Below are 288,358 nucleotides of genomic sequence, written 5' to 3' on the forward strand. Positions count from 1 at the left end.
GGCTTGGAGGTGTTAGTCCTACATAATGATCCTGACCATGCGTGCACTCTTTCCCTTCTTTCACTCCTCCCCATTTTCTCCCTTAGGAAAGTTTTTCACTAAATTGATTTTCTTGGCAACACAAAAAGGTTTTCCCTTTCCCCCTCACTCCTTCATATTTCTCTAAATGGCTTACTAATATTAGATTTCTTCCAGTGTCAGGGGGGAAAGGGTTTGGTTTTGCAGATTCTTTCCATGTTAGAACTCGAGTTTCAGTGTTTTTACTAAGGGAGTCTTTTGTTATTAAATAATAATCTCTGGAATTTGTGCAATGAATGATCAGCAAGTTTAGAGTACTATGTAGTTATTAATTAATTAGCTGATCTATGGAGTGGGTTAGTGGGTGGGTTAGTTGTGATGGGTTAGTTGTGAGTGGGTTAGTTGTGATGTATCTTCCACACACTTATATGAGGAAGCAGACTACTTCAGAAGTCAGGGATGGGCCCAGTTTGTAAGTATTAACTTCAGGGTGCAGAAAAATATAGCACTTGTCTCAAAGGATACAGAAAGAAAGAAAAGGTACAGTTGGAATGGGGATTCTCAAAAGTTTCAATGTTGAAATATCTGCTTTTCCCAACTGTCCTTCATCCTCAGCCAACACATCCCACCCCCATTCCATCCTCCCCTTCGACACATAACACATGCTACTGGGACTTTCTGTTTTAGCCAGAGAGGAAAAGATAAAGGAAAGGTACAAACAGAGGAGTGGCAAGGAGGAAAGCTATAAGAAAGAAGCCCAAGCCTCTGCACATAATCAGAAATCAGCTTAAATAACTGAATTAACTTGTAATAACTGAACAAGAGCAGTTTGGGGTTGGGGAGGAGGGTTTGCTATGGGAAAAAAAAAAATCTTCCCCAGAGCTGATGTTATCACCATCAAATGACCACCTTCCCTTCCAGGTTTCTCTCCTCAAACTTTCCGGGATTGCTTTTTATGATCCTTTGCCAGGAAACACAGCTCTGTGTGTCTACAGTCTGGAAACAGATGCAGACTGGGAAGGGGGGCCTTTGAAAAGATCCTACAAGATACTAAAGGCAGTTCGAACTGGGAATGTGGAATTTGCAATGAAAACAAACACTTGATCTGCAGTCCCGTTCTCAGATTTGAGTCTAAATTTAGACCATGCTATAGAAGAGTCTTGTCAAGTTTTTCCTGCTGAGCAGACATCTCTTTACCTCTTCTATTTTAGCCTCAGAGAGGAAGTTTTACATTGTTATTGTTTTAGAGGCAGAAAGTTCCTGAGAAGCCAGCCCTTTGGCTTCAGAGAGTCTTATCAACTCACTTCTGAGTCGTACTCAGTGAAACCATAATAACGTTTGCTTAAACGTCTTTTCATATCACTGTTAGATAGTGAGGCCTAAAGGATATTTGCTTGGGTGTAACCAATATAGTTGTTAGGGGCTAACTAGTCTCCAATTTAAAGTTTCAATAGATATCACTGCTCTAGGTCTTTAAATTGCCGGCTGGTTTTAAGAGAAAACCCAGCAAACTGGAAATATTCACAGCAGCAACATCACCCCTGTGGTCCTTCCTCAGCTAGACAAATGAAACCCTGAAGGCTTTGGTGACATATACCACTCCCTCTTATCCCCACCATTTCTTTCATCCATCCTCTGGTCCCAAGTGTTAACTAGATACACCCCCTGTCCTCCCCTCCCACGTTAAAAAAACCCTTTCATGTTTAAGATCTCAGGAGCATGGCAGCATTATTACATGAAGTGAAGTGCAACTGTATATCCTCCCAACTTTGTTCAAATTGTTTCCTCTTTCTGGAATGTTCTCCCACGCCCACAATTCTACTTATTCTGCCAGGTTCTGAGCAAGTGCTGCATCTGCAAGAGTCTTCCCTAAGCACATCAACTAGATGTCATTTTTCCTTTCATATTATTGAATGGCAAAGCAATTTGTGTCTCACATAATGCCCCCATCATGATTATTTATATATAAATCCAATCTCCCTTTCCAGATTATTTGACACTCGATTGCCTGATACATGGCTAGTTTATTATTGTTGCTTCAATAACATCTAACATCGCCTAACACATTGCAGAAAAAAGCTTAATAAATATTTGATGCACAAATGGATGAATGTGGCCTTAAGTAAGAGCAAAGATGTATCTACCCAGTAGGTGGATCGTTGCATACAGTTGGTGTCCTAAGGGAAAAAAGTTGCAGGGCAGTGAGCAATTTCCCCAGACCCGACCCAGGCTAGAACACAGAGTACTTGCCTCCACCAGTCTCCAACTTGGCTTCCCTTCTCTTCCCTTTACTCTACATACCAGCCAAACTCATCTCCTCATCACTGCTGGAAAACATTAGACTCATTCCTGGCCTGCAGCTTTTATTAAGGCATTCTTCTTATCTGAAATTCCTTACTCCTCTGCTTCTAACTGTCTGAGTCTTGCCCTCCCTTCCAGGCTGAATTTAAAGTCCTCCACTGTTTTTACAAAAAGATTCGAGATAGATTTTAAAAAGAATCAAGCTTCATGTTAAAAAATCCCTTTCATGTTCAAGATGTCAGGAGCATGGCAGCATTATTACGTGAAGTGAAGTGCATCTGTAGCTCTCCCACACATGCAGTATTTAATTTTCAAAGATTACTAAAGACATTTATGTCTTCCAAATTTAGTGCACTTCTAATTAAATGTTTTCCTGTCTCATTTCATTAGGAAAAGCCATAAAATGGCAGGCAGATCAATAAGCAGCAGTGATATTTGTTTTAAACTTAGCATCATAAATCACCTTGGCTTTAGAGAGCCACACACATATTGGGGATTTGGTCTATTGGCTTTAGTGATTTATTCTTTGCAAAAATCTCAGAGGTTAATGAAAGTGGGAAAGCATAAAGCAGAGAGGTGTGTAGATGTGAATGTTTCTGTTCTAGATGTGGTGTTTGTGTGTTAAAAGATAAAGTTGGCTTATGTGGCCATGGATCACATATTTTAGGAGAGCTGGGTTGAAATATTTGGAGGGGACTGAAATAGTAATTACAGCAGTCATGGCAAATTTTTAATTCACATTTCTCAGGGAGGGGGGAGGTAAGAAAGGCATCTGTTTAAAGAAAAAAAATGGGAGCTGAATTTATATAAGCCCCTTAAAGGAGAGCAAAGAATATGGAATAAAAAAGTAGGAAATATATAATTTAATTAAAGTTTAAAAAGGTGGTAACTATTAAATAAATTCCTAATTAAGTAAAAGGGAAGATTGAGGAAGGAAAATTTCCTAAATGTTCAGAAACTGGAAATATGGAATTTGGACACATGATAAAACATTTATTTTACTTTCATAATTGTGTGAAGAATAGGGGCACCTGTGTGGCTCAGTTGGTTAAGCGTCCGACTCTTGAATTTAGCTCAAGTCATGATCTTGCGTTTCGTGAGTTCAAGCCCCACATTGGGCTCTGCGCTGACAGCATGGAGCCTGCTTGTGATTCTCTGTCTCCTGTCTCCCTCTCTCTCTCTATACCCCTCCCCTGCTTGTGCTCTCTCTCTTTCTCAAAAATAAATAAACTTAAAAAAAAGAATAAATTAATGTTTATAACAACATACAGCATAGAAAATTCTAGGAGTTCAACTAAACCAATCTAAAAACACAATGGGATATATATTTGTGAACTAAACATATTTTTTAGTATATGACAGACACATGATTTTATATGGATATCCCCAGTTAATTTCCATTCACTGATTAATCCTTACATCACTCCATTTAGATCAATGGGTTCATTTACATATCACATATACTGATGCAGAAACTATTAACCAGTCAGTAACTAACTGAGCCAGTTGTGTGACTTGACCAAAGATACTCAGTTAATTACGGTGGAGTTACTTGTGAACAGAGAATAACCCCTGATTCACTGTGTAGCTTTTCCTGGTTGTGAAACTTTTCTTCTTCCTGTTTATATTCTCAGTTTAACCAACATACACTGTATACCTGGAAGGATTCTACACGTGGCACAAGGCGGAGAGAAATAAGGCACGGTCTCTTTCTGGCTTTCCCCATCAAGATTCATACAGTGGGGTTTTCTGTGAACAAAGGAAAGGGGTTTGGACTTTGGGCAGCCACCAAATGACAAATACCTACTGCAAGGTCAAACCTTTAAGTAGAAGTTATAAAGTGAACATAAACACTTTGCTTCTTAAAACTTGCTTTTTCTTAGAAGCTGGTGCTAAATATATGTTAGTTCTAGCTACCAACTAAGCCAAATAGGGTCTCTATCTCAACCATGTTGTTTAGTGTTTGGTGTTTGGACATTTTGCAACCTGAAAAGAAATGGAATTTTTTACACCGTAATAAAGATCACTTAAATACATATCAAATCACATTTTTTGCCTAAAACATTTCTTCTAAGTATTCAAGTGGGTATAACATCTAACTTTTGTGACTCCTCTAAGACTATATAACCTATTGCATAATAATAAAAGCCTAGTCCTAATAAGTGCTTTACATATATATATCAACTCCATCCCCACAGCAACTCTAAGAGGTAGACATTATTTACTATCTCCATGTTATGGATAAAAAAAATGATGCCCAAATGTCAAGTCACACAACTAACAAGTGGCAATTGCCATCAGAGACTGGAGGGCTCCAAAGCTACCACACTATGTAAGCCCGGTTAGCACATGTGAGAAATGGACCATCATACATGTTCAACTTTATACAAGCCTTTGTGAAATTTATTTTTCCCATAAATTGTGTTTTCCCCAATCCACTTAAATTTTAGAAACCAGGGGAACAATGTCATCTCAATCATTGGGAGCACAGAAACAGGATATTTTAATGTCTGCACAAATCAATGTAAGTGAAGAAGTAATGAAAAAGCACAAGAAAGAGAAAAAAGTCTTTTTTTTGTAAGTTTGCTTATTTTGAGAGAGAGCAAGTGCCAGGGAGAGGCAGAGAGAGCCCCGACATGTGGGATCATGACCTCAGCTGAAATCAAGAGTCAGACACTTAACCAACTGAGCTACCCAGCTGCCTCAGAGGGAAAAAAAAAAAATATTTTTAAAACTTCAGGCTGAAGAGGAAAATTACTACTTCAGGCAGTGTCCTTCACCTTTTAACCTTAAAGGTGATTGAATTTCTTTCTTTTTTTTTTTTAATTTTTAAAATGTTTATTTATTTTTGACAGAGAGAGGGACTGAGCATGAGCAGGAGAGGAGCAGAGAGAGAAGGAGACACAGAATCCGAAGCAGCCTCCAGGCTCTGAGCTGTCAGCACACAGCCCAACGCAGGGCTCGAACTCACGGACCGTGAGATCATGACCTGAGCCGAAGTCAGATGCTCAACCGACTGACAAACTGACATGACAAAAATGAAAGAGCCCACAAGTCTAAATTTAAAATAAGACAAGAAAGCATAGGGCTTTTCAAAGGTAAACATTACACAGACCACCACTGAGCAGCTATCTTTGCATTACATAAATCAGAAACTCTAGAGAGTCTCATTAGGTCAAATTATGCTCATCACACCACAGAGGAGCTATTCAGAAGCATCTCCTGTTATTTCCTTCTTGCTCCTAACTGCACCTGGCATTCATTGCCCAAAGTTTCCTTCCATGAAGCGCATTTCTGCATGTTTCCGTGTCTTCTCCTCTTGTTACCTGTCCTTCCAGGTCTTGTTTTTTCCCCACTGTTGATCTTGAGCCTAATTTCTTTTCAGATCTTTCCAACTCAGTTCTTGCTTCACTGCATTTCAGTAATTCAGGTGTAGCATTTGTTTTTCCTGGAGGTTCTAGTCTGAGCCATATGGAAAGATGCTCTCTCTTGACATCTGGTGAATGGAAGCGATTGCTCCGGCAGGAGATCATTTGGGTGGGGTTCTCTCCACTTTTACCAGCAATCATTTGGCTCTACAGAGGCAGCATGGCTGGAATCCTGAAAGACCTTGCTCCCCTGAAACATAGCCCCTACCATGGGCCCCAGATTTAGCACTGGGGGCCTTTGTTAAAGTAAAATATGTTTTTCCAAAGGGATTAGAATTTCCAGTCGGGGTCCCATCACTCAGCTTAGAGGACAGTGAGGGAACGGAGCTCAGCACAGGGATGTCATGAGGGGGCTGGTTCTTGGGGTAGGTAGACTGTGGTGGGAGAAGGGCCTGATGTGAGCATCACAGCCCAAGGGCCTAGAGGTTTGATCAGCTGGGAGCCAGCATCAGGTGAGCGGGCTCCAGGTGTAACGCGCAAAAGGAAGGTGTGGGATACCACATGGATGAAGATAATTCCCCTGAGTGGCAGACTGCTCCAGGCTAACTCCGATTAGTTACACTGCACCAGGAGTGCTTACTATTGGAGAAATAGATCTTAACATTCTCCCCTTGCCTCCCTATCAAAACCCAGAAAAGCAAGAATACTCGCTTCGTGGAAAGAAGTTTTCTTGTGCAAAGTGAATGGAGAAATTTGTGAAGCATCTTATTGCTTTAGTTACTCCAATACTTGGAGTGAAAATATGCTCCTATATATTTATTTGCCTAAAACTTAACGCCAGTTGTCACAACAAACCAAAATGAAGAAGAAAGTAGGACTTGCAAGCATGTTTTATAGACAGCTGCCATCTGTCTTGATGAAACCGTGAAAGCCTCCTCAAGAACAAGACTCTTGCCCTGATTCTTAGCTCTTATTTATTTAATCCCCTCCCATTTTTTCTCTGTCCTCTCCAAGGCAAAGTGTTCACTCTCCAATAATACAGAAATTGTACTAGGCTTTTGGGGGAGGGCCATGGGAAGCTGGCATTGTAATAGAGGAAATTCTTAGGTACTTGGGGCAACTGACATTTCCACCCTCTTTCCTCGTCAAGGACATTGTTCTTTTCATACCCCATAGCAAGTCATGAATTCATCTAACAAAGATGGCTTCTCCCTGGGCTTTTGAAGATTGGTACCTCAGCGCAGTTGGGAAGAGAAAGTAATGGGGGTGAGGTGTTGAGAGATCTGGGTTCCACTCTTCCTGCCCTTACTTGTTGCATGAACTTGAGCAAAGTGCTTCACCTCCCTGAGTGTTAGTTTGCCCATCTATAAAATGGGGACAAATAACTTGAACTGCCTCACCAGGTTGTATGTACGACTTTATGTATGCCCAAAGTGCTGTCTCAACTAGGAAGCACTTAAAAACATATTTCATACAAAAATAAAATAGTTCCAGTAAAATTTTAGGCAATGTAAGTAAGAAAATTTCACAAAAGTGAGTTCTGATTTAACACATTCCAAATGATTTCTGTACTGTGAATGGGTACAGAAGCACTTTCATAATATGTTATTTGCCCTTTAAAAAGTTATGCTCAGGAAAACAAGGCAGGAACTAAGGGAGGGATAGGGAAGGGAAGCCCCTTACACACCTACTATATGCCAGGTGCGTTCCTGGGTACTTTAAAAATTTTGTTAAGTTTATTTATTTTGAGAGAGAGAGAAAAAAAGTACACTCGTGTGTGCATGCAGCATGGGGGAGGGGCAGAGAGAGAAAGAGAATCCAAGTAGGCTCCACACTGTCAGCACAAAGCTCAATGTGGGGCTTGAACTCACATGTCATGAGATCATGACCTGAGCTGAGATCAAGAGTTGGTCACTTAACCGACTGAGCCGCCCAGGTGCCCCTCCTAGGCACTTTTTAAAGAAATGAACTCACAAAATCTCCATATGGGAGATAGTGCAATGTCCTTGTCCCTTTCTAGTGGCATAGGTAGGGAATCTAACTTTTTCCAGTGTTTTCCTGTGGCACAGGGGGAAATCTAACTTTTACACAGTCAGAAAGTGGTAGATTTGAGGTCAGTCTGTCTAGTTCCATGATTTTTCTACTGGACTAGAAGAATCCAACTCAACTCTATTGCTCAATAATGCTGATCTACAAGGGAACAGTCATTTATACACACAATGGGAAAAATTTTTACACATAAAAGGTTTAATTTTGTCTCAAATGGCCTTTAATTAGTCAAACTTTTTGCACAAGACACGGAACTTTTGGTCGTGAGTAGCAAGACTCATTTGAATAGCTTCAGCTTAATGATGTGAATAAGGCCCCACCCCCATTGCGATGTTTAGTAAGATAAGGTAGGATCTGATGTTAGAAATCCAATAGGTTGCTTTCTGTTCTAGTCAGGAGTGGTGGGTCCAGCTTTTTGGTCTAGCCTGGTGATTGACTCTTTATTTTCTGTGCTAATTTTTCTCACTTGTAATAACAAGGGTGCTTACTTAGGAAAGAAAGGAAGTAATGACACTATTTAGCCCTCGGAAGAAGATACTACTGAAAAGTTTTGAAATATATATAACACAGCCATGCTTCTATATGACTTCTGTCACAGTACTCGTATCTTCACCTAGACTATCTCATGCCCCCTAAACTACCTCTGAAAAGGGCCTCTGTGGTGGAAAAGTAGTCTGTGGATTCCAGAAAATAGTTTTAACAGGCCTGAGGATTACTAACAGTTCTGGTCTAGCTTCTGCTTGCTGAAATGGGCTAACTGTGTAGATAAGTCATCCACAAATGGCCTAGGGTTGGGTTGAACAGGGACAAGTATTTACTCAAGACTGAGAAGAGATCCAATCCTGGTGGAAGGTAGTCAAGATGGAGCAAGGCAATAGTGAGCATCCTGGGGAGGAGTCCTGAGCACCGTGGGGAGAAGTCCTCTGTGAGGAGGCAGGGTGGGAAACGGCATGCAGGATCCAGGCTGGGCTACCCCAGTGCTGCAATGGTAAGGGGCGCTTGTTTTAAGGCCAGCTGAGGCTGAGGGAATGGAAGCCAAAAGGTAACCCAGGTAGCTGTGAAATAAGCAGGACAGATGGCATGACGAGGCCAAGGGATGGTGAAAGGAAGCAGAAGCAGCCATTCCCACATTCAGCAGGCTTTATGCTTCCCAAAATAAACAACCACCACAAAATACCAACCACGACTTGCTTTGCATCCAATCCCATAAACATGCATTGAATGTCTACTCTGTGCAAGACACAAGACACAGTGCCAGGTGCAAAGAGGAGGAGTTAACTCTGATAAAGTTGCACACAGAAAGAGGACAGAAGAACAAGACGCTAGTGGGGGAAATAAACCAAGAGGAACTTTCTGAATAGTATTCTCTCAACTGCCCGACTGCCTTGGCCTCACGTCACCTCTCTTCCCCTGGATCTGTCTGTATTACCCGGTGGGCACTTTCTTGAAACCTTGTATCTTGTACTCAGCATGTTCGTTTATGATGAAACATTTATGGAGAAGCTACCTCGTGCCAGCAGTTGAGAGATGTACTAAGGCATCAGACGCAGTTTCTGCCCTGAAGGAAATTTCCTCCCTCACCTGGCTCCATGGGTTAGTCTGAGGCGTCTGAGGCCACAAATTTTCTTTGCAGCTAAGCTCTTACCATCACCCTAGACTCCCTGAGCCCCGCATTCCTCAGCTGCCACGCTGCCCACAAAGCTGTGCTCCGTGTGCCACATTCTGTCGGTATCCCCACCCTGGCCCCTGCCCAGGCCCAGTGCTGTTCAGCCTCACCTGCTGGTCCTTTTATGCGTCTGCTCCAAACCTTTTCACTCTCCTCCAGTCAGAAGCATGCTCTTGCACTTTACTCCACTCATCACCTTACCTCTCAAATTCCTGGAAACCTGCCCAAGTACATCGAAAAATGCAATGATGTTCACATTTTCTCTCACCTTTCCCTTTGGCCTCCCTTCCTTCTTTCTTGGCCCAGAAAAAAACGTGTCTGGCTTCTCCACAGCACCTCTCTCTCTGTTCCCAAGCAGACCGATACCGTTCATTCTAAAAAGAAAAGCTTTCCTCCATCCGGGCATCTCCTATCCTGCTTCAGTCTTAACTTTTCCTTCTCTTCAATGACAATTTCTCCATGGAGGACACACCAGCTCGTCTCTGTTCTCTCCTCCTAGCCCACCATTGTTCTGCTCCCTCCCTACCTGACGCTCTGCAAGAGGTCACTGTTCCCGAAGACATCACTGATGACCCTCTCACCGCTCAGCTACTTGTGAACTTTGGGACTGTCACCTTCTACAGTTCCTGTGATGTGCTACCTTCCTGTTTCTCCTGTTTTCTGGCAGCCCTTTTCCAGATCTTGTTCTGGTTCCTTGTTGTATCCAAGCAATAAGGTGTTAACTAAGGTTCTCACGCAGGCACTTGTTTCTCTCACCACGTCCCTTTTTCTCCGGAGACCTCACAAACGCTGTACTGCTGCTGTCACACCACACCGGAACCTTTTACATGTATGTGTAGGGACTTGGTGTCTTCCTCAGTTTCAGACCCAAGTTTACAACTGTTTGCTAGACATCAATTCCAGTTCAACACCTTCAAATTCAAATGCATTATCTGTTCCCAAACTCTCTCTGTTTTGTCTCATATATCTCAGATAAGCACATTACCATTGTCCCAACGCTCCCTGGAGTCTTTGGTGGTCTTTGATACCCCTGATCTCTCCCTCTTCTCCATCCACGCAACTTTGTTGCTCACCCAGGTCCGTTCTTCAGGAGCAGCCTACCATCCGTGCTCTCCTTCCTACTCCTTCCGCTGCTTCTACACTTCAAGACTTGGAGGCAAGCTGGAAATATGGAGGCCAGCAGAATAGATTCAAATTCTGATTCCACTGCAACCTATGAATAGAGCCCAGGAAAAGTCACTCTCTGGGCCTCTACTTCCTCATCTAAAAATCAGGGTGATGACACCCTCCTCTTGGGATGGTCATGAAGATTGATGTAAGGCATAATATGTGTAAAGGACAAACCACTATGCATGGGACAATGTAGACATCAAAATACATTAATTCTCTTCTCTTTTCCTTTTACTCAGGTTGTTTTGGAATGAACTTTTTAAAGAAATTATTATTATTTTTAATGTTTATTTATTTTTGAGATAGAACAGGGGAGGAGCAAAGGGAGAGGGAGACACAGAACCCGAAGCAGGCTCCAGGCTTTGAGCTGACAGCACAGAGCCTGATGTGGGGCTCGAACTCACAGACTGTGAGATCATGACCTGAGCCAAAGTTGGATGCTTAACCGACTGAACCAACCAGGTGCCCCTGAAATGCACTTTTACTCATTAGCCATTTTCTTTTTTTTTTTTTTTTTACTCTTTATACTCTATCCCTCACTCCAGTACTAATTACTTTTCTAAAACATGGATTTAATATTCTGTCATTTTCCTGGTCAAACTACTACTTCTGATAATTTCCTATTGCCTGAGTATTGCCTGCTCATATTCCACCACATGACAGTCCAGGCCTTCATGATTTGTGGCTATTTATTTCCACTGGACTGTGAACACATCTGCAGGACTGTAAATACTCACAGGGCTAACACTGAGCTTTTTATACAAGTTCCTTAAGCCCAGTGACTGGAACAGAGTAGAGAATTAACACATGTATATCCTGGTTACATTTGCTGCTGTTTTACCACCCAACCTCACCAAACATTCATTCATTTCCTTCAATGCATTATCCCTTTGGACATACCCACTCTGCCAGAAGTTCCTTAGGGCCATTGCATTTTAGTCGTTTCTGTATTCTTAGTTGAAAACCTGTTTGATAAATGTTTATTGATCATTTCCAAACTAGTCGTAACAGTTGATGAGCCCTGAAGGTCCATTATTATATTATTCTTTCTATACTTATGTATCACTGAAAAGGTCTATAATACAAAATATTTTTAGATTGAGTAAATAAAGGAAATGAAAGAATGCATGGGTGTACATGTACCCACCTCTGTCCATTTGTTCATTATATTCACTCTACCTGGTTTGTCCTCTCCATTTCTGCCAGTCCAAATAGTACAACTTTCAAGACCCAACTTTCTTTCATAAAATGATCCTCAGTTCTCCTAATTTCAAATTGATCTTTTTCTACTTTTACTCCCAAAGCATCTTGTTCGCTATTTGTGGCTGAGAAGCCAGTTCTCCTATAATATCCATTCTCTCTTTCTTCCATAGAAAGACTCCATTTGCCAGCTTATTTTGGCTTGCAGTAACCAGGCGATGAAGTCCTGACCAATGAGATATAAGTAGGATTATCGTACGGTGACCTCTGGGAACCTTCCTCAAAAGACAACTGACCTGTAGTTACTGACCAGCTGGTGAAGAGGTGTTTCTAATAAAAAAGGTGGAACTCGGGTTTGGTGTTTTTTTCTAGGTGCCTAAATAAGCAAGGCTGTTTACACAGAAACATTTTCATAAGAAAATGGTTTTACCCAGAATATCTTATTCCAAGGCAGCTTGGCCAGCCAATACGAACCTGAATTTGAGGTTTAGAATGTGAGTTTGTGTTTGCGTTGGCCTTGAGGAGTTGGAGAGTGGGCAGAGAAGCAGTGTTAAAATGTGTCAGGTTAGATTACTCAATGGTTTCTCCAAAGTGAAGGAGAGGTATTGAAAGAATGATGGCAGGAAGAGTAAGGGAGCTAGAAAGTATCTGGATTTACTGCACAGCATGTAACAGCCAATATTATTTTATAAGTTTTTAAAAAAAATTTTTTTTATTTATTTTTGAGACAGAGAGAGACAGATCATGAGCAGGGGAGGGGCAGAGAGAGAGGGAGACACAGAATCTGAAGCAGGCTCCAGGCTCTGAGCTGTCAGCACAGAGCCCGATGTGGGGCTGGAACTCATGGACTGTGAGATCATGACCTGAGCCGAAGTTGGACGCTTAACTGACTGACCCACCCAGGCACCCCAAATATTATTTTAAACTAAATTCCAAGAGAACAGTGTGATATCCAATGTATACGAATCTATCACAATATTGTGGCACAAGCCCAGGAAAAATAGATCTATTTGCAAATAGTGTTCCGCTGGGCCCCTCTGTAAGGACAAACAATCAGGTTTAACTCAAACTCTGTCATGGACCATGACATGGAATCTTTTTTTTATTGTCAATAGAAAGTTAACAATCAAGGGGTTTTAGTAATGTATTCAATGCCACTTCTTGCCATCACTTTGAAATTGTTAAAATGGGCATAGTGAGTTCAGAAAGCAAGCCTGATGTCTTCATGAGAGGTGCAGCCACAATTCATGCTCTGGGTGGGATCACCTCTCCAGGAGAACATTATATTTTCTCTTAAAGGCAAAAAGCCTGTAGGTTTTGCCTCGTTACTTTGTATGTACCTTTAAGGTTATACTTCTTCATCTACTAGCATTTATGGAATCCTATATTTGGGATGCCTTTTCTGTAATAAAACATTATCATTTGTAAAAAATAAAAAAATGAAAAAACAACAGTAACTTACCTGTACCCCTTGTCTCTTCTCTTTGCCCCAACCTCTATCCTTCTGTCTGGAATAAGAATGTAATGGCAGGGGATCCAGCTGCTATCTTGGACCATGAAGGCCACGGCCACATCCTCAAGATGATAGAGCAGTAAGCTGAAAGGAGCTGGGTCTCTAAAAATTTCATGGAGTAGACCCTGGACTGGATACTTACCTGTGGAATTTTACATAAGAAGGGGAATATGCCTTTATCCTGTTTTAGTCACTGTTATTTTTAATTTTTATTTCTCAGAGACAAAGTTATTTCTATTAAATACATACTTTTTCAATAATTTCTTCTCTGAATTATATTTAGCTCTAGATATGCTGCAGGACAGGATGTTTCTTCTCATTGGTCCTCCTACTTTCTACCTGGCTTACAGATTACAGAGATGGTGTCACTAACAGGAAGAGAAAGGTTTTGTTTGTCTTGTGGGCTGAACATGAAAGACATAAGCCAGTGTGGGCCTGTGGCTGTCCTGGCAGGATGGAGCCCGGTGAAGTCCAGTGTCTTAGGGATCTAGCAGAAGGAAGGTGGATGGGTAAAAAGACCCCAGAGGGTAAAGGAAGAAAAGAGTGAGAGACTAGAAGTTGAAGGGGCACAGATGGAACAGCATCTGTGTGAACTGGTTGGCCATTGAATTGGGAAATTGGGACACATCTCTATGTTCCCCTGACCAGGGTATGTGTCTTTGGGGAGTGACTGGTTAAGACTGCATTCTCTTGGGTGATGGATGATACTTTCAAACCCCTCCATATCAAACTTATGGGTGATGTTCTTATCTTTCTCCATTGAGGTATTTAAGCTTCTCCTGAGCAGGGTCTGTATTTTATTCACGTTACTCTACACTTATTACCTTGTCACAGTTCATAGAGATGTGAAATCAATGTTTGGTGTCAACATTGATGAGCCTGATGATGACTAGCTTCAGTTTTGCAATACTGGTCCCTCTGCAATTTTTTTCTTGTATCAAAATTTGAAAAAGAATAAGATACCTTGTCCTCTCTGGTCCCCCTCCCCCAAAGTGTTTGGAATGTTTCTTGGAATGGGGGCCCCTGGGTGGCTGAGTCAGTTAAATATTCAACTCGATTTTGGCTCAGGTCATGGTCTTGAGGTTAGTGAGTTTGAGCCTCATGTCAGATTCTGTGCTGATGGCAAGGAGCCTGCTTGGGATTCTCTCTCCCTCTCTCTCTACCCTTTCCACACTTGTGCTTGCTCTCTCTCCAAATAAACAAACGTAAAAAAAAAGGAAATATTTCTTGGAGTTTCCCTAAGTAAATATACACCCAACACGTGTTTTTGTGCAGAAGGAAGCATTGGTAGGTAGAGTGGCTTTAGCCAAGTAGTCATTAGCTTATTGTGTTGATCGTTTTCTATTTTCTATTTCTATTTCTATCTTTTTCTATTCTATTTTTGGAATTTTACTCCCCCCTTTCAGTTTTAGGCAAAACAACCAGAAAGGGAGGGAATGAATCTTCTGAATGAATGAATCTTTAATAAATATTTATTGAATGAATGAGTAAAAAAATGAAGTCAACCTATTTCTATAAATCCTTGCTATAATCAGGTGATCATCACCTGCTTTGTGTTACTTCTTAGTTACTAAAGACAATAATGGTGTGTCTAACAGTCAGGGTTTACTGATTGATCCCTGGTTATCACACAATCCCTGTAATCATACAGTCAACTACCATAATAGTGTGTTTATCAATCAGTATTCACCACATGTCAATTTCTGTGTTAGTGTGAAGAATCCACAAGACCCACTTTACACACTGAGTAGAAAATACACAGATAGAGAATAGTTTCATTCTGACATGTAAACATAGTACTCACTGTAAATAGGAGTTCAAAGAAGAAATATGCACATAGCCTGGAAGGAAAAGTTAAAGGTGACTTCATGGAGCAGATAAGCAGCAAAGAACAATTAGGACTTGGTGACGCAACATGGAGGAACTTGTGATTCTAGGGGCTGGAAAATCATGAGCCAAACTCATGGAGCAAGGTCATGAAGTTGTGAGCAGAGGAATAGCAAAAAGTACATTCTAGAACAGTGGTCTGGTTGTGTTCACTGGGATAGAAGAATGCTTTTCTTTCTTATCATAACATAGGACCTGGGCCATTGTGGGGGCCTAGTCCATGTTTGTTGAGAGAATGAATAAATAAATGAATGTCTTATTTATTATAGAAGTAATCACCCTCCCTCCTTTATTCCAATAGGAATACAATAAGTGACATGGTCCTCTTCCTCTTACCTCCCATTTTTCTTTTTCTTTCTTTCTTTCTTTCTCTTTCTTTCTTTCTTTCTTTCTTTCTTTTCTCTTCCTTCTTTCCTTCCTTTCTTTCTTTTTCTGTCTTTCTTTCTTTCTTTCTTTCTTTCTTTTTTTCTTTCTTCTCTTCCTTTTCTTTCTTTCCTTCTTTCTTTCTCTTTTTCTTTCTTCTTTCTTTCTCTTTCTTTCTTTCTTTCTTTCTTTCTTTCTTTCTTTCTTTTTCATTTTAGAGAGAGTGAGCAGAGGAGAGGGGCAGAGGGAGAAAGAGAAAGAGAAAGAGAATCTTAAGCAGGCCCCACACTCAGCACACAGCCTGACACAGGGCTTGATCTCACAACCCTGGGATCATGACCTGTGACGAAATTGAGTCAGACGCTCAACCTATTGAATCACCCGTTTCTTTTTAAGTATTTTTTTTTCTTTTTAAATATTCTCTGCTTTTTCCACCTTCAGATTCATTGCCTATCTTTCTCTCCCTCCTTTCATTTATTGGAGTTTAAAGTAGAAAGCAGCACAGGAAATGAGATAGGACAGGACACTACAGTGCTGCCTGCTGATTCCTGTGTCCAGCAGGATGGATGGCGGTCACTGCAGTTATCACCTGCCATTTCCTCCCTGAATGTTCCCACTCTGACTCCAGGAAGATGCCAGAACTATTTTTACCAAGCCTTACAATAGTGTGTGTCTTCCAGCTCACGCTACTGCATTAACTACATTTCCCAAAGCAGGATAATTTAGTTATCAGAAAAAACATATATTAGAAAAAGAATGTTGTACCTTCTTGTCTATTCATGGGCACCATTATTTTCTGACAAGAATAATTTTATAATCAAGTAATTCAATTTGAGTCAACTGTTTCTTTGTGATAGATGCTGTTAAAATAAATATTGTGAATTAAAAGCTTTATTTGTTGAAGTTAATTAAGTCTTACAGCAGAATTCTGAGGCTGGTATATATGTATATTCTGCACAGCTAGGAAATAAAATCAAATTGGATATTTTCTTTGATGACCAAATATGCTCACATTTAGTTTTGCTTTCACACAAAAACATAGTGAAGCACAAAGACAGAAAAAACAAAATAAACTAAGAACCACCCATAGTCCCACCCTACAGATACGAAATGCTAAAAGTTTGATAGCTTTTTCTTTTTCCCTTTTTATTTATTTATATGATTTTAAATTAAAAAAAAAGGAAAAGCACTTTCTTTTCCAAGTAGGCAATATACCAATGAATATTCCTGCATTAGGATTCTCTCTGTGGATGACTATATTTTTCTTAGCCAATCTCCTATTTTTTAAAGAAAGTTTATTTAGTTATTTTGAGAGAGGGAGAGAGAAAATCCCAATGTAGGGCTTGATCCCACAAACTGTGAGATCATGACCTGAGCCAAAATCAAGAGTCGGACACTTAAGTGACTGAGCCACCCAGACACCCCTCCTATTTCTTAGTATTAAAATTGTTTTCCATGTTTTGATATTATAAGTAGTATCATGTTAAACATTCTTTTTTTTTCAAAAATTTTTAATGTTTATGTATTTTTAAGAAAGAGAGTATGAGCAGGGGAGGGGCAGAAAGAAAGGGAGACACAGTATCCGAAGCAGGCTCCAGGCCCTGAGCTGTCAGCACACAGCAGGGCTCGAACTCACAGACCCTGAGATCATGGCCTGAGCTGAAGTCGAAGCTTAGCCAACTGAGCCACCCAGATGCCCCATAAACATTCTTATTCAAACATCTTAATAGATCATCTCTATTTCTTTACAATAAATTGTTTAATGCAGAATTCCAATGTTGATTCAATCCATATTTCTGCTTTTTGCCCCCTTTTATAAAACTTTTAGCTATGCTCTAACTTTAGGGAAACAATGCCAGGCCCAGATAAATTGTGAAGGCCCAAACTTTCTGGTTCAGGTGCTTGATATATCAAGCTCTTTTCCACATAAAAACCTGTGCTCTATAAGTAATCTGATAAATTTATTCTCACCTAAGGGTGAGGTTGTGAGAATGTCACCGTTGGGAGCAGCATTGCTGAGAGGTGCTTACTAATTACTGAAAGGAGTGGATGAGGTGTGCCTGCCTGGGCGGGCATAAGTCATCTCTCCCACAGGGTTTACATTTTAACAGGAAGTCACTTGATGATGGAGAAATGGCTTTTTAATTATGCAATTTCAGCCAACTGTGAAGAAGTAGGGGGATGTATTCTGGGCAAGGTGAAGACAATGAACCTTTCTTGTTATTTCTGTAACCTCACTCCACAGATGGTTACTTACTCTGCCTACTCATAAGGGGAGGCTAAGGGGGTGGGAAATATCTCTGAAATCTCAAATTTAAGCATTTCACTCTCTGGCCATGACTCGTTATCCTCTGGCCTACTTACTAAAATGCTTCATTCCAAATGGTTTTATCTTATTGGGGGTACCCATCTGTTGAGCATCATTTTTCAAGTATTCTTCTCCCCTTGTTGCCCAGCCTCAGACTCCACAGTCCAACTCTGTAACTGCCTCCGCACCAACTGGCCTTGACTCCATTTCTCCATTCTCTCTCCACTTACTCAGCTGGCAAAGCGTCCGTCCTCCATCCTAACTACACTTGTGCAACTTAATACTGTAGAAAGTTGCACAACAGTGCTGGTGAGTCTCATTTTTAAGATGAGTCACAGGTTTCTATGGGCTCTGGACACTTCCTGGAAACCCCTACATTTTCTGCTAAGACATTTATATTGTTCCCTTTCCTCTCTTCAATTCCTAACCCGATCCTCATCTTCCTCCTGCATCTTCACTTCTAACTGATGACTTAGCCTCGTAATTCATGAAGAAAATGGAAACAGTTAGATGGGAACTTCCTCATCACCTCACCATTAAGTACTCACGTCTGCTGCCTTCTGTCCCATTGCAGCACAGGGAAAGGGTCCCCGTCCATGCAAAGCCAAACCTCTGCCTGTGCTCTGCATGTTGTCCCTTCCTGCTACTCAAGGGCTTCTGCATCCTCTCTTTCTCCCTCTCTGCTCAATCATCCTCATCAACATCTTTTCACTTCTGATATCTATCATCCTAGATAATTCTCCTCCACCTTACTCCAAGTCCCCTTCAGCTGCCATCTCATTTCTTTAGTCCCCATTCACAACAGCTACTTGAAATAATTATCTGTACTTTGTGTCCCCACTTTTTCCATTTCCATTTACTCTCAAACCCACTCCAAGGCTTCTGTTACTAAAACTAAACTCAATACCAAATGTCATCCTCATCTGATATAGTTGTCCACTCTGTTTGGGAAGGATACTCCCTGGTCCTCTTCCTACCTCTGAAGCTACTACTTCCCAGTTTCCTTTGCTGGATTCTCTGCATCTTCTGGAACATTCATGCTGGCCTGTACCAGGACTCTCTTTCCTCATTTCCTCCTTTACAGAGGTGGTTCTCTCTTGGAAGCCGATAGATGTTGGTAGTGTCTAAAGTCCAGTGACTCTAAAATAGCCATCTCTCTCATGATTTCTTCCCTGAACCACAGATTTCATCTGACTTCTTACCGGTCGTATCCATCTCCATTGGCAGGTATAATAAGTATCTCAAAATAACATATGCCCAATATGGGGTGTTTGATTTTCCTGTTTCTCCCCATCTTTTTACCTACCTCAAGTAGTGATACCCTTCCAGTGGACTGGCCAAAATCTTGAAGTTATCCTTGATTCTTCTCTTCCTCCTTCATTCACTAGATCCAATGCACCAATAAAACTTTACCCTCAAGTTATATCTCAAATCTGTTTGCCTCTCTCCAACTCTACTGTTAGCTTTAGTCAAAACTGTCATCAATTCTCTCTTTAATTGGTGGGAAAACAATTTAACTCCTTTCTGTTCTTTCATTTTTATCCCTCAATCCATTTTCCACTAAGCACCCAGAATGACCTTTTAAAAAAATTAATCAACTCATGTTGTTCCTCTGCTTAAAATCCTCCAGGGGGTTCCCATTGGATTTAGAATAAAGTCCAAACTCCTACCCGACTCTAAAATTGCCTCATTTGATCTGACCCCTGCTTCCTTCTCCCCAATCACTGTCTTCCAGCTACACTATGTTCCAGATCTACTTTGTTATTCAAACATGATAAATGCAGACCTGGCTCAGGGCCTTTGCACTTGCTGAATGCTCTGCCTGGATCATTCTATCTAAACCATTTAAACTCATTATCCATTGTCCTGTTGTATGTTTTCATAGCTCTTAACTCTAAAATTTTCCACAAAGCATCTTACTCTTAGTGGATGCTCAATAAATATTTTTGGAATAAACAAATGATGCTGATCAGTGAAGCTTGTTCACTGATTGATTTATGCTTTAATTATCTTCAATAAAAAACATGGTTGGGGAATCTATCCAAAACTGAAGCAAGACTAAAGTTGAGGAAAATGTGAATAGAATTACAAATAATATATTGGCATTACTTCAGAGTCAGTCCTTTCATTTTATTTATTTATTTATAAATTTTTATTTGAGAGAAAGAGAGAGCATGTGTGTGCATGCATGTGAGCAGGAGAGGGGCAGAGGGAGAAAGAAAATCTCAAGCAGGCTCCATTCTCAGCATGGAGCCCAGTGTGGGACTTGGTCCCATGACCCTGGGATCATCACCCGAGCCAAAATCAAGAGTTGGATGCCCAACTGACTGGGCACCCAGACGCCCCAGAGAGTTAGTCCTTTTAAATACTATATTTGAGATAGTTCCAGAGACTGTAATAAAATTCTAATCTAGCTGTTTTCCCCCTAATCTATTCACCTCCTCCTGTTGACGAGACAGAACTCTGATTCCCCTACCAAACCAGTGCTCTCTGCCCATTGAAGCTGAAATTTGTGAAGAATGGGCAAGAATGAAGTGCATACTGGCCACACCCCACTCTCTATGCCTGCTATGGGTTCCTTAGCACCCAGCCTTACTCACACAGGATCTCTAATATTTTCCCTTTGTCTTTAATATTCTTCCTGCATTTTGTTCTGAGAGGTCAACATGTGGAACTTCACCACTTATCTTTAATTTCAGATAAAATATCCAGTTTTCAATAGTGATTTTTGTTCTTTTTACTTTCTTCTCTGGAAGTGTTGTTTGACTTGTTTGGTATTTCTCATTTTAGTCTCCAGGTTTCTGAAATGACGTTCATGGTTTTCTTTTTTTTTTTTTGAAAAAAAATTTTTAATGTTTTTATTTATTTTTTTTGAGACAGAGAGAGACAGAGCATGAGCAGGGTAGGGGCAGAGAGAGAGAGGGAGACACAGAATTTGAAGCAGGCTCCAGGCTCTGAGCTGTGAGCACAGAGCCCAACGCAGGGCTCAAACTCACCGCCTGTGAGATCATGACTTGAGCTGAAGTTGGAGGCTCAACTGACTGAGCCACCCAGGCGCCCCATGGTTTCCTTTTTCATATCACTAGTCTGAATTCTAAAATATGTCTTCAGCCTATCTTCCACTTCATCAACTCTCTCTCTACTCAGCTGTTTAGCTTATTCTTTGAGGTTGTTTTTAAAGTTTTTATTTATTTATTTTGAGAGGGTGGAAGAAGGAGAGAATTGCAAGCAGGCTCCGCATTGCCAAGCCTGATGAGAGGCTTGAATTCATGAACTGTGAGATCATACCCTGAACCAAAACCAAGAGTTGGACATTTAACCGACTGAGCCACCCAGGTGCCCCATCCTCTGAGTTTTTAAAAAAAAATTCCAATTAGTGTATTTTTCATATGTGGAATTTCTTTCTATATGTTCTTTTCCAAATGAATATTTTTTGTTAATATGCTATTCCTGCATTATAAATTGTATTTCTTCTTTTACCTCTCTCTACATTTTAAACACAATTATTTTAAATATTTTTTCATGTTGTTCTAGTACCTCTTGTTCTTAGATAGGAATTATCTCACTTGTGGTTTTTCCTTGGAGTGATTCACTTCCTAGATGGTTTGTAGCTTTTACCTATGAGCGCATCCGTGGTGGATGTTGTTTTCTGAGTCCCACCTTCCTTGGTTTTGTAGACACATTACAGGGAGGGCAGGTCAGTTTCTTGTGGCTTCTCAGGACTGGTTGACTTGAGTGTCCTAGTCTCTGTTTCACACATGGGACAACTCATTGGCCTTATACAGGAGTTCTTCTTAAACAGGTTAGTGGCTTCATCTTCTGACATGTGTGAACATCATGTGTTTGATCTGTGAACATTGGGTACATGAACATCAAAACCCCAGCTCCCAACTCCTGAAGCTTGTGTCGAGTTCTAACACCTTGTTCCTCAGTCCAATTTTACTCTTACTTGGCTTTGAGCTTACCGCTCATTTTCTAGCCCTTAAAATTAATTTCTTTCGTTCAACAAACATTTATCAAATGCATCCAAATGTGCTAAGCACAATTCTAAACCTTAGAGAATTAGTAATAAACAATGCCTTTGCCCTCAAGCATTTTACTTTTGAGAGATTTCTCTTTCTTCTCCCTATGTTTTAGAAACAGTTTTGTTACATTTTGTCCAGCACTTCTATATGTATGTATGTGGGGGCTACAGGGGAGAGGGCATCTCTCCGGAGAGACTCGGTTTGCCAGAAAGCCCAGTTGTTCCTCCCCTCCCACTTTTGCCTGGCAAAGGTTAGAGGATGCTAAGTCCTCTTTTTTTTTCTAATTTTTGAAACATCTATTCATTTTTTGAGAGACAGAGACAGAGCGTGAGTGGGGGAGGGTTAGAGACAGAGAGGGAGACACAGAATCTGAAGCAGGCTCCAGGTTCTGAGCTGTCAGCACAGAGCCTGATGCAGGGCTTGAACTCACAGGCTACGAGATCATGACCTGAGCTCAAGTCAGATGCTTAACCGACTGAGCCACCCAGGGGCCCCTTGGGGATGATAAGTCCTTTGGCATACCTTGCAGACTATGAATATATTTCTATCCACATGTAACCTAGAGGCAGTTGAGTATAATTAACTATTAAAAATGTGGACTTTGAAATCTAAATGCCTAGGCTCAAAACCCAGTGTAACCACTTAATAGTTATGCCTCTCCTGGTGCCTCAGTTTCCTCATTTGGAAAAGCAGTCCAATAGTAGTATCTTCCTTATAGACTTAGTAAAAGGATTCGGTGTCTAAAATCCTTAAAACAGTACCTGGAATATTGTAAGTACTTATTAATTAGTAGTTGCAACACAAATATCAGTGGCTCCTGTGGACTGAATTGCATTGCCCCCGTCCCCAATTTGTATGGTTAAACTCTAATCCCTAATGTAATTGCATTTGGAACTAGGGCTTTTAGGAGACATTGAAGCTTAAATGAGGTCATAAGGGTGGAGTCCTAATCCAAAAGGATGGTGTCTGCATGCCCGTACCAAAGAAAGGCCACATGAGTAAATAGTGAGAAGGTGACCATTTGCAAGCCAGCAAGAGAGATTTCAATAGAAGCTGAATTGGCTGCAACCTTGACCTGAGACTTCTAGCCTCCAAAACTGTGAGAAAATAAATGTTTGTTATCAAAGCCACCCAGTCCATGATATTTTGTCATCACAGCCTAAGAAGACTAATACAGTGACCCAGTGCTAAATTACAGAATGCTCCATGCCTCGTAGGGCTTCAGGAGATGTTTATCGCTGCCTCTATTGCTGTATTTTGCTTTGTGTCATATGCATGACTAATGGGTCAGGGCATGCTGGTGAGATGCCCCATGAGTGGTCCACGAGTCTGGGCTGAGTTATAAACTGGAGCAAGATAGAGAGCTGGGAAATCAAGCCAGATCCAAACCAGGTGAATGTCTAAAGTCTAATGTCTAGATGGAGACTGTATTAGTTTGCTGGGGCTGCCATAACAAAGTACCAGAGTGACTGGCCTTAAACAATAGAAATTTATTTCCTCACAGTTCTGGAGGCTAGAAGTCCAAGATCAAGGAGTTGGCAGCGTTTCTTCTGAGGCCTCTCTTCTTGGCTCGTATATGTTTGTCTTCTCCCTGTGTCTTCACATGGTCTTTCCTCTGTGTGCGTCTGTGTCCTAATCTCCTCTTCTATTAAGCACACCAGTCATATTGGATTAGAGCTTACCCTAATAACTTCATTATATTCCTCTTTAAAAGGCTCCATTTCCAAATATAGTCACATTCTGTAGTACCGGGCCTTAAGCCTTCAACATGAATTTTGGGGAACACAATTCAGCCCATAACAAGGACAGAAAAAATTCTGCTGGACACTTCCTTTCTGTGGGAGCACTTATTCCAGCTTATTCCTGTGTAGACTTGTCTGCTCCTGAGATGTGTTCATGGTGCCGAGTGATTTCTAACTGAAATACTTCTTTCTTCAGTCTCAAAATGGCTAAACCCCATGGGCTCATCAGAGCTCAGAAAAAATCCTCCTACTTCCGCAAGGCCTGTTCTGAATCCTGTATCCCACCTTCTCCTTCATCCTCCTATCACTATAAAGCAAGTACTGCATCCCTCGTTTGAACTCAGATAACAGCCTGCTGTCTGTATTTTCCTTGTGAACTCGTTGCTTATAATGGTTCTTCATGTTCCTGCCCTCTCATCAGTTAGGGGTGAGCATCTAAGTTTCTCCATCTGATTCACCTTTGTGTCCTCACAGTCTTTGCTCTGAATACTTGTTGAATGAAAACATGAATGTTAACAGTGACCGCCAAACTGACCTATGCTTCATACTTGAAGTCAAGTATTGAGAAGTTCCCCCAAATCTCTGATCAATAATTGACTTATTGCAAGACCTTACATGCTTAGTGGAAGTTTTGCTAGCTACTGAAGGTGAGCATGTTGAAAGCCTGAGTGGAAGAACCATGAAATTAATGTATGCCTTTATATGGGCAGATGGATACCTCTAGTGGAGAGAAGAATGTCATGCTATAATGACGTGGAATTCTCAAGAACCCACACAAGAGGTCCACAGCAGAAGTGATGGGTTGGATTTTTTTTTTTTTTTTTGCAGTGACTCAATTGATTTCTATATGAGATACTTTAAAGGCTAGAAAAGTAGACACTTTTTGAATTTTTTTCTACTTCATTTTAAATGGAGTTCCCAGAGTTTGACTTTTGTTTTGAATGATGTCTTTATAAAAAATCTCCTGTGTTGTTAAGAGACACACTGCATTTTTGTAAATGCAGTTCCACAGAAATGAGGGACAGTTCCAAATGTCTTGCTAGTTTAAGGTCTTTATGCAATTTTTTTGAGATTTCAAGCCCCCTAATTGTTATCATGTGTATATCTCTATAATATACACTTTAATAAAATATAATACAACTATAATATGCAACTGTATCTCTAAATAATACATAATATATAAATATATAGTATATCTGTAATACAAACAATACAATGATAATAATATACAACTCTATCTCTAGAACATACCACTATAATAATATTTCAAGTAATGTGTTTCAAGATTTTTAACTTTTCCTAGTACCTTGATTTATTTTGCTTTATTTATCAACAGAGATCTGAACACTTACAGAATATCTTCTGCCTTGTGGTGATAAACTTTTCCCTTTATTTTAGTTTCATATTATTAAAGTAGAGAGTATTTAAATTTAAATTTAAAGTATTAAATTGGCTCTGCATCTCTGCTCTACCAGAGATCAATCTACTTCTACTTCATAAAAGTTGTTAAATGTCATTGACTCAGATTTTAGCAGAACTAGGGACAACCAAATGTCTCTGTTTTATAAGGCAGAATGATTTGAGCATGACCATATTTTAAAATACAAATAGTTTCTTTTATCACTCTAGCTACAACAGTAATAAATTGTTGTATAACACTTATTAAAATAAAAATAGGACACTAAGTTATATATTTACTTACAGCTTTTCTATTTCTTTGGTGCCTCATACTTTAAGGCAATAGCCTTCTTTAACATAGTGCTAGAAGTGTGCAGCAAGTTTTTGAAATGTTAACCATGATGTAGCCTAGGTAAGAAACAAAATTAATATTAAAAGACTGAAGAAATGTAAAATTGAGAAGTCTAATTACAAGTGTTGACACAAAATAGTCTAATTCTTATAGATGTGAAGTTGATGCATAGAAGCCAATAGTCTCTTTTCCTTTCCCTTCCTTGTCCTTGGCTTCCAGCCTCCCACACACCCGGCAGCTCTCGTCTTGCCTCATTCTCCCTCCAGAGAGACGGAAAAAAACAGTTCTCACCCCAGTTCAGTTCCATGACTTCTGGGAGAGTCTGTGCAGAGGGCAAAGCTGCCTGGGATTTTCCACTGTCACTGGACATAAACCTGGTGAGAAGGCAGGGATTTTAGAGGCCAAGGGTGTTCTCCCCACTACTGAGGTTCAGCCTGTCATGCTGGGACGCCTGTGAGGAACAGGGCCTGGACCAGACCAGTGCCAAGTCAATATTCGTTGATGAATGAATGAGTAGAACAAAATGATAGCTTATATTTTTATTGGCATAAGGTACAGGTCATTGCCATCTCCTTAAGTTTTGAGAAGGAAACACAGATTTTTTTCCATTGCCATAATTTCTTTATCTTTACTTTCAACACTGCTGAAACTTTCTTCTGAGAGGAGGATTTCAGATTTCTTGATTCTGCTCCAGCAATGAATGAGTTGTTTTCTTCTCCCTTGGTACAGTTTTCTTTTCAGAGAAATAAAAAGCCCCTCTTGGCATTGTGGTCCCTGTTTCTGGGTGTGTGAGGAAGAGGTACATCTCCTGAGACAGTATGGTGGATGGGGACTGGACTTTGGGGGAAGCTCATGAACCGGGGGTGCCTGAATTGACAAAGATCTGAGAGCAGAGAGCATTCTGCTGGTGATAGATCTCACAGCTTTAGTTTGTCAGGTAAAGTCTTTATGTTGCCTTAATTTTTTAATAATATTTTCTGCAGGTAGAGAATGCTAGGATGAGAGTTTTTTGCTTGTTTTCTGTTCGGCACTTTAAAGAGTTTGTTCCATGGTCCTTTGGCTTCTATAGTTTCTCCTGAGAAGTCTTTTGCTATTCTCACTTTCATTCCTCTGCACATGATGTCTTTTTCTCTCCGGCTGTATCTAAGATATTGTCTTCACCAATGTTCTCCAGCAAATTTATTATGACTCTTGGTCATTCTTGGTATTCTTCTATGTCTCTACTTAATCCAATCTTTCCTCTGGTTTCTTGAAAATATAGAATGTAGTTATAATAGATGTTTTAAAGTCCATGCCTGCGAATTCTATTATCTCTGTCATTTCTGGATTTGCTTTGATTAATGTATTTCTCCTCCCTGCCTCCAGAATGCATTATTTTATTAGAGATCTGCTAAATTATATTTATTATAGAGATCTGCTAACTTAGGTTAATGATTATAAAATTATACTGATGACATTTCAAGTTATATTCCTACAATCCACCAACAAATTGCTGATATACACACAGCTTGCCATATTTCAAAAGCTACTTATGTATCTTTTCTTGAAATTATTATTATATTTGCTGTTGGGATTACATAGTGTTAAAATTACTAAAATTTATTTTGGATTGTCATTATCTGCTCAAATAATTTAAATTTATATTGAATTATTCTTGATATTTCCATAATACTTGTGTATAAAGTATTTTTTCCAATGTTATTGAGATATAACTGACATAAAACAGTGTTATTAGTTTAGATATACAACATGATGATTAGACATATGCATGTATTGTAAAATGATTACCACAATAAGTTCAGTTAATATCCGTCACCTCACACTGTTACAAACTTTATTTGAGTGATGAGAACTTTTAAGATATACTCTCTTAGCAACTTTCATATATATGATACAGTATTGTTAAGTATAGTCACCATGCTATACATTGTATCCCCAGGACTTATTTATCTTTTTTAAAAAATGTTTTAATGTTTATTTACTTTTGAGGGGTGGGAGGGGCAGAGAGAGAGGCAGACATAGAATTCAAAGCAGGTTCCAGGCTCTGAGCTGTCATCACAGAACCTGACGTGGGGCTCGAACTCCTGAACCGTAAGATCATGACCTGAGCTGAAGTCAGACACTTAACTGACTGATCCACCCTGGCGCCCCTTATTTATTTTAAATGTAATTTTCTCCTGGTTGTTAGTCGTATTTCCCTGCTTCTTGGTTTGCTTCCTGATTTTTTTATTGGATATCCTGTAGAATGAATTTCACACTGTTGGATAATGCATCCATTTAAGTTCTGCTGCACTTTGTTCTGACACACCATTAGATTATGATAGATATTTGAGCCTTTTGAGGCTTGCTTTTACCCTTTGTGAAGGTGGGTCCAGAGTTGCTTTTAGTGTAGGGTTAATTTAGCCCTGCTTCTAAGGTGAGAAACTTCTGAGGACACTCATGATGTTCCACATATTACAAAGTCTTTTCATTCAGGCTGGTGGGAGGAAGGACTAGTCCCAACCTGTGTGAGCTGCAAAAACTGCTCGGCTTCCTGCTTCCCCGCAGCTCTTTCCCCAGCACTCACAGAGCAGTGCTCAGCCAGAGACCCATGTACAGCTGTCCAGCCCTGCTCCTCTATGCAACACTCTCTCCCCATCCTTTTTTCTCTACAAATTCTAGCCGCCTCAGCCTCTTTGAGCTTTGGTCTCTGCGCCTTCAGCTCAATGAGACTGTCAGGCTCTGTCTGGATTCCCACCGGTTGAACTCCAGCCTGAACACTCTGTCCAGGGCAATGCTCCGTCCAGGCAATCACAGATCTCTCATTTCTCTTTCTCTTTCTCTCGGGATAACAGTCCTCTATGTCTGCATGCTGGTGCCCTTCCTTAAACAGTTTTTTCCCCCATATATTTTGCCTGGTTTTCTAGTTGTTTATGGTAGGAGGACAATTTCCATAACAGTAATCCTTTGTGGGCAGACACAGAAGTCCCTTGTGGTGTAGTTTTACATTTGCTTCTCTAGGGCCCCAGACATTGGCCATTTTTATGGGAACTCTTGGCTTGAGATTCCTACACCATGTGGTGCTGTAAATTTGGACCCCACAAGCATGCAGTACTGGCTTCAGGAATCCATTAACTTTGTTTTTCTACCCAGAACCACCCCCAGGCAGATGGCAAGCTTCCATATAGCTTCTCTGTCAGTTGGTGATATTTTTACCATTCCTATTTTTTTTGACTAAGCTACCCTTTGTGTACCCCAGCTTTGTGCAGGATCTTGGTGGACAGCCACCCATCTCCAGCAACGGGAGCCACGTCTCTTGCTGGAGGAGCTTGATCTAGGTAGAATTAATATTTTTGCATTATGGCATCTGGACATATTTGATTCTTAGGTACCTGGGATGTTTTAGATAATTTATCCCAGTAATAGCTCAGCTTTATGATTTTAACCTAAAATGTTTAACTGTAATTTTATGTGGAGGACTTATTAGTAAGTTTATACACCAAATGACAAATTTAAGAGAACTCAAAATCTTCCACATCTATATACTCAGTTTCATAGGTAAGTAAGGTTATTTAAGTTTTTGGAAAGTTTTTGTTTGGTAAGTCAGACAATAGTAGTACCTAAAATGGAAAGCAAATATATTAATTTATAAATACAGCTTAACAAGTTAAAGGGAATTTAGTTATACTATTAAAGCACCCTTAAATCTTTTCAATGGTTAGATTTTTTAAATAGAAAAATAAGATCTTAAAGCTAACCTTCAAGGATTTAGGAAGAACTAGATTTTTAACTTCATTACTTTAATAGAGTAAATATTAATTTTAAAAAACAAAACTCTGAAGAGTTTTTTTTGTGCTTCAATATGATCCTTTGTGTACCAGTAACTCACATTTAGCAGGTCACAGATCCATGAATTCTCATGAGTTAGATTTTCAGCATCATTAAATTGATAGATCTACACTTTTGTTCTATTTTCCCTTGTAGAAACAGTGGCTTTTTACATAAACCATCAAACCATAATGTAGTTGATTTAGCTTTGTCATTACAATGGCTGAAATAATTCTTACAACCATCTTGTTGAGAAGTCTCAGCTTATAGAGCTATGAATATGAAAGCCACTTCTCCCCCTACGTGCCACCTTGCTCCATCAAGTCCCTCGGAACTGGATGGCAGGGATCTTGGTGATGCACACTTTGATTTCCCAAGTTTTCACACAGTTTCAGAACTCAGGACACACTGTTGGGATTCAACGTCCTTCTTGTTTTCTCTCTGGTCTGGGCTCCAGTGGACTGGAACCGGGACTGGGGGTGGCAGGTTCTGCTCACATGCACACCTCCCTCCTTCCCTTCCCCTAACACTGGCGACTTTGCTGCTGGTTCTCATAGGGGGGGCATCTGAGGTGTGGAGGAGAGTCTTGGGGGTCTCTCACCTGCACAGCTCCCTTGCATGCAGAATTGCCCCTGCTTTACTCCTTTCTCCTCTCTTTCGCTTCCCTGCTGGTGTCCACTTTCCTTAGGTCTTCTTGTCCAGAGACAGCCCTCTTGCTGAAGGGGGGAAAGCTTCAGACTACACAAGGTCAGCCGCCCTTGGCTTTGACCCTTGGGAAGCTCATCAACTTGCCATGCCTGTTAGTGAGAGCACAGCATCTCTCCGCTGACTGGTGTTCAATGTCACAGCAGCAGCAGGGGGCACTTGGCTGCATGCGGGAATCAGCAACAGTCAGATGAGGGGTTTCCGGTCCTGAAGGTTGCAAAGGAGATGTGTAGGTGTACCTCCAAACTTATAAGAGGGTCAGTTGTCCCATCCCTGACCTTTGGCAGGAGGATGGAGAGGGGAAACCTCCTTTTACCATTACTGTTTTCCTCTAGTGGTGTGTGAGTGAGCATGAGTGTGCGTGTGAATGTGTGTGGTAGAGGTGGTTGTGGGGTAGTGATGGAGGAAGAATCAAATTTCCTAAAGCATAATGCTGTCTGCCAGCAAGCCCTGCAAAGAGGGGCAGGCTCCAAAGCTGGCAGTTCTCTGAACTCAGAATCAGGGTTCTTCTTTTCTTAGCTGTGCACCCTTATTTGCCAATTCTGGCACTAGACTCCCACACCATCTTATTATCCTTAATTGACACATTACATGCAATTACTCTGGGTATCTTAACAATGGAATAGACTTGATCGTACAATAAGCCACCAGATGTACAGTGACAGCTCAATTTTACACCCTGGATCCTCAATTGACCTTGGATGACTCTGACAAGTCTGTGAAGGTACCACTTTATTTAAAAAAATGTTTTTTTTTTAACATTTATTTATCTTTGAGAGAGAGACACATACACAGTGCTAGTGGGGGAGGCACAGAGAAAGGGAGACACAGAATCCGAAGCAGGCTCCAGGCTCTGAGCTGTCAGCACAGAGCCCGAAGTGGGGCTAGAACCCACGAGATGTGAGATCATGACCTGAGCCAAAGTTGGCCGCCCAACCAACCGAGCCACCCAGGTGCTCCATGAAAGTACCACTTTAACCAAGAGGAATTTACATCAGAAGATGCGCTATAAGAAGCAATGAGAAGGATGCACCAGAGACCACTAAACTGAGCAGCCGAACAGGAAGAATAAGAGAAACACTGATGGGGAAGAGGAGAGGTGTGAGGACTGTTTATTAATACCAAGGAGGCTCCAAATCACAAGACCGCCAATAGAAATGCACGTCACTATCGTAACAACACACGAAACATACTGGTTGGCTTAACAATTCATCCCTGTCTTGACAAAAATGCTGAAGTATGATTGCAACCCATGAGAATTCACCGGGGAAAGTCTAGCCAAGTCCAAACTCTGCTCCACAACACAGTCGTCTGCTCTCTGACCATCGTTCAACGTCCCTCTGACTTTTATTCTGGCCTTTTCCTTAAAACCATTTCCTAATGTTTGTGCTACCAATGGTATTTTCTTAACACAGAATTTGCAGATAAAGAAAAACTATTAAAATGTTGTTAGTTGATGCTTTTTTACAGGAGTAAAAGATTTCACAATTTTCCCCCAAGCAGCACAAAAATAGGGAGTAGAAAGCATGAAGACTTCCTTATGCTTAACTCAAGCCATTTGCACACAAGTAACTCGAGGCAGCTCAGTGCAGCTGCCCCTGCGCACACTCTCAGCGGTCTCCCGTCACTTGGACTTCTTGTTGCCTTTCTGGGGCTGCTCAGTGGCCTTCCTTGCCTCCTCCTCTGGGATGAACACACTGATAGTGAAGTCGCTTATCTCCGAGCCATACTTGTTCTTCACAACCAGCCCGTATTTGCCGGAGTCGGCGGTGCTCACCCCACTGATGGTGAAGTAGGCCGTCTTGCCAGCCTCAAACTTGACACTGCAGTGGTCATCTGTGACCAGAGGCTTCTCGTTCTTCAGCCAGGACACCTCTGGAGTCGGGTCACCCCACACGATGCAGGTGAGATTAAGCGCCTGCAAAACAGGTTTTATCAGAGGGAAGGAAATATATTTTGTACGATAATCCAATTTCAAGTATCCTTCTGGTGGTCCAGCAGGACCCAAAGGAGGATAAATATAAAACCCATGGAATGATGGGTGGAGTTACATGGCATATGCACCTGCGTGGATTACAATTTGACTTCAGTCCTGAGTAGGTTTCTGTAGGGCCTCAGCCTTCTGGCTTTGGGAGTGCTTATCATCAGAACCACACGAAGGAGTTTGCTTCCAGGTCCCACAGGCACTCTTGCTTTCGTAAACACCTAGATATGCCTTTTGTTCTCATGTGGCATCTGGACGCTGTCTCGGTAGAGAAATCTCATTGCCGTAATTACCACCTGCTCACTTTGCATTCTGTCTGCCTCACAGAGCCCGGCAGCAGAATCCTAACAGCTGTTTCAGATAATGGGACTGATTTTCAGGTTCCACCTTCCTCATTTTATTTCTCCCCCAAAACTCCACCCAGTCTGTTGCAGTTGCAAAGGTGCTCTACCAAAATGTATTCCTATTTCCTGATATCTTATTATACTACGATCTGTGCTGAAACCCTCTTATTTTAAAAGATCAATGCTTAGGCCTGCAGTTTTACTTTACCATAGTTTTCTGTTGAAAGTTCAAGAGTAATTGTAGATTCATAAACAGTTGTAAAAAATAATAGAGAGATCCCATGTGCCCTTACGCAGTTTCCCCCAACAGTAACATTTTACAAAACGATAGTATAAGAACACAACCAGTACATTGACAGTGATGGAATCCATTGTTCTTATTCAGGTTTCCCCAGTCTGGCTTGCACTCATTGGTGTTTGTGTGTGTGTGTGGCTCTATTCAATTCTGTCACTTGTCTAGGTCCATGTATCTAGTCCCTCAGTCAAGACAGAGAACATTTCCATCACCACAAGGATCTCTCATGTTGCCCTTTATACCCACACCCACTCCCCTGTCCCCAACCTGCCAACTCCTGGCAACCACCAATCTGTTTTCCATTTCCAACACGGAATTTTCCAAAGCATTATATAAATAGCATCGTATAGTATGTAGCCATTTGAGATTGCCTTTTCTACCTGGCACAACTCCTTGCAGATTCATCCAAGTTACTGCAGATATCAGTAGTTTGTCCCTTTTTATGGGTCAATAGTGTGCCATGGTGTGTGTGCGTGTGCGTGTGTGTGTGTGGCTATAAAGGTCATCTGGGCTGTTTCCAGTTTGGGGCTATTATGACTAAAGTGGCTACTGAACATCTGTATACAGGTTTTTATTTGAGCTTAATTTTAATTTCTTTATGATATATGCTGAGGAGTACAACTACTAGCTCATATGGTAAATCCATGTTTTCCTTTTTTGAGAAATTGTCTAACTGTTTTCCTGAGTGGCTGTACAATCTTGGTTTACATTTCCACCAGCAATGTATGAGTGATCTGTATCTCTGCATCCTTATCGGTGTTTGTTGTTGTCACTGTTTTTATTTTAGCGGTTCTGATAGGTGTGTTAGGATATTTCATTGTGGTTGTAATTTGCGTTTCTCTGAATTTACTTCACATTTTAAATTCCATTCTTGCATTTTTTTTTCTTACTGAAATCCAGAAACTATAAGAAAAAGAACTAGGGCTCACAACATACAGGGAAAAGGATATTCTTCTCTAAAGAGTCTTATATGATCACTTATTATCTCTTCTATAAGAGTATTGTTTAAAAACAGGAGATTAAGAAATCAGTTTCCTTTCCATGGTTAATTAGCATTTCTTACTGAATTATTCTACAAACAAATTTCAACAAGAAAAATAGTCAAGCTATTGCCATTAAACTTACCCAAGTGGATCAGGTACATGATTTTGGAAACTGTGATTACTTAGGGGTTAAAACTTTTTTTTTTTTTTTAAGTAGGCTCCATGCCCAATGTGGGACTTAAACTCATGACTCTGAGATCAAGAATTGCATGTCTACTGACTGAGCCAGGCAGGCACGCCTTGAGGGTTAAAACTTTTAACAAAACCAAACCAAACTCTCAAGTACCTTAGGTGTCATGGAAAACTACTATCCATACTTTAGATTTATTGCCATTATAGATCACAAAGTGCTTTCATATACATTCTATCTCTTAATTCTCACTACAACCTAGTGAGCTGAATATTTTGAACCCCATTAGATGAGGAACATGAAAACCTGCAACCCTGCAGTGGTTGAGCTTAAAGTCAGCTGTGGTCACATATTCTACCCGCAAAGAAATTTAGCTGGATGAAACCTGCCTCTCACTAAAGCCTTTCTACATGCCTTGTTTTATCCCTAGTCTACCTACTGAATGTCTTCAGTGTCCTTCTGAGGTGGGAAAAGGTTTTGTGACACTACAGGTACCCCTCCCCTATGGCTGGCTTATTAAATTAGTCTTTTTTAAAATGTTTATTTTATTTTTGAGAGAGAGAGACAGAGTGTGAGCGGGGGAGGAGCAGGGAGAGAGGGAGACACAGAATCCAAAGAAGGCTCCAGGCTCTGCGCTATCTGTACAGAGCCCGATGCGGGGCTCAAACCCACAGACTGTGAGATCATGACCAGAGCTGAAGTCAGAAGCTTAACCGACAGAGCCACTCAGGCACCCCTGAAATTTGTCTCATGAAACATAGGGATGAAGAGAATGACTCCAGGTTAGAAATTATGTTCATTGCTTTTCAGAGAGATGATTACAGAGCCAGGAAATACCAGTTTAAAGTTAAATGGAAAGAAATCAGCTTTCAACTGAAATAGAGCCAACAGAAATTCGCTGAGCAGCATGTTTCCCTTCAGAGGTGAAGTATTTAACAGGACAGCCTATTTTCCACTAGGTATTAACGTTCACATCTTTCTTCATTTGTGTTTGTCATATAGTTGTGATCAAACATTTTTTGCTTTTCATGGTATGAAAGGGCACCTCTGGAAATAGACTCTGTGGTCCACATGGGCCTGTGTAAGGCGAACTTGTATCCTGATCCTTGGCCTAAAAAACAGACTTGGTTTGTGCTTTGAATCTGGCTATTCTGAAATGAACCCTAAGAAGCAGTGGTGGGGACTTGCTTAGAACAAAGTCTGGGCCACTGGAACCCATTGCTAGTGTGGAAGACGTGAGGACAGGAGTGGTGCATGCTTACCTTGCCTTCCTGGATGGTGACCACATCGGGGAGACCACCCAGCACTCGGGCACGATCTGCAAGCATAGGCATTTCTGGTTAATCACTGAAATGATGAGCGTCAGTGATCCCATTCACAAAACCACCCCAGGGAACTAACTTTCCAATTTAGCCTCCTTCTCCTTATAATTCCTTTATACCTGTTTCTAATATGTAAAATAAGAAAATGATCCAGTGATTGTGGATGTTACCCTTCCTCATACAGATACTTTGTGTGCGTGGGTGCCTCTATTTGTGCCTAAATTATCAGCTTGAGATGGATGGCTTTGTGGCATCAAGACCTGCTCTATAATTTTCACAGCTATTTTCAGCCCTGGCCCTTCTGCAGCTCAGTGGGGCTCAGCTCGAGGAGGCAGAGCAGATCTCTATGGACAGCCTCCAACTCTGCTTGGCCTCCTTTATGGGCTTCCCTATGATTAAAAAAAAAAAAAAGTTGCATAATTGGAGGCTATATGCCATGAGATCTGGAGGTTTATGCAAATTGTGGGCTTTCTTTGTGGACTTTTCTAGAGAACTTTTCTTTCTTGTCTCCTACTAGTTCTTGGTATGTAGGGCTACGATCTATGGGCATGAGTGCAAGGGCCCCAGCTGAGGGGGCGAGGTGTGGGAAGGGTGCTGAAATCCAGAGCTGACCTCTTGCCCCCCTGCCCCCACTAAGCCCTGTGCTCTGGGTGTGACTGGCCCAGCCCCAGAGAAGAACACCTTTGTATAATCTGCTCAAAGGGATACTGTTTGCCACTAAAGCAGTAGCCACCACACTCTCAATTTTAGGCCTACTTTAATTAACGTGTGACTCTAGATCCCGAAGTCAGAAGACTAAAGCTTTGAATGAGTCTTGAATCTTCACTGCTTTCTCCTGTTGATTCCATTGCACCTTGCACCACTTGTAAGTTCAACTCATCATTTGGCTCCTGCCACACCCGATGTGTGATATCAAGCAGGGCACCTGTGTGGACCCCAGTCTCCTAATCTGTGGCGTGGAGGAAGGGTTGCATTACAGCTGTGGACATGATGTCACCCAGCTCTGCTCCACAGCATCCGTGGGATTCCTCTAGGGGCCCTCTGAGGAGGGGCACTGAGTCAGGGAGCTCAGACCCCATCCCAACTCCAATGAAGCTAACTCAGCTTTTACCCATTTTGGTAAAATATCTTTCACACAGATACTGGATCTGCGTGAAAGATGGTGTTTGAATGAAGCATCCCCCAACATATAAAAGATTAAACACATGGGGCTAGAAAAGCACTAAAGTCTCTTCCAGCTCTAAACTGCTTTGATACAGAAATTTCAGAAAGAGTTCATGAACTGGAAGGAAGGTCAGGCTCCTTGCCCACCAGAGTTTGAGAATGGGGAGTAGCTACCAACTGTGGACACTGGATTTGCTTGTGCGTGTGTACAGGAGCAGGAGAGGCACACTGGGTACCAACAAGGAGTGCTCCCCTCTGGTCCACAGTGGGCCCCGGTGCCTGCCCCATTCACCACTAGCAGCAGCCACACAAACCCAGCACAAGGGCAGGAAGAGGGAACGAGCAGGAAGGAGGCGGGAAGCAGTGCAAGTCAAAGGTGAAAAGTTCCATCCTGAATGACCTGGAGCCACTAAAAGGCTGGCAGATGACCTCATTTCTCACTCCCCTACGGTTCCATTCCATTCCAGCTCAGGACTGACTCTACAATTTTAACCTTCAACCATTTTCAAATTGTTGCTTCACACACTCAGAGAGAACCTGCATGATTACAATATTTAGTCCATGACCCCTGAAATCCTAAAAGATTGGGAGTTCCAGAAATCTCCATGTGTGAGGCAAACAGCTGACAGAAGTTAGTAGTGAGCACATTTCTGGGTACACAGACTTGACAGTTTGGCATCTGTTCACTCAGACCGTGAAGTATTCAAGAAGGCCTTATTTGGCAGCTTTTATCCTACAAAGGCTCTTAGGAAAATGCAGGAGTAAATCAGTGATAGTGATTTACCTGATGCCAAATGTACAAAAATTCTTTTTTTTTATTAAAAATTTTTTTGGGGCGCCTGGGTGGCGCAGTCGGTTAAGCGTCCGACTTCAGCCAGGTCACGATCTCGCAGTCCGTGAGTTCGAGCCCCGCGTCAGGCTCTGGGCTGATGGCTCGGAGCCTGGAGCCTGTTTCCGATTCTGTGTCTCCCTCTCTCTCTGCCCCTCCCCCGTTCATGCTCTGTCTCTCTCTGTCCCAAAAATAAATAAACGTTGAAAAAAAAAATTTTTAAAAAAAAAAATTTTTTTAAGTTTATTTATTTATCTTGAAAGAGAGAGCATGAGCACGGGAGAGGCAGAGAGAGAGGGAAAGAGAGAATCCCAAGCAGGCTCCACGCTATCAGCACACAGCCTGACGTGGGCCTCGATCCCACAGACTGTGAGATAACCCAAAATCAAGAGTCAGGCACTCAACTGACTGAGCCATCCAGGCACCCCACAAAGTTTCTTATTTCTTCTGTTCTTTAATATATATAAATTTTTCTGACACATTGTGCCTGCTGCAAGTGGTTAACAACTTGCATAATTTGTGCCCAGAGATTTCTCAGGACACCTGGGTGGTTAGCTCAAGAGCTGAGTGACAGTCTTAAAATGTAACCTGAGACGTCTCTTCCTTTCACAGACATTCTTCCTCAAGAGACTAAATGAAAACACATGTAGAAGGTTAAAAAGAAAAAAGAAAGGAAAAAAAATTCATTCTTCTCCATCTGCAGTCACAATAAACAAATGAAAGTTATGTTTTGAAACTATGCCAGGAATAAATGGGAAGGGGGTTTTACTTACTTTTCTCTGCAATGGCAGCTTGTCTGTGGTTGAGAGACAGGAACAAACATGAAAACAAAGAAGAATTTTGTTTTAGTGTTACTTCAAAAGTGGCGAAACCTGGACTGCATTTCATTGCCTGGGAGACATCTTGCTGCTCAACAAGGCAGTGGGAAGTGCTGCTTTTAGGCATTTGCCAAAATAAAAGACCCTCTCTAACCCTCAGGTGGGGGAATACCTGAGCACACCATGTTCCAGAGAAATCAGTGCATGCAAATGGCAAGGGACTTACTTTAATCTCTGGAATTCAGCAAAGGCTTCATCATATGCTTTAAGAGAAAAAAAGAGAAGTTAGAATGTTCTCACCCAGAACTGAGGACACAACAGGAGTGGATTAAAATTCACAGCCTGAGGTCGGTGTGATCAGTCCGGACATGACTAAGCTGACTTTGAATAAGGCTATGCCTCCTTTACTCTGCAACTTGATGGACTTCACAGGGGAAGCAAATACTTTCTAGGGAGAAAAGATGAAGTAGTGGATTTTAGAAGCTCCCAATTCGGTTGCAAGACCATCCTTTCAAACAGAAAGGCAAAGATTCACTCTGCCAAAGATAAAATGGTAATAAAGGTGGTTAAACATCCTGAACATCAAAAAGGCTTTTCTGTTATTAAATCATCCCCCATGTACGTCACAGCTTCCTAGCTGGACAGTTAAGTGTTTCCATGTTGCATAGTCTGGCCCGTCTATCTGTGCAAAAGGGCACAGGAACTATGACACTCACAGTGTGTGCCAGCGTGGGCCCGAAGCAATGCTTCTGAGCTGGCCAGGAGCCGAGATAAAAGACAGCAGATGAGGAAATGAGAGCTACACTGTTCTAAAATCTCTTCTCCCCCCTGAGCCTGCAGAGCAAGCCGCTTGGAATGTTTCAGGTAAAAAGGCAGCTTTATTTTGAAGTCTCTCTCATCTCTTCTTTAAGCTCCTCTTTGGTCTGAGAATCATGATATTTTATGTCTAGAAAGTATTTACATAATACCAGTCCATCCCCCTGCTTTTACGGATGGGAAGAATAAGCACAAAGTCAGGCTTCAAGTCTGGGGAGGTAGGCCAGTTAGGCTACCCCTAGCTAAGCATTCAGTGCCCTTCCTTTTGCCCACACTACGCTGAGACATGGGCATCGCTGAACCAATATGCTTTGGTGAGCCGGAGAGTAAAAGAAAAAGTTTTTTAGGTTTTGGTTTTTGTTTTTAAATCCACCCCCTTCCTGTTTCCCATTTTCTGTTGTGTTTCAAAATGCGAGAGATCCCCTGTCACTGCAGTGTGTGACTCAGGCACAGTGGTGGGGGGGGGGGGGAGGTGGAGGCAACCACTCCCATTTGAATCTTTCCAGTCCAAATGAGTGGGAGATGGGGGGTAAAGATAAGGGGAGTCAGCACAAAATAACTCAAGGCAGGACTGAAAAGGCTGTGCTCTGAATTGTGAATCTACTCTCTGAGGATTAAAAACACTAAGAGTTCTGGGATATTTAGATTGCATTTGAGTACATGAAGAAGTGGAAGAAAAAGTCAGTCCACAGTCTCCTTGAAAAATGTTAGGTAGAAGCTAGACAGGAGCAGTGGAAGGAACACCCCAAGGCAGAGTCCCAAGTGCTTGAAGGAGGATGATAGAAACAGGAGCTGGAGGCAAGGATGGTGATAAGTAAGCTAAACATTAAAAGTCTGAGGGTACAATATCCTGACCCTGTGGCTTCCAAGGCCTTGGGGCTGACAGATCAAGAGCCACAGGTGCATGAGGAACACACACTCGCTTTCCTCTTCCACCTCTTTTAACCATTGAACTTGTGGTTGATAGTTGCATGTTACTTCTGGTCTGTGTTTGTCCATGTTTCTCACTACTTCCTGCTCCTCTTTCCTCTTCTCTCCAGATGCCCCCATTCTCTCAGCAGATGACCAAGAAATCTGAGGCCAGAAGGACCCAACTTTTCCAACTTTCTTCTCTTCTCCTTAATATTGATCTTTGCCAATTCACATTTACCCTCCTCTGGTTTCTGAAGAAAAGGAATCCCTTGCTCTTCCCAAAGTCAACGCCTCCGCCTCAGCCCTAGATCTCAAGCCTTCCATTCTTCAGAACACTGATATATTGGTTATTCCCCTCCACTCCCACCTTCAATCCTTCCATCTCAACTGATTTCTTAAACTCTATTAAACATGCTCAAATTTCAATCACCATAACACATTTCTTTTTCAGTGATCGTCCTTGCTCAAGTGATTGTAAATCAACCTGCCCTTCTTTGTAAGCACCTTGAAAAGGTAGTTCTTTCTCTCCATGTTTATTGTCTCCACTGTATACTTTTCACTGATACTCCAAGACCCACTGAATTCTTTCTTCTACCACCACGCTAAATTTAAACTACTTTATTAAAATCCCCAATCATCTTTCAATAGTCAAATGTAATGGCTTCTTGTCACCCTTCATTCTTTTTTAAAAGCCCTCTCCTCCTCAGGAATTTCTAACCTGCAAAATATCCATTTACCTTGTCCAGAAAGATCCACTGTCTTTTGGTGTCCAGTTTTGCCATCAAAGAGCTCCATTACATACTTCCCTTTGTCATTCGGAGTGGGCTCATTGATTTGCAGCCAGATCTGCTCCCCGGTGACCCCACTCTTAACTCTGTCTGTGTACTTAATAGCAGTCCCGCTGTTCATATCAAAGAAAACATTGTTATTGTTTGCTTTCATCCAGAGCTCATTTTTACTCTTTCTTGAAGATCTCACCATAGAGTTTTACAGGCTTTCAAACAACATGGGATCCACATATGTTCTGCTTCAGAAAAATTATGGGCCCTGCATCACAGAACTTGGATTCCAAGGCCCAGGGCGGGGGTGAGGGTAGGGGGTCTGACAGTCTGTACATTTAACTCCCAACAGCAGTGTGGGGCCCTAGCCGATTGCAACGCCAATACTTCTCAGTGGTATTAATGATCTTTGTTTTGGGTTTGCTTGGGTTTATTTGTAGGGCTAAGAGAATCTTTAAAGTGAAAAGGCCAAACTCCATGTTATATTACAGCATATTTCATGCAGATGGTCTACGGCTATAAATCAGATTTTACAAAATAATTAAAAGCAGACTTAAGGAGGTTCATCTGTGGCTGAAATCTATTGACATGTACGTGGTTACAAAGCTATTTAAAACATATGTAAATATGTACTTGGTAGGAAGGCCTAGAGTAAATGAAAAGCAGAATCTCTGCCAAAATGAATGAGGCACTTTCTCTGTCCCTGAACGTGAGTTTCTCTAGATTCTGTAGTAGGTCATGAGCAGACACATACATTGCATTCTTTACAAGAGAATGAAAGCAAATAGAACCCTTTGCTTTGTGATCTGATGGCCTAGACATGTTACTGTTATAAAGGAGGTAAGAGAGAGGTAGAGGTAGATATACTCTCAATGATGCTAAAAGAAACTTTACGAAGAGTTTGTAAACACAAGAGGAAATAAGAAAAAAAGGCACAAAACTACTTAATGATAGCAACAATTATGCATAGAGAAAAGACTGGAAGTACACCAAAAAGTTTACCCTATGGCTAGGAAAGCTAGGGAGGATATCATATTATAAACTCTTTCTGATATGTAATATGATATTATGTGTATTTTCTAAAAGAAGCAATGTATTATGTTTGTAGTTGTAATAAACAAAATGAACTTTAAAAACAGAAAAACAAAAATCACGACTAAAAATTTGCAGCTTTCAAATAAACATTCACAGCATTTTTCTTATACACTACATTCTTTAAAAGCTATTAAAAGTTAAACTGCCATAAAATGAACAGTAATGGAGCCCCTCTGCACCCACAGACTTGAGTCTGAGCAATATATATGTCTTAGACAGTTAGAAAGATAGATAGTCCTCTGGTTTGCTATAATAAATCTGTTTGAAATCTCTAATATCTGACCAATATGCATAATACCTTACATGTGTAAAGCCCTTCACGGTTTACAAAGTGCCGTAACTTTCATTCTCTCATTGGGTCCATCAGTATTATGACATAAAACAGGTATTATTGTTGCTATTTCATATGAGAGAAACCTGACATTTCAGAAAATTAAATGACTGGCCCAAGAATCAAAGGAAGATAGGAGCCAAGTCAAGACTAAAGCCCATTTCAAGGTTTTTTTTTTCCTGTTATGCCGCATATTTACATAAAGACAGTGAAGACAATGAGTCCTTGATTCCTGAATCTTTCATAGGTACCCGGGTACATAAAACAGTCATTCAGCTGACTAGACTGAATAGAGTCAGAGGTTTATGCCTTGCTAGTCTAACAGCAGTTTCCTCAAAACTGAATGCTCTCATTTTTGTGAACAAGTAATTCTTTTAAAGATGATGTAAAGACTTTTGATTGATGATTCAGTTAATTTATCTTCTCTTATTCTTCAGACTGATATATTAGGATGTCCTAGCTGTCACAGAGGAATTTCCTAGAATTTGATCTATTTTAACTTATAATTACTTTCCTAAAATGTTCTGAAAGAAATAGAACAAAGGAATGAAACCCCAGGCGTTCAAATTGGAATTTTACTCCTTCTCTTCCCACCCCCACGTCCCCCTCCCCGCTCTGTTTTTTTAAGAACTCAGGAAATGAATAAGAATACGAATAAAAACTGTGTTCTATATCACAATAAAGTCATTTTTAAAGAAAACACAAATGACTATCTTGTGGGACCTAGCTCTGGTTAAATGTTCAATCTAGACTTTTAAAGCAACATGAACACAGAGTAGTGCCAGGATGAGGGGCTCTGGAGCCAGGCTGTCTGGGCTCAGTTCTCCATCTACCACTTAGTCGTGTGGCCTCAGGCAAATCACCTCCCTGAGCCTGAGCTTCCTCATCACCGAGTGAGAATTACTTGCTTCCTAGAGTTGTGAATATTAACTGAATTCATACATGGAAAGGGCGTGGAGCAGTGACCAGCATGTTATAAACACCCACTGTAGGGAAGATAAACACTGTTGTGCGCCCCTTCCCAGGGCTGCCACAGTGACCTACTGCCCAGTGGGGCTGCTAAGGAGGTCTGCATCCAAAGAGTGGACTGAAGGGGACTGTACCCCATCAGATGTCTATGCTAGGCTGCAGTTCTCTTTCAGCTCAGGAAATTTCAAGGACGGGCAGAGGTTGAGGTCACGGCCAAAAGTATAATGGGGAACTGGTTTGACTTAGAAACCTACTTCAGCTCTTAGAATCCCAGAGGTGAACTTGAGTTCACCTATAACACCACAGAGGACCCTGGGATTAGAACAGATATGCAGGCTCAGTCTAGCTCAAACACACATTCTGAAAGTAATAGCAAATCCCCAAAGCCTTCCAGGGGTGGGTGAGAAACAAGTTAATGCCCAACTATGCCGACTGCTATTAACGCTAACAACAAACTCAGGCACTCCACTGGGTCAGGTTTCTGTGGCGAATGGCTATTCATTCAAATAACAGGAAATTTGGTGCCTCTTGGTGCATGCTGCTTCAGTTTTGTTCTAGACCATAGCAGGGGTTAGCTGCAGGTAGAGAGGGAAGAATCAGAATCTGGATCTGGATGCCCGGCAAAGCAGAGGTAGCCCAAGGTCTACCGTCTGGTGGTGGAGGTTGCATTATAGAGACGTGTATGGATTATGATAGTTCCCAAATCACAAAGACAGGTGATTTTAGCCATCACTGGCCTCTCCATGTATGTGTTGAGGGAAAGTGCTAACCTCATCCTAAGGGAATTGTGGGGGTGCTTGTATCCTACACACATCAACGTCAGACCTGAGAAGTAAGAAGGCTCCTTACATGAGAGGAACAGAGGGTTGCTGTTGCCCTCCCTCTGCCCCCCTGCCATGCACGCGTGCACCCACACACACATACATGGAGAAAGAGTTTCTACAGGGCAGTTAAGTTCCCACTTACTTACTTGTGGGACCAGTTAACTTTCAGATCATCCAGATAGTAAGTAACAAAAGAGTACAGCCGTATGCCCTCAGCTGTGCTCTGGATTTTCAGGTCTGTAGCAGACAAAGCTGAAAGAGGAAAACAGCATATTTCATACAGCTGTAAGCCTAACCAGGAGCATAATGAAGCATGTCACGGGGAGACCATTTTAACTTACCTATTGTCTTACATACTTCAGTCATTAGTTCTTTAAAGGCTGTGGATAGAGAGTCACAGACAGAACTTTAGCATAAAAATGCTCACCAAGGTCAAATCTCAAATTGTTAGTAGCATGTGTTGTCAACATTATCCTGCCTGGTGAAGGGTGTTGGCCATAAGGTGAATTTGCTGACCAAATGAGAATAAGTACTCTTTGAGGGAATAATACTTTAATTTGTATCAACTTTTAAAATGTCCCTGCTCTTATTTTGATATTTTTTCCCCCTCTAATTCTTTGTAACTATATATACATTCTAGAGAAAGCCACCGTGAGATTTCCAGGAAGGTTCTTGGCTTTAGGATTCTCTTCTTCTTAAATCCCAAGAAGTCTTAGTTTACCTAAGAGGAAGTTTTCTCATCTGTGCCATCAACTCATAATGAATTAACCATCCAGGCTCCCTGATATTTCTCAGCCTTATAATGCTTTTTGTCAATAAGCACATTTAGTCTTGCCTCCACGAGGAGCAGGAAGGTGAAATCGAAGTCAGACTCACACTGTTTGTTAGTAATACTGTTAAAGATCTTGTCCAAGAATGCACTTGGAAGTTTGGTGGTCACAGGTAGGTCTTTGTTATCATGATATATTTGTTCTTAGAAGTCTCTCAAAAATGGAAATTTCTTTCTTGCTCTGCTAATACCTGAGAGGTTTCACAGTTCACATATAAATCTTTCTTGCCACCTTTTAAGAGTGGACTATTTGGCGACATGCTTTTCATAGAATTTTTTTTTAAGTGAACATCTTTTTAAAAAGTAAACCCAATGTGGGGCTTGAACTCACAACCCTGAGAGTAAGAGTCATATGCTCCTCCGACTGAGCCAGCCAGGCGCCCCTCACAGTAGTTCTTGATCCTGGAACATTTTTTTTTTTTTTAATTTTTTTTTCAACGTTTATTTATTTTTGGGACAGAGAGAGACAGAGCATGAACGGGCGAGGGGCAGAGAGAGAGGGAGACACAGAATCGGAAACAGGCTCCAGGTTCTGAGCCATCAGCCCAGAGCCTGACGCGGGGCTCGAACTCACGGACCGCGAGATCGTGACCTGGCTGAAGTCGGACGCTTAACCGACTGCGCCACCCAGGCGCCCCAGATCCTGGAACATTTTTTATACGGTTGAAACAAAAATGATGCTTTATATTGAAAATGGAACCCTAGGGGACTATGGACTACAAATTCTCTGAACGCCTAAAGTACACTTTTGATATCCATGAAGACTAAACGTGAAGCATTTTTGAATAAAACAGTCGTTCACTCTGCTAGAGTTTCAATTAAAACAAAACCTGTGGACAAACACAGCAGGACTTCAGTTGTCACTCAGCCTTACTCACCAGTCTGGTAACCTGTACACAGAACACACAAAATGGACCCCCCCAGTTGGTGGACTGACCTTCATCCACAAGCTTCAGTCTGCTCTTATCTTTTCCTCTGTCGTCTTTCAGGATAACTTCATAAATCCCAGCATCTTTCTTGGAAAACTAAGGGAGGGATGGATACACCACACTGCAGCTTCCAGCAGCCTCAGAGTACCGTGTTTGCACTCTTAAGGTCCTCTGGTTTATAGAACTGCCATCAAATCACACATTAAACAAGCATCTGGCTATGTGAGCAATGAGGAGTTCACAGATGAACGTGTCCATCATCATTTCACCAGCTAGCGGTCCTGATTTTTCACCCTCTAAGGCTATGAAGTCCTTATTCTTTACTTTTCCTTCATATTAAAAACTAATGATCACATATATTTGAAAGATATGGCCTTTTAGACAAAAAAGGAGGTAAAACCCTATACTTACATGAATACTATGCCTGATGTCTCTGTACTTTGAGGGAACAAGTTACCATGAGGCTTAAGAGCAAACCAAGAAGAATCTACTTAATTGCCTTGCCCCTCACCCATCTATGAAAAGAAGTAGCTTAGAGAGGCCAGAGTTGTGGTGTCTAGCCAATATTGGTTGGATAGCTGACAAATCCATGCATTATCAAAAAGTGAGAGTTTTTGTGTCCCTATGGTTTGTTTATTTTTGGGGTGATGTCAGGGCAGGGATCTTTGGAGCAACTAGAAGTAAGGTAACAAATGCCTGGAGTCAAGGAATACAGAATCTTATCTCTTTTTTAGAAGAATGTAGGGTACAGAACTAATAAATTACATTTCACATTTATAGTCACCTACCTCTGTTATAAGCAGTGTACATATGCCATCCTTAAAGTCATGCTTTTCATCCACTGATATCTCTCTTTCATCTTTGTACCACACAATATGAGTCTCCTTCTTAATATTTGCCACCTGGAAGAAAAGCCATAATTATACTTCTTGAAGTAAGGGAATGCTGCTCTTACAAAACTAGTTTCTAATGTAGCATTGGATAGAAGAAATGCATGAAACTAGAAGACATAGATTTCTTTTTTTTCAAAAATTTTTAATGTTTATTTATTTTTGAGAGAGAGAAAAAGAGAAAGAGAGAGAGCAAGCGAGCATGAGTAGGGGAGGGGCAAAGAGAGGGGGAGACATAGAATCTGAAGCAGGCTCCAGACTCTGAACTGTCAAAACAGAGCCTGACACGGGGCTCGAGCCCATGAGCCTTGAGACCATGTCCTGAGCCAAAGTCAAACACTTAACTGACTGAGCCACCCAGGCACTCCAGAAGGCATAGATAGCGGAAGGGATCAATTGAAAGCAATTTTAATTGGTAAAGAGTTTAGAATAAAATGGATACAAATGAATAAACCTAAATCAATAGCACCTATTTCTAGCAGTAAAAATTGACTTTAAGATTGTCTGGTGGACAGAAAAGAATAGATATGTACGTGTTAACATGTATACTTAAATAAAATAAATAATAAATATCTGAGAACCATAGAAGACACATCCCATCACATCAAAATATAGCCTGTGTCACAAAAACAAATGGCTTTATCAAAAGAACAGAATGAGTAAGCCCCAATGTATATCTAAATATTTTTGAAAAGATGACTGAAGCTTTGCAAAGAAGTGTGGAAGGGAAGTATGTTTGTGAAAACATTTTTTAATTAAAATGTTTTTAGTTTTGTTGAGATACAATTGACATACAATGTGTAAGTTTAAGGTATATAGCATATTGATTTGATGTATGTATATATTGTGAATTGATCCTCATAGTAAGTTTAGTTAAAAACCATCAAGTATGGTTTAGTAAATTAATTGCTTAGCAATTTTGAGGAAACTCATTTAAATCCTATATCCATACATCATAACATCATAAGTTTCAAACTCGTACAGTTAAAGGGATCTTGACCTTTATCTACAATGTTTAAATTTTCTACAAAGAAGACTATATTCTTGTATTTCTTGTGTAATTAATATTGTGTCAAAAGTAAAGACTTCAGGGGCGCCTGGGTGGCTTGGTCGTTTAAGCGTCCCACTTTGGCTCAGGTCATGATCTTGCAGTCCGTGAGTTCGAGCCCCATGTTGGGCTCTGTGCTGACAGCTCAGAGCCTGGAGCCTGTTTCAGATTCTGTGTCTCCCTCTCTCTCTGCCCCTCCCCTGTTCATGCTCTGTCTCTGTCTCAAAAATAAATAAACGTTAAAAAAAAAGTAAAGACTTCATACAAATCAAGAGAACAATCCTTAAGACCCCACCGAACAACTGAAGAAATGCACACACAAGTCCCCAAAGAGGAAATATAACTATATAACAAACTATATGACAAACAGATGAAGAAAATGGTGGCGTGGATTCCTGCAGGAGAGGAGGGCCCAGCTCTGCCTTGCAGGCATGCTGGGGTTCTTGTCCTATATTCTTTTGAGTAGACTAGTTCCAAATGGGGTCCATGATAGTCTCATGAGTCTGAATGTTTAGTTACACATACTCCATTAACTATAATGAATATATAAATTGCTAAATGCACCTAAACTGCTCTAATAATGAAACAAAGAGCTATGGGAAGACAGAGGAACGTTCATTCTACCTGCACAGAGAAGGAAAAGGTCTTACAGAAAAGATGACTAAGCTGGGACTAGAGAAAGGATTTTGTCGGAGAAGCTGAAACAGCATAAGGAACAGGCACTGGAACAGCATAAGTACATAATGTATGAATATCTAGATTCTATTTTTAGGCTTCCATGGTTGTTCAGAATCTGGGCAAGGGGCTGATTCTCCTGAGGAAAGCCATCAGAACAGGACACCGGAGCTCACATCCCAAAAGGCTAGTACAACAGGTGGGTAGTACAGAAAGAAGCAGGATAGATGTGTGGGCCCCTGGGAAAGGGTGGTTTGCGGGGTGGGCAGTTGTGGAGGAGAAAGCGAGCCAGGGGCTGTATGGCAGTGGACAGCCAGGAGGAGAGAGAGGGTTTTGGCTGCTGCCTGAGAAACTGTTTTTAGGAAGCTTTTCCATTTCCATTGAGACTAAAGCCTAGAATTTAATTTTCAGACACCTTTCTGGGAGACTGATGTTTCTGTAATTTTCATCAGACTTAGAAGAGACGGGGGCGCTTGGGTTCTGGCTTTGCTAGTGCCAAATGCCAGATCCATGCTTCTACTTGGAGCCACTGTCTGCTGTCATGACCTGTACACTCCGACCTCATCCAGCAGTTCCCTGTCCAAAACATTTTGGTGACTCACTCGGCTGAACATACCATGTGCTGAGGTATAAAATGATTAAGGGTGTGATATAGCCTTTTTTCCCCTAAATCTTTCCCAAGGCCTAATGAGAGCTGTACACTCTTCATCAAACCTCTCCCCTCCTGGCAGCATGCTGGTTCCAGAACCAGCCTCTGAGCTAGCCAACACTCAAAGGAATTGTTGCACCAGTCACAGAATATAGATACGAAATTGCTAAATTTCCAGGGAAGGACAGTGTATCTAGAATGATCGTGGAATAGATCTACTAGTTAGAATGCACATTTGGCCTGAAACAAAGACCATGTGAGATTCTTCTGAGATTAATAATTTTTAAAGAGTTGGGAGTGGGGAGGGAAGAATGAATAGGCAGAGCACAGAGGCTTTTTGCTTTTTAGGGCAGTGAAAAAACTCTGAATGATGCTACAATGGTGGATACAAGTCATTACATATTTGTCCAAACCCACAGCATATATAATGTCAAGAGTGAACCCTAATGTCAACTATGGACTTTGGGTGATTATCATGTGTCAGTGTAGGATCATCAATTGCAGCAAATGTGCAACTCTGGTGGGGGATGTAACGTAGATGGAGGCTGTACATTTGTGCAGACAGGGCGGGGTATATGGGAAATATCTATATCTTCCCTACAATTTTGCTGTGAACCTAACATTGTTCTAAAAAATGTAAAGTCTTGGGGCGCCTGGGTGGCTCAGTCAGCTAAGCAACCCACCTCAGCTCAGATCATGATTCATGGCTTGTGAGTTTGAGCCCCGCGTCGGGCTCTATGCTGACAGCTCAGAGCCTGGAGCCTGCTTCAGATTCTTTGTCTCCCTCTCTCTCCGCCCCTCCCCTACTTACACTCTGTCTCTGCCTCTCTCTCTCTCAAAAATAAAATAAACATTAAAAAGCTTTTAAAAAAAACCCCACAAAGTCTTAAAAAAAGAAAAGAAGAGCCAGTCCTTATTAGCTGAGGTGTAATGAATAGGAGCCATCATCTTGTCTTCCCATATTTTTATGTTGTTTTATCTTATTTTATGTTTCATTTTACTTTATGCTTCTTACCAACCAATGATTGCAGTAACATTCAGCAGTAAGAATGTGTCACTTAGCATTTTGGTTCAAATGGAGGAGATGAAAAATTGATCTTCCTTTTCTCACATTCTATTTTATCTTTATTTCCCTTATATCAAATATTAAAAACTTATCTACTTCTTACCTTGCATTTCAATAGTACATTACATTCACCAGTCACTTCCCAGCTCAAATACTCAGCAAAATGAGGACCTATAAAATTTTAATGACATCAGTAATCACCCTATTAACCACAAATGCAAAATCAAAGCTCATTCTTAAATTCTAAAGCGATACATGTGTGAAGTGATATTTTAAAATTCAAGATTAATTTTCAAATATTTAAATGGATACATATTTAATAATAAATATTTTCAATTATTTTTTATTTACCAGGGCATTATTAACATAAGCAAAAATAATGCATTTTAACTTGTTATGGAAATAATCTTGGAATATTTTGTTCAAGAAATTGAAGTTATTCTTTTTACTCACTGCCCATTTTTACCTTGTTTCCTGATCCATTCTTGCCGCTGGAATTCAGCTTCTTTCTGGAGCTTTTTATAAACTAAAGATTGAAAAATAAAGAAGTATGAAACTGAGTTGAGTGGTATAAATGTATATGCCAGTCACCGTGCTAAGTGATTTGTACTCATTATTATAACACTCATACATCATGACCCCCTATTTGTTGTAAGTCTTCATGATGAAGAAGTTGGCTTAGAAAGGTTAAGTAAATTGTTTAAGGTCATTGCGCTAGGAAATAGTGAAGCAGTATCGGAAGTTGCAAATGTAGAGATCTGGCCAACCTTCCCAAATGCCACACTTGCTAAATGCCACATTTTACATCTTGGTGGTTTCTACAGTGGCTTATGGCAGCTGACATATAATCTAGTTCTAAAGTATGACTAATTGATTTGGCATACACTACTTTTGCATATTTTTCTTCTTAAGTAATTTAAAGTAAGTACACAATATAAGGTAGGAGCATCGTTTCTGAGATACATATACAGACTTGGCTGTGTTGCAATCTCCTTCACTGGAGAATTTTAGTAATAAATACTTGTTTATATATGAGATGACTGAACTGCAGTCTTCCTTGTGGGCTAAGGATAAATCTGGTGTCTATGAAATGAAGTATTATGGAAAGTATTAACTGAAAACTGGATTCCAACTTTGAAATACAAGAAGCAATTCCTACTGCCTTCCACGCGACTACTTTTGTGCCATCGGTGTTTGCATTGAAGGGAGCAGGGAAATCTTTCAGCTGATGTTTCACAGAATTCGTACCATCTCCAATGAGAACAAGAGTAGAATGGCCAACTGCTTTTCCATCTTGAAGCTGGAAAGTGTATGTGCCCTCATCCTCATCCTGTAGCTTTTCCATGAACATTTCAATTATGCCAGTGTTTCGGTCAACATGCATCTTATATTTCTTCAGTGTGAAAAGGAAAACAGAAATCAGTGAGCTAGATAGGATGAGGATGCCTGATAGAATAAACACAAACTCCAAAGAATTATAATGTTAACACAATTTCTTGTTCACACTTTTTTTAGATGCAAGCTTTCAAAATCTTGTGCCCAGGAAAAGGAAAACATTACATGGAATAGATGACCTTGACCAGAAATGATTACTAAAATCTCTGAAATTTAATTTTTTAAATACAAATAAAGTTTTATTATCCCAAGTCACAAATTTTGTCAAAAACGTGTTTTTAGATTCCCATTTTACCTTCCAGATTACATTGGCTTCAGTTAGCAGAACAATGCAAAAAATAGGCAGCATGCAGATGTGTTTTGGCTTATTCATGATTATATCCCTAGCATCTTGTACAGGCATGGTATATAGCAGGCAATTAATAAATATCTGCTGAATTAACATGTGAATAAAAATGCTTCCAAAGCATTTGAAGTCCATTTGTTCTTAATAAACTGAAATTGCCCTACTGAACTGTGCTTATTTTATCATATTGCTTAGGCAACTTCTTTTCAATGTAAAGATAAATCTTAGCTCTGGCATACAAGCACAAGTTCTATAATGGATTGGAATTAATAAAGTTCTCCTATAACTTGTCACAGAATGAAGGCTCACGTCTGGGATCAACTCTGTGCTGCAATTCATGCCCTAGAGCTTCCCCTGAAGGAAGCCAGTCTCCAACTGAGACCACATTCTTGCTTAGCTGTCATCTACCTTAGCTTGTTTCCCTAATCCCCACTCCTGAGAGTACTCTCCCATAAATCAATTGGAAGAGAAACTTATTTCAGACTGTCCTTCTAAGGAACTTAGCCTAAGACCGTAATTTCCACCCAATGAAATAGTATAAGAACTAATTTCGATGACAATGGGCAGGTCTCCACGTTCAGGGTACGTATGTGTATGTGGGCAACAACATGAAAGCGTATGCGAACACATGAAGGGGAGTGTGTCTATGTGCATGTGTGCATGAGTGGTCAGAGGGTGATGCCAACGCTGCTTTTCCTTCCCCTCCATTGGTCAGGTGATGAGCACACAGTCAATGAGAATATTCTGAAAACAGGGAGAAGATGGGCCACAGTGGACTCTGTGTGACCTATTCGGGCTCTACACACAGTTGCTAAATGAGTTGAAAAGAAATACATTACATATTCTTTTGCTATTTATGTGATTCATTCTCCCCTTCACTAACGAATTCTGAAATGTTTTAAAAACATATCTTGATGAAAGGAGAACAGGTTGTTAACATTGGCCACAAGTCACACTTCTCTCCCATCTTCTGAGTCTCTCATTCATACCCATGATAGCACAGGTAAGAGCCAGAGCTCCTAAACCCAAATTCTTCAGTACCACTGAGTGCTGGCCTGATCCTGGCTCTACTGATATCTAGGGAGGACAAATAAAGTGCAGATGTTGTAACTCTGTCTATAGAAACTATGTGTTGAAAGCAAAGCAAAGAGTAGATACACATAACTACGTATGTAAATAAGATATCAATAGACATACGCACACAGAAGTGTAGAATCAGACCAAGAAGTATAAACCGATACGTGTATTACAAAACTGTAAGAATTTGTGATTCTTCTGAGTCTTTAAAGTTTTTCTTACAATAAAAATGTATTGCATTTTAACCAGAAGACCAATGAAAGATATTTTTACTGTAATTTTTTCTGAGCCATCAGAATAATAGAAGCCATTTCTTCCTCCGTGAAGAACCAAGTTCCTGTTGGGGTTTCTGATGGGAGTATGTGAGTTTAGTTAAGCGTTCTTGCTCCTCTGACTTCTCAGGAGAGCAGCTCCATTTGCACGGGTAACAATACTTCTTGGTTTGCCTGGGACAGTTTTGGTTCTATTGTTGTCCTGGAAAAATTATTACTAGAACCCTCTTTAATTCTCAAAAGTGTCCCAGTTTGGATAATATGATATAGTCAATCTATGTTTTCCTCTCCTTTTTTTTTTTTACATATGAAATGACTTAAACCCCACCACTCCATGCTCAGTGGTTTTCATGACAACTTACCCGCATCTTAATAGGGCTTCCTCAGTACATTCTACAGTGATAAGTTTAGAATCTAAAAAGCGTAAAACATACCGGCCCTTCAAAAATCTCCTTGTCGTTAAATATGTAGGTGACCTTGGTGTTGGCAGATAGCTTCTCAGCCTGCATCCAGAACCGAACCTGGCCTTTCTCCAAAATTTCAACTGCCAACTCTGACTTAACTGGAACAACTATGCACAATAAAAAGAAAAATAGCAATTTTATTGGTAACCAATTGTATTGATACAGATTTTTCAGTGAAAAAAACACTCAACAGAAATGACAATATAGCACCTTGCTTCTGGCAAAGCCTGGAGGCAGTAAGAAAGTTGTAGAGAAAGAACGATATTCAGCGATGGAAGACCTGGATTCTAATCCTGCTGCCACATTGGGCAGGTCATTCCCCTTCTCTGAGTCATAGATGTCTCAACCGTAAAAATGAGGAAGATGAACTTACCTGCAGGGTTCCTTCAGCTAACCTGTGTGACTCTCTACTGTAGCTTTGGTTAGGTTTATTTAGGGACAATAACAAAGTGTGATGAAATAGCCTTGGGCTGGCCCCAGGAGATCTGGAGCCTAGTCCAATGTCAATGTCAGTTCACATATCTGGACCTCAATTGACTCGTTTATAAATGAAGGGGATTGAACTGAATGTCCTAAAGGGTCAAGATAGTTTCCAGCACCAACATTCGATAATCTCAATTGCTTCAAAATATTGGGAAAGGAGTTAAATTTTATTTTTTCCAACAACTTAACTCTCTGTGGACATTCTTTCAAATGTTTTTAAAGATGAATTTTAAAACAGAATTAATTTTGATTATATATATAAGATGAACCAGCTTATCATTTAAACTCTATTCATCCCACTGGTATACCAGTTCATTTAAGTTCTTAGACTAGGCAAAATTTTTCAGAGGCAAATACTTGAGTCACTATTGAGAAGGTATATTAAAATATGGCATGGCTTGCCTCATAAAGAAAGTGAAGAAATCATATGATATCTCTGATTTATACCTGTATCGCTTCAGCCATTTAAGTCTGAATGAAATTTCAGTCTTTGGCTGATATCTCTCAAAGACCATTTTCTAAATTTCTTGTAACTTGAAAGTGTTCTTTATAATGGCTCTTGCAACCAATGGTTTTGTATCAGAGGTGACTCCAGGGCAAACTTTGTGGAAAAGCATGGTTGTTTCTCAAAGTTTAATAGTCCTTCACTTCCTTTAGGAGAAATCATCACCCTTTGCTTTCTCTAAACTGTTCTCAAACTAACCTGAAAATTTCAACACATGCTACATTTTAAATTGTAAGCTTCCCAAACTTGTATGAAATGTATATCAGTATTTCTTTGTACTTATCCTAAAACTATCCTTTCTAAGCTTAAGGGATGCCTATCATTTGCACTATTCCATAGTCACTGTAAAACTCAGTTACAGATTTGTTCCAATGCAGAACTAAAAGGAGGCTCAGATGTCATCTACTGAGGGGTGTCCACGATGGGCAGAAAATGGGCTCTGGTGTCACACCATGCCCTTGGACAGTTATCTTCTCTAAAACCTTGCATTCCTCACTTGCTAACATGGATATTATCTGCCTCATAAGACCACCAAGAAGAGTGAATATCATACCAGAAGACACTAAGACACTGTGAATAATGACCAGTGCTCAAGAAATGTTAGTTCTTTCTCTCTTAATTTACTGATGAAAAAAGTGACCTCCAGGAAAGGTTAGTAACAAATCTGAGTAGCAGAGCTGAGACCAGGGCTATGCCCTCGATTCTGTGCTCCTCCTCGTCCTGGTGTCCACTCTGAAGAACACTAGTGGTTTTCCAGTGTGAACATGTCTGAGTAAGGCACCATGGACAGACTCTAGGCTTGTGAGAGCAGAAGCTAAGCTTTCTCGCTACAGAACACTCCTGCTTGCTACTAGTAACTCTTAAGGGGAATGGAAAGTATAATCTGTCCTAGAAAAGTCTGGAGACCTTGTTCTGGGAAACCTAATACATGAGTGATGAGGTTATCTAAGAGGGCCAGAGTGGTGGTGGAGGAGAAAGGGCATGCCCTCCTGGAAGTTTCAAGCTCCCTTAATATTCACGGTTCTCTCTGAGTAATAGGAAAATCACCAGAGGAAACACTGGCCACCAGTAATTGCCAGAGAGGGTGTGGTGGCAAACAGCAGGTGCACACACAGTAACAGTTCATGTCCTGGTTAGTGACAGACTACTTGGGCTTAACCACGGGTATCCGCTGTGTACCTGTGGTCTAGTTACCTAATCTCTCTGGGCCTCACGGTATACATCTCTACAATTAAATCACCTTAGAACTGAAACTTTTCAGGTCATTGTGGAGTTTAAATGATATACTCCATTTAAGTACCCTATAAATACGCTGGCATATAATAAGTGCTCTATAAATTTGGCTATTAATATTTTTGTACCTCCTTTTTCTTCCAGTTAATTCAACAAAACCCTACAACTACCCCTGATAAAATATAATACACTGATACCTAAAAGGACATACCAAATAGATATAAGTGATGTGTATGTGGTTGCATATACCTGCACACATAGGTACACGTGGGATAATAACCGAGAGATATTATGCAAGCCATTGACGATACTGAAGTATACCTTCCATCATCTCCCTCATAATACCTTGAAATCTTTGGAGAATAAAGTAAGTTTCTCTCAAGAAGGTTGCCTCTGTATACTGCATCTTAATATCAAAGCTGGTAAGACCCACTAGGCTGTTTTCTGTTTTTAGTTTTATACATATTTTTTTTCTTCTTCTCAGTCCTAAATTTCTTTAGGCTCTTTTCTCTGGCAGTTAATTTCCTCCAGCAAAATATCTGGTTTTTTGTATGTTTAAGGCATATGTTTAGTGGTTTTCAAAATATTTTTGAAAACAGCTTAAAGTAGGAGAATTTACTGTGCCAAGGGCTAAAGGAACACCATACTCTTTTTTCACATTCGGTAAGAAGTAAGACCCATTTAAAACTTTACAAAATCTCAAGAAAAGACTTAATTATGTGTCAACATTTACCAGAAGGAAGTGGGCATAAATTGAGAAACTAGATATGCTACTTTGACCCTATCATCAGATCTCTGAAAATATTCATGTAGTGGCCAAGCTGATCTAATAGTGGTGGGGGAAGAAAAGTGTGGGAGCTGTATTATTTAAAATGCTGCTTCGAGGCACTTGGGTGCGTCAGTTGGCTGAGTGTCCAACTCCTGAGTTTGGCTCAGGTCATGATCCCAAGGTCATGGGATTGAGCCCTGCATCTGGCTCTGTGCTGAGCTTGGAGCCTACTTAAGATTCTTTCTCTTTTGCCCCCTCTCTAACACTTATGTGCTATCTCTCTCTGTCTAAAATAAAAAATAACAGGGGCGCCTGGGTGGCGCAGTCGGTTAAGCGTCCGACTTCAGCCAGGTCACGATCTCGCGGTCTGTGAGTTCGAGCCCCACGTCGGGCTCTGGGCTGATGGCTCAGAGCCTGGAGCCTGTTTCCGATTCTGTGTCTCCCTCTCTCTCTGCCCCTCCCCTGTTCATGCTCTGTCTCTCTCTGTCCCAAAAATAAATAAATGTTGAAAAAAAAAATTAAAAAAAAATAAAAATAAAAAAATAAAATAAAATAAAAAATAACATAACATAACATAACATAACATAACATAACATAACATAACATAAAATGCTGCTTCAATGGGCTAAGCAAATCACCCTTGGGTTGGGAGATCTGATACTTGAATGTCAGAGTTTTTAACACATCCTTGAGTTCTCTCTCTCTGCCTACCCAATGCCATACCAGGGCTCTAATAAAAAGGGAACCTCAGTTTGCTACTATTCTCTCCCCTAGAACCAGTAATTTGAGTGATTATGTTTATGCAAAATAAAATATCTCAGCATCCATGACAGTGACATTGGGCAATTACTGCCTCCAAGTCCATAAGATCACTGAACTTCAGGGAGGCTTGAGCACCTCCAAGTCAACACTAACACTCAATATTGTCTCATCTCCATCCTTTAAGCTAAATGTAAATGTCGTTTGGATCAGCTGTTGCCCAGATGCTTTGCCAGTGTTTACTGTCTAACTAGATAAGTGGAAGCTGCTGTTTGTCTCCATTTCTACCAATGTTTGAAAGTAGACCGTGATCACTAATGGCCAGCACAGTGACCCTCTCCTTTACTCCCTACTTCACAGCCCTGGGGACATGAAGGGAGAGCATCCTGTACAGCTTGTAGAAAATCTTCTACAAGTGGGTTTTTTGAGGATCACTATTCTACTTCAATTAGTATTTATGTTTTTCCTGAAGAGCTCAAGGATCAACCAATACTATATTATCTCTCACAGCATCTCTATACAGTAGGTGCTATAAACTATTACAACAGCCATTGCTAGTAAAGATACTAAGTAAGGCACAGGGAAATTAAAATGAGTTTCCCAGGTTCATAGACTGGGTCAAAAGTACTGAATAAGGAGAGTACAGGCCAAATATCTACCTTCCATACAATTAAAAAATGATAATAACTTTTAAGAGACCATGGTATTACTTTTCCAGTTTCATAGTGAATAAGCATACAGACAAAAAATGGTTCTCTCCCAGAATTCAGAAAGTCTGTATCCTACTTTCACACCCCATAAGCATGTTGCTGTGCTGCTTTGTTGAACAAATGTGGTTTTGAACCACTGAGGCCAATAGTCACCAACACTCAGCCTCACAATGGAACAAGCATTCCTTGGTAATGGAAAAGAAGTCAGATAATTGGTTCCAGAGCAGTGTTTGTTTTTTAATCATAGCCTTCACTGGGACTTTCGGGAAAGCTACAGACCTTCCTCCTAGAAAAATGCACATATACAAACATGCAAGGTTTTGTCTATGGTCTGGGATCACGGTATGATTTCCTGAGTTCCTGAAAATTCTGTATCAGTAAAGGAATTATATTTTAGGGACCAAACAGTAAAAAAAAAAAAAAAAAGTCCTGGTTTAAAAGAGTGAGTGTGGATTATCACTCCCTAATTGTTTTCTCAAATTCTAGGGTATAACTTTCTAGATAATCCCCTAGTTTGGTCAATAGATATAAGTGGCAAGAGATCTTATCAGGCCAATGGAACTTTCCGGGTGTCATTTCACACTTCTTTCTCTTCTTTTAGGTGTCAACTGCAAAATTTAATCTTTTATGTGGAAAGTGCTCTATTGAAGAGTTTGTAGATAGTGCAGAGAGATTCTTTTTCTGACTAAGGCATCTTTACCTTATTTTCCAGGAGTTTAAAATGGTAGATAATGTCTTTAGATTATCTTTAATTAGAGGTATGATTCTTCTATTATGTGCTAACATTAAATTGCTCAGGAAGAGGTTGGTTTGCCTAAAAAACATGCGAATTAATGTATCCAGAATTATATAATATATAGGGTTCCAAAATACATAGGCAAAAGGTGAAGAACTTGATTATTCAGCTGTTACACCTACGTAACCTGACACTTCACTATGTCACAGAGCATGTGACATTTTTTCTATGTTAGTATTTGTATCTGTTTAGAACAATGGCAAAGATAAAAGCAGCACTTCTGGAAAGTGCATTTGTAGCTACCAGTCTATATTCCATTGTGTGTTCTCAAGAGCCTCTTGTCTTGACCCTGTCAGAGTTGTCTTCTGACCTATTCCAGAAGTCACCACCTAGCAGGATTGCTAAACTCTGTGAATGTACTGTGGACACTTACTTGGGAACTTGTGTTCTTGGCTGAGAGCTAGTAAACGTTTCAACTCTGTAGGGAGAAAAAAAAAGAACAATTAAACTACTAAAACAAAACTCACCTGATCCCAGAGGATCATTAATGAATCAGAGCAGCATTAGACTTATGAATGGATTGATTTTAAGCTTACCGTCCTCGTCTATCAGGTAGCTTGACGCTATCCCATCCGTGTCTGTTACATCGCAGGAGTAAATACCTATGTCTTCCGTCCCAAGGTCCTTGAAGGTCATTTTTGTCCTGCAGAACAGAATACTCTTGTTAAGAAGGGAGGCTGTCCAGGGTCTGTGGGCTGGCGTCCTGTACTGTTCCAGGTGATTACCTATGTGACTTCCTTCATGGGGAGCACTTGCTCCTAACTCCCTTACTGACGTAAAACCTGCACATTCCTGCAGCTTCTAGGAAGACTTTCCTGACCCCCTCCTGGGGCTGCAAGGATGACAGGGGGACAGGAGTGGGGAGCTGGTACAAACCTCCCATCCCCAAGCTATGTTGCATATCAATGCCCATCCCCCAGAAAGATATTTTTAACTGATCAGCCCTTGCTGGGGGAAACTAAAAAAACATTTTCCTCCACAGGGCAGAACTTTCTGTTGACAACTCCAAGTGCCCCTCTTATGTTAGTTAACCTCTGAACTTTCCTTTTTGAGGTTATCATACTGTATTGGTATTACCTATTTTATTATACGTATGCCTCCACTATATAGTCATTGTGCCTTTAGGGACGAGATATGTTTTATTTCCTGTTGTGTCTCCCAGCATCCAATAGTTTTCTGACACATAATATGTGCTTAGTAAATATTTGTGGAATGAATAAATGAATGGGTCAATGGTTTAGTTCACTGTTTTCTAACTTTGGTGAGTGATGTTGCTATTCAGTGTCTAAGATCAGCCAAACATAAATGTGAGCCAAGTGCACAAATTGGAAGAAAAAATGTATAGTTTGATTGCCTTTTCTTTAATCAGATTTATGTTTTACTTCAAGTACTTTATAGCACGCTGATGGAAAAATGTCTTTTAGTTATATTCAATATGTCCTTGTCATCCTCCAACAAAATTACTATTTCTTTATTTTTGAGATATTTTGGGCGTCTTTGTAATAAAAATAATACTTAAAAGCATTTTGCTTTACCAAATGCAATCCAATATGGTTGGAACTATAAAAATATAAAACTTGCTAAACAAGGCAAAGTAAAAAGAAAACTTAAAATCTTGGATGTGAAAGAAGTAATTGATCACAAAATTAATCTTCGATCTCTCCCATTTTATAGAAAAAGAAATTGGAGGCCCATGGAAGTTCAAAGCTACCCCAGGTCACAGAGCTGGCCCCTCGTAGGGCTAGGGCTAGAACTCATCTGTCCTCTGCTTTCCAAACAAGGTTCATTCCAGTGTATTATTATGTCATTCTTAAGTGGGGGTGAAAAAAACAGACGAGATTATAACTATTTCGTTTAATTCACTATAACTTGAATCAGCAAGCAGCAAGTTCTTCCTTGCTCCCTCCCCATAAGCATCCTCACCATTACTTTAAGATTATGAAGTTTCATAAAATAATGAAAAGCATCATTAAAGCTGACTTTTAAAATGTCAATTAAGGCTTTTCCAACATCGCAAATTTGATAACATATAAGAAAGCTTTTTAAATGAAATAATATGAAAGTAGGATTGTTATTTTTTAAGGTTGACATTATTACTTTTTACATGACCAAATATAAAATATTTGTGATTTCATCCCCTTATGCCAAGTATTTGAGATAGAAAGCGAAGCGCTTAACTTCACTCTCCTATCATTAAAGGAAACAGACCCATTTAATTTTGATTGAAATGGTACATACTTGTTGCCTTTGCTCTCAACGTCTAATCGTGGAGAGCCCTCAGTGGATACATAATCTTTGGACCAGTTGAACTGAGAATTTGGAGTCATCTGATCACATTCAAAATTCAATGAAATTACGCCATCATCATCCACATTTACAACAACCTCTTTGGTTCCTAGAAGATCCAAAACAAGGCACTGATTATTTCCTAATAGAAATCAACAAAGTGAGAATTCCTTACTTTGGGATCCGTTATTTTAGCCTTCAAGCAGGGCCTTGAGCCTGTGCAAGAGAAAAGACCCAACTGCTCACTATGGATGGACAAGCCTGCATCCTGCTCTACAATTCAACTTCTATACTGCAACATGGAATTTAATTAATGTGCCATATTTTTCAGGTAGAGATACCACCAGTCTAGGGCTGAATAAAAATTGCTTGATGTGACTTAAAGTACAGTTATAGGAGCAAGTTGGTCATAATAAGGAGGACAAGGCAGCCCTGGGCAAAAGGAAAGTTGAATGATCCTTGTTAGGACTGAATTGAGGACTTTTGCTTCAATAACACCCATACCCAGCTACTCATCAGGAAAGGATAGATAATAGATAAAGAAACCAAAGGGGAGAAACAGAGGTAGTAAAAATTGCCTATAGTTACATGATTAAAGTTTGTAAATCATTTAAAAAATGATGAAATACATGGAAACTTGTTCTGTTTATCAAGTAAGCATATATAAATCTAAAGATGCCCCTCTAGATTAGAATGACAGCAATCTAGACATGACTGTTATTGAACTGTATGGAATTTAAATGGAAATTAATTTCAAGAGATCCAGATGTTTCAAGAAGATTGGTTTTTAGCTTTTAAAAGAAAACAATTCAGTGCTCGCTTCGGCAGCACATATACTAAAATTAAAAGAAAACAATTCAGTTAGTGTTTTGAGTTCTTATGTTTTTGTGAGTTATAATAAATTGCACCTGCATCTAATCTGGGGATTCAAAGAGTTTGTACAGCACATAAAACATTCACATCTATGCATAAATCCAGTTTGAAAGGTAAAATACTCTTCTAAAATTGACACTCATTCAGTTACCAGTCTAAACTCAGTTTGTTTCCATATGTTAGGAAAAATATATTCAATCTAAGAAAGGTACAGGTTTGTTTTTTTTAAAGCATTAAAAGGGGCACCTGGGTGGGTTAGTCTGTTAAGTGTCTGACTCTTGACTTTGGCTCCTCAAGTCACGATCTCACAGCTCATGGGTTCGAACCCCTCATCAGGCTCTGCACTGATGGTGTGGAGTCTGTGTGGGATTCTCTCTCTCTCTGACCCTCCCCTGCTCTCTCTTAAAATAAATAAATATGGCACAAAAACAGACACACAGACCAATGGAATAGAATAGAAACCCCAGAACTAGACCCACAAACGTATGGCCAACTCATCTTTGACAAAGCAGGAAAGAACATCCAATGGAAAAAAGACAGCCTCTTTAACAAATGGTGCTGGGAGAACTGGACAGCAACATGCAGAAGGTTGAAACTAGACCACTTTCTCACACCATTTACAAAAATAAACTCAAAATGGATAAAGGACCTAAATGTGAGACAGGAAACCATCAAAACCTTAGAGGAGAAAGCAGGAAAAGACCTCTCTGACCTCAGCCGTAGCAATCTCTTACTCGACACATCCCCAAGGGCAAGGGAATTAAAAGCAAAAGTGAATTACTGGGACCTTATGAAGATAAAAAGCTTCTGCACAGCAAAGGAAACAACCAACAAAACTAAAAGGCAACCAACGGAATGGGAAAAGATATTTGCAAATGACATATCGGACAAAGGGCTAGTATCTAAAATCTATAAAGAGCTCACCAAACTCCACACCCGAAAAACAAATAACCCAGTGAAGAAATGGGCAGAAAACATGAATAGACACTTCTCTAAAGAAGACATCCGGATGGCCAACAGGCACATGAGAAGATGTTCAGCGTCGCTCCTTATCAGGGAAATACAAATCAAAACCACACTCAGGTATCACCTCACGCCAGTCAGAGTGGCCAAAATGAACAAATCAGGAGACTATAGATGCTGGAGAGGATGTGGAGAAACGGGAACCCTCTTGCACTGTTGGTGGGAATGCAAATTGGTGCAGCCGCTCTGGAAAGCAGTGTGGAGGTTCCTCAGAAAATTAAAAATAGACCTACCCTATGACCCAGCAATAGCACTGCTAGGAATTTATCCAAGGGATACAGGAGTGCTGATGCATAGGGGCACTTGTACCCAATGTTCATAGCAGCACTCTCAACAATAGCCAAATTATGGAAAGAGCCTAAATGTCCATCAACTGATGAATGGATAAAGAAATTGTGGTTTATATACACAATGGAATACTACGTGGCAATGAGAAAAAATGAAATATGGCCTTTTGTAGCAACGTGGATGGAACTGGAGAGTGTGATGCTAAGTGAAATAAGCCATACAGAGAAAGACGGATACCATAAGGTTTCACTCTTATGTGGATCCTGAGAAACTTAACAGGAACCCATGGGGGAGGGGAAGGAAAAAAAAAAAAAAGAGGTTAGAGTGGGAGAGAGCCAAAGCATAAGAGACTGTTAAAAACTGAGAACAAACTGAGGGTTGATGGGGGGTGGGAGGGAGGGGAGGGTGGGTGATGGGTATTGAGGAGGGCACCTTTTGGGATGAGCACTGGGTGTTGTATGGAAACCAATTTGTCAATAAATTTCATATATAAAAAAAATAAAAAATAAAAAAAAAATAAATAAAAAAAATAAAAACTGAGAACAAACTGAGGGTTGATGGGGGGTGGGAGGGAGGGGAGGGTGGGTGATGGGTATTGAGGAGGGCACCTTATGGGATGAGCACTGGGTGTTGTATGGAAACCAATTTGTCAATAAATTTCATATATATATAAAAAAATAAACTTATCTTTATTAAATTAAAAAATAAATAAATAAATAAATAAACTTAAAAAGAAAGCATTAAAAAAGTCTTCCAATAGATACTGCCAAAAGACTGAAGTTTTTCTCTCTAAATTGTAAGAAGTCAGCATCCTGGCTTACTGTACAGTAAAACTTGTCAGGGGGAAAAAATTGCAAAACTCCTCCCAGGGGAAGGCCAAAAGAAAATGAGTGCCCAAATTGTGCATGGCAACATGAAGATCTTGGTTCCTAAGCCAGGCAGTTGATTTAATTTGTGTCCTTACTGATGGCAGTGTGTGCTTCAATTATAAACTCCCAAAAAGTGATTTTTAACACATGGAATGGCTAGAGAAGACTACTTCTAGTGATTTTTAAAATTACTTTTTAGGGGCGCCTGGGTGGCGCAGTCGGTTAAGCGTCCGACTTCAGCCAGGTCACGATCTCGCGGTCCATGAGTTCGAGCCCCGCGTCAGGGTCTGGGCTGATGGCTCAGAGCCTGGAGCCTGTTTCCGATTCTGTGTCTCCCTCTCTCTGCCCCTCCCCCGTTCATGCTCTGTCTCTCTCTGTCCCAAAAATAAATAAACGTTGAAAAAAAAAATTACTTTTTAAAAAACAAACAAAGGGCTATTTTCATATTTGGCTATAAACTGAAATAATGATCAAATAAAGACTTAATTATATTTAAGTGAAATGTCCCCCATGTATTACTTCTAAAGGGCTGAGTCTACTCTACTGAAAGTTGCAGACCATATTTTAGTTCTACTCCTGATAACATATGATGAATCCTTACCATCCATTATTGTATAACAAATAGTGAGAAAGTCCTCTCATTAAAACTTAAGAAAAGACTAACACCTAAGAGTGTGGAGGTTGAGGCAGTGTTAGAATACACGGCATGGTTGAGTCACAGAGAGAGTACAAATAAGAAAACTTCTGTGTATCTGTGTTGTTATGAAGAGGAAAGAAATGACAGAGGTTGACTAAACCTTCCTTGCTATTTGCATAATATCTATTTTGGAGGCATGATGGATTATTCATATTAATCATTCATTGTCTGATCTGTAATCCCTTTTAAAAGGAAGTGAATCATCCATAAGCTTGCTGTTTATTATACTAGAGGCATGATTTAAGTTTACAACAGAAAAAAATATTGCTTAGGTCAAGAATTGTGAGGTTTGTTTTTATTAAAGTGAAAGATTTTACTTCATTGCAAAGGAGTTACAAAACTGAAAGAATATGAATAGTATATAATTGGCTTAGCTGTTTTCTCAATTCCACAGCTAGCCTTTGTGCAGTAACACTTCATCCATCTGGAACCTTGCCCAAAACCAAGAAGTAAGGAAAACAAGCCCCTAAGTGGCAGTGCTGATGTGACAAAGTCCACACACTAGTATTCCTGAACACTCACTGAAGAATTCTGTAGATCGTCACTTGGAATCTATTTAAACTTCACTTCGAGAAAGTTGGTTGGTTGGTTGGTTTCTGTCAGCAGATTAAACCCCCAAAGCACAGGGAAGCAAAAAACTACTCTCAGCAGGTACACTGAGAATAAGGAAAATGACAGCAAGAGAGGAGGCAGAAAACATAAATGTAGGCATAAAGGCATATTTAAAGAGGGACAAATGGCTCCTCACTCCTTAATGACATCACTGTATTCCAACACTGTACAATAAATAAGGTTGATCTTTATGGCCCTGAGTCACACCGAAAGAGGTAAATAAGATTCAGTACACTGCATCCAAGGTTGAAAAGTACATACTAAAATGTCCAATCTATTTCAAAAGACTTTGTATCAAAGAGTTTTAGAATGTATTTTCAAATCTTAATGCTTCAGCAGTAAATTCTCAGGTAAATAGAACAACCGGGAATTTAAAACAATAATTTATTCAGGTTTTTTTTTTTTATTGAGGAAAATTTAGTCTATAACATGTAAGTTTCACAGATGGCTAACAGACATATGAAATGATGCTCAACATCACTCATCATCAGGGAAATACAAATGAAAACCATGATGAGATATCACCTCACACCTGTCAGAATGGCTAAAATTAATAACACAGGAAACAACAGATGTTGGTGAGGATGTGGAGAAAGGGGAACCCTCTTGCACTGTTAGTGCAAATGCAAACTGGTGCAGCCACTCTGCAGAACAGTATGGAGGTTCCTCAAAAAGTCAAAAATAGAACTACCCTGTGACCCAGCAATTGCATTACTAGGTATTTACCTAAAGAATAAAAAAGTACTGATTTGGGGCGCCTGGGTGGCGCAGTCGGTTAAGTGTCCGACTTCAGCCAGGTCACAATCTCACGGTCCGTGAGTTCAAGCCCCGCATCAGGCTCTGGGCTGATGGCTCAGAGCCTGGAGCCTGTTTCTGATTCTGTGTCTCCCTCTCTCTCTGCCCCTCCCCCATTCATGCTCTGTCTCTCTCTGTCCCAAAAATAAATAAAAAACGTGGAAAAAAAATTAAAAAAAAAAAAGTACTGATTTGAAGGGACACATGCACCTTGACATTTACAGAAGCATTATCAACAATAGCCAAGGTATGGAAAAAGCCCAAATGTCCACTGACTGATGAATAAATATAGAAGATGTGGTGTATATATACAATGGAATATTACTCAGCCATCAAAAAGAATGAAATCTTGCCATTTGCCACAACATGGATGGAGCTAGAATTCTCCAGTGAGTGTTCAGAAATACTAGTGTGTGGACTTTATGCTAAGTGAAACAAGTCAGTCAGAGAAAGACAAATACCATAGGTTTCACTCATATGTGGAATTTAAGAAATAAGACAGATGGACATAGTGGAAGGGGGGAAAGAGGAGAGGGAGGAAAACCATAAGAGATACTTAACTACAGAGAAAAAACTGAGGGTTGATGGAGGGGAGGGCAACAGGGGATGGGCTAAATGGGTGATGAGTATTAAGGAGGGCACTTATTGTGATAAGCACTGGGTGTTCTATGTAGGTGATGAATCACTAAATTCTACTCCTGAAACCAGTATTACACTATATGTTAACTAAATAGAATAAAAACTTACACAAACAAATAAAAACTGCTGATAACCAGACTTTAAAAGGAAGGAAGGAAGGAAGGAAGGAAGGAAGGAAGGAAGGAAGGATGAAAGGAAGGAGGGAGGAGGAAGGAAGGAAGGAAGGAAGGAAGGAAGGAAGGAAGGAAGGAAGGAAGGAAGGAATAAAGAAAGATTATATAAGGTTCAGGTATGCAACACACAAATTTAATATCTGTATGTAGTACAAAGTGATCACCACTAAAAGTCTAGTTACCATCCATCACCATGCAATTGATCCCCTCTACTTATTTTTCCCACTCCCACCCTTGTTCCCCTCTGGTAATCTCCAATTCATCTTCTGTACTATGAGTTTGCTTTTGTTTTGTTTGTTCATTTAAGTTTTTAGATTCCATATGAGTGATATCATATATCTGTCTTTCTCCATCTGACTGACTTCACTAAGCATAATATCTTTGAGGTCCACCCATGTTGTCACAAATGACAATATTGCATTCTTTTTATGGATGAGTAGTACTCAATTGTATATATATACCACATCTTCTTTACCAATTTATCCATCAGTGGACATTTAGGCTGTTTCCACTTCTTGGCTATTATAAATAATGCTGCAAAGAACAAAGGGATGATTATATTTTTTTTCAAATCAGTGTTTTTGTATTCTTTGGACAAATACCCAGAAGTTGAATAGCTGGATTATATGGTAGCTCTATTCTTAATTTTTTTAAGGAATTTTCCATATTTTCTTTTCCACAGTGGCTGCACCAATTTACATTTCCACAGTGTTTGAGGGTTCTCTCTTCTCCATGTCCTCTCCAACATCATTATTTCTTGTCTTTTTGATAATAGCCATCCTAACCATTGTGAAGTGATATCACGTTATTGTTTTGGTTTGCATTTCCCTACTAATTAGTGATGTTGAACATCTTTTAATGTGCATGTTGGCCATCTATATGTCTTTGGACAAATGTCTAGTCTATTCAGATCCTCTGCCCATTTTTAAAAAGATTTTTACGTAATCTTTACACCCAATGTGGGGCTTGAACTTACAACCCTGAGATCAAGAGTCACAAGCTCCACCAACTGAACCAGCCAGGTACCCCTCTGTCCATTTTTTTAATCAAGTTGCTTGTTTTTTGTTGTTGAATTGTACGAATTCTTTGTATGTTTTGAATATTAATCCCTTGTCAGATACATGGTTTGCAAAAATCTTCTCCCATTCAGTATGTTGCCTTTTTGTTTCGATGATGGTTTCTTTCACTAGCAGATTTTTAGCTTAATGTAATCAATTTTTTTCTTTTTTGGCTTTTGTTTCCCTTGTCTTTGGAGTCAGATCCACAAAAACATTGCTAAGACCAATATCGAGGATCTTACTGCCTATTTCCTTCCATGAATTGTAGTTTCAGGTCTTGCATCCACATCTTTAATCCATTTTGAGTTAATTTTTTTGTATGGTGCAAGATAGTGATCTAGTTTCATTCTTTTATGTGTGGCTGTCCATTTCTCCCAACACCACTTATTGAAGATATTCTCCTTTTTCCATTGCATGTTCTTGTCTCCTTTGTTGTAAATTAATTATCCATATATGTGTGAGTTTATTTCTGCACTCTCAATTCTGTTCCATTGGTCTGTGTGTCTGTTTTTATGCTGATACCATACCATTTTGATTCCTATAGCTTTGTAGTATTTTTGAAATCAAGGAGCATAATATCTCCAACTTTGTACCCCTTTCTCAAGACTGCTTTAGTTATTTTGTATTTTTGTGGTTCCATGCAAATTTTAGGATTACTAGTTCTAGTTCTAGTTCTGTGAAAAAGTGCCATTGTAACTTTGATAGGGAATGCACTGAATCTGTAGATTGATTTGGGTAGTATGGACATTTTAACAATATTAATTCTTCCAATCCATGAACATGGTATATCCATTTGTCTGTTTCATCTTCAATTTTTTTCAATATCTTAAAGCTTTCAGAGTATAGGTCTTTCACCTCTTTAGTTAAATTTTTCCTGGGTATTTTATTCTCTTTTTTAATGTTGTTTTTTTTTTTTTTTTTTTGAGAGAGAGAGACAAAGTGCAAGTGGGGAAGGGACAGAGAGAGGGAGGCACAGAATCCAAAGCAGGCTGCAGGTTCTGAGCTGTCAGCATACAGCCTGACAGAGGGCTCGAACTCATAAGCTGTGAAATGATGACCTGAGCCGAAGTTGGATGCTTAACCAACTGAGCCACCCAGGCACCCCTTAATGCAATTGTAAATGGGACTGTTTTCTAAATTTTTCGTTCTGATAATTTGTTAGTGTATAGAAACACCACAGATTTCTGTATGTTGATTTTGTATCCTGCTACTTTACTGAATTCATTTACTAGCTCTAACAGTTGTGTGTGTGTGTGTGTGTGTGTGTGTGTGTGTGTGTGTAGTCTTGTGAGTTTTCTATGTATAGTATCATGTTATTTACAGACAGTGACAGTTTTACTTCTTCCTTTATAATTTGGATGCCTTTTATTTCTTTTTCTTGCTGTGGCTAGGATGCCAACTACTATATTGAATAAAACTGGTGGGAGTGAGAATCCTGGTCTCATTCCTGATCTTAGAGGAAAAGCTTTCAGCTTTTCACCATGGAGTATAATGTTAACTGAAAGCTTGTCATATATGGCCTTTATTATGTTGAAGTACATTCTAATCTATACTCACTTTGTTAAGAGCTTTTATCATAAATGGATGTTGAATTTTGCCAAATGCTTTTTTTGCACCTGTTGAGATGGTCATATATTTTTTATCCTTTATTTCGTCAGTGTGGTGCATCATGTTTATTGATTTGTGGGTTTTGAACCATCCTCGTATCCCTGGAATAAATCCTACTAGATCACGGTGGATGATTCTTTTTAATGTATTGTTGAACTTGGTTTGCTAAGGATTTTTGTTTAGGATTTTTGCATCAATGTTTATCAATAATATGGGGCTGTAATTTTCTTTTTCTGTGGTGTTATCTGGTCTTGGGATCAAGTAATGCTGGCCTCATAAAATAAATTTGGAAGTGTTCCCTCCTCTTCAATTTTTTGGAAGAGTTTGAGAAGGATAGGTATCAAATCTTTGAATATTTGATAGAATTCACCAGTGAAGCTGTTCTGGCCTGGACTTCTGTTTGTTGGGAGGTTTTTGATAACTGATTCCATTTTCTTACTAGTAATTAGTATATTTTCTATAGCTTCATGAATCAGTCTTGTATGGAAGATTGTATGTTTAGAGGAATTTGTCTATTTCTTCTATGTGGCCCTCTATGTTGGTGTATAATTTTTCATAGTCTCTTATGATCCTTCATATTTCTGTGGTGTCAGTTGTAACTTCTTCTAATTTTGATTTCTAATTTTGTTTATTTTTCCCTTCATGAGCATAGCGAAAGGTTTGTCAGTTTTGTTTACTTTTTCAAAGAACCAGCTCTAAGTTTCACTAATCTTCTGTATTTTTTTCCTAGTCTCTATTTCATTTATTTCCATTCTGATCTTTACTATTCCCTTCCTTGTACTTACTTTATGCTTTGTTTGTTCTTTTTCTAGCTCCTTTAGGTGTAAAGTTAGATTGTTTATTTGAGATTTTTCTTGTTTCTTGAGGTAGACCTATATTGCTAAGGTATTTCCTCTTAGAGCCATTTTTGCTGCATCCCCAAGGTTTTGGTATGTAATTTCTGGTTTCACTTCTCTAGGTTTTTTTTTTTAATATCTGCTTTGATTATTTTGATGACCCAGTGGTTGTTCAGTAGCATGTTGTTTAATCTCCACATTTTTGTAATTTTCTGAGTCTTCTTCTTATAATTGATTTCTAGTTGCAAGCCATTGTGGTCACAGAAAATAGTCGATGTGATTTCAATGCTCTTGAATTTACTGACACTTGTTTTGTGGCCTAACATGTGATCTATCCTAGAAAATGTTTCATGTGCAGTTGAGAAGAATATTCAGTTGCTTTTAGATGGAATGTTCTGTATATATCTATTGAGTCCCTCTAGTCTAATATATCATTTAAGGCTGATGTTTCCTTATTAATTTTGTTTGGATGATCTAACCATTGATACAAGTGTTAAAGTTCCCTACTATTATTGTACTGCTATAAATTTTTCCCTTTAGGTCTGTTAATATTTTCTTTATATATCTTGGTGCCCCTATTATGGGTGAATATATATTTAAATGCCCTTGTCTATTATTACAGTCTTTGTTTTAAAGTCTCTTTTTTTCTGGTATGAGTATTGCTACTCCAGCTTTCTTTTCATTTCCATTTGCATAGAATGTCTTTTCCCATCCCTTCCCATCAGTCTTTGTGTGTCTTTAAATCTGAAGTGTATCTTTAGATCTGTAGACAGCACATAAATGGGTCTTGTTGGGGTGTTTTTGTTTGTGTGTGTGTGTGTGTGTGTGTGTGTGTGTGTGTGTGAGAGAGAGAGAGAGAGACAGAGAGAGAGAGAGAGAGAGAGAGAGAGAGAGAGAGAGAGAGAAAGCAGGGGAGGGGCAGAGGGAGAGGGAGAGAGACTATTAAGCAGGATCTACAACCAGCCCAGTATGGAGCCCAATGCAATGCTTGATCCCATGACAGTGAGAGCAGGACCTGAGCCAAAATAAAGAATCAGATGCTTAACTGACTGAGACAGTCAGATGCCCTAAAATGGGTCTTGATTTTTTTTTTAGCCATTCCACCACTCTATATCTTATTTTTATTTTTTAAAGTTTATTTATTTATTTTGAGAAAGAGAGGGAGAGAATGAGAGAGAGAGCAAGCACATGGGCAGGGGAGTGGCAGAGAGAGAGGGAGAGAGAATCCCAAGCAGGCTCTGCACCATCAGTGTGGAGCCTGACGTGAGGCTCAAACCCACGAACTATGAATCGTGATTTGAGCCAAAACCAAGAGACAGATTCTCAACTGCATGAGCCACCCAGGTGCCCCTTCCACCACTCTATCTTTTGACTGAACAGTGTAGTCCATTTACATTTAAAGTAATTATTGATAGAGATGTTCTTATTGCTATTTTGTGCATTGCTTTCTGGCTGTTTTGTAGTTCCTCTCTGTTCCTTTTTTCTTCTCTTTCTCTCTTCCCTTGTGGTTTGATGGTTTTCTTCAGAATTATATTTAGGTTTCTTCTCATTTTTTAAATGTATTTACCATAGGTTTTTGCTTTGTAGTTACTGTGAGGTGCATATATAATTTTCTATGTATATAACAGTGTGTTTTGAGTGATAGCAACTTAAATTTGAACATATTCCAAAACTTTACATTTTTCTCTCACCCACACATTTTTATTTTTGATGTCACATTTTACATCTTTTTATTTATGCATCCCTTAACTGATTATTGTAGTTTTAATTAATTTTAACTATTTTTGTCTTTTAACCTTCATACTTGCTTTATAATGGATGTATCCACTATCTTTACTACATATTTACCTTTTCCAGTGAGATTTTTACTTTGTTATACATTTTCTTATTATTAATTAGTGCCATTTCTTTTTGGTTTTGAGAAGTCTCTTTTACATTTCTTGCAAGACTAGTTTAGTGTAATGAACTTTAGCTTTTGCTTATCTGGAAAACTCTTAATCTCTCCTTCAATTCTGAATGATAACATTGCCAGGTAGAAAATTCTTGGTTGAGAATTTTTTTCTTTCAGCATTTTGAATATGTTGTGCCACTCTCTTCTGGCTCACAAAGTTTCTGCTGAAAATTTTGCTGATAGCCTTATGGGCTTTCCCTTGTACACAATAAGTTGTTTTTCTCTTGCTACTTTTAAGAGTCTCTCTTTAATTTTTAACCTTCTAATTACAGTGTGTCTTAGTGTGAATTTCTTTGGGTTCATCTTATTTGGAACTCTCTGGGCTTCCTGAACTTGTATGTCTGTTTCCTTCCCCAGATTGGGCAAGTTTTCATCTGTATTTCTTCAGTAAGTTTTCTGGCCCTTTCTCTTTCTCTTCTCCTTCTGGGACCCCAATACTGCAAATGTTATTCCTCTTGATGTTGTCCTAGAGATCCCTTAAGGTATCTTCATATTTTTAAATTCTTCTTTCTTTTTACTACTCTGTCTGGGTGAGTTCTATTGCTTTGTCTTCCAGCTCATTGATCTGATATTTGGCTTCATCCAGTCTGCTGTTGAATCCCTCTACTGTATTTTTCAGTTTAGTTACTATATTCTTCAGCTTTGTAACTTCAATTTGGAATTTTCCTTATATTTTCTGTGTCTTTGTTGAGGCTCTCACTATGTTAACTCATTGTTTACCTGAGTTCAGTGAACCTCTTTATGGCCATTACTTTAAACGCTGTATGAGGTATAATGCTTATCTCCGTTTCATTAATGTCTTCTTCTGATGTTTTGTCTTATTCTTTCATTTAGAACATAATCTTCTGTCCTTTAATTTTTTTTTTCCTGACTCTCTGTGTTTGTTTTTATGTATTAGACAAATCAGCTACTGCTCCTGGTCTTGAAGGAGTGGTCTTGTGTAGATGTCATGTGGAGCCCAGAAGTGCAACCCCTTCTGACCACCAGAGCTAGATGCTCAAGGGACATTCCTTTTTTGGACTGCATATACTCATGTTCTGTGGCAGGTCTGTGTCTACAGCTGGGCTGTGGGCGGGGCTGGTGTCTGGGCCAGCTGCAATACATGGCTGTGCTGTGGCATTGTTCAGGTGTCTGAATGGCCAAATTTGATCCCAAACTCATGCAACTTGAAGAATAAGAAAACCCTGCTTAGTTGCTGTCTCAATTGTCCCAATTACTGAGAGAAGACTATAGAATTATCTTGTTGACTTATTCTGGAGAATTAATTTTCATAAAGTAGTTGGAGGTCTTTTGTGAAAATATGAAGTGAAAGAAAAGATGCTATTTTAAAGTCCCAGGTGATACATGTGTTTCTACCTTAACCTATAAGTCTTACATCATTACCTTATAGCTGGGTTCTAACATAAGAAATGTACTAATTTATACTTTTAGAAAAAAATATGATAATTTTTTGGAAGTCTTAGATTAAAATTTATAATTTGAAATTAAGTAATTGCCTAGAGAGACAAAATGAGAAAGATTAGATGTAATGTAAGCTAGTATCTAAGAGAGTTTCCTCATCTGTGACACTTTTCTTGATTAATCATGTCAAAGTACATGGTAGACTATATATATAGTGGGCAGAAAAACTGGCATGAACATTCTTCAATTTATGCACACATAATTTTGGCTATAGTAAGTACTATTAGTTGATTTATATGGATAAAAGGAAAAATAAAAAATAAAGCTATATTTGGCACTTAATGTTTAAAAATCAAATACTCGCTGAGACCCATATTTGATTGGATTTCATTTTTCAAAAAGTAATATTCGTGTTTAATTTATCAACAACAGGATTAAAGTATAAAGAGCAGAGGTTTTGTGTTCCATATTTTCCATACATATTACATATGCAAGGGACTGGATTGAAAAAAAACAGATTTCAAAGAAAAATGTCAGTTTAGAATTGCAATGTTTGCCTTATTCAAATTTATCTTGGTAAAGATTAAGTATAATACTAACATTTTGATAAACAGACAAGTGAAATAAAAGTACCAACAAGAAAGTATTCTAGTCACAATGGGTTTCCTACTTAATTTTATACCCAGATTTGAAAGCTTGATCTCTTCCATGACAAATCAGTAACATGTCAACTGGCTCAAATTATCACTCTAGAAGTAATCATCATCTCAAGCTTTTGAAAAATCAAATTCACTACAAATATTTCAAATACTAGTTATATAAGCCTATTTCTTGAACCCCATAACAATTCTCATTAGGACATTGTGTTTAGTCAAAGTAACACTTCAAAGAAAGAATGCAATTTAAAAACATTTTGTAAACAGAAAATAAGTTCATTGTCTTAAAATGCTCAGCAAGTTATAGCTTGTTCTTATTTGTCACATCAATTACAATGCTGATGCTATCCAATCTTTCAATGCTTTTCAAATTCAAAGCTTTCCATTACTGTTTAGTTTTAATTAATTTGTTAACATAGTTCTTTGAATAAAGATATTTTTAAAGAGTGACTTAGTAAGCCAAGTACTTTACAATAGTACCATAACAGGAGATTGATTGAAAATTCCTTTGGAAAAAAAGGTAGAGTTTTCCTGTGTTCATTTACAGAGAAAATGGTGTTTTGGGAAAATACTTTAAAGAAATTATATGGGACAACAAAGAATAAATGTGAGGAGTTTAAAACAAAAAGATATATCTTGGAAAATTGAAAACAACTGAAAAATGAGCTCAAGAGTTTCTTGTATCCGAAAAGGAAGGACATGTTGGCTTGTATATTCCTCTTTGTATGAAAAAGGAAATCACTACGGTCATCTGGAAAGGCTAATTTTTCCACATATTAAAATCTAAGAGGAAGTTTATGGGGCGCCTGGGTGGCTCAGTCGGTTAAGTGTCAGACTCTTGATTTCGGTTCATGTCACGATCTCATGGTTGGTGAGATGGACCTGGTGTTGGGCTCTATGCTGATAGTTTGGAGACTGCTTGGGATTCTGCCTCTCCTCTCTTTCACCTCACCAAACCCAGGCACGCGCTCTCTTTCTCAAAATAAATAAATAAACATTAAAAAAAAAAATAAGAGGAAGTTCCGCAGTGGAATTCCTTAAATAAAGAAGTCCTTAAAATACACTGGACAAAAAATTCCATAGCAATTTTCAAAAAGATATATGACATTCAAATGGGTGATTCTTTTTATAAATACTCTAGAAAAACAAGAGCAAAAGTAATGCCAGCATTTCTAATAGGCCCCAGGCTAATCCACCTAACAATGCCCGTGTAGAGGGACCTGGTGCGGTGTCAGAGTAAGAAAGCTGTAGCTATGACATCCTCGAATTTTCTTTTTAGAATGTCCCATGGCCTAATTGTTTTTTGTCAGGTACTGAGCTACTGTCAATTCACGGCTGAACTCATAAATGTCTGAAGAGCCAGCCACATTCTCTAAAGTTGATTAATGTATGATCAAAATGGTTCAGATATTTGACAGGTAGGCAGTAAATTTGATATGCTGCTGTCATATTAAAGGCTTCTCTGTGGATATTCTCATCTGGATGAAAGGCCATCTCACTTTCCCACATAGCTGGCACTGGAAAAGTAGACCAAAATCTGTCAGGACTTAGATTTTCTCAAAAATGACCTATGAATCTTTGAACATGAAGAATTTGGTTAAGAACACAAGATATTTGGCCATAAAAATGAGAGATTACTTTGGTCTAAAAAGGATTTAAGAAGAGTTGTCTTGAGTCAGCTGCCTCAATCCTACACAAATCCTACATATGGACACAGGGATATACCAGATTGTGTGGAATGGCATTTTAATGGTCCCTTCAGGCTTGCTACCACACTCAATATGTGAAAGAGGTAAGGTACAGCCCAGGGCTAAAATGAATGATTTGGAAATTAACTGTCCTACTTTTCTCTCTTCTTCAAAAAATGATTTAAAAAAATAAAATTTAAAAGCTAAAATGAAATCACAGCAAACTGTTCACTTTCCCATATATTTCATAATCTGGTATGCAGATTTGTTCATATAATTTAGTCTTTAACATCAGCATTAATAGATCACTTTTACAAGCTTTAGTTATTTGTCCTCCATGGTGTGTGTGTGTGTGTGTGTGTGTGTGTGTGTGTGTGTGTGTGTCTGGAGAGTGGGACAGAATAGAAACAGATAGAAATGAATTAATGTAATCAGCCACATATGATAACTTAGCTCCCTATGTTTAAGACCAGAACTACGGGGTTAACCTATATCACTTTGCTGTCCACATTGTGGCCTCCATTACAAAATATCTAGCGTTAAGTTTATACTCTGTGGCTATAAAACAGAGTCATACTCACTGGCCAAAACATAGTAGTCCTTCATTATTTTTTCCTTGAAATAAATGATTATCACACACCAGGTACTACGCCCTCGCATACAGGGAGAAAAGACACAGTTTCTGTTTTGAAGGAGCCTACAGTGTAACACAGTTTACAACCCTGGTTTCATTCTAGAATTACCCAAACACCTAAACAAACAAACAAAAATGAACCTATGCCCAGACTCAGTCCTGGAGATTCTGATATAATTGGTCTGCAATGGAGTCTGGAATGAAGTCAGTATTATCAAAAAGTTCCTAGCATGATTCTAATGTATATTGAATTTGAGAACTACTGTTTTAATGGGTGAATGAGAACAGTTAATAAGCAAATACAAGTGAATATTTCTAAATTACGCCAGTTGAGTCTAACAGCCAGCTTGGTTTCCAGCTTCAGAATCCTTTAAAACTCTACCTCCAGGCTACATTTGCTTTCTTGGTCCTACCGGGTTCTAGGACCAAGCAAGTTTTAGAAACTGGAATTGGCTAACTCAACCCCAGCTCATTATTCCCTCTAGTTCTTCTAACTGCCTCCCTCCTAGTGACTAAGTCCTAACTTCTGGTAACCCAGGTCCTGCTTGGGACTCTGCCTTGTGTTTGGGTCCTCCTGCCCATCACCTGAATGCTCCTGCATGCTGGTGAGTCACTGGTAAAAATACCTGCAGCCTGTACCACCAGTTATTTGTTGCTGGCCAGATCACCTGCCACACCTTGGCAGGTCTCTCTCTTATTTCCCATCTAACCAGGCTCACCTTACCTCCCCCTCCACCCAGGCCTGATGCAATCAGCAAGACACTATTTGAAAAATATCAAATATCGAGAATAGAAGTGCATCCAACTTATGTACCAACAAATCTACACTCGATATTTTACAGCGTATTCTTCTTTATAGGCTTTTCTAGCTTAATAGATTTCTTGGTAAAGCATGATACACTTAGTCTGTTTTTCTGGATCATCATTAGCAGCACAAATGGACTTTCTGGCTGTGGCTGAGCTACTCTGCTGGCATATTCATTGACTTCAAAGGGAGACCAGTGATCCTCTCAGTCCTGGTGGATTAAGTTAACTTTTAACACAAATTCAAATTACACTTGAGGTATCTTGTTAGATGTATTTGAGGTTTGCTGTTACATGATAAGCTTTATTTTCTAGCTGAAATTTTAATAATGCATTCCAAAAGAAGCTGTTCTTCTGAAATAGCAATCCAAATTACACATTCCAAATCTTGAAATTGATAACATGCCTTCCCACCCCTGCCCTATCCATTCTAACATAAAATAAATATCTGGGTAAAAATAAAATACTGGTATTTAACAAAATTATTAAATATAGACAACCTTACACTACACATAAGTGTTTACAGGGAGTTATGAAACCCAGTTTATAGCCTGTTCAGGTATGACAAATACTTTATGAATGTCTGTCATAGCTGTCATCTCACACCATGGTGTAAAGTCTGGGTTTTCCACTAGATTGTAAGCCCAGTATACAATGATGATATCATATTCCTCTACTCCTGCTGCCCATGCAGCACCTGATTAATTGTAGGTGCTGAAGAAATCTATATTCTAAGAATGAATGTGCCTGTTGCATATGAACAAGTCCAAGTGTCTCCTGGTTTTGGGGCTTCTTCATGGTGAAGCACTTTGACATTGTGCATCGTAGGATTTTGTCCTAAGCTGTGAGCCAGAGAATGGCTTAATCTGGTGCTGTTTAGTGGATCAGTGTCTGCAACTGCTCTTTGTAGTTATATTCTGAGAATGGAATGGGCCCCCAAAATGACTTGTGTTGCTTTATTACAAATCAGTGAAACAAAACTCTTCACCCAGGAACTCACCAGAAGATCATTCTCTGGTGGTAAAATTTCCATAGTGATAGCTTTGTTAATGTCAGGCCGGGCCATCTGCTATTCTGAGGCTATTGATGTGAAAATAAAAAATCAATTTAACCTTCCTTCAGTTAATCTGATTTGGAATCCACTGCTTCCAGGGTGCTTTTAACTTATCAATGACTAGGTTAAGAGTTCACCTTCATGGTAACCTAAATGTTGTTCTTACAAGGGTCTGCAGTTGGATCCTTTTGCATGTTGGCCATTTGGCATTTTCTATTCCCTTATAGTGGGCAACTGCCGAGTCTGATTCCTACAGGAATATATATCCTGGTGTCTTCGTGTGTTGCCTTTTATGTGTGTTTCTAGCATTTTCCTATTTTCTTATGGGATTTTCTAAAAGGTACTTACTTATATGAGGTGTGGCACTCTCTCCAGACAACTTGCACACTTGTGTATAAGGTCACTTTTCACACGCCAGTCTTAGAGGGTAGTTATAAGAGTAGTTGAAAGCAGGTTATGAAGTGATAGGATGACAGGGGTAGATATTTCCTAAAAGTATACTTTTGGTATACTTTTCAAGTAACTTGTAGTGAGATCAAAGGTTTCTATGTTTACTTTCTTTCCTTGTCGTAAAAATAAATATTACATTACATACCCAGCCTTTATTTTAATCTGAAAATAACTGGTTAATACTTTTTTATCCTCTTTCATTTCCAATGTTTAAAAAATTTTCCTTAATGTTTATTTATTTTGAGAGAGACAGAGGGAGAGTGCAAGCAGGAAAGGGGCAGAGAAAGAGGGAGAGAATCATAAGCAGGCTCCATCCTGTCAACGTGAGCCCAACACGGGGCTCAGTCTCATCAACCATGAGATTATGACCTGAGCTGAAATCAAGAGTCAGACACTTAACTGACTGAGTCACCCAGGTGCCTCATTTTTAAAATATATTTATTGATTTATTGGCACAATATCATGTTAATTTCAGGTGTACAACACAGTGATTCAATATTCTCATGCCTTAAGAAGTGATCACCTCAATAGGCCTAGTTACCATCTGTTACTATACAAAGTATACAAAATTATTGATGATATTCCCTACACTGTATATTACAGTGCTTCCTTTTATGTAACTTCTATGAACTGAAATATATAATAACTTTGAAAAGTAATAGAGATTAAATGACTAAATAATAATAATGTAATAATCTGAAGTTATTTGCACAGTAAACATTGTAAAATTTGTTTACATAATAAAGGGGAAGACTATCTTCTCTAGTCTAATCATGGTGTTTCTTGAAACTGGGAAGTGAAAGCGCCTCCACTCTATAGATCATCCAGTTAAAACTGCTGTTGGTTTAATCCAGGGGTCAGCAAAATGTGGCCTGTAGGCTAAATTTGTCCCATTGCCTCCTTTTGTATAGTCTGCAAGCTAAGAATAGTTTTTACATTTTTAAACAGTTGAAAAAAATCAAAAGACAATATTTCAAGACATGTGAAAATTATTTAAAATTTAAATTTCATAATACATGTAATATATAATGCACATAACTGGCACAATAAAATTTTATTAGAACACAGCCATGCACATGAGTTTATGTATTATCTATGGCTGCTTTTATGCCATGGCAGAGTTGAGTATTGTGACAGGGACCATATGGCCACAGAGCTGAAAATATTTACTATCTGGCCCTTCACAGAAAACATTCACTGACCCCTGGCTTAACATAATAGTTACAATTATATAAATTCTGCTTTTGTTTAAGAATCATGCTTGCTCACTGGGCTGTTCCAGCTTCTCCTATGACTGGGCAAATTACTCTTACAGGACTTAATGGCCAAGGAATAATGTCATAGGAATGTATACTTGAAACAGTCGGTCCAGAAAGCATAATTTGATCAAGAACTTCCTTGTTTATAGGTGTAGACCAGAATAGCCCTGGATCATTTCAAACCTGGCTTACCCCTATCCTGAGAGCACCTTTGATGCAATAAATGACTCATGTCTGAAAGCCAAACTTATCAACTATTCAGCTGGCATACGTTGATAATTTTAAAAACCAGGAAAAGCATAGAAAGTAAGGTTGAATGTTACTTTGGTATCTTACAAAGATGAGATTAACTTTAATTTTTAAAAAAGTAAAAGCCTACCTGGACGGGTTTCTGCCACAACAGGCCCAGCAAGGTCAGACGGCTTGCCGACACCCGCCTGATTTATGGCTCGGACACGGAACACGTAGCTGGCACCCTCCTTGAGGCCTTGCACCTGGAAGAAGCAGGTACAGAAGTGATGGGTGTTCTGTGTCATTTAAACAGAAGTGCTCTTCCTCTGTAAATACAATTTAGTTGTGTAGCCCAAATTCTCCCATTCGTGGAACTATATCTCCCATCCATACTGAAATTGACCAGATTAAACTTTTTTTTTCAGGTTAAACTTTTTATTTATTAATTTTTATTTTTTTAAAATGTTTATTTTATTGGGGTGCCTGGATGGCTCAGTTGGTTGGGCGTCTGACTTTGGCTCAGGTCATGGTCTCCCAGTTTGTAGGTTTGAGCCCTGTGCCGGGCTCTGTATTGTCAGCTTTGAAGCCTGGAGCCCACTTCAGATTCTGTGTCTCTCTCTCTCTGCCCCCTCCCTGCTCGTTCTCTGTCTCTGTCTCTCTCTCTCTCTCGAAAATAAACATTAAATAAAAATTTTTTAAGTGTTTATTTCACTTTTGAGAGAAAAAGTGAGCACTAGCAGGGGAGGGGCACAGAGAGAGTAAGGGAGAGAGGATCCCAAGCAGGTTCTGCACTGTCAGTCCAGAGCCCAATGTGGGTCTTAACCTCACGAACCATGAGATCACAACCTGAGCCGAGATCAAGAGTCAGACACGTAACTGAGCCACTCAGACACCCCAGATTAAACTTTTTAACATGTACATTTTTTTCTCCAGTTCAGACTTGAAAATTTTCTGAATATAAAATATCTGGAAGAGTGAATCTACATCTCAATGGGTATGGAGATTACAGGACATCTCTACTTTTTTATGTCTATATTGTTTGGATTTTTCATTATGAGCCTGTGTCAGCTTTCTAATCAGAAAAGTCAATAATTCTATTTTCACTTTAGAAACTGTGGACAAACTCTTAAGATAATTTCCTCACAGAACATTCACTTCCCGGGTTGTGAGGCACATTCATTTTATATCAAGTCAATCTCTCTCTCTCTCTCTCTCTCTCTCCTATATTTGCCTTTCTACTTTTTGTTTTTTTAAATGAGTGAACTTAACCATTCTTTGATAGGTTTAAACTCTATTATTTTTTCTTTCTGCCCCTCCCCCCCTTTTTTCTGGGCGTTTGATCCCCTTTGCTTGGCTTCTCATCCTTGTTTTGCTTCACCTGAGTCAAGTCCAACTTCAGCACTTGGGATCCAGTGCTGTGCAAACTGGGGAGGTGGAGATAATCCTGGCCATAAACACATACCACCACCATCCAGGATGTGTCTGACTTTCATTTTACACTATCCTTTGGCCTTCTGACCCATTAGGAGAACCAAACAGCATGCTACCTTCCTGCCCTTCCTTTACCTTTTCTCTTCCCCATGAAATGTGACCTTGCCTACCTCCTCAAGGTTTTGTAAGGGGCTGGGGAACTCACTGGCATATGCTAAGATGTCATGTTTAAAGGTCATCTCTCTTGGAAGATATATTTATATTTTTTTATGGGGACAGTAGATACCTTAACCTTTGAAAGTGGCTGACAGATGGTATGGACTTTAGTCCACGGAGGCAGGTCAATGGTAGAGATCTTTTAGAGCAGGCATACTCTGAATATCTTCCAAGGTCCACCATCTAGGCAGTGGCTTATTCTGCCAACAGTGTATTTCTATATGACTATGGTGAAGCTACCCTTCATCCTAAGTAATAAGAGCTAGAATCATATGCCCCACAGTTTCTGAAGCCCTAGTATGGATTCAGGGTCTCCAGGTGCCAAGGGTGACATAGGGGAAAACATTCTTTGGAGATATCCATTTGGTACAAGCGAGATTCAGTGGCTTTAGTAGAACAGTCTTTGGTAGATGAAGTTAGGAATTTGTTCAGTTAGAGCACTTTAAAGGAATCTGGAAGGCAAAGGCACAGATAAGGGTGAGGATTAGGTCAAGAGTTGAGTGAATTCATTCCACTGGCCTCTGAGAGCTCATGTGACACAAGCATGAGGAAGCCTGTGAAGTGAGACACAGCATGACCCAAAGGAATCCACAGGTAAACACTTGCCGGCATGAACACTAGGAAAATAGCACACTCGAAGCAAAAACTATCCTCAAAAAAAAAAAGAAAAAAAAAATCAGAGGTGGAAATGTGAAAGTCACCTTTCTAAGACTGTAAGTAACAAAAATGTGAGGTAGGTAAGTATAGGCAAGGAAGGAAAGAAGAGGGAGAAGGGAGCTTGTGGATGTTTTCCAGAGGTAGGCTAAGGGATTCAGGTTAAATAGAACCAAATTGCTTTAAGCATCAGAAACTGCCCCCAACCCCAACCACTGCCAAATGGAAACTTACCAGGAGCCCAATATATGAAACAGACCAAAGCAGAAATGTTGTATTCTATCTTGCTAATTTTAAAGTTAATACCATTAGAGGAGCATTTCTTCTTTAAAACAAAAAAGTGTTTCTCAAAATATGAGCACACTCTTACCCTCAGGTATGTGTTTTTAATAGCTGCCTCATTGAGTCCTCGCCATTGGTCATCTTTGGCACTGGCCTCCTTCAAGTCCACAAAGTAACCAGTGACTGGAGTCCTTCCAGAGTGGATCGGAGGCCTCCACTGCAGAACTAGGGAGGTTTTCCTGACTTCACTACACTTGACACTGTGTGGGGGTCCTGAGAAAGAGAAAGAGACCAATACATAAAAATCATGATGTATATGAAAACATTCAAATACATGTAAATCTAGAACCACATTTAAAGTCTTAAAGCTGAATCCAGTGTTTTTCTTTTGTAAAATCTACCATTCCTTTAGAAATAGGTATTTTGTGGTCATTTCAGATCAAGTTTACTCAATGGCTCTACATCAACCCACTCAGTCCCTTTATGAGCAGTAGGTGGTTAGGGGCCAGTTCAAGGTGCCCCTCAGAGGCTGGATGAAAATTTGCCTTCAGGGTGTCCTTGGCCCTGTGGTCCTCACCTTTCATCAGAACACTTTAACGTGGTTGCAGATTCAATTTCAGATTATTTTTCTATGGTAATCTGAAACTTTTCCTAAATCTCAAATAAAGAGGAAGAAAGCAACTCTATTTGATGGCATGTGAATATATATAGTGATATTTCTTTTATAGGAAAAAGGAATATATTACCAAAGAGCTCCCCTCTGGAGGGAAATCTTTCCCATAAAGCATATATCCCATCTAGGACTTAAACCGAACTACCATTACAGTTTACAAAGAACTTTCATCAAAACAGATACAATCAATCCCGTGAGCCCTGAATCTGTGCTAAACACTGCTAGATACTTATTTATTTATCCCATTCATCCTTAAGACAATTAACAGAAAGCTCAGAGAAGCCAAATAACTTGATCCACCTGTTCAGGAAGAGAGAAAAATGTTCTCCCTGTCCATGTGCTCTTTGCACTCTTGGGAGAGTCCAAACTACTAAGTGATTTCCCACATCTTTCCATGACCACCAGCTAGCTGGTGATATTTACAGATGATATATTTTCTTTTTTCCTGTCCTTTAAAAAAAAATAAGTGATTCCTAATCAATCAATTAAAATCCCCTGAACTGACTCACAGTGCCATAAAAAGCCATCTACACACACAGACTCTACCATGCTGTGCCTTGGCAGTTTGCAATTGATAGCTCAATATTTGTTGGGTCCTGCACCTTGGCTTAACAGTCACAGAACTGTGTCAGCCTTGCCTTCTGACAAGGTAAGAGGTTTAAATAATGTGGTGATAGATTTAAATATTAACATCAATACCTTATACTAGTGTGTCATGTTCTGTTTTGCAAAGGGCTTTTAAACTATTTTATTTTTATTTTATTTTTTATTTATTATTTAAAAAAATTTTTTTTTCATTTATTTATTTTTTTTGAGAAACAGAGTGAGACAAAGCATGAGGGGGGGAGGGGCAGAGAGAGACACAGAATCTGAAGCAGGCTCCAGGCTCTGAGTAAGCGGTCAGCACAGAGCCTGATGCGGGGCTCGAACCCACGAACTGTGAGATCATGACTTGAGCCGGAGTTGGACGCTCAATCGACTGAGCCACCCAGGCGCCCCTAAACCATTTTCTTGTGTCATCCTTGGAACCCAATGAGGCATCCAAACACTTAGCACTCACCCTGCAACCTCTTTTGCTAACTATATCTCTTTGAATCAAACATTTCCCACAGGCCTGCTCAGAATTTCATAGTCTCTGGTCACTCATGTTTTAACTTTATTCAGGAATTACAGAATTAAAAAAAACAGATCCGCTTTCATGTAGGTGACAGAAGGAGCTTAAGAAATATCAACCGGCTTAGTGGAGGTACAAGGAAAGGCAGCATGTTTGCGTCTTATATTTACTGAAGTTGAGTGAGTGCTTGAGCTTCTCTTGGGTTCCTCTTGTAATTTTTTATTCACACTTGATAGAGAAGTCATGCAGATAAACACTCACTAAGTGAAGGCAAAATGATGGTTCTTCAAGGGCACTAGGATTTCAAATAGAGGAAGAGGGTGGCATTAAGGACAAAGCTGGATCCACCCAATATGTTCCAGTGTGGCCTTGTGTTCTAATGTGGTCAATACTGGTGCTATACCAGTTATTACATATGTTGAATATTAAAGCCAAGTGGGAGAATCTAGTCATCCTGTGGCACTTACTGGATCTCTGAAGTTAGTACTGCTGGAAGCAAAATGAAATCATCTACCAAATACATTAACATTGTTAGTTTGAAACCTAATGGCTTCATACATTTGTTTGTATTCAATTTTTTAATTTGGTCAGTGTTGTAGCTGTATGAGTTTTTAAAAGCATAGGTAAATGTTTCTGCCTTCTTCCATTTTCTTCCCTGTTCAGCCAACTACTCACAATGGCAACCTCCAAAAGAGACTACTTCCAGCCAGGTACCAGTACCTTTGTTATGATGCAGAGTTGGGACAAAGGTGTAGAGAGAGCAAAAGGACTGGAGAAGTGAAGAGAGATAAGTGGAGAAAGTCTATGGCTTAAGTCCTAGGCAGGCATGTTAAGTCCACCTACATGACATAACAAAGAGCTGGCAGCAAGGGAGGAGAGAGACACCAAGGAAGAGGAGACATATTGGCTGAGCCCGGAGAGAGAGATTTTGAGCAGGTTGACAAATGAAAGGTTCCAGTGCAGTGGGAGAATGCATGAGAATTAGGGAGTGCAGGAAGAAGTTTCTGAGATACTTTGTTGGGGGATATGAATTGGATGGCCTTCAGCGGTCTTTAAGAAGCACAAGTAAAAAATCAGAATTCCTTTTCTTTTTTTTTTTTAATTTTTTTTTAACGTTTACTTATTGTTGAGACAGAGAGAGACAGAGCATGAACGGGGGAGGGTCAGAGAGAGAGGGAGACACAGAATCTGAAACAGGCTCCAGGCTCTGAGCGGTCAGCACAGAGCCCGACGCGGGGCTCGAACTCACGGACCGCGAGATCATGACCTGAGCCGAGGTCGGCCACTTAACCGACTGAGCCACCCAGGCGCCCCCAGAATTCCTTTTCAATGATCATGTGGCACTCCTATTTTGTGCTTCTGTTAATCCTATTCCAAGCAGAGGGATAACTATGAGGGCTCTCAGATGTATTTGGAACACAAGCACAAGAAATTATACTTTATTTTATATAGGTACCTATTATTTAATAGGATTATAAAAATATTTTAACTAAACATAAGGGGTCAAGAGAATTCTTTTCCCTTAGGAGTTGTTTATATAGCACTTAAATGTAGTTCCAAGTTGTAGTTTCTTTTGGAAGAAACCCCAAGCCTCACTGCTGAGATACGGTTAATATAGTTTACCTGGAACAGCAATGGTCCACTCTTCACATTTGAAGCATGCACTTACTGCTGAGGGCACTCCCAACCCAGCAATGTTCATGGCTGCCACTTGGAACTGATACACCATGTTTTCCTTCAAGTTGCTAATCTGCAACACAACATCACAGAGAGTGGATGTTGATTCATGTTTGTTTTTTAAAGTTGTTCAATATTTTATTTACTTACCTCCTGCACTGGATACACCCTGAGGTGACCCCCAATGAGTCATACCCTTTTGTGATCTCCTCCCCTTGAGTGTGGGTGAAGCCTGTCACCTGCTTCCAACCAAGAGAATATGGCAAAGGTATTGGAATATCAGTCCCATGATTGTTGTTCCATCATATGGAAAAGGAGGAGGGATATTATAGATGTAATCAAGGTCTCTACTTAGTTTATTTTTGAGTTCATCTAAAGGGAGATGATCCTGGGTAGGCCTGATTGAATCAGATGAAAGCTCTTAAAATGGGGTTTGGGACTTTCTTAATGAGAACACTCTCCTGATGGCCTGGAAGAAGCAAATGTCAGGTTGAGAAATGCCTAGCCACTCACATTTGGAGAAGGGCAGTCTGTAGGAGCAGAGGTCCCCAGCCTCAGAGCTGAAGGAACTGAATTCTGCCAGCAATTGAATCAGTTTGCAAGAGGAACTCAGCTCCAGATGCAAATGAGCCCAGGTGACACCTAGATTAAAACTTTGTGAGACGGGGAGCAGAAGCCCCATCTGAGCCATATGTAGACTCCTGACTTGCAGACACTGTGATATAACAAATGTGAGTCTTTTCAAGTCACAAAGTTTGTGGTAATTTGCTATGCAGCAATAGAAAATTAATGCTTGTACAGATAAAAATTAAGAGAATTCTAAACTAGGAATCAAAATATTTAAAATCTTGTTGTTTTTGTGCTCCTTACTGAGAGACCTAATATTTTCTATATCCCTCAGAAGAAATTGGGTTGTTGTACATATATGTGATAAAATAAGGAAGGTGAAAACATTTGCAAAATAGAAATGACAGAATATACTAGTGTGAAAAAAAATCTATGGACTATGAACAATCCTTTGAGCGCTAAAAATACTTAATAAATGGAGGTATTGATGTAAACACCTGAGTTAACAAAGTTTACCCATTGTATGACTTAAGACTACACAAGACAAATATATATCTCTGATCCAGTCTACTCCTGATTTGATCATGAAGTCATAAGTTCATCTGCAAGAGGGTGTATTGCCAGTTATTTAGGGTACAAGTAGAATACAATGGCTATATGTTTTGGTAACAGAATAATACAAACTCCCTTTTTGATTCACACACACATACATACACTCCCTTTAAGAAGGGGAAATCTTGTTAATTAAGAGGAAACTATCATGTAGATAACTTGGATCTAAAAGCACTTTATTCAGGTACCAGCTGTTCTGGGGCTCCGTTTGTGTGAACAACTAGTCCAATTTTCCTGGATTATGGGGTTTCTAAGGATGTAGGCAGTTTAGTGCTGAAACTAGGAGAGTCCTAGGCAAACTGGAAAAGTTGGTCATTCTAGGCTTAGGTGAAATACTGTGGCATGGGACTTCTATTTCTGGCAATGGTGAACTAGGCTATAGAGATTAATCACCCTGCTAAAAAATTAAAAAACACTAGATAAAAATATCTTTTAAAAATCTTCTCAAAAGCATCAAATTAGTGTCAAGATGTTACAGAATTATCAGGCCAGCATAAAGGGAAATAGGGAACAAAGAGAGATAAATGAAACATCGAAGTGGCTTTTACTTTGGGGAACTGGCCAATAAAAATTTTTTTTTGACCTTTGGTTTTGATTATCTGACAAGTAGAGGGACTCAGAAATCAAAGCCTAGAGCCAAACCAAAAAGGAGATAATAAAAGGGAACCCTCTACAATTAAGCTGGAACCCCAAAGGGTTTTACTCTTTGGGATAAAGTTGAATTAGAAATCATTCTGCCTTCATACAGTGTAAATTCACATTGCTTGACTGTCCAAAAAATTAAAGCCTTATACTTGATTTAAGAAAACACTGAACATGGGGTATCCCCAGGTACTTTGCAGAAGCAAATACATATTTTCTCCAGAGAAAGATGCCTTCATGCTAAACCTCAAATTATTAATGCAAGTAATATTTTAAGGACAATGAGCATCACATAATCAAGGATAACCAAGCATAGAAAACAAGATACCATGAGCAAGACAACAAAACCAGTGATAACAGATATAGACCTGCAAAGATATTAGGTGATGTAATCATCTGACATAGATTAGAAAAAAGCTATGGTTACTATGTTTTAAATATAAAATACAAATTTAAAATATCTGCAGGAGAGAGCAAACTATAAAATATTTTGTAAAATATGACTTATAAAAGGGAAAATACAATAAGAAAAAAATAACGGGATGTGATTAACAGGAAATCAGATGAAAAGAAGAGCAACTCTGTAAACTAATAGAAAGTTATAAGAAATTACACAGACCACAGTGGAGAAAGACACAAAGATGGGAAAGAGAGAAGAGCGATTAATAGACGTGGAAGATAGAATGAGAACGCCAAATGCATGTTAACTAGAGCTTCAGGAGAAGAGGGGAGAGAAGGGAGCAGCAACAATATTTTAGGAGATAGTGGCTTAGAGTTTTCCAGAAAGATCTTCCTGAAAAAATCCAACCCACAGGTTAAAAATCCTCCTCCAGTCACAATCCTTGGAAGAGACATTGTTAAAAACCTATACCTAGACACATACTACTTCAACTGTAGCACACCAAAGAGACAGTGAAAATATTAAAAGTTGTCTAAGAGAAAAGACAAATAATCTTCCAATGAGCAAACAGACTAAAAGCTGACATGTTGAGGTGCCTGGCTGGCTCAGTTGGTAGAGCATGTGTCTCTTGAACTTGGGTTATAAGTTTAAGCCCCACATTGAGTACACAGATTACTTTAAAAAAAATCTTAAAAAAATAAAAATAAGAGCTGACATGTCAGTGGCAACAATGAGCCAAAAGACAGTGAAATTATACCTTTAAAGTGTGAAAGAAAAGAACTACTATTATACAATGTTTTATCCAGAAAAAATTTTTTGAAGAATGAAAATAAAGTTATTTTCAGATAAACGTGAAGAGTATGTATCTTCAGAATACCCTCACTAAAGAACATTCTAAACTATTTAATTTAGACAAAAGGAAAGTAATCTCAAATGGAAGGCCAAAGATATAAAATCAAATAAAATGTAAAATATGTAGATAAATCTAAATAATTATTGAGATAAAACAATAATAACAATACTTTTGGATTCAAAAAAAGACTTAACACACACAATAGCATACAAGTTGGGAACTGGCTTAAGGTATTTTGAGGCTCTATGTTTCTCAGACAAGGGTAAAACAATAGAATAAATTCAGACTGGACTGTTAATTTGCTCACGGTAATTTCTACAATAACCACCAAAAACAAACCCAGAAACTAGTAGTAACATTACTCTAGTTAAATGACAAAGACTGTCAGGTAGGAAAAAATACATAACCCTATACTATTTTTAAAAGACACATATAAAGCATAAAGTTAAAGACAGATAGAAAGTTAAAGGATGAAAAATCATATACCATGCAAACACCAACCAAAAGAAAATTGGTAAGTTTCTATTAATAACAGATAATATAGACTTTAAGGAAAAACACATTGTTAGTGATACAGAAAGTCACTTCATATGCATCTAATAACATCCCTTCAAAATGTATAAAGCAACATTTTAATTGGGTGAATTTTACAATATGTGAATTATATCTCAATAAAGTGAGATTTTCCTGGAATTTTCACTTCCAGTACTATCCTTGTCAGGTATTTATATCAAATTCATTACAGTCTCAGGGTAATTTCATTCATGAACATAGAGGCAAAAATTCCTAAACAATAATAAGCAAAAAAAAAAAAAATCAAGTAATATACAGACACAGTATACATAATGTCCAGTTTGGATTTATGCCAGGAACGCAAGGTTGTTTTAACATTAGACAATTAGTAGAATATACCACATTAAAACTCAAGAGAAAAATTGTATAACCATATCAATAGATTCAGAAAAAATATTTGATAATTTAAATTAATTCTTAACTAGGAACAGAAGGAAACTTCCTTTAGTTGATAACAGATGTCTATCAGACACTGATAGTAAATATAACATTTAACAGTGAAATGTTGAAAGGTTTTCTTTTAAGATAAAGATCAAGTCTAGAATGACCAAGACCACTACTTCTATCAACATTTTGTAAAGACTCTAAGCAGAAAGTTAAGAAAATGAAGCAAAAAATATAAAATCTGGAAATGAAGAAGTAAATTGTCATTTGCAGATGATATGATGATACATAAAAAATCAAAAAGAGTTCATAGGTAGCTTTTTGAAATTATGAGACAATTTAGCAAAAAACCTATACATAACAATGACATGTAAAATCAATGTATAAAAATTAGGCATATCTCTATGATGATACATAAAAAAATCAAAAAGAGTTCATAGGTAGCTTTTTGAAATTATGAGACAATTTAGCAAAAAACCTATACATAACAATGACATGTAAAATCAATGTATAAAAATTAGGTATATCTCTATATTCCAGCAATAACAAAATGATATAAAAATATACTATTTAAACACTGAAAATATGTAACACCTATAAATAAATAACATGATGTGTAGGACTTTTATGGAGAATTATAAAACTTTATTGAGAAACTTTAAAGAAGACCAAAATAAATGGAGAGAAATATCATGTTCATGTATTAGAAGATTTAATATTTTAAAAATGTCAAGAGCGCCTGGGTGGCTCAGTTGGTTAGTCCAACTCTTGATTTCGGCTCAGGTCATAATCTCATGGTTCATGGGATTGAGATCAGGCCCCTAGCCGAGCCCTGTGTTGAGCCCTACCTTGGGCTCCTTGCTGTCAGCAGGGAGCCTGCTTGGGAGTCTCTCTCTTTGCCCCTCCCCCACTCCTGCACTCATTCTCTCTCTCACAAAATAAATAAATAAACATTAAAAATATATTTTAAGATATCAATGATTCCTCAATTTCTTTGTAGAGTCAATACAATCCCAATCAGAATTTTAAAATGTTTTTGTTTAATTTTTCTTATTACATTTTCTTTTGCTTGTCTTGTTTTTTGGTAGAACTTGGTAACCTAATTCTACAATTTATATCAAAGTGCAAAGGGCTAAAAATAGCCTTGGAATAAAAAAATAAACGAAGATAATTTGATCTACCAGTTATCAAATTTACTATAGAGTGGTAATGATTAAATTAGTGTGGTACTGGCCCAGTGGTAGACAAAGAGACCAGTGGAACAAAGCAGAGAATATGGAAGCAGACACTCGCATCAAAGAAACTTGATACATGATACAGATAGCCTAGCAGAATAGCTGCAATTTTCAATAGATAATGCTGGGACAACTGAAAACCCATGGGGGGAAGTGAATGTTGACTTTTACTTTACACCACACACAAAATTTATAGGTGAAGTAATGACTTTAATGTAAGTGGCAAACCATAAAACTTTGAGAAGGTAATCTAATACAATATCCCCATGACCTTCAATAGCGAAGGCATCTCTTAAAAAAAGGGTGCAGGGGTACAGCAATCACTAATGACAAAGCCAATGCTGTTAAGTCTGGCCACAATAAATCTGACATTAAAACTAGTGTCATTACCATAGGAAGAAGAAAATGCCAGCCAATAAATGGGAGAAGATAGACGCAGATTCTACAGCTACCAAGGATTTAAACTCAGAATATATAAAGAACATCACCAGTCAGTAAGAAAACCTAGTAGAAAACTGGCAAAACCTTTGAATAGGCATGTTATAAAAGGAGATTTCAAGTGGAATATGTATATACAGGAAGAGATGTTCAGACTCATTTGACACTTTGACTGTCAAAACTGAGAATGTGTGAATATAGCAAGTGTTAGAAGGATGTGCAACAATGGGAATTCTCATACTCTTTAGAAAAACAGTATAGAATTATCTACTAAAATTGAAGACAAACAGACTCTCTGGACCAGCAATTCTACTTTTAGATAATAACCTACAGAAACTAGTGCATGTATGTGCCAGCAGATGCAAACAAAAATGTTCATAGCTACACTGTTTGATACAGCTATGAATGCAAAAATGCCTGAATATCAATCAATAACTGAATGGAAAAGTAGATTGTGAGATGGTCCTATGATAGAATACAACACAGTAATGAAGTCATAGCTACACATTGACATGGAAGAATCTTAAAAACATAATTTTATTTTAAGTATTCTTGTTTTATTCTTTATGTGTTCAGTATGTGTGTGATATTTCATAAATTTTAAATGTTAGATTTCAAAAGCGTGGCACTGAGTTAGGGAAAGCATTCCCCCAGCCTCGCCCTGCTCTTGCCCCCACAGCTTGGGGTTCTGTGAGTACTAGGAGGTGGTAACTTTCCTCCAGCTGACAATGCTCTAAAGAGGGGGGGGGCATAGTTGTGGCAACAGTAAGACCCTTCAAGTGTGCTGAGATGGGCAAAGCAGTGAAGAAGGGAAACTTGTGGGTAGACACATGTGAACCATCCCTTCATGGGGGACACTTCACAAGTGGTGAGCTGAGTCTGACCCCCAGGCCCATGTCCCTTTATCCTTTGTCATTTGAACACTGAAAGTTAAAAATCTAGTCATTTGGATCCTGGGACCCTTGGTGCTAGTGGCATATTGGTTACAGATATTTCATAAGTCTTGAAATAAACACTAATTTTTATAATAGATATACATTTCACAGTAAATGTTCTGGGAAGTTATTGCTTATGCGTATGAATCAGAAAATACAAATCCTTCCTGGTCAGATCACTTCTACTTACCTTATATGACTTACCGTATATGACAATGACAAAACTCATGTCATTGCAGACAATGGACCCTGGAGTAATGACATGAATCTTTTACAAGGTGCTGGGTGTGTAGGTGAGTGTGCATGGTGTGCAAGTGACCGTGTCATCATATACATGACACTCCACACTACAGAAGGTCACACATTTACCTTATATGCCTCATCACTGACAGCTTTGATGTTGGCTTCTCTCCATCTTCCCGGTACCCCGTCAATTACCTCACGATAGTTCACATAATAGCCAGTAATTTCAGCCCCTCCACTCTTATCTGGTTGCTTCCATCCAAGAACCATCGAGTCACGACAACTTTCAAGACAAGTGATATCATAGGGTGGCGATGGTGCCGCTGTTGCAATATGAATCGCTCGTGAGTAGACAGAAATGCATTTATGATTCTATGTACATTAAACTCATGTCATTAGTACCATGTGAGAGGGCACTAGGCTCTTGCAGTATGAGACTAAATTGTGAGACTGATCAGTAACTTGGCATCCAATCTGGTGTATGAGAAAAAAGCCAACACACAGTAAAAAGGGCACTGCAATTATTATTGCAAAGATAAAAAGAAGCTGCCCCACCCCTCCACGGAAGAATAATTTTTGAAATACTAACAGCAAGATGGTGCAATAATATGAAAAGTGATTCTGTTACCCGTAAGAAGACATCTTTTCCCCAAGATATATATTTTTGTTTCTTTATGTAGTTTTGTTTCTATTTGCTCCTTGAGGAAAATGAGATGTGTATATTAATTTCTCCCTCAATTTCCTTACTGAGAATTTCCATATTATTTCCAAAAGGATAGCATTTCACCATTTGGGCATACATACCCTTGTGAGACCTTACAACTAAACAAGTTCTGTCTACACACAGGACAAATCTTATTCTGGAACTCAGCTAAATGCCACCTTAAAAAAAAATTTTTTTTTTAAAGCCAGGCACAATCTGCCATGTGATTTTTCTCTTATTACATAATACTTTTTGCTGCATTATTTTTAATCTGATGTTGGACTATTATTCATATAGTACAAAATACTGAATAGTTGTCACTGTGTTTATTAGTGCATAACCAGAAATACATGTGGACGATGTTTTAAAAGACTTACTTCATTTATGTGGCTTTGCTGATCAACTTTTCACCTAACTGCTAAATTATGGTTTTCGATAAAGAAAGAGAAGGTGAGATGGTGGAAAGAAATCCATCTAGATGTGCAATAACATCAGAAAGAGTTTTCTAAATATTTATTTGGATTATAGGAAAAAAAGAACTATTTATTCTTATTCAAAAGATTCTCAGAACAATAAAGATTTTAAAAATAATACATGTGTTTTTCTTCCCCCTCACCAACCTCCTTCATTCTTTACATTAAAAAAGAAATTTCTCTCTCTCTCTTTCTCTCTCTCTCTCTCTCTCTCTCCCCCTATTACAGAGCAATGTTGAATGTGAATTCTCAAATGAATATCCCATCTCAAAGTTGAAGGGACAATAAAGGTGTCAAAAAAAATACATTACAGAAGTTAGGGGTAGGGTAGTAATAGGCGGTGGAAGACAGGCATGCTATAGTTTGTCAGTATATGCTTATCATTTCATTTTTATTTAATAAGAAAAATACTGACTCCTAGAATATATAAGACACAAGTATCAAATATCCTAATCAGAAAATTCTGAGCTTCCTGATAAATAGTCTTAAATAAAACAGTTCTGGGAATGTGATTCATAAATCACAGAATTTAGCTTTATATGATTATAATACCCTATTAAACTTTTCATGGTAACTCAGAGAGATAATGTTACTCATATTCATTTGAATTAAATATGAAGGATAACTTGAACACCTGAAGATAAACAATGGAAGTTAATAACTATGATCCTGACTAAATGTGACTTCTTTGTAAAATATTTTTCCTATACATGTACTGAACATAAACATTTCAAAGGACCTCACATAGGCTGTGATTCTCAAATTCTTTGTGCTCTTAGCTCTAATTTTCTTAGCAAAATGAGGCTAAACCTGTGTCTGTCTGAGAAACCAAAAAGGACTCTATAACCAAATCACCTTATTCTATTGTCATTAAGCACAGTAAACTATGTATAAAAGCCAAGCTCATATAAAATTACTTTTACAACTCACTAGACAAAAGTATTGCAAATGGATAGCTGAAAACACAGAAAATTAAGAATATACATAGATGAAAGTGAACACAGATGGAAGAGTGTGATCCGGACAATGAGGTGAGGACACTGATGGAGACAGATGGAACAGTTGACTCTTTCAACTCTCACCTATGTCCTTCTTCTTTTTCAGAGGGTCAGACTTACTTTTCCCCTTAAGAGCTGCCTTCTGTGGTGATGGGGTAAGCTCTTCCTGAACTGTTTCACTTACTTTACTCACTTCTGTTTGGCCCAGGTTGTGAGCGCTACTGGGTAGTGAAGGTTTGTTAAGTTTGCTACCAAGCAAAGCATCTTTCTTAAAGGTTGGCCGGGAGGCTTCATGCATGCCTCCCCTGGAGTCTGTTAGTCCAGCAGGTGTATCATTCAGTTCAGGCCACACATCTGGAGACACTCCTCCCCCTACAATCACCAGATAACAACAGAAACGCTTTGAGCCCAGACACAGTCCAAATTGCTCTTACTTAACAGAACAAAGGGGAAACCATTAGGACCACAAACAGAACAAGTAATCTTAGTTTAACAGAAATCACTCAGATTTGCAAGAAATATGGAAAGCACACGTTTCACATAATTTACACCAAGGAAACATTTCAACTTCTCCATATTCTGGAAAAGAAGAAATGAGAACAAAAAACCACAGACAGAAACAGGAACCATTTTGATTTGCAGAACCCAAGTATATACAAGAAAAAAGCAAACTTCTGACGTTTTTTGAAAGATATTAAGTCCTCTTAATTCACAGAATGAGGGGGCAGAATGGATCATAAAGTGCACAGGACATACATTAAAGATCCTGATTTTATAACAGCTAGAATTATGTACATTACTGAAATATTAATGGTCTGTACCTCCCAACCTCAAAAAAAAAAAAAAAGTTACCTTATACGGAACGTATAATGGTAAAATGGTAAAATGTTACCATTATAAGGAATATTAAAAAGTAATACGGCATGATAACTGAAGATAACTGGTATTAAATAATCTTTCCCTTCAAATGTGTGTCACTCTATCACAGACATCATTTTTAGTGCTCTGAACTATGTGGGTCCTTTTCCTGCTTTATCTAAGATTGGGAGGCACATCATGTACAGTCATACAATTACTTTATTACGGGTTTTATTCTGTTGATTACTTTGTGAGCAGAAATGTAGCATATGACCAAGCAACAACAAGTATCTTGCACGAAATTTAGAGGAGTTTATAAAAAGCATGTTGTTAGTGAAAACAAGCCAGGCTTTGTCGCAGGTGAAATGGCATTTAGGTACAAAATGACGTGGGTTATGGGTGATATACCACTTCACGGAACCGGATGGCCCTCCACACTCCCAGGATGAGCACGAAGTTAGAATGGAGTTTCACACAATGGGAACTATCTGAGGACACTCGGACTTGTGAAGATGGCAAGGCTACAGATGCACAGAGTCTGGGTAAGTGATGAAGATCTGTAAAATGATGGCTATGGAAGGTTAGCTGTCACCTGGAGTCAGAGAAAATGATCATCTGAGGACAGAACCCTCGAGCAGTACTAGAAGCTTTAAAACCATTTCTGGCGAGGATGGTATCTTCCTTTATAACATAAAAATTCACTTTTTGCCCTCCAAAGCTACGCAGAAGGTACTTACCTATAGCAGCTTTTACTTCAATCGCTTCTGAATCCTGTGAATATTCACTAAGTCCAGCTGCATTAACTGCTCTGACCCGGAAGATATAACTCTGGCCAGTTGCCAGTCCATGGCAAGTAAATCTAAAAGGAAAAGGAGTTTTTAAAAACTTTTCTAGCAGGCAAATTAGACAAGATGATTTTAGCTTAACTGAATGATCTGGGTTTATAAAAATAATTCGTAGAGAGATCAGGTAATGTATGTGCTTTAGACAAGAAGGCAGCTAATTAAGGCGATTTTCTAAACTCTATCAAACAATTCAGAGTCCTGGGTTTCCCCTGAATTAGTACCTTAACTTTTCCGAGGCTCTGTGTGCTCATCAGTAAAATGGGGATAATAATGCCTCCATAATAACTTTTGTGTAAAGATTGGCTGTATTTAAAGTACTTATTTCAGGGTCTGGCATAGAGGAGTCTTTTAATAAATAATAGGTGATATTAATGATATCATTAATGGCTATTTCAGGCTTACACTTATGGCTGTAAGACACTGGCTGCTCCCTGTTACAGAGGCCTAGTTACTGCTTCCCTGCATACCAGGGAAGGCATAATGACTTGAGAAATGACACTGGAATCTGAAAATAAGATGAAATATAGATAACCATTTAGAAATGAGGATCCAGTAATGAGGTGTGAATCCATGGGCAGTTTCACACATAAAACAACCTCCTTCCTTAATAGCTATTATGGCTATAAATAGCTGTTTCATGAATCACTGTAACATTTTAATCCATCCTGAACACTGTAACCAGAGGAAATAACAGGTCTGCTAATGACTCTATTACCATTAGTAAAGTTGGAATATTTAATGAAGGCAGACATAAATGAGGCCAATTCTTCAGGTCAGCTCAGTTCAGCAAATATTTATTGAGCACTTCAGTGTTCCAGGCACTGAGCTAGGTATTGTGGACACAAAGATGAATAGAAAATGGTGCCTGCCCTTGAGAAGCTGCCATCTGTTTGTGGAAAGGCAGACCCTGCCTCACCCTCTATAAACATTTCTAAATAGCCCCAGGAAAATGCTGGGAACTGAGAGTAACAGTGAAATGAGTAAACAGGCCAAGTGAATCTCTTGAAAAACATATTGCTTTCACCCATTAATTGATTTGTCTCTATTCTCTCATGTTCTGCAAAAGAAACAACTCATCCTATGGGGGTCCTTGGACTTGAAAGTGGCCATGCCGGAAGCTGCCTAACAAGCCTGCATGACAATTCTGGTGGGGGCAGGGGGAATTCTCCTCTCAGATCGGTCCTAAATCAAAGGAGTCTCAGAGTTTGGTTGCAGACCAGAATTCATCATCAACTTGCAAGGCTGGTTGACAAAACATTTGAAAGCAAGAAAAAAACCCTCTCCACATTAGAAACAGATGTAAAGAAGTGGCAAAGTATTCTGAGTGTCCTTTTTTTTTGGTGTTACTTATGTCTCCTTAGCACTGAGTTTCACCATGTTCAAAATTTGTAAAATGTTGATACTTTTTTCCTATTCATTTAAAATGCCTGGCTATTTTATGTCAGCTAGAGCCTATTAGACCCTTGAAATCTTATCACTTTGGATATTAAAGACCACAAAAGAGGGGTAGAAAGAACAAATAGCATAAAGGAAAAGAATCAGAAAAGAGCTATAAAGTGAACCCATCATAGCTGGCATTAATGTGTTTCTAAGTGTTTAATATCCCAAGTAAACTTTTAAAAAAATATATAGCAGTAGATAATGTTCAATTTTTAATTCATTTGGATATATAAAGCATAATGTTCTTTTTTAAGAGACAGAGAGAGAGAGAGAGAGAGAGAGCATGAGCAAGGAAAGGGGCAAAGGGAAAGGGAGTCACAGAATCTGAAGCAGGCTCCAGGCTCTGAGCTATCAGCACAGAGCCCAACGTGAGGCTCGAACACATGAACCATGAGATCATGACCTGAGTTCAAGTCAGACGGACGCTTAACCAACTGAGCCACCCCTTAAAGCATAATGTTTTAAAAAGTCTTCCTCCACTGGATGTTGGTGCTGCTGTATGGGTCCATGGCTGATTTCCTCCTGATAGCCTCTATGCTCTAGAGTCAGAAGGCTCCCCACAGCCCACCCCCCAACACTGTGGTTACCGTGGGCCCTTCACAGGGTTGTTGTTGCAGGGCTCCCACTTGCCAGAGCCAACCACGCTTGACTCTATGTAGTACCCGACCAGTTCTTTGGCGTCTTTGGATTCCTCCCATGAAACTACCACTGATGTGTCTGTATTTCTGCTTGGGATGATTTTGCCTGGGGCCTTTGGGATATCTGACAAAGGAGGAAAATGATGATCAAACTCAGGTGTGGTTTTTTTAAAAAAATTTTTTTTTCAACGTTTATTTATTTTTGGGACAGAGAGAGACAGAGCATGAACGGGAGAGGGGCAGAGAGAGAGGGAGACACAGAATCGGAAACAGGCTCCAGGCTCCGAGCCATCAGCCCAGAGCCCGACGCGGGGCTCGAACTCCCGGACCGCGAGATCGTGACCTGGCTGAAGTCGGACGCTTAACCGACTGCGCCACCCAGGCGCCCCTCAGGTGTGGTTTAAAAAACTTCATTCTTATCTCTCTCTCTCTCTCTCTCTCTCTCTCTCACACACACACACACACACACACACACACACAAATTTTACGTAAGTAATCATCTCAAACATACAGTTACTTACTTTATATTTGTTAAAGCAGAAAATAAAAAAAAATAAATATGTTAGTGTGGGGGCATAATGATAAACTAAATACCCAGGAACCTACCAACCCACTCCAGAAAAAATACATTAACAATACTGTTGGAACTCCCAAAGAAGTTTACTTTTCATAACTTCATCATTCATAATAATGAATTTTTGAAATGTATCAGTCAAGTATAGTCATCAATTAAATTCATGATACGAAAGAAGGATGCCACTACTTTTGCTTCCAGGCATATACGTTCTGATGAGTACTTGCTTTGGAAGTTTTTCTTAAATTGAAGTAAAAGAAGTTTACAGTTGTTCAAGGGAACTCCACACTTACCAAGTTTATCCCCTACCACGGTCACTTCCGTTGCCTCTGAGGGCTCACCCACTCCTGCCGAGTTAGAACAGCGGACGCGGAAGCGGTAGGATTTCCCTTCAGCCAAGTCGAAGAGAGCAAAGCGGGGAGACTTCACAGGGAGCTCTGTGTTCACCCGCTGCCAGTTTTCTGTCTCTGCGTCACACTGCAGCCCAAACAGTGAGACCCATTCACGGCACGGCAAGAATAAATGGGACCTCTAGGCCAGGCATCTAGCAGTCTTATTTATCCGTCAACAAACCACCTACCTGTTACCAGTGAGTTGAACTGGAGAAGAGATTTGGATGAAATGGGGATGAAGCATCTGTAGTCCATAGGATTATCTAAATAAAATTGGCTTTGCATTGTTTGATAAATACTTTAATACTTCACTGACTTTATTAACCAAGTAAGATCACTAATCGACTTATAAAAGACCTTAATTTATTTTGAGGACTGCTTGGGGTCAGATCCTTTTCTAATTCTTAGAGTGGGTAATTCAATTTAATGTGCTATATAAGATACTTTAATTTTCACTGCTATAAACTTTTATTTTAATTGAGTGTTATTTAATGATTCAGAATATCATTCAGGTCTGTGCTCAAACACCACCTCCTCAGAAAGCCCTTCTTGCTCACCCCCTCCCTATTCTACCAAAGAATCTGAAAGAGTTCTTTGTTCCTTTCTCATCACTCTCTATCCTTTACCTTGCTTTATTATTTTTTTAAACACTTATCTCTATTTGAAATTATTTGTCATCTCCTTCATTGGAAAATAAGTTTCAGTGAATTGAGTTCAGCGAGTTGTCTTGTTCACTGCTATCCTCCAGAGCCTAGAATTGTATCTGACACATAGGAAATAATCAACAATTGTTTTTTCCTGAATGAATGAATTTTTTTTTTTAATTTGGAAGGAAGGAAGGAAGGAAGGAAGGAAGGAAGGACGGACGGACGGAAGCTAATGAAAGATAAAGATGTTCTTTTTTTCTTACCCATATTTTAGAATAAATTATGGGAAAAACTAATTTAAAGCAATTCTATTCTTGGAATTAAAGTGGTCTAGAGTGACTCTGAAATCCTTGAAAGGATGTGGTGTCTGTTTGCACTTTGGTAAAGAATATAGTGAGAAAACTATCAGTAGTCTTCAGTAATCCTTTTCCCCTCCTATTTGTACTCTCAATTCTGCCCAAGGTCAGCAGAAATGATTTTGCTTTGGAACTTTTGAACAGTTTCAAGAGACTTTTCCAGAAATCCAAACCTTGCGATATAGTGACCAGCTGTGAGGGATGATACATTCTTGGGACTATAAAAATACTGGTATATCGTTTGGCATAACCTTCATGGATTTGAAATGAGAGACAACATGGTATGGTGGAAAGGATCCAGAGGCATCCACTCTGGTCCTAGCTTTGTTAAGAATAAGACATGTGAGGGGCGCCTGGGTGGCGCAGTCGGTTAAGCGTCCGACTTCGGCCAGGTCACGATCTCACGGTCCGTGAGTTCGAGCCCCGCGTCGGGCTCTGGGCTGATGGCTCAGAGCCTGGAGCCTGTTTCCGATTCTGTGTCTCCCTCTCTCTCTGCCCCTCGCCCGTTCATGCTCTGTCTCTCTCTGTCCCAAAAATAAATAAACGTTGAAAAAAAAAATTAAAAAAAAAAAAAAAAAAGAATAAGACATGTGACCTGGGGAGAGTCACATGAGTATTGTTTGGTCTCAGTTTTAACATCTGCAAAATAAGCAAATGTGACAGGGTAACCTCTAAAGTCCCTTGTAGAATCTTTCATGATGGTCATTGTGTGTGGAAGGGTAGAGAGGATAAATTCCCCCTAACCAGTCAATCTGCTGATAACTGAGGGATAAAATTCTCCCAGACCTTCAATTCTTCAGTTTATGGCTTTAATTCATTTTGACACATTCTCCCCTGGGGAACATATAAAAATTATCAGTCATTTATACTTTCATAATAAAAAATAATAGCTGCCTTTCACTATGCTAGGGGATTTATGTCATTGTAACTCTTTAATCTTCTCAACTGTGCTCTGAACTAAGTATTGTGGAGGTAGCACTGTGTGATTATCCATGTTTTCCAGAGAAGACAGGCTTGGGAAGGTTGAAAGGCAGCAATGTATACTAGTTGGATACAGTATATGAAACTGAGCCAGACTGTCTAGGTTCAAATACTAGCTCTGTCTCTTACTAAATGTGTGACCCTGAGCAAATTATATGCCCCATCGAAGCCTCAGTTTCCTCATCTACAAAATAGGCATGATGAAAATAAAAGCACTTCCCTCATAAGGTTACCGTAAGTATTAGGTGAGTTAACATGTGCAGAGTGCTTAGAACAGTGCCTGGTCCACCTGTTGGGATGAGCACTGGGTGTTGTATGGAAAACAATTTGACAATAAATTTCATTTAAAAAAATAGCAAATTTTTCCTTGGATGTATCACTTACATTTGATTAAGCATAATAAACATAAATTTTTATGAAAGGAAAAAAAAAGAACAGTGCCTGGTCATTGATAAACATCCCTGCATGCAGAAACAGAGCTAGCAAATGATACAACCCTTATCTCTGACAGGACCAGATTTTTGATAAGGGAATGAGAGAGAAAGAGATGAAGACATAAGACATCTGAGAAAAAAGTTTGGGGCTGAGAAGAACACAGTATAGGAAGGCTGGGAACACTGGAGACCGATCCATCCAATAACCTTGCTAATAAACCCCTCACTATCAACCATTTTAGGGCTCACAGACATGGTGTAAGTGGGCATAAGCTTTAGCCATGACAGGTGACTTTGTGCTTTATGTGCATGCAAATTCTGGTAAAAAGTTCTGTAAAGAAGTGCAAGCTCAGGGGTAAAGAAGCAGAACTCCCATGGGCATGAATATTCTGGGGATGAAAATGTGCTGCGGGACAAAAGCATGTAGAACATTTCTCTTTAGAAAGGTCAATGTATTAGAAGTGGCTCATCAGAATAGCTTGAGTGTCAGCTCAGGACAACGGTGTGATGTTTGGATAGTTCTGTAAGTGTGCCCTAGGTCTCTGGACATGTTCTGCTCCCCCAATATGTCAACATCCTGGGCCTTTTGTATATGTCAGCCATGCCTTTACAGGCCTCTCTGCTCACCCTGCACTCGAAATGTTCCCTCTGTTCCATGCCAGGTTTGCTCGTGGATGAACACTTACATTTTTAATCACAGACTCATATGTATTTAGGTCTAGGGAAGTTAATAGACTTTCCTGGAGAAATTAGAGTTTATGTGACCAGAGGAAATGTTTAACAGAAGCCAAAGTTGACTCATTTGAAGAAAACGCCTCAGTGGTACATTGTTACTGTGTCATTATTATAGGAAAGATGGTAATTACTGTCAGAGAGCTTACTCAGAACTCTCTTCCTGTGGAGAATTTCGAAAAGATTCACTGGAGGGTATGTATTAAGCACACCAGGAAATAAACATTTTCCACTCTAGTCTTGCCCTCTATTAAGAAAAAAAAAGAAAAGAAAAATTTTAAAATCAGAAATGCTACTCAAGTTCTAGTTAATTTGAGGTTAGTATCTAGAAAATATACAAATTACTAACAATAAAAAATCTAATATGTCTTTAGTAAAATCAGATTCTTTTGAAAGATGTCCATGTTACAGAAATAATCCATTTATTGTTACCAATGTGCTAGGGACAAGGAGAAGTGAGGCATGCTCCTCAAAGACATGATAAATGTCTTTAAAAAGGACATAAATTAATACATTTATTAATTAAAATAGGAAAACCACAGACCCTAGCATTTTTAATGCTAGTATAATATTCTCTGATGATCTGAAATAACTAAAAGGCCATGAAGATAGATGCATATTACTTTCATGTTGTCACCTAATTTGCAGAAGTTTGCAAGTACCTATATACCCATCATGTCTATTCTCCTGTAATAATTATCAGGGAAGGTGACCTAATAGATGTTCTGAAATTGAATGATCAGAATAGCATTAAGGATGAAACGCAAAAGCTCTTAGGAAAACTCACCAAGCTCCGTAATATTTTTGCCAAGTAGAAACCTTTTCTATAATTTTACTACGAAGGTAAAATGTAAAGTAAATGACAACTTATCCTGTTATCACACAATTTTATAAAAACAAAATACACAAAAAATACAGCCAATTGTTTCATTTGTTGTTCTTCAAAAATAATGGTGCGTGGCTGCCAGTATAAATGTAAATGTTCTTATGGGTACCAGGAAATAAGCTTATTTTAGTTTCATTTTTTTCAATTATATCTTAATCAAAACTTTTTTAATGAATGGATTTTGAACCTCATTTTAAGTAAATTCTCTTGAAATGCCCCGTCCCGGGAGCAATTATGTTTTGCCTGGCAGATACTCCTCCTTTGTGTCTGCCCTTGAAACTAGGGCACTTGCCCCAAATAACGTCCTGTCTAGGACTTGGCTCTTCTCCATTTTCTGGGCATAAATGCTTACTGTAACTGCCCTTAGATCTATGTCTATGGTAGATTCACATATAATTCTCATCATTCCACCCATTTTAGGCTTTCATTATACGCTGCCCTCTCCAAGAGCATGACAATAAAATTACAAGATATTTGAGGGAAAGAACTAGCCAGTATCTCATGCTGTTTTGCAATCTCTGACCCCATCCTACTACCTGCACTTAGAGTAGTGCTGGTCAAGTGCCAGGCAGCATGTAAGGACTTTCTCTCTTTGATCCTCCAGCTATTTGACAGTATTCTGAAAGTATTGTCACTTCTATTCCTCTGGCTCATCTACCCTCATTGATCTTCAGTTTCGACTGCTTAAGACAAATTGTAGAGAGATGAAAAGCTATTACTAGAGTGAGAGAGACAGAGAAATCTTCTAGAAAACTGCCATATGAACAATCTACAGTTTCGGGAGCAATTCTCTTCTTAAAGGGTTATAATTTGAGGTCTGTGGGCCTCTTTGGAGTCTATGGGTGAGCTTCACAGATCTATACACCCCCTGAACTTTTAGGCAAAGTTTTTTGTGATATGCATTTTTCCGTGAAGATTGTTCATAGTTTATATGGGTTTGAAGAGTTCAGGACACAATGGAAATTTAAGCTCTAGTTCTCTAAAGAAATCTTTAGGAAGTGGCATGAGGTAATAATGTTTGATCCCAGAGTCTTACCTTTTCCACAAAGTACAGAATGCCCTCGTGGCCACGCTGGCCAGGGGGCTTCCAACTTAGCACCACATAGCTGCGGGTGGCCTCTGTGACAGAGAGGTCTGTGGGGGGCCCAGGAACAATACCCTCTGAAAAACAATGAGGAAAAGTGAAAAGCACACACTCTGGGAAGCCCAGCATGCTCCAAGAGGCACAGATGCTTCTCTCCTACTGGGGGAAGAGTTCATTACTTCTCCATAGTATAAAGAAATACCCCAACTCTGAAATCCTTCCTAAAACATTCATTCATTCACTCAAAGCCACAATTTTACTTTCTTTGCTTGACAGTTCTGATTTTCTTTCTGGTCCTTAAAAACAGTAGTAACGACATAAGTTTTACTTTCTGTACATCTTCTATCAGCTTTTTATAGAATATCTTTTCAGGGCACGCTGACAGCACAGAGCCTGGAACCTGCTTTGAGTTCTATGTCTCCCTCTCTCTCTACCCCTCCCCTACTCACGCTCTGTCTCTTTCTCTCTCAAAAATGAATAAACATTAAGAAAATATATAGAATATCTTTTCAAGGATGTTTGGAAAGCAAACAAACTTGGAATATGAGATAGTATATTCTCTAGGGCAGAAAGTTGTCTTGTTTTCTGCCCAGAATAGTAAAGATAATGTCCTTCAGAGAAAGGTTGGGTAGATCTGTTAGCAGCCCCCTTATAATACTGGGGTGTCCTAAGTACAAGGTTTCTCAGATGTGACACAAATGTACTGTGTGTGCACACCCATCTGTGCTCCTCCATACCACCCTGTGGGACTTGGTGTAGGGAGGGGGAGACAGTGCAGGGAAAAATAATGGGAATGTGAAGCTCATGTGGTCTACTACGCTGTGAATTATAGAGTCCTTTGTTTCTGATCTAGGACTCTCTTGTCTTTTGCCAGCATCTATGAAACTGTGGTAGAAAATGTATTAGTTTGTAAGTCGGGTAAAATTTTAGAGCCTCCACAGTTCCTGACATCAGAGTAACCCTTCCATGTCAAATAACTAAAATACCATGCAAAATACATGAAACGCCTGTTTATAGACATTGGATATTAGCTGTCTTAGGACAATGATGACTGATAGGAGAGAAACAAATTAAAGTGAGCTCTACTATTGTCCTAGTTTATTGTCCAGAGAGAAGTTCAAGACAGCAGCTCAGGAAGAGGAACCACGTAGAGCCTGGCAGTCTCCCCAGCTGGAGGAAAAAAAGCTGGAATTCCAGGAAGGGCAAGGTATCTATCTACAGATAGAGTCAGAAGGATGAATACTGGAGGAAAGGGCTACACTGAGAGAGAGGCTTCAGAGATCTGCAGAGGGTCTGTCTGGAGTGTTCACCTGAGTACTGATCAGCACATGAATATGAGGAAACCACTTGAGGCTGGAGAAAACCCACACAAAAGAATTGGAGAGAACAATCCTCAAAGCTCTCATGGGGCCTGGGAGAGTCCATATTCCCACCAGTCAGAGTGTAAATCTAATTCCCAAGCATCCGGTAGAGTACTGCTCAGAAGGGTATTTCCTCTGTAGTATGGCCAAATTATCCCTAGACTAAAGGCTGTTCTGATTTCACCTAACAAAAGCAACCCTTGAAAGATCAAATCGTTTCTCCAGAACAAAGCTCAAGAGCATTTATAAAAAAACAAAAATATCCAGCACCAAACAATGTAAGTTCAAAATGTCTGGCATCTCATGAAAAATTATTAAGTATGCAAAGAATCATGAAAATATAGCCCCTTCTGAGGAGAAAAATCAATCAATGAAAACAAAACCAAAAATGTCACAGATGATAGAATTAACAGGCAAGGATATAAAAACAGTTATTATAAATATATTCATTATGTTCCAGAGCATAAAGATTAAACCTGTTAATTAAAGACATGGAAAATGTAAAAATAATACAAATTGTTCTAGACTTCTACAGCTGTAAATTACAAAACCTAAAATGAAAACAAAACAAAACCCACACACTGACTGGAATTCACAGCAAGTTAGACACTGAAGAAAAGGATAGTAAAATTATGGCACAGTAGTAGAAAATGTCTAAAATGGAACACAGAAATCAAAAAAGACTGAAAGGAAAAATGGATATCGCATCAGCAAGCTGTGGTTTCAAGTGACATGTAATTGGATTTCCTAAAGTAGAGAAGAGAGAAAGGGATACAGAAAAAAGATGTTTAAAGAAAGACTTGTGAGGGGTGCCTGAGTGGCTCAGTCGGTTGAGTGTCCAACTTCGGCTCAGGTCATGATCTTGCAATTCATGAATTCGAACCCCACATCGGGCTCTGTGATGACAGCTCAGAGCCTGGAGCCTGCTTCAGATTCTGTGTCCCTCTCTCTGCCCCCTCCCCACTTATGCTCTCTCTCTCTCTCTCTCTCTCTCTCTCTCAAAAATAAAAATAAACATTTTTTAAAAATTTAAAGAAGAAATACTGGTGAGAAAATTTTCCAAATCTCATGAAACCAATCTCATGAATCCAATTCCAATCTCATGAATCCAAGAAACTTGTACACCCCAAGCACAAGACACATGAAGGAAACAACACAGATGCATATCATAATCAAATTTGTAAATCCAGTGATTAAAAGAATCTATTAAAATCAGGCAGAGAGGAAAAGATCTGAGGGACAAAGTAAGAATAACAATAGTCATTCTTATAGTGTAGGTCTGAGCTATAATGGACCATCCTTTCTAAAATACTGAAAGGAAGGGTGCCTGGGTGGCTCAGTTGGTTAAGCGTTTGACTTTGGCTCAGGTCATGATCTCTCAGTTCATAAATTTGAGCCCCACATCAGGTTCTGTGCTGACAGCTTGGAACCTGGAACCTACTTCAGATTCTGTGTCTCCCTCTCTCTCTGGCCCTTCCCCTCTTGAGCTCTGTCTCTCTCTCTCAAAAATAAATAAACATTAAAAAAAATTCTTTTTAAGTACTGAAAGGAAAACTGTCAACCTAGAATTCTATAACCAATGAACATATATTTCAAAAATGAAGATGAAACAGAGACTGTTTCGGACATACAAAAAAAATAAAATAATTCATAACCAGCAGGCCTGCACTATAAGAAATAGTAAAGGAAATGCCTGAGATTCAAAGAGATCTACACAGGGGCACCTGGGTGGCTGAGTAGGTTAAGCGCTGACTTCGGCTCAGGTCATGATCTCATGGTTTGTGAGTTCAAGTCCCGCACTGGGCTTTGTGAAGACAGCTCAGAGCCTGGAGCCTGCTTCAGATTCTGTGTCTCCCTCTTCCTGCCCTCCCTCACTAGCACTCTGTCTGTCTCTCTCTCACTCAAAAATAAATAAACCTTAAAAAAACAAAGAGATCTATCCAAAGAAATGAAGAACAGAAATGGTAAAAATGTGAGTGAATATTTGAAAATTTGTTCTTACTTTTAAATTTCTTTGAAAGATAAGTGACTATTTGAACCAAAATAACAGCAATGTATTGTGCAATTTATAATATATACACAAATAAAATCCATGCAATAACAGCATCAAGGCTTGAAGAGGGAAATGGAATAATACTGTTTTAAGTTCTTACACTATACATGAAGTAATATATTACTTGAAGAAAGGTTGTGATAAGATGTATATTATAAATTCTGAACTACTATAATACAAAATAAAGAATTATAGCTAATAAGATAACACAGCTAAAATCGAATAATAAAAAATACTAAATCCAAAAGAAAGTAGAAAAAGAGGAGAAAGGAAACAAACACATGGAACAGATAGAAAATAAATAGCAAGATGGTAGATTTAAATCCAACCATATCAGTGATCACACAAAATGTAAATTGTTCACTCTAGTAAAAAGGCAAAGATTACCCGAGTGGATAAAAAAACAAGACTCAGTTATATGCTGCCTACAAAAATACAATTTAAATATAGGTCAAAAGTAAAAGGATGAAAACCATATGCCATGCTAACACTAATAAAAAAAAACAACAACCCTGGAATGATTACATTAATATCAGACAAGGTAGATTCCTAAACAAAAAACACTACCATGAATAAAAAGTATCACTTTATAATAATACAGTGGTCAGTTCATTAGAAGATAAATTACTTATGCATGTAATAACAAAACCTCAAACTATATGAAGCAAAACCTGGTAGAGCTGCAAGAAGAAATACATAAATCTATTTTTCAGTCAGAGATTTCATCACTGCTCTATCAATTTAATAGACCAAGTAGATAGAAAATCATTAAGGATATAAAAGACTCAGTTGAAATCTCCATAAGTTTTTTAATAGAAATTAATAAGCTGATTTTAAAATTTACATGGAAATGCAAAGACAGAATAGCAAAAACAACTTTGGGGAAAAAAATTAGAGGACTAATACTACCTAGTTTCAAAACTCTGAAGCTATTTATGTGTTTGGTTTTTTGTTTTAAACTATGAAGCTTTTTGGGGCACCTGGGTGGCGCAGTCGGTTAAGTGTCCGACTTCAGCCAGGTCACGATCTCGCGGTCCGTGAGTTCGAGCCCCGCGTCGGGCTCTGGGCTGATGGCTCGGAGCCTGGAGCCTGTTTCCGATTCTGTGTCTCCCTCTCTCTCTGCCCCTCCCCCGTTCATGCTCTGTCTCTCTCTCTGTCCCAAAAATAAATAAACGTTGAAAAAAAAAATTTTAAACTATGAAGCTTTTTAAAACAACAACAACCTGAAGCTTATAAAAGCTACAGTAATCAAGATAGTGTGATTGGTGTAGAGAAAATAAAATTGACCAATAGAGAGTCCAGAAATATGCAACCAATTGATTTTGACAATGGTGCCAAGGCAATTCAATGGGAAAAGGATTATCTTTTGAACAGTTTGCTGAAATAATTGGATAGCCATATGCAAAATGATAAGGATAATAAGAATAACAACTTGGGTTCTTACTTCACACAATATAGAAAAAAATGATTTGAAATGGAGCATAGATTAAAATCTAAGAGCTAATGTTGTAACATTTCTAGAAAACAAAGCAGGAAAAATATCTGAGTAAACTTGATTTGGCAAAGATTCAAGCATCATGATGCAAAAATGGCAATATATACATAAAAAGATGCCCAACATTGGGGCTCCTGGGTGGCTCAGTCGGTTGAGCGTCTGACTTTGGCTCAGGTCATGTCTCATAGTTTGTGGGTTCGAGCCCCACATCAGGCTCTATGCTCACCGCTTGCTCAGAGCCTGGAGCCTGCTTCAAATTCTGTGTCTCCTTCTCTCTCTGCCCCTCCCCTGCTCACGCTTTGTCTCACTCTTATTCTCAAAAAGAAATAAATGTAAAAAAAAAAAAAAGATGCCCAACATTATTAGGAAAATGTAAATTAAAACCACTATGCACCCACTATAAAATACCACTACTGGTGATAACGTGGACAACTGGAACTCACATACTGCTGATGGGAATGCAAGGTGGTATAACCATCTTGGAAACAGTTGGCAGTTTCTTTAAAAATTAAACACACCTACCATATGACCTATCCATTCAACTCCTAGGTATTCATCCAAGAAAAATGAAAGCATATGTCCCTACAAACACTTAACAAGGATATTCATAGAAATTTTTGACAGTAAATGGATGAAAAAATTGAAATGAACTGATATATACATCAACATGAATAAATCTTAAAGCAATTATGCTCAGTGAGGAAAATAAGATAAAAATGAGTATGATTCATTCATCTAAAAGTTTGGACAATGCAAACTATAGTGACAGAAAGCAGATCAGTGATGGCCTGGAGATGGGGAAGAGGTATGAGAAAGAAATTACAAAGGGGCCTGAGAAAATTTTAGGGGTGATGCATATGTTCATTATTTTGATCATGGTGACAGTTTCACAGGAATATACACATGTAGAATTTATCAAATTGTACATTTTACAGATATCAATTTACTATATGTCAACTGTACCTCAATAAACCTTTTTTTAAAACAGTGATTCTCTGAAAATATAAATTCCTTTATGGTATCCAAATATTTCAGAATGTCCTCTCTAAACATCTTAAATAATATGCACTATACCCTTCACAGTAAAGGATAAACCACATGGCAAAACATGGGCAATAATATCTGGGGAAAACCGAGTTTTACCTGAAGGTTCTTCTTCAGTGACAATGATCTGTCCAGTCCAGGGTGCTGAAGGGCGACCTAAACATAGATAAATGTAAAAATCACGAAATTCTTAAATGCAGTTTCAACTGTATTCACAAACTGGCCATATAAGTCAGAACTGAGTTTGTTACTAGTTTGCTTAGGTATTTTCACAATGAATCTTACTGAGCACATATATGGTGTTACGTCTTCAAGGGACTCACAATCTGCTAGAGCACAGAACCTGCCTAGTTGGAGTCAATATTTCTGGAAATATACTTTTGCAAGCAAGGTAAATAACCTGTGTTTGTTTACTATTCAATATAGATCTCTGGAAACATGTAGGTTCCCTCATGTCTTCTTAAGAGATAGCATGTATTTGGGGGAAACGTTTCTGGAACAATTGTAAGCCAAGTAGTTATTTATCTGCAATAATGAAGCTCAAAGAGGAGAGGGGGGCTAATCCTGCAGTACAATGAAATGAAAGTGAATGAAATGAATCCTGCAGTACAGTTCAATGAAAGCAATTTCTTTCCATTGTATTTTGACAAGTGTTATTTATGAAGGAAACTAGCTTAGATCTGGAGTAAGAAAAATGGGTGAGATGGGCAGGAAAAGAGTAAAATGCATTTAAATCCATTTCATTCATTCATTCATTCATTCATTGAAGAGGAAATTCACTTCTGTGTTCCCACAAATATCAGAGAGCATGGTTCAACTCCTGCTTTATCACCAGACTTTTCAGCACAGTTTGTACAAAAACAGAAAGGTAATACATAAGATAACCTATTTTCAATTCAAACGAATCTTACTCTCATTGGAATTTATTTAAAAAATAGAGTAAATGAAAGAATGAGATGGAATTAGGAAAGAGGGAGGGAAGTCAGATAGTAAGTGAAAAGTAATTAGAGGGCAATCAAGGAGCCTGATTAGAAAAAGTCTCCAGACTTTTTCTGGAGCTTAGCTTTTTGTGACGCCATACATCTACCTAAGGCAAAAACAAAACAAACAAACAAACAAACAAAAACCACTGCAAATAGGACATAGACTAGCAGTCCTCAACTGGGGTGATTTTGCACCTCAGGGACATTTGGTAATGTCTGGGGACAATTTTGATGGTCACAATGGGGAAGGGAGGTCGTTATTGGTATCTAGTGGGTAGATGCCAGGGATGCTTCTCAACATCATACAATGAACAGGACAGCCCCCTATAACAAAGAATTATCTGGCCTAGACTGTCTATAGGGCCAAGGTTGAAAAATCTGTTATAGACTGAAGTGTTAATATCCAATGATTTATTTTTATTTTTTTAAATGTTTATTTATTTTTGAGAGAGAGAGAGAGAGAGAGAGAGAATGAGCAGGGGAGAGGCAGAGAGAGAGGGAGACACAGAATCCGAAGCAAGCTCCAGGCTCTGAGCTGTCAGCACAGAGCCCAACGTGGGCTCAAACTCAGGGGCCGCGAGATCATGACCTGAGCCAAGGTCAGATGCTCAACCGACTGAGCCACCCAGGTGCCCCTCGAACAGTTTTTTAAAATATCATTTTGTGGTTCCTATTATTGAGGATGCATATGGGTTCCCATGAAACAAATGCAGAGCATAATTCATATACCATAGTTTTGACATTGAGACTTGGAGTTTAAATATATGAAAAGATTATTTTTGATGGTCTGATATGGAAACTCAAGTATAGATCAGATATGTTGTAAATGTGTTTTTCCTTTGATATAAAGAAACTCACGGTGGAGATATTAATGCTCTAGGGGGCAAATTCTAGGTTAAGAAGCATCCCTGGCATCTACCCACTAGATGCCAATAACGACCTCCCTTCCCCATTGTGACCATCAAAAGATGTGACCATCTTATAATTTTAAGAATTAAAGGAAAAACATATTTGGAGTGTGCTAATAAAATGAATAAAAATGCTTCCCAGGCTCTTGATTATCATATTTCATTTCAAACAGAATGACCAGAACTCAATTTAATAAGGAGAAGTTTTCTGAATCAAAGTAAGAAATAAAGCTCTTAACTCTTAAATATAGAGAACAGAGGGTTGCTGGAGGGATTGTGTGTGTGCGGGGGGGGGGGGGGGGGGGGAAGGGATGGGCTAAATGGGTAAGGGGCATTAAGGAATCTACTCCTGAAATAATTGTTGCACTATATGATAACTAACTTGGATTTAAATTTAAACATAAATAAATTCATTTTTAAAAAATAAAGCTCTTAGTGAATGGATGAGTCAAGAAAACAAATTGTTTTTGTTTTTTTCCTCTAGGATTTTCTAACCCATAAAGGATTTCCTATTCTCTTCTCCCTCTAGTGGAAGGGGGAGGAATGACCTCGCAATGAGCTGTACTATAGTTATAAATATATTAAAAAAAGGTTCAAGAAGATCCTGAAAATTGAAAAGTGCTTACTTTTCAGTCTAGCTTTCTCAGCTGGATCCAGAGCAGCCACGGGCTCAGAAACTCTAGATGGTAGACCTATTCCAGTTTTATTCACAGCTCGAACTCGGAATATGTAAGAACGACCTTCTATCAACCCAGTGACTGGAAAACGAGCAAACTTCACAGGTGTGTCATTGCATTGAGACCAGCTATCTGTGCCCACCTCACACCTATGGGGAAAAAGAGTGATCAATAAGAATTAAAAGAAGTCTGACTAAATTAATAGCTCCAAAGCTGCAAACCCACCCAATTGCTTCAGATCTCCCTATAAAATATCCAGCTTGGGTGTGGTTCAGTAGTTATTTAACTGCATGCACTCGGTTCCACTTAATTGCAATGTGTCTTCTTTAATAAGAAAGAAGCCTCAGATCCTTCCTAAACACATATACTTCCTTTAAATTCCCTGAAAACTAGCAGCTGAGGGCCTTGTATGCTAGGCAGAGGAAATTTGGGGAGAAAAAGTAGAAGCAGCAAGCAGGTATGTACACTCTCGACATTGGAGAGACTAAGAGGGAGGATCCCCCAGACATCTCCCTGGCTGACGTCTTTAATTCCATTGTTGGTGACTTCTTTCTTTGTCTTCTTTACACATTTTCTTTTAAAAATAAAAATTTTGTTTGAGGAAGTTAACACCTTAAATGTACCTGTTTATACTGTAGTTTGGAAAGAGCTCACTTTTTTTTTTCTTAGGTAATCTCCACACCCAATGTGGGGCTCAAACTCATGAGACTGAGATCAAGAGTTGCCTGCTCTACCGAGTAGCCAGGCACCCTTGGAAAAAGCCTACTTAATGATCATTATATGCTGTGTAGGTAGAAGGGTGAAGAGAGTATTGTAATATACTTGTTTCTTAACAGATGAGATTGATGAGATGCAGGGAAATTCCCAGGCCCACTGGCAGGGAAAGTTTAGTGCTTAGAACCTCTGATTTCTAACTGGGTGCTTTTATTGCAGTTGGTGTCTGGGGTGGAGTGGTTCATATCATGCTATTGGCCTGATAGACGGGGCTAGGGGCTCAGCATGTGATTAAATTATACAGCACTAGAATTAAGTAACTCATCAGCTTTTATGAGAACACAGAACTTTTAGTTTATGTCACTTCCCCAATATGGTCTATGTCTAAAACATCTAATTCCCGGGGTGCCTGGGTGGCTCAGTCGGTTGAGTGTCCAACTTCAGCCAGGTCATGACTTCACGGTCTGTGAGTTCAAGCCCCGCATCAGGCTCTGTGCTGACAGCTCAGAGACTGGAGGCTGTTTCAGATTCTGTGTCTCCCTCTCTCTCTGCCCCTCCCCTGCTCATGCTCTGTCTCTCTCTGTCTCAAAAATAAATAAAAACATTAAAACATCTAATTCCCAAATAATTCTGATGGGAGAGGGAGTTCTAATGGCAGTGCAAAGTTGGTCAGGGTGGGAAGTTTCTCTTCACTTCCTCAGCCTCACCCTTCCAGTTTTTGATATAGACAATAGACATTTTCCTCACCCTTATGTAAAGTGCTGTCAAATATGGCTTAAATCCCTGCCTTTCACCCTTAAATCTTGCCTTTGCAGAAATTCTGGAGCTGCTATGGGTAGGGTTTGGGAGGGAGCCAAGAGGCCTAGGACAATTCTTCAAACTGCCTCTGTCTCCAGAGATTCTCTCTCTCTCCCTATGCAGATGCTGTCATGGTGACCCAGTGATAGTAGAGTGTGTTTCCCAACCCTCATGTGGGCAGAAAGAAAGGTGGGCAGTAGCTGCTCTGGAGATGCCTACAGCATGTTGGAGCAGAAAGGACACCAACATATGGCCAGGCTGATATTTGAATTCTAGTGTGACTTCAGGCAACTTAGTGTTTTCTCATGAGTATGTGGCTTTGGGCCAGCTACTGTTTCCTACTTGTAATAAGAGTGTCTACCTTTCAAATGGTGGTTATAGGTTAATGGTTAATATATGTGATGTGTTTAGAACAGTGCCATGAACGTAACCAATTTTAATAAATACAAGCCACAATATGGTTATTTTCATGATGACTAAGCAAAATGTGCTACTAATTGTTGCTGGTCTTTCACTGATGAAGTTTGCAAATCCCGTGGAAATCTGCCAAAGACAATAAGGCAGTCTGTAAAAATGAAAAAGAATCTACCTAAAACTTAACAGTTCATCATCACTAAATGACAAAACAATGTGGAAGAATTTAGTATGGGTTAAATAGTGTATTATTTATTATAAATATTTCTCTGCATGGTATTGAGCCCAATAGGCATGCATGCATATATATATATATATATATATATATATATATATATTTTATACTGAATTTTTAATGTTTATTTATTCTTGAGAAAGAGACAGAACATGAGTGAGGGAGGGGCAAAGAGAAAGGGAGACACAGAATCTGAAGTAGGCTCCAGGCTCTGAGCTGTCAGCACAGAGCTCAATGTGGGGCTTGAACCCATGAACTGCAAGATCATGACCTGAGCCAAAGTCAGCTGCTCAACCAACTGAGCCACCCAGGTGCCCCAATAAGCATATATTTACTTATTACTATAAATATTAGGTTTAATACACCTTAGTACAAACCTATTGTACCACAGTGGCACAGATTATCTGTCCCTAGTGGTTTCTACAATTAGATTCTATTACTGAAAATTGGAAAGAAAATTGGAACAACTATTTGAATAGAAACTAAGTCAGATAATAATGTATTTAGGTTGATTATCTAAATTTGTTGTCTATATTGACCAAACTCACTGTATAATTAATGTGTAAGACCCAATTGCTATAAATATCAGAAGTTCTAAGTTTTAGAGAATGTGAACAACAAAAAGTTGTAGAAAGAATATGATTTAATACTATTGATATTTGTTATTTCTTTGTCTAATTTGAAACCACATCCTGTAATGTAAATAGGATTTTGTTAGTATTCCTAAAGCATTATTGTTTAAATTACTTAATATTTTAAAATTACTAACAAATTAGGAATATGGACATTAAATATAATGGACACCAGCTATTTCCAAAGTGGTCTCCAGAATGTCTATAAATTCATAGCATTCTTGCCAAATTGGTGATTTGCATTAGTAGTCAGATTCAAAAATTGTCTTTGGGATTTAGGTCAATAGATAGGTGTGTGTGTGTGTGTGTGTGTGTGTGTGTGTGTGTGTATTTGTGAGAGAGAGAGAAAGAGAGAAAGAGAGGGAGACAGAGAGACAGAGAAAGAGGGAGAGGAGAGCAGAAAAGAAAATAGACTAAGTACTAACTTATCAATAAAATATCCCAGAATAGGACTCCCTCCATCCACAGCTGGCTGTTTCCAAGAGATGATGATATAATCTTTGTTGGCATCCAAGCACATCACGTCTAAGGGAGCAGCTGGGGCTCCTTCAATCTCTGCATCAGCATCTGTGGAGACACAGAAGGATCTCATTAACCCTCTCAGATAAGCTCCATCACAGTCTGGCAATCCAAGACTTAGTGCATACATTTCCTACCACATTTATAGTGGCTACATCTTTGGCTCAAGTAGAGCAAGCTTCAACCTTATAATTTGCTTACCAACATGATGATGTGTGTTTTCATCATCAGCACAAAGAACATTATGTTAGTAAGGGCTCTCAAAAGGACCCGTGACCTTTGCTTTATGGCCTTTGCCTACCCAAAATGTTCTAAAGGAAAATAAGTATGGAGATGTCAGGAATTGCTATCAGAAAAGTCTAAGGTGAGCCGAGTCAGAAAGTCTGTTCTTAAGATATCTCTTGTACAATATTACTCAGAAACATGAGCCACTCCAAAGGGGAACAAAGAGTCCCTTCTGTCACCTTCTCGATGCATCCACAAAAGAATAAAAAACTTTACCCACTCCTCTGCTGGGCACTACCATTTTGGAAGATAAAGGAAAACATTCCTTTTAATCAAATGTTTGTTCCCAGACTGAAGACACTTGCGAAAGGAACTCTGATGCAATACCCACATCTGAGTGGAGTTTATCTGAGTTTAGTAAAAGTCCAGGATTATACAGGAAAGAGACGGCAGTGACTGTTTATGAAACAGGATCCTCTGACAGTGGGTGTCCTCAGCAGTGTCTTCAGGCATAGCTCACATAGTGAATCAGGGATGTTTTTAGGAGAGCAAGGGGAATGAAAATAATCAGTTAATAGCCTTTTAAGTGAGATTAAGATGAGAGGTGGAGTTCCTGGAGGTGGGGTCCACATTGCCAATTTCTCCTGAACTCCAGCCAACCTTTTCATAACTGGAGTTAATAGGAGAGGAGGCTGAGACATGTCGGACCACTCAACTCAGGCAAAACACTCCTGTTGACCGAATAAATCCTTTTTTTTTTTTTTTACAATGAGCTACACTTCTGTAACTCTTATGAATTACTAAAATATTTGATAAGAAGGCAGAGATATCTGTGCACTTCTGAATTTGATAGGTTTGCATTACCTGAGAAGAGCTAAAGTCACCCTGGTTTTGAATATTCTATTTTTTGCCCCATGAACCTGTAGGAAAGTGTTTCTAGGCAACTTCTCTGGCGTAAGTGACTAACTTAGTGTAGAATTAACTAAATCCTGGCCTAAAAGCAAGCGTTTTGGTGGGGAGAAACTTCTTTCCTTTCAGGCTTTGAGAGCACTGGATGGGGGCAGAGCCGGCTGATGGTGAAGTTAGAGCAGAGCTGGAAGGGGGTAGAGATGCTGAGGTTAATAGGCTTAAATGGCAGAAGAGGAAGGCTGGAAAGCTGTTCATTTGGATGGGGACAGCTGGTCACCTCTACCCATGTCCTTTTGCTAAAGGCCCATAATGTAACAACCAGTAATCCCTGAGTTGATAGAGCAGTTTAGTTTGCTGAATATCCATTATATATAACAGAGCCTATCAGATGGTAGGCATTTCAGGAGCCATTTTTCAGCATATTTATAACATTTCTTGGACTATACCATTCTTGGGATGGGCATGACAGTCCCTCACAAAACAGGTTCTGTATAGAAGCCAAATCCAAATACTGTGTTATGTTGCATCACATTTGTCTGGCCTAAATCTGGCAGGGAGCCACAATTCTGGTTATAGGCACTGAGAAATGGCACTGAAAAAACCCCTAGGCTATGTCAGAGGTCCCAGAAAAAGTCCAATAAAGAATCATCGAGGCATAACTAAGGTTTTTTTGAGTCACCAAGAGATACTCTCTGTTTGGGTAAGACAACTGAGAGCAAAGGAAAAGACTTTGCTTATTCAGTCCTTGTCTAGCCAGGTTTATCCAGGTGGTTTGGCTGAACAAACTTACTTGCTGATGAGTTTCAGTGTGTCTGTTTTCACTGCAATTGATCCAGAGGCTAGCATCTGTCTTCCCTCAGTGGTACTGGACTTTTCCTGTAACACTTTTGTGTAGGAGAAAGTCTGACACATTTTCAGGTGATGTAGATATTCCTGTATCTTTATCAGTTGTTGATCCCATGGCAGAATTCAACAATCGTTACTGTTCACTACTGGTGTGTATAGGCTGTTAACCATCCCCATTATCCATTCTTTGTGTTTCCTAGATGCCCCAGCTTTAGCAAGAAACATGGCTGCCCAAGTGGATACATGACGCCTAGCTTCCCTCACAGTGAAATGTGTGCCTATGGCTAAGTGTTTACCATGCAGAAGGGATGTGTGCAACTCTGCATCTCCCCCTCCACTTCCTTTCCCTTCCCATAGTCTGGGATGGGAACATGGGATAACACCACGGGGGCAGTGGAACACCAATGGAGACAGGACCTGGGACTCTGAACCATACCTCTACTTCTGAGTTGACAGACATACAAGAGAAATTAACCTTTTCGTATCATTTCAGCAGCTTAGCCTATACCCTAATTGAAATCCTGGGTTAGGCTTCTGAAGACCTGTATCCTATGTCCACTGCTGCTTTTAACTAACTGTGAGTCTACTGGTAAATCACTTTGTTTTTCTGAACCTCAGTTTCTGCATCTTAAAATTAAAGGGGTAGACCAGAATGGGAATCCAAACTTTTTTGTGCCATAGACTCCTTTGGCAGACTGGCAAAGAAAGTCTAGAAGCCTCTTTTCAGAATATTGCTTTCAAATGCATAAAATAAAAGACATGAGATTACCAAAGAAACTAAATATATTGAAATATAATTCTTAAAAAAAATTTTTATGTTTATTTATTTTTGAGAGACAGAGAGAGACAGAGCATAAGCAGGGGAGGGGCAGAGTGAGGAGACACAGACTCTGAAGCCACGCTCCAGGCTCTGAGCTGTCAGCACAAAGCCTGATGCAGGGCTCGAACTAATGAGCCGTAGATCATGACCTGAGCTGAAGCAGGATGCTTAACCAACTGAGCCACCCAGACACCCCAAAACACAATTCTAATCATAGACCCTTTGGGAGTCTGTGGATCCCACTTAAGGACACCTGACCTCTAAAGTTCCATCTTGATCAAAATTCCTGTGAGTTTATGATTCTATTTAGTCCATGAGAGATTTTTTCAAAAAATATAGTAAGTCTCCTGTATTGCTTATATTTTAATTTTCTGTATATTATGATGTTTTGACACCTTAAAAGCCTTTCTGACTGGGGAGATGCTGCCCCTCCCAGGGCTAGCCAATTCTTGGATAGAATGGGCTCAGCCAGAGCATGCCTTTAATATGCAAACTGATCCATCCAGAGCCACACATTCTCTATCTGGTCTGTGCACCCCAGGAAGCAATATTCCCCTGCCTTAATCATCCCAGGGCCTGGTAGCAGGCCAGTACGGACCACGCCTATAGTTTAGAGTCCACCCAAATTATTCAAAATAGCCAATCCTAAACTGTTTATCCTGCCCTGCCTTGCCTTGCCTTTCCCACAGAAACTCCAATAAAAGCCATGGCCTAAGCTCTCCCCTCCTTCCTACCCCTTCTTCCTGGCCAACCAATGCTGATTTTCCCCCATGTGGCCCTGTGTGGTGTGCAGTACCTCCTGTCTCTAGGACCTGTGGGTGCAATAAACTTCGTTTTCTGGATCCTCTCCTGTGTCTCCTCTTGTGGCCACACCTGACTAACCATCACAGAAGAGAACACAGAACACTGCTCCTGTAACCTGGAACTGTCAATGGTCTTCCAAATGCACTGGGATCCCATACAAATCACATTCCCACTTGTATATAGCCAATCCATTTAAAACACAGCTGAAGAATTAAAGACTCCTAAAATCACAATTCTAGTTTGCCTTCAAGATTAAATTATAGGGGTGCCTGGGTGGCTCAGTCTTTGGCGTCTTTGGCTCAGGTCATGATCTCGTGATCTTTGTGGGTTCAAGCCCCATGTCAGGCTCTGTGCTGACAGCTCAGAGCCTGGAGCCTGCTTCGGATTCTGTGTCTCCCCCTCTCTCTCTGCCCTTCCCCCACTCATGCTCTGTCTCTCATTGTCTCAAAAATAAATAAACATTAAAAAATTTTTTTAAAGATTAAATTGTAGCACCTTGTTTCCTAGTTCATTAAAGCTGAAAGTATAAAGAAGGGGGCTGGAGTGAAATGATAAATTTGCTCTCTGAAATAGATATTAAAGAGTAAGTCCCCAAGTAGCACATCCCTCTTTTGTTGCAGCTCCCATAAACTGAAACGGCTTTTTAGATCATTAGGATGGATTATCTCCAATGGAACACCTATAGAGACCTGCACTGGTAGCTCACTGAAGCTGAAGAAAGTAATGACATCAGAGATATTAACACAGTCTGGGAACAAGTTACCTTGGGGTTGGTGCCTGAGGGTTAACCTTTTTCTATTAGGTCTAATTTCACTGGAAGTTAATAATCTTATGCCATGCATACTGGAAGAATTTTCAAATGGCTCTTTCATCATTACAAAAAACATGTTTGGATAGATTGGTTTGGTCTCAGTGTTTTAAACATGCTTGGGTGTTCTGCTTTTTGCTAGGTCTTACCGCGAACAAAGACATAAGCGCTATATTGTTCATAATATTCTCCCATTTGCACACGGATCGTGTAGAGGCCTTCATCTTCTTTGTTGAGATGAGAAAACGTCAGCGTTGCTCTATCTCCACTCCAGTGTGTTTGTACCCATTTTGATGGAGAAACAGGTGCTCCTAGAAATTTTTTTTAAAAGTAAGAAAATTAAGTGATTTTTTTCCTCCATTGCTCCCTTCTTTTTCTCTCCTTGATTCTCTTCCACCTTCTCTCTCTCTCTCTCTCTCTCTCTGCCTCTTCTTATTGAAAGAGATCTGACAATTAGTAGAAGTCTCTAGGGCTTTGGGCCATTCTGCTATGCTAATATTGGTGAAAATACTAGATCAGAAGTGAGGGGACCAGGGCCAGATACATAATCTGCAGGGTCCAGTGCAAAATGAAATTACAATCCCTGTCTAAAACGCAGAGTAAACAGGGACCTGGGTAGCTTAGTTGGTTGAGTGTCCAACTCTTGATTTCAGCTCAGGTCATGATCCCAGGGTCATGAGATCAAGCCCCATGTTGGGGTCCACACTGAACATGGAGCCTGCTTGAAATTCTCTCTCTGTCTCTCTCTCTCTCTCTCTCTCTCTCTCTCTCTCTCTCTCCCTCTTCCTCGCTCCCTACTCACATGCTCTCTAAAATAAAAAAAAAGCAGAGAAAAAAATACAGTTAGAGGTACTAAAATATAAGGTTTTTTTTCTCTAAAACAACTTTATTGCATATAAAATATAATTGGGGTAACCCAAAATACAAAAAATAATATTTTTATGCCATAATTTTATACACAAAAATATTTATCAATGTAATATCTTGATTGATAATAAGATATTTCTGGCTTGCTTTTCTACAAATTCAGTTATTAGGTCATCAGATATATACTTTTAGCAACTTTATTTTACTTATCTATTTGTTTTTAAATATTTTGTAAATGTTTATTTTATTTTTGAGAGAAAGAGAGAGAGATAGACCACGAATGGAGGAGGGGCAGAGAGAGAGGGAGACACAGAATCTGAAGCAGTCTCCAGACTCTGAGCTGTCAGCACAGAGCCCAATGCAGGGCTCGAACCCACAAACAGTGAGATCATGACCTGAGCCGAAGTCAGACGCTTAACCGACTGAGCCACCCAGGCAGCGTTACTTTAAATCAATATACTTGAAAGCAACATCAGTCACTCTTGGCAAATGCAAGATCACAAATGAGCTCATTAAGTTTTAATTTTGAGAAGGATCTTTCTGCTGATGCAACTATTATTGCAGCTATTCAGATATTACATAGTTATATATAGCCATATTCTTATAAAGTTAACATTGGGTTAACTTTCTGATAAATTATTTCAAAATATAAATTTTAGTACTCTAGAACTATTGATTCTTAAGGAACAAAATTTCTAAAAGAATTTGATTCTTGGGGTGTCTGGGTGGCTCAGTCGGTTAAGTGTCCAACTCTTGATCTCAGCTCAGGTCACGTTCTCATGGTTCGTGAGATCGAGCCCCGTGTTGGCTCTGCATTAACAGCACAGAGCTTGGTTGGGATTCTCTCTCCCTGTCTCTCTGCCCCTTCCCTGCTTGCACTCTCTCTTTCTCTCAAAATAAAGAAATAAACTTTGAAAAAATATTTTATTCTTCATATAAATGAGTTTCACATAAGTCTGAATTTAATTTTAAATGTAAATTTACATAATTACATCTTAATAGTTTCTCTAACATGTGCTGTAACTTGTAGAGGTTATACAAGAGACGGAAAATGATTTGTACATAAATCAAATGTCTACTTATGCATTCTATCACTGCATCTTCAATTATAAGGAAAATTAATTTTAAAATTATCTTCCTTGTTAATAATTGCTTCATCCAAAGTTTCATATGAAAATAGTGTTCTTTTTCATTGAATGTGACAATCTTTAAATTTAATTTATATTTCTCAGCCTCTGAATATTTGCCATGCAGTGTTATAATGTTTTTCAAAACCAGAGATTCTAAACTGAAGATCTCCAACAACTGTTTTGTATGCTTAAGTGCGATGTCTATATACATGCTTTTATTTTGTAATTTTACTGACAAAGTTCACTGCCTAGTTGCTGATAGTTCCTGTCCTGATGCTAGCCTAGTAAATTAGTATTTGTGCAGTTCCCATAGAAGCGAGCTCTGGGGAAGGAAGAACAGCCTGGCAATCTCCCACTGTAGATTCCCATGCTGCCCCCACATGGAGTCCCTCCTCTTCTCTAGGGCCATGTTCACTGTTAATACTGCTGTTGCCATTACTGGCTTCAGTCTGGACCCAGATGTTCCATAATGCCCCAGATGCCTGTCTGCACAACTGAAGTTCAGGCCAACTGCTTGGTGACTACGCTGCTTGCTGCCCACCACGCCCAAGGGTCAGTAGTCATGCTCCATAGTTCAACTGAACTGCAATGGACTTCCCTTTATTTTACCAACTAAAATTAACTTACAAAACGAATATATAACTAATTTACAAATACATTTTTCATAATCTTTTCCACGTTACTTGGTGATAAGAAATTATAATCTCCACAAATATATTATAAAAGTTCTGCTACTTTGATACATGGATGAATTTTTTTTTCAACATCCAATAGGTTATGCCTCCTAATGTCCATATTCTGCCAGCTCTGATAAACAGGCCTGCAGTCTTGTGGACACTCATGCTCTGGTGCCAAGCCTTATTCTGTGAATAAGAATCTAAATGAGAATTCATCACAGAGTCTTACCATTTCTGTACCACTGGATCTCTGGCTGGAAATGCTTAATTTCAGGAGTGATAACTACACGGCAGCCTAGACTCATCGTCTCGCCCTCTCTCCCAAAAGACACGTCAAACTTGTCATCAAAGTGGATCTCAAACTTGGACGCATAACCATAAGGGGTCACAGCAACTGGGTACGACAAAAACAAACATTGGTTAACTTGTTTTTTCTCATCAGAGAGACGCAAGCATTTTAACAAGCAGTTACAACAAACACTGATCAAATGGTTTATTTGGGCAAAATATTAAGTCTTATAAAGAAGTACAAAGCACATTCCCACATATTACTATGTGAAATGGAAATTCTAGGTGTGGAAATTCTTGCTTCATTGGTCAGATAAGCTAAATGTTTGTTTTTATTATTGCAATGAATAGAATTTAAAGGATCAGGTTTAATACCTCACATAGCATATAAATTAATACCACATTTAGCTTATACTTAACTACTTAGCACAATATATGTACTTTTTAGATTCCTAGTTCATTTAAAACTGAACTGCTGTACTGTTCAAACAGCCATATCAATTACTCATAAAAATACAGTTTTCCAGCAAGTCGCTTCAGTTTAACTATCTGTATAAAAAAAAATATTATAAGAAATGTCAAACTGAAAAGTTCACAATAATATGACTTTAAAAATATTTTTCTTAGCAATAACTTATTCGTTGATTAAGTAAATTCCTGCATCATAAACCCTCCCAGGTTTTATTTTCTCTTTTCTCAAAAGAAAGGACTTGGGAAAATAATGACTCTATGGACAGTTACCATGCCAGGCACTTTACATTTGACATGTCGTCTGTTCCTTGCAAAAGCCCCATGGCATAGATATTTTTTTCCTCTCTTGCAGATGAGAATGCAGAAGTTCACAAAAATAACATACAGCTAATGTCCAGGTTTCGTACTATGTGTGAAATTGAAATTCAAAATCTAAAATTTCTCTCCGATTTCATCTCTCTTCCTAAAACGTCTTAGAATTAATTTGAAAATGCAAGCTAAAATGTATCGAGTTCAACTTGTGCCAAGTAGTGTTCCAAACGTTAAATAGCTATTACCTCAAACCTCATAATAGCTCAATCAGGTAAGTGCTATTATCGTCTCTCTGTCTTACAGATGAGGAAACAGAAGCATAGGGAGGCCAAGAAACTGCCCATGTTCACCCTGCAGAGCCAGGATTTACACTGGAGGGCTGTTAGAACCTGTGCTCTCAAGCAAGACATGATATTGCCTTGAATTTGTGTGTTCCCAGGCAACCCCTAACCAATAGTGAAACAACTTCCCTTTGAAGCACAGGTTACATCTGCCCCACTTGTATATGATGGTATCCCACTGAGATCAAAAAGTGAAACAACTCAATCAGACCTTACTGTCTGGAGAGCCAGGCTGGCTCCGAAGCTGCCTTAGGAGTAGAGATAACAGTTACAAAGAAAGCTGGGATTAGGTCAGGGTTTGGCAAATCTGTGAGCCAGATCTGGACTGTCTCCTGTTTGCACCACTAGAAAAATAAATTTCAATTGTTTAAATGATCAAGATAAAATCAAAAGAAGAATATTTTGTGATGTGTGAAAAGTTACAGGGAATTCAAATTTCAATGTTCATAAGTAAGGTTTAATTGGAAGGCAGCCATGCTCATTTATTTACCTACTGTCTATGGCTACTTTGTGTTACAAAGGTAGAGTTGAGTCGTTGTGACAAAGACCATATGACCCACAAAGCCTAAAGTATTTACAACCCTAAAGTATTTACAATTTACAAATTACAGGTAGTTCACAAATCATAATTATAGGAGTCCTTCACAGAAAATACTGACTCCTGTTTTAGAATATGACTTAGGGGGCACCTGGGTAGCTCAGTCAGTTAAGCATCTGACTTTGGCTCAGGTCATGATCTCAACAGTTTGTGAGTTCGAGCCCCATGTTGGGGTCTAGGCTGACAGCTGGGAGCCTAGAGCCTGATTTGGATTATGTGCTGTGTCTCCCTGTCTCTCTGCTTTCCCCCACTTGCTCTCTCTCTCTCTCTCTCTCTCTCTCTCTCAAAAATAAATAAACATTTTGAAAAAATTTTTAAAAAATAGAGTATGGCTTAGAATTAGAGAGACCAATTTACAAGTCCCTGTTCTACCACTCTGTGTGGTGTTGTCTCATTATTTAACCTATCAAAAACTGTTTCCTCATAGGCACAGCACAGATAAAAGACACCTATTTTATAAGCTTTGGGAGAGCATTACATGATTATTGCATATAACAAAATATCTTAGTATGCTGTCTGGTACAACTGATCAATATATGTTAACTACTAAAACAGAACCAAGGGCAGGGAGCTTTATCTATGATATTTACCAGCATATTCCAAGCACCTACACCAGTACCTAGCACATAACAGATTCTCAATAAATATTAGTTGAATAAATGAATAAAATCCCTCTGTTTTCTCTGTTGGAAACAACTGCACTTAATTCAGGGGCCGGTCAGATTAAAAAGTTAGAGAGGTAGGTTGAGCTGGGCTTTTCTTTTTTTAAAATTTTTTTTTTCAACGTTTATTTATTTTTGGGACAGAGAGAGACAGAGCATGAACGGGGGAGGGGCAGAGAGAGAGGGAGACACAGAATCGGAAACAGGCTCCAGGCTCTGAGCCATCAGCCCAGAGCCTGACGCGGGGTTTGAACTCCCGGACCGCGAGATCGTGACCTGGCTGAAGTCGGACACTTAACCGACTGCGCCACCCAGGCGCCCCTGAGCTGGGCTTTTCAACCCTGGCTTTTCAACCCTGGAGAAGAGAGAAACAGGAGAAATATGGATGATGATATGGCAGTGGGAATGAGCAGGATACATTTAGAGGACCATGAAATAAATGATTAATAAACCAGCCTTAGGGACAATGGGAGATAAGTCATAGTTCCAGAATTTCCAACTATTCTATCTCAATACAAACGAAATGATAGAAGAAAAACATGATTGGGGATGTGCTCCTCCCTCACTCCCACCCATCATCCCCTCCCAGCCACCCATGGGATTTGTACCAATGATTAAAACTTGGAATATTAAAATTAGGAGCCATTCCATGAATTTGATGGAACAGGTGATCTATAGACATCAAACTGAGCAGGTGAAAAACTGACCCATGAGAAAGTATCTTCATCAAGCATTTTCAAAACTACCATTTACATTTTAACATTCAGAAAATAAGTTCAGGCGTGACTACCTTTTTCAGTCTGACCATTGTAAGCACTGAATTATTGAACAACCATAAGGATTTTGTTTTTATTGTTTCCTATGAAAAGAAGTTCTGATATAGACAAAATGATTGGAGTTCACAAATAACCACAGATCAGAATATTTTTAATAGTTTGTTATTATAGCACATTTAGACATCATGTGTTTTGATTTGTACTTCATAAATTAATGTATTTATTTATTCATTCATTATCAAACACCTACGCTGTGTCAGGTGCTGGGGTTAGAGATAAAAGGTTCAGCTTTGCCTTTAAGTGGCTTAGAGGCCAGTGGGAGAAAGAGACACATAACAGTTAACAGCATCCAATGTGATGGATGCTCTGATGGTCTCACCAAGGACACCTAACCCTGACTGGGTAGAGGTGGGGTAACAGTGGGAGTCAGACATAGATGTCTCCAGGAGTGATGCTGACCTGGATGCCCTGATACAGTACATACGCGTGTGTATGCACGTGTGTGTGTGTGTGTGTGTGCGTGTGGGCATGTGTGCGTGTGTGTGTGTGTGTGTGTGTGTGTGTGGTTAAATCACTCTGCCCAGGTTTGTGTAATGATCTTCTTCAGTTTAACACAGGAAGACTTAAAAACATTTGCCATTTTTAGCCCATCATATCTGGGCTTTTATAAAACCAGAACAAAGCAATTATATTCAGAAAGAGAATAGTAACCAAAGAATCTAAAAATAAGAAAAGAGTGCTATTATATACGTACTAGCATATGTTATAATAATCCTATGCTTTTATTTCAGCATTATAGAATGGCTTATTATGCTGGATTTTAAATAGAGATGACACTCAGCAAATATATTTTTAAACTTACAGCTGAGGGGCAGGGTGGAAACCCCAGCATGGAAGCGAGTCTCATCAAACTCTCCCTTATATCCTAGAAAAGAAAGCAGAAATACATATGAACTGCTTCTTGATTTATTTTTAGCAATGAGAGTTAATTTTTTAAAAATGCATTTTGAATAAAACAAGCCCAGCAAACCCACTCTTTACGACAACCGAAGCATATGCTGAAAGCTCTCCTTTAACATTCATTGCTGAAGCCCGGTACTGGGCAGTGTCTTCAAAATTACATCTGAAAGGACAGAAGGAAGTGAGTGACCATTGCAACAATGCTGTTCTATCAAAGATATCTTTGCTGACATCACACACTGCAAATCACTGGCTAACAACGTGGCTCCTGGGGACTCTTTTTCTTTTTAACTGTTTGTTTATTTATTTTGAGAGAGAGAGCACAAGCAGGGGGAGGAGCAGAGAGAGAGGAGAGAGAAAGAATCCCAAGCAGGCTCCATGGTCAGCACAGAGCCCAATGTGGGGCTCGATCTCATAATCGTGAGATCATGACCTGAGCTGAAATCAACAGTTGGACGTTTAACCAGCTGAGCCACCCAGGCGCCCTGGCTGTTGGGGACTCTTGACGAAGCTACTAACTCCAATCTAGCTCCCTGTGGGATTTTATATAATGCAAGATATCTACTGCAGTTTGGGGCCAGCTGCACAGAATGGGAGGAGGACACCTATAGTCCACTGTGACCCTAGCCCAGGTTCATTTAAAATGTCCAAAAAAGGGGCACCTAGGTGGCTCAGTCAGTTAAGCGGCTGACTTCAGCTCAGGTCATGATCTCTCGGTCCTTGAGTTCGAGCCCCGCGTCGGGCTCTGTGCTGACAGCTCAGAGCCTGGAGCCTGTTTCAGATTCTGTGTCTCCCTCTCTCTGACCCTCCCCTGTTCATGCTCTGTCTCTCCCTGTCTCAAAAATAAATAAAACGTTAAAAAAAATTTTTTTTAAACGTCCAAAAAAAAAATGTCAGCAAAGTGTTAAGCGCATAAATTACAGCACAAACAGTGTTACAATTAACTGGTCTAAAGCTGTGTCAGGAACAGAAAATGTCCAGCCATGTACCTTTGTAGTAGTAACTACCCAGAGCACCCTGGGGGGACAGTCTTCCTGCTGGCATCCCTCAGGGTGAGTTTCAGTCTGGGGGGAACAGAGAGGGAAAGACACAGCCGCTCTCCTTGAGCCACAAACCAGATCTGGGTCTGTCTCATGGGTGGGTCTGTGTTCTAGCTCCAAAGTACAAATATGCTATTTCTGTCTCAACTCTACCAAGGTTCAGGTCGCACTTGGAGATTCAGCCCATAGTACAACACAAGCAGTGCTGTTTGGAAGTTCCTGTAAGTTATAATACAGAAACTGGGATGTGTTTAATAATAAAACAAAAGAAAGAATGATCTCACAGAGATGAATAAGCTAAGATTTCAAAGCAGGTCTTTTTGTGTCTTGTCATAACCAGTGTCTGAGTTCCTCGTTGACTTTCTGGGTTTAGCGTCATTTGTAAAAACCTATTTCTTGTTGAAATTTTATAGACACCAGCACAACCCCAGGAAGGTCAATATGGTTGCCTTCCTCATAACTACTGAATTATAAAGCAACCACAGAGCTCACTGCAGCCTCAGTAGAACCACCAAGTGGCAGAATTGAAGTGACTCTGGTTGGAGGTCGATGCTCGGCAAATGTCACAGGGCCCCAGAGTCCTGCTTGAAACCCTGTATCCCATGTGGCAGCTGTTCTGATCTGAGGAGAAGACTACAAACTCTCTTGAGATCACAATGATGTAAATTTTACTTTGACGTCTCAGCATGTCACAGTTTCATGTGAACTGCAAATAGTGGGAGTTTTAGCTTTTTCATTCACATGACTAAGCTTGGATTTCAAAACCATATTAGGAGATAGGATAAACCTTTGAGGATTTAGAAATTTTGATGTGGGTTCTGCTTTCAATTCTGCTTTGCATTTTGCTTTAAAAACACCCCGGTGTCCAGTCCTGCCTCCCTCTGCAGGCTGACAGGGTGGGCAGATAATTTCCCACACTTTCTGGTGGGAAGCTTACTCTCACTGCCACCCACCGCAAACTCCATGGCCTCTGCCGACTAAAGGCAAAAAAGGATGACGATGATGATGGAAGGATAACTAAATATAAGTGCCTACTTATGTAACTTATTTTCTTACTAATGTCTAGAAAAACTCAAGTATATAAAATGATAAATTAAAAGACAGAAGTTAATTTTATTCTCATCATCTTTTACTAAATTCAAATCTAAGATCATTTTGTGATCCTGTTGCACTGGGAAGAAAGGGGGAGAGTGGTTGTTAACTGGAGTGGTGAGATGACTCCCCAGGCAATTGTTGAACAACACACATATGGACCCAGATGTCCTCTTACGCATTGATCTCCAGAGTATGCATTCCATATCGACTCTCAATAATGTATTTTCCAGGGTTTGCGTGGACATTTATTGGCACCTGGTTTTTATACCTGTGAGACAAGAGAACAAGGTGAAATAAGTAGAAATGTAAATAGCTTTATGATTAAAAGCACACCCACACAATCCTTGTTCTTCAAGGGACACCTATAAACATGGCACTGAGATTAGCAGCAGTATCTGTTCAATAAATACAAATCTATGGCAGATTAAATAAAATGCACTATAAATCCAGTAAAACTTCTTGATGAGCGTCCTTTCCTCTCTTCCATCATAAAAATTACATTTAAGAAGTTGACCATTCATAACAATGTGGTTGAGTCTCACATACATAATGTTGAGTGAAAATAACCAGACACAAAAGAGTATATAATGATTGCTTTTATATAAAGTACAAAACCAGAAAAGACAAAATTAATGCTATTAGAAGTGAAGAGAGTGACTTCCCAGGGGAGGGGGGTGGGGGGGGGAGACAGCAGACATGAAGGAGGCATTTAGGTGCTGATAATGTTTGGTTTCTTGTGTTTGAGTACTGGTTACACGGGTGTGTACAGTCTACAAAAATTCACCAAAGCTCTACATTTATATGTAATATGTACTTTTTGTGTGTGTATATTATACTTCAATAAAAGACTGAAAGAAAAACTTGTCCATTGTTGACAGGACAGAAAGGAAGGCTTTATGTTGGGAGTTTTATCATTGGCTGTCTGTAGGATGAAAGTAAAACATTCTTCCTACTAAGATTCTTCCATGTTGTTAAAAACAATGCCATTGTATTGAAAGCTCATTACATTTAAGTGTTTTGTTCTGTTAAAGGCAAGCATGGCTCTCGGCTTGGGAGAACTTAAATATCAATCACGAAAGAAAAAGTCTGACAAATAAAAGCTGAAAGATTCCCTTTTTCTGACTGTCCCATTCCTGGCTAAGCCTGTCAGCCCTCAGAGGGTAGGGCTACATGGAGGGGCCCTTCCTCAGACACTGTCCCACAAGGCTGGAAGTCGCACCTTGATTCTTCACCACCTCCTCATGCCCTCAATAGCCAATGGCTATGGTGCCAGACCAGGCTTTTTTGCTTAAGCCATTTTCTGTCCAAGAGCTAGATTTCACTTGCTTCCCTTTCAAACACCCCACTTCACGTGCCCAGATAATGTAAATAACACTAATAACCACAACTCAGAGCATTTACCGTGAGCCAAGGCAAGAGTCTAAGTGCTTTACATATAGATTAGAAAATTCAATCCTCACAACTGCATGAGATAGTACTATTTGTAACATCATTTTCCAGATTAAAAAAACCAAGGCCAGGAGAAGTTAAGTAACTTGTCCCAGTTCACATAGCTAGATAGCAAAGCTGGGATTTGAACCCAAGCAGTCTGACTTGTGACAACATATGATGCTTCCATTGTCCAACTGTTCTCTATTTAGCTGCATTTTGTTTCTTCAGACTTCTGGAAATGGTTATAATGAGGTTTGGGAGCAGGGAAAGTGGTGGAAAGGGAGAGAAAGAAAGGAAATAATTTTCAGTCAGTTCCTTCCTCTCCCCAGCTCACACACTCACACACGCACATGTGCACACACATGCCCTATGTCCCTAAAACATGCTCATTTTCTATACTTTAAGCAACGTGTCAGGGAACCTGGGTGGCTCAGTCAGTTAAGTGTCGACTCTTGGTTTGAGTTCAGGTCATGATCTCATGATTTCTGAGTGTGAGCACCACGTCAGGCTCTGTGCTGACAGTGTAGATCCTGCTTAGTATTCTCTCTCTCTCCCTCTCTCTGACTCTCCCTCACTCTTGTTTTCTCTCTCTCTCTCTCTCTCTCTCTCTCTAGTAAAATAAATAAATATACTTTAAAAAATGTGTCTTTCTCCTCCACCTAGCAAAATCCCAACTCATCCTTCAAGGTTCAGATCAAATGCCATTTCTTCAATAAACTCCTCCTTGAAATCCCACACAAGGGGCGCCTGGGTGGCTCAGTCAGTTGAGCATTCAACTTTGGCTCAGGTCATGATCTTGCGGTGCATGAGTTCCAGCCCTGCATTGGGCTCTGTGGTGACAGCTCAGAGCCTGGAGCCTGCTTCAGACTCTGTGTCTCCCTCTCTCTCTCTGCCCCTCCCCCACTTACATTCTGTCTGTCTGTCTGTCTCTCAAAATCAATAAACACCCCCCATTAAGAAAAATTGAAATCCCACATGATATTAATTGTTCCTGCCTCTCTACATCAGTGTTACTTGGTTCAAGCTGCAAGACACAACATTTATCAGATTCTGGTTGGATATGTGTGTCTTCTACTGAGCTGTCATTGTCTTGGTGACAGGGATTGTGTCTGATCCACATTTACTTCTATTCCCACTCTCCAGGAAGTATGAATCATGGGCAAATATTAGGTACTCACTGTTCGTTAAATTGGATTGAACAGAATTATTGTGTAACAACAGATTAATTGTGGCTTCATAATTCGTGGCTGAAGGAACAGAGTTGTGACAAATGCATACTTCAAACTTCATGATATGACTAATTTTTTTAATTTTTTTAATTTTTACTCATTTTTTGATAGAGAGAGACAGAGCATGAGTGGGGGAGGGGTAGTGAGAAAAAGGGAGACACAGAATCTGAAGGAGGCTCCAGGCTCTGAGCTGTCAGCACAGAGCCCGACGCAGGACTTGAACTCACGGACTGTGAGATCATGACCTGAGCTGAAGTCAGACGCTCAACTGACTGAGCCACCCAGGCACCCCATGATATGGCTAATTTAAAGTAAGTACAGACCAAGAAAGTACATTGCGTCTCTTTGTGTCTCAGTTCCCTCAGATGTGAGATGAGAGGATTGGATTGGCTTAGGAGTCACAGCTGCGTGGCAGGTGGAGCAGCACAACCTTCTGCCCCACGCCCGGCAGAACTGCTAGCCGTTTCCTGCCAGCCCCAAAGTGTCCTCAGCCAGCCATCTCCCCACAGAGCTCCAAGCAGACAGGACTATTTGACCAGAGATGACCTAGAAAAAGAAATCAGCTAGCTGCTCCTAGTTTCAAACATTCCTTGTTTTGATGAATGACAGGGTGCAATGAGTTAATCAGCATGTTCTTCGGAATAAATTGGTCTCAGTAATTTCACACTAGATTCTAAAGCTCCCTCCTAAAAAAACAAAAACAAAAAAAGCTCCCTCTTACTACTCAGTTTTTTTCATGCGCTGGGGTGTTTGCAGTAGTTCTTTTTAGCATAAGAAGAGAAATATGACACGGAAGGCTATGGCATGTGGTACTTGAGCAAATAATCTACTGACACTTGATATGGCTTCTGGCCAAAAATGTTGTTCATGTCTCCATAAACAGTTGAGTTAAAACAGTATCTTGCAGCTCGCAGTGTTGCTTCACCTCCCTCGCTCTCCAGTACTACGCGACTTAGCACCTTAGTGCCTTCCCTCTGCTAAAAACCCATGACTTTTCTAATGTGACCCCCTGGCACAAGAAGTCGGTTTAAAATATACATGCACACGACACACAACACTTTGAGGATCTTCTAGTCTTTCCTCTGGAACTCCAGATGTCAGTGTAAGAAAAGTCTGTTTAAAAACAGCATACAAGGATTAAATTAGGAAGCAATTCTATTCTATTCTCCAAGAATTTCAGCCAGTCATTCACGTTGGGAGTCACTTGGGATTGGCCATCCTCAGTATTCAGTCGGGGAAGAAAAGAAGGATTTTTGGCCTGCTCTGTATATGCTTCAGGGCTTGCTATTTCTGGAAAGTGAAATTCCAAACAGGACAGTCAGACGCTAATTTTGGAGAGTAACCTACACTCTGGGATTATTTGTCAAAAGGCTTCTGAAATTCTTGTGAATATTCATATGTACACCATTTTCCTTATCATTTTCATGTAGAGTCTATGAACTACTTATTAGTTAATGAGCTTCCATTATACTGTAAATATTTGGAGAAGGATACTCTTTGTTTATGTGTGTAAAACACACACTTCATCCCCCCAAATAAATGTCTGGATCTTGGGCTGACTTGATAGCAAGGGGTTATAGTGAAAGCTCTTTGGTAGTGTAAAGCATAGTCAAGCAAAAAGGTTCATTCTGCTTTTTTTCTATCAACAAATAATACATGCTAAAATGATCTTCAACATGTTGTATCTCACTACAACTGTGATGGGTGCTTAGAATCCAGCTTTATATTTTAAATAAATAGCTATTACCCACTTTAAAATCCAGTTGGCTGAGAGAGATCTATCTCATTAGGATAAATTTTGGACTTAAATAAATAAGAAAAATCTAAAATAAAACCCTTATGTTGGGAAGTAATCATAAATTATAAATAATTTTAAACTATGTTAAATGTAGGTTGTTTTCCAAAGAAAATAGAGTAGTAACTGCTAAATTTAAATACATTGTGAATAACTCTAATCTTGTAAACAAATTAAATACATGATTCTATTATGGAATTTATAAATTCTCATAATTTGCAAAAATTGAATAAGACTTTTCCAAATCTTTAGACTCTTCCTGAGATACATGTCTCATACTATTTTATTCTGAGGTTTTGCATTATTATCATGCCTAATGACACATTTCTTTAAGGGTCTATTTGGCATTAACTTTAGGGGCAATGTGAAGAATTCCAAACAAGTATTTTAAATGTCTCACTGGTGGATCTAACACAGTATTCGCATTTAGATCCAAAAACATGGGTACTCAGTGAGGGAATGAATGAATGCTACTCACTAACGCCAACACATTGCTACAGTGAGTTTGCATGAATCTCCCCACACATTACAATCCAGATATTCATTGACAAAAATCAATCTAGACTTTGGACTGGAAATCCAACTGAATCTGGCTCTTTAAAAAAAATTAAATTAATTCAAATTCCTTCCTTCTTTTAAAGAGAACTTTTCTCCCTTATTTCATATAATTCTAAAAATTAGAACAAGCAACACCTTTATATGATCCAAGAAAGTGTAAAGGTAACACAGGGAGTAGTCTCCTTTCTCAAATGTATCTATCCTCTACTCCCCTCATCTCTTTAGGTAACTGTTCTCCTTAGATTTTTATATATCCTTCCAGAATTTCTTTATGCAAGTAAAACAAATACAAACATAATTTTTTCTCCTCCTTTAAACCAATATATAGCCTATTATACAAGTTATTACATAAAGATAGTCTCTTAAATTAAGTAAAACAACTTTGGGATTTTTCACCATATATGTATGCTTCCTGTTGCATTGACAAAGCCCTCCTTCAGCTTCACTGTGGTGGTGCAGAAACATCCTTGCAACTAACTTTCCTACTGGACCCAACGCCTAAACAGGGTTCTTTCTGTTCTCAAAGTGACTTGGGAACAGGACAGTGCTCCTTGGCATCCCTGCACCTGGCCCTGATGAGTGATATGTGCTCCTGTCAGTTAGTGCTTTCTGGGTAACCTCTAGATTCCATTTAGACAGACTTGGTCAGTCCATGGGATTGGCCAAAGAGCAGCTGCTGCATGTCCAGATCATTTGTTACTGCTGCGTGTTCAGATCATTTGTTAGGCCTCAGGGACTTCCATGTCCTGAGGGTGCCTAGTGGAAACTTGGAACTTAACCCTCTTTGCAAAGAGCTCTAAGGCAGCCAGGCCCCAGGCACAAATGCCCTTGAAAACCATGGCTAAGGACCTAAGGGCTACAAGCAGAGGTAGCATGACTGCAGAAAGTATCGTCACACACTTGTTCCCATGAGTTACCGCCTTCTATTCAGAAAGGTCATCCCCAATTATTTCTTTCATGCTTGCACTCGGTGTCAGGCCCAGAAAGTGCAGTTGGGTAACAAAAAGACATAAATGCCAGCAGAGTAATCATCAACAACCTGGGTTTGTACTTGGGTTGTGGGACCCTGCTCATGGAGGAAATGCTTATTGTAGACTGTGTACTCTATACCAGTGTTAGGAAGCAAATTAGACCCTCACTTAACGATTATTTTTTTTAAAGGCAGCATACCCAGGAAGGCACACTAATCCCACACAAAAGTTTCCTCCAGAAGTGGGTTTACCGGGAGGCCAATGAAGCTTCAGGGTCCCTCACCAGCAGGGTCCCTTCACGGCGCAGGGCCTAATTTAGACCATTAACATTCTTTTTTGTAAAGAGTGCTGCCAAATTTATGAGCTTCAGGCCCCACAAAACTTGCATCTGACCTTGTTTATTACCATAGTCAATTTTCAGTTGTCTGCTAGCTAACTGTCTAAATTTAAGCTTTATCCAGGGGCAAATCTTGTTCTCTGAAGGATGGTTATGATTATGAGTGGTCCACTGGTTTTTTGTTTTAATGTTTACTTTTCACTTGGTTTGCAAGGCAACAGGACTTTCATGAAATGCTCTGATCCATCCCTAAGGAGAGAGTTTTATAAATAATGGAGTTGTCTTCTCCAAACACTAAATGACACGCAGGAACTTGTGAAGACTTGTTCCAGTAAATGAACTGATTTCCAATCATTCCTGAGACAAACCTTGTGTCTGTGTCTTCATTTTTGTTTAAAATGAGCCCCTGGGACATATGGTTCAATGTTAAGAAAAAAAATATCTCAAAGCCATAAGTGAAAGATTTGGGGAGTCATTCACACTACTCAGCTCCATTAGTGAGGATAACTGAAAATTGATAATAAATTTTCAATAAATTTATAATTTATTGTGTAATAAATATATCTACTTGATTAAGGATTCCAGTTATTCATTTATTAGTAGTATATTTTAATTCATGAGAGAAGAGGGAATGTCTTACCCTCTGTTTTACTTACTGTAAGAAATAATATTTCTTACAGCTAAAAATTCATTATTCTTCATGTATTTTCAATTGAAAAGTTCAGATTTTTTGAGGTGAGAAGTAATCTGTTTTAAGAGGAAATGTCCCTACAGAGAAAGACAGATACCATATGGCTTCACTCTTATGTGGATCCTGAGAAACTTAACAGGAACCCATGGGGGAGGGGAAGGAAAAAAAAAAAAAAAGAGGTTAGAGTGGGAGAGAGAGAGCCAAAGCATAAGAGACTGTTAAAAACTGAGAACAAACTGAGGGTTGATGGGGGGTGGGAGGGAGGGGAGGGTGGGTGATGGGTATTGAGGAGGGCACCTTTTGGGATGAGCACTGGGTGTTGTATGGAAACCAATTTGTCAATAAATTTCATATATATAAAAAAAAAAAAAGAGGAAATGTCCCTTTGAAAGGCCAAACTGTGCAATACCATAGTCACAGAGAAATGTGGGGCCAAGATTGATTGATTCCTAACTTACTGCAGTATACTTTTATGCTTTAAAGCTTGTAAGTGAATTTTTAAAAAAACAAAAAAAACACTTGGTTTTCACTGAAATATGCTCCTTGTCAGTTATCTTCATTAGTCCTAGCCAAATTAGGTGTCTAACCAACAGAGAAAATGGGTAAGAAAGGAAAAGGAGGCAGGCCTTCTACAGATGGCAATGTCATCCTGTGTAGCATTTATACTGCAACATAGGGTGAATTTACCATTACTCTTGAGGATAAGAAAACAGCACGCAAAATATACGTGTCAGAGACTCAAACAGAAAACATCTTTTTAAGCTGGCTCCATCATTTTCATACTGCTGTCTCTGTGGCAGGTATTCATGACATTAGACAGGTAAGTTTGGAGGTTAGGGATCATGAAGTCATTGACAATTACAATAGGCTATAGGATGGAAGGAGAACATGGGTGCTTATTCTTTACGGAAAGAAAATTTCTTTTTTTTAATTTTTTTTATTTTTTTATTTATTTATTTATTTTTTTTTTATATATATATATGAAATTTATTGACAAATTGGTTTCCATACAACACCCAGTGCTCATCCCAAAAGGTGCCCTCCTCAATACCCATCACCCACCCTCCCCTCCCTCCCACCCCCCATCAACCCTCAGTTTGTTCTCAGTTTTTAACAGTCTCTTATGCTTTGGCTCTCTCCCACTCTAACGTCTTTTTTTTTTTTTTCCTTCCCCTCCCCCATGGGTTCCTGTTGAGTTTCTCAGGATCCACATAAGAGTGAAACCATATGGTATCTGTCTTTCTCTGTATGGCTTATTTCACTTAGCATTACACTCTCCAGTTCTTAAGATCCCATACTGAGGGGGCACCTGGGTGGCTTAGTCAGGTAAGCATCTAACTTCAATTCAGGTCATGATCTTAATGATTCATGACTTCAAGCCCCGCATCGGGCTCTGCACTAAGTGCAGATTCTCTCTCTCCCTCTCTCTCTTTCTGTCTCTTAGGATTCTCTCTCTCCCTCTCTCTCTTTCTGTCTCTCCTCCCCTCACGATCTCTCTCTCAAAATAAATAAGAATAAAACTTAAAAAAAAGACCCCATATTGAGAAATATCTTCCATCTAATTCCATCTTTTGTTTGGCTTTAGAAAGCATGTTGGAACCTCAGCTCCTATGAGGAGTAGAGATGAAGACTTCTGGGTTTTAATTATTTTTTAAAAATATTATTGCTTCTGGTCACAAAATGATACCTATACCGTATGGGAGCAAATTTTTATTTAAATTTTATGGCCCACAGCAGTCATAACCATAGATTTTCTTTGTATATAAATGTTGACTACATTTTAATACTTTATATAAAGACCCACTTGTATAACAGGATTATGAAGTATCATAATATAATGTATGCAGGACTGTTCTTTCTTCTCATTCATAAACCATTCACCCTGGTGCCCCTTCTTCACCATTTAAAAAATCTACACAAACTCGTAGGTGCTTTCATTCACTCTTGCATATTCATAACGCTGAACGTTTTCACTAGAGGTAAAATTAACTTTGTGTAATAGATTCTATGAGTAATTTTCGTAAAGATAACATACCATGTGACACGAGGTTCTGGCCAGCCGGATACAGAGCAATGTAATTTTACATTTTCTTTTTCCCAAACAGTGTGGGAACGAGGTTTAATGACAAATTCAGGAGCATGGAGAAGATGATCTTCATTCAACTTTCTATGAAATGCTTCAGTTTCTTCTAACTATAAAAAAAAATATATCAAAATATTATGGAGTCAGAGTAGACTGTGCTACTAAGAGAACAAACAAACCAAAATTATCATTTTTCCACTTGGAGCTTTACTTGTGTATTTAGACCATATGCCTTCTCTTTGCCTCTTTAAAAAAGATACACTTAGTTTTTAATGTTCTAAGCCTCAGCAACATATCTTATTTCCCCCTATGGTGGATTTTTTAAGGTTCTTTGGAACTGTACTTTCTGTAGAACCTAAAATTTCATGGAGTTGGGCATCTAGGTGGCTCAATCTGTTAAACATCTAACTTTGGCTCAGGTCATGATCTCACAGCTAGTGAGTTTGAGTCCCGCTTTGGGTGAGCTCTAGCCCCGCTTCGTGTGAGCCTTGCTTCTCTCTCTCTCTCTCTCTCTCTGCCCTCACTCACTTGCACCTCTAAAATAAAATAAAAAAAATAAAAAAAATAAAATAAAATAAAATAAAATAAAATAAAATAAAATAAAATAAAATAAAATAAAATTTCATGGAGTTTAAAACTACTAAGTCTGTCTTTCTTTGACACACACATTTTTTTATTTAAAAAACTTTTTTAATGTTTATTTTTTTTTGAGAGAGAGAGAGACAGAGAGACAGAGTATGAGTGGGGGAGGGGCAGAGAGAGAGGGAGACACAGAATCAAAGCAGGCTCCAGGCTCCGAGCTGTCAACACAGAGTCCAACGTGGGCTCAAGCTCACAGACTGTGAGATCATGACCTGAGCCAAAGTCAGACACTTAACTGACTGAGCCACCCAGGTACCCCTTTGACCCATACGTTTTAATGTCTTTATCTTTGTATTCTTTCTTTTTTTTTTTTTTTTAATGTTTATTTCTTTTTGAGAGAGAGAGAGACAGAGTGCAAGCTGGGGAGGGGCAGAGAGAGAGGGAGACGCAGAATCCTTGTATTCTTTTAGTTTTGTTTCTCCATAAGACTACATATTTATTTCTTCATTTGGAACAAATCAATCTATATGTACACACACAATGGTACATGCATTTCTGCTTTTGTAAATTATATTAAATTTCTTTCCTTACTGTTTTTGTCAGCGACAGGCGTTCTGCCTTCTCTCGAATTGCAACTTTCCTTGACTTCTTCTCAAAAGCTTCCTCCTGGTGAAGACTAGACGTAGACTCTTGGGATGCTGTGGACCGTTTGGATACTGCAGAATGTTTGGATACCACGGACTCTTTGGATGCTGTAGAATGTTTGGATACTGCGGACTGTTTGGATACTGCGGACTGTTTGGATGCTGTGGACTGTTTGGATGCTGTGATTCCTTCTTCACTAGCAAGAAGATTCCTTTGGGCTATATAGGCAGCAGCTTCTTTAATTCTTTCTTCTTCTGTATCTGTAATTCCACTGACATGTACTTGACTAAAATACAATAAGAGCAAAATACAGATATTATGGGTGGCAGCGACAGGATTGTCCAACTTTTACTAAGTTCAAAGTACATTGTGTAACATGCCCAAAGAAAACCTGACAAAGAAAAACTTGGTAAATCAGGAGCTAACTGTTCACATACAGAAGGGATCACCACCTTAACCAGTAATGGTAACAACAATAATAATACCTATTATGGCCATAGTGTTGCCAAGTGCTTTTCATATATATTATCTCATTTTATGTCCACAACAACCCTATGAGGTAAAGTGTATCATTTCTATTTTAGATATATAGTAACAAGGCTCAGAGAAATTAGATAACTTGCCTCAGATCATTTCATTGGTTTTTTAGAGTGGTTAAATATGATTGAGTCTATAATAAAAGACTTTCCTTCTAGAATAGATGATATTATAAAATGAGATATCGCCTGTGTGCCTGTGATCCTGATATAAGACTATGTGCTTGATCTGAATTCTATAACTGAGTTGATGTGATGCATTGCTCAGAGCTGTTGCATATATAAATAAATTCTAAAGTTATGGGGAGGCCTCATGCCTACTGGGTTTCTTTCTAAGATAATAAAAGTTATTTGGGGGTGCTTGGGTGGCTCAGTCAGTTAAGCATCCGACTTCAGTTCAGGTCATGATCTCACAGTTCGTGGGTTCGAACCCTGTGTTGGGCTCTGTGCTGACAGCTCAGAGCCTGGAGCCTGCTTCCGATCCTGTGTTTCCCTCTCTCTCAGCCCTTTCCCCACTTGTGCTGTCTCTCCCTCAAAAATAAATAAACATTAAGAAAAAATTTTAAAAAGTTATGTGTGTGTGTGTGCGCGTGTAAACATATTTAATGAGAGCTTTTACTTATGTAGCCCTGATAAGAAAAATTGACCAGATTTGCATTTAAAGTGGTGATATTTATAAAAGTGACTTGTTTTTATTCATAATTGACGATGATGGCAAGTGAATGGTAACATCCCAAAATGCTTTGTAATAGAAGTTGTGCTATAATTTATTAATGTTGTTAAACATATTTAGATGATTTTTAACCTCCTTCAATACCTTTGTTGTCAACCCCAATGGTGAGGAAGTATCATGATCATATTGAAGATTTTCTTGAAATTGAGTCTCCTTAGGCCTCTGAAGGCTGAATTTTACCTTTGATTTTTCTTACAAGAATAGTTACTTAAAATTTAAGCAAATACTGGCATTATGTTTTTAAGTTCCTGGTACCTGAATCTGTGTAGTTTGCTGAAAAATAGGGCTCAACATTTGCCAAGTTTGAAATTTCTCATGGAATTTTACTAAAACATCTGATAAGATTAGTCCACTTTGTTTCTTACTAAACTTAGTGGGTAAATTTTAATTTCTTTTTCCTTATCTCTATCTTTCCGAATATTAACAAGATAATATTTACTAACTCAGTAACATATACACTATAATTTAGGTAGAGAAAAAGAAAGATGGAAGATTTTCAGTTCAGAGTCTTGACATAATTACCTCTAATTTTTTTTAATGAGATAGGAAGTGAATGAATTAATAAGTGATTATAAAAATCATCATGAGAATCTGCTTGGAATTCCATACAGAACTAAATATATAATAGAGAGGTTTGAAATGAACTTTGTAAAATGATTCAATATATATAATAATAGATTATATTCAATGCTAGCCTTGCCCTGAGTTGAGACAACTCTTAAGTAAGAGAACTTTAAGTTTGAGCTCACATTATCTCTGACAGTAGACATGTTGACATAGCTCTAGAGAGCAGAATGAAGTCCTGGTCTCTTGCCTTCTCTACTGCAAATAAGCTAAACCTCAGGAAGACTATAATTATTTCATAAGAGACCTCAAATACATTTAGAAATATTTTTTTCACCCAGGACACCAGGGGTATTTTTCTTTAAGTAAATATAAGTGTATGTCAGTGATAACCCTGCTATAATCTGGTACAAGAACAAGAATATGATGCTGATATGCTGACAAAAATAAACTACTACAAATTTAAGATGAATTTAAAACCTCCCCAGTACTCGATCTCTGATGGTCTCAACTCAAAAATCTGCCAGTGACACAAAGTTAACTCAATTTATCTGAGAACAAGAATTGAAATTAAAAAAAAATTTTTTTTAATGTTTATTTATTTTTAAGAGAGAGACACAGAGAGACAGAGCACGGGGGCAGGGGGTGGTAGGGAGAGGCACAGAAAGAGAGGGAGACACAGAATCTGAAGCAGGCTCCAGGCTCTGAGGTGACAGCACAGAGCCCTATGCAGGGCTTGGACTCAAGAACCTTGAGATCATGACCTGAGCCAAAGTCAGACACTTAAGCGACTGAGTCACCCAGGTGCCCCAAGAAGTGAAATTTTAAAGTGCCATCCAGAAGAAATGGTATTTCCCAGAAATACATTATAATTGCAGAGTGCATGTATGTATGTTGCATCGGCCAATCCCTAGAGGACTCTTGGCTCTTCCAATGCCAGCCATGTCACTTTCAGCAAGTCATTGAGCCTTAATTTCCTTGTCCATAAATTGGTATACTAATACCTCTCTAGGGCTGCATTGAGGATTTAGCAAGATAGTCTACATAAAGCATGTAGTATGATTCCCAGAAAATAACAGGTACTTAACAAAGGTTCATTTCTGTCCCATCCTCTGAGATTAATACTGTCAACACCAGTAGGAAGTGTTATTTTCAACACAGTAGTAGAATACAGGACATGGCTCCATATTAAAAAAACAAAAACACTGGAAATAAAACCCAGAAGATAAATTTTTATTTGCATTTTCTTTTATCACTGTTTGTTTTGTAAATTATCATTTCTTGAGACTGGCCCTGAGGAGACAAATTGGTTTGATTTAGGAGAAAGAAGGCACTGAAAGTAAGCAGCTTCATTTCATGTGGTAAAGAGATGGAGAGGTATGCCATGCAGGTTCATGATTAGTTAATATGCTTTTTAAATATATTTTTTTAAAACAGAGTGGGAACAAAGCAGAAAATAAAACATTCTACTCCTCTAGCCTAGCCATCTCCTATAAAGAATATCAGTGTATATTAAACGAACTGTGAAGAGGCCAAGCCTGGGCAAACATACTTAGCAACAAATGTATATTTCAATGGAAAGTTCACTTTTTTTTAAAGTTTATTTATTTATTGGGGGGTGGGTGAGGGGCAGACAGAGAGGGAGAGAGAGACTCTCAACCAGGTTTCATGCTGTCAGCATAGAGCTGAATGCAGGCCTTAATCTCAGGAACCATGAAATCGTGACCAGAACTGAAATCAAGAGTTGGATGCTTGACCAACTGAGCCACCCAGGCGCCCAGGAAAGTCTACTTTTAAAAAAATCAGAGATATCAGGGGTGCCTGGGTGGCTCAGTCAGTTGAGCATCTGAGGCACAGGTCATGATCATACAGTTCTTGGGTTCGAGCCCCACATTGGGCTATGTGCTAACAGCTCAGAGCCTGGAGCCTGCTTCAGATTCTGTGTCTCCCTCTCTCTGCCCCTCCCCTGCTCATGCTCTATCTCTCTCTCAAAAATAAACACTAAAATATAAGAGATCTCAAAGATATCAAAGAAAAAGCTAAAAATAGTATATTACTTATCCCATTACCTTCCTAATCAGAATCAGAACAATTATGACATTAGTATCTGAAACAATTCCAAAAGGAACCGTCAGAGAAAAATAGGAAAAACACAGGGAAATGGAAGAAGGTCACCAACAATGACAACCATGTCATTCCTACTGAATTTCCTGATGGCATTTTGCCCTTCATTTTGAATATAGCCTTAGCTCTGTGGATATAGCTCTCCATTCACAGGAAAATAAACAGGGAAGGCTCTGAAGGTTCCCATTAAATTTTAATTTGGTGTCTTAAACAAGTTTCAAGATTCTTCTCTATATTAAAATCATTCCAAAAAAGTTTATATTTTTTAAAACACACACACACACACACACACACACCTTATGAACATTAACAGCATTAACGGACTTGTGACTTAGTGATTATTTTGTGAGTTTGCCTCACAATACAGAGTAATCTGTTTTACATTAAACAAATATAGCACAGGCATTCAAATTATGATGCCTTTCTTTTACTTAGTCTACCTTATCTAAGGTTTTTTTCTTCCTAATGAATAATAATTAAAATCACACTGTCGGGGCACCTGGGTGGCTCAGTCAGTTGAGCATCCTACTTCCACTCAGGTCCTGATCTGGTGGTTCATGGGTTCATCGGGCTCTGTGCTGACAGCTCAGAGCCTGGAGCCTGCTTCAGATTCTGTGTCTTCCTCTCTCTGTGTCCCTCCCCAACTCTCTCTCTGTCTCTCTCTCTCAAACATAAATTAACATTAAATTTTTTTTTTTAATCACACTGGCAACCACAATAGTTTCCCTCTACCTAAACATAACATCTGATTTTTTTAAAGTTCATCAAACACTTTACGGTTTCAAACCTTTCTTTCTATTCTACCTATAGTGACTATATACAGTGTTCAATCACTAGCATCCAATGCTCTCCTTCTGATTTCAACCAGTTACATAATGAGAACTAAGTTTCTGATCATTCTCTTCTGTCATGTAGCCCCCCTAGGTGGGGGCAGATTTTCACAATGAACACATCTCCCTCAGTGCAGGGTGCCAAAGTTCCTCAGAGCTTTCTCAAGGAAAGTTTCTCAAGCTTTCTCAACATTGTTCAACAAACGTTAGTTGCAATTATTATTACTACCTGGCAACACCTACTCTTCACTTTCTAATATTTAAAGCCAGGAAGAGAATACATACGTACCGTCCGGAGAAAATAGGCACCATATAGTCACTTGGCAGATTTTCCTTCTCCTCCCCAGACAGAAGGCTTTTCTTGGCTCTCTTTGGTTGGGGGCTCAACTTGGATGAATAATCTTCTAACATCAGACTGGAATCTGTAAGTCTGAAACAAAACCCCTAATATTAGATAATAACCAAAAATTGCACTGAAAATATTCAAAATGCTTACAAAGGGAAGTTTTAACTTGGGGGGAGGTTTCACAGAATCCTAGATTTCTAATATTATAATATCTTTTATCTTTAGAACTCAAGTGGAGTGAGAAAGTCCTCAAATAATGCACTCTATATAGACACAAGAGAAAAATAGGTCTATGGTAATTTCATAGCTTTTTCCCCTTTAAAGTTTCAAGGGAAAACAGCAGTGCTTTTGTAATAGTTCCAAATACCCTTTGCTGTTAACATTCAAATTTTAGACAATCTATAAAAATGGTTTTATCCAAGTCTTTTCAGGGCACTGATAAAATGCAAAGTGTTCTGGATAGGGAACCATTCTCCCTTCCCCACCAAAACATTTTGATGGAGGACCCCTAGGTTCAACTTTGAGGCTTTTATGTAGTATAGACAGACTCCTCTGTTAGAAGAAACACAAGTTCGTCAAACAACAGTTAATATCTTTTATGTGAACACACAGTGTTGAGCAACTCAGACAATGATAGGGGTGTGATAAAGAAATTTGGTCAGTTCTGTTGTATACAAAAATGTGCTCATGCACGCTGGTGCTTTTTGAGGTAGATATTATTCTAATAAAAAAATGTATTAGCATGGTGGAAAACATGAGAGAAGAGGTTGCACCTAGAGAAAAGGATTGATAAAACTAAAAGACAGTCTTTAGGAGCACCTGGGTGGCTCAGTCAGCTGTACTGACAGCTTAGAGCCTGGAGCCTGCTTCAGATTCTGTGTCTCCCCCCCACTCTCTCTCTCTCTCTCTCTCTCTCTCTCTCTGCCCCTCCCCCACTCACTCTCCGTCTCTCAAAAATAAAAACATTAAAAAATTTTTAATAAAAATAAATAAATAAATGCACAATCTTTATGTAGCTCTTGAATGAACTGAAATGCATTTTCATTCAAATATATAAAGTGGTCATAAATTTCAGGAGTTCAGGAATCTCTCAAATTAATCCATGGATTCATGTTAAAAGCCCCTGGTCTACATTGTAATGAAAGATATCCACAATAGGGACCTCTACCAGAACTGTGTGTACTATCCTTGTAATTTGAAATAATTCTAAAACAAAATGTTAATACTAAAAAGTCCCCTTGTCCACAGAAAATTTGGGGGAAAAGTGAAGCCATGTGTGTGATGTGTCATGGGAAAAGCAAGCTGCCCAGTTGAAACAGAAAAACCTTCCAAACCATCCAAACCTGACCTTTTCTCAATCTTTAAGAAGCATCAGGAAAAGCAAAGAGATGACCTAAATCAAAGCAGAAGACAGGCCAAATGCACACATAGTGCGAAATGAACACATAATAATGCAAGCAAATCTATCCTCTGCTAAACAAGTAGCACCGAATCACAGGGCTTCTAGAGAGTACAGAGGTGGGTGCAGTGGCTCTGGGCCTGGGGGTACAGGGTAGGCTACTGTCTTTGATCCCCAGACTGGAGTGGCAAACTTCTTCCTCTCCCACTAACTAGCTCCTCCTCTAGGGTGAATAGCTATGTCCTAGTCTATGATCAGCATTAAAATTAAAGGTTAGAACTTTGAATTCAAGCTTGTGGATTGGTTACCAATTGGAAGGCTGAGTGAAATTTGTTCCTGGCTGCCTGTTCCAGGCAGCAGCAAAATGACTGCATTCTATACCCCCAGTAGATTACAAAGTACAGGCTGTGCTAATGCAGGTCTAAGTTTAAAGTGCTATTTTCCTTCTCCTCTTTAATTAATTACCATGCAAAATAAAATTAATTTTAGAATTTAAGAGTTACCTTTTCTCCTACTTATACAACATTTGCATTTTTCATTTTACTCTTGCTTTTCTTTTAAAAAAATTTTTTTTAATATTTACTTATTTTTGAGAGCAAGACAGAGCATGAGCAGGGAGGGCAGAGAGAGAGGGAGACACAGAATCTGAAGCAGGCTCCAGGCTCCAAGCTGTCAGCACAGAGCCCGATGTGGGGCTTCAATTCTCAAACCGTGAGATCATGACCTGAGCCAAAGTCAGATGCTCAATGGAATGAGCCACCCAGGTGCCCCAACTCTTGCTTTTCTATTTTTGCTCTTTTTTACTTTCATTCTGTCTATAGTCATTCTTATGAGATCATATTTTCAACATTTATCTACATCAAAATGGTTATGATTTGTCATTCTTTTTGTTGTATTGTTGCTCCTTTTTTCTATCATTTTCTCTTTAAGATGATTTTTTTTTAAAGTAGGCTTCATGCCCAGCACGGAGCCCAACATGGGGCTTGAACTCACGACCTTGAGATCAAGACCTGAGTTGAGATCAAGAGTCGGATGCTTAACCGACTGAGCGACCCAGGTGCCCCTAAGATGAATCTTTTAAATGATGCACTTATCACATAGAATGTACCTGAATGTCATTATTCCATCTTTACAGGTAAATCACAGCAGCTGGTTTTTAATATTGAACTTTATGGTAAAGATTCATGGCACTATCATCGATCTCCTGTCATATGTTATTTGGAACAAAAAACTTCACAGACAGCATTATGATGTTTTGTATTATATAGTATTATTTAGAAAATCCAGGCGTGCCTGGGTGGCTCAGTTGGTTAAGTGTGTAACTCTTAATTTTGGCTCAGGTCATGATCTCATGGTTGTGAGATGGAGTCCCACGTGGGGTTCAGCACAGAGCCTGCTTGGGATTATCTCTCTCTGCCCTTGCCCCACTCATGCTTGCTCTCTCTCTCTCTCAAAACTCAAAAAAAAAAAACAAAAAAAAGAAAAAGAAAAAGAAAGAAAGAAAAAGAAAATCCAAAGTACTTAGGAAAAAATCTTTTTATGTTCTTTAAAGTTTCTTCAAGCTTTTAAATACTAATAATAAATAAAAAGCATGTGAGGGATTAGATGTTAAAATACTATGCCAACAGACTATTTAGCAATAACTCATTTACTGAAGATAGCAAACAAAACTAAATCAGAGAAACATCAAATTTTAAGGAACTGACTATGTCATAATCAGTCCAAATAGTTATTTGCAGAAAACCATCAATAGTCTATTTTGTTATGATCCGTGAACACTGAAGCCCAACATCTTACTCTATTGAATTCTGAAGCTGAATGTTTTTACAGGAGAATATTTTAAGTAGAACATGTAAAATTTAAATTTCTTTGAATTTAAATCAAAAGATGAAATAAGGTTTTGCTAACCTCTTGGGTTTTTAGTTGTATCTAAATATTGAAAATAATCCTCTATCTTACAAGTTCATTTCTGAGTAGACACTAAACTTGATATGCATGGATCTATTTGGGTGTTTTCTAACTATTAAAACTACAATTAATGTTCTTTATGTACTCAGCTTAAATCGTGAAGCTTTCTGAATTTCCATTTATGGAGGCAATGAAATTAAGCAATGGTTAAGGATTGATTTGTGTGTGCATACATGCACACACACATCTATAACTGTGTCTATATTTTGGCACTCTGCTACCAATTGGGGTATGTCCTGTTAATATGCCTAAAGTTAACAGAATTTAAAGAAATATCATGGTGTGTGTGGCATCATCACATCTACAACCAGCAGCATCACAGAGAAGGGATGTAGCCAAGCTCTCTCCGGAAATATTTCAGGAACTCAGAAAGAGGCTTAGACCTTCATCCAATTCAAATACTGAACAACAACCAAAGACAACATTCTGCTATTACAACTTCATAATTATACTTTACAGGAAAATAAAGAACAAAACCACTTATAGGAAGATATCTCAAGGATATTTATAACAGGCTCCTCATTTTATAGTTTGGAATACACAGAGTGTCTTTATAACTTGCCCATGTTCACACAGCAAGTTGGTAGTGCAAGAAGGACTAGCACCCATCTAGGTCAGTGTTCTTACCACTATACCAGTGGTCTCTAACTTTTGTGACTGAGCACTCCCAACCCAAAAATATTGGGGGCATGCCACTTATATACGTTTGTTTATTTGTAAGTTCTATGCATATACTACTATATAAATAGTCTCACTCACTCTATGAAACACTCAATCAATAGAAACATTTTAAAGACCAAATCTGATGTTTTTGAAAAACTAGTAGTGCTAACTAATATTTCTTCCTATGCTTCCATGGTTTGCCTTTGTGGATATCCCACTTTGGAAACCATAATACCATATCACACTGCCTATACTGACTCCCATTGTGATTTGCTATTCCTTAATTTATTCATAGATCATGAAATCATCACAGTTCAGTTGAAAATATAGCCTTAAAAAACTCGTTAGATTTTACATGAAGTAAAATCAGTTCCTTAAAGTTATGTTTGTAATCATCATGTAATTTGGGGAAACTGTCCTAGTTCTCCAGGATGAGAAACTTTATTTATACTTACATTAAGTAGGGATCTGCTTACTGGCTATAGTACTTTCTGAAAATGTGATAACCTGTTGGCATGTTGCAGAAAAATGATGGGCTGTAGGCATTGTCTTTTGTTGACACTGCTCCCAAACCTAGCCTCACCCAACCCTATTTGCTCAGGTTATACTGCATTATTACTTGATCTTTCCCACTGCCTATGACCACCCACAGAGAGGGATAGTCTATAATCTTTGTATCCATACTCTATCCACTTTGTATCCACACTGTGCCTGATGATGTTCAATAAATGTTTATTAAATGAAGTGAAATCATTCATTCCTGTATTTAGCCTAGCTCAGTGATTTTCAACCTTGGCTTCACACCAGAATCTGCTGAGGAGTTGTTAAAAATGACCAATGCAGAGATGGGACTTCTAGTATGGTGGAGTGAGTACTTCAGCAGTTACTATCCCCCAAAAGCAATGATAAAAATGGATACAAGTGTCAAAACCAACCCATTCAGGGCTCTGAAAATCAACCAAAGGCATACACAACACTGAGAACTAGTTATTCATCAAAAAGCCACTGAACTTTAGGTATGAACAATGGAAGTATGGCATTCTGCCTAGCCCTCTCTGCTCCCCCCTCCCTTAGCTCAGTTTATAAGGTAGTTCTACCAAAGTAGAAAAAGGCATGACAATCAGAATGTTCACTGCCAGAGGGGGCTGACTTGATTTGCAGCAGGGTATGATAAAACTCCATATCCAGAAGCACTGTGGGAAACACTAGCAATCTAAGTAGTAAACAAACAAAGGAAGACCAGAAGCTCAGTTAGCCTCAGGTTCCAATCATGGTTAGGACAAGCAGCAGACTGGCATATCAGCCAGCAATTTAATATATGAAATTTATTGTCAAATTGGTTTCCATACAACACCCAGTGCTCATCCCAAAAGATGCCCTCTTCACTACCCATCACCTACCCTCCCCTCCCTCCCACCCCCCATCACCCCTCAGTTTGTTCTCAGTTTTTAAGAGTCTCTTATGCTTTGGCTCTCTCCCACTCTGACCTCTTTGTTTTTTGTTTTTTTTTTTTTCTTCCCCTCCCCCATGGGTTTCTGTTAAGTTTCTCAGGATCCACATAAGAGTGAAGGCATATGGTATCTGTCTTTCTCTGTATGGCTTATTTCACTTAGCATCACACTCTCCAGTTCCATCCACGTTGCTACAAAGGGCCATATTTCATTCTTTCTCATTGCCACGTAGTACTCCATTGTGTATATAAACCACAATTTCTTTATCCATTCATCAGTTGATGGACATTTAGGCTCTTTCCACAATTTGGCTATTGTTGAGAGTTCAGCCAGCAATTTAATAGGAAGATCTTGGAAATAAGACTACCACAGGGGGCCTTCAAAAGTTCTCCATATGCCTGCATAGAAAAAACTGGAAAGGATGCAAGCTATCCACACATCATTGGTTGACTAAGCCTGTGTCCATGTACAGAAGACAGATAAGAGAGTCTAGACTAAGCAAAGCCAGGAAGTATGTATTCAAAAGTTACCTGAACTTTAAAGAATTTTTTATTAAATTTTTTAATGTTTACTTGATTTTGAGAGAGAGAGAGAGCACAAGTGGGGAAGGGCAGAGAGAGAGGGAGACACAGAATTTGAAGCAGGCTCCAAGCTCTGAGCTGTCAGCACAGAGCCTGACATGGGGCTCAAACTCACAAACCGTGAGATCATGACCTGAGCCAAAGTTAGATGCTTAACCAACTAAGCCACCCAGGTGCCCCAGGTTACCTGAACTTTAAATGTGCTCACCAATATACACGCAGATCAAATGCCAGGGAGTGAACTCTTTTGTTTGAGCACAATGTCTGGCCACTCATTTACAGGTCATTAATCTATGCACACACAAGTTGATCCCTATGAATTTAGGCTTAAAAATGAGAACAATAATTTAAAAGACATCAGCAGTCACACAGTGCTGGTAAACAGATCCTATAAGTACATTTAGACAAGTTATTAAACAAAACCAAAGCATAATGGCAATACATTTAAGGGAAAATTCAGAATCCAGAATTACTACAATATATTTTTTAACATGTCCAATTCTAAACAACAACAAAAATTATGGAACATGCCAAGAAATAGGAAAATGTGATCCACACCAACAGAATAAAACAGTAAATAAAAACTGTCTCTGGGTGCACTCTGATGTTGGATTTAACAAAGACTTCAAAGGAAAAATTATAAATATGTTCAAAGACTAAAAAAGGAAACCATGTTTAAAAATTAAAGGAAAGTATGACAATGACTCAAAAAAAGAGAGAATGTCAACAAAGAGAAATTATAAAATAGAATCAAATTTATTCAAGGAGCGCCTAGGTGACTCAGTCAGTTAAGCATCTGACTTTTAATTTCAGCCCAGGTCATGATCTCACAGATCATGAGTTTGAGTCCCATGTTGGGCTCTTCACTGACAGTGCTGAGCCTGCTTGGGATTCTCCTTCTCTCCCTCTCTCTCTGCCCCTCCCCCACTCTCTCAAAATAAATAAATAAACTTTAAAAATAAATAGATAGATAATAAATTGTTAAAGGGACTCAAAAAAGATTTTAGATAGAAGAATAAAGTATCAGTGAACTTGAAGATAAAAATTATCCAATCTAAAAAACAGGTAAAAGAATGAGTAAAACTTTTAAAATTTGCAGAGACCTGTGGGACATCATCAAACATTCCAATATATGAGTAATAGTAATATCATAAAGAAGAGAGATAGAGAAAGGGTAGGAAAATATATTTAAAGAAATGGCTTAAAACTTTCCAAATTTGATGACAAGTATTACTCTATGGATCCAGGATGCTCAACAAACCCAAGTAAGGTACACACAAAAGAGATACAAACCTAGATAAATCATAGTTAAACTGTTGAAAACCAAAGTCAGAGAGAAATCTTGAAAGTAGCAAGGGTACAATGATTAATCACATACAGGAGAAAAATATATTAATGGTTGACTTTTCATCAGAAACAATATATCCCAGAAGGCATTGATATGACTGAGCTATTTAAGTTCTGAAAAAAGTTAGTATCTATATCGAGGGGCACCAGGGTGGCTCAGTCGAGTGAGCATCCCACTTTGGCTCAGGTCATGATCTTGCAGTTTGTGAGTTCGAGCCCCACATCAGGCTCGCTGTTGTCAAACTATCAGCACAGAGTCCACTTCGGATCCTCCGTCCACCTCCGGCTGCCCCTCCCCCACTTGCAAAAAATAAAATTAAAAAATATTAAAACAAAAAGAATTCTATATCCAGAAAAACAAAAGCAAAAATAAACTATTGGGTCTATACCTAATTAAAATGCTTTTGCATTGTGAAGGAAACCATCAACAAAACAAACAGGCAATCTTTTGAATGGGAGAAGATATTTGCAAACGATATATCCAGTAAGGGGTTAATATCTAAAATATGTAAAGAATTTATACAACTCAACATAAAAAAAAAACTGATTAAAAATTTGGCACAGGATCTGAATAGACATTTCTCCAAACAGGACATACAGATGGCTCAAGAGATGTTGAGCATGAAAAGATTTTTTTTTTTTTTTAATTTACCTACAAATTAGTTAGCATATAGTGCAACAATGATTTCAGGAGTAGATTCCTTAATGCACCTTACCCATTTAGCCCATCCCCCCTCCCACAATTCCTCCAGTAACCCTCAGTTTGTTCTCCATATTTATGAGTCTCTTATGTTTTGTCCCCCTCCCTGTTTGTTTGTTTTTTTGCTTCCCTTCCCTTATGTTCATCTGTTCTGTGTCTTAAAGTCTCCATATGAGTGAAGTCATATGATTTTTGTCTTTCTCTGACTAATTTCGCTTAGCATAACACCCTCTAGTTCCATCCACATAGTTGCAAATGGCAAGATTTCATTCTTTTTGACTGCCGAGTAATAGTCCATTGTATATATATACCACTTCTTCTTTATCCATTCATCCATCGATGGACATTTGGGCTCTTTCCATACTTTGGCTCTATTGTTGATAGTGCTGCTATAAACATTGGGGTGCATGTACCCCTTCGAAACAGCATACCTATATCCCTTGGATAAATACCTAGTAGTGCAATTGCTGGGTCATAGGGTAGTTCTATTTTTAATTTTTTGAGGAACTCCATACAGTTTTCCAGAGTGGCTGAACGAGCTTGCATTCCCACCAACAATGCAAAAGAGATCCTCTTCCTCCGCATCCTCGCCAACATCTATTGTTGCCTGAGTTGTTAATGTCAGCCATTCTGGTAGGTGTGAGGTGGTAGCTCATTGTGGTTTTGATTTGCATTTCCCTGATGATGGGTGATATTGAACATTGTTTTATGTGTCGGTTGGCCATCTGGATGTTTTCTTGGAGAAGTGTCTATGAGCATTAAAAGGTTCTTAACATCATTAACCATCAGGGAAATGCAAATCAAAACCACAAGATTATTGCCTTACACCTATCAGAATGGTTAGAATCAAAACGACAAGAAATAACAAGTGTTGATGAAGATGCGGAGAAAGAAGAATCTTTGTAAATTGTTGGTGGGAATGTAAATTGGTACAGCCACTGTGGAAAACAGTATAGAGACTACTCAAAAAATTAAAAATAGAAATACCACATTATCCAGTAATTCCACTACTGGGTATTTAACCCCCCCAAAAATGAAAACACTAATTCAAAAAGATATATGCACCCCTATGTTTACTGCAGTATTATTTATAATAGCTGAGATATGGAAGTACCCCAAGTATCCATTGATAGATGAATATATTAAAAAATTAACTTATATATAATATACATATAATATATAATGAAATATTAATCACCCATAAAAAAGGATAAGATCTTGCCATTTACGACAACATGGATACACCTAAAAGGCATTATGCTAAGTGAAATAAGTCAAAGACAAATGCCATGCGATTTCATTTTATGTGGAATCTAAAAAAGCAAAACAAACAAAAAGCAGAAGCATACCTATAAACAAATATAAAAAACAATCTGATGGTTGGCAGAGGGAAGGCAGGTAGGAGGATGGGCAAAATGGCTGAAAGGGAGTGGGAGATACAGGCTTCCCATTACGGATTGAATAAGTCATGGAGATGAAAGGTATAGCATAGAGAATATAATTAATGGTATTCTAACGGTGTCATATGGTAACAAATGGTAGCACTTGTGGTGAGCACAGCATAACGTATAGACTTGTTGAATCACCATCTTGTACACCTGAAACTAATGTGGCATTGTGTATCAACTATACTTCAATGAAAAAATTCTATATCTAATAAAACTATCACTCAAAACTGAAGTCAAAGTGAAGACATTCCCAGACAAATGAAAACTGAGAGAATTCATTGCTAGCAGACCTGCCTTACAAAAAGTGTTAAAGCAAATCCCTCAGGTTTAAAGAAAATGACACCAGGGGCGCCTGGGTGGCTCAGCCAGTTGAGTGTCTTGACTTTGGCTCAGGTCATGATCTCACAGCTCTGTGAGTTCGAGCCCTGCATCGGGCTCTGTGCTGACGGCTCAGACCCTGGAGCCTGCTTCGGATTCTGTGTCTCCCTCTCTCTCTGCCCCTAACCCACTCGCATTCTGTCTCTGTCTCTCTCAAAAATAAATAAACATTAAAAAAAAATTTAAAGGAAATGACACCAGACAGTAATTTGAATCCACACACATACATACTCTTCTTTGTGAAGAATACCACAAAGTAAATATTTGGATAAATGTATTTGCATATATACATTTCCATTCTTTTCAATACTTTGAAGACATAGATTGCATAAAGCAATAGTTATCATACTGCATTGCTGGGTTTATAATATTAATTTTAATATATATGACCATTGTACAAAGGACAGGGGAGGAAATGAAGCCATATTGAAGCAAAGTTTCTCTGTTCTACCAGTATTAAATTAGTATAAATCTGAAGTAGAATGTGCTAAGTTAATATGTGCACTGCAATTCCTAAAGCAATATCTTTAAAAAAAAATGTAGTTAAGAAACAATGAAATTAAGTGGTACACTAAAAATGACTATTTAACATAAAACAGGGCAATAAAGGAGAAATAAATGAACAAAGGATATGAGATATACAAAGGATATGAAATATATAGAAAAAAAAACCCAAAAGTAGCAAACATAACACCAACCATATTAGTAATTTTATTAAATGTGAAGGGATTAAAAACTCCAAGGAACAGCAGATATTGTCAGAATGGGGATTTTTAAAAATCCAATTGTAGGCTGCTACAAAAGCCCCATTGCATATCCAAAGACACTTAGGGGCCCCTGGTTGACTCAGTCAGTAGAGTATGGGACTCTTGATCTCAGGGTTGTAAGTCTGAGCCCCATGTTGGGTGTAGTACTTCTTTTGACAAAGAAGTAGAAAACTTGTGTATTGAAAATGACAAAACATTATTATGATAAGTGAAAAAAGATCTGAATAAATAAATATTCCATGTTCATGGACTAAAAGATATTGTTAAGAAGGCACATTTTCCGGGGCGCCTGGGTGGCGCAATCGGTTAAGCGTCCGACTTCAGCCAGGTCACGATCTCGCGGTCCGGGAGTTCGAGCCCCGCGTCAGGCTCTGGGCTGATGGCTCAGAGCCTGGAGCCTGTTTCCGATTCTGTGTCTCCCTCTCTCTCTGCCCCTCCCCCGTTCATGCTCTGTCTCTCTCTGTCCCAAAAATAAATAAACGTTGAAAAAAAAAATTTAAAAAAAAAAAAAAAAAAAAAGGAGGCACATTTTCCAAAATTGTTCTACAGTTTCAACATTATTTCTTTTTAATTTTTTTAACATTTGTTTATTTTTGGGAGAGAGCATGAGTGAGGGAAGGGCAGACAGAGAGGGAGACACAGAATCTGAAGCAGGCTCCAGGCTCTGAGCTGTCAGCACAGAGGCCAATGCAGGGCTCAAACTCACAAACTGTGAGATCATGACCTGAGCTGAAGTCGGATGCTTACCGACTGCGCCACCCAGGCACCCCTCAACATGATTCTTATCAAAATCCCAGCAGATTTTTTTCTTTGTAGAAACTGCCAAGGTTATCTTAAAATTTATACAGAAATGTGAAGGAACACATAGGCAAAAGATTTTTTGTAGAAGAGGAACTGAGTTTGAAGACTTATATTCACTGATTTAAAACTTTTTATAAGTAACAATTTTAATTAATTCATTTTTGATAAAGGTGCTAAGGAATTAAAGGGGGAAAGAAAACCTTTTCAACAAATGGTGCTGGACCATTGTATATCCATATGTGAAAGGATGAACTTAGAACTTTACTCAATATCACATGCGTAATTTAATTAAAAATTAAAAATGCATCAAATTTCCTTTGTTTTTATATCTTTTATTTTTAAAAAATGTTTAACATTCATTTATTTTCAAGAAACAAAAAGAGACAGAATGCAAGTGAGGGAGGGGCAGAGAGAGAAGGAGACACAGAATCCGAAGCAGGCTCCAGGTTCTGAGCCATCAGCACAGACAGCGGGGCTTGAACCCACGAACCGTGAGATCATGACCTGAGCCAAAGTCAAACACTTAACCAACTGAGCCACCCAGGCACCAAAAAAATGGATCAAATTTCTACATGTAAAAGTGAAAATTATAAAACTCTTAGAAGATAAGAGAAACTCTTTATGATATTGAGTTAGCCAAAGAGTTCTTAGCAATAACACCAAAAGCATGATTCAAAAAGAAAGAAAAAAGGAATGAATTAAACTTCATCAAAATTGAAAAGTTCTGGCCTTTGAAAGACACTGTTAAGAGAATGAAAGGAATGAGAGAAAATATTTTCAAATACATATCTAATAAAGGATTGTATGTAAAATATTCAAATAACTCTGACAACTCAATAATAAGCAGAAAAAATCCATTTAAAAATATGCAAAAGAAAAAAAGAAGCAAAAGATTTGAACAGGCTTGTCACCAAAGAAGATATATAAATGGCTAATGAGCATATAAAAAGATGGTGAACATCATTAGTCATTAGGTAAGTGCAAATTAAAACCCAAAATGAGACCCCACTACCTACCGACAAGAATGGCTATAATAAATAAGACAGAAGGTAACTAATGTGGATAAACTGGAATTCTCATACATGGCTATGGGAATGTAAAATGGTACAGTCACTGCAGAAAACAATTGAATAGTTTCTCATAAAGTTAAACATAAACTTAGCATGTAGCTGATATTCTAGAAGGTGCTGGAGAAAGGTAACTTCAAAAATAGCCTTTCAAACTGTGTTATATGTAACAGTACCACTGAAATTTTCACAGGTTTATTTTTTAACTTTCCTTAACAACTTGATTTATTCGACAGATCCTATAAACATATTTATTCATATTCTACTGTGTGCAAAATACTGTGCCTGACTGGGGTGGGAAGGAGATATAAAGAGAAATTAAAGACCCTTGCTTTCTCAGAGCTTTACAACTTATAGGGGAATAAATGCTACCAGGCCTGACATGTCGTATAATGTCCATCAAGGAAGAAAGCACAAAAGGACAGAAGGAACACAGGCAGATACGCAGAAAGAACAGTGCAAACAAAAGTTGAATTCACAGGCTTGAGAGACAACTTCTGTCTGGGGTTACCAGGGAATCCTTTGTGGAAGAGCTGGACATTGAAAGAGGGGTAGGTCATCCTGGGATGACACAGTGGTAGGTGCAAAAGCTTCAAAGTAAAAGCTCGATTTTTATTGCTGACTTATGTATGTGTCATCGTTAGACTTTACTGAGTGGTCACAAAAGAACTGAACTCACTTTTATTATCACAACAATTTTCCTTTAAAACCGCATCTTCGTATATATTTGCAACTTATTCCTGTTGCATACAAACAAAATGCTCAGCTGTTTACCAGAAGAAAGGGAGAGGCAGCGGTTTTAGTGAACTATGGGTCATCCTTCTCGGCTGTCTTCACTCAGCTAGTCAGCCACTCCTTGGGGGCTTCTGGTATCTGAAGCCCTATCTCTTTCATCTTCAGCACCCCCTGGAGGGTCAGGAATAAGTACTTGAAGTCTGCAGTCTCTCTTTTCATTTCTACTTTTCCATCAGTCATATCTCCCTCTTGCAAAACTTGAAAGACAATACTTTCTTTGGGGTTTTATGAAAAGGTTGTTTCGGATCTACTTTTGATTTAGAGTAGCTTCGTTCTATGATCCTCCTTTGATATGGGTATCATGTCAGGCTCAACACTTCTACTGACCTTTCAATTCTCCTGTTTCCCAATCCGAACACTTATGGAGGTTTCAGGAGAACATCAAAGTTAGACAAGTAGTAGACTTTGAGTCCTTTCTTTTTCACTAATACACTTTGCAGAAAAGGCTTCTAATAAGATATGAGCATGAATTTTGTTTGATTAACATCACTCTTGAAATTTACTGATGTGTAGCGCCATAATAAGTAAACATTCTTGGTTTTTTGTTTGGTTTTGCATTATTTACCTTACACTTGTCTTTTTTCCCCTTCTCCATTTCACTTTCTTAGCCATGAAAATATTTTATTTTTAGTTTTAAAAAAAATGTTTAGCTATTTAAATAGGAATGTAGCCACAATTTTTTCTTCTCTTTATTGCTTTATTTTTTCCATTATTTAAGTTTCCACCGATAATTAACATTTTATCTTCCTTTTGGTAATTTTCCACAGCTAATGTATAGCCGTGAGCTAAAAGCAAATACCATGGAGGTTTGAACCACTTTTCAACATGAATGGAGAACAGTCATGTGTTCTAGAAAAGGTGAAGGAGTAAAACACTGAGAGATTTAAATCTTTTGTGGTCCTTCTCTACACATACCCTTCAGTTTTTATCCATTTATGACTATTTTAGAAATTAACCCAGATTATGGCCTATTTTTAAGCAGAAGTGAAAAGGTTTACTCCATAGTTCCTAGATATTATATTATGCACGACACTTGAAGGAGATGCCTTATAAAGTTTTAGTCTGTGAACTGAAAATTGTCCAGGGTTTTAAAAAGTTAGTCTTATTATTTATAAGGCAGCCCAGAAATCCACATCCCACCCCACTTTGAGAATGGTCACTGTGGTTGCATGGAAGTTACCCCCCCTCCTTTGAGGTGCTCTTGCTTTCTCTTGTTTCATCTAGAAAGGCTGCTGTGGAAAAGGTCAAGCCTGTTGCTACGGCTCCCATGGGCTTCCAGAGTTCGGACATCTCTGTAGGGAAGCTCAGTTACACTCTACTGCCCAGCCAGCCAGGAACAGAGCTAACATTTCACATTGGAGCCTGGGAGGTACCACTTTGCCCCCCTTCCACCTTTGGCTGACCCATTCTATTCCTACTCTACTAAAGGACATGCCTTCCTTCTCACAGGATGGTTCACCTGTCTGTGGAAGATGAATGCCATTCTGGAGGTATCTTGTATCATCTAAACTTGAATTTATCCTGCAAAAGAGCCCAGCAAATAACAGTTTTGAGTGACAGGGCAAAGCACAGGTAACAGAATGAATCACATCCTACCCGGACTCAGTGTAAGTACCTGTGAAAGGAAGGGCTTAAGTTAGATGAGCTTTTGGTCTCTTCCTGTTTGACCATTCCACAGTTCTGTGGATCCACAAACTGCTGATAATATGAAGCGGTATTACCAGGAGTGACAGTCCCAGTTCTCTCCATGCAAACAAGCCACATGTTTATAGCAGTGATAGTAGGGACAGGAGATTGACATATGGCGAAGGCTACTCTCCTTGGATTCAGGGATTCAGAACATAACTCAGTTGGCTTATAAAGAAGTAATCGGCAGGGCACCTGGCTGGCTTGGTCAGCAGAGCACGTGACTCTTGATCTTGGGGTTGTAAGTTTGAGCCCCATGTTGGGTATAGAGATTACTTTAAAATAAAGTATTTTTTTGTAAAAAAAGAAGTAATTGGCAATAAACTTGCCTATTTCTTGGGGGAAAAAAGTAACTGACTTTTCTGCTTTCATTAGATTTTTCTCTGATCTTTTTCTTTCATATGGGAAATAATGTAACTCGTCATTTTCTTAGTATTTAAAATGTGGAAGACAAATCCCAGAACACTAAATTGACTTTTGTAATCCAGAAACTGTGGTGCTTTTTCCTTATATACAATAGTTAAGCTTTTATTTAGAGATGAGACTATGAGACTATTTCTAGAGGAGAAAAGGTAAGAGTAGGCAACCTGGATATATCAGTGGCTTTCCAAACAAACTTCATTTCCCATAACTGTCTATAGTTCAATAATTTTTTGTAATTCATATTCAGCCGCTTGAATCTATAGGTGGACCTAAATCCCCATACAACTATGGTTATTTCAGGTGTTTTTCCTATTAAGTACCTTAAAAAACACTAACAGTGGAACAATGTACTTCATTGGATCTTGGGGAATGAAGAATAAGGGTACGGTTTTACCATCATTATACTGCCTAAAGAGACTCTCAGAAAATTCATTGTATAACAAATCTACATGGATCTTTTTGCAGCCTCAAAACTATGTGGCTATGGGAGTTGAAAAGCCCTGTGACAAATCTGGTAGAAGTAAGAATTCAGCGAAAGCTAATAAATCCAAAAATATGTTCACCATATCCTTTCTGACTGCCCATCTGCCCTGCCTGGACTACAGCATTGGCCTCCTATCTGGGTGACCTGCTTCTGCTCATGCACCAGTCTGTTCTCCACAGAGCAGCCACAGTGCTCCTGTCACAACTTAAGTCAGATCAAGTCATTTCTGTGCTCAAAACTTTGCCAAGACTCCCTCCAACTCAGAATAAAAAATTCTTACAATGGCCCACAAGGCCATTTGGTTGGCCATGCCCTGTCCATTTCCTTTCTGACATCTTCACGTACTTTCCCCTCATTCCTCTGTTCCCTCAGTGGCCTCGATGCTGTTCCTTGCTGAAAGGCCTTGTAGTGGCTGTTCTCAATGTCTGGTGCACCTTTCCGCCAGACAATTCCCTCTGCTACTTCACATCTTTGTTCAGATATCACCTTCCTGAGGAGGTCTGACTACTCTACTTAAAATTCCAACCTGCACCCCCACCCCACATACTGATGTGTCTTAGCCTACTCGATTTTTTTATTACTTCCATAACATCTATTACCTTCTAGAGTGATATAAAATTCAAGGCCCTTTTGATTATACTTATTGTTTATGGCCTGTCTCTCCATGCTAGAACATATCCTCCATGAGGGCAGGAATCTTTGTCAGTTTTGTTCAGCAATCTATCCCAAGCACCTAGAGCAGTGCTTAGCACACAGGAGGCATTCAATAAATAGTTAGTGAATGAATGGACAATACTTAAACCTCAGTGACTGTCCCTGTGTGCTATTACATCAAGTACCTTATGTGATTATTTCTTTTAGACTTCCCAACATGAGGGATAAACATTTTCCCCATTTTACAGATGAAGAAACTGAGAGGTTAACTAGCTTATCTGAAGTCACAAGTCTAACTCCAATATCCCCTTTGCATTATAACATCTGGAAATGAATATGTAGAAAATGGATACTAATCTGATGCCAGCAGCTGAGGTCAAGACACAGAAATGTCCACAGGCAGTAGATTTCTTTGGTAACATCTTTTGAAACCACCCTAGGGTGGGAAATAGAGCAGGTTTTCAGGTCCCCCTCTGTCCTGCTGTAATCAAACCTGCCAATAAAAGACAGAGGCTTCTGTGTTCAGTGGTCTCTATTTTGAACATTGGTATCTTCTGTCTGAATTGGAATTGTTTTGAGCATTAGCATATTCTTTGCAAACTATAGTAGTTTCAAAAGAGGTTATTACTTGGGTAACCACCAAGGGTAGTTTATCAATGTGACATGAGTGTAGGTAAGGGCATAATTTAAAGTTAGGCAGAGGTGTGCCTGGGTGGCCTAGCTGGTTAAATGCCATACTTCAGTTCAGGTCATCATCTCACAGTTCATGAGTTTGAGCCCAACATAGGGCTCTGTGCTGACAGCTCGGAGCCTGGAGCCTTCTTCGGATTCTGTCTCCCTTTCTCCCTGCCCCTTCCCCCACCCTCTCTCTTTCGCTCTCTCTCTCTCAAAAATAAATAAATATTTAAAAATTTTTAAAAAACAACAAAATAAAAAAAAATAAAGTTAGGCAGAATATCCCAGACAAGTTACTCATGCCTCAGTTTTCTCGTCCCCACACTAGTGTCTTCTACAGTCCCTTGTGAGTCACTATGTCTGATTCTAAGTGACAAGTTAAAGAGTCTGTGAGGTTTCAAGTTTGGCATTCATGAATGCTCCTGGATCGATTGTCCCCTATTCTGAATCTTGTTATTGTGGTGCTCAATGGCTTTTCTAGTAGGAGGGCAAATAAAAGGAAACATAATGAAAAACTATATATTGCTGCTTCAAGAAAAATCTGGTGGCTATGAGGTGAAGGGGAGTTGGCTGATCATAACTGTCACTGGGTATTCATGGAAAGGGTGGGGGGCTTGGGGTACGATGGGGGTTAAAATCATTATTCTACCATTTCTTAGTGCAAGGGAGAAAATTTATTTAGTCTACTTGGGCTCTAATTTTCTCATTTTTATTCTTTAATGTTTATTTATTTTGGCAGAGAGAGAGACAGAGAAGAGAGCACAGGTGGGGCAGAGAGGGAGAGAGGGAGGGAAAGAATCCCAAGCAGGCTCTGCACTCTCAGCACAGAGCCTCACGAACTGTGAGATCATGACCTGAGCCAAAAGCAAGAGACCCATGTTCAACTGAGCCACCCAGGCACCCCAAATTTTCTCATTTTTAAATTTTTTTTTCAACGTTTATTTATTTTTGGGACAGAGAGAGACAGAGCATGAACGGGGGAGGGGCAGAGAGAGAGGGAGACACAGAGTCGGAAACAGGCTCCAGGCTCTGAGCCATCAGCCCAGAGCCCGACGCGGGGCTCGAACTCACGGACCGCGAGATCGTGACCTGGCTGAAGTCGGACGCTTAACCGACTGCGCCACCCAGGCGCCCCAGTTTTCTCATTTTTAAAAAGAGAATAATAATTTCTACTTCTCAGGGTTACTGTAAAGATACAGTAGTATAGAGGATACTGTGCTGAATTGCATCATATGGGTTGAATTTCAACTGTTTAGAATCAAGAAATTCAATATCTACCATTACCACAGGGTTGAGAGACAACTCTAAATCCCTCCATCATCCTAGACTATGCTGTGTTGTCTCTGCTTTTTGAAAGTTATTCATTCCTACCAAGTGTAACAAAATATTTCATTTATTATTTCCATCTTAATGTGTGATCCAGCTTACTGAAAAGAAAGTTACCATGATTTCCATAATATCACACTCCCTATAAATATCTGCGTTAATTCATCCTAACTTCGTATAATATTGGTATTGGAAAAGGGACCCTCAGGCCACACACTGGGTTGTCTGATGTTTATATTCACACTTTCTAGTGCAGTGGTTCTGACCTTTGTTGAGTCACAGTGTTCTCCGGGAATCTGATAAAAACTATGGTCTTTCTCAGCAAAAACAAATTCTCACCTGTGCCTAATTTTGTACATAATTTCAGATCAACCAAGACCCTGTTGAAATCTATTCAAGGATAGAAGTTAAGAACTCTTGCCGAATGGTAGTTATAAGTACCATTTCTCCTTTAATCACTGATAGTATTTGTGGATTATTTGCATGAAACAACAATTTTGTGTCACTTTGTCTTCCTGAATTACTTTAATTTAGGGGTTTTTTTTCACTGTGACTAAGAATAAAGGCATTTATAATAAGTGTTCCAGGATTTATTTTATAACCCTTGGCTTACAATTCAATTGGTAACTGATCTGTGCTTATAACCACATTGACGCTGAACGAGCCATTGTTCCTAAGATTTACTGAGGTCAGCCAAGCCCTGAGCACATATCAGTCTCCATAGTTTCCATTTTACCACTGGACATCTAATAACAAAGCAGAGGGTAAAAATAGATCAAGCCTAGTGTTTACATACATTCCACAGAATTGCATTTATAACGCTAAGGATTTTAATCAACAACACTTGTCACAATCCAAAGAGAGATATTTCATTTAGCGGGGAAAAGTTGCTCCTCCATTTTGAGAGAACGAAAATACAACCTAAAGGAATTACGAAGATTCTGAAATGTTCAAAGAATATTATCTGCACCTGTTAGCTCTAGGTCTAAAAAAAGAAAAACTAAAATAACCCCAGGATTAGGTTGGCTTTCTTTTCCTTTACATTGCATTACATAAAGGGAAAAATATTGGTGTTTTCTTCCCTCTCTTGTTTCTGGGTCAACATTTCTAGGTTAGTATATTTCTACCAAGAGTCTGAGTTCTTCAACATTAAAGCCATTAATGAATACCTACCTACCTTCCTGCCTACATAAAATACAGACATAGTAGGAAAGAACACGATGTGAAGTTGAGTATAGGAAAATAATTACAGTTCCATATCCTATAGAAAGCTTATTATGCGAGGCTTTTAAAGCTGAAATGGCTACGTGTTCCAAAGATAACACAGAGCAATTTTTTTCTGAATAAAATATAAAAATGCTCAAAGTTCAATTACTAATGTTTAATATAATATATCCAATTATAAATAAATATGAATAGGGGTGCCTGGGTGGCTCAGTCAGTTGAGCGTCCGACTTCGGCTCATGTCATGATCTCACAGTTTGTGAGTTCGAGCCCCGCGTCGGGCTCTGTGCTGACAGCTCGGAGCCTGGAGCCTGCTTCGGATTCTGTGTCTCCCTCTCTCTCTGCCCCTCCCCTACTCGTGCTCTGTCTTTCTCTGCCTCTCAAAAATAAAGAAACGTAATAAAAAAATGTTTTTAATAAATATGAATATTACACATATGGTTAAAACAAGAATTTGTTTAAAATTTTAACATAAAATTTAGCAACAGAGTTGAAGAAGTGAAGATCTCTTTAAAATACAAATTCATAGGGCGCCTGGGTGGCTCAGTCAGTTAACCGTCCGACTTCAGCTCAGGTCATGATCTTGCGGTTCATGAGTTCCAGCCCCACGTCAGGCTCTGTGCTGTCAGCTCGGAGCCTGAAGCCTGCTTTGGATTCTGTGACTCCCTCTCTCTCTGCCCCTCCCCTGCTCATGTTCTCTCAAAAATAAATAAACTTCAAAAAAATTTTAATACAAATGCAGAAAACTCTATAGATTCTATAGCTTGGGGAAAGGAAATAAATACACAAGCAGTGACATTAACAACTATACAATAATGAAAATACCCATCTTCTACCTCTTCTATAGACTCAGCACAGTCTTGGAAAATGGATATTTAAAATGTAATCCTCCTCTATTACAAGACAGCTGCTTTCCTAAATGAGGTTCTTAATGTTCTATGGAACATTCTTCAGAACAAAATGATGCTGCCACATACACATGGTGTTAATTCCCCCCAACTTTCCTTTGGAAGGCAGTTCATCTGAAGCAAGTGCTAAAAGAAATGAATTCACCTTAGCGACAATATTTCCATATTTACAGCCAACACAAAGTCCTTCTGAATATCCCATGAAAGTGAGATGGCAAGATGATCCTGTTCCATTTTAAATGGAATTTCATAACGTTGCCATCATATATCCTAGGTAAGCCCCAGCAGACTCTGGCTCTGTTACTGAACAGAGCAGAAACTCCCAGGAGGTCCCTGCTCGTGCCCAAGAAACAACAGCTGTAGATCAGGTGCTGCTTAAACCCACTGGGGATTCATTCAGGAATTTCTTCCTTCAGAAATCATCCTCACTTTGATTCATACAAACCACTGTGTTATTTCCTTAATAATACCTTTAAATCCCAGAAATAAACACTTTTCTAGTTGTCCTAACAGATATTTTGTGGACTTAAATTTTGTAAAACTTAAAATTATATTATTATGTTTATAACAAAAGTATGCAACTATGCCAGATGCTTTGGAGGGGATTCAAGGCAGCAAGTGGTTATTTACCACATAGTCCAAAAATGTCTATGTTTTCAAGTTCAGCAATTTCTTCTGTGGACTATAGATAGATTTTTTCTAATATTTTTTAACATTTATTTATTTTTGAGAGACTGAGAGAGACAGAGTGTGAGTGGGGGAGGGTCAGAGAGAAGGTGACACAGAATCCGAAGCAGGCTCCAGGCTCCAGGCTCCGAGCTGTCAGCACACAGCCCTACGTGGGGCTCAAACCCACAAACCACAAGATCATGACCTGAGCTGAAGTTGGACACTTAACTGACTGGGCCACCCAAGTGCCCCAGGATTTTTAATAAAATCACATAAATCTTGCAAGTGTTTTTTTGATTCCCATGAAACATTTCATTCTGGATATCAAGAAAATAAAAACTGGCTTGGGCTGAGAAAGTAAGCATCTGCCCATCATTCATCAGGCTGGAACAAAGGACACAGAAGCCAATTGCAAATTTCACAGGAAACATTTCTCCAAGGGATACTGCTGCTGTAAAAGGTTGTGGTAACCTCCTTCTTTGTGTGACTACAGATCACTGAGAAACTTTCTTCTCTAATATCAAAGATTATCAGTAAGTTTGCCGTTTGAAATTTTATCAGTGAGAATGAGACAATGTACTCTTACCTGGATGACCCCAGTCACTGTTGACACAAAGAAGCAGCCTCAGTTCCCAACCCTGGGGCTGAGCTCCCACATTAAGGGTTTCTGGATACAACCGTCCTCATTTATCTCAACTTCACTGTTTCCAGTAGAAACAGGACCCTGGGTTCACTTTGCAACCAAACCTGCATGTAAACTCCACTCTTCCTAGAATGCTATAGTAACTCTCTTTCCCTCTGTGGCGTGGTCTCCCTCATTGCAATGGGTTGATCAATCTACTTTGATCAGAATACAGATTTATTCCTGGTATTCTTAAGCTGACTGAGATAAGGGCCTAGTTTTATAAAATGTTCTAGCTGGGGCGCCTCTGTGGCTCAGTCGGTTGAGCGTCCGACTTCAGCTCAGGTCATGATCTCACACTCGATGAGTTCGAGCCCTGCGTTGGACTCTGTGCTGACAGCTCAGAGCCTGGGGCCTGCTTCAGATTCTGTGTCTCCCTCTCTCTCTGTCCCTCCCCTGATCATGCTCTGTCTCTCTCTGTCTCAAAAATAAATAAAAACATAAAGTGTTCTATCTAAAGAAAATATCTGCTGCCTGAACAATAGCTCAGAATTGGTTCTCAGATATTGAAAAAGTAGAACACATCTCTGCTGTAGTTTGGGCGCCTGTGACCTGTGAATTTTAAATTCTATACTGGCTTCTCATCTAAGTAGAAACATTCTGAGGGCCAGGAAACCTGCTGTGAGTGTTGAAATGATATTTTCTGGCTCTGCTGCTGCTGAATGTTGAAATCAATATGTGGCAAAACTTGTCTGCTTCTAGCAATATCACAGTTGGCAATGCAAGCAAGGCACGCCAGTGTGATTATAAAGTGTGAAATTCAAAGAGAATGTAAAGGGAAACAGGTAGACAGAAGTCCCAGGTCTCCCAAACACATGGCCTCACTCCACACCTGGTTTAAATGTAGGGGTGCCAGATTAAAAAGAAAGGGAAATGATGTACGAGGGTTATTCAGAGAACGTGCCTTTGCCCTAAGGTTGGAAGGCTGCTTTTGACATACCCGTGGGAGTAGCCATAATCATAGGCTGAGGCTGTCTTCCGACTGGCTGCAGATGCATGGGTGGACGCAGTGGCCCGAGAGGCCTGCTGCTGGTACGAGGCAGCGGACGCCTGGCTGAAGGCCTCGGATTCCTGGCGGTGCGCGGCAGAGGACCGGCTGCTGTAGGCCGTGGAGCCGTGGGTGTAGATGGCAGAACTTTTCTTCTCCTGCTGGTAGTGGCTCATGGTGGTGCGAAGGTCCTTGTTGCGGTAGCTGCTATCATAGTGTTGGTGGAGCTTCTGATAAAATGGCAAAGACATCGTGTGCCCCGGAGGGAACCAGGTAACCTATAAGAAAGTAGCAAGTTTTGAGTGAATTATTAAGTAACAAGTGGGCACCTGGGTGGCTCAGTCAGTTAAGTGTTCAATTCTTCTTTTTTCTTTTTTAATGTTTATTTATTTATTTTTGAGAGAGAGAGAGAGAGAAAGAGAGAGAGGGGAGAGAGAGAGAGTGGGGTAGGGGCAGAGAGAGAGGGAGAGAGAGAATCCCAAGCAAGCTCTGCACTGTCAGCACAGAACCCAATGTGGGGCTTGACCTCACAAATTCTGAGATCACCACCTGAGCCAAAACCAAGAGTCGGATGCTCAATTGACTGAGCCACCCAGGCACCCCTAAGTTTCCGATTCTTGATTTCGGTTCAGGTCATGATCTCACGGTTTCGTGAGTTCGAGCCCCATGTCAGGCTCTGTGCTGACTGTGCAGGGCCTGCTTGGGATTCTCTGTCTCCCTCTCTCTCTCTGCCCCTCCCCTACTTGTTCTCTCTCTCCCTCTCTCTCTCTCAACATAAAAAAAAAAGAAAAAGAAAAAACAAAAGAAAGAAAGAAACAAGTCATCTAAACCAATATGCAAAAGTTAATACTCTTATCTTTTCCAAAGAGCAAATGGAAAATGATGTGAAGGTTAGCTTAACTGGTTACTCAGCAAACTTTCTACTTCATGGCCCACTTAAGCCCCCTCCTGCCATTAGGTCTTCTAATAGTACAGGTTTCTTTTTGTTTGTTTGTTTTAATATCTAGGAGGTCTTTACAAAATTTCCCTACTCTGGCTATTTGCTTTTTCCTCAGGCCTTTCATAATATGTATTTCTAATTTTCTGGCATTTCATTCTGATGGGGGCTTCTACTGGGAGAATATGTAATGAGGAGAGCCTGTGTATAGTCAATGTGGTTTTCATTCAACAAATAATTACTGAGCACTTACTATGAGCCTGGTTCTGTTCCAGCACAAGAAATACACAGATGAACAAAACAAACAAAATCCCTGCTCTGATAACTTTATATAGGACCTTATATTCTATAGCAGGAGATAGCCAATAGAGAAAATAACTAAAATGTAAGGTAAACAGAATGTGTTAAATGCTACAGTCAAAAACAAAGGGGGAAAAAAACAAAGAGTTGGGATGCAATTTTATTTTTAAATTTTTTTTTTCAGCGTTTTTATTTATTTTTGGGACAGAGAGAGACAGAGCATGAACGGGGGAGGGGCAGAGAGAGAGGGAGACACAGAATCGGAAACAGGCTCCAGGCTCTGAGCCATCAGCCCAGAGCCTGACGCGGGGCTCGAACTCACGGACCGCGAGATCGTGACCTGGCCGAAGTCGGACGCTTAACCGACTGCGCCACCCAGGCGCCCCTGGGATGCAATTTTAGACAGCCTCATTAGGGATAGCTTCTGAGCATGAGAGTGACATCTGAGCATGAGAATATCAGAGGAAGAGTGTTTTAGATGGAAGACCATTGCAAAGACACGAGGGTGTGAGCGTGCCTGTTGTACTCCAGGAGTAGCAAATGGCAGTGAAGCTGCAAGGAGTGAGCAGGGTGCAAAGAGAGGTATAGGAGAGGATATGTTGGGCGTGGGGTGGGAGGGTAGACAGCGTAGGGCCCGAGAAGTGACTGCAAAGACTTTGTCTTTTACTCTGGAAGGGCAGAAAAACCATCAAAAGGTTACAAGCTGAGACTCATTGTGGCTGATATATAAATGATAGACTACTGAGAGACAAGAAGGAAAGCCAGGAGACCAATCAGAAGGCTGTTATGGGAGTGTCTGCCTGGCTCAGTTGGTGGACTCTTCATCTTGGGGTTGTGGGTTCAAGCCCCACATTGGGTGGAGAGATTACTTAAAAATAAAACTTTAAAAAAAATAAAAATAAATTTTAAAAAAAGAAGGCTGTTATGAGCTATGTTGTATTCCCCCAGATTCATATGTTGAAGTCCCAACCACCAGTACTTCAGAATGTGACTACATTTGGAGATAGGGTCGTTACAGAGGAAATGAGGTTAAAATGAGATCATTGGGATGGGCCCTCAGTCAATATGACTGGTGTCTCTGTAAGAAGAGAAAGTTAGGACACAGACATGTACATATACAGAGGAAGACTCTGTGAAGAGGGATAAGAAGATCATCTATAAGGGGGGCCTCAAAACACAACAACTCTGCCCACACCTTGATCTCAGATTTCTAGCCTCCAGAATTGTGACAAGATACATTTCTGTTGTTTAAGCCACCCAGTCTATGGTACCTTGTTAGGGCAGCCCTAGCAAGTGAATACAAAGGCCACTGCAATAGCCCAGGCTAGACATGAAGATGGTGGCAGTGGAAGTGTGAAAAGTGATCAGACTCTGCACGTGTTTTGAAGGTGGAACCAACAGCATTTGCTGAAAGTTCTGAATTAGGGTGTGAAACAAAGAGGAGTGAGAGACGATGCTGAGGTTTTTGCCTGAGTGACTGGAAGAATGAAGTTGTTGACTGAGATGGGCAGGAGTGTCATAAAGCACAGTTAGGGATGGAAGTACAGGAGATGGGTTTGAGATATACTACAACGGAGATACCTGCTAGATATCCAAGTGGAGATGTTAAGGTAGACACATGACTTTGGGCCACGGGGTAAAGGTCCAGGATGGACACCTACCTTTGGGAATCAGCAACATATGGATGGTATGCAAAGCCAAAAAAATAGATCAGAATGATTATAAATGGAAAAAGAAGTTCTAGGACTGAACCTTGGAGTTTGCTTATATGATTGACCCTTGAACAATGGCAGGGGTTAGAAGTGGCAACCTCCGCCCGCACCCAGACAGTGGAAAATCCACATATAAACTTTGACCCTCCCAAACTTAACTACTAATAGCCAACTGTTGACTAGAAGCCTTACTGATAATATACACAGTAGATAAACACATATTTTGCACATTATATGTATTATATACTGTATTATTACAATAAAGTCAGATAAAAGAAAATATTAAGGAATCAAAAAGAAAATAGATTTACAGTACTGTACTATATTTATCAAAAAAATGTTGGGTATAAGAGGGGCCATGCAGTTCAAACCCATGTTATTTAAGGGTCAACTGTATTATCCTGTAATGAGCTCTCTCAAATCCCATGAACACTTGAAAAAGGTATAGTGTCAAACCAGACAATCTGCTCCATTAAGAATATGAAGGCTTCTAGTCTTCTTACATAAAGAAGTAAGAAAGTCAGCCATCAGTGTAGAAGGTTGCACTGTGAACTTCAGCTAACAGTTCAACTGACAAAGATAAGTCTGTGTAGCAGAGAGAGGGAAGGCTTCACATTGTATGAGTTTTCTTGAATGCTGTGTCCACTGACAGGAGTTGTATCAGTCACACTGACAACGTTGGAGGAAATAATAGTTTTATAGGAGTCCCTCCACCCATTTTTAATACTTTTGTGCATGTTCTGAAATGTGATTTGTAAATTTTACAAGTAAAAGTCATTGTGAGGTAATCAGTTTTTTCCAAATCTCTTTTTTGATTATTTTAAATGAGGAATGAATTCTTCTAAAGTTGCCATATTTTTTGTCAGGGTTAAATCAACTTTTTATTTAGACTCTTTTGTAAGTCAGCATGCATTCCCTAGGGAAGAAAATCCAGCAAACTCCACTCCAGAAATATTTATCTTGGGGCTCATGGAAGATATCAGTCTACATGGCATTTCCCAAGAGGAAAAAAATAGCTACTAGCAAGCAACTTTGCTTCGACCCTTAAATAGATTGCTATCTTCTGTTCTAAAACATACAGAATAATTACCATATGTAATGAATAATTATTAGATAAATTTTGATTTAAAAAGAATTAGAATATATTAATACAGAAATATGTTAGGCAGTTATAAAGATAATAGATAAGTTTCTTTAATGATGCATACTACATTGCACATGGCAAAGGTTGTTTAAAAGATGTCCAAACAAATGAATGACCTTCCTATGTATTAAGTTATAAGACAAGTTCATATAAGCTCACGTGACTTGAAATGCTTACATTTTCACAAAGTAAAATCTTTAAATATTTTGCCCCAATTCTATTTTGTACTTCTTTATTTCTATTTTGCCCCAATTCTATTTTCTACTCTCTTTATTTCTATTTTGCCCTCAGTAGATTTATTTTTAATAGTACTTAGCATTGCAGGCACATCCATAATGTATTACAAGTAAACAGGGTCTGGCTTGTAGTCGTCAGAGCTGGTTGCCTCTGCTCTGACCTCTGGAACGAAGGTACAACTACCTTCGCTTCAAGTAAGTGAGGATTATCCCCAACACGTGACAGCTAGAGTATGCGGGGAGGAAAGATGGTTAAGACTGGCATTTTCTTTCTGAATATAATTTGGGAATTTCGGGAGAAATACTGATTACAAAATTATAATCCTGAGATGATACTTTTGTGCAAGCGTTAGAGGCCCAAAGCTGATTAGAATCATTCACAGAAAGTGTGAACTTTAGGATCATCATGTGGGGATCTGTGTTGCTACTGAACTATGACTTAACCATTTTTGGGTCAGAAATATCATAATGCACTCTTACATTTGTCCACATGGCATTGACATAACAAAATCACTGAATTCGAACCTAGGGACTTCTGAGTGAATTTACCTCCTCTTGGTCTAATTTGTAATCAGGGAATATTGTAGGCATGTGGAAAACAGAAAACATATTACTTGCTGTCATCTCATCCATTCCAGATTCCAACCAAACCACAGAACTATAACTTGGAAAGAGTACTTGGACTCACACTTACAGTTCCACCTGAGACAGATCTTATCTCCTTATAGTTCCAGGAACAGTAGCTTAACTTAAAAAGAACAGCGTGATGTGAGAGAATAGCTGTGCCAGCAGAAACTGGCACCCTGCTGCTTTTGTCTTCCCGCCCAGGGGCTCCACCTTTCCTATTTCTCTGCTATTCTGACAGCTCTTTGAGCAAACCACTGAACTCACAAGATAGAAAGAAACCACATGCATGCAATGCTGTTAAGCACCTAAAATATCAAGTGCATTCTTCTGCCTCAGTGTCACACTTACCAGTTTGCAAAGGAGCGATGGTGGTGCACAAATGCTCCGAGGTGGCTGTGGAGCTGGACGAGAGAATGAAAAGCCCACGGAGGATGAATCCCAAAGAAAACGTGAAGAGGCAGGCCTAAAGACAGGACCCTGGGGACCAGTTCAAAAATAATGCATGTGGTCAGGCTGTAGAATGTCAGAGCCACACAGCCAGCCTTTTATGGCCAAGAAGGCAGACAAATATAGCAGCAAGTGGATGGGGCGGGTAGTCCTAACCAAGAGGAGGAGAGAGGCACTGGCAGGTAGCTGCCTCAGTCACGTACTTACATTAATGCCAGTCAATGGGTCTGTCCTGATTTCACCAAATGCAGGATTTTTATGAGGCTGGAAGAGCTATTTTCAATATGTCTTTTATGGCTGGATATTTAAAAGTGTAATGGAAAAAGGAGTTTGTGTTGTGAACTAAAAATAGGTGTGGTAATCTGATTCCCAAAATGGACTTCATGGAATTTTAATGCCAAGATATGGTTCTGGGTGTGCTGTTCGTAACACATGTACAGTACATTTAAAAGGCACAAGGTTTAAAAAGAACTTGAGGCTAACTAAAGGCAAAACACGTAAAAAATGGGTCCCATGTGGTGGCAACTTTGGCCTGACAATACACAGTCACTGTTTCTCTCATGCTTCAAAGTCACAGCTTCAGGCTTGAGTATTCGAATCCCTTTTTTCACTAATTAAAGCCTTTGAGAAGCAACACGTTTTTCTCTTTGCCAAAGTCACAGTAGGGTCAGTTTATCTAACCAGAGATTCTTTCTTTGTTTTTCAGACTATGTAACAAATTAACAGGTGGTAGAACCTGGTGGTTAGAGTCTACATTTTGGATTCAGACTAGAGCTAGATTCCTGACCATCGATTCAACCTCAAGCAATTTATTTCTCCTTCCTAAGCTTCATTTTCCTTCTCTACAAAATATATCCAAATTATGAGAATGCCGTAGAGATTCAATGAGATAATGCATTTAACCCAGTGATTACCACGTAACAGTAATCATCAACTATTATTACTGATAGAAATAATTTGAGAGCTCATTGTTCATATTATATGTACTGAACTGGTTAAGCTCCAACATGATATTACAGTGATATCACCTCAAGTGAATACAGATCACTTGTAACTATAAAATATTAAACAGACCTAATATTGTAGTCTATAATTACTTTCTTGATGATAACTACAGTTAATACTGAGACCCTGTGATAGACACTTTATATACAGGACCTCATTTAATTCTCATAATTTCCTGCAAGCGAGGTATAATCAGCTTTACTATATAGCCAAGGAAATCAAGGTTTTGAAGGCAAAGTCATTTACCAAAGATCACCCAGCTAGTAAATGACAAATGCAATTCATTTAATCCATATTTGGACTCCAAATCCCAGCACTTCTTGCCATGCATTGATGTATCCTCTAGTGGCACTTCGTTTACAAGAAACTAGGTATTCTGTGAGTCTCTCTTACATTATGCTCTGCTTCTGAGCTATCCAAAGTATGTAAAAGAATGCATTCCATTTAGTCCTGATGCTGTTTCCTGGTAAAATTCAACTTGGCATTTCTTCGTCAACATATACCTCCTGTCAGTGTGCATATGGACATTTGAGCTATTTGGAATCCATATGAGAGTTTTCCAAGTTTCATGTTCCCCAAGCATCCATTTGTTCTCTAAACACCCAATATAGAATGGTAGTGGTTCTGATTTTTATCCACCAGGCATCAGAATGGTTCCCAGTGGGCTGTTTCTGTAGACAACATGTTTCAAATCTTCTCAAAACAGGAGGGAGAAAAATAAACAAAAATAAAATATATAAATCATAATACTAGATGATATTTAATGACCATTTGCTATATGTCAGGCATTAATGCTAATTGCTTTACAGTATCTTATTTGAACACTGCATATACATAAAAACATTTTATGGATTATGAAGTTGAGATTTAGAGAGGTTAATATTCTTTTTTAAAAAATGTTTTTAATGTTTATTTTTTGAGAGAGAGAGAGAGAGAGAGAGACAGAGCACAAGTGGGGGAGGGGCAGACAGAGAGGGAGACACAGAATTCGAAGCAAGCTTGGGGCTCTGAGCTGTCAGCACAGAGCTTGACACAGGGCTTGAACCCACAGACTGTGAGACCCTGACCTGAGCCAAAGTCAGACGCTCAACCCACTAAGCCACCCAGGCACCCCACCAAGAGGCTAATATTCTTAATATCACATAACTAGAATGTGACAGAGGATTTAAACTCAGTTCTGTTCTATACAGAGTGTAGTCTCTAAATTTCATACTATACTGCCTTTTAACAATTTAACTGTGTGTGTGTGTGTGTGTGTGTGTGTGTGTGTGTGTAGATAGAGCCATATGCCAATAATGTCCATCAGAAGGAAGACCCGTTACTAAAGAATTTGTTATATTTCCTGTGCAACAATTATTTATTACATCAAGATATACTGGCTACAAAATCAATACCTTAAAATATTTACAGAATTTTGATCCCAGTTAAAAATACAAAATTAGAGAAGTCCACACACACTTGTGGAAAACTAAAATATTATCATTTATACACTGACACTCAAGATCCCAGTGAAAGCCAAATAGTTTATTTCAAACAAATATATAGGATTTGACAAAACAGCATGAGCTAGAATCAACTTAGTTTACCAAGTGATCTTTCTGCTATAGCATCATCTGGATTCACCCTTTCCTGACAACATATTTATTTAAAATACAGCTATCCAGGAGCACCTGGATGGCTCAGTCAGTTAAGCATCTGACTCTTGATTTCAGCTCAGATCATGATCTCACAGCTGGTGAGCTCGAGCCCTGCATCAAGCTCTGCACTGACAGTGTGGAGACTGCTTGGAATTCTCCCTCTCTCTCTCTCTCAATCTCTCTCTCTCAAAACAAACATGAAAAAATAACATATAGCTATCCAAATTATATACATACTACATAATTAAACTAAAATTAAAGAAGAAAAATTTAGCTGGTCTCATAAAACTCAATTATTGTGATTTAATCATGATTCCCTTATAGATGAAAAATCATCTTGTCAATTACTCTGATATAATCATAAAGCCCTTATAGATGTGTAATTATTCTGAAAATTTAATGGAATGCTAACCAAGTATTAATTTAAATTTCCTAGGAAACCATCTAATGGAAATGGCTTTTTAAAAAGCATTGAACTATAAAAGTTTGAAAATTTAAAAAAATACTTGCTTCTAGAATTATGGGGTTTTTAAAAGCAATTTTAAAGTAGATATATTCTCTCTTCAAACTTACTTTTAAGAATATTAATATTTTGGGGGCACCTGGCTAGTTCAGTTGGAGAGCATGATCTGGGGGCTATAAGTTTGAGCCCCATGTTGGGTATAGAGATTACTAAAATAAATAAATAAATAGTATCAATCTTTTTAATATTGACATTTATTATATAGTATAATTATATACTTTTATGTATATTATATATTAATCACATTAATATTTATTAAAAATTAAGGGTGAAATGATGAGTTTAACTAATAGTAGTATATCCTAAAAGCAAAAATAAATAGGGGAGCCTGGGTGGCTCAGTCGGTTGAGCGTCCAACTTCAGCTCAGATCATGATCTCACAGTCCATGAAGTCTGTGGGTTCAAGCCCCATGTTGGGCCCTGGGTTGACAGCTCAGAGCCTGGAGCCTACTTCGGATCCTGTGTCTCTCTCTCTCCGACCCTCCCCTGTTTACACTCTGTCTCTCTCTCTCTCAAAAATAAACGTTAAAAAAAATTAAAACAAAAAAAAGAATCTCTCTTTCCCCTTCCTCTGCCCCTTCCAGCTTGCACTTTCACTCTCTCTCTCTCTCTGTCTCTCTCTCTCTCTCAAAAAAACAAAACAAAAAAAAAAAAAAACAAAACAATAAAAAGATAAGCCAAAAAAGTAATTAAAATAAATATTATTTAGAAATGAAATGTGAAGGGGTACCTGGGTGGCTCAGTAGGTTGAACCTCTGACTTCAGCTCAGGTCATGGTCTCACTGTTCATGGGTTCGAGCCCCACGTTGGGCTCTGTGCTGACAGCTTGGAGCCTGGAGCCTGCTTTCGATTCTGTGTCTCCCTCTCTCCCTGTTCCTCCTCTACTCATGCTCTGTCTCTCAAAAATAAATAAATGTTAAAAAAAATTTTTTTTAAAAAGAAATGAAATGTGAACAAAACAAAAACTAAATTCCAACTGAAATCAAGAACTTTTTTTAAAGTTGCTAGTTGTAATTAACAAGTACAATGCATGCACCAACAGTATGGAAAAAGAAAGAGCATGTATTGAAAACCTACTACATCACACACTGTGCCATGACCCAGGATCCAGAGGTGACTTACTCATGTCCCCAAAGTAGCCACTGTGTAGTTGGGTAGACAAAGTCAGGTAGTTACTTAAAAATAATTGTGGTACCATGGCATAAGGTGATATCTGCCATTTTACCCTGTATAATTCACCAACTCTACTCCTACTTCCCTTCTTATGGACCCAAATACTATATAATGAGTATTAAGCATGTTCGCCCTTTGCTCCAGAGGTAGACATTTTCTTTATTATATTGGCTAGTAAGCATGCCTGCCTTTTTCCCCGGAGGGAAACACTCTTTCTATCTTCAAAGGCTATTCATTACACAGACATCCCTGAAAAGATAATCTGGAACAAATGGAAGCCTGAGCCTGCTTGCAAGGTATACAGAAATATGATGGACCCATGAAGAACTGCCTCCCAACAACTGACATACATTATTTTTGCAAAAACAATAACTTTTTCTTCTTCTTTTTTGTTTTTAAGTAGACTCCATGCCCAATGTGAGGCTTAAAGTCATGACTCTGAGATCAAGAGTTGCACACTCCACCAACTAAGCCAGCCAGGCACCCCCTCTTCTTTGTTTTTTTTAAGTGAGAACCAAGCTAGGGGTGCCTGGGTGACTCAGTCGGTTAAGCCTCTAACTCTTGATTTCAGCTAAGATCATGATCTCCAGGTCATGATCTCAGGGTCATGAGATTGAGCCCCACATTGAGCCCCATAATGAACCCCACATCCGGTTCTGTGCTGGGTGTGGAGCCTGCTTGAGAGTCCCTCTCTCCCACTTTCCCTCCCCTGCTCACTCATGTACCATGCACATGCTCTCTCTTAAATAAATGGATGAATGAATGAATGAATGAGAACCAGGCTAAAGAGGGAGAGATCTGAATCTCCAATTTCATTTTATTTTTGACAGTTTCAGAATAGTAAAATTTACATATCACAAACTTCACCCATTTTAAGAGTAAAGTTCACGGGGCGCCTGGGTGGCTCAGTCGGTTAAGCGGCCGACTTCGGCTCAAGTCATGATCTCGTGGTCTGTGAGTTCGAGCCCCGTGTCGGGCTCTGTGCTGACAGCTCAGAGCCTGGAGCCTGTTTCAGATTCTGTGTCTCCCTCTCTCTGACCCTCCCCTGTTCATGCTCTGTCTCTCTCTGTCTCAAAAATAAATAAATGTTTAAAAAATTTTTTTTAAAAAGAGTAAAGTTCAATGAGTTTTAGTAGATTTCTATAGATGGGCAACCATCACGAAAATCCATTTTTAAAACACTTCCATCACTAGAAAAATTCCATTATGCCAGTTTGTAGTTAAGCATTGATCCCATCCACAGCCTAGGCAACCACTGACCTGGATTTCTGTCTCTATAGTTTAGCCTTTCCTAGGAATTTCATACAAATGGGATCATATAATATGTAGTCCTTTATGTCTGTTTTTTTTTTTTCTTAGCAAGATGTTTTTGAGATTCATCCATGTTGTTCCAAGATTTGGCAGCTTGTTTCTTTTTATTGCTGAGAAATATTTCACTGAAAGACATACCATATTTTGCTTATCCATTCATCAATTAATGGACTTCTCATTGTGTCCAGTTTTAGGCTATTGTGAATAATGCTGTCTTGAATTTTTAAATATATTTGTCCTTATATAGTTAATCACACTTGGTGTCACAGATAACAAGTATACAAACACTGACCAAAAAATATTGATATCTAAAACTTACATAGTACTTACTATTTTCCCAGTGGTATCATAAATGGTTTATATGTATTAACTTCTTTATTCCTCAGAACACTGTATGAGGTAGGTGCTATCATTATTATTACACACTTTCACTAATGAGAAAACTGAGGTACAGAGAAGTTCAGTACCTTGCTCAAGTACATACAACTAAAAAGTGTTAGATATTGTGGTGATTATTTTACAATATATGTGATTCAAGTTGTTATGCTGTATACTTAATTTTATTTTATTATTATTTTAAGTAGGCCCCACACCCAACATGGGGCTTTAACTCACACTCTTGAGATCAAGAATTGCACGCTCTACCAACTGACAGCCAGGTGTCCCTATGCTGTGCATTTTAAACTTCTGCATTGCTGAATGTCAATTATATCTCAACAAAACTGGGAGGAAAATGTTAAGAGTGAGGATTCAAATTCAGATAACCCAGGGGCGCCTGGTGGTTGAGCATCCAACTCTTGATCTTGGCTCAGGTCATGATCTCAGGGTTGTGGGATTGAGCCCCACATTGGGCTCTGTGCTGAGAACAGAGCCTGCTTAAAATTCTCTCGCTCTCTCTCCCCAGCTCATCATGTGCTCTTTCTCTCTAAGGAAAAAAAATTAAAAATAAAATAAAAATCTTTAAAAAAAAAAAAAGAAACTATGTTCAAATTCAGATAATCCAGATCCAGACCTCACCCACTTGTCAGTATACAACACTTGCTCATAACTAAAACAATCCACTTGTGATAAAATTCTGTAACTTCTTCTATTCTTTTATAATGTAGATACTAGTCTCACATTTGAGGCAGGCATATATCTTCAAGTATTAACTTGATTATATTCTTTGTTTTCTTCTCTCTCTTTCATACTCTGATAGTCCCTTCCCCTTTCTCTCCCAGTCCATGCTGAAACAGAACAAAGATGCACAAACAAAACAAACCTTCAGACTTAGGAGTTTCAGGTACAAGCTTACAGAGCTAGATTTTCCTATCCTGCTTACCAGATAATACTGAGCCTAGAAAAGAAAAGGCAAAAGGCAGAGTAGCCACTACAGCAGGGGAGCAAGGACCAATAAAAGGAATGGGGTGATCCTCAACCCAGAAGGAAAGTGGTCTTTGGAAGAAAGAACAAGGGAGTAGAGAGAAAGATAAGGGATAATTTATCCTTAAAAATGGACTCTTGGAGCACCTGGGTGGCTTAGTCAGTTGAGCGTCTGACTCTGATTTTGCCTCAGGTCATGATCCAGTCAGGGGATCCAGCCCTTTGTCAAACTCTCCGGAGCCTGCTTAAGATTGTCACTCTCTCTCCCTCTGTCCCTCTTCCCCCCTCATACACATACTCTCTCTCAATCTCAAAACAAACAAATAAACAAACAAACAAACAAACTCCTAACTTTGAAGGCATTAAGCTAAGTGAAGTAAGCCAGGCACAAAGAACACATGTTATATGATTCTATTTACATAAGGTACCTAGGTTAAATTCATAGAGACAGAAAGTAGAATGGTAGTTTCCAGAGACTGGGGCAGTGGGGTGGGGGAAATGGGAACTAGTGTTTAATGGGTAGAAACTTTCAGTTGAGGAAGATGACAAAGTTCTGGAAATGGATGGTGGTGATAACTGTACAGCAGTGTTAATGTACTTAATACCACTGAACTGTGCAACTTGAAAATGGTTAAGATGGTAAATTCTTGTTATGTGTATTTCACCACAATTTTAAAACAGGGACTTCTGATTCATCACTGTTCTGCATGAACAGCCCACAGTTCAGCAGTCCTGGACATTGATAACTCCATTCCCCATAAGATAGATGGGGGACTCAGAGAACTTGGCCACCTTGGGCAGAGGGGAGAGCATGAAGGGGGAACCATGCCCCTCCAAGGAGCAACTCAACAGTGTCAGCTGGGAATCTCTTGGTGAGGAGAGAAACAGACACACCCCTATCACACCTGGTTCTCATCAATGTGTACACACTATGTTCTACTGCATCCATAGATAACCAATAACAATTAATGAATGCATTGTACTATTCCACAATCATTGGTGTCCTAGTCCTTAAATACTGGACACATGGATGTTTCCAGTTATTCATCAAGACTAGAAGTCAGGGTTAGGAATTAGGAACATCTTCATTTGCAACCCAGCTCTTTTATTACATCTATGTGTGTTCCCTTCAGAGGCTCTGTTTCTCTGGCTGTTTCTTCATGGTTCCCCCAATTGCATGGGACTGGAAGAGTGGTTCTCCTTCCTTGTTACACATTAGAATAGCTAAGAAGATTCTAAACTGTACTCTAACTCAGACCATATTTCAGGACAATTACCTCAAAATCTCGGAGCATGGGACACAAGAATTTCTAAAAGCTCCTAAATGACTCTAATGTGCAGCTCAAGGGAAAAATGATCTCTTAGGTCTCTTTCCATTCTAAAATGATGAAAGCCTCTGAATTAAAAAGAGAGCTATAAATATTTTGTACAAATAGAGGTTTTCCTTTTCAATTACCTCCTTGTAAGTATTTTCCCAGAAAGGGACGATGAATTAAAGGGTATGTTTTGTGAGATTGCTATTTGGAATAATTGGGCTATGCCATCTAGCACGTATGAATATGCTCTTTCTCCATGGCCACATCAATATTGCAATGTATAATTTTAATTTATTTTCAATTTTTATTTTTTTATTTTATTTTAGAGAGAGAGCATGTACCCTAGCAAGGGAGAGGGGCAGAGAGACAGGGAGAGAGAGAATCCCAACCAGGCTGCACACAAACTGTGAGATCATGACCTGAGCTGAAATCAAAAGTTGGATGCCCAACCGACTGAGTCACCCAAGCATCCTTAAATTTAATTTAAATAAATTTATTTAAATTAAATTTAATTTATTTCAGCAAGTTTAACAGGTGTGAAATAGATCTCACTGCTATTTTAATTTTATTTTTTAAATTATTTTTATTTTTTAAAAATGTTTATTTATTTATTTTGAGAGAGAGAGGGAGAATGTGAGTGGGGAAAGACAGAAAGAGAGAGGAGAGAAAGAGAATCCCAAGCAGGCTCTACGCTGTCAGTGCAGAGACCGACACAGAGCTTAATCTCACAAACTGAGACCATGACCTGAGCCAAAATCAAGATATGCTTAACTGACTGAGCCACCAGGTGTCCCCTCATAGCTATTTTTAAATGCATTTTAAAAATTCTTTGTGAGTCTGGACATTTCTATCAATGTTAGCTAACTATTTGGTTTTCCTCTGTGTGAGCTATCTTTTGACCTTTGCCATGGAGATTATTTTTCTTGAGATCATTCTTAATCTGTTAATATATTAACAAAATAAAATTGCTATCATTGAGAACTACTATGTGCTAGATACTGTACCATGCTTTACATGTGTTTTGCTTTATTCTTTACAAAAATTATACAAGGCAGTTATTATCCCCAAATTATAAATGAGAAAACTAAGATTCAGACAGGTTAGGCAAGTTACCCAAAGTCACACAGCTAATAAATAATGGAGCTTGTATTTGAACCCATCTCCATCTGGCTCTCAAGAACTATCTTCCTTACTGGACAAGTGAACACTCAATGCTTGCGCTGCTCACAGTACATGCTGATGTTTTGAACCATGTGATTCCTGCTCTCTGACCCACAGTGATGGGTCATTTCAGACCTAAAGGTAACTGATGTATATCCTTACCAGCAACCTATGTATGGCCTGGTCCAAAAGGTGAGCCAAACCAATCACATTCCTCTCTTGAGAATTTGAATTTGGAAATGTTGAGCATCAGCGCACTTAATAGAAGGAGCAAAAGTAGAAAAGGTAGAATGAAGAGTTGCTTTGCGAATACTGGAGTCAGAGGAGCCATGACAAACTGAAATTATGAGGCACCAGAAACTAGGGTTAGCAGAGAAAGAAGGCTGGTAGAGAGAAAACTAAGTAGGTGTGCTCAAAGAAGCAGACCTAATCAGAGAACAATCATTTGGCGAATGAGAGAAAAACCGAAGAGTCAATACCTCAAAGCTCCCTCTGTTTTCAGTAACTTTCCAGTTTAGATGCCATTCATGTATATCCCTCAGCTACGTATCCTTTTTCGTGAGCTAACTGGACTGGGTCTCTGTTCCTTGCTATCGAACAAGTCAAAATAAAACACTCTTTTTTTTACATTTTTTTTAATGTTTATTCATTTTTTGAGAGACAGAGAGGAACAGAGCATGAGTAGGAAAGAGGCAGAGAGAGGGAGACACAGGATCTGAAGCAGGCCTCCAGGCTCTGAGCTGTCAGCACAGAGCCCGACACGGGGCTCAAACTCATGAACTGCAAGATCATGACCTGAGCCGAAGTTGGATGCTCAACCGACTGAGCCACCCAGGTACCCCAAAATGCTCTTTTCATTAAATTTAAAAAAACATTCTGGATGTTAAGCTTTCATCTGTCATTTTGATCATAAAATGTTTCTATTTCAATTCTTTCCTTGATTTCATTACATTTTGACTTTTGTAAAAGTAGAACCATCAATCTGATAATCATTAACACTTTCACAGGTCACAAACTTATATTTGCACAAACAATAGGGACAGAAAGCAGAGAGTGGTTGCCTGAAGGTGGGGGAGGAGAGAAGTGGGAGGAGTCAGGAAGGATGGATTTACAAATAGGCATGAAGAAACTTAGGGGGAGATAGATATGTTCAATATCTTGAGTGTGGTTAAGTTTTCACAAGTGTACACATGTGTCAAAACTTAGGATATTATACATTTAAATATGTGTGCTTTACTGTATGCCAATGATGCTTTAGTTAAACCATTTTTTAAAACATATATATTCTTCTTTCCAGTTAAGATACTTAAATAATTCTATTTCATTCAACTTATTATGCTTTATGCTTACTTGGAACTCACCTGCAATTTATTGTGGTTTATGCTATGTGAACTTAATCAAAGTTTATTTTTCTCAGTTTTAATATTCTCTTTTTCAACTACATTTCATAAATAGTTATTTCTTGCACCATTGTTTATTACACTTGGAAAGTCATGTGCTGAGCCTATAATTTTTTATCTATTCCTATTAATATCTTTCATTCCTTGGCTAATTTTTCTATTTTTAAACCTAATACTACCTGGTTTGGGGGTCTGGAATTTTGTTCCTTTGTGATATTTGTAATGTTTTAAAGTCAAGTAAAGGACTTTACATGAGGCAAGTGTGCTAATGTTAGTACACACACACACACACACACACACACACAGATGTTCTCATATAGTTACACAAAATAAATCTCATGTAGCTATTATACACATTATTTTAATAAACATCAGAAGCACCTTATATGAAAAGAGTTTTAATAGAATTACTATAAGAATTAATAGAGTAACAGAGTAACAGGGTGCCTGGGTGGCTCAGTCAGTTAAGGGTCAGGTTCTTGACCTCGGGTCAGGTAAAGATCTCACAGTTCATGGGATCCAGCCCCACATCAGCCTCTGTGCTGACAGCATGGAGCCTGCTTGGGATTCTGTCTCTCCCTCTCTCTCTGCCCCTCCCCCACTCACGTGCATGCACTCTCTCTCAAAATAAATAATAAATAAACTTAAAAAAAAAAAAAAGAATAGAGGAACACCAAGATTTTATTCATTGTCTCCCCTGTCTTGAGCAATAATTTTTTGGGGGCCTATATATCCAAATAAGATCTAACCTATCTGTGACTAATCCAGCCACCACAACTACCTGTGTACCAAGAAAATTTTCATTCTGGACCTAACAGGCCACACAGAAGTTTGATAACATACATCTGGTTGTATTTCAACACAGGACCACTTTCATCATTTAACCACTTCCTAAGTCTCCTTTATTTTTTTCTACTACCTTTGCCTCAAAGTTCTTGAATAAGGGTTACAGTTTTAACTTAGGTTTAACTGAGCACACATGACATGCCTGGCACAGTGCAAGGTCATGGGAATAAAAATGGAAGGAGGCACTCTCAGGAAATATGTGTACTTTCATATCGTGGCTCTTTCTTCTTCCTGAAGCAGGTAATGAATCATGTAGCACACAGTAAGACACTGAAGGACACGAATCTTGGAAAGGCCCCTTCAAATTTAACTTCAGGTTCTTTGGTCTTTCAGGGATTATTGGGTGGTGCTGCCAGACCAGTGATTTAATGCTTTATTGAATCGGTGCTCCATGGGGTAATACAAAAGGAGGTGTTCTGTGTTAAATGTTGACAAGTTATATGAAACAGAGACTGCCCATAGAAATTACTTTCATTTACCATTATTTTTCCAGGAGAAAGAAGAACTCAGAATCAAAAGTTATAATATACTTACAGGTGGCTGGCAAAACAGATATTGCCCCAAGGCACTGATTTCAGTGGAATTAAGCCTTGCTGGAAAGTCTGCAAGAAACCATAAAGTCTCTTTTCCTGGGAAGAACAAAAAAATAAGTCAACATTTTGGGCAAATATTCCCACTCCAAATTATTGATACAATCATTTTTATCAACAGCTAGCATGCTTCACCAATCAATACAGCATAGAGGTCATATGAAAGCTGAAAGCTCAGGCACTGAGGTCATATAGACCTGCATTAGATTCCTGCCCCTTCTCTTCCCCACAATATGAACTTGGGCAAGTTACTAATCTAAGCTTCAAGTTCCTCATTAGTAAAATGGAGGTGACAGTAACCATCTTGCAGGGCAATGACTGAAAGGTAATGTTAATAAGACACTCAGAGCTCCTGGCTTATAGGAAGTACTCAATAAATAATCATAACAATAATAATTCATTATTATTAATGAACACATTAAAAAACTTCTACTTAGGTGGCACCTGGGTGGCTCAGTTGGTAAAGCTCTGACTTTGGCTCAGGTCATGATCTCACAGTTCACGCATTCAAGCCCCACGTTGGGCTCTGTGCTGACAGATCAGAGCCTGGAGCCTGCTTCGGATTCTGTGTCTCCCTCTCACTCTGCCCCTTCCCTGCTCATGCTCTGTCTCTCTCTCTCTCTCTCTTAAAGATAAACAAACAAAAAAAAAAAACCTCCCACTTTGAAAATGTAAAACTAATACAGGATATGTTTACAAGCTAGTTGGAAAGCAAGTCAAACACACTTAAAAAAGCAAAGAACAATCCAAAGTGATTCAATATTTTTCAGTGTAATAAGATGTTAAATATGAGGTTCATGTTTCCCAGAATTCTGGCAGATAGCCCAAAGGCTGAGAGCATTAGTTCTCAGAACATCTATCCAGGCATGCTATATGATTATACAATTTCATAATTATGAAATCCATTTTGTGACCCCTAGTTAATGTTCCAATTCAGGAATTATAGGAGACAAGGAGATCAGACCTGAAAGATTCTAGAGAGACCAGCATACGGAATTCTTCAGAAAGAATTATCAGAGCTCTGTGCTTCAGTTCCACATACAGATGGCGTGAGGAGTAGGTGGTACTTCTCATAGCACTTTGAAGATATCGGTCACCCGCCTTCAGCATGTATTGTTGCTGGAGGAAAGCATGCTGTTGGACCCACTGTCAGTCTATTGCAGGCAATCTCTTTTCTCTCTGTAAGTTTGTACTATTTTCCTTTTTACTCTTGATGTTCTGAAGTTTCACTGGGACATGACTTGGTACAGATTTATTTTTATTTTTCTTGTTTCATATTTGGGTGCATCTTCAACCGGAATAAAGATTATAAAGATTTTTGACTCTCAATCCTGGAAAACTCTCAGTCGTCTGTTTCAATATCATTTTCCAACATTCTCATTTTTATCTTGTTCTGGATTTCCTATTAAACATACAATGGACTAGTTCAATATATCCTCCATGGCTTTTGACCGCTCTTTTATATTTTTACTTTTTGTCTCTCTGTGTTACATTTTGGTGAAGGCCTCAGTACTGTCTTCTAATCCACTACTTCAAATGTCTAAAATGTCATTTCTTACCATCACCATACCCACCATCCAAACTATTTCTCTCCCATGTTCCTTATTTCAGTGATAGGCATTACCATCTATCAGAAATTCCGATTCCTTCTTCTCTCAGGCTTACCTTCTACTAATCCTCTATACTATTATCAGAGTGATTTTAAAAGAATACAAGTCTGATCATATTAATCCCATACATAAGACAGATCAGTGGTATCCCATTGACCTTCAGAAACATGGCTTTGAGGTCATTCAGGGCATGGTCTCTGGCCACCTCTTAGGCCTCATATTTTTGCCATTTTCCCATCATACCCTACCTTCCAGTTCTTCATTCATTCAATATGTATTTTTATTTATTGAGTGCCTTTAATGTGTTAATTACTGTTCTGGGCCTTCAGGATACTTCAGTAAACAAAACAGTCCCCCAAACCCTGTCTTCATGGAACTTAGTAAAAAAAAAAAAAAAAAACTGGGACCTCATCAAAATAAAAAGCCTCTGCACAACGAAGGAAACAATCAGCAAAACTAAAAGGCAACCGACAGAATGGGAGAAGATATTTGCAAACAACATATCAGATAAAGGGTTACTATCCAAAATCTATAAAGAACTTATCAAACTCAACACCCAAAAACCAAATACTCCAGTGAAGAAATGGGCAAAAGACATGAAAAGACACTTCTCCATGGAAGACATCCAGATGGCCAGCCGACACATGAAAAAATGCTCAACATCACTCATCATCAGGGAAATACAAATCAAAACCACAATGAGATAGCACCTTACACCTGTCAGAATGGCTAACATTAACAACGCAGGCAACAACAGATGTCGGCAAGGATGCGTAGAAAGAGGATCTCTTTTGCATTGTTGGTGGCAATACAAGCTGGTGCAGCCACTTTGGAAAACAGTATGGACGTTCCTCAAAAAACTAAAAATAGAACTACCCTATGGCCCAGCAATTGCACTACTAGGCATTTATCCAAGGGATACAGGTGTGCTGTTTCGAAGGGACACATGCACCCCCATGTTTATAGCAGCACTATCAACAATAGCCAAAGTATGGAAAGAGCCCAAATGTCCATCAATGGATGAATGGATAAAGAAGATGTGGTATATATATAGAATGGAGTATTACCCAGCAATCAAAAAGAATGAAATCTTGCCATTTGCAACTATATGGATGGAACTGGAGGGTATTATGCTAAGTGAAATTAGTCAGTCAGAGAAAGACAAAAATCATATGACTTCACTCATATGAGGACTTTAATAGACAAAACAGATGAACATAAGGGAAGGGAAACAAAAATAATATAAAAACAGGGAGGGGGACACAACAGAAGAGACTCATAAATATGGAGAACAAACTGAGGGTTGCTGGAGGGGTTCTGGGAGGGGGGACGGGCTAAATGGGTAAGGGGCACTAAGGAATCTACTCCTGAAATCATTGTTTCACTATATGCTAACTAATTTGGATGTAAATTTTAAAAAATTAAAAATAAAATTAAAAAAAATAAGCAGTAAACAAAGTAAGTAAAGTATATAGTTATGTCAGAGGTAATAAATGCAGTAGAAAAAATAAAGCAAGAGAGAGAATGCTGGACGTGGAAGAATGAATGATGGAATCTTAAATAGAATGACCAGAGAAGGCATTATTGAGATGGTGACATTTAAGTGAAGACTTGAGAGAGTTGAGGGAGAAAGCAATAAAAACATTAGAAGAAAGATCGCTGAAAAGGAACAGCAAATACAAAGGTGTCAAAGCGGAAAAATGCCTTCTTCAAGAAACAGCAAAATCAATATGGTTAAGCAACTGGCAAAAGCAGGCAATAAGAGATAAAGTCAGTGAAGTTCACCAAGTCTGGTTTTTTGGGGGGCTTATTATAGGCCACTCTAAGGCATGTGGCTTTTACTCTGAGGTGAGACACCATTGGAGGGTGTTGAGTAGAACAATGACATGATCTAATTTATGTTTTAGAAGGATCACTCTGTGACTATGGAGAGCAGAATTCCGGGGAACATGGAAGTAAGAAGACCAGTTAGAAGACTACTGCAAAAATCCAGGTTTGATACTTTTGTACTAGGATGGTAGCTGTAGAGGTGATGGGACATAGTCAAATTGGTATGTTTTGAAGGACTTAACCAATAGGTGGCTAACTGCTGTTCTAGACCCTGGAGATGGTTTAACCATAAGGTTGGATGAGGGTCAGAAAAGAAAAAGGTGGCAAAGATGAGCCAACGGTTTTGACTTGAGCAATTTACCCTAGACGGAGATGGCAGGAAGAGCAGGGTCTGTAGATAAGATCAGAAGATCAGTTTTCAAAAGGAAGAAGATAACATATGGGGACAGATGCCAGCCAGTAGGTAGTTGTGGTGGTGAGAGCTTGTGGAAGTCTATTTTGCCCAGTGACTTAAAAGGTCATCAACTGAGAGCAAGGATGGGAGAAAAGGTGCTGGAGATGCGAGGAGACAAATTTTAAACTGATATCTAAGAGAGCAGAAGCATCAAGATAACATCAAGGGCTCACTTGAGGTCTTTGGTCATATGTAAGCTACGACCATTCAGGAGTGCCTGGGTGGCTCAGTCGGTTGAGCGTCTAACTCTTGGTTTTGGCTCAGGTCATGATCCCAGGGTTGTGGGATTCAGCCCCTTGTGAGGCTGAGCACTGAGTGTGGAGCTTGCTTAAGATTCTATCTCTGCCCCTCTCCCCAACTTGCTCTCTCTCTCACTCTCAAATAAACAAAATGAAAAAAAATTTAAACTGTGACCATTCAGCTTGTTTCCTCCAGTTGAACAAAGCATTAGCATATTAGTTAGTTTGGGGTAGGATAACTGCTCTACAAACCCCAAATTTTAGTGCCTTAACACAACTGAAGTTGATTTCTAAGAAATTTACATGGACTATCTCACCTGATGCACACAATGGATGACTAAAGTAGATGCTATCATTATGCCCTTGTCTAGATAAGAAAACCAAAGAATTGTTTGAAGTAAGCCTAAGCCATAATTTTTGTTTTAGGTATTCGTTTTATTTGGGAGTGTTTTAAAAAAACTGCCTCACAAGATTAATTCAGCAAATGTGATTTGGTCACTACACTCATTCATTAACAAGTTATTATTAATATCAACTATGTCAGGCTAAAAACAGTTTATGATCTTAGAAATATTTGCTTTTTCATCAGTGGAGGAGCAATTCTTTAATTAATTGCCGGGAACAGGTAAATTATTTTCTAGGTAATTCTTATTTCATCTTTTGGTTTGCCTTATTCATATTCTCTCTTCTCTCTTCTTGAATCTTTAGTGTTTTTTCTAAGCATTTATCTTTTTTTTCAAATGTATTTTTTTGTTGTTATTTATTTTTGAGAGAGAGTGCAAGTGGGGAAGGGGCAGAGAGACAGGGAGAGAGAGGATTCGAAGTAGGCTCCACATTGACAGCAGAGAGCCTGATGCAGGGCTTGAACCCACAAACTGAGAGATCACAACCTGAGCTGAAGTCTGATGCTTAACCAACTGAGCCACCCAGGCACCCCTCAAAAGTATTAGTGTGAAAGTAATAACTTCCCCCAAATATTCTTAATTCAATTCCACATTATTTTTTATCTTGTATACCAATCCTGAATTTAAAAATAATTGTAATTTTTTTTTTTTTTTTTAAATTTTTTTTTCAACGTTTTATTTATTTTTGGGACAGAGAGAGACAGAGCATGAACGGGGGAGGGGCAGAGAGAGAGGGAGACACAGAATCGGAAACAGGCTCCAGGCTCTGAGCCATCAGCCCAGAGCCCGACGCGGGGCTCGAACTCACGGACCGCGAGATCGTGACCTGGCTGAAGTCGGACACTTAACCGACTGCGCCACCCAGGCGCCCCAAAAATAATTGTAATTTTTAAAGCAATTCTTTATGTAGAACTTTCTATACCCTTTTAATACATTTATTTGTAGTTTTGCAGCTTTAAAACTAATTTCCAAACAGATTAATTTAACCGCCTTAATTTTATTTAAAAGAAAGGAGCTCCTCCTACTGTTTTCCTGGATTAATGCTAATTTTTTACATCCTAGTTTACATAGAAAGAATTACAATTCCATTTATGTAGGCACAACCAGAATGTAAGCCACGTCTCTCACCATTCGAAAGTTTCTTATATGCAATACAAATTGTAAGTGATCACTAGGAAATTATTGACTTTGGCAGTAAATACCAAAGGTTAATTCAGCCACACTTTCTGTTGTTTGGGTAAGGAGTTTCCCTTCTTGAACCAAAGAAGAGAGCACAGAATTGTAAAACAAAATGTGGGATTTGGGTCAGGCCATTTACCAGCTATGTGCATTTGAACAAATAACCAGTTACCAAATATTTACTGGCACCCATGGAAAATTAGGCACTATCTTAGGAGTTAGGGATATATGAGTAAGGAACACTGGTGCCTGTCCTCCCTTCTCTCCTACCCCTAGGCAAGCAGAGACATGAGTTATAATCCTGGTTCTTTTACTACGTTTTGGGTAACACGGGCAAGTTTTCAAAATATTTGAGCCTTATTTCCTAATCTGTGAAGTGGACGTAATAATCCCTACCTCACAGGGTTGTTGTAAGAACTAAATGATAAAAATGCTTAGGTAAAATACCTAGCACATAATAGGTACATATTAACAGGAGTTCCTTTCTTTCTAGATTTTTCTGGTCTCACACAAAAGCCTCACCTTGAGGCAACAGTGTCCTTTTAATAATTATAGTAACCCGTAAGAATCAAATATTATATACTCTGAGCTCTTGAAACATTAATGGAAGGTTTTCTCAACCTTGGCACTACTGACGTTCTGGGCCGAATAATGCTCTGTTGTAGGGGGCTAGCCTGTGCACTGTGGAATGTTTAGCAGTAGTCCTGGCCTCTATGCATGAGATGCCAGTAGCAGCTCCCTGGCAGTGAAAATCAAAAATGCCTTCAGGTATTCAAATATTCCCTTGGGGAAAAAAGTCACCTGTGGTTGAGAACCTCTGCATTAGTGAATCATAAACTCGCACGTAGTAGGTCTTGAAGAGCATTTTTAAAAGTTAAATGGCATAAAACAGACACATGAAAAGATGCTCAATATCACTCATCATCAGGGAAACACAAATCAAAACCAAAATGAGATACCACCTCACACTGGTCAGAAGGGCTAAAGTTAACAACTCAGGAAACAATAGATGTTGGCGAGGACATGGAGAAAGAGGAGCCCTTTTGCACTGTTGGTGGGAATGAAAAGTGGTGCAGCCACTGTGGAAAACAGTACGGAGGTTTCTCAAAAAATTAAAAATAGAACTACCTTACAACCCAGCAACTGCACTACTAGGAATTTATCCAGAGGATACCAAAAATGCTGATCCGAAGGGGCACATGCACCCCAATGTTTATAGCTGTGCTATCGACAATAGCCAAATTATGGAAAGACCCCAAATATCCATCAACTGACAAATGGATTAAGAAGATGTGGCATATAGGGGCACCTGGGTGGCTCTGTCGTTTAAGAAGATGTGGCATGCAGGGGCACCTGGGTGGCTCAGTCGGTTAAGCGTCCAACTTCAGCTCAGGTCATGATCTCACAGTTTGTGGGTTCGAGCCCTGCATTGGGCTCTGTGCTAATAGCTCAGAGCCTGAAGCCTGCTTCAGATTCTGTGTCTCCCTCTCTCTCTGCCCCTCCCATGCTCAGGCTCTGTCTCTCAATAATAAATAAAAGTAAAAAAAAAAAAAGTTTAAAAAAAAGATGTGGCATGCATATATATATATATATATATATATGCGCATACACACACACATACACCCACATACATACAATGGAATACTATTCAGCGATGAAAAACAATGAAATCCTGCCACCTGCAACAAAGTGGATAGAACTAGAGGGTATTATACTCAGCAAAATAAGTCAATCAGAGAAAGACAAATATATGATTTCACTCATGTGGAATCTGAAGAAACTCAACAGATGAACATAAGGGAAGGGAGGGAAAAATACAATAAAACAGAGGGGGAGGCAAATCATAAGAGACAATTAAATACAGAGAACAAACTGAGGGTTGCTGGAGAGAGGTGAGGTGGGAAGGTGGGTTAAATGGGTAATGGGCATTAAGGAGTGCACTTTTCTGGATGAGCACTGGGTGTCACATGTAAGAGATGAATCACTGGGTTCTGCATTGTAAGTTAACTAACTTGAAAATAAATTAATAAAAAAAAGTAAAGCTGTACAATAAAGAAGTCAGAATGGGAAAAAAGTTAAATGGCCCAATTTTGAAATAGAAATCTTAGAAAACATTGTACATACTCAAGTATTATGTAGTGATATAAATTTCATACAGCAAGTTTTAATCAAAAGTTTGAAAGCCACTGTTCTATACTTAATAAGACCTTTCACATAAACTATCTCATTTAATCAGGAAACTCTATCAAGTAGGCAGGAAGATGTTATCCCCATTTTACAAATCAGAAAATTGAGGCTGAGGTCAGCTGAGTGATTTGCCCTCAGTGTTACTCAGTAGGCTGAAGAGCGGATATGATGCAGAACCCAAGTCTCTAAAGTTAAGGTAAAAAGGAGATTGTTACCTGAGGGCAAAAATCTCTTATGGGGTCAGAAGAATAGAGACATTATAGAGTCAGAGGTCTTTGGCAGTGGGTCCAATCATTAAAACAAGTATCAATATATTAGATGCATGTGAAAATGTGAAAAACATTTTATCAAGGTTTTTATTTTTCCACAGTGGCTTGCTAACCTTTGTGTACCCAGAGTTACTTGTGGAATGAATAAAGGAATGAATGAACACTGACCACACAATTCCTATTCCTCTTCAATCACCCAGTTTCTCTGATAACCTTTAGACAATTAAGCATGCTCCTCCATTTGCCTGGAACCTCTCCTCTCTTTTCCCACTGACCTGTTTTTTTTTAACTTTTAACTTTTATTTTTAATTCCTTTTTTTTAAAAAAATAAGCTCTATGCCCAATGTGGGGGCTTGACCTCACCACCCCAGATCGAGAGTCGCATGCTCTACAGACTTAGCCAGCCAGGTGCCCTTCCCCATTGACTTTTAGAATCAGCTCTTCAAAAGTCCTCTAGGGGCCACCTTCCACAAGTCCCCACACAGGTTTATTTCTTCCCATGTTCCTTCTATGGGCCTTATGCAATTGTACTGTAACGATCTGTTTTACAAACTGTTCCCTGACACTCCCTGTGCCTTTGCAATCCTTTCTACTCCCTCTCCGCCAATCCCCCCAGAGATAGCAGCTTTATTCTATTTCAAACAGCATAAACCACAACACCCACCACAACACTTGGAAATACAGGGGCTGTGTAATACCTGTTGACTGATTGAGAGGAAAGAAACAAGGCAAACAAGGCAATTATCTGACACTTAGAAAAGCAAAAGAATGCTGCTGCTTCCTTCCGAGCTGAGAAGACTAAACTATTTCATTGTGGGTTAAAGTTTTCTTTCTGAAGACAAGGACAGTACTTGGAAGCCTCCAGGTCTCCGTGGTGGCAGGTCACCACTCAGTGGAGGTGCGAGTGCACTGCAGGGTGCTCACACTGCTGCCCAAGTCAGACCCCAAAACCAAACTGCGGTACCCGTACCTCTAAGCCGTCTGGACTTGGCCTGCCACAGCCTAGGTCTTAGGCCCTAAGCTGTCTAGCTCTGCATCCCCAAGTGTTAAGAGTTCCTTAGGACCCCAGTTATACAGATGGCTTCACAGGACTTGCTCTAAAGCGATTCTGAATCATTAAGTTGGAGATAAGGCACCCAGTATTTTGAATTTTTACCAGCACCTCTGTGATTCTTAATATCAAGGCCATTTAGGAAACTAATCATCTTTGTGTCACTCCCACTATAGAATTAGGGCAGTTATTTATTTTTCAGTGATTTTTACCTCAATGTTAACCTTGGAATATGCTATTGGTTAGTAGATAAAATGCTCCCGAGGTCCTCGAAGTTGCAGTGTGTTAATATTCAGAATACATAATAATGCAACTTTTAGCTTCCTTTTAGCAGGGTGATTCAAGTGAGAGGCCAAAACCACAGCCACCCCCAACGTCAGAACTGTTCTGGCCACGTGAGCCAAACTAGGCACTGAACCTCAGGGCTGGGATGACGATCCTGAGTAATATCGGTCCAACTCACTCCTTTTGTAGTTGAGCTCAAGAGAGCTGAGGTGACCATGAGCACCACAGTCTTCTCTTCCTCACCAGACTCTGGATGGAAAAGGACAGAGGACAGAACTGGGGCGGGCTTTCCTTTAACGAGATGCATTGTTAGAAGCTGTCCAAGAAAAGGAGAGCTGAGAAAACATAGGCCGCACTTTTTAATCCCTATTTTCACCAAGCCGCAAGTCCGCTTCACAGTGAGAGATTGGGGCAAAATTTAGTTAGCTCTTGCTGGTCGCCTGTCTTCCCTCCTAGTCAGGTCCCGACTTCCCTTGTTAACCGGGGCTCTGGTGGGAAAAACAGCAAACGGTTTTGAAGAGGGAGGAAGTCTTCATCATCCGTGACCTCATGACATCCGCCTGGGCCAAAAAAAAGTAGTGGCCGCTTGGCTGAGGGCCGTAGGGACTTAGGAAAGTTTGCTCCAATGTATAAGGGGTGGGACCCTTCGAAACATAACAGTACACAGAGATACAACCTCCTACCCGTAGACCTCACAGGCAGAGACCCACGCCCTGAGTGAGTCCCGCGCGCAGGCGCACGACCGTCCGGCGGCCGGGGTCTGGCCCTCTGGGAAGCGCGGGCGCGGGTCACGTGGGCCGCGCAGCCCTCTGCGCTATTTCCCTACAAGGACTTGGGCTTGCCAGGCCCCGCCCCTGGACGTGCCCTGGAATGTGCAGGGAGGCAAACCCACAGTGCAGGCTCACCCATTTACCAACAGGAAAGGGGGGAAAAAGCCTACATTGTAAGAGGAGGTACAAAAATATGGAAACTCAGTAGAACAATTACACGAACGAACCATTACACATTCGTCTATGTTCTAAGTCGCCCGCTTTATGCTCCTTCCTGTGCACTCGTTCAAAATTGCGCCCTCCTAGGACACTGGCAACTCCCCCCACCCGTCGTCTTTCTATTAAGTCAGGCCCACTCTGTCGGCCGACAATGGTGACTAGGCTTCCTTCCGGTTTGCTAAGCGGAGGCCGGAAGTGTTGGTTTTAGGGGGCTCTGGGAGTAGAAGAGTGCTGATAGCGGCAGCGAGGGCAGCGAAGGGGTTACCGAAGTGCTGGGATTCTTGCGGCTGTGCAGGGTGAGTGGTGCCCGCGATAAGGTGCGCGAGGCCCATCGCGGGGGCCCATCTCGACGGGGCGGCTGGGACGGCAGTAGCGGGCCACCGGAGCCGGGAGCGCACCTGGGCAGGTGTACTGGCGGGTTCCTTGTTTCGAGCCCAAGGGCCAGCTCTGGGATCGATGGCCACGCCCGGAAGTAGCCGAGGCGCGGACTTTGTCCCTTTGCCCAAAGTCGGAGCTAGAGGAGTGTGGTTTAGCTCTCTGGCGCCGCGATCTTGGGCGACAGCCGGGCCTGCGAAACCCGAACCCCGCGGCGCTGACTCCTGGACTATGTTTAGTTTCTAACGTAAACTTGCCGGATTCAAGAGAGTTTGCGCAAAAACCGAAGCCCAGTGTCCGCCGTGCTGCAGCTGTTGTTGCAGCTGTGTGGCTACGTTTAGTAGGAATAACCAACTCAAATTAGCAGCTTCCTCAGCTCAGCATCCACTTCTGTAATTAGAACTTTTTTTTTAAATGATAATTTACAAAGAGGGGTTGAGGGTGTAGTCTGCCGTTTGAGAAAACTCCAAAATACAATACCATGTTCCTTTTGGGTGGAGACCTCGGGTTATTGTCAGTTTGCCAGAGTGTTTCCTTTTAAAGTAGTTGAGCTGGTGTATGAAAGTATATATCAGTTCTTAAAGCAGAACTTTGGAACAAATATGCGTTCAGTTGAGATTTTAACTTAAGTGGAAAATGTTTTCTATCTGAAGGTGAAGAAAGTGAATGTTTTTTAAAACTATTTGTTTCATGTTCTGGAAGGCTTTTGATAAAACTTAACAAGAAAAGCTTTCCATTTTCAAGAGTGAGCATTTACTGGCATGTGAACCTTGACAACTAATTGCCTTTGTCAAGTGCTAAGAACTTTTTGGGTGTGGCTAAGAGATCTAATCCTACCTTTAACCGGAAGTTTGCATAGGAGTTGAAAGCTCGATTCATTTGGAACAGAAGCACTAACCTGAAAATATATTTTTAAAAAAACTGGGGATGGCACCAAAAAAAATCGCATAAACTTCGCTTCAGGGGGAAGTACGTTGATAAATGAGGTAGGAAATTTGGTCTGGATTTGGAAAAAAGATACTACATGCTACCACATTAGGAAGTGTTTTCAAAGATGGGAGTTTTTCTTTAAAGAATGTATCATACTTCCTAGGATACTATCAGTTGTATCAGTTCTGTAGAAGAAACATCTCTAGATTATTTTATATCTATTACCACTTTATAAATGCTAGACTCTAGAATTCTAACTAGAGTAACAAAGTATAATATTAGTATGGATTAATATTATTTTATAAATGAAACCATAGTATATCTTGAGATGCTGAAAAATCTTCTGGTTGCCCTTGGTGTGTGGAAGAAGACTTTGAGGACCTTTACTTCTACCACTTAATCTAGTCTAATATTTTCCTTACATGATTTGTGTCCCTTCTTTTGTCATAACCCTGAATTGAGTTTCTTCCTATTTGATCATGCTAAAACACCCCCAAATTCATTGCTAGCAACACTTACGTCCCCTGATTTAAAACAAGGTTATACTCCTTTAGATCTGTAAACTGAATATTCTTGACCACCATTGACTATGTTTCATTCACTTTCTTGTGCATCTGAAATCCTTTCATTTTTCATAGAGGCCTGCTCTGCAAGTTTCCCTGCTTTAAAGTTTAATACAACAAATATGCCTTCACATGAAAGAGCTTTCATTAAATGCTTCAGAAATAAACTCCAGACTCTAACTTTGAATGAGTGAGAATTCTATAACTTGAAAATCTCAGATGCTTACATCTTCCCATCCTAAATAAAGAATATTTACATTGATGCATGAAATGTTTTCAGTGTTTTTTACCCTAGCTTCCTAAATTTCTACGAGTTGTGCATTTGTTTGTTACATAAAGAGAGCTACAGTCTCGCTTGTTTGGGGAAAGTCAAAATGGAGAACAAACTAGAATCGTAGCAAGGAGGACAGTGACAATACCATAAGTGATCTGCTCTTTGTGATCATAGCACTGTTCCTGATATGGCTCCCTCTTCATCAGTGTTTATTCCACCCATACTTTTAGTTTGGTAGGAAAAACTTAACCACGCTTTCCTTATTGTAAAGATTTTATTTTCTTTTTCTAAGTAATCTCCACAGCGAACGTGGGGCTTGAACTCACAACCCCAAGATCAAGAGTTGCACAGTCCATCGACTGAGCCAAACAGGTGCCCCTACATTTTCTGTATTTTAGAACAACTTACTGTGAGGCTGAACTCCCTATTGCTGAAAGGCTACCAGTTTCTGGTGGGAGATAAACTCATAGACAAGAGCACAACCTCCTTGAAAAAGGCCCAGGTAGTAACTTGTCTTAACATTATACTACCAGCTTTTGGTAGAAGTAACTATCTTAATTTTTTAGAATTAAAACTAACATCTGAATCTCTTAATTCTAAGGATGTCTCTTAGCTTCTAAATGGTACAAGATTTTTCAGGGTCTTCCCCCACCATCTCCATCTTTTAGAAACAAAGATCTTCCTCAACTCACAGTATTTAATAATCATGTATCACCTTTGAGTTATTTTTCATTATTGTCACACATTGTTTTAACTTGAGAGTTCTTCAGGAATGAAAACTATGCGTCATTCCATAAATTTAACCAATCAGTTCATTTCCTTTTTTTTTTTTTTTTTAAATTTTTTTTTCAACGTTTTTTTAATTTATTTTTGGGACAGAGAGAGACAGAGCATGAATGGGGGAGGGGCAGAGAGAGAGGGAGACACAGAATCGGAAACAGGCTCCAGGCTCCGAGCCATCAGCCCAGAGCCTGACGCGGGGCTCGAACTCACGGACCGCGAGATCGTGACCTGGCTGAAGTCGGACGCCTAACCGACTGCGCCACCCAGGCGCCCCTCCTTTTTTTTTTTTTTAATGTATATTTATTTTTGAGAGCAAGAGCACGAGCTGGGTAGGGGCAGTGAGAGGGGGGAACAGAGGATCCAAAGTGCGCCCCGCGCTGACAACTGCCACCCCAATGTGGGTCTCAAACTCACAAATTGTGAGATCATGACCTGAGCCAAAATTGGACGCTCAACTGACTGAGCCATCCATGCACCCCTCATTTCATTTCTTTATAGTTGCTTCCCCAACTATATTTTAACCTTTTTAAGATAGGACAATTGCCTTACGTTTAATTCTTAAGTAGTTTTCAACACTGGTGACATTTGATGCATTTTGGTATAATTCATCGATCATATTAAAGATTGATGATTGGGGCGCCTGGGTGGCGCAGTCGGTTAAGCGTCCGACTTCAGCCAGGTCACGATCTCGCGGTCCGGGAGTTCGAGCCCCGCGTCAGGCTCTGGGCTGATGGCTCAGAGCCTGGAGCCTGTTTCCGATTCTGTGTCTACCTCTCTCTCTGCCCCTCCCCCGTTCATGCTCTGTCTCTCTCTGTCCCAAAAATAAATAAACGTTGAAAAAAAAAAATTAAAAAAAAAAAAAGATTGATGATTAAGTATTGATTGAGCTAAAATTCTGTGAAAGACCACTGTCAGTGCTGACCAAAGGGAGAAAAAAAAAAACCTTTATAACTTTTACAAACCGTTTTTACAATGAATACAAATTTAAAGAATGCATGATTAAAAGAAACAATAATGGGAAATGCTTTAAAATTCATATATATATATATTTATATATATTTATGTAAAGGTACCTAGAGGACCCCCATCAAATTTAGTATTCTGAGTTTTTATAGATTAAAAAATGTGTCAACCATTTGACCTAGAATTCTCATCAGTTTCTTTGTTCTTAAAATAACTGACATTCCTGCCTCATGAAGGGAAGACAATGTTGTCAAACAAAACCGATGATTTTTTTTTTAATTTTTTTTTTTCAACGTTTATTTATTTTTGGGACAGAGAGAGACAGAGCATGAACGGGGGAGGGGCAGAGAGAGAGGGAGACACAGAATCTGAAACAGGCTCCAGGCTCCGAGCCATCAGCCCAGAGCCTGACGCGGGGCTCGAACTCACGGACCGCGAGATCGTGACCTGGCTGAAGTCGGACGCTTAACCGACTGCGCCACCCAGGCGCCCCAAAACCGATGATTTTTAAAGACATGCTTTGATTTGCAAAGACACAGCAAAGAGAGGTGGACTGGTAAATATGTGTCACTCATTACGTCTGGATCACTAACCCCAAGTTCTTGAGTACAGTTAAAAGATGGTGGAATAATATACACTGTAACTTTGTAGTTTTTAAAAGTACATTTAGAATAGAGGGAAAAATTAAATAATGGTATTTGCTGCCCCAAAAGGTGTTACAGAATGAAAATAGGCATTCATGGTGCTGATAAATTTTGAAAGGCAGCCACACAAATTGTGATTAAAGGAAACTTGGAAATTAGGGAGGAGTGTCTATCATAACTTCTGGGTCGTGTAGGGTATATCTTACCAACAGCACATTCCAGTGTATCACTGGGTGCTATATTGGATGGACTGGAATTTGTGACTCTCCTTTGTGGAATTTCCTACTAAAATCTGAGAACAGATTTAGCTTTTTAAAAAAATCTGAGGCAGAGCTTTTCTAATTATTTCTATAATTGAATTTAGTCTGGGTGATGTGGTATAATCGGGAAGAATGTAGGAAACAACTTTTTAAGCTCATAGGAAGCATTGTGTTCTAAGGTCACTTTGCGGGGAGATCTAGGTAGTGCTTCATTCTTTGCAGGCCACAGATTTATTTTTAGAGCAAGGGCATAGTGTTTTGCTACATCATAGCTAAATGTTGTTTTCAGAACGTAAGCTTTAAAATTGTTATCCTGGTCAGAGAGTGAAATCAGTAGTGCCTATTTTAGTCCTGCTTGGAAGAATATAACTCAATACAGTGACCTAGTCTCCCTGGTTAGAGGTTTTGCCGACTACCATCGCCACCTCAGCTCTGAAGGATGGTACGGTAACATTTTGTTATCTGAGAACCGTGGGCTTTTTAACATCAAACAAATTTTTATAGTCTTTTAAAGATTGAGTGCTGAAAAGAAAATTGCCTTTTCATTTCAGTTGTTATTAGGCATTCTTTTTATTTTTAACTTGAATTTTACAGGGATAAATTTAGATTATTAGAGAGTTAAAGGTAGTTTCCTTAGCTCTTAACATGTTTTCTAAAACTGAAAACAAATAAATAGTTTTAAAAACTGTTGCGCTATGGCTTTTGTCTAGAGAATTTAGTCACACCTTAAGGGACTTAGCTTGGCTCTGTGCAAGAAATTGCTTTTGACAGAGTGGACATATCTGTAAAACTTATAGGTGAATTCATAGTTTTTTTAGACTTTCCAGTTAGCTTTTCAACAAATCTCTTTCATGAGCTACTTTGATTCCAGAAGTGAGGGTGCAAGAAAATTGTTAGTTGCGAGTGGAAGAATGCTATTTGACAATGGAGATTAAGAGATGAAGACCTATTCCATCAATTAGTCTTCCTTCCTACTTTCTGTCTACCTTAGAATGGGACGGCTAGTTTAGGCTAGGGCTGTGGGAAAGACTTGTTGAAGATGAGTTAGTATTCCCCAGTACTGCCACAGCACTGAAGTATAAAACCAGTACTGTTTCCCCAAGTGTAAAACCAGTACTTACCTGGCTATGCTGCAGCACAGGGGACATGCAATCTTGTTGATATGCTCTGAGCTTTGAATTATGTGAGTTACAGTTTGGAATTTGAAGTTAGTGATGGACTGTTCATTAGATGTTATGACTACTAAGGGTGAGTGAACTCAAAGTTGAGTTGGTTTTTCTCTTTGTACTTTGGTTCTGTAAGTAAGAGTATTGATTAGTTGAGACAAATGTTTGCTAAGTGATACTGCCCTGCTGAGTAGTTTTTAGGCACATCTCTAAGTAGCTCAGACGTGTCAGGAAGTTTGATGCAGCTTAGTTTTTATTAATCTTTGTGTTTTGTATATTTCCCTTCCTAATTAGGATTTAACCACCACCATGTCGAGCAAAAGGGCGAAGACCAAGACCACCAAGAAGCGCCCGCAGCGCGCAACATCCAATGTGTTTGCCATGTTTGACCAGTCACAGATTCAGGAATTCAAAGAGGCCTTCAACATGATTGATCAGAACAGAGATGGTTTCATTGACAAGGAAGATTTGCATGATATGCTTGCCTCCCTGGGTGATGATCAACTTTAATATTATAAAGAGAATTTCTGTAATACCTGTGACGCCAGTCTAATGATGCTGTAGTTTACTAAGATTCAGAGTCTGGAACAGTGTTTCCCAAAGTGTGGCCTTGGACCACCTGCAAGTTTCTGGACAGGCCTCAGGATTGGGCTGGGGGCCAGCTGTGTTTGTGTGTGTGTGTGTGTGTGTGTGTGTGTGTGTGTGTGTGTGTGTGTGTTGCAAACACTGATACCGATTATGAGAGCAATGTTATTCCTCCTGTCATCCCAACAGAATAGCATACTATCTCTAGACTCTTAATACAGGCCTTATTCACCGAGAAGACTTTTTCCCAAATAGTTTTGCTATTATGAATACACAGCAAACTACATAAATGATAATCTTTCTTGTCAAAAAGTTTACTGTGATGATTACTTGATGCATTTTGTGATGTAAGTAAAATTATGACCCTCTTTTTTATTCAGGGAAAAATCCAACTGATGAGTATCTGGATGCCATGATGAATGAGGCTCCAGGGCCCATAAATTTCACCATGTTTCTCACGATGTTCGGTGAGAAGTTAAATGGCACAGATCCAGAAGATGTCATCAGAAATGCTTTTGCTTGCTTTGATGAAGAAGCAACTGGTAAGTCTGAGGTAACCTTTAATTACTAAGTGATTTAATTTTTAGTTGTGGTAACTAAAACGTATAATAACTTGAAATATGATGACATAATACCCTCAGGTTTATTCCATACCTGTTTTTGGACAGGCTTTTCCTATGGCATGTTAATCACTCATTTTACTGCCTCTGCCCTTAAATATTTAATTTACAATTTAATAGGTGTATTTGGAACTTCTCTAGGAAACTTACATTACTCTTTTACTAGGATAACTCCATAATGGTTAGGCTGTCAGTAATTGTGTTGAATGAATAACTTTTACCAGGGCAATCTTGGATAAAGTATAAATTGCTGTAGACCTTGATACCAGTACTGTCCCGTATTTGTTCATCAGGTACCTCTCAGCTCTGAGATTGTTTAAATCTGGTGTCTAATCTTTTGCTCTAGATTCAGACTCCCTGGTTTTATATACCTATTCTGTGCGATAGCTATGTGATTTCGGGCAAGTTACTTAACTTTTTCTAAGCCTCCGTTTTCTTCCCTTATAAAATGGACACTAATATTACCTACCTCATAGTGTTGTTGTGATTATTAGATGAGGAAATGAGATAATTTATACAAAGTGCTTAGTATACTGCTAGCATAGACTTAACTTTCAAAAAACCTCAAAATTAACAACATAAATGCTTGATCCTTTGGCACAATTGCATATAAAGGAAACATAAGGGCGTAACTCACATGGCAAGTTTTTGAGAAGGAAGGCACACCCTTTATTTACGTATTACTTGGACTGTTTTAAATAGTCCAAGCATAGTCTGCTGTTGGAAGCATAGTTTCCGCACAATATGGCCCCATTAGGCCTCCTCAGGTATACCATCTTCCTGTATCATCTTCCTAACCTCCTTCCAAGCTCTTCTATGCCTTGTTGTCCTAACTTACCTCTACCATTGCTCCCTCTGTATCTTCCTTACCATATCACCTGCTCCCTCTTAAAACTGAAATTCTTGTTGTTGTTTTTTTATGTTTATTTTTGAAGGAAAGAGAGACAGAATATGAGTAGGGGAGGGGCAGAGAGAGAGACACACAAAACCCAAAGCAGGCTCCAGGCTCTGAGCTGTCAGCACAAAGCCCGAACTCACCAGCCGTGTGAGATCATCATGACCTGAGCCGTAGTCAGACGCCTAACCTACTAAGCCACCCAGGTGCCCTTTAAAACTGGAATTCTTAACAGTTATACCTGGAAGGGAAAGACAGAGGAAACTTACTTTTTTTCTCCTAAAGTCACTTTTGTATTGCTTGAGCTTTTTACTGTGAGCAGTTGCTACTTTTTTTAACGGAAGGGAATGCAGCCATAAAAGAGTTAAAAATCCTATCCAAGGGCACCTGGGTTGCTCAGTCAGTTAAGCATCTGACTTCAGCTCAGGTCATGATCTCGCCGTTCCTCAGTTCAAACCCCGGGCTCTGTGCTGACAGCTTAGAGCCTGGAGCCAGCTTCAGATTCTGTCTCTCTCTAATTCTCTGCGCCTCCCCTGCTCATGCTCTGTCTCAGAATATCTTATCCATTCTTCAGACTTATCTCAATGGTCACATTCTTTATAGAGCCTTAGCTGTGTTTTTATATAATATTTTTTCCTGGTTCCAGGAAAACTTAAAGCCTATCCTTTCATTCCACATCTAAAGTATATTCTTGTCTCTCTCCTGGCCTTCTGTTTTAGTTGTGTACTTATTCCCAGTCGTCACAAAATCTCTCCCCACACCCAGAGCCATGGCTCTGTCTTCAACAGCATTATATTCCCATCTTTGTAACCCCTTCTAACACCTACCACAGCTCCTTGCACATCGTTGATGATAGGTTTATATGATAGTTGAATGACTTGGCTGGGGATGAGGATTTATTTCTACAAGCTGAGAGACTAACATTTAAAGAGCTTTTTTAAATGTAGAATTTAATTAGCAAAAACCCCATAAGTCTAGAGTTGCTCTTGTGAACTGACCTTATAATTTAAACTCATAGGAAATGTATCATCAGTGTTTTAACTTAATTTCACAAAAAAAGAAAATTCAGATTTTTCTTTTTACTTTATGAATTTCAGAATCTCTTGGTCATTTATCAATTTTGCTTTAGTATTAGTGGCTCTCAATCATGATGTGAATTATTTGGAGAACCTTTTAAAAATATCAATGCCATGGGGTGCCCTGACTGGCTTAGTTGGGAAAGCATGCCATTCTTTATCTCAGGGTTGTGAATTTGGGCCCATGCTGGGTATAGAGATTACTTAAAAATAAAATCTTAAAAAAACAAAAAAACTGGACCTCAGGACTTCAGTATTCTTGCCACTGAAGCACTTTATTGATATTTATGATATGGTATTAATTTTAGTGTTATTTGCTTATAGAATAAGTGTGACCAGGGGTGCCTCGCTGGCTCCTTTGGTAGAGCATGTGACTCTCGATCTCTTGAGGTCATGTATTCAAGCCCCACATTGGCTATAGAGCTTACTTAAACCAAAAACAAAAACCAAACTAAGTGTGACCATTCACGCTACTTTAAGGAACCATGAGGCTTAGATTCCTTAATCATACTTTACTGCTTTTGTTTAGGTGTAAGTTTAGGCCCTATTATGAAGACTTGGGCAGGGAAGATGATAGAGCAGAACAGGATGATAGACCTAGGCAGCTGGGCATTGTCTAGGCAACTGTCTGCTGAGGCTGGCTTAAGCATGTGGAGATCCCATATTTCATATATTTGCAAGTTTATAGTTCTTAACATAAAGAACTATATGCTTGGTCAAGTGTAGATGTTCCTTGTAATCAATCCCCAGAGGAGTACGTATTCTGATCCCCAGTTCTTTATTCTTTAGGCACCATCCAGGAAGACTACCTGAGAGAGCTGCTGACAACAATGGGAGACCGGTTTACGGATGAAGAGGTGGATGAGCTGTACAGAGAAGCGCCTATCGACAAAAAGGGGAATTTCAATTACATCGAGTTCACGCGCATCCTTAAACATGGAGCAAAAGACAAAGATGATTGAAAGAACTTCAAATTCCAGCCAAACGTTCCTTGTTGCCACTTTGGGTATTTCTGAGACGTTCTCTTAGAGTCTGTTGCATGCCCTTAGCTTTGCAGCTTTTGCCTTTCTTGTATTTATTCTCAGCCATTTTGGGCACATGCATCTCTATATTCAGACTGGAAATGGGACTTTTTATGATTTTCAGATAGAAAATAGGGCAATTTAACTTACCAGCCCCTCCCCCTCAATAACTGCAGTCTACACAGATTCAGTATATTTTTTCAGAGAAAGTTATTCACTCAATTTTTTCTGAACCATTATTAAACTTTATGATAAAAACTTGCTTGTTTAAAACTTATTTACCAAAATCGGCTTTTGTTACTTGCTTCTTCCAAAGAAAAGTAGATGAGGCAAAGCCTACAAAAAGATATGGTTGTTAGACCTCTCCCTTACTCCATCCAGTTTCTCTAACAATCCTATCTCTAATATTTATTCCTCCCCCTCCCAAAGAAATCCAGTTTAAACTGCCTTAATTGGGTTTCTTGCACTTTGTCTTTCAGTTTTAAAAATAATTTTCTATAGATTTGCAGAGACATGCTAGCTTTGGTAGCTTTAAATCTTTTAAGTTTTACATAAATGTCAACGTCCCTCTTTATCTGTTCTAGGCTTTTGTGTATTGCATCACGTGATTTAAAATTAGACCAGGCCACTGAGCCTAATTTTAATTTGTCCTAATTTTTAAAACTATTTTAGCTCCAAAGGTTTTATGGAATGCTTCTTACCAAAAAGATTTTTTTGTATTGAGTTTCAAAATGTTGGAAATACAATCCAGTATTTTTTATTGTATGTAGTTTCTCTTTAATACAACAGTCCCTATTGAAATACCATGTTTGTTTATGGAGAGATTCACCATGAGTCCATGTATGAATTTTGGACATTCCTGACCTCCCCACAGTCAAAACAGCTGAAGCTACATGCCTGGGAAAGTGAGATCATTATTTCAATCCTAAAAATAACTTCTGCTATCTGCAAAATGCAGGACTGTTTTCAGAGTTAATCAGAAAGTGGTAGAGTTTCACTTGCTTCGGCCTTCAAAAATCTAACTTTCAAATACTCATGAGTTTTAAAAAGACTTTGAAATGTTGGGGGGAAAAGTTGGTTAAAGAGTTGACAGCCTACAAAGATGAGTAATTGACAATTACTCTAATAACTTTATGTTTTATGCTACTATTAATAAGACATTACCTCACTCAATAAACAATTACTGAATGCCTTCAAGGCAGCAGACCTTTGCGTTCAACAGGATAGGTGAGTGAGATCCTTTAATCTGGTGCAGCCAGCTTTACAGAGAAGTAAAAAGTCTAGGAACAAGACTGCTTCTGTCCTCTTTGAGGTTAGAATCTCAGCACCTACTTTTTGCCCTTTATGTGTTTCTGAATTTCATTCAGTGAGTTAAGCAAAATACTTTTTCTAGGCTCATAGCCTTAATGCTAAAATACGGTTTGTTGAATTGAATTTCCATTTCAACCAAAAAAAAGGTCACTTCTGCTTTTAATAAACGTCCAAATAACATTGTTTCCACTACGGAAACAAAGTGATCCCATCTACTAAAATAAGCTCTTAATAGTATCTGCATTTTCATTTCAAATAACTTCTCAAAGAATCAGCTTCCAGGGGCGCCTGGGTGGCTCAGTCGGTTGAGCGTCCGACTTCGGCTCAGGTCACGATCTCGCGGTCTGTGAGTTCGAGCCCCGCGTCAGGCTCTGGGCTGATGGCTCAGAGCCTGGAGCCTGCTTCCGATTCTGTGTCTCCCTCTCTCTCTGCCCCTCCCCCGTTCATGCTCTGTCTCTCTCTGTCTCAAAAATAAATAAACGTTAAAAAAAAATTTAAAAAAGAAAAAAAAAAGAGTCAGCTTCCATTAGGAACAGTGAATGGTCTCCCTTGAATGAAATAAGTCTTCTAATAAAGTAATAGCATTCTCCACATAGTAAGTAGGGTTTGCTTAAGCAAAGATAATTGCCAATAAAAAGCTAAAACATCTCCAAAAGTGGATTTGACTGAAAAACCAGTCTCCATGATGAAAGTCCTACATTCCAAAAGTTCTCATGAAACCAACCTACTGCATCCTTATCTACCTGCTTATGATTATATTACCATTTGGACTTCAGGGCCCAAATTTAATATTTATCAAGGAGCCTATGACTCAAGAGCAGGAACTGATGAGTGCTACTGTGATAAAAAATCAAATTCTGAAAAGGAAAGGCAACCATTTCCTACAAAGTATGAAGAGAGAGGGGACAAGTGGTATAACACCTAGACTTACGAATATGCAGAAAAGTTAAGGATCAGAAGATGATAAAAGGGCTTGGAGAAGAAGAGCCACAAAAACAGTATTGTGGAAACCAAGTGAATAGTTTCAAGAGTGAGGAGGTTAGTCAATAGTGTTAAGACACAGAAAAGTTAAATATAGGAAAGTTTAAAGGAGGCCACTAGATCAAGTCATTGGTCACCTATACTAGATTTGTTAGGGTTCCGAATGCAGAATCCATAGTGCAGCATGAAACAGTAGACTGCCTAGGTTTAGGGGTCAGGCTAATCTACATTTTAATCCCATTTTTGCTACATTGTTTCATAACCTTAGGTCAATTAGATTCCCTCAACCTCTATTCATTTGTAAAATGGAAGTAATGCTACTGGTTCATAATATGAACATAATCTATTAATATATAATGCAGCACTTTTTGTGACTAAGAGTAGTATGGGGTTTAGAGTCACACTTTGTAGACTTGGGCAGGTCACTTGTGTCAGTTTCATCACCTATAAAAGGAATGGTACCCTTAGAGCCTGTTGTGAAAATTAGAAACACTAAAGCTAAATGGTCTGGCACACAGTAGGTATTCAAAAGTTACTCTTGTTCTGTTTACCAGCGGGGGTCTGAAGCTTGGCAACGAAGAGAAGCTTGAAGGGAAGTTCAGGATCAAAGGGCTCATCTTTAGAGATTCAAGCCTGTTTGTAGACAGAGGAAAAAGACAAACTGGAAGAAACAATCAGTGAAACAAAATGAATTATGTCCAAGAGATAGGCAGGGCTAGAACCTAGATCACACATTGTAGGATTATCCTTAGAGAAATAAAAATGGATACTTCTACCTCTGTAAAGAGGAAAGGATAGGCGATAGGAGTTAATGGCAGTTGGAGATTAAGTAAAAGGCTGAGGTTAGGAGAAAGGTCCATAGTTGTTTGATAGTAAATTAGTTCAAACTAGAATTTTATTATATTAAAAGGTGGTAATAAGGATTTACTAAGAATATACATTAAGTCTATCAGTTTCCTGGGACCAACTAGATGCTCAAGTAGTTTTTTAGATTTCCTGAGTAGATCCAATAATTAGACTTGTTTGTGTCTTTCTAGGTCCTCCTTTAGTGTACAATTTCTCGATTTCCCTGAAACCTGGTTTTTTATTCTTGAAAGTATTGCTGGAACTAATCCCACATGGAAGAAATGCCCAGTTTCCCTAATGCTGCTTCTCTCATTTCTACCTGCTCTTGAACTTCCAAGTCCCTGTATGTTTTTTTTTTAATGTTTGTTTATTTTTGAAAGAGACAGAGTGAGAATGGCAGAGGGGCAGAGAGAGGGGGAGACACCAAATCTGTAGCAGGTTCCAGGCTCTGAGCTGTCAGTACAGAGCCTGATGCAGGGCTAAAACCCACAAACTGAGAGATCATGACTTGAGCCGAAGTTAGACACTTAACTGACTGAGCCACCCAGCCACCCCCCCTTCTTTTTTTTAAATTTTTTTAAGTCCCTGTATCCTTTACACTAGATGTCTATCTCCCTACTCATGTAGTGCCATAATGTCTTATTATCCACATACATTTTATAGTTGTAATGAACATACACCTTGTTTTTAGTTTAACATAGCTTAAATTATTTTTCATGTTTTGGCATAGCCACATTTATTTGTAACCATTCTTTTTAATGACCACAGTTATCTTTGAAAAGGATATGCCTTAATTAGCCATAACCCAAGAGCTAGATATTTAGATAATTGGCTTTTCGTTAATAAATACTGTTTTCCTTTTGAATCTAAAGAACAATATACCCTAGAATTATTTTACGAACAGAGCTTTTCAGTACAACTTTCTGTGATGATAGAAATGGTCTCTGCTTTCCAATAAGGACATTAGCCACATATGGCTATTGAGCACTTGAAACATGTCTAATATAACTGAGGAACTGAGTTTTTAATTTAAATTTAAATAGCCACGTGTGGTTGGTGACTATTGTATTGGAAAGCAGTTCTATAAACAAATATGGAGATCAAAATCAAAGTGCAGTCAGAGTCCCTCAGCTATGATCTTAACTAAGCTGGCAAAGATGAGGGCTTATGGGATGGTAGTAGACCATACTTGAAGGGCTCTATGACAAAGACCTAAAGAAGCCAAATTCTTGATTTTGAGTGTTAAAAAATTATACTATTGGACCAAAGAGCAGATTGCAGCCAAGGGAAAGAGTCATTATTTTAGAATCAGGTGTGACATTTCAGAAATTGCTTTTCAAATTATGAGAAAATGCATTCCCTAATTATCTGGACCTTGGGCAGTGTTATCAGATTAAGACCACAGCATCAGCATCCCCCAGCATCTAGTAAATTTGTATTTACTAGGAATGCAAATTATCGCCTCGCCTTTGACCTGTTGAATCTGAGTATCTGGGGTTGGGGCTCAAGAATCTTTTACTAAGCCCTCCAGGTTTTGCTTACACACGCTGCTGTTTAAGAACTGCTATAGAGTGCTGAACACATGGTTCCTAATATCTAGGAATTTCTGATCAAAGATTTCTAGAATATAAAAGACTATTATTCCTCTCCCCAGCATCTGGCACACTTTCAGGCAGTAACAAGTGCTCAATAAAGGTTTGCTATTGGCTTATCCTCCATTACCCAGAAATAGTGGCATTCATCTATATTAGAATGAGGGAAGTGAAGGTTATAGGCACAAACTTGTGTAATGTAGCTTCGTGGTTTCCTGTTTTGACGAAGAGCATTTTATAAATGTGTGCGCGCGTAATTCTCTCATCTGTTGACCCAAGGAAAGCAGAAAACATTTTGAGCAAAACTTTCTTGTGGTTGTAAGGAGAATGAAACAGTTATAGGCTAGCCGTGGTCTGTAAGGCCATAAACCTTATAATTTGAAGGCTAAATGATAGAACTCTGGCTGGAGCTCCGTTGAAAAAGAAAGGGTTTTCCAGCAGGCAGGAGTCCGCCCCGCCGCCGCCCTCTTACCTTCCGCAGTATTACGCGGGACGCACCCTAGTTATTTTACTTCAAGTACATATGGAACTACGCGAGCTGTACTTTCACGTGCCAACTGTGGGAACCCAGGGTGGGAGACCTTCGGCACCCGGGACCCCCCAAATCCTGGGGAACGGCGCCCCGCCCCACCCCACCCCACGGGGTCAAATTCCAAGCCCGGCCCGGCGCCCTACAGCCCAGGAATGCGGAAGGGCCGCGGGAACCCGCCGCATAAGGCGGGGGAGGAGGGCGGGCCGCGGGGCTACAGCAGCACGCAGGAGGGGATGCAGCAGTCTATGCAACAGGCCACAGAAGACAACTAGAGCCCAGGCTGTGTTCTTCGGCCGCAGCCTCGCTCCTCGGCCGACACAGCGGGCTTCGCTCGGTCCTGAGCGAGAACCCCTCTTGCATCCCCCCGTCCCGAGTTGGATCTCGCCGCGCCTTCCGGTGCGCTTTCCGGTCCACTTCTCGAGGCAGGAAGTGCCGGGCGCCGCCACTGTAGCACCACAGCCCAGCGATCGTCGCCGTCGCTCGTCGTCTCGCGCAGGGCAGACCGGGCTCTGGTGTCTGGCGGCGGTGAGTGGCGCTCGCCCCGGCGCGCGACATCCCTCGGGCCTCCCCCCTCGCCCCCTCCCTTCCAGCCTCGCGCCCGCCGCCGGGACCCCGCCCCAATAGACCCGGACGCCGGGGACCGGGGGCTTCGGAACCTGTTGGGCTGGGCGAAGAGGGTTGATGAAGAGGCCCTGGCAGCGGCCGGGCCTGGGCCTGAACGTTGAGAGGCCGGGCAGCGCCAGGGCGGATGAAGCCGGGCTAGGGAGACGCCCTGCTGGAAGAGGTGGCTGGGTACCGGGCAGCGCGTAGACCGGCCCTGCGTCACCCGGGTGACTTCACACACCTGGTGCCTCCGACCTCCCCGCGGCCCCGCTGCCAGCACCTGCTCTGTGCCGCACACAGGGCTGGATGCTTTGGTGGGTGCAGGAGTCTAGTGGTGCGTGCTTCTTTGCATTAGGTGAAGTGTCCACGGAAACTGTTAAGAGAACCTGTACCGGAGTGCATGGTTGGTACAGGCTAAAATGGAACGATGCCCATAGGAGTTGTAACTCTCACTGTGTCTTGCATCTTGTAAAGATTCAGGTCATGCGTGTTGATGGAAGAAAAGGACAAATCACAAGTCAAGAAAGATTTCTGAAGAAAAAAATCGTAACCTCCTTGAAGACCTTAAATTCAGCCCTAGGAGGTAGAACTGAACTGTTTCTGGCAGGATCTGTGGTAGGAGGTAACAAGAGGAAAACCTCAAAAGGTGGGAATTGTGTTGGGTGAAAAGGAGACAGTGGGGAGACCAGCCTGAATGGAACAAGAACTATAATGAGTAATAGGTGGGTATAAGGGTAGATAGGTAGGTAAGTGAGACGTTTTTATGGATGTCTTGAAAACTTGGCCAGAAATAACAGATTATGTAAGAGGCATTAGGCAGTCATTTTGGATTCATTACTAAGGGAGTAATATGAAGAAAGGGGTGCTTAGAAAATTAGTTTGGCAGCCTTTGTTTAAGATGGATTTGAAATGGTCTTTTCGTAAGAGAAGAATCATAGCATCTTAGAATTCAAAAGAACCTTAAAGATTATCTTGTGAAATAGATGACTTGTCTTATAGATTATCTTTCATTTTATAATTGAGGACGTTGAAACCCAGAGAAGCGAGATAATTTGCCCAAGGTCACTTGAAGGACTCACGTGTGCCTCTCATTTTCTTTGTAAGCATTAGGTGGACCCCACTGGGCCTCATAACTAAGTGCACAGCTTTTTGTTTGTTCAGGCACTGTTGAATGAAACAGCTTCTATATTGTATGGCTTGATGTTTGTTTATGCTTTAATGAGACTGAGTTTCGACAGGATAGACTGAAACTTCCGAAGGACAGATCCCCAGGTGAGGGTTGTGGGATTAGGAAAGATAAGAGGACTTAGAGCCCATAAATGGGGCTGATTGTCCCTCTCTTCTAGGATTCAAAGACGCCAAGTACCTAGGGATGCTTGTCATTGCCAGCAGCGTTGGGATCTTCCTTATTCTGCATCTTTGCTGTGTGGTGGCATTGCTTGTTACCCCCAGCTAGCTACCCATGTTTTCATGATAGAGAATTTGAGCTGTCTATATATAGGAGAAACGGGCTAGTGGTACAGCTCTGGAGCTAGACTTCCTGAGTACAGATCCTGAATTTAAACTCTACCATTTTCCAGGTGCTTGGGTGGCTCAATCAGGCATCTGACTCTTGATTTTGACTCACGTCATGATCTCACAGTTCCTTAGTTCGAGCGTTGCTGTCAGGCTCTGCGCTGATAGCTTGGAGCCTGCTTGGGACTTTCTCTCTCTCTCTCTCTCTCTCTCTCTCTCTCACTCTCACTGCCTCTCCCCCACTTGCTCTCTCTCTCTCCCTCTCAAAATAAATAAACTTTAAAATAAACTCTACCATTTTCTAGCTGTGTGGCTGCAGGCACAAATTGTTTATTCTCTTTGCCCTAATTCTCTCTTCTGAGAAATGGAGATAATAGCGCTTATATCAGAAGTTGTGAGGATTAAATATGTTAATACATGTGAAATGCTTAGACCAGTGCCTAGCACATACTTAGCACTCAATTATTGTCTGTTATTAGCATTGTTTCTTCCAGGCGTGGAACAGCGGCTAACTGGTAAGTTTTGTTGAGGATCTCTTGAGGAAAAGTCCAGTGGAGTTTATGCTGAACCATGGGTAAATCATAGAGAAAAGATTTATTTTAGGAGTAAGATCCAGGATCTACTTTATAATGAATATATGTATATGTAATTCTGTTTGTGATAGGAAGGAAGCATATGTATGTATTTGCTTTACAAATATTTATGGAGCACATGCCAAGTGTAAGGCAGTCTACTATACCACACAATCCGAGGTAAAAAAGGCTAAATGCCATAAAAATGTATAGGTGAATGGCATGGCAAGAAAACATTACTGGGCAGTAAAAAAAGAATAAGTCACAGATAAATGCAACAAGATAGATGAATCTCAAAAATGTATTGAGTGAAAGAAGTGAGGCATATAGAATATACACTGTATAATTCCATTTATAAGAGTTTCAAAGACAGAACGAATTTATGGTTAAATTAATAAATTTCTGGTTTATAGAAATCTGAGCAATGGTTGCCTCTGGGAGAAGTCATTGACTTGGAAGGAACTTTCTGGAGTGATGTTAACATTTATAACTTGATTGGGATGGTGGTTAGATAAATGTTCACATTTACAAAAACTCATTTTTAAGATCTGTGCATTTCACCATATATACATTTCACTGCAATAAAACAAAATGATATGCGTGTTCAGGGGATGGAATGTTTACTGCCAACTGGGGTGATCATAAAACCCATAATTAAAAAATGACAGCATTATAACATATGTGGTAAATACTAAAATATGTATGCTATGGGGAAAGTTTAGCTGGTACTAAGAGGAAAGCTGTAAAAATTGTGTTTGGCTCTTTAAAAAAATACATATAATAATTTATAGAACTGATTACATATTTGCCTAAATATGTAGCATAAAAACAATGACATGTCATTAAGTATATGAGCTTAATTTTGTGGACTATTCTAGCTTGATTATATACTAAATTCTCCCTTATGATTACTGTTTTCAGACCGTTGCTCATGTAACCAGTCATTTGATCCTCCTAATTAGCACCAACATTAGTCTTGACTACAATAATGACCATGGGAATCCATGAGAAATTTCTAAAGATTTTGTTAGACCTTGGTGAGCATGAGAATTGAATTGGAAATGACTTTAGCTTTTAGCAGAACTACTCTCTGGTCTTCTGCATTTACTGTCAGGTCTCACCTTCTGCCTCTGCTTACAAATTGGTCTGGCTAAAAGGAGACCCCCTAAGTATCCTGACCCTAAGCGTCTCCACTACCATTCTCCTGTAGCTTGGCTAAAACTTGAACTCTTCATCATCCTTTTGCTCACAAAACCATCTTCTCCTTCCTCCCCAGTTACCTCTTTTTTTTTCTTTTTTGTAAAGTAGGCTTCATGCCCAGCCGGGAGCCCAAACAACCTTGAGATCAAGACCTGAACTGAGATCAGGGGTCAGATGCTTAACCCACTGAGCCGCCCAGGTGTTCCCCCAATTACCTCATTTTGGTTTTTTGACCAGTACCTGAGAAAAGCACAATAGTTCAAAGATAGAGTTTTTCAGGAAACTCCAATTAGGAAACAAGAACTAGCAAAACAGCATAGGAATCAGAAGAACAGGATAGTGTTGATGGGAATGTTGAGGAAGTGGTGATTCTATTGAAGTTAAAAGAGGAACCCATAGAAGGGGTGCCTGGCTGGCTCAGTCAGAGCATGCAACTCTTGATCTCAGGGGGTCATGAGCTCAAGCCCCACGTTGGGGATAGCAATTACTTAAAAATAAAGAAACTTCCAGAGTGCCTGGGTGGCTCAGTCGGTTGGGCCTCCAACTTCAGCTTAGGTCATGATCTCACAGTTCATGAGTTCAAGCCCCACATCAGGCTCTGTTGACAGTGAGGAGCCTGAAGCCTGCTTCCAGTTCTGTATCTCCCTCTGTCTGCCCCTCCCGTGCTCATGTTCTGTCTCTCTGTCTCTCTCCCAAAAGTAAATAAACATTAAAAAAAATTTTTTTAAATAAACTTAAAGTAAATAGTATTATGAGTAATTGTGAGCTAACATTTAAAAATCTAGATGGAATGGTTAAATTACTAGAGAAATATTTTTTAAATGCCAAAAGTTAGGAGTGCCTGGTTGGCTTGGTAGAGCATGTGACTCTTGATCTCAGGGTTGTAGGTTCGAGCCCCGTGTTGGGTATAGAGACTCCTTAAAAAAAAAAAAAAAAAAGGAACCCACAGAACTTGGAGAAATTGAATAGAAGGAATTAAAATTTTCTAACCAGGAATAGAAAGTTCCGTATCCAATGTAAACTTGACTATGGCCATAATTCTGAAATAAAGGCATTGTCCTATTTTAATATTAAAGAGGTCAAGGAAACACAGTGGCTTTTTTTAGTTTTCTAGTACTATATAACAAATTATCTCAAACTCAGCACCTTAAAAAAGCAATAGTTTCTGAGAATCTGGTATTCCAAGGCAGCTGAGCTAGTGGTTCTGAGTCTCATAAGGTTGCAATCCAGATGTCAGCCAGGTTTGCAGTCATCTGAAGGAAGACCAGTCTCCAAGATGGCTGACTCATATGGCTGGTAAGTTGGTATTGGCAGCTGAAGAACCAGACACAAGAAAAGCTCTCTGTCCTCCTATTTACCTAAAAGCAGGGCATAAATTTGCATAGGTGTCCTTCCTCCCCTGTCTACCAGGAAGGACAAAGGTTATTCTCAGGAGACAACGTTAGCCTCTTATCAGCAGAGAAAGCCCTGATTAAATCTACCTAACAAGCCTTACCCTGTTTGCTTGCTTTTCCTGGTAACCTTCCGTCACTAGCCTCTTCCCCTCACACACACCTGTCTTCTTTTTCTTCAGTTGAAGATGATATTTAAGCTATTTTCATTTAAAAAAAAATTTTTTTTAGACTGAGTTCTAAGCTACCTTTCTGAGTTGGCTTTTCCCTGGGTATCTCTGCTGTTACACATGTTAGTAAACTGTTTTCTTCTGAATATGTAATTACAGAAGTGGCAGCCAAGAACTCAAAAGGGTGGAAGGAAAATTATTTTACCTCTTTTCACAGGTCAACCCTTTCCACTGTTGGTGGGGACTGCGCAAGGGCATGAGAAATGTGGAGGCCCATCTTGAAGTTTGGCTACCACCGTAGCCAAGGAACAAGTTCAGATGCTCTCAGAGGCCAGGCCATCACGTAAACAAATACCAACTGTGACAGGAAGATGTAGGGAGTAGTGGGGATTCCTCACTGAATACTCATTATCTACAGGAACTTACGAATGCTGGTCAATTGATTCTTTATCATACGGTTTTTCAAGACATCTGAAAGTTGTTAATTTATTAAAGTAAACTTAAGTTTTTTACAATGTTGGCAAGCTAACTCAGTTACTGAAGAAGGCATTTAAAAAGGTCATCCCTGGGAGAAGTAAGTGAACCTCCCTGCGGACTGCATATAGTTTGGCAGCTGCCAGTTTGTGACTTCTGATCTACTTATTTTATTTTATAGATGAGGAAAGTGAGGCCCAGGAAAGCTAAAATGACCAAAGGTCATGTAACTAACTTGTGAATGCCAGAACTAGAATTAGTGTCCAGCTCTCTAGCATCTCCATTAAAACATGACTAAGTTTTAAAAGAACTAAAAGAAACTCGACGCGTAAATAACCAGTGCCTTGTAAATGGTTAACTCATTGGTTCTCAACCCTCCTGAATGGAATCACCTGATGCATTTTTTTAAATTACAAATTCCTGGGCACCACCCATCATCATTCAGTTTCAGTTAGACCAGACTAAGACTTAGGCATCAGTTCTTTTTAAACTTCCAGGGTGATTCTGGGGCGCCTGGGTGGCGCAGTCGGTTAAGCGTCCGACTTCAGCCAGGTCACGATCTCGCGGTCCGTGAGTTCGAGCCCCGCGTCGAGCTCTGGGCTGATGGCTCGGAGCCTGGAGCCTGTTTCCGATTCTGTGTCTCCCTCTCTCTCTGCCCCTCCCCCGTTCATGCTCTGTCTCTCTCTGTCCCAAAAATAAATAAACGTTGAAAAAAAAAAAAAAATTTTAAACTTCCAGGGTGATTCTAATGTGCAGCCAATATTGAAACCAGAAGGTTAACTGTTGTGAGAGACAGATTTACTTGTCATATGGCGACAGCCCCTAACTGACTTAAGATATAAAGAAGGAACCCTTAAAGGAATGTCAAGGAAGTCCTAGGTAGCTGACAGAATATGCTTCATAAAAGCCAATAAAGTCATATAGGCTGGATAAAGTTCACAAGCAATTTCTGCTTATTAGTAGTGATTATCATGCCCAAGTTTTGATTTACACAACAGTATCGCAGGTGATTTTGCAGACATTTAGATCATTATCTAAATATGTTGACACCACAGCCACATATACCAGTGTTCCTGTATCCCAACCCTTATAAGTTCTGTGAACACTACATACACCTTTAGTTCACTCTATATGAGAAATTTACAAAAATAATGACATATTTAAAGAGGAAGTGAGAAGTTTTTACTGCTGTTGATGGTTCTTCATTAAATTACATGCTGGTTTATATGAGGGTTTTTTTTGCTTTTTTTTTTTTTGTAATTACAGCTTAAGAGTGGAGTTTGGTTGTTGTTTCCTGCTTAACATTTATAAGTTGAACATTAACTTGACAGTCCTAGATAAAGGTTTCAAGCCTTACCTATGATGTCAAACCAAGACCATGACTGACAGGAAATATTGTCACTTGTTTAAACCTACATTGCAGTTCCCATTTCACTGTGCAATTCTGTCCTGTACATTGGTTTCTCCAGTATCGTCTGAATTTATTGGAAAACTCAAGGATTTGAATTCAGAGGAAAGTCACTGCTCAGAAATCAGTGTTAGATTGCATTGGTCATACTGAAAGTTTTTTATATCTTGTGGTAAGTTCAAGGGGCACCTGGGTGTCTCAGTCACTTAAGCATCTGACTCTTGATATCTGCCCAGCTGGTGATCTTGCTATGGTGAAATCAGGTTCTGTGTCAGGCTGAGCATGGAGCCTGCTTGGGGTTCTCTCTCTCCCTCTCTCAAATAAATAAATAAACTTAAAAAAAATTGTGGTAAATTAAAAATATCTAAAAGAATATTTAGTACAAAGTGAAAAATACAAAGTTAGAAATAGCCTTCAATAAATGGGGCTTGGCTCCCAGGTCTGCCACTAGGTGACCTTGGGAAAGTTATTTAATTGCTTTGATCTTCAGTTTCTACATTTGTGAAGCAGGCGTGTTAAGTTTAATGCACATAATGTGCCTAGCATATGAGTCACTCAATAAATGGAATGGAGCTATAAGTTGAGTAGACCTTTAATTTTCTCCTTGGTCTTAAAGCATTTGGGGCTGGAAAAGTAGCAAGAACAAAAATATATAAGGTAACGAAGTGCGTGGTGCCGTGGACACATACAAGCAGTTTGGTGTTACTGAAGGAAAAGTACAAAGCAGAGAATGGCTAGAGATAAGGCTGGAAAGGTCATTCTAGAGTATGGAAAGGAGGACCTTGTGTACCATGCTTAAGAACTTGTATTCTGTACTGTATGCAGTGGACAGCCAAAGATTTTTAAGGGAAAGATAAGGTCATATTCATATTCATGTGTTAGACACCACTGGCTGGAATCTAAAGGGCAGTTTAGAGGGATGAAGAAGCAAGAAGATAGGTTAGTTGGCCATAGAAATATATATATTTTTAAGTTTATTTATTTGACAGAGGCAGAGACAGCATGAGTTGGGGAGGGGCAGAGAGAGAATCCCAAGAAAGCTCCGCACTACCAGCAGAGCCCGACATGGGGCTAGAACTCACGCAACCAATATCATGACCTGAGCTGAAACAAAGAGTCGGACGCTTAACTGACTAAGCCACCCAGGCACCCCGACATAGAAATATTCTACACAGAGATAATGAAGGCCCAGTTTAGGGTGGTGGGAGAGGAAAGAGGAAGATGAGCAAATCTGAGAAATATTTGAGGTAGGGCTTGATTCATCAGGAAGAGGGATGAGTTGGGGATGACTCCTAAGTTTTTGGTTTGGTGAGTAGGTAAATGACAGAAAACTAAGACAGTTTAGAAGTGGGAAGATAATGAATTCACTTTCCAACACATTGATTATGAGTGTCTGTGGGATGTCCAAATGAGTGCCTTTCATAAGCAGTTGGACGTTGGAGTCTGTAGCCAAGGGAAAGGTCAGGCCTGGTGATACAGATTTGGGAGCCACTGAATGTTGTCAGACCAGTGAGAGTTGATGAGATCATCCAAGGAAAGCAGAATGGAAAGAATTTTAATAAGCCATGGACTGCTAGAATATTGGGAAACATGAATACCTAGGTGAGTGGAGAAGATAAGAGCCTAACAAGAAAATGGAAGAGGACCAATCATAGAAATAGAACTGAGAGAAGAGTAAGTTGGTATCACCAAGTCAACCAAGTATTTAACATAAATGAACCTCTCCAGTATAACATTTAGGAGTTTCCCTCCTGAGAGTGATGAGGTTTTGGGGTGGGGTTTGTGAGGTCCGGAGCCAATGGACAAGAAAAAATTCTTGAAGTCTTTGGTGCAAAAAGGTGATTTTATTAAGGCATGGGGACAGGGCCTGTGCATTGTAAGTGTGGGGGGTTATGGGTTTATGGAGTTGGGGTAGAGGGAGTTTCCAAAGAGACTTTCACATACTAAAGACTTACTGGAGGCCTAGCTATTATTGTCTTTTTCTTTTTTTTTCAACGTTTATTTATTTTTGGGACAGAGAGAGACAGAGCATGAACGGGGGAGGGGCAGAGAGAGAGGGAGACACAGAATCGGAAACAGGCTCCAGGCTCCGAGCCATCAGCCCAGAGCCTGACGCGGGGCTCGAACTCACGGACCGCGAGATCGTGACCTGGCTGAAGTCGGACGCTTAACCGACTGCGCCACCCAGGCACCCCTATTATTGTCAACCTAAGGTTGTTTTTCCCTCTAGCAAAGCATTAACATTAAGTCGCAGGGAGTTCCTGGACTTCAGGCTATGATGGGATTGCCTTTTTCTGGTAAACTAGTGGGGACTCTTATCAGTTTAACCATTTGGGTGTTTTTTGTTTGTTTATTTTTGGGTTTTTTGTCCTTTCCTGGTTTTGGGTAGCCTGGCGTGTCCAAGGAGTATCATACATGTCCCACCTGGGTGGGGGGCGGGGGGGGAGCTGTTGGCCTGCACTTTGCCCTCAGCTTGCCCCATGTTACTTCATCAGGAGTGGAAGGTATACAAGGTTGGGAACCTTGCATTCTCTTTCCATTTTGGACAGTTCATTTCTACTGTTACTGTTCACCAAGGCCAAGAGGGATAAAATGGTGTCAGAGACAGCAGAGGGATCCAATGAGTTAGACTGAATTTGGCAGTTTGAAAGCAGTTGCAGTAGAGGGGAGAAAAGCCAGATTGTGGTGGGTTGAGAGTGAGTGGGAAGTGAGAAAGTAGAGAAAGCGAAGATACTTATCTCAGAAGAAAAGGAGAAAGAGGAATGTAGTTTCTTTTGGGGGTAGAGTTCTTTTGAGATTGATTGTTTTGCTACAACTTGGCTTCACTCTTCAGCTGATATTTTATTATCAGCTCATATTTTATGTGTGTATGTGTGTAGTGTCTATAGGTACCTTATATGTGTATAAATGTGTACTATTTAAAATGTGTACTATTTTAACATGAGGTAATGAAAAAATTTTTTAATTTTTTTTAATGTTTATTTTTGAGAGACAGGCAGAGAGAGAGGGAGACACAGAATCTAAAGCAGGCTCCAGGCTCCGAGCTGTCAGCACAGAGCGTGATGTGGGGCTTGAACCCACGAACCGTGAGATAATGACCCGAGCCAAAGTCTGATGCTTAACTGACTGAACCACCCAGGTGCCCCAGGAAGAAAAAAAAAAAAAAAAAAAAACTTTTAAAAGAAACTGTGGTGTTATATTGAGCCTATTATCTGCTCTGTAACATATTTTGATTAGGGTCATTTAGTGAATTGCTCTTGTCTTTTGCTTTCCTTCCCTGTTTCCTTCACTCTAGGGGTCAGACTTGGCTCACTATCTAAGGGCTTTTCCAGCCTTGTTGGTTACTTCCCCATTCTCTCTCACAGGCATTTCCCCTAATAAAAAAATTTTGCGTGTTTAATTTCATCTTGGCAGCAGCTTCCTGAACTCCAAATAAGCTTCAGAAATGCTTAAATATTTTGGGTAGCTGTAAGGTTAGCATGACACAACCAATTTTTTTTTAAATAAAAATTTACTCTTTGGGAGTTTTTTCTCAGTGACTATTACAAACATAATTTGTGGATACTGAGAGAACTAATTCTTGCCTTCCTATTTACTGTCTTATGTACATACTATGACTTGAAGAAATAGAATCTTGGGATTTTTAGCATGAAAAAATGTTGATCCAGCAGTTTTGGAATGGGAAGAAGAATTAAAACATAGTCAAGTGCCTTGCTGGTGGACCACATTCTGTCTCTAACCTTCAATATAACTAAGCTGAAATAAGCTAAGTTATAGGACAGAAGAGAAAATTAACATTTATTCAGGACAAGTATGTGGGGTAGGGAAGGAGTTGGAATGTTAGAATGAGAAACTCTAAGGCTGATGTACTTCAACCTGCACCACTAAGCCAAGCTTTAGAATACCCAGTGGTGTATTTTTTTGAATTGAAAAAAGAAAAGTAAACAATGTAGATTAAAAGTCCAAGACTTGAGTATGCAACTCTTGATCTCAGGGCTGTGAATTCAAGCCCCACATTGAGTGTAGAGATTACAGTCTTAAAAACAGTACCAAAAAAATTAAGTCTAAGACTAAAAGTCCTAGAGACCCAGGTCCAAAATTGCCTTGGTCAGCCATTGTCCCATCTAGTCATCTGCTTTCACACTATGGGGCTACAGAATTAGAGAACAGTCCCCAAGACCACCCTCATTTCTGACACCGGTTGCAGGTTTGGGTCCCCAAGACAACCCTTAGTTTTGATAATTTTGCTAGGATTCACAGAACTCATTAAAAGCTGTTATACTGTTAGTTATGGTTTATTACAGTAAAAGGGTTCAGATTGAAATCAGCCAAGGGAAGAGATGTATGTTGCATAGTCCAGGAGGGTTCCAAATGCAGAGCCCCCAGTTGTCCTCTTCCTTGGACAGTGTTGACCCCTCCTGGCAATAAGATGTGACAATATGCATGGTGTATTGCCAACTAGGAAGGCTTACTTGATCTCTGATATCCATAGTTTTTACTGGGGCTCCATCACATAAATACTGTCAGCTGCTCTGTGGCTGACCTCAGTCTCCAGCCCCTTGAGTGGTCAAACTGATAACACATGACCCAAAGCCCCACAATAAATTACATTATTAGGCTGTCTGATACGACCCAAGACCCTGATATCAGCAGGACATTCCACAGGCTTAGAGATTACCTCCCAGGAGCAGAGGGAAAGGGCCAAGACTCTCTTTGAGCAAAATTGTTTACTACACAGGGCCATTGATTTTATATTTTAACCTAAATAATACCTATCTCATAGGGCAATTGTGAAGATGGAATAAGACATTGGACTAGAAAATGGCTCTGGTGCCTCTGGGTTTTCCAAGATAATATGTAGCTAGTAATGGTGGAGCTGAGATTTGAACTCAGGACTTTCTAATCCCAAAGCTGATAGTATTTTTGTGTTGCGTTTATCTACATTATTTGAAACTGCAAATAAAAAAATGGAATGAAATGTGTTTATTCTATTTGACATTTATGGGGTGCTTGGGTGGCTCAGTCAGCTAAACATCTGACTTCAGCTCAGGTCATGAACTCGAGCCCTGCATTGGGCTCTGTGCTGAGAGCTCAGAGCCTGGAGCCTGCTTCAGATTCTGTGTCTCCGTCTCTCTCTGCCCCTCCCCCACTCATGCTCTGCCTCTCTCTCTGTCAAAAATAAACAAACATTAAAAAAAAAATGACTTTAAATTGTTGGTGGCTTTTGGGGCGCCTGGGTGGTGCAGTCGGTTAAGCGTCCGACTTCAGCCAGGTCACGATCTCGCACTCCGTGAGTTCGAGCCCCGCGTCAGGCTCTGGGCTGATGGCTCAGAGCCTGGAGCCTGTTTCCGATTCTGTGTCTCACTCTCTCTGCCCCTCCCCCGTTCATGCTCTGTCTCTCTCTGTCCCAAAAATAAATTAAAAAAAAAAAAATTGTTGGTGGCTTTCAATAGAGTGTTGGAGGCTGCCACCAAAGCCATATTACAGAGAATTGAGGAGTGATTGAAAAGATGAGAAAATGAAAATAGTTGAGTATTACACTGGTATTCTAAAAGTTTTGTCAAAGGAAAGGGGAAATGTCAAAGGAAGGGATGCAAGATTGAGTCATAGGTTTTGGGACGCCTGGCTGGCTCAGTCAGTAGAGCATGTGACTCTTGATCTTAGGGTCCTGAGTTCGAGCCTCGCGTTGGGCATAGAGATGACTTTTAAAAAGTAATGAAAAAAGAGTAGCTTTTGATAATTTTTTAAAGATGAGAGCCTTTGAACATGTACCATACAGTGACTATACTAGTCTCTACAAATGTCCTCTCATTTAAGTCTCACTTGCACTGAACTAGAGGCTGTGTTTTGCTGTAAAACTGAAGATCGAGTGAGCTTCCCTGGTTTCCACACTGTTTTGAAAAACCAAGACTCAGAGAGTTTATGCAATATTGGTAGTAAAATGGAGTAAAAAGAAGAGTGCCTATTGTATAGGATTGTTATGAGGATTCAATGGGACAGTCCTTGTAAAAAGTAAAATGTCAGCTTTGGAGCATTTCTCTTTAGGAGAGCCCCAAACCCTCTTAACGGTGCTTGGCACATAGTAAGTTACTCAGTAAATCCTGGCTATTGGTATGTATTTTTAAACTAATTTCCACTCAATAAAAATGGGTTTCATGGAATTTGGGGACAACCTATATAATGATTTCTGTTCCTTAAAATTTTCAAAACTGCTTTTTTTCCTAGCCATTTAACTGTCACATTGGAAATGAAGCTTAAATGTATATGTATTCTTACCCAATTGAAGTAATAATTCTACAGTAACCTATTTTTACTCACTGGGGTGCCTGGGTGGCTCAGTTGGTTAAGCAGCTGATTCTTGATTTCTGCTCAGGTCATGATTTCATGGTTCGTGGGGTCAAACCCTACATCAGCACAGAGCCTACTTGGGAGTGTCTCTCTCTCTCTCTCTCTCTCTCTGTCCCCCCAATACTCTCTCCCTGCCCCTCCCCCCCCCCACACCTTCCCCTCCCCCACCGTCACTCTCCCTCGAAATAAATATTCTTTTTAAAAGATATTTTTACTTGCTAACTTATAGGTGTTACAGGTTCTTTTTTGTTTTATGTTTTATGCATTCTCCTTTGCTTTGTTTCTTCTTTTTAACTCTAGAATTAAATAGCCACCATGTCGAGCAAAAAGGCAAAGACCAAGACCACTAAGAAGCGTCCCCAGCGCGCAACATCCAACGTGTTCGCCATGTTTGACCAGTCACAGATTCAGGAATTCAAAGAGGCCTTCAACATGATTGATCAGAACAGAGATGGTTTCATTGACAAGGAAGATTTGCATGATATGCTTGCTTCTCTAGGTAGACTTTTATATCCTTAATATGCCCACTTCCCCAAAATAATAATTCAGTGTTTTCTGAATTATTTTTTGCATCATGAGTAAGTATTCCTCAAAGGCTTATTGAGAGATGTCTGGGTGGGAAGTGCCATGTTGGGATTGGCCAGTCAAAAGAGGATTTTATTTACAACTTTTTTATAATTGAAGAAAATAAAATGTAAAAATAACAAGATTTAAAGCAAACATAAACTGCCCTCTGGTTGTCTGGGCACCTTACTTGGTTTTATGGGTGTTAATTTATTATTCCTTGTATGATTTTGTTGTTTGTTGTGATCTTAAAAAGAAAGATGGGAGGGAAGGTCTTCCATGTTCTATCCCAAGTCAGCAGTGATTTTACAGTTGGAAATGGCAAACCTAGGAGTTCCCTATAGACTGGGCAGGGAAGGGAGTGCAGGTCACAGTTAGGCTCTGTCTGCACTCTGGAGTTTTCTTATGCTTGACTGTTAGCCAGAACAGGGGCCACAGGGCAAAAAATGAGGGTGTTATTTTTTTCCCTCTTAGTAACATAACATAATTTTGTTCCTCTATTTTATTTTATTTTTCTGATATATTATTTTGAAAAAAATACTTTTTAAGATTTTATTTTTAAGTAATCTGTATGCCCAACGTGGGGCTTGAACTCATGATGCCAAGATCAAGAGGTACATGCTCAAAAAAAAAAAACAAAAACGAAGTTGCAATGCTCTTTTGACTGAGCTAGCCAGGAGTCCCTATTTTGAAAATTTTTAAGCCTGCAAAAAGTTGAAAGAACAGTGTAATGAACATGCATACACCCTTTACCTAGATGCACCAATAGTTAACATTTTGCAACATTTTCTTTAGTCAGAGTGAAAGTAGAATCGGGATACTGAACTAAGTTGTTGCCTTGGAGGTAGTTTGGATCCCAGTGCTTTTCACACTCAAAATAGCTAAGTGTACGCTTTTTGGGCGCGCCACTAGTAAAGAAGGCCACAGAAGAAAATTGAAGGACTTAGTTGTATTACAAAGATTGAACACTCAAACCTGTGCCCTCTCATAATAGATGCTCAGTTAATCTTTGTTGGATGAGTGAGGGATGGTAGAGTAAGAGGCTGACTTTAGGGCCTTCCATTTTGGGGAGCCCCATGCCTTTAAAGATACATATTTATCTTTCAGATCAACAAATTATATTGGATGCCTTGAATGGGTTCATAGGTGCTTAGCCTAAACCAATTCATTTTTAATCCCCGTGTCTTTCCTGTACCCATGTTCTCTTGACACCTTTGGGTTAGACTTTTTCCCAAAAAATTGGGGCAAGAGAGTTGAATTAAACTTGAAGGTAGAAAAGTAGATCTTTTTAGCTCCTTTCACTGACTCAGTGAATCTTAAAATTAATTTTGGGCTAATTTTTGTATTGGTATGTTGAATAGGTGTAATGAGTGAGACAAGTAATCTATAGTAAGACAGATGCCAACTTGGCATTCATATTTCGCCCAAACTCCCAGGATGATAACTACGTATGAACCACAGTTCTAGATTTGATTGTTAGCACTTAGTTGGGTATAATATTCTCCTTAGATATGAACATCTAACTTAAGATATTCTTTTCATAGAGAATCATTACAAACAATGTCGGGAGGGACTTTTCAGAAACCAAGTTTAACCAGTCCATTTTACAGATCAAAAAAATAAACCCTAGACAACTGCCTCCTTTTCTCAAGTAACAAAGCTAGTGGCAGAACTGGGATTCAAACCCACAATTCTAGATGCTTCCTTCTTTCACAGCTACTTTTCCTATACCATGGGAGGGCCTCACAAATGCCTGGACAAAGAGGAGCCCTTTGTTATTCCTACCGTGACTGGCCCTTCCCGGGGACTTTCTCCTAACTTCAGAGGACGGGTTAGGGGAATCTCCCTCCATGGGGAGAAGCGTTCTTAGTTGGAACCGAGATTGAGATTTCCCATTATGAGCAATACTAAACTAGTTCCGCCATATGAGTAAACAGCATTTGCATTATGTCTGGCCACTGAGTAATAGATACTATTGTTCAAAATGAGCTCAGGATTCTAAGCCAACCTAGTAGTTTTAGCTTGAATGACCAAATTATAAATAAAATTTTTGAAAATACTAATTCATGGGCAACTGTACCACAATTGGAAATATGAATATTTTGAGACGCCTGGGTGGCTCAGTCAGGTTAAGCATCTGACTTCAGGTCGTGATCTCATAGTTTCTGAGTTCAAGCCCCACATCAGGCTCTCTGCTGTCAGCGCTGAGCCCACTTCAGATCCTCTGTCCCCCGTCCTCCCTGCCTCTCTCTCAAAAATAAACATTTAAAAAAAGTAATATGAATTATTTCAAATTTTTAAACAACTGGCATTGAAATGCCCTGATGGACCTTTAACATTATCAACATTCAAAATGTAAAACTGTGGCATTGCCTGGTTCATGGGTTCGGGTGCTTGTTTTTCTTTTTTTGTTTGTTTGTTTATTTTTAGAAAGGGTGCTAGCATGTAAGCAACAGAGGGGCAGAGGGAGAGGGAGAAAGAGAGAATCCCAAGCAGGTGCCACGTCTAGTGCAGAGCCTGATGCAGGGCTCAATCTTACCACTATAAGATCTTGACCTGAGTTGGAATCAGAAGTCCAGTGTCTAACTGAGCCACCCAGGTGCCCCTCTGGTGCTTGTTTTTGATGAAAAATAGTGAAGGAAAAGTTGCAGAAAGTATCAATGAATGAAAAACATGCAACCTAAGCCCACAATACATTTTTATAATGATGTATCAAAGGTTTTTTTACATTGTCAAAAATTTGTCTTTTTAAAATGTCCTTATTGCAAGTTAATTGAAAAAAATAGTTTCATGTGATGATGATGTAACTTAAAAATATGCTGGGAGCATAACAATAACAAATAATTATGTGTTGAAATGAGTTCTTTGTCCTTAAATGTTAAAATGTAAAATCTTACAGGGAAGAATCCAACCGATGCATACCTTGATGCCATGATGAATGAGGCTCCGGGGCCCATAAATTTCACCATGTTCCTTACGATGTTTGGTGAGAAATTAAATGGCACAGATCCAGAAGATGTCATCAGAAATGCTTTTGCTTGCTTTGATGAAGAAGCAACTGGTGAGTGCTCTTTGTTCATGCCCCCCCCTCATTCCGGACTATATGAAATACTTCTTAGGAAATGAAAAAACCGAGTAAAATATAACTTTATTTATTTATTTAAGTTTATTGATTTTGAGAGAGAGAAAGAGTGTGGTTGAGACAGGGCAGAGAGAGAGGGAGAGAGAGCATCCCAAGTAGACCCTGCACCGTTAGCACAGAGCCCGACATGGGGCTCAACCCACAAACCACAAAATCATGACCTGAGCTGAATTCGGTCACTTAACTGACTGAGCCACACAGACACAACACCCCCCCTTTTTTTTTAATAAAATATAACTTAAAGAAAAAATGAATCAACTATCATTTATAGTAGGACAGTATGACCGAGAATGGGTAGGTCACAGGTATGTGGGTCATAAAGCTCCCGGTTTGAGGTGTTAATCTTTGAATTTGGTTCTGAGCTTCCTGAAAGCCAAATGGAGAATTGTCTGTTGAATAGTATTTCTTAGACAATAAAACTACTTCTTCAAGAGACTGTCAGTCTCTCCAAAAATTATAGGGAACTAACTTGAACAATTAAAATATTTTTTTCTCTCTCATTTTAAATCGTAAAGCCTAGCTATTCACATTTTCTTACTCCTCCCCTTTTCCCCTTTCCTTTCCATTAACCGTCTCCTCAGCCACCCACACACTTCCTCAGATGTACCTTGCAACCTCCTTCCTGCTTTCGTCTCCAGACTTGTCATAACCGCACTACCCCTCTGGCACATTTGGTCTTGGCCGGTACTGTCCATTTTTCTGGGCAACTGCCTTTTTGTTTTCCTTTACATCTCTGAAATACAGAGGGTTTTTGTTTTCCTCCTCCAGAGAAAAACACTTGCTTCAAATTAATTGTGTAAGCATTATAACCTATAAACTGAGCCTTTAAAATGAAAGAACTCTCAAAGATGATGTAGTTACATATTGCCTTAGTTCGCTAGTTTCTTTTGTTCACATAAACGTGGATATTCTGAAATATTTTGTAACACTGACCTAGCTTAGAAATGAACCATTCAGTGCCAGGAAGTGTTCGTGACTCCCGTTTCTACTGCCTTCCAGGCACCATCCAGGAAGACTACCTGAGAGAGCTGCTGACAACGATGGGAGACCGGTTTACGGATGAGGAGGTGGACGAGCTGTACAGAGAAGCGCCTATCGACAAAAAGGGGAATTTCAATTACATCGAGTTCACGCGCATCCTTAAACATGGAGCAAAAGACAAAGATGATTGAAAGAACTTCAGCTAAAACCTTCCAATTGCTTTGTCTTCCTCTGTTTTATCTCCTAGACACTGTCCCCCACCCGCATAGACCTGTTGCATGCAACTTAGTTTCACGGCTTTGCCTCTTTTTTTGATGTATTTATTCTAGACCTTTCTGCCATTTAGCACTTGTATAATCAGACTGCAAATGGGGTTGAGGTTGTAAATTGTTCTGAAAAAGAGATTGCGAATAAAAATCAACAAATGTGAAAGCCCAGGAAAATATATCCGGTATTTCTGGTTTTGCTGGATTTTTACATTTTTATATAATAAAACACTATTTTGAAATAAAGATTATGGTGACTCAAATGGAATATAATGGAAAGTAGTTGGGGCAGTCTTTCTTTTTTTTTTTTTTTTTTTTTTCAGATATTCAAGTTTACAGATTTCAAATTTCATGGTAAAGCTGATTTTTCAGTTATGTGGGACAATGTTCTTCAGAACTTAAAAAAAAATTTTTTTTAATGTCTATTTATTTTTGAGATAGAGAGAGACACAGAGTGTGAGCGGGGGAGGGTCAGAGAGAGAGGGAGACACAGAGTCCGAATCGGGCTCTAGTCTCAGCTGTCAGCACAGAGCCCGACGTGGGGCTCAAACTCACAAAGTTTGCGAGATCATGACGTGAGCCGAAGTCGGCCTCCCAACTGACTGAGCCACCCAGGTGCCCCTTCAGAGCTTGTAAGTACAAATTAACATCATTATTCAGTAAAAACTCATACCTTTGTGTTTTTAATGCTTTTAAGTAAGGCAGATGTTTATTGAATGATAAATATAGAATATATCTGAGGAAACATTGAACAGTTTATGGATCTTAGAGCCTAAGAAGATTCTGATGAATAGTGAAGGAACATTTGCTGTGTGTGAAGCGCTGCACACAGATAATTTTCACTGACTTCTCGACAATCTTGTGAGATAGATTTTTATTAGTGCTGTATTTCAGGTGAGGGAACTGAGTTCTGCATAGTTGAGTGATTGATCAGAGTCACTTGTGGTAAGTGAGAGGTGGGATTCCAACCTGGGTGCCTAACTCCAGAGTTTATAGTCCTGCAAAAAGCCCCAAATGCTAAAAAGGTCAAGACATGTCCATTACATTCTAACATAATTTTGTAGTCATTGAAATTTAAAATAACTTGCAGAAATTGATTTGAACAGAATTTCAGGAAAGTATCCAGTTAAAAAACAGATTTTAAGCAATACTATGTTTGAAGGCAGTTCATGTAGTATACAAACTATAGACTATAGGCAAGGACTGAAGAACAGACAAGGCTGCTATGGAGTTCATTTAAAATCCTCAAAGCCAGACAATATAATAGAGAAAAAAACCTTAAAAAAAAACCAAACTAGGTTTTCCCAATTTTGTTCAACACCTCTCCCTCTCTTAAAAGTGTTGTTTCGGTATTTTATCTGCTAGAAATCAATGCATTTACATACCATGTAATACTTGCCGCCACTTAATTTTTCTGGGCTTCCTTTCCATCCTCTTTAAAATGAGTGAGCAGTTTCACTGTCATGGTCTAGTATAGTGCTCTGCACTTCATGAGAGCTTTCACATTTATCATCTGATCCTCACAGCACACGAGGTAGATAGGGCAGATGTTATTCCTGCTTTTTTTATGAAAGCTGAAGTTTAGAAAAGCCAAAGCATGTGTCCAAGCTTAAGGTCACCATGCGGTATCAAACCAGGTGGAGAATCGTTATATGTTTAAGAAAAGGGGGAAAATCTGAGATAATCTTGATCATCATTAAACCAATATTTATCAGTCACCTGTTATGTACCAGGCACTTCTTTTTTTTTTTTATTTTTATTTTTTAACATTTATTTTTGAGAGAGAAACAGCACGAGTAGGGGAAGGGCAGAAAGATAGGGAGACACAGAATCTGAAGCAGACTCTAGGCTCTTGAGCGGTCAGCACAGAACCCCACGTGGGGCTCAAACCCACGAACTGAGATCATGATCTGAGTCAAAGTCGGATGCTAAACTGACTGAGCCACTCAGGTGTCCCCGCCAGGCACAGTTCTAAGTTTGGGGGGTAACTGGGGGGAGGGGGGGCAGGACAAAGGTGCTGCCCTCTTGGAGCTCACATTCACTGATGAGAGGCAAGGTCAGTAAGCCATATCACATAAGTGCTGTGGGACAAAGAACAGAGCAAGTGTAGCAGAGGGCCTCTGAGAAGTGACATTAAGCAGAGATCTGCATGACAAGAAAGAGGTTCCCCTCTTACCACTCACAAGACTCCTTTCAGGGCATGCTATAGCAAGAGCATTGGGAGAGCACAGAAGGACAAGGGTGGTATTTGCTGTTTAGTCTAAGTGCGGAATCCTAGGGCTTTGGGCAGTGAAGAAATGTGAGATTTTTAAAAACTTAACCTTGCTGCTGTGTATGGAAAGGAGGGGCAAGAAGTGTCTGGGTGGCTCAGTCAGTTAAGGGTCTGACTCTTGCTCTCAGCTCAGGTCATGATCTCAGGGTCTTGAGTTCAAGCCCTGCGTTGGGCTCCTTGCTGGGTGTGAAGCCTACTTAAAAGAAAAGAAAAGAGAGGACAGGGGAGGGGAGAAGCGGAGAGGAAAGGAAAGGAAAGGAAAGAAAGGAGGGGCTAGAGTAGAAACAAAAACAATAAGGCTTCCAGTTAGGAGACTACCGCTGTCATCCAGGTAAGACACAAGGGCGGCTCAGACTACCGAAATAGTAGAGGAGGTGGTTGTAAAACATCTCTCCTTGTCTATTTCCTCTCCTTCAACCCTGCCTTGTCGCTGTCTCCCTAATATTATTCTAACTGCCATCAAGTTTTTTAAAAATCAGTTGTTCTTAATATCTTATGTTGACCTGCCTGACCCATTCTGTTTCCTATAGTATCTATAAAGAGAGTTGTGGAATCCGGTAATAGAAGGCACCTAGGTTAGGACCTTGTTCTTTTCTGGCCAATAAATAAATGAAAACTGTATACAGTATCGTTCTCTTTTTTGAGAATCACATAGTGATGGTCTCTTGACAGTTGATCTTCTGGCTATCACACTGGGGATGTGTGGATGTTTGTGTATAATCATGCAGTTGAAACTGTGCTGAATGTTTACTATGTACTAAGCATGTTACCCTACTGCCCTTTGAGATAGGGACTGTATTTGTATTACTCCTGTTCTAAAAATGAAGCACTGAGAGGCAGAGAAGTACCTTACCAAGGTTACACAGCTGGTGGGCAATGGGGCTGTTGAGTTCTGGCAGTCTAGTTCCAGAACCTGCCCTCCCAGGAAAAGGATTATTGGGAATAACACCATTTAGTTTCTTACCATCATTAAAGAAGATTCAAAACTCTAGGAGGTGGATAAGGTAGGCATTGTTAACCAGTTTTACAGGTGAGAATACTGAGTTACAGAAGTTCCCTGACTTGCTCAACTTGATATAACTGGACAGTGTCTGAGCCAGGACTAGCTTCTAAGCTTTTTGAGTGAGATGGAGTGGTTCTCATGAAACCTACCGTTTCCTAATTAAATAATGCCAGTAGCCTGACCAAAGTTTTTTTCTAATTTGTAAATTTATGTGACTATATTATCATATATATGAAAGCCATTAATATTTTAAAAATTAAATTATATTTATACATTTAGTGGATTATCTTTCCTAATAAAATAATTGTATAAAATAAATTTTAAAGTTCGGCAATACATATATGAATAAATACTTAAATGATGAATTTCCTTGATCGTAAATGGACTTTTTTTTTACACTTCAATGCTTTTGAAAACAAGATGTCTTACAATCACTGTACATATTTAATATTGTTCATCCTGAAAAGTAATTGTGTTGGTTGGTGTTGCCTCTCAAAAACTGATAGGTCTTAAAAGATAAACAGTGTTTGAAAATCTGACAGGAAAAGGGCGTGTAAATATGTCATCTGGGAAATATGAATGAGGATGTAAAAGTCTATCACATACTGAAATTTTGAGAAAAGTTTTCTTGGACAGAAAAGTGTTGAGGATCACAGATGGCACACATCACGCTCTTGTCATATGCAATTTTAGAGACAATAACCATAAGTGTCGCTAGATGGCACTATTATTCTTAGGTAGTATAGTAACTTATTCCTTAATGAACTTGAAAGTGATAAAGCAGGAGTATAAATATGTAGAGTATTTGTCCCAATAATGCTGTAACATTGTCAAAATTGTTTCTTAAAGAGATAGAATAACAAAGTCTATTGCAGTGAAATTCATATTATTTTGTGAACCCCAAAATCCAGGGAGCAATCTCTCGGACTCCTTTTTACAAAGCTATATCATTCATTCATTCTTTCCATCAATCATTCATCCACTTACAAACATGTATTGAGTGTACAGAAAAATGCCAAGATCTCAGCAATGCTCTGGTTGTTTTCACACTGAGAAAAAGGACTTTTGTCAAAAGTAAGATTATGGCCTTTGCTCTCATAAAACCTAACTCCTCCACTTACTGGCGGTGTCATCTTGTGCGAGTCAGTATTATTATTATCACTTCTATTTTAGAGCTGAGAAGGCTGAGGCACAGAGCCAGTGGATGGGTATGAAAATACTTTGTAAAATCATGCTCTGTATATGATTACTATTAGTATGTCAAGAATGTTGCCAGCTATTTCTTTTTTTTTTTTTTTAATTTTTTTTTTTTTTCAACGTTTATTTATTTTTGGGACAGAGAGAGACAGAGCATGAACGGGGGAGGGGCAGAGAGAGAGGCAGACACAGAATCGGAAACAGGCTCCAGGCTCCGAGCCATCAGCCCAGAGCCTGACGCGGGGCTCGAACTCACGGACCGCGAGATCGTGACCTGGCTGAAGTCGGACGCTTAACCGACTGCGCCACCCAGGCGCCCCATGTTGCCAGCTATTTCTATTAATTCCCTGTAAGATGCTCCATTAAGTCACACAATCTAAGCATATAAAGATCAGCCCCTGCACAAATGACCATGAGACAGCTTCTCAGTCTAGCTGCTCCCTGCCTCTACTTACCTCTTGGAAATACTGTCAGACCCAGAAATGAGGTTGAGAGATCTGAAGTGTTCTGGCAGGATACCAGGAGTATGTTGTGGGGTGTGTGTGAGTGGGTGTGTTTAGATAGAAAAAGTTGTTTCCACAAGTCTTGCGGGAAGCCAACCGAAATCTTTTACTGGTCCTGCTTGTGCTACAGTTGACATTGCTCCCAGCGTACAACACTGCCTTTCAGACACCCGTTCTGAACGAACATGATGATGAAGCGTATTTCCTCATGGACGACGCTAACTAGCACAGCAAAACTGAATGTGAATACTTTATTCACGTTTTGTAATAATCTGAGTGTAGATTGACAATGGCTCATTTTAGGAGGTTGTGCTCATTGTGCTTTTCTCAAGTTATCTTCTTTTTTAAAAAATTTGCTAATGTTTATTTATTTTTGAGAGAGAGAGAGTGGGGGAGGGGCAGAGAGAGAGGGAGACAGAATCTGAAGCAGGCTCCAGGCTCTGAGCTGGCAGCACAGGGCCCAATGTGGGGTTTGACCTGAGTTGAAGGCACACGCTTAACCGACTGAGCCACCCAGGTGCCCCTCAAGTTATCTTCTTAGGTGTGATCTATTTATTCAGTTCTTATTTACCCACTTGGATATTACGTCCCAGTGCTGTGGGCGACATAAACATTCTGGCCCTCTTCGGGCCCTCCCAGAAGTGTCAGACCGCCTAGTACTCTGGATGCAGGTAAGAAAGGTTGGTTCTCTCCCTTTAGAGAACCCCAAACACAGCTGTGCTCTGTGGCCCTGCTGAGGCTACAGCTGATGGCCTAACAGCTCACCAAAGAGGAAAAAGGTGGTTTTTACAAAATGCTTGCTCTGACAGTGATGTTTGTTTTCCCAGCACTACCATTGTTTCCTTCAGACCTGCAAACAACGGTAGCTAAGAACTCAAGTAAACACGTAAAAGAGAAAAACCTCAATTTTATTATTTATTTATTTTTAATGTTTATTTTATTTTTGAGAGAGAGAGAGACAGAGACAGAGTGTGAGTAAGGGAGGGGCAGAGAGAGAGGGAGACACAGAATCTGAAGAGGCTCCAGGCTCTGAGCTGTCAGCACAGAGCCCGACAAGGGGCTCAAACTCACAAGCCGTGAAATCATGACCTGAGCCGAAGTCCTCCAGAGGCTTAACCGACTGAGCCACCCAGGCACCCTGAAAAACCTCGATATTAAAAGTTACATTGAAAATATTCAAGGGGTGCCTGGGTTGCTCACTCGGTTAAGCAACCTACTCTTGATTTCAGCTCAGGTCATGATCTCGGGTTGAGAGACTGAGCCCCAGGCTCCACCCCGCTTCCTCTCTCTCTCCCTCTTTCTGTCCCTCCCCTGCTCATGCCCTCTCTCTTTCTCTCTCTCAAAATAAATAAGTAAAACTTAAAACAATTAAGAATAAAATATTCAAGATTTCCTGCTTATTTTGGAGATAGTTAAATAAATTCAGCATATTCTCTAGTTAGGTTCCTACCAGGTTATAAGCAGTTGAGAGGTGGGTCCACTTGCTGAAAGTCACTGAGAGAGGGGGGGGGAGAGAGAGAGAGAGAGAGAGAGAGAGAGAGAGAGAAGAGTCCCCACTTCTCAGGTCAGAAGATTAAGGCCTCTAATCTCTCAAATCTCCCTGGAGGCCATCATAGCCATTTGTGGCAGAAGGAGCCTCCTCCTCCAGGCTCTCAGAAGCTTCCACGACCTCCTCCCCCTCACCCAGTTTATCAGGCAGTAAAACTGGCCACTTTACCCCTTTGTTTTCAAATTGCCCTTGAGCTCAACACCCTCCCTCTCACTTTTCCCCCACACAGAGTTTTTACACCTTTGGGGCCCAAACCTTGAAAAGTACATACAAAGAGACAAGAATCTGTAAACAGAGAAGCCAAGAGGGAACAATGCCTACATTCATGGGAATAAAGACAGCAATCTCGGAAAACAATCATAATGGTGAATTTTTCATCAGTGATTCTGAGAAACTTCCCCAGAAAAAAGATTTATGTCTCAGTCTCTCTCCTTACCCTCATTTCAGGTGTTTAAGAGAACCAGGGATTTTTTTTGTAGCACGCTTCTTGAACTATGTCACATTCATGTAACATTTCCCCCCCCCCACTTTGTTTATGAGTCTGCCTATTTCTTTCCCTATTAAAAGACAGAAAGAGTCTATAGCTCCAACCTCTTCCACAACATCAACCCAAGGAGAGCAGGGACCTCTCTTTATCTAATTGTCTTTCCATGCAGAATGGGAGATCCATGAATAGTAGTTGAGCAGCTGATCTGAAGCAAATCCACCATGTACTCCCCAGAAAGGGGAGGAAGGAAAACCCTTCACCCATCCAAGATGGTCGTCTTGGAAAGATGTGCAAAGCCAGGCTAGCCCTACAAGTTGGCAGGATTGACCAAGAATGGAGTGAATAAAGTGAAATCGAGGGTAAATGGGTGCGATCAAATTATTACAAAGAGGAAACAGACAAAATCACTTTAAAGAGATGAAACGCAAGCATTTGTACTCCCACCACAATTGTGGGGATGGAAGAGGTTAGTATTTTTGCTTTTCAGTACATATCCATCTTTATATGCATATGATTTTTGTTGTGATTTTTTTTCCCCTTTTTCCACCTGTGTTCCAGATGCCTGTCACCTTCACCATTTTGCTACTTTGCTCGAATATTTCAAAACAGACCTCAATATTGAAATTCTTCCATGGCACGCTGTTCTTTTATTTGAAAAGATGTGTTTGATTCAGAAAATACAGAGAGGTTGCCCTACTTTCTTTGCATCTGGGCTAAATTGGAAGTAGGCAGCAAAACAGGTAACCTCCTGACTAGCGGAAGTGAGGCTGACCAACAGACAGACTACAGCCTGTGGGGAAGTGGTGGCCAGCGGTCAAATGCGTTTCCCCAGCCTTTATGCTACATTGTGTCATAGAGGCCAGGAATGGCAGGCACATATGGAAATCAGTGGCCTCAGTTGAAAGTAGAGTCCAGATAGAGTTCATACCACATTGAGAAATCATATTCGTATTCATAATGTTTGTTCTACATCTGTGGGCACACCCATGTGCATTCATGCAAACATAAATGCATCAAATGTCTCTGGAAAGACACATATAAGAAGTTGGTTGCTCTTGAGGGGGTAAATGAGTAGCCATGGGCCAGGAATGAGAAGAAGACTTAATTTTACCATAAATACTCTCTTTTTAAAAATTTGGAGTTTATGCCTGCATTTCCCATTAAAAATTACAACACTTGATAATCATCAAAATCAGAGAATACATTCTACAAGACTGGGTATATCTAATAGTAGTCCCCTAACGCAATTTCTCCTTTTGCATAAGAGGAATAAAATCCTGCTCATTAACTCAGATGGAAGAGGGATTAATGGGGCATGTTTATGCACTATAGTTTGACTACAATGGTGGATGAGTGCCAAAGGTATGTTACCATGTAAGCAAATGGCTTTTGAATACCACGGGCTTGGGGGGCTCCTGGTAATAGTGCTATGGAAAGAATGGTGAGAACTTTGGTATGTGTATTGGTTGAGCCTGGATGATACATTTCTGCTCCTGTTACTGAAAGGCCCATATTCTTGGAAGGACCTGAACTAAGGCTAGAGTAGCAAGGATTGAGAAAATGAATGAATTAGAAGGAGATACCGAAGAAGCAGGTTGTGGAGACCTTCTTTTCTCCCCCTCCTCAGGCAGCCAGGCAGCTGCATATAAGATGTATATAACCCTTTGGTTAGGCCATCTTGCTTCCCTCCTTGCTGCCACCACTAGATGGACACTCACCTAATTTTCTGGAACTTGAATCCAGGGCTTTCTCCAATTCCTTCCAGATTCTCCAGCATGATCCCTTCTCCCTCTTTGTAGATGGCCCAGAAAAAAGAGACTGGTGAAAGAACAGAATGCAGATGGTGTATGTCTCATATAGTTTACCTTATCAGGTTACTTACTTAGTTATTCATTTAATAAACATGTATGAGAAACCTACTGTAGCCCAAAAGCTGTGTTAGGCTCTAGAGATGCAAGACCACAAACAGTTAACAATCTAGTGGGGAAAATACATTTTTAACAACTGTGTATGAGTGGGATCGTCTGATAAGTGTTAACAGAACCTGCGCTAGGGTAACATAGGGGCATCTACCAGGAGCATCCAAACTAAACTAGGGGTATGGTGATCAAAGAGGTGACGAAGTCTAGACTGGAAAGGCATGTGGGGGTCCTCCAGTGGGCAGTGTGGGGGAGTGGGGATGGGCGTGCGTGCTGTCGCTGGTTGGTGGCCGGTGAGTGGGTGTTGAGAAGAGTGTGGGGCACTTAAGAAAGGGTTCATAGTATGTAAAATGAAAAGCGACCATGGCTCATCAAGAACTACAAACTGCCAGCATGTTGGAAACATAAAATCTGATAGGACAGAAGTGTAAAGGGAAGGAGAAGGGCTTTAAATGTCAAACTAATGCATTTGAATAAATCTGAAGCTGGAGGGTGACAGAAGGGCCCTGGGGCAGGGGAATGAGGCAGGGTAAAGACTGGGTAATAGGAGTGGGGCAGAGATGGTGAAGATTAGTTGCCAACAGTAATTCTCAAAAGCCAGTCCCAAATCTCAAAAGCACATGGGGCGGGGGGGGGGGGGGGGCTTGTTAAAAATAGTCTCTTGTTCTGACCCCTCAAACCAGAATCTCTGGAAGAAGAGCCCTGGGATATGCTTGATAGGAAACCTCGGGAAATTCTGAGGGAGAGTGAGTGTAGGAATCTCTGAACTACATCCAGTGTCTTCCGTTCACTGCAGACCCTAGTCGCTGTGGGCTTGCCGTGTACTTTCATTCTTGGTGGGCACTTGGTAATCTGAATATGTGTTATTTCATTTAATGGCTGAGACCTTAAAACACGGTGGTTAAGCACTCCAACAAATTTAACCTCTGGGGAGGAGTGTGGTGTTAACACTTCTATACATGGCACCGTTCACAGACCAATTACGTTGGATTTCCAGATTAATGAGATGACCATAGAGTTGCCAGGCTCTGAAGGAATTGGAGCTTAGACAAGAAAAAAGGAAGTAAAATTTGTAAATTATTTACAAGTTCCAGTATTCTGTTTTTAGTTATGAAGCCAGACTTCACCAAAAAGAGGAAAAGGTAAAAAGAGAGTAACACTCAAACAGGTTGGCAAGAGCTTGCTGGGCCATCACGATCCATATGCCCTTGACCTTCCTGTCTCCTTGGCCCGCTTATCTCACACAGTCCTGGTTTGTAGCAGAGTACCGTCTCGGTTGTGAACATTATCTTTATATGGGCTTCGGTCATTCAGAGGACACACACAGGCTTTCAAGGATTTGAGGGAAACTCCTTGTTGAAATGTTTACGTTATTTCCTCTTTACAGCTGCACTGCAAGCGGCACACATTGCTTCATGCTCTGCAGATAATATTCTGGCTCCTCTCTCCTTGGCTTCGGCACTCATCACTTCCCTCCGAGCCTGCCTGTTGTTTCTTCTCTTTTGTCACATCTGGCCCTCACCCAAGTTCAGCCTGCTTTTCAGTGTGTGTTTACTGGCATTCTTAAGCATTTTGAAAAGCCGTGTAGTGTTTTCACCTTAAAACATTTAGGTTACAGGAGGAATTGAATTAAAGATGATTTTTTTTTCATTACAATTACTCTTCAGTTAGCACATCCAGTAACACCGAAAAATTCTGAAACCTGAGTTTTATGAAACTTGAATAGTAGTGTGTTCCCTTTGCTCCCAAATGACATGTGGTCACAAACGGAATGCCAACTTCAGTCCATGTTCTAAGCCAGTGGCATTTAGGGAGGTGACCCTGGTGCCCCTTGCAACTCTTCCCATCTTCTCACCCCTTCTACACTGGGAAGTCCTCGAGTGCATTCCACAGCCCATTTGAAAGGCTTCCTGAATTTTCCACTCCATCCTCTCTCCTCACTGGGTCAAATGCTGAGAGTCAGAAGGACTCAAATCAAGCTGCATAAGTTCAAATCTGAGAACTTGTTAGCTTAATAGTTGGACCTATTTTGTTTTGGACAAAATTGCTAACCTCTTTAAGCCTAATTTTGTATTATCTGTGAAATGAGGCTAACATTAGCACCCACTTTAGAGGGATGCTGTGAATGTTGATTATGGTAATTCATGGTAAGCACTTAAGATAATGTCTGGCTCATTGTAAGTATTCAAGACACTTTAGTCACTAATATTTCTCCAAGGTTTATTGATAAATACTCTTATTTATAGCACAGTATTATCGAGAATTATAAAATCTTTTTTTGGTAAAAATTTGTTGTCAAGAATATGATCACTGTGGGGTACCTGGGTGGCTCAGTCAGTTAAGCATCTGACTCTTGATTTCAGCTCAGGTCATGATCTCATGGTTGGCTCCTGAGATCAAGCCCCATGTTAGACTCTGAGCTGACAGTACGTGGAGACTGCTTGGCTCTCTCCCTCACTCTGTGCCCCTCCCCTGCATGCACTCTTTCTCTCTCTCAAAACAAATAAATAAACTTAAAAACAAAAGAATATGATCACTGTGATAAGACTAAAAACATAATCTATGAACCAAATTAACTTTTTCATGCCTTGTGATCTTTATCTAGTCCTACATGTTCCTTGTTTATGCTTCTTATAGCAATCTTGAACACATGAACTGGCTAGCATTCCAGGTTGATATGTTTTTACTTTGGGAGTTCTTTTTTTTATTATTATATTTTACTTTTTAATTGAGATACAATTGACATATAACATTATATTAATTTCAGGTGTACAACATAATGGTTGGATATTTGTATATTGTATATCTCATGAAATGATCACTAAGTCTAATTAACATCTGTCACATTACAAAGTTACACTTTTTTTTTAATTGTAATGAAGACCTTTAAGATCTACTTTCTTAACAACTTTCAATATGCAACACAGTATCATTAACTATAGTCATATGCTATACATTACATGCCCATAATTTATTTTATAACTGGACGTCTGTAACTTTTGTCTCCCTTCACCCCCCACCCCCACCCCCAGATTGATTCTGTAGTGTGACAAAAAACAGACTAAGTCATATTAACCTAAGTAAGAGTTGCCACATATTATCATCACAAGGGAATTTCTAATCTTCTAGTTAAAAAGAAAATGCCACAACAGCAAGTATTTGATAGAAAACATCAAACTGTCTGATTCTATGTATCCCAAGTCATTCAGTGAGGAAATGTTCCTTGACTTTGTTTTAAAGTAATAAAATGCACATGATAACAATGCATAGAGTAAACAAGGATGGAAAAAGAAAAGTTTCCTACCCCAGCCTCCTCTCCACTCCCCAGAGGAACCCAAGACTGACAATTATTTATCTATCCAAAAGTTTCGTAATGCTTATACTGGCATGTATTCTAGAAGCTCTGTACATCAGTTTGGCCTAAGAGTTCTGCCAAATTCTGCGATTTGGTTTCAACTTTGGCCTGTGGAAGACTGAAGAGTCAAATGCCAACTCATAGAGAACCCTGGCATTCTCAGACTTGTGCACGACCAATTATCAAATTGGGGAGGGTGAGGTTGGGGAAGGGGGTGGGGAAGGGAGTAGTTGTCTGCAATTTATCAGCCTCAAGCCAAATCTGGCTTTTCTTTTGTTTTGTAAATAAGGTTTATTTTTATTTTTTTTTAATATTTTTTTAAAATATTTATTTTATATATTTTTGAGAGACAGAGCATGAGGAGGGGAGGAACAGAGAGAGAGGGTGGCACAGAATCCTAAGCAGGCTCCAGGCTCTGAGCTGTCAGCACAGAACCAGACGCAGGGCTCAAACCACAGACTGTGAGATCATGACCTGAGCCGAACTTAGCTTAACGGACTGAGCCAACCCAGGCGCCCTGTGTAAATAAAGTTTTATTGAGATCCACCACACCTATACCTTTATATAATTGTCTTTGGCTGCTTTCACGATAGGTGGCAGGGTTGAGTAGTTGCAACAGAAGCTTGGCTACAAAGCCAAAAGTATTTCATTTCCAGCCTTTTATGGAAAAGGTTTGCCATTTCAGATTAGGCTATTATCATGGCTAATCAGCATAAAACACCCATGATCCAAACAAGGCAAGTCATTGGTTGCTAATATCTGAACAATCACTTTTAAACATAGGAGGCATTCTAGGTATAATTTGGATGGAAATATCTCCCTAAGTGTTTTATGTTGAAATTCTTTCAGTTAAAGTGTGTATTTACCATTGTAATAATAATAATAATAATAATAATAGTGTAATAATTAATGTTGTAAAAGTTAAGTTTGTGAACAAAAGTCATCATTAGGAATTTTCTGTTTTTCTTTTCTTTTTTTCAAATGTTTATTATTTTTGAAAGAGAGACAGAGAGCAAGCAGGGAAGGGGCAGAGTGAGGAGGACAGAGGATCTGAAGTGGGCTCTTTGCTGACAGAAGACAGCCTGATGTGGGCTCGAACTCATGAAGCGGGAGATCATGACCCGAGCCGAAGTCAGACACTTAACTGACTAAGCCACCCAGGTACCCCAAGATTTTTCAACTAATTAAATAAATAAGGCAATAGATTAACAGTCAGTGCAAATAATTAAGGCAGAGTTTGAGAACTTTAGGAAAGGATAGAAAGTAAGTCCTTTTTGAGTCCACAAATGTTTATAAAAAATAAGTATAAATTTTAAGGACAATAATCAAGATTAGAGAGTATCAAAATTCTAGTATCTGCAAACTTGTTTGGTGAAGTGAGTGAATAAGATAGCTCTTAAGAATTTTGATTAAGGGGCACCTCGGTGGCTCAGTCGGTTGAGCGTCCGACTCCGGCTCAGGTCATGATCTCACAACTCGTGGGTTTGAGCCCCGCATCAGACTCTGTGCTGACTGCTTGCTCAGAGCCTGGAGCCTGCTTCAGATTCTGTGTCTCCTTCTCTCTCTGCCCCTCCCCTGCTCACACTTTGTCTCTGTTTCTCAAAAATAAATAAATGTAAAAAAAAAAAACCAGGAGAAAGAATTTTGATTAATTATTTATTATTTAATTCCAATTAGGCCATGATTATTACAAGAAAAAAATCTATTCGAGAATTCTTCACATCTTGTAAAGATGAATTAAATGCAGAATGGCAGGTTTGTTATCACTTCAGATTTTCCAAAGAAGGAAAACTCCAATATCACATGTAATAATAACCTGACATATTTAGACATAATAAAGATTATGTAGAGATATAGAGAAAAAGGAGGTACCCCAAACACATTTTGTTCTCACACTTGAAACTTCAAAAGGGCGGGCACCATGGATGAACTTTGAGGACATGATGCAAAGTGAAATAAGCCAATCACAAAAGGGCAAATACTGTATGATTCTACTTTTATGAAGTATCTAGAGTAGTTAAATTCATAGACATGGAAAGTGGAATGAATGGTGGTCACCAGGGACTGTGGGCAAAGAAGAACGGGAAGTTATTGTTTAATGGGTAGAGAAGTTCAGTTTTGCAAGATGATAAAAATTCTGGAGATGGATGGTGGTGGTGGTCGCACAACAATGTGAATATACTCACCATCACTGAACTATACACTTACACATGGTTATAACGTAGTAAATTTTATGTCGTGTGTATTTTACCACAATTTAAAAAAAAAGGTTTGATGAGAGTACAATTCTTTATAAGAGACAATTCTTTATAGCTTTGAGTCTATCAAACTCAAAACTTTAAACAGAATCTTGTTGAATTGACCCCTATCGACTGCTAATCATTTTTGTCTCTGGCCATACCACCCTGAACGTGACTGATCTCATCTGATTTTCAATAATTGAAGTAAAAAGATTCTGGAGAGTTGCCCACTCTATAAATCTTAGATACAAATTTCCTTCTAGAAAACATGCTACTGAAAAACTACTTCCTAAATTGTATTATGCTACACACACACACACACACACACACACACACACACATCAAGATGTTATTAAAGGAGCTGGTTGAAAAAGAACACCTAATTTACCTGTTACAAATGTGCAGTACCATGACCACAGGAGCTGCTGACCCACTGACCCCACTGGGGAAAGCACTGTTCCTGAACCATGATGGCAATCTTTAAAGATGTGTCTGCTAAATATTTAACTAATATTTGACTTTTCATTTGTTTATTTATTTTTTAAGTTTATTTAAATTTTTTAGTAGTCTCTACACTTAACATGGGGCTCAAACTCACAACCCAGAGATCAAGAGTCGCATGTTCTTCCCAAGGAGCCAGCCAGGTGCCCCATAATATTTGAATTTTTAAATAAAAATTCAGACTTATTCTTGTAGTAACCCAGACATTCATTCTGTGATGGTATAATCTGTTTCAGTCTTAGTTTTAACTGTATATTGATTTTAACAGCCAGCCATTTGGAATTCAGCCAAACTGTGAAGTTGGTGTTGAAGTACCTACAAAAGCATATGTATTTTTTAAATGTACATGAATGAGATCAAAGTATACATGCTATATTTAATGTTTAATGAGTAATAAATCTTGGATAACCTTACATATTGGGATATACCACCCACAAGTATTTATCTAAGAGAAATAAAGGCATATGTCCTTACCAGACTTACACACTAATACTCACAGCAAGCAGCTCCAGGTTTAATAGCCTCAAACTGGAAATGACCCAAATGACTACCAACAGGTGAATGGCTAAACAAATCATATCTATAAGTGGAATACTAATCACCAATAAAAGACATCATCTACAAATATACAGTGCTATACAATGGAATACTAATCAGCGACTTAAAAAAAGAATGAACTATTGATACATGCAGCAACATAGATAAATCTCAAAATATTTACGCTGAGTTAAAGATGCCAGACAACCAAAGAGTATATACTGTATAATCCCATTTATATAAAATTATAAAACTGCAAACTAATTGATAGGGATGAAAAAACTGCTGGTTGCCTGGGGACTGAGGATGGGGAAGAGAACAAGGGAGAGAGAAATTACAGGGACACAAGAAAACTTTGGAGGTGATAGATACATTATTTTCACGTGGCCATGGTTTATACTCTATCAAAACTGATCAAATTGTTTAAATCTGTTTGCTTTATTATATGTCATACATACTATATCATACATACATACATACTATATCTCAATAAAGCTATTCAAAACCAAAACAGGGCACCTGGGTGGCTCAGTTGTTAAGCATCTGACTTTGGCTCAGATCATGATCTCACCGTTCCTTAGTTCAAGTCCCAAATCAGGTGATCTTGAGCCCTGAATTGGGTGAGCCCCACTTCTCTCTCTCTCTGTCTCTCTGTCTCTCTCTCAGTACAACAACAACAAACCCAAAACAAAACAAAAAGGTTTTAGGAGTTGGTAGTGTGTTTACTCACACATTCCACAAATTCGATTTTACCAAACTCTTCTTTAGTAAGAATTTTTAAGTCTATTGATGAAATTAGCCCTTCTCAGGAATGTGTATGGCAAATATTTCCCCAATTTTGTTTCTTGTTTTTTAAAAACCGTATTTATGTGATTTTTAGCTAAACTGAAATTTCTTACATTTTTATCAAATTAAATGCATGTCTTTTAGGTTTTTGGCTTGCAGTAGCATAATCTGCTTAGAAAGAAGTTCCACTTCAAAATTATGTATTTAAAATGTTCCCACATTTTATTTGCTTTATATTTTACATTAAATTCTGTCTTGAATTATTTTTGGAATAAGGCAGGAACTGAAACTTATTTTTCCCCCTAAATGGTTAACCAATTAAACTGACACAATTTATTGAATAATTACTCTTGTTCCATGGATTTTTGTCATCTAAAAATACTTCTGTATCTTTGGTTCTATTTCTGGACTCTTTAATCAACTCCACTGGTCCAGTTATTGAAGTTTTATAATAGATGCTCATATCTGGTAGGACTAATCTCCCTCAATTTTCTTCTTTATTAGCTTTTTGTTTTTTTTGCATATTTTTTCCTTGTTGTTTCCTTTTTTTTATTATTATTTATTTATTTATTTATTTATTTTGAGAGCAAGAGATTTATTTATTTTGAGAGGGAGAGAGAATGCGAGCCAGGAAGTAGCAGAGAGAGAGAGAGGGAGAGAGAGAGAATCCCAAGCAGGCTCTACACTGTCAGTGCAGATCCTGACCCTGGGGCTGGAACCCACCTACCGTGAGATCATGACCTGAGTCGAAATCAAGAGTCATCCGGACACCCAACCAACTGAGCCACCCAGGTGTCCCCACTGGCTATTCTTATATATTTATTTTACAAAGATGAATTGGAAATGAGTTTCCAAGAGTTAATGTCTCCTAGTAATACTGTCTTTATGTTCATCCTCTTTGCATTTGCATTTTTTCATGTATGTCAATAATATAAAATTTGATCCATAAAGATTAATTAATTAATTGACATTTAATTTTTTTAGCATTTATTTATTTTTGAGAGACAGAGAGAGACAGAGCATGAGCAGGGGAGGGACAGAGAGAGAAGGAGACAGAATCTGAAGCAGGCTCCAGACTCCGAGCCATTGGCACAGGGCCTGAGTGGGGCTCCAACTCATGAACCTCAAGATCATGACCTGAGTTGAAGTCAGACGTTTAACTGACTGAGCCACCCAGATGCCCTGATCCATAAAGATTTATGACAGTTATATCTTTATTCTTTTACCATCATAAAATTCCCCTCTTTATCTTTTTTCAAATTTCTTTCGTTGAATTCATCCTTGACTGATTATGATGCCAGCTCTCTTTTTTTGGTTTTCGTTTCCCTGGGATGCATTGATCTATCTTTCCCTTTCAATATTTCTGAATAACTTTGTTTCTCTTTTTAAAGTTTATTTATTTTCGAGAGATAAAGAGTGTATGTGGGGAAGGGGCAGATAGAGAGGGGGACAGAGGATCCAAAGCAGGTTCTGTGCCTTCAGTGCAGAGCCTGATGCGGGGGCTGCAACTCATGAGACCAGGACATGAGCTGAAGCCAGATGCTTAACCATCTGAGCTATCCAGGTGCCTCTGAACAACTTTGTTTCTAACTCTTTAGCATTTAATTGTTTTTAACTGAATCTGATTCCTTTTTTTCCTAATATGTATTTAATACTTTTATACTTATTCATATGCCATATATTTAATATTAATTGTCATGTACATTTTGTATTTCCAACACACCCTTTATTTTACTTCATGATATCTGTTTCTTTTGTTTTATTTTTTTTAATCTTTTTAAAAAAATTTTTTTTAACATTTATTTATTTTTGAGACAGAGAGAGACAGAGCATGAACAGGGGAGGGGCAGAGAGAGGGAGACACAGAATCCGAAATGGGCTCCAGGCTCTGAGCCGTCAGCACAGAGCCCGACGCGGGGCTCGAACCCACGGACTGTGAGGTCATGACCTGAGCCGAAGTCGGACGCCTAACCGACTGAGCCACCCAGGCGCCCCTTTTCTTTTGTTTTAAAGTGTACTCTACCTTGGTAACTTGAAAGGCTTATTGTCCACTGGTAGGTCTTTTTTTTTTTTAAAGATTTTATTTTTTTAAGTAATCTCTACACCCAACATGGGGCTCAAACTCACAACCCAAGCTCAAGAGTCACATGCTCTACACTGAGTCAGCCAGGCAGTTTTAGGTCTTCTAATAGTTACCTTTTATGAACTTATATAATTGACTAAATCCCTATTTTTTTTTCATTTTTTTTAATGTTTATTTATTTTTGAGACAGAGAGAGAGAGCATGAACAGGGGAGGGGCAGAGAGAGAGGGAGACACAGAATCTGAAACAGGCTCCAGGCTCTGAGCTGGCAGCACAGAGCCCGACGCGGGGCTCGAACTCACGGACCGTGAGATCATGACCTGAGCCGAAGTCAGCTGCTTAACCGACTGAGCCACCCAGGCGCCCCTAAATCCCTATTTTTTAGTGATAAAATGGAGACACTATCTATTGACTCTGAAATAGAAAGGATGAAAAATTACCATACTTAGACTTCCTTTCATACCTCCCTTTCTGTTAATTTTTGCTAGTTATATATCACAGAGCCAGATATGGGACTCGATCTCATGATTCTGAGATCATGACCTGAGCCAAAATCAAGAATTGGACACTTAACTGACTGAGCAACCCAGGGTCCCCTGCAGTTGTATTTTTTTGCTTCATTTTTTTCTTCTATGGCGTTTTTTTTTTTTTTGTCTCCTTTAAAAAAAAATTTTTTTTTTGTTTATTTTGAGAGACAGAGAGAGAGAGCAAGCCGGGGAGGGGCAGAGAGAGAGGGAGAGAATGAGTGCTGACAGTGAGGGATTAGAACCCATGATCTGTGAGATCATGACCTGAGCTGAAACCAAGAGTTGGATGCTCAACCAACTGAGCCACCTAGGCGCCCCATCTTCTATGGTATCTTTTAATATGATTTCTATTCCATTTATTGTAGTCCCTGATTATGGATACCAGCCATCCTGATGTCAGACTATTATTATTTACTCTGTATCTAGCTTCTTCCCTAAGATTGTTAAAATATCTTTCTTTTTCCCCTGCATTCTCTGTGATTACTGCAGACCTTTCCTTCATGTTATTAATTTAGTTTTCAGCTATGTGTGTTCCATTCCTTGCTGTCTCGAATCAATTTTTTAAGTAATTCATTGTTTTGGAGTTTGTTGTTTATGTGTTTATTTTGTGTTTGTGTGGTTTTTTTGTTTTTTGTTTGTTTGGGTTTTTGTTTTTGTTTTTGTTTTTTAGCATTGTGTATTAGGTATATCCAGAAAAAGATACCCAGCAGGATATATATATCTAAGCACAAGGTATATCTACATCGATATCTATCTATATCTATATCTATATCTATATCTATATCTATATCTATATCATCTATATCTGTTTCATCTATATCTATCCTGTTGGTTAGGAGAGACAGAGAGTTTTAAGGAATTGGCCAAAATGATTATGGAGGCTGAAAAACCCCAAGATTTGCAGGCTGCAATTTGGAGACCCAGGAGACTTGGTGTGTGGTTCTAGTCCAAGTCTGAAGGCCTGAGAACCAGGACAGTTGATAGCCTAAGTTCCAGTCAGAAAGCTGGCAGGCTCCAATACCAATGAGAGCCAGTGTTTCAGTTTGAGTTGAAAGGCCAGAAAAGAACAATGTGCCAAAAGAAGTCAGGCAGGAAGACTTCCTCTTACTCAGCCTTTTTTGTTCTATTCAGGTGTTCAGTTGATTGGGTGAGGCTCACCCATATCGGAGAGAGCAATCTGCTTTACTCAGTCTATAGATTCAAATTTTGATCTCATTCAGAAACAACTCATAGAAACAGTCACTATAATGTTTGACCAAATGACTGGGCATTTTGGAGCCCTGTGAAGTTGACACCTAAAAGTATCACACATTGCAATCTTAGCCTTCTATTGTCTTAGCTCATCTTTGATTTCTTGTTTCACTGAATTTATATATTAATTTTGTTTCATAGAATGCAAAGCATTTGCTGTTTTTCTTTAGGTTTTTAGATATGTTTCTTCCCAGATAGATTTTACTCATTTGTTCCTGCTCTTTTTCTGTCACAGTGTATTTGCCTTGTCTTCATACAATCCTCCTCTCCATCTTATTATTTAACATGGGGGGACCCTATCCAGATTTCCTATTTTCACAGATAGGGTGTGGATGAATTCTTATTTACAATCTTTTTCACACTGATCTGAGGCCTGCTTGTCTTCCTGTTAGAAATTCTGAGGCTGAGTCTTTTGTGTTTTCTCTCACGTTGTCCGAGGGCAGGTTGAAGGGAACATCTATCAGCTAGCATTAGACTCGTCTGTAGAAGAGAAAATTCAAAGTAACAGTGTCTTCATTCAGAAAGAGGTTTGATCCTGTCTCGCTTAGAAGTCTACCAACCGTCACAGTTAATATGATACTCTGCGGTGTTAGGGTCACAAACTCAAGTTCACCATGTGGTCTCAGGTCACTCTAGCTCTACCCATCACATCTGCTTTTTGGCCAGTAAGAGAGAAGAGGAAATGGGAATGCCCACTCCATTTAAGTACCTTCCCATAAGTTGTACATGCCTCAAGCTTAACACCTATGAGTGCCTCACTATGGGGTAGCTTAGAAATATCTTTTTTGGCGGACACAAGGGTGGCTCAGTTGGTTAAGCGATCTATTCTTGATTTCAGCTCAGGTCATGATCTCATGGTTTGTGGGATTGAGCCCCAGAGCCCCCTGTTGGACTTTGTGCTGACAGAGCCTGCTTGGGATTCTCTCTCTCTCTCCCTCTCTGCCCCTCACGTGTGTGCTCTTTCTCTCTCTCTCTCAAAATAAATAAACTTAATATATATATATATATATATATATATCTTTTTTTTTTTTCTGAGTGCCTGTGCTCAGTACAATTGTGGTGTTTTTTTGTTTGTTTTTGTTTTTAAGTAAAGAAGAAGGGAAGAAGAGACAGGGTACAACTATTGGTGTCTACAGGGATGGGGATTGGGGCGGGAGGAGAGGAGGAGCTTCAGCTGAGGCCATGGGCTCTCATGTTGGTGGACCTGGTCATTGCTCTTTTTGCTGTATTTGGGTTAAAACTCCTGTCCTACAATTAATCTCACTTTATCGGTAGAGTATATTTACTCTCAGATTCTAGCTGCTCTCCAGTTAAAAGTAGAACTGTGAAGCCTTTGCTTCTGATTAAGGAAAAACGTAGGCATTTATTTCCTCCGCTTCACCTCTGCTTCACCTGCTAATTGCCCGTCCTTGGCAGCCACACCACTCCCCTACCAATGGAGGAAAGAAAAGATAAACGAAGCCTGTGGGGTTTGACTGCGAGCACTAGTGAACAAAGGGTTTCAAATGAAGGTTTCTGTGCATTTCTTTTTTGTTCACTTCATTTAATTTTAGGGGAGACTCTGTGATCTAGCTTCATCAGTCTTCTATCCTAACCTGAAGTCATCTTCAAATATATCTAGATGGAGACAAGACATGTAGTTGTAAACTGGGTGGATGATTTTATCAGAATAAGAAAACTCATGTCTTGAATGGCTCCCATGTCCCTGTAATGGATACTGTAGTAATCCAGGATGACATGTAATGACTCTTACTGACTTGAAGATACACAATTATATTTTTCTTAGAAAACTAATTACCAGATTATTTATAAAACTAAAATTTTACCAAGAAGTAATAATATTCTTCTTCAGGTGCTGTTGGTTATTTTTCAGCTCCCAACTCTGTTGGTTATGGTAACCCAAAAAGGATTTTGATTAATAAAGACATTTTACGACACTTTATTTATCTATTTATTTATTTATTTATTTATTTATTTATTTTATAACACTTTAAAATGGACTTTCAGGGAAGCCTCCAAAACTATCTTACTGATGGATTTTATTTCACCATATACATCTTTTGTATTTTTCTCCTTAGACAGCTGTCTCTTAAAAATTCAGACGGGGCTGTGGGGCGCCTGGGTGGCTGAGCCTGTTCAGCGTCAGACTTCAGCTCAGGTCATGAACTCACAGTTCGTGGGTTTGAATCCCACATCAGGCTTTGTGCTGACAGTTCAGAGCCTGGAGCCTGCTTTGGATTCTGTGTCTCCCTCTCTCTCTGCTCCTCCCCAGCTTGTGCTCTCTCTCTCAAAAATAACTAAATAAACTTAAAAAAATAATAATAAATAAAATTCAGATTGGTCTATAATGACAGTCTGGCTCATTTAAAAGTCCTGATTAGAGTGAATAATAATGATAAATATAATAGTTGTAACTAACATTTATTGAGCTCTTACCAATAATATCTTTGCTTAAACATAGCTTGGTGCTACTCGGAGTAGAAATACTGTATTTGTTTCCAAATTAGATTCCTACACTTTAGTGGGAAAACTTCCCTCCTTTGCCCTCCTTATTTTAATGGGACACTTATATTGTAAACAGCATCCCACCCCTCATTATAATACTGGCCTACGTGCCCAGAAAGCTGTTATATATTGCTAACTCACTTTTCTGCTCATGTCCCTAAAAGGAAGACAAAATTGCAGCTTTCCTGTTGTGTGCCTCTATTTCTATCACCTCAGCTACCTTTGGGTCACTCAGCTGTACCATAACATGCTTGGTGACTGTGGCAATTTGATTTTTTTTTTTTAATTTTTTAAAAAGTTTATTTATTTATTTTGAGAGAGACAGAGACAGCACTAGTCGGGAGGGGCAGAGAGAGAGGGGGACTTTCTTTTTTTTTTTTTTAGTTTATTTATTTATTTATTTTGAGATAGTGATTTTTTTACAAAGGCTATACAGTAGCTTTGCTTTTTTAGGGGAGGGTGGGGGGTGCTTTCATTTTATTTCCATCTTGGATAGGCAGAGATTTTTCTTTTCTTTTTTTCCAGAAAATGGAAATCCCAGGAGAATGTATTGCTGATTCTGGTTTTCATTTGAATGCCCACCCAGGTCATGAGAGATGAATTGTAGTCTTTGTTCTGCCCCAAGCTCAGAAATCCCAACTTACAGGAAATTGGATAGAAACAGAACTGTTTGCAAAAACAGCAGCCATTAACGTGAGCTCTGCAATGATCAAACCTTCATCTGGGGAGACTTCACACCTCTGTGAAAGCAGAAACAAGAATGGAACTAGCTTAGCCTCTCACCTCCTGATTCCCATTTCTAGAGCAGAATATCATATTGTGTCAGTCTGAGGTTTTACTCTTAATCGTTAGGATTCTCTGATTTTCTTTTACCATTCTCAGAATGTGTGTATTTGCTGTTGAACAATATCAAAAAATATTTATAAAGAGTAGTTTAAAGGGTGTGGTGCAGAGGGGAAACCATCGATTTTAAATAAATATCAATTGTCACTTTTTTAATGTTTACTTATTTATTTTGAGAGGCAGAGAGAAAGTACGCACACAAGTGGGGGAGGGGCGGAAGGGCGGGAGAGAGAGAATCCCAAGCAGGGTCCATGTTCAGTGTGGAGTCTGATGCGGGGCTCGATCTCACGACTGTGAGATCATGACCTGGGCTGAAATCAAGAGCCAGATGCTTAACGGGCTGAGCCACTCAGGCACCCCTCAATTGTCATTTTTGCTTCACCACTTTGGACTTATACTGAAGACTGATTTTATAGTTATCCACCAGATCAGTGGTAAATTTGATCTTCACCTTTTACTACAACACTACGGGGAGTTTGTGATCCGTTGCTTTCTAAGCTTTTCTGTTCAAATCCTAGCTCTCTGACCCTAAGTATCTGGCGACAGGGTCACTGTCTACAGGAGGCACAGCTGTCTTTGCCACTGCCATCTCCAGCCTCCTGAAAGTTATTTCTTAACTTCCTTCCACACAGTTGAAAGGGTGTTGGAGTTGGAGTTTTCTCAATCCCCGTGTCCCCGTATCCCCAGAGGGGATCTGCTCTGGGTAGGTGAGATCATACAAGGTCGGCTGATGGTCAGATACCAAAACTCTGTGCTGTGCTGTATTCATTTGGGCGCTCCCCCACCCCCAACACATTGGTCTCACACCAGACACTCCCTTTGGAAGGGGGTCCAATTTCAGCACCCTCTAAATCAGTGCTTTGGGACTCCAGACTACTCCCAAACTTGAAACAAAATCCATTTAAAGACCTGCTTTCTCTCTAGTCTTTATGCTCAGACTCTACAATTTTACCACAGTTATTCCTTTTTTTTTTTTAAGTCTATTTATTTATTTTGAGGGAGAGAGAGAGAGCACAAGCAGGGGAAGAACAGAGAGGGGGGAGAGAGCAAGAACCCCAAGCATGCGTTGCACTGTCAGCTCACAGCCTGATGGGGGACTAGAACTCATAAACTGTGAGATCTTGACCTGAGCCGAAATCCAGAGATGGATGCTTAACCAACTGAGCCACCCAGGCAGCCCTTACCCCAGTTATTCCTTTTTTTTTTTTTTTTAATGTTTATTTATGTTTGAGAGACAGAGAAAGACAGAGTTCGAGTGGGTGAAGGCAGAGAGGGAGGGAGACACAGAATCCGAAGCAGGCTCCAGACTCCAAGCTGTCAGCACAGAGCCCGACATGGGGCTCAAACTCATGAACTGTGAGATCATGACCTGAGCCGAAGTCGGACGCTTACCCACCGAGCCACCCAGGCGCCCCACCCTAGTTATTCTTAATTGTTAAATAAGGAACAATAATCTTTCAATATATGTATTCTTAGATGTTATACCGACATTTTGGGGAAGGTAGAGGTAGGCATTGATTCTGAGTAAAAGCAGCAAGCCATACAACAGGTATGAAAAATAGAACTTAAGACTAAAAAAAAATAAATGTCCCTCTGTAAATTCTTTTCCTCCTTCCGCATTGTTTTCTCTGATCTCTAGAGCGTGTCAAAGTTCAAGCACAAATAAACGACAACAAAAGAGGCCTAGAAAAATTCTCTTTTTAAAAGAGATGTATTCACTGTAAAATCTTTCACATAATAATTTTTAAAAAGAACACAGTGAACAAGAAAGATAAATTAAAAGATAAGACGATTTTTAAAAAAACAGAATAGATTAAAGCCCCGTTGGCCCCTCTACGTTATCCAGCTCGACATCCCATATCGTCAGCTGTGCTTTTTGTTTTGTTTTGTTTTTAATAATGAAGGCTTACAACTAACCTTTGGTTATAGAGGTCAAAATAGGGGTTACCTTTGGGGGACATTGACGGGAAGGATCCAGGAGGGCTTGCTGGGTACTTGAGTTGGGTGACAGCTACAAGGTGTGTGTGTGAAAATTCATCAAGCTGAGCGGTTACAACTTGGGCCCACTAATAAATGTAAGTTACATCTTCCTAACAAAGAACTTAAAAATCTGTGAAGATTTGGGATGCCTCGGTGGCTCAGTTGGTTAAGCATCCGACTTCTGCTCAGGTCACGATCTCAAAGTTCCTGAGCAGATTTGACCTAAACTATGCTTATGAAGAGGCCCAACGAGCATTTCTTGAGTCACATGCTGTGTTTGGTGGGTACAATGGGGGACTCACATACTGTACTACATGTTGCAAGTATATCCAGGTGCCAGTGAATCAGGTGGGTATCTGGCCCTCACGGTTTGGAGGAGATTGTTTATTTCAATGCATTTAGGCTAGCTACTTCAAACGTTAAAAAAAAATTTTTTTTTTAAGTTTATTTATTTTGAGAGAGAGGGAGAGGGAGAATCCCAAGCAGTCTCTGCACTATTAGGGCAGAGCCCGATGTGGAGCTCAAACTCACGGACTGTGAGATCATGACCTGAGCCGAAAACAAGAGTCAGATGCTTAACCAACTGAGTCACCCAGGCACCCCTACTTCAAACTTATTAAATGGAAAACATTTAATAATTATGAGGCCTTTGTTTAATACATGTGAAGTACAGTATTTTTCAAGAAATGGTAGTTTAACAATGAGATCTAGGGGCGCCTGGGTGGCTCAGTCAATTAAAATCCAACTGGCTCAGGTCATGATCTCACGGTTCGTGAGTTCAAGCCCCATGTCAGGCTCTGTTGACAGCTCAGAGCCTGGAGCCTGCTTCGGATTCTGTCTCCATCTCTCTCTGCTCCTCCCCTGCTCATACTCTGTCTCTCCCAAAAATAAACATCAAAAAAATTTAAAAAAGCAAAAAAACAATGAGATCTAAATTGATTGAAATTTCAGGTGCATTTGGAGCAGTTTCCCAGAGACTACGCATCAAAGTAGCAAAGTGCAATGATCAGTCACGTGACCAGGGGCCAGCAGACTCTCCTCCTGATTTTGTCACCTGAACTCATTCACCCAAGTCACCTGAACATTCTGGGCCTCACTTTTCTTATTTGTGAGGTAAGAAGTCACAACTTTAAAATTATGAGACTATAAAAGTTTGAATTTTGTAAATTCTTTGAATGGATGAATTGGGCAGTTGCCTGTCCTTAAAGGAGAGGTGATTTTTTTTTTAAGTTTATTTATTGGTTTTGAGGGAAAGAGAGCAAACATGAGCAGGGGAGGAGCAGAGAGAGAGGGAGAGAGAAGATCCCAAGTAGGCTCCATGCTGTCTGAGCAGAACCTGATGTGGGGCTTGAACCTACAAACCATGAGATCATGACCTGAGCCAAAATTAGAAGTCTGACACTTAACTGACTGAGCCACCCAGATGCCCCGGGAGAGGTAATTTTTTAATAAAATAAGAAATTACATGGAAACAAATTCAAACAGTATAGAAAGACATAAAATGACCTCTCCCTCTCCACCAAATATAATTAGTGTGAATTACTACTTATCTTTTAAGAAATATTTATGCAAATATGTATGTAGACTTTAAAATGTTTACACAAATGACTTCATAGTAAATACTATCTATAGTTTGCCTTCTTTTCACTAAATAACATACTTTGGAGATCTTTCACATGAAACATGCAAATTTACCTCACTCTTCAACATTGTGCATCATAATTTATTTAATCAGTCTCCTACTAATGGATGTTTGGGTTATTTCCAGAATTTTGTCATTACAATTAATACTGTAATAAAAAGCCCTCTATGTATATGAATAGGCATACTTTTACAAATATATACAAATATATGCTAAAATAATTTCACTAGTAGAATTACTGGGTCAAATGATGAATGCATTTTTTTTAAGTCCATACCCATCATGGGACTCAAACTCATGACCCCCCGAGATCAATATTCTCAGGCTCTACCGACTGAGGCAGCTAGGGGTCTTGACGAGTGCATTTTAAGTTTTGGTAGACTGTGTCAAATTACTTTTCCAAAAGGTTTACCAATTTATCCTCCAACCAACCATATTAGAGTACCTACTTCCTCCCACCCTTGCCAACACTGGGCGTTGCCAATCTTTTACTTTTTTGGTTAATTATACATAAAAATATGGTAAGAGTTAGATTTTAAGATCAGAATTAAATGATATAAGATTACCAATCTTAATTCACTTCCTTATATTTAGCTTAACAGAGAGGTCCCTTTCATCTTTTAAGTGTTTGGTGTTTTGCATTTATCAGCCCGTCAATTTATTCTATGATAACTTTGGAGGTTTAACAATTAACCAGATTTGCTTAGGCTGCTAAAGACTATCAAGATACATCTTACATTTGCAATGCGTTTCAGTCCCTCATTTAGTTTCAGGAAAAAAAAAAAAAAAGTCCTAATGGGCACATCTTCTGCAACTTAACTCATAGAGATGAAAACACAATGTACACTTCACTGGCTACATTGTGCCCTGAGACTTGAACAGTGAGTGATCAGGCAGCTCCCAGAACAATCAGGTTAAAAGGGAAAACAGGTTATGCTTTGCAGAACACACTTGAGTTTTCTCAGGTTAACTCAGGTATGTTTTCTCTCTGATCTCGGAGGGTTCATCCTAACAACTACCTGCTAATCCTTCAAGAAGAGCAAAGTGCAATACCCTATCTTGATATTGCTTCGGGCAGAAATATAATTGTTGGATATCAACCATGTTATTTTGCATCTGGTTTCCCAGACTTCCTTGAACACAGCTGGTAGGAACATGTCTATTTACAGAGAGGAAAAATGACACTCAGTAATAATTAGTGATGGATTCAAAGTCATTAGTTTGGGCACACCTGAAATACAATTTCAGACTTGAAAACCTTCACTGCTTGAAAAATTATCACACACAATTAACTTTCACTACTCCCACAAGAAATCCTAATAATCTCCAGGAGTTTTTATAACTTTCCTTTGAGCTACAAAAATAAGCATCTATCTGCCATGAGCAAATCTCTAGAGTTGACTGATAAATATTATTTGTCATTTAAGCCCTCTAAAAAGTATCTGAGAATATATTTGCCACAGGCCTGGTTTTTTATGTAACCACAAAGAAACCTGGGAACAAAGAGAAGAGGTAGAGAAGGAAGGAAGGAGAAGAGAGGAAGACAAGAAAGGAACAGAAGGAGGTGGTGAGGGTGAAGCTGGAATCCAAGGTCAGCTGGGTCAATGGGGGAGGGGTAGAATTATTTCCCAATTTGTATTGGTCCAGCCTAATTTATTCCATCAGTTACACAAGATGACATGTGTCAATTTAAAAGGTTCTCTCAGTATAATTAGATCTGCAAAATGGAATTCATATTACCACCAAATATTGGGAGAGAACACTGATAACACATGTTAAAAATATGAGAGAGAGATATTTGTGTCAGGAAACGTAGAGCAGATGTACTTTTGCCCATTCTCCCACTAAGTACAACCCCAAGCCCTGGATGTTGTATATAAAACATATATAAGAAAACTCTCAGAAGTGCAGAGAGGAAGGCAGACCAGTTAGGGACCTCAAGACACAAGGAACAACAGGTGGTGAGTTCCCTGGGTTTGCTTTCTTGCCAAGATGTGGAGCTGAAGGAGCCACCAACCCAGAAATGCCAACAGGCACAGACAAAACAACAAAAACAACAATAAAAGCAGATTCTCTCCAGTCAGAGGGCCAGGTAAGGAGCCACATAGTCAAACCCTATAAAGCATGTACTGTGTTCATGGATTGGATCCTCAACACAGCACAAATGTTAGTTCTTCCCAAACTGGTATATAGGTTTAACACAATTCTTACCAAATAGTAGCACAATTCCTGTAGATATAGACAAGATTAGCCTAAAATTTATAAGACAAGGCAAAGGAACTAGAATTGCTGAAACAAATTTGAAAAAAAAGAACAAAGCAGAAGGAATCAGTTTACCCAAACTCTATCAAAACTCAAATAGATCAAGAAATAAAGTACACAGGTGCATGGGTGGCTTAGTCATGAGCCTGGTGGCAGCCAGCTCTTGATTTCGGCTCACTCAGTCATGATCTCACAGTTTATGAGATTGAGCCCCACACTGGGCCCTGCGCTGACAGTGTGGAGCCTGCTTGGGATTCTCTCTCTCCCTCTCTTTCTGCCCCTCTCCCACCATACTGTCTCTTTTTTTAACATCTATTTCTTTTTGAGAGACAGAGAAAGACAGAGCACAAGTCGGGGAGGGGCAGAGAGAAAGACACAGAATCAGAAGCAGGCTCCAGGCTCTGTGGGCTCTGAGCTGTCAGCACAGAGCTGGACACAGGGCTCAAAACCCACAAACCATGAGGTCATGAGCTGACCCCAAGTTAGACGCTTAACCAACTGAGCCACACAGGCACCCCATAAACACTTTTATTAAAAAGACATAAAGTACAGCATATGCATACAATAGAATACTATGTAGCAATGAATGAATGAACAACAGATACAGGCATGAAATGAACAAATATATACAACTTTGGGTAAAAGAAGCCAGTCACAAAGGACTATGTGTTTTTAAATTTCACTTATATAAATGTTGAATTTAAAAAATTTTGAATAAATTTGAGTAAATGAATCACTGCTCATATCTTTATAGGTAAACATCAATAAATACATTAGGTAATGTAAAGTAAAAATAGGTGTTGCTAATATCTTACTGAATAAGCTAATTTCTTACTAAGATAAATTAGAGAATGGTATATAGTGTGATAAACGTAGAACTGAAAAGAATGTATTCACTCCTCTTTTGATTTATTCCTTTCTGGATACTAATTCCACAAATTTATCTTCTATCTGGTGTTTAATTAGGAAAGATTTTTCCCAGTAGGTTTATAGATTATGTTTTGAGATTCTTCATATGAATTGAATAGTTAGTTAAAAAAACAAAAAAAAAGGGGCGCCTGGGTGGCGCAGTTGGTTAGGCGTCCGACTTCAGCCAGGTCACGATCTCGCGATCCGTGAGTTCGAGCCCCGCGTCGGGCTCTGGGCTGATGGCTCAGAGCCTGGAGCCTGTTTCCGATTCTGTGTCTCCCTCTCTCTCTGCCCCTCCCCCGTTCATGCTCTGTCTCTCTCTGTCCCAAAAATAAATAAATGTTAAAAAAAAAAAAAAAAAAAAAGGGGCGCCTGGGTGGCTCGGTCGGTTAAGCATCCGGCTTCGTCTCAGGGCATGATCTCACAGTTCGTGAGTTTGAGCCCCGCGTCGGGCTCTGTGCTGACAGCTCAGAGCCCGGGGCCTGTTTCAGATTCTGTGTCTCCCTCTCTATGCCCTTCCCCACTCACACTTTGTCTCCCTCTGTCTCAAAAATAAATAAACATTAAAAAAAAAAAAAAAAAGACAAAACAAAAAAACAGAATGCTTTGAGATTTTGTTAAATTAAGAATTTCAAGTATCTATGGGTTTTTCTTACCCAATAAAGTGTTTTATTTTATTTTTTTTAAGTAATTTCTATACCCAATGTGGAGCTTGAACTCATGATCCAGAGATCAAGAGTCACATGCTCTACTGACTGACTCAGCCAGGTCCCCCCCCACCCCCGACCGATAAGGGATTTTATTTTATTTTTTTAATGTTTATTTGTTTACTTTGAGAAAGAGAGAGGAAGAGAAAGAATCCCAGGGCTCTATGCTGACAGCACGAAACCCAACAATGTGGGGCTTGAGCCCTTGGATGGTGAGATCATGACCTAAGCCAAAATCAAGAGTTGGACGCTTAACTGATTGAGCCACCCGGGAGCCACCCCCCTCCAAGGGTTTTAAAATAAATTCATTAAAGTGCTTCAGGCACTTCTCTTATCTAACAGTATTGGCTATTCTTGGAAGTTATTAGGACAACTCTACTCTAAAACTTTTGATTTTTATACTATAGTGTGCAAAGTATTTTATTTAACCCAATAAAATATAATTAATTTATTTAGAGTTTAGAAGAGTAAGTATAAGAATTTAAGTCATATACCTATGGGCATATTTTAGTTTTCTGTCCTTCCCATGAGTAAACAGCTGCATTTATCCATTCATGGCTGACAAAACCCATTTGTTGGTATTGTACTATCAAAGTTACTTTTGCAAATGCAAAATCTGGCAGCATTTTAATGTCGAATTATCACATGTACTTGAATAAATCTTGAGAGAGAGAATTGCCAATTTTGAAGGGTTACTGAAGGTACTAAAATATTCACCAGACAAGAGGTCTGCCAAGCACTTCAAAAGTCCAACTGCTTCCTCAAATTACACACTAGACGTAGGAGATTTGAGGAATGTTAACAAAATGAAAATATTAGTTGCTCAGATACTTTGAAATATGAACTGCTGAAATTGGAGGTAGCTGTAGCTTTGTCCAAGGTCAAAGGTCGATGAGAAAATGTCTTTCTAGACAGAATTAGCAAAATTCTGAAATCTGTTCAACGAATGATCACAATCACTACAAAGCTGGCCAGACTTTTGATTAGGGGATTGGAAAACAGAGAAACAGGTAAAGATTCTTAAGTGGTCTAATTTATGAAGACTGGACTTCTGGATTACTCACTCATTCAAGAAACAAAGCTGAAGAGTCTATTCTAGCTGCTGATCCCACCATCTCCATGAAAGCAGCCCCTCAGCAGATAGTGGTGTTTCATTTGTTGTTGTTGTTGTTGTTGTTTAAATCTGGAACAAATCTACCTGCCCAGCATGTTTTCCCACTGTCCATGATGTGACTTCTGCCAGTCTTGCCAACCCAAACTTGCCTCCCCGTGAACGTTCCCCAACCTCACATCATGCCCCACCTTTTTAAAACTCCTTGTCCTAGATCATTCGTTCTCACTCTTGGCTAAAAATTAAAATCATGTGAAAAGTTTTTTAAACATTTACTACCTAGCCCCCCCCCCCCCCCCCAGAGACTCAAATTTAACTGCTCTGGGGTAAGGCCCAAGAGCCAGAAGTTTCCCAGGTGATTCTGAAGTGCAGCCAGGGTAGAAAGCCATGGCCTTAGAAGCTCACCTCCTCTGCGGAAGCTCTTCCCCTGCCCCGCCTCCCCCTGCGATCCACCTACCATATTTCTACTCAATATTCCACCAGCAGCACACCATCACATCACCTCTGAGTCATTTCTCGACTTCCCCAGGAAGAAAATCCTCTCTCTCCTTTGTGCCTCATTATGCACTCTGCAGAGTTCCCTCCCAGCACCTGGTGTGAGTTAATGATCTTTTTCCACTGACTGATCTCTGCTTGCACTGGACTGTGAGTTTATGGGGGTGAGGTTCATCTATGTATCCCTGGTGTCAATAAGCGTTTCCGGGAAAAATGAGGGACAGATAAACAGCTTTAAGAACTCCATCTTCGCTGGTTTTAACCTCCAGAATCCCTTGGGGGAATATTTCCAAAGACCCATAAATTCTGCACATGCTCCATTGCAGACCTGGCAGGAGAGATAGGTGAGAGTGGAGAAGTTGGAGGGAATGTCCATGGCTGTGAAAATCCTTTAGGCCCAACTGTTGGGACACATTCCCTTAGGGTTTTTGCTGTCCAGTTTGGTATTCTTTAAGTATCAATAATAGTAATGGCTATGTGCCGGGCATTCTTCTAAGATCTTGTTTTCCCCCAATGTTATTGAGGTATAATTGACAAACGAAAAATTACATATTCTTAACATGTACAATGTGATAGTTTGATATACGTATATGTGGTGAAGTAATTACCACAATCAAGTCAACTAACATATCTATCACCTTATATAATTACCTTTTTGTTTTGTGGTGAGAACATATAAGATCTACTCTTTTAGCAAATTTCAAGTATACAGTACAGTATTATTAACTAGAGGCATTGAGCTGTACATCAGATCTCCAGAACTTATTGATCTTGCATACCTGAAACTTTGTGTTCTTTAACCAACATCTCTCAATTTCCTCCCCTCCCCAGCCCCTGGCGACCACCGTTCTCTCTGGTTCCATGAGTTCAACTCTTTTCAATGCCACACATAACAGATCATGCAGTATTTGTCTCTCTGTGTCTGGCTTATTTCACTTAGTGTAAGTTCTTCAGGTTTATCCACGTTAACTCAAATGACAGAATTTCCTCTTTTTAAAGGTTGAATAATATTCCTCTGTGTGTGGGGGGGGGGGTGTTTATTCATTTCTCTGTTGATGGAAATTTAGATTGTTCCCACATTTAAGCTCTTGTAAGTAGTTCTGCAATGAATGTGGGAATGCTAATCCTGATTTCCTTTCTTTTGGGTATGTGCCCAGAAATGGGATTGTTGGATGTTATGGTAGTTCTATTTTTAACTTTTTTGTTTGTTTGTTTGTTTTAAGTAATCTCTATACTCAACATGGGGCTCGAACCTGTGACCCTGAGATCAAGAGTTAAACACTCTTCCAACTGAGCCTACCAGACACCTCCTATTTTTAACTTTTTGAGGAATTTTCATACTGTTTTCCAGAGCAACTGTGCCATTTTGTATTCCCACCAACTGTGTACAAGGGTTCCAGTCTCTCCACATCCTCACCAATACTTGTTGTCTTTTGTCAAATAACCATTCTCGCTGGCATGAGGTGATATCCCATTGTGGTTTTGATTTGCATCTCCCTGATGGTTAGTGATGTCAAGCATTTCTTCATATACTCATTGGCCATCTGTACATCTTCTTTTAAGAAATAGCTATTCAGGTTGGTCATCCATTTTTAAGCTGGGTTGTTGCTAATAATATCTTTATATTACAGTTAAAGAAATTGACACTAAAACCTTACTGATTTTACTTCATATCTGCAACAACCTTCTAAGACAGTGAAGCTCAGAGGCTAAACTTACTCAAGGTCATAAGGTTAGAAAGCAAAATTAAATTCAGTTCTGCTACTTATCTCTTTAGATGGTTGAAAAGCACTGCCCTATGGATTTTAATAACCTCTTATGTCCATTAAATGCAAGTAATAGAAAATCATAATTGAAGCACCTGGGAGGCTCAGTTGATTAAGCGTCAGACTTTTGATTTCGCTCAGGTCATGGTCTCATAGTTCGTGGGTTCGAACCCCGTGTGGAGCTCTGTGCTGATGGTATAGAGCCTTCTTGGGATTCTTTCTCTCTGCCCCTCCCCCAGCTCTCTCTCTTTCTTAAAATAAATAAACATTTTTAAAAGTTTTTAAAAATAATAGAAAATCACGGGGCGCCTGGGTGGCGCAGTCGGTTAAGCGTCCGACTTCAGCCAGGTCACGATCTCACGGTCCGTGAGTTCGAGCCCCGCGTCGGGCTCTGGGCTGATGGCTCGGAGCCTGGAGCCTGTTTCCGATTCTGTGTCTCCCTCTCTCTCTGCCCCTCCCCCGTTCATGCTCTGTCTCTCTCTGTCCCAAAAATAAATAAACGTGGAAAAAAAAAAATTAAAAAAAAAATAATAGAAAATCATAAATCAGATCCATTTAAACAATGAGGAAATGTATTATAACAAATCTTTTTTGCCATTTTAAGATTTTATATTATTATTTATTTTTTAAAGTTTATTCATCCATTCTGAGAGAGAGAGTGGGGGACGGGCAGAAAGCAAGGGAGAGAGAGAAAACCCAAAGCGGGCTCTGCACTATCAGCTCAGAGCCCTATGTGGGGCTCAAACACACGAACCACGAGGTCATGACCTGAGCTGAAATCAAGAGTCAGACACTCAACTAACAGCCACCCAGGTGCCCTTATGACATGAAATCTTGAGGTTGAGTAGCCATAGGTATGATCTTTTTTTTTTTTTTTAATTTTTAAAAAATGTTTTATTTATTTTTGAGAGAGAGAGTGTGTGTGTGAGTAGGGGAGGGGCAGACATAGAACCTGAAGCAGGCCCCAGTCTCTGAGCTGTTAGCACAGAGCCCGACGCGGGGCTCGAACTCGTGAACTGTGAGATCATAACCTGAGCCGAAGTCAGACACTCAACTGACTGAGCCACTCAGGCACCACTAGCCATAGGTATGGTCTTAACTGCTGCTCCGGCTTCCTTCTCTTTCTCTGCTCTTTCCTCTACGATGCGTGGGCCTCACCCTGAGGTCGGGTACTCTCGCCAGATGGTCACTGAAATCTTGGGACTCACACTAAGACACAGCAATAGGCTTTCTCCTAACCAATCATTTCCAAGGGAATGGGATCACCAAGAGCTACTGGAGGAGTAGACTGGGTGCTGGAAAGCCAACAGCTGCCTCCTTCATCCCTTATATTTACAGAGCATGTCTGAGTTTTCAGAATTGTTTCATGGTAGTTATTGCTTTTGATCTTCACAGCAATCTATGTTAAATGTAAGTTGTGGGTTGTCCTCAGGGGTGGTTTTATGCGCAGGAAAGAATTAATATTCAATACGTTAAAATACAAGTCTCATAATCTAATCTTTCCTCGGGCTTTTAAATCTAGCTTACAAATTCTACTTTTACAACTCTAACAAGTTTGGCAATGACTTTAAGAAGGCCTTCGATTAAAGCAGTCTGTTTATTAATTTTTTTTTAGAAAAAGAGAGAGGCATGAGCAGGGGAGAGGGGCAGATGGAGAGAGAGAGAAAGAGACAGAGAGAGAGAGAGAGAGAGAGAGAGAGAGAGAGAGAGAGAATCCTACGCAGGCTCCATGCTCAGTGCAGAGTCCAAAGTGGGGCTCAATCCCTGGATCCTGGGATCACAATCTGAGCCAAAATCAAGAGTTGCTCAACCAACTGAGCCACTCAGGTGCCCCCAAATTGTCCTAAGAATAAATAGTTCTTATAAATCTGATGTGTTAAATAAAACTTATAACATATTGAATGTGAATTTCTCTTAATTCAGTTCTAGAGCTATACTTTATCATATCCAAATCAATTATGCATTTGCACATTTTAAATTGGATTTACAAGGCAGTTATTCTAATACTTCAACTGTCTTAAAACATGACAAGTATATAAAACACCAAATATGTACACATTCCTTAAAACAAAAATATGAATACCATGAATTTGGTTCCCTCAAATCATCTTAGGGATGCAAGCCACTTCCCATACAATCTGCGATTTTCCCATGTAATTATTGCTTGAGGTTTTGCATAATCACTGAATATTTAAGCCAGGATACCGACTAAATTCTTATTTGTGAGGGACTGAATTGTATTTGCAGTTGCTATATCAATTACCCCTTAATTTCAGAAGAGCATGGATTAAATGGCCCAAAACAAAGACTCTGATTCTTGCCTTGGAGGAGTCTCACCCCTCCCACACCACTTAATTAGGTTTTGCATTTCTTTGATTTTTAAGGTATATAACTGTAATTTCCTTGACTCTCTAAAGAAGTTTGAAATTGCTTGATTGTTACATTCTTTTTTATTCTCAGGACCTCCTAACGCTTTGGTGGTATTAAAATATCATTCATTTGAATTCTGTATTTGTCTATTGGTTTACAACTTCCAAGGTAATTCAGCTGACCTGTTTTATGCTAGACAAGCACAGGAAATCCTGTGGTTGGGTTCTCAATTTAGGGGGTATTCTTCTCTTAAAGCAAGCTTTCTATGGTTTAGGACTCTCTAACCAGGAGATTAGAGAACAGTTATGCCCAACTCACACGGCTAGCCAATGAAGGGATTAGAACCCCACCAAAGTGGAAGGAAAATCACATGAAGGGGCACCTGGGTGGCTCGGTCGGTTCAGTGTTCGACAGCTTAGGTCATGATCTCACAGTTTGTGGGATGCAGCCTCACCTCAGGCCTCTGTGTGGAGACTGCTTAGGATTCTCTCTCCCTCTCTCTGCCCTTCCACCACCCCTTCTCTTAAAAAAATCACTTTAAACTGAAAACATCTGAACAACCAGCAGCCACAGAAGGAAACAATATCTAAACTTAACCAAAGCCTCCTGAAACTACAGCTGCCTTTGACACTCTCTGAGGGAGTTTCCTGTTTGGGAGAAGACTGATCTTTAGCACCAGGAAGTGCAAATTCAGCTCCATTAGCATCAAAAAGACTAATAGAATTTTTTGTACTTTCCCATTGAAACCAAAATTCACCCCTTTTATGTTAAATTAGGCTATAGACCTTTACCTCTTGGCTATCTGGTACTCATCATGAGCACCCCCATGTGCACATGTAAATAAACCCTGTCTTTTCTCCTGTTAATCTGTCTATTATCAGTTAATTCTCAGGCCCATGACCATTTGAATTTAAGGCAGAGGAAAAGTTTCCTCCCGATGGTTTTGGTAATGAGGATGGGATGGTCGGGACTCCCTGTGTATCTGGGAGACTGCAGCTGAGATCCCAGGACCTCTGACCAAGCTAACCAAGATAACCTTCTTAGCAATCAAACTCCCAGATCTCTGCTCAAGGTACAATTCATCGAGAGTGATAAGAGACTTTCCTTGTGTTTTCTAAAAGGGATTTTCGAAACTTTAGATTTATATGAGAAAAGTTTTTGGTTAGAACAACAGGCATACCTTGTTTTATTGCCATTGGCTTTATTGGGCTTCACAGATATTATGTGGTCTTTTTTTAAGTTTATTTATTTATTTTGAGAGAGAGAGAGAGACAGGGAGAGAGAGAGAGAGTGCAAGCCTGAGAATGGGGGAGGGGCAAAGAGATGGGGGAGAGAGAGAATCCTAAGCAGGCTCCGACCTCTGTGGTGAGCCCAATGCTGGCCTCAGTCTCACAACTGTGAGATCATGACCTGAGCCAAAATCAAGAGTTGGAATGCTTATCTGATTGAGCCACCCAGATATTGTCGCAAGATATTGTTTTTTTAAAAAATAGAAGGTTTGTGGCAACGCTCCATTGTACAAGCCCATTGATGCCATTTATGACTCTGTGTCATATTTTGGTAATTTTTGCAATACTTTAAACTTTTTCATTATTATATTTGGATTGCTGCAATATCATGATAAGACTTTAATAGATGAGGAGTTGCCTCTTATAGATGAGCAAAGAAAAGTGGTTTCTTGAGTTGGAATCTACTCCTGGTGAAGATGCTGGGAAGACTGTTAAAATGACAACAAAGAATTTAGAATATTCCATAACAACTTCGTTGATAAAGCAGTGGCAAGGGTTTGAGAGAACTAACTCCAATTTTTAAAGCTCTACCACAGGTAAAATGCTGTCAAACAACATTGTGTGCTACAGAGAAATAGCTCATGAAAGGAAGAGTCAATCAATGCAGCAAACTTCACTCTTATCTTAAGAAGTTGCCACAGCCACCCCAACCTTCAACAGCCATCACCCTGATCAGTTAGCTGCCACAATATGGAGGCAAGACCTGACACCAGCAAAAAGATCATGACTCACTGAAAATATATATATATATTAAATTACATATATATAATGCTATTGTATACTTAGTAGTGCAATCAGGGGCACCTGAGCGGCTCAGTTGGTTGAGTGTCCAACTCTTGATTTTGGCTCAGGCCACGATCCCAGGGTCATGGGATCAAGCCCTGTGTTGGGCTCCATGCTGAGCGTGGAGCCTGCTTAAGATTCTCTCTATCCCTCTGCGCCTCTCCCATAACCTTTACATGTACTAGGAAGCCAAAAAACTCATTTGACTTACTTTATTTTGATATTCACTTTTATTCTGGTGGTCTGGAACCAAATCTGCAATATCACCAAGGCATGCCTACAGATTTTTGGGTATTTTTTGGGTATTTTTGACTCTTATTTTATTTTATTTTTAATGTTTATTTATTTATTTTGAGAGAGAGTGCAAGCAGGGGAGAGGGAGAGACAGAGACAGAGACACAGAGACAGAGAGAATCCCAAGCAGGATCTACATTGCCAGTGCACAGCCCAACTAGGGGCTCAGTCTCATGAACTGTGAGATTGTGACTTAAACCAAAATCAAGAATTGAATGCTTAACCAACTGAGCTACTCAGGCACCCTGAGGCTCTTATTTTAGATAGCCATTTGTCCTGTTCCTTTGTCTCTGTCTTTTGTATTGTTGTCTGTCATAAATCATAGTGTAGAACACAGGCATATGTCTTATAAGCCTATGGTTTGAGCTTCACAGACCACTTAGTTTACAATTCTCACTAGACTGGTGATAAGCTTTGCTGTGACCACCAATAAACCTGGGTGAGGTTCTTCCGATTTGATTTTATGTCCTGAGAGCTTGGCTTGAATCCAGAGAGAGGATTCTCTTTGGTTTTCGACCTGCTGGGCAGCAAAGGTATTTGAGTCTGTGCTCAGAGGCAACCAACCATCATGTTAGGGGCTGACATATGAGGTCCACAAGCAACACTTTCCTACCAACTGTGGCCAGCATTCAGGAGGTTTGTTGAAGTTTAAGTCCTACAGGATCCCAGCCCATAAGGACCCTTGTTGTCTCCCCATTGCCTTTGAGTGTTGAGAATTCCCTCTCAGTATCATGGATTAGTGGGTCTGTGACTGGAGGTGTCTCATATTTGTAGGAAGTTGAAGTCACAAATACCTAAACACCATTCTTACTGCTTATGGCAATGAGAATTCTTGCTATTTTTCTCCTTGGTTATCTTTGGATACGCGAGCTGCATATTCTGTGCCTTCTTGGGGCATGTGTCTTATGTCCATATATAAGCCATAAAAACATTGATTTAAGTCATGTTTCAAAGGGGTATACTCTCAGAAGTTGAGTTAGAGTCCCAGGCTTCTTTGCTTAAGATATACTTCTTGGGCTGAAAGTTTTTTTCTGACTTTTTTTGGAGACCTCTCCATTCTCCCAACTTGCCTTTCATGAGAATTTCTCAGTTGACTGAAACCCTCCACCTTCTCCAACCCCTTCTCTAATATGTTCCACTGCTATGGTGCTGATCGTCTTTTTCCTTTCTTATTGGTGTGGTTTTACTAAGGATCATTTGGAACTTCAGCGGCCCCTTTGGGAAACTTAAGATCTCCCTAAATTAGTTCCTCTAAGATCTCTCCCTTTTTATTATCTCCACTCCTTCTTCCTCCTTTTGCTAATATTGATCTTCCCTTCAGCCCCTTTGACATGTCCCCCTTCAGACTCTTACCTCCTCTGGTAAGACTTTATTAAAACTGCACGAAATGCTTTAAAATTTTTATCCCAGTGAATAATAGAACTCCTTAATTCTTTCATATGAAAATGTTTTCATCAGTTTTCCCCACACCTGCTGTATTATAGAACTATAGAATAACTGAATGATGATACATCTGACAACATAAAAAAAAAGTGTTCTCTGTGTCCTCTTAGGTGTGATTTTCTTTTAGACAGTGTCTTGTCTGCTTGGACTGCCATAACAAAATACCACAGACTAGGTGTCTTAAACAACATCAGTTTAGTTCTCATAACCCTGGAGGATGGAAGTCCAAGAATAAGGCTTGTTTAGTTTCTGGTAAAAGCGCTTTTCTTGGCTTGTAGATGGTCTTCTTTTTGCTGTGTCCTCACATGACCTTTCCATAGTGCATGCATGTCATGGGGGGAGTCTCCTTCTCTTTTTATAAAGTCAATAAGTCACCACGGGCACCCCACCCTCATGACTTCTTCTACCCCTATGACCTTCTAAAGACCCCACCTCCAAATACTATCACAATTAGGGATTCGGGTGTCAACATATGAATTTTGAGGGGGGACATGAGTATTCAGTCCATAACAAAGAGGCTGCATGACAAAGTGACAGAGTACTGGACAGGGGGTCTAAGATCCAGATTTTTAGAGCTAGATCTGTTACTGAATAACTTTGACCATGAACAAGTCACAGCTTTTTTGGATCTTAATTTATCCATGAGAAAATGGGGGAATTGAGAAGATCGGTTCCAGAATTTCCTCTAGCTTTGAACTTCTGCTAGTTTTCTTCATTCAGGCCCTTGATAATCACATACATTTAGGTGATATTTTGCCTTATTATCTTCAGATATCTTTTTAGAGAATAAAAAAATCACAGAACTGTTTCAAGAGTGTAGGTGGGTAGTATGCACCATGAGGAGTTGAAAAGTAGAAGAGAAAAACTGGACAGGCAGTGGCTTTGCAAAGGATCCATCTAAGAGATGACGTGTCACCAAGTGGGCCAGGCATAATGCCAGGACAGTGGAGCTGGATGAGCGCATTGAGAGCTATACCTGGATCAAGAGTGCTGTCACCAGATACACTGGGACTAGCAAAAGGAGAGTCCCAATGGGTACCTTATTTATTTAGTACCTGTGTTATCTCAGCTGTCTTTTCATTTATTGCTTATTTTCTTTTTAAATCTCTCCCAGAATCCTCCCCCGCACTGTAATCTCTATGAGAAAAATTGTTGGCACAGAACAGGTACCCAATAAATATATATTAAATAAATAAAAGATGTCAGGGTCTCAATAGAAGTGACATTCACACATTTTTTGGAAAGTAATCACTATAAGAGACACATTTTTTTCACATAGACCCAGTTCTTTGTTTTTCCCTTCCCTTCCTTCCTTCCTTTTTTTTTTTTTTTTTTTTTTAAGAGAGAGAGCAAGAGTCGGGGAGAGGGGCAGAAAGAGAGGGGCAGAGGGAGAAGGAGAGAGACTCTCAAGCAGGCTCCACACTCAGCGTGGAGACCGACACCGGACTCGGTCCCTCGACCCTGAGTTCATGACCTGAGCCAAAATCAAGAGTCAACTGTTCAACTGACTAAGCACCCAGGTACCCCGTTTTCTTCCTATTTGTCTAACTAAAGCAAAAATTTCATAAAACAAATCTTGCTTTTGCTAGATACAATTCATTCTGGCATTTTAATCTTCTGTTTCCTTTTTTAAAACCTTCTGGCCCCGACCAACTATACTAATTTAGCCACCTCATAGGGAGGGATGGGGTGGGTCCACATTGGTGGGTGTGATAGAATCACCTGAGCTGGGAATGGATGGCCCAGGCTGTGACAGTTCAGTGGCACTAGGTACTTCCCTACCCTCCTTTGTTCTGATTCTGTGCTCTGCAGGGAGACCTCCTCATAATTTTGTCTTTAGGGAATGAATGTGCCAATCAGCAAACATGAATATCTGTCCTACTGATATTTCTATCAATTAATTGGTATTCTATTTTAATAAATCAATTGATTTAATTGATATTGTATTTTATACTAGATACTACACTATCTCTTGTGAATTTGATTAGTGTGAATAAGAATCTGAGAAACTGTTCACCTTTGGATGCCCTTGACAATGTCGTAATTCTACAAAGAATGGACCCCAGACCAGACAGAGGCCAGCCAGTTCTGTGATGCTGTAGGGAGACTAGTCCTTTGGGAAAGTCTAATGCTAACAGCAGTTTATAAAGACAACAAAGATCTTTCTGGATGCTAGCACTGCCTGTATTGTGAAATCCTTTGTAAACCTGGTAAGCCTCTCTCTGTTTACCCAAATAAGAATGTTTCATAGAGATGACAGACTTAAAGTTTGTTTTACAAAATTTACTTATAGCACTTGTCTTTTAAGGCTAATAATTGCAGAATCATTTTGAGCTAATTCATATATAGCACACATTTGCATCATATGGTCCTTGCCCTTGGGAACTAAATAATAAATACAACTCAGGGCCAGCTAAACCCAAACAAATATACTCATATACACATGTGCTTATTGAACAATGTGTTGCATTTAGATAGGGCTTTGCATTGTCAGGTATGTGCAGGCTCACCTATTCCTTGAGGAAGTTAGGAAAGGTGATGTTATAACTGTGAGACTCTGACAGCTTAGTCTACTCAAAACTTTTGTCCTTGGGTCGGTGACCCTGCTCAGTAATTGGCAGAATAAGGCTTTAATTTCTAGCCTCTTCACCAACAGATCATCTCTCTATGGTTTTCACAGTTGAATATGGTGATCCTCTTTTTGAGGGTTCCCAATCTTTATGATGCCTGGTATGCTCATGAACTTGTCCCAATACCTGCAGACCTGTTCCTTAGCCTCCGCATCCTTCCAACCATGTGCCTCGTGTGGTCCACACGGAAAGAAAGAAATATGGCTAAGTCATCAGAACGTAAGAGGAACTGCTTACACCTCTCAACTCTTGAAACTATCCTCTTGGCTTCCATAGTCAAAGGAAGCTTTCTGATCCAAAGAGTTACCTAGATCAAATATCTAGAGGGAATTTTTTAGAATTTATTATTTTTTAAAGATTTTATTTTTTTTTTAATTTTTTAATGTTTATTTATTTTTGAAGAAGGGAGAGACAGAGCATGAGTGGGGGAAGAGCAGAGAGAGAGGGAGACAGAATCGGAAGCAGGCTCCAGGCTCCGAGCTGTCAACACAGAGCCCGACACAGGGCTCGAACTCACGAACTGCGAGATCATGACCTGAGCTGAAGTCAGATGTTTAACCGACTGAGCCACCCAGGCACCCCAAAAGACTTTATTTTTAAATGCTTATTTATTTATTTTGAAAGAGAGAGCATGAGCAGGGAGGGGCAGAGAGAGAATCCTAAGCAGATCTGCGCTGACAGTGCAGAACCCGATGTGGGGCTCAAACTCACAAACCATGAGATTATGACCAGAGCCGAAATCAAGAGTTGGATGCTTAACCAACTGAGCCACCCAGCTTCCTCTAAGATTTTATTTTCAAGTAATCTCTAGACCCAACGTGGCGCCCAAACTTACAACACCAAGATCAAGAGTAGCATGCCCTACCAACTGAGCCAGCCAGCCGCCCTCTAGAGGGAACTTTAAATTGTTTGTTTATTTTGAGAGAGAGAGTCGCCATGAGAGAGAGTGCATGAGAGTGGGCCAGGGGCAGAGAGAGAGGGAGATAGAGAATCCCAAGCAGGCTCCATGCTGTCAGCACAGAGCCTGACACAGGGCTTGCTCTCATGAACTGTGAGATCATGACGCTTAACCAACTGAGCCACCTAGGCACACCCCCTCTAAAGGGAACTTCAAAATCAGACTTGATAAAGCAACAAAAGGAGTTAATCAGGAATGAATGCACACCAAGGAATAAGTACAATCCACAGCTTATCTTAAACTTAATATAAACATGCAACACACTATAATACAGAGTAAGTTTCTTGTGCCAACTTCCAATTTGCCTCCACTGAAACTAATTTGGGAGGGTTGTCTTTGTTCTATTACAGTTCAAGTATACTTTTTCCTTTTATTTTTCTTTTGTAGTCAAGGTTCTGTTGACCTATTTCTGTGTGGCTGTCTGGGAAAAACACACTGTATTTTCCTTTACTCTCATATACAATAATTCTGACTCCAGAGGTGTGGGTTTTCCCATACTGACCAATTCTCTGACACCAGCTGGGTGTCCTACAATTCAACTGAATTCAGACAGTAAATGACTTAGCACAGACCCTAGGGGTTAAGGGCTCAGTCCCACAAAACTGCCCTCAATTCAGACACCAGTTGCTAGTCGTAGGTCTTCAAGTTACTCACAACTTCGATCTGACTTGGCTACAAATTAGAGGTTTTCATGACACCATCCTTGGGTTCAATAATTTGCTTGAATGGCTCAAAGAACACAGGAAAATAGTTTACCTACTACTGTCAATTTATTATAAAGGATATTTTAAAGGATTCAAATGAATAGCCAGATGAAGGGGTACATAGAGCAAGATCTGGAAGGCGACTCTGAGAACAGAAGCTTCTATACCCTTAGAGTTGGGGTGTATCACCCTCCAAGCATATAGATGCATTCACCAACCTGGAAGCTCTCCCACCACCATATTTTTGGTGTTTTCATGGAGGCTTCCTCACATAGGCATGATCTATCATTAACTCAATCTCCAGCCCTACCCCCTCTTCCCAGAGGATGGGGGGTGGTGCTTAAAGTTCCAAGCTTCTAATCTTGACTAGGTCTTTCTGGTGACCAGCCCCTTTCCTGAAGCCACCCAGGAGCCCATCAAGAATTGTCTCATTAGAACAAAAGACATTCCCATCACCCAGGAAATTCCAAGGGATTTAGGAGCCAGTGTCAGGAACCAGGGTTAAAGACCAAACACTGGGACAAAAGATGCTCTCAGTGTTCTTATCACGTAGGAAATTACCATGGTTTAGGAGCCCTGTGTCAGGAACTGTCCTACTGTCCCCTCTTGAAAGATTGTTTCCTAGGTCACCAATTCTCCATCTCTGTTTACAATTGCTCAAAGTGTAGATTTTAAGATGGAGTTTTCAGAAACTACTCTGGAGATGATTTTGTAGAATGCCTGCCTTCTTTACTATCTGCCCAGGAATAACCTAGTCTCTGTTTTCTGCCCAGTTGGCTCTTGGCCTCTTTCTGAGCTCCCTCGGCCACCTCTGAGATCCTTCCCACACTATAACAGGACAGAGGTTTCTAGAGTCTTCTCAATGTGAGGAAGATGTCTATCTAGGGCCCAAGCTGTAAATGGCTTTCTCCGCTATTCAGCCTGGAGCGCCTCATTCTTTCCTTGCACTCACTCCTGGGGCCCTTTTTGCTAAAATAAAGAGAGGGGTATATATACTCTCTGGCCATGAGTCTCATATACATGGCATCCCAATCTTCTTTCTTGGGCCCCTGTCTGGACCAAAACTGGGCTACAGAGTAGGCAACCCATGCATTTCCTGTCAAGGTCTTATAAGGAATCACTCTGGGCACGACTCCATTGGTGGATGTTGCATGTGATAACTCACATTTTGCTCGGTGAATTGAGGGTCTCAGGGGAGGTGGTTTTGAGAGGAACTGACAGAGGCTGTGCTCTGTGTGGGAGATGCCCTGCTGCAGTCAGGTCAGCCTGAGGGGATGCTGAGAGATAGTGGCCAGATTCAAAGTGCAATTAGAGGTTGGACAACTATGCAAAGCACAGTGGTAGAGAGGGGCAGAGGGAGAGAGGGAATCTTAAGCAGGCTCCACACTGAGCAGGGCTCGATCCCATGACCCTGGGATCATGACCTGAGCCGAAATCAAGAATCAGACACTCAACCAACTGAGCCACCAGGTGCCTCTAAATAATTTTTTTTTTTAAAGCCACCTGAGGCACCTAACTGGCCCCACATTGGGCGTGGAGCCAACTTAAAAAAAAAAAAAAGCCTCTTAGATCCAACCACATGATTCATTTGTGGCCAGAAAATTCCTATTAAGAAAGAAGAATCTTCTGTTTGGAATGACTAAAAAAAAAAAGAAACAGGTTCTGAAATGCATAGTGATGACGGTTGTACAACATCGTGAATGTACCCAATGCCACTGAATTGCACGCTACTGAAATATAGTTAAAGTGGTAGCATTTCATGTGTATATTTTACAACAGTTAAAACAAATTTTTTTTAAGGCAGAACCCCAAGACAGGGCAGAGGACTTCGAACTCTCTTTGGTCTCTTTGAGCCTGTAGAAACACTTAGTAGGTATTGGTAATAGTATATATAGTAAGCATCTGGTCTTTGGAGGCACACAGGCCTCGCCTCACAGGAGGTCGTACCCACACTAGCTGTGGGAGGGAGCAACCTCCCTGGGTCTCAATTTCTCATAGTTAAGAAAGATAGAAACTAACAAGTAGAGCTTTTGCTAAGATTAAATAAAATAACATAAGTGTGGGATTTAGAATATACCAACTTAGTTCCACCTAACCCCTAGAGCTATTTATTTATTTATTTATTTATTTATATTTTAAGCAGGCTTCCACACCCAATGTTGGGCTCGAGATCAAGAGTTGCATGCTCTACTAACTGAGCCAGCCAGGCACCCCTAACACCCAGAGCTTTTTAAAACTGTGTTCAGACTCTACTCCAACTGGACACCCACGACCATTGATAGGGCCTAAAAAATGATGGCCCCTAGTGTTGAAAGCAGACATTTGCATCAATTAATTTAGTGCTTCAGTGTTTTATTTTATTTTTTTTATATATATGAAATTTATTGACAAATTGGTTTCCATGCAACACCCAGTGCTCATCCCAAAAGGTGCCCTCCTCAATACCCATCACCCACCCTCCCCTCCCTCCCACCCCCCATCAACCCTCAGTTTGTTCTCAGTTTTTAAGAGTCTCTTATGCTTTGGCTCTCTCCCACTCTAACCTCTTTTTTTTTTTTTTTTTCCTTCCCCTCCCCCATGGGTTCCTGTTAAGTTTCTCAGGATCCACATAAGAGTGAAACCATATGGTATCTGTCTTTCTCTGTATGGCTTATTTCACTTAGCATCACACTCTCCAGTTCCATCCATGTTGCTACAAAGGGCCAGATTTCATTCTTTCTCATTGCCACGTAGTACTCCATTGTGTATATAAACCACAATTTCTTTATCCATTCGTCAGTTGATGGACATTTAGGCTCTTTCCATAATTTGGCTAGTGCTTCAGTGTTTTAGATACTTTCTACCATTATCTACATTTCATCTGTCCTGATAAAGAAGCTTGCCCCTCCTATACCTCCACACCTGCTGGCACATGACAACACAATTGATTGTCTTATATTAGTGCTGTGGGTGTTGAATTTTCAGATTTAATTGTTATCTTATCTTTGCCAGTTTGGTGATAATATCCTGGGGGGAAGGAAGGGTAATCAGCTTTGCAGGAGAAGCAAGATAAATTGGGATCTGCCCTGCTTCAGAGTAATCACAGTGGACCACTCACTCAGAGTAGCTCAGCGCGTCAATACTTTGGAGTCACCAGTTTCCCTGTGTTACCCGGGAATGCAAAGGGTACTTCCATCTCTCTATATCCTTCTTGTGATTTAAAATTTCTCAGAGTTTTAAAAAGGATCCATCCCTGATGATAACAATTTATATTTTCCCCATATAAAATGGCCAAATTCTCTAAACCTGTACTCTTCCAGAGTTATTAACTCATCTCTTTAGGAATCTTGTAGGTTAGTTGGCACAGTTATAACCACTTAACTAATGGCTTCTAGAGAGAACAGGAACTGCCTAGAATAGAAGGTTGATCTACTGATTTGACAGATATTTACTGAGCACTGTTCAACATTACCCTCACTTTATAGAGGTGAAAATGAGGCACGGAGAGGTTAAGTCACTGTGTTTGGATGCACACGTAGCAGGTGGCAGAGCCAACAGGTGCTGGAGGCCATGTGCTTGTTACTGCCCAGACTCACTGGGTGCCCAGGTGCTGTGCCCAGCTGGGACTACCAGGAAGACAGCAGAAAAGGCCCTGACTCTAGCTGCAGAAGTGCACCGAATCCCCACTGCTATAAGAGAGAGACTGTTCCTCACCTGCTCACATGTCCCAGAAGAAAAACATCAGACAGTTAAGTGTTTAATATAACGGAATAATGGGGCTTTTGACTAAACACCACTCTAAAGAATGATATTCCACTCCAGTAAAGAGTATGCAAAATAGAATTTTAAAATAAGGAGGCAGAGTAGCTATATCCGAATGATCCTGTCCCCAAGACTGAAGCAAGGTGGAGAAAAAGAGACTGTGACTGCTTATTTAATAGTTTCTAGAAAGCAGTATCTGGTTACCACTTCCCCTAGCTGTCTTGGTCGATGGATTCCTGCACAAAGGAGAAAGAGAGAAGGTCATCAAATCCAAATAACTTCAAACCAACTCCCAAAGCAAAGCCTGGCAAATAACCCGCTGCCTGAAGCTGAGCGAGCTCTGCGGCAGGGAAAGGAGCTCAGCTGGGCGCCGCCCACCAGCTGCCTGAGATAGCCAATAGAAACGCAGCACGCCCAGTGATATTTGCATTGCGGATAAACAATGAATAATGGGGGTTTTTTAATGAGTATGTCCGTGTTATCAATTCAAATGTAACTGGGCGTTCTGTATTTTATCTGGCAACCCTACTCCAAAAACTAAAAGAAAAAGAAAAAAAAAGTGTACATAGTATAGTTTCCCTTAGATGCCTTAGCTTTTCCGCCTCCTTACACCACAGAGCTGAACTTCCTTCTCTAAAGAAAAACATTGTATGTGAAACCATGTAAGGAATTTAATGTGTCTGATAGAATTCAAGGCAGCATACCAGGGTGTAAAGGGAATTTCATTATTGTTCTTCCCTAGTGAAAGAAACGATTAAAAGTTGTGTAGACTGGGGTGCCTGGGTGGCTCAGTCGGCTAAGCATCCCACGTCAGCTCAGGTCATGATCTCATGGTTCTGTGGGTTGGAGCTCCACATCTGGCTCTGTGCTGACAGCTCGAAGCATAGAGCCTGTTTCGGATTCTGTCTCCCTCTCTCTCTGCCCCTTCCCTGCTTGTTCTCTCTCTCTCTCCCTTAATAATAAACACTAGGGGAGAAAAGTGTTGTGTAAACTACTGGGCTGAGAATGTGGAGAAACGCGTTCTAGCTGCTTACCTAGTCCAGCATCCCCGTTACGTCCTTCCCTCTCCCCAGCCCCTTTCACCTCTCCTCAAAACTCGGATCCTAGAAAGCACAGAGTTTTCTTCCCTTGGCAGAGGGTGCCCACTTAGTGGTAAAGGCTGGAGGAAGACAGGTGGAGAAGCGAGGATTTGTGTATGTTTGTGTGACTGCAGGCTGAGAACAAACTGTAACTTCATATTTAAAAGCACACATTTATTGGGGCGCCTGGACCGCTCAGTCAGTTAAGCGGCAGACTCTTGGTCTCAGCTCAGGTCATGCTCTGTGCTGACAGGGCTGAGTGTGCTTGGGATTCTCTCTCTCTCTGCCCTTCCCCCACTCATCTCTGCCTCTCTCAAAATAAATAAATAAACTTAAAAAAAAAAAAGCACACACTTATTTAATTAACATAGTGAGATATTTTAGCTATTATATCCGTACTATGTGTGCCTGCTTTTATAGTCAGAAGTGAAAATGATACATATCTGTCCTTCAAGAGAGAGGTAGAAAGAAATGGGTGTTAGCTTAGTTCTGCCATAGTTCCCAGCGGTGGATTGTTTTCTGAGGGTCACATTCTTCATGTGTGACAAGGCAGAGCTGGAATGACAGCTCTAAGGTCTCTTCCCGTTCTAGAACTTTTTGACATGACAATTCCTCAATGGGCCTTTGTAGGCTTCAGGAATTTTGTACCTTAGAAAAGGGAATTCATATCCCTGGTTTCAGCTGAGAGACAAAATAGCTCCAGCTTTACTACTGAATACCATCATAAAATGAAAAAGACTGAACTTTAGGCACATACACAAAAATCCATGTGCAATAATAGTGACATTCATTCTCTTGCGCCAGTAAAACTTGCCAAAGGAATAGTTGTTCAAAGCCTGTCGCCTCCAGGCCCTAGCGCACCACCCTCCTTCTAAAAGAAAATTAACCCCTTTGTGTCATGACACAAGCATATTCACACTCCAAGTGGGAAACAATGAGACACTATAATCATAAAATTTCCATGCCTAACTGTCTAAGCAGGTTCAGAGTGGTATGATATTACTTCTTCTGGGGGCCATTTCCCAGGTGCAAAAAGACTTCCACAGTCATTGTGCTTACTTGTTTATGATTATTAGTAATGACAGCATTCCCCAGGCTTCCATAAAAATAGTACTTAACATCTCCAACCCGAGACTGTCCATTGGGCAGTAGTAATTCTTCCCTTACCCACATTTATATTTTGTATCTTGATTATTTAACTCTAAATATTAACAAGTTCTATTATTAGTAGATGGCTGAAATTGGTAGGAATCCTATAATTCCTGTACTATGTGTAAAGGAAAACAGAATGGCTAGGTATTTAAATATGGCCAGGCATAGCCAAATTCAGTTGAATTTATATACAAAGTTTTAGAGAATCTAAACTTAAAACTTCAAAAAAAATTTTTTTAATGTTTATTAATTTTTTTAGGGTATGCATATATTTATTTTGACCAAGTTTTCCAGATTACATTGCATCATGGAGGCACCAGTGTATATTCCTGCTAATTTGTTCATGGGGGTTCCCATATCCTCACTTTTTTATGAACACTGGTATTTCCTTAATAGTTTTTTTTTTTTAATTTAAAAAATGTTTTTAAATTTACATCCAAATTAGTTAGCATATAGTGCAACAATGATTTCAGGAGTAGATTCCTTAGTGTCCCTTACCCACTTAGCCCATCCACCCTCCCACCACCCCTCCAGCAACCCTCAGTTTGTTCTCCATATTTATGAGTCTCTTCTGTTGTGTCCCCCTCCCTGTTTTTATATTATTTTTGTTTCCCTTCCCTTATGTTCATCTGTTTTGTCTTAATATGAGTGAAATCGTGTGATTTTTGTCTTTCTCTGACTAATTTCAGTTAGCATAATACCCTCCAGTTCCATCCACATAGTTGCAAATGGCAAGATTTCATTCTTTCTGATTGCCAAGTAATACTCCATTGTGTGTATATATATCTTCTTTATCTATTCATCCATCGATGGATATTTGGGCTCTTTCCATACTTTGGCTATTGTTGATAGTGCTGCTATAAACATGGGGGTGCATGTGTCCCTTCGAAACAGCACACCTGTATCCCTTGAATAAATACCTAGTAGTGCAATTGTTGGGTCGTAGGGTAGTTCTATTTTTAGTTTTTTGAGGAAACTCCATACTGTTTTCCAGAGTGGCTGCACCAGCTTGCATTCCCATATTAATTATTTTTTGAGAGAGAGAGAGACAGAGAGACAGAGTACAAGTGGGGGAGGGTAGAGAAAGAGGGGGAGACACAGAATCTGAAGTGGGCTCTAGGTTGTGAGCTTTCAGCACAGAGCCTGTGGTGGGACTCACACCCACAAGCCATGAGATCATGACCTGAGCCGAAGTTGCTTAACCGACTGAGTTACCCATATGCCTTTAAAAAAATTTGTTTAATGTTTATTTATTTTTGAGACAGAGAGAGAGAGAGAATGGGGAGGAGCAAGAGAGGGAGACACAGTATCCAAAGCAGGCTCCAGGCTCTGAGCTGTCAGCACAGAGGCTGTCTCAGGGCTGAACATGGAGCCTGCTTAAGATTCTCTTTCTGTCTCCCTCTACTCCCTCTCCAATTTGCATGTGCCCTCTTTCTTAAAAAAAAAAAAAAAAAAGGAAAGAAATATAATGTGGGGCATATATATCATTTTAAACTTTCTAGTAGCCACATTAAAAAAAGTAAAAAGAAACAGGTGAAATTAATTTTAATAACATATTTTACTTACTCAATATATCCAAATACTATCATTTCAATATGTAATCAATATAAAAACAGATATTTCACATCCTTTTTTTTCATACTGAGTTTTTGAAATTCTGTGTATATTTTATAGTTACAACATATCCCACTTTGGATGTGCCATATTTCAAGTGCTTAGCAGCATATGTGGTTGCTGGCTACCATACTGGATGGTGCAGATGTGGAGACTAACTTATCTGCTCCAGTGCTGCTATGGCAGAGATTAATAATCCCCTCCTAACACTCATTTTTCCCTTTTAGTTTAATATCAGAACCGCAGTTTTTAGGTTCTATATGTTAGCCTTCCCTGCTGTTCAGTGTGGCCATGTAACCAAGAGCTGAGGCCAACAAGAGGTAAGCATCAGTATCTAGTACAGCCAAGATGTCTCCTTATCCGAAAAAGGCACATGTTCTTTGTTAATACTACCAGTGCTTAACATCTGGCTTAGGAGAAACATTTTTTTTTCTTTTAGAGAGAGTAAATAATGTATAGACTCATCAAATCACTGTGTTATACTCATGAAACTAATGTAACACTGTGTATCAACTATACTTCAACTGGAAAAAAAAAAAAAAGGCAGAGTTTGCTCAGTTCTCTCTTCTGGAGCTCTGGGAGTGTTTTCGGCCTTCTCACATCTATTGGAATGAGCCTTGGAATGCCATCATGGAGCTATCATAGCCCTGGGCTGCTGCTGGCTTCTGGACTGCTATGTGAGAGAGAAAAAGACTTCTGCCTTGTTTAAATTATTGATATTTTGAACTTTTTCTGAGCCTAATCTTAACCAATGTACTTCCAGAAGATGGATTTTGCCTACAACAAAATTAGTCACAACCAGTAGCAGGAAGCCTTGGGAAATACTTTGTGGCAATGTCTCTCCGGCGTCTTATCTTACTCTGGTCAGTCCTCTAGAAATGTTCTAAGTTCTACATGCACAAAGACCCTTTGACTCACCAAATAACCCTGAGAAGGGAGCTCTCTCATAGGTGGTTAACAGCCTCATTGGGAGAGAAACAATCTCACTGTATCTCAGTTGCCCCAAACTACCTACTGCCTTGTGCTCCAGTAGGTGGGAAAATGTCAGTTATATAGACTAGAGGTTCAGACTATATTTCCGCTTTAAGATTTAAAGTTGAAACATAAAAGTATCCTTTCCCAGCTCACAAGGGTCAAGTAGAACACATGATGCACAAGGCTGCATCTGCTATCACATTCATAATGAAAAGGGTTTTATTGAATCCTTCAGAACATGTGTCTTTGAATACAAAAATGCTTGATAGGCAATTCAGACCAAATAAAAAGGGATATGAAGTGCATTGAGCATGGCAGTGTGAATGAGCCTGGAAGAACCCCTGGGATCACCTGAGCCATAAACTTTTGTGACCAGAAACCCTCCTTTTGTGAGAGGTGCTGTACCCAGACTTTATTTCCCAGAGACCAATGGCTTCCTTCCCTGGCCAAGGGCCTAACACCAGGACAAGGCAGGCACTGAATGGCAGGTGGTGACCATTAAGAGACCCACCTTACGGGGGGGGGGGGGGGACCTGGGTGGCTCAGTCAGTTAAGTGTCTCACTTTGGCTCAGGTCATGATCTCGTGGTTCATGAATTCGAGTCTTTGAGCCCTACTTCTGACTCTCTGCTGTCAGCACAGAGTCTGCTTCGGATCCTCTGTCCACCTTGCTTTCTGTCCCTCCCCCACTTGCTCTTTGTGTCTCTCAAAATAAATAAATAAACTTAAAAAAAGGGAGAGAGAGAGAGACCCATCTTACAAAACTGAAGAAAAAATAACTAAAATTTAAAAAATATGGGGCGCCTGGGTGGCTTAGTTAAGCGTCCAACTTCAGCTCAAGTCATGACCTCAGGGTCTGCGAGTTCAAGCCCTGCATTGGGCCCTGTGCTGACCGCTCAGAGCCTAGAGCCTGCTTCAGATTCTGTGTCTCCCTCTCTCTCTGCCCCTCCCCTCCTCACTCTCTCTCTCTCTCTCTCAAAAATAAACATTAAAAAAATTTTTTTTTAAATAAATAATACATTTACCTCAACCACTTTGGGAAAAGCTCTGACAGTTTCTTTATAAACTAAGCATACACCTACCCTATGAGCCAGCAATTCCAGTCCCAGGTCCTTGCTCAAGAGAACTGAAAACACATATTCACACAATTGTACAGGAACAGTTATAGCAGCTTTCTTCACAATAACCCCAAACTGAAAATAGCTAGGCATCCATTAACATGGGACTGGCTAAACAAGCTGTAGTCTACTCATGCAATGCAATTCCATTGGGCAATAGAAAGTGATGAATTACTGAAATAGTCAACAGTACGGATGAAACTCAAAACAATTAGGCACAATGAAAGCAGCCTTACACAAGAGTTCATGCTGTATGATTACATTTATATGAAATTCTAGAACAGTCCAAACTAATCTATCGTGGAGAAAAATAGACAATCCAAGAAAAGAAATGAAGGAACCAATTCCATTGACATTAGCATCAAAAAGAATAAAATAGGTATGAATCAACTTAGCCAAGGAGGCAAAAGACCCTGAAAACTACAAAACAGTGCTGAAGGAAATCAAGGGACAAAAAGGTTACTGTTTCCTTGAAGTGTTACAAGCTCTTCTATATGTTAAACCCAAATATACCTTTTGACTATTTCACCCTGGGTTCCCTAGAACAATCCACAGCAAGCTGCTGTCTTCTCCACATTCCAAATATCTGAAAGCGGCTGACAAATATGTGGAAATGGCTCCTATATATCTCTTTGAATCATTTCCTAAGGACTTGATATTTTCTGTAGGACATGGTTTGACAATATCTTGATATCCTGGCTGCACTCCAGTTTACAACAGTTTTGCTGTGCTGTTGTTTTTAATGATATCTACGAAGGAGCACAAGACCCCAGATAATAGCTAGGATGTGATAAACTAGGATTATTTAGCTTCATCTAGGAATGTCATCAAACATTTAGATCATGCTTTTGAGTCTGCAGTCTGGCCAGTTCTGTTCTCTCCTGTATTCGTGAAATAGACACTGTTTAACCTAAATGCATTGTTTTCTAGTTAAAATTCTCCTTACAGTGTTTTTAATGTTTATTTCAAAAAAATTTTTTAATGTTTATTTATTTTTTGAGAGAGAGACAGAGTGCGAGCAGGGGAGGGGCAGAGAGAGAGGAAGACACAAAATCTAAAGCAGATCCAGGCTCTGAACTGTCAGCACAGAGCCTGATGTGGGGCTTGAACTCACAGACCATGAGATCATGACCTGAGCTGAAGTCGGAGGCTTAACTGACTGAGCCACCCAGGCATCCCTCTTCTTATAGTTTTAATTCATGTTCTAGCCCTGGAATCGTTGTGGACCTTGCTGTTATCTGTCATATAAGCTATCCCTCCCAGGTTTTCAACACCAACTTATTAAATAAGCATGCCTGATAGCTCTTTACCAAAGTAAACATTAAAATATAAAACAAGAATCCCCAAGGTATATCATCAGAAACACTTATCTCCAATTTGACACTAATCAGTTAATAATTTCTGGGTGCAGTTGTTTAATCAGCTGAAATAATATAGAAGGTCATTGGCTGAGCATAAATAATCCTGGGAAAAAAAAACCCACTTAACACCATTTAAAACAGAAAAAATCCATTAAATATTGAAAATAACGTTTTATTGGAATGAATCTTAAAAAAAAAAAGCAAACGTCTTGCAAATGAATTCATTTTACTTGCAAGTTAACAAAATTTCAGTTATGATGGCAATAGTGCATCAGTTCTGAGAACAAAAAAGAATGGCTCGAGTCTTGTTATTTTATGAGAGGAGGGAGATCTTCTGACAAAACTATGACAGCAAGGTGTGGTCATCTTCATTTCATTTTTGGCATTCAGATTATCATCATAAAGACAGTCATTTCTGCAAAAATATTAGAAGGCTTGATTCATTGTCTTCACATCCTTACTTTTCCTTTTATAGTCAAGTAATTCATTTCTGTGGTCCTTTGAGGGCTTCGTGAATCTTTTCTTCCTCAATTAAGTCTGACTCTTCCAGATCTCTTTTTTTTATTTTCTATTTTGGATTTCCTCCAAACAATTCTCTGAAAGACTTCTTGAAGTCCAGCATCTTTTGCAAGATTTATAATTTCACTTCACAATTGATTTGAATCCCTTCAAATAAGATAGCTATTTAAATGGGTTCTGGATCCAGCTCATCCAGGTTGAAATCCTACCTGACCAAGAGCCTCAATTCTATAAAATGAATTAATAATATTCACCTTAAGGGGCTTTAATAGTATTAAGTGAGTACATATGGGTAATGCACATAAAACAGTGCCTGGCACATAGTAAGCATTTAATATTATAGTG

General features: G+C 39.5%; 3 protein-coding genes across 4 annotated transcripts; 2 read left to right on the forward strand and 1 right to left on the reverse strand.

Moving 5' to 3' along the window:
* Positions 1 to 30,970: 30,970 nt before the first annotated feature.
* MYOM1 (myomesin 1) lies at positions 30,971 to 197,249 on the reverse strand. Its single transcript, XM_047087004.1, has 40 exons — positions 196,441 to 197,249; positions 187,970 to 188,407; positions 186,950 to 187,044; positions 169,231 to 169,556; positions 146,138 to 146,278; positions 141,008 to 141,347; positions 139,787 to 139,944; positions 130,915 to 131,007; positions 128,679 to 128,767; positions 128,507 to 128,569; positions 124,426 to 124,590; positions 121,672 to 121,833; positions 117,017 to 117,158; positions 113,748 to 113,947; positions 111,330 to 111,386; positions 105,230 to 105,354; positions 100,059 to 100,242; positions 99,141 to 99,315; positions 97,006 to 97,127; positions 95,495 to 95,782; positions 93,363 to 93,559; positions 86,301 to 86,427; positions 82,979 to 83,163; positions 80,456 to 80,570; positions 60,661 to 60,817; positions 58,959 to 59,065; positions 58,796 to 58,840; positions 53,138 to 53,274; positions 50,862 to 51,006; positions 50,080 to 50,139; positions 49,717 to 49,784; positions 46,074 to 46,187; positions 45,294 to 45,381; positions 43,869 to 43,907; positions 43,674 to 43,779; positions 40,267 to 40,430; positions 38,028 to 38,064; positions 37,757 to 37,779; positions 34,931 to 34,986; positions 30,971 to 31,790 (listed from the first exon to the last, which is right to left on the reverse strand). Exons 4-40 carry the CDS (start codon positions 169,527 to 169,529, stop codon positions 31,497 to 31,499), a joined length of 5,067 nt encoding a protein of 1,688 aa, XP_046942960.1. The 5' UTR covers positions 169,530 to 169,556; positions 186,950 to 187,044; positions 187,970 to 188,407; positions 196,441 to 197,249; the 3' UTR covers positions 30,971 to 31,496.
* Positions 197,250 to 197,689: 440 nt separating this feature from the next.
* Positions 197,690 to 207,916, forward strand: LOC124517599 (myosin regulatory light polypeptide 9). The gene is made up of 4 exons (XM_047087005.1): positions 197,690 to 197,798; positions 203,755 to 203,953; positions 204,426 to 204,587; positions 207,426 to 207,916. The coding sequence occupies exons 2-4, from the start codon at positions 203,770 to 203,772 to the stop codon at positions 207,596 to 207,598; spliced, it is 519 nt and encodes a 172-aa protein (XP_046942961.1). The 5' UTR covers positions 197,690 to 197,798; positions 203,755 to 203,769; the 3' UTR covers positions 207,599 to 207,916.
* A 5,435-nt stretch (positions 207,917 to 213,351) lies between these two features.
* Positions 213,352 to 231,800, forward strand: LOC124517541 (myosin regulatory light chain 12B). 2 transcript variants are annotated; one of them, XM_047086878.1, is made up of 4 exons: positions 213,352 to 213,445; positions 226,902 to 227,100; positions 230,065 to 230,226; positions 231,307 to 231,800. In XM_047086878.1, the coding sequence occupies exons 2-4, from the start codon at positions 226,917 to 226,919 to the stop codon at positions 231,477 to 231,479; spliced, it is 519 nt and encodes a 172-aa protein (XP_046942834.1). In that variant the 5' UTR covers positions 213,352 to 213,445; positions 226,902 to 226,916; the 3' UTR covers positions 231,480 to 231,800. The 2 variants fall into 2 exon arrangements, with proteins under 2 accessions (XP_046942834.1, XP_046942835.1); XM_047086879.1 differs by lacking the exon at positions 213,352 to 213,445 and adding an exon at positions 213,920 to 214,169.
* The last annotated feature ends 56,558 nt before the right edge of the window (positions 231,801 to 288,358 follow it).

This window comes from Lynx rufus, unplaced genomic scaffold, assembly GCF_022079265.1.
Source record: "Lynx rufus isolate CCGP_SWC_20201006 ecotype Redwood Valley unplaced genomic scaffold, mLynRuf1.p SCAF_22, whole genome shotgun sequence".
In the NCBI taxonomy this organism is placed as follows: Eukaryota; Metazoa; Chordata; class Mammalia; order Carnivora; family Felidae; genus Lynx; species Lynx rufus.

Excerpts from the sequence above, each read along its gene's own strand:
- MYOM1 (XM_047087004.1), bottom strand. The coding sequence starts at position 169,529 with ATGTCTTTGCCATTTTATCAGAAGCTCCACCAACACTATGATAGCAGC. Across the intron at positions 83,164-86,300 it reads GTGGACCATTGCTGTTCCAG|GACCCCCACACAGTGTCAAG; the intron begins GTAAACTATATT and ends TCTCTTTCTCAG. Across the intron at positions 31,791-34,930 it reads TCACCATCCAGGAAGGCAAG|GCGCTTAATCTCACCTGCAT; the intron begins GTAAGCATGCAC and ends CCTGTTTTGCAG.
- LOC124517599 (XM_047087005.1), top strand. The coding sequence starts at position 203,770 with ATGTCGAGCAAAAGGGCGAAGACCAAGACCACCAAGAAGCGCCCGCAG. Across the intron at positions 203,954-204,425 it reads TGATATGCTTGCCTCCCTGG|GGAAAAATCCAACTGATGAG; the intron begins GTGATGATCAAC and ends TTTTTTATTCAG. Across the intron at positions 204,588-207,425 it reads CTTTGATGAAGAAGCAACTG|GCACCATCCAGGAAGACTAC; the intron begins GTAAGTCTGAGG and ends TTTATTCTTTAG.
- LOC124517541 (XM_047086878.1), top strand. The coding sequence starts at position 226,917 with ATGTCGAGCAAAAAGGCAAAGACCAAGACCACTAAGAAGCGTCCCCAG. Across the intron at positions 227,101-230,064 it reads TGATATGCTTGCTTCTCTAG|GGAAGAATCCAACCGATGCA; the intron begins GTAGACTTTTAT and ends AAAATCTTACAG. Across the intron at positions 230,227-231,306 it reads CTTTGATGAAGAAGCAACTG|GCACCATCCAGGAAGACTAC; the intron begins GTGAGTGCTCTT and ends ACTGCCTTCCAG.